Source organism: Gymnogyps californianus, chromosome 3, assembly GCF_018139145.2.
Source record: "Gymnogyps californianus isolate 813 chromosome 3, ASM1813914v2, whole genome shotgun sequence".
Taxonomy (NCBI): domain Eukaryota; kingdom Metazoa; phylum Chordata; class Aves; order Accipitriformes; family Cathartidae; genus Gymnogyps; species Gymnogyps californianus.
This window is the reverse complement of record NC_059473.1, coordinates 55,777,574-56,065,931: the sequence shown is the minus strand read 5'-3', so window position 1 is coordinate 56,065,931 and position 288,358 is coordinate 55,777,574. Positions and strand designations below refer to the sequence as shown.

General features: G+C 41.6%; 7 protein-coding genes, 1 long non-coding RNA gene and 1 other non-coding gene across 12 annotated transcripts; 5 read left to right on the top strand and 4 right to left on the bottom strand.

Annotated features, from left to right (window-relative positions):
* Positions 1-30,410: 30,410 nt before the first annotated feature.
* Positions 30,411-84,541, bottom strand: PPP1R14C (protein phosphatase 1 regulatory inhibitor subunit 14C). Its single transcript, XM_050894015.1, has 4 exons — positions 84,263-84,541; positions 42,980-43,063; positions 41,575-41,607; positions 30,411-31,702 (listed from the first exon to the last, which is right to left on the bottom strand). Exons 1-4 carry the CDS (start codon positions 84,539-84,541, stop codon positions 31,628-31,630), a joined length of 471 nt encoding a protein of 156 aa, XP_050749972.1. The 3' UTR covers positions 30,411-31,627.
* A 48,618-nt stretch (positions 84,542-133,159) lies between these two features.
* LRP11 (LDL receptor related protein 11) lies at positions 133,160-153,318 on the top strand. The gene is made up of 7 exons (XM_050894000.1): positions 133,160-133,703; positions 138,956-139,119; positions 143,086-143,227; positions 145,325-145,450; positions 146,218-146,430; positions 152,488-152,589; positions 152,867-153,318. The coding sequence occupies exons 1-7, from the start codon at positions 133,160-133,162 to the stop codon at positions 153,019-153,021; spliced, it is 1,446 nt and encodes a 481-aa protein (XP_050749957.1). The 3' UTR covers positions 153,022-153,318.
* Positions 153,319-162,224: 8,906 nt separating this feature from the next.
* On the bottom strand, positions 162,225-194,970 carry PCMT1 (protein-L-isoaspartate (D-aspartate) O-methyltransferase). Its single transcript, XM_050894012.1, is given in 9 exon segments — positions 162,225-162,434; positions 170,315-170,484; positions 172,052-172,137; positions 176,810-176,930; positions 180,376-180,480; positions 182,259-182,290; positions 183,529-183,633; positions 194,704-194,893; positions 194,896-194,970. Coding segments are annotated over 9 exon segments (897 nt in total). The 3' UTR covers positions 162,225-162,421.
* Positions 194,971-196,773: 1,803 nt separating this feature from the next.
* Positions 196,774-201,368, bottom strand: LOC127014571 (uncharacterized). Its single transcript, XR_007766188.1, has 3 exons — positions 200,983-201,368; positions 197,571-197,737; positions 196,774-197,232 (listed from the first exon to the last, which is right to left on the bottom strand). It is a non-coding gene; the product is annotated as an uncharacterized LOC127014571 (long non-coding RNA).
* NUP43 (nucleoporin 43) lies at positions 201,001-211,442 on the top strand. Of its 2 annotated transcripts, none has more exons than XM_050894007.1 (8): positions 201,001-201,023; positions 202,129-202,251; positions 202,516-202,593; positions 203,514-203,691; positions 206,706-206,841; positions 207,746-207,897; positions 208,857-208,979; positions 210,302-211,442. In XM_050894007.1, exons 2-8 carry the CDS (start codon positions 202,240-202,242, stop codon positions 210,514-210,516), a joined length of 894 nt encoding a protein of 297 aa, XP_050749964.1. In that variant the 5' UTR covers positions 201,001-201,023; positions 202,129-202,239; the 3' UTR covers positions 210,517-211,442. The 2 variants fall into 2 exon arrangements, with proteins under 2 accessions (XP_050749964.1, XP_050749963.1); XM_050894006.1 differs by lacking the exon at positions 201,001-201,023 and adding an exon at positions 201,495-201,712.
* A 942-nt stretch (positions 211,443-212,384) lies between these two features.
* Positions 212,385-235,648, top strand: LATS1 (large tumor suppressor kinase 1). The gene is given in 9 exon segments (XM_050893992.1): positions 212,385-212,452; positions 217,322-217,677; positions 217,680-217,828; positions 222,083-222,233; positions 224,167-225,692; positions 230,391-230,973; positions 232,017-232,199; positions 232,442-232,548; positions 233,571-235,648. Coding segments are annotated over 8 exon segments (3,411 nt in total). The 5' UTR covers positions 212,385-212,452; positions 217,322-217,478; the 3' UTR covers positions 234,084-235,648.
* A 3,839-nt stretch (positions 235,649-239,487) lies between these two features.
* On the top strand, positions 239,488-239,558 carry TRNAG-GCC (transfer RNA glycine (anticodon GCC)). Its single transcript has one exon. It is a non-coding gene; the product is annotated as a tRNA-Gly (tRNA).
* Positions 239,559-239,890: 332 nt separating this feature from the next.
* Positions 239,891-260,803, top strand: KATNA1 (katanin catalytic subunit A1). Of its 3 annotated transcripts, none has more exons than XM_050893999.1 (11): positions 239,891-239,925; positions 245,097-245,271; positions 245,982-246,139; positions 248,445-248,610; positions 250,165-250,286; positions 252,906-253,011; positions 253,353-253,511; positions 254,640-254,766; positions 256,349-256,483; positions 256,758-256,884; positions 260,466-260,803. In XM_050893999.1, the coding sequence occupies exons 2-11, from the start codon at positions 245,101-245,103 to the stop codon at positions 260,662-260,664; spliced, it is 1,470 nt and encodes a 489-aa protein (XP_050749956.1). In that variant the 5' UTR covers positions 239,891-239,925; positions 245,097-245,100; the 3' UTR covers positions 260,665-260,803. The 3 variants fall into 3 exon arrangements, with proteins under 3 accessions (XP_050749956.1, XP_050749954.1, XP_050749955.1); XM_050893997.1 differs by having other exon boundaries at positions 248,427-248,610; XM_050893998.1 differs by lacking the exon at positions 239,891-239,925 and adding an exon at positions 240,385-240,416 and having other exon boundaries at positions 248,427-248,610.
* A 3,956-nt stretch (positions 260,804-264,759) lies between these two features.
* GINM1 (glycosylated integral membrane protein 1) lies at positions 264,760-285,021 on the bottom strand. Its single transcript, XM_050894010.1, has 8 exons — positions 284,669-285,021; positions 275,358-275,417; positions 275,084-275,180; positions 272,102-272,253; positions 269,969-270,125; positions 269,076-269,206; positions 267,537-267,700; positions 264,760-265,658 (listed from the first exon to the last, which is right to left on the bottom strand). Exons 1-8 carry the CDS (start codon positions 284,762-284,764, stop codon positions 265,550-265,552), a joined length of 966 nt encoding a protein of 321 aa, XP_050749967.1. The 5' UTR covers positions 284,765-285,021; the 3' UTR covers positions 264,760-265,549.
* Between the last annotated feature and the right edge of the window lie 3,337 nt (positions 285,022-288,358).

Genomic DNA, 288,358 nt, shown 5'->3' with positions numbered 1-288,358 from the left:
AGAGAACAAAACCCCTTTCCAGCCCACGTGCACATTTACAAAAAGCTGCCTTACCTGGACAACGGTGGCGAGTCTGACCAGCCACTCCAAACCAAAGGGTGAAGACTGCCTGCAATGGCCCCAGAGGCATTTACCGGTGATCAGGCAACTTTCTGGTGAATTTAAGATTCAGGACAGAGGCAAGATTTTTCATGGCCTTCAGCAGTTCAAAAATTGCTTCTGGCTATACTATGCCCAGCTGTCTGCTTGTCCTCCCCTGGAGCTGCCACCCCTGTGCTGGAGACTGCAGAGGGCACGAGGTAACTTCACGCTCACTCACTCTCATAAACAAGCTATGCCAAATCTCATAGGAATATCCTGCTCGCTTCTAGAGGCAAGAAACCCCAACAGAAGGGCAAAGCAAACATTTTAGGACTATAATCTCTTCATATGCCCTTCAGCAAACTTATTTTGTCTTCATCAGCAGAGGTGCAGCTGCAGTCAGGCATCCCTAGGGCTGCCGAGGTGACCAGAGATGCCGGTATCTCAGATCTTCTCACCCACACTCTGCAACACCCGCACAAGCCATCCAGGCATGTAACTGCAGTGGCTAAGGTGCGGATGTGGTTTTGCTGCCTGTTGCAGGGTACCGACTGCTGTGCTTTCTGCTCATGGGCAGTCCCACTCATATTTCATCCTTTAACTGGAAACACCCCGAGTGGTGAGACACCCTCCTATGGCTTTTTGATCGTCTGCTTTAAACAGGTGGCTCTAACACAAGTTCCCTGTGTCTCACAGCTGAAAACTTTTTCATAAGCAGAACCAAATGGCTGAACAGATTTGGAAGCAATTTTTCCAGGCAAAACTTCCAGGTTATGGTAACGGAAGGAGTTACAGATGCTTCACCACACTATCTCATGACAGTTGGCCTTGTGGAAAGCTCAGTACTTACCCACAGAAGACAGAAACATGTTGACTCACTGCTCTGTCTGCTCCTAATAAGAGGGACATGACTTAGCCCGGGCAACACCAAGGGAAGCAGTACGCTTACAGAGAGGTAACAGGACTGTGCAAGTACAGGAAACGAGAAGTGCCTTGCTAATAAACTTACCGGCTTTGGAGAACAGAATACAACAGGAGCAGGTAGAAGAGATGAAGAATAAAATACATGAAGGATAGAATCCTAAAAAAGCCAAGGTGTACTCAGAAAACAAACACTGAGAAGTATTTCTAATTCCTCAACTATTTGCTGAGCTTTTCGTCAAAGCAATTGTGCTCCTCAGTGATTATTGAGTCAAGTATCAGATTGTTTTTGCAGACTAGGAATAAAAGTCTCATGCAAACAATTTCTAAGATTTTGAATTGGGTAAAACCTAAAGTATCAGCGGCACTATTCAAAGAAAGTATGACTTCAAAGACAACACAAAATAGAGCACAGAAGAAGGGAAAGCAGTTCAGCAAAGGTTTTGAATTTAAAAATACTAAATCAGAACAACATAGGATAGGAAGAAAATGGAGTCCCAGAATAATTTTTTCCCACAGAAGAATCACCTTGTATCTCTATCGTTTCCAAGACAGATTTGGCTAACCTGTCCTAAACACTTCCAGTGATGAAGCATCACCAACATTGCCACTCTGGAATCTATTCCAGTCCTTTGCTATACTTATTTTAGAAAGACTTTCCTAATGTCTAATTTGAATCATCTCTGCTGCACTTCCAGTAGAGTCAAAACCACTACCTCTTGCCCTAGCTATTATAACTATGCAAATATTGTATTCTCCTCCTCCTTGGAAGAGCCTTTCACATATTCAAAGACTGCTCCCTTGTTCCCCTCCATGCCCCTGCTTCAGATTAACCGACCTCATTCGTTCATCCCAGTAGGTGACGTTTTTTAGCCCTCTAATCATTCCCACAGTTTCTTCACATTCATCCTCCCAGGCAGTCCTCATTTTTCTTTAAGCTTACCGACCAAAACGAGGTGCAAAGCTCTAGCTCTGGCCTGGCCTATTCAGAAAAAGCAGCAGTTATCTGGTTGGTTCCTGGTGTTTCACCTTCCTCCCCCCACCAGCTGCAAGGTTGGCCTTCTTCACATGGAGCTGCTGATCCTGTTCAGCCTGTGCTTCTCTGTAAGCCCCAGACACTCTTCTGGCAGGCTGCTACCTTGGCACTTGCCTCCCTTCTCATCCCTGCATCGACTACTGCCCGTGTTGACTGACTGCCTCAGGGCAAATATTGACTGCTTCCACTTATTAACTACCTCTGGGTAGTACCTTGCACTTGTTCCTATTGAACTGTCTAGTTTTATTTCCCAGCAATTTCTTCAATTTATCAAAATGCTTTTGGATCCTAAAAGGAAGAAAACCCAATATATACTACCCAAATCCCCACTTGATCTGTCCTTTCACTTTGACTACAAACCTTTGACACCACCTAAGAAAATGGGTACCCAATAAATTTTGATCCAACACTACAAAAATTTCATTTTGACCATTTTTCTGTAGCTTACTTATAAGGACATGTGAAATAATGTCAAATGCCAGCTCCTGCTGGTGCTTTCCTACCTGTAAGATGTGTTACCATTTTGTAAAAATAATTCAGACTGGCTTAACACACTTGTTCTTGACAAATTCATAATGGATGAGATATGATGGATAAGATAACAAACTTACTTTGTTATCTCAAGGGCACCTACAAAATACTGCATAACTATTTGTTTCAGAACATTTCAGAGAACTGAAGTGATTGGTTAAAAATAATTCTCCTGCTTCCCCCTTTTTTAATTGTCAGTATCACACTTGTCATTTTCTAGTTGTCCAGGACCCTGACTGTCCTGTCACCTGTTCTTCTCTTCCAGAGGACCACAGACTGTGTCTTTTCATGATCACCATCATATAAATTGCTCTCCAACATAAACTTCTCAACTCTTCCTACTAGTAAGAAATAAATCTTTAAGGACTTTCCCTCCCAGTTGCTTTCACCACACTGTTCACCAGCACACTAAAAACTGGATGAACCCTCTGTGTCCTGTCATCTTTTGTTTTCAAAAAATGTCTGGCTAGTTAAACCCCCATTAACAACACATCCTGCTCTGAAGGATTCTGTGAGTTCATTTTTGCTGGGACATTTCTGCCAATCCTTAGCAGCAATCAAATTACATTTGGTGATTTGTTTGTCTGGGGAAATTAGCCGTAAGTTCTCAGGGATCAGATCTAGTTTTTCCTCTGTCCAGTGTCCAGACAAAATGGAAGACAGGAAGAATAAACATTTATCTGCATTATGAGCAGGTAGATTCCAAGAGGAGAAAGACTGCCATGTCATATCACCAACCCACAGCAACTCTTCACTTTGCAGAGTGCCATGAATCATAGAATTCATTCAGTTTGCAAAGGTTCACAACAGTTTAAATCTTGTGTCTGAGAGCATAGGAAATGGTCTGTTGGGTTAGAGCAATGGTCCATCTAGGTTGGCATGCTGAACCTGGAAGATCCAAGCTACAGTGTGCCAACTAGAGCTTCTTCATCCATGTTCCTTGATGCATGTATAAAACTTGAGCAGAAGAGCAAGGCAGGATCTCACTGCAGTGATGGAGGCTTTCCAAGCCAGCTGTGTTTATCCGCACTTTCAGTGGCCTTGTTCTTTCTTACAGTAACCAGCCAAGGGTGGAAATCAGACTCACTGCTCTGTCCATCCCTGGATCCTCTCCAGCCCCATTTCATAGGTAGGAATTACATGGGCGATCCACCAGTCTGCTGCCACAGTGGCTACTTGTAACAACGTGCTGCACAGGCAGAAGTTCAGTAACTTCACCTTGGACGTCCTTCAGAAGTCCAGGCTAGATGCCATCTAGTCCCAGGGACTTAACTTACCTGCTTGGTCAAACCTGATCTGGCTTCTATGACCTTCCTGCTGTGAAGAAAATGTTGGGTGTAGGAATCTCCCCAGCAGCAAAGACCAACACAAATACAATGAGCTTCTCTGGTATGATGCACTGAGAGCATCTTTCACCTTTGGCCAGCAAGTGGCCCCACTGATTCCATGTCTGGCTTCCCAATTCTGATGCATTTGAAGAACTTGTCACTAGCAGCTCAAGCATCCTTTGCAAGTCTCTAAGTTTTAGGGGTGTTTTTTTAGTCATCCTAATTGCCTATTTACCTGTCATAATTTATGGGCTTTCTTCATTTGGGCAATTTTCCCATTTTTTAATATTGATCCTCTCCTTGTGATAGCCTCGACTTCTCTATTAAGCCTTGAAGGGATTTTACTGGATTTATGTTTTCTTTTTAATTGCAACGCAAAGTTTACCTAAACTTCTAATGCAGTAATTTTGAGAAGCCTCCAGTTTTCTCACTTCCTAGACTACAGTTTTCAAGGTTGTTTTATTTGCTTTTTTGACAAATTGCCTCATTTTCACAGAGTTTCCTTTCTTGAAATTGAATATTCATGTTCTGAATTAATTTGGCTTGCTTTTGCTGAAATCTAATCATGCTGAGACAGCTACCTCTTGAAGTAGGTCTTATGCACCATTTGGGACCAAACACAGATCAACATCTTCTTTTGGAGGTGGTTCTAGGAAGCAGTCATACAGCACGCCAAAATTTTTTACCTCTACACCTCACCCTGACAAGGCATCAATCCAGTCTATAGAGGGATGTTACAACTACCCACTTTACTGTCTGTCTTACAACTGCAGCTCCTCTCATCTCACGTAACATTTCCTAGTCATGTTACGATGATCAGTCCCCGTCCCAAGCAGGGGATCGTCAGTATGATCCTACCACGACACCTTGTTACTAAAGGTTCCACCACACACCTCTTTTCCTTGAGACATTTTTATGCCAGTACACTTCGTATTATCCTTCAAATACAGCGTCACTCCCCCACCAATATGTCCTGCTTTCTCCTCCTGCAAGGCTGGTAGCCTGGCAACACCGTATCCCACTGATTATCCTCCTCCCACCATGTCCCTGGGATGACTGCCCCATCAGGGTTGCCATTTGAGCCCAGGAATTCCCATTCTGTGTACAAGCACAGGTATGTTTGCCCTAGCTCTGTCGCTGAGCATTGCTGGCCAAGGGGGACCACAGGCAGTCTCATTTTCCTTGTTCATTACAAATGGGCTGTTTATTTCCCTCCCAGCCTTTTCAGAGGTGCACAGCCTGGCCTCATTTTAACCGTGGCATAGCCTTACAGCCTGCACAGGTCCCTCTTATTCCAGAAGCTTCCTCATTTCCCAAAATGCTTTAATCCCACCTTTCTGCTCCATCATGTCCTCTGTGCAGGCTCTTTGCCTGCCTCCTAAACCCAATTTGTGGCCCTGGCAGTATTTCAGAGAGTGCTACTGCAGAGGTCTGGGATACCAGTCTCCCACATCTCAACTTGAAGACAGCCCCCAGAACATCCCTTTATCAGTACCAATAGGGACAACAACCACTAGCTTCTGCCAGCACCCCCAAGTGAAGAATTCAAGCCTGTCATGAAGTCCCCTACCTTTGTGCACAGCAGGCAGGTTACAACACAGTTCACTCAGACATTACAGATCCAGTTGTCATTTTGCCTAATATTAGAGTCTCCGTTTCCATCACCTGCCTCTTCCTAGCCTTGAAGGCCTCCTGGGTTGCAGGGGCACCCTTTGTACAGGAGCACGTTATGATGCCAGCCAGAGGGCTGGTCTCCTCTACGGGGTTAGACATCAGCTAGGAAGCTCCCTGTTGCTCCCAGCTGCTCCAGCCCAGACTTAGGAGAAGAAAGCTGCTCTCCCAGGGCCATGGCCTCCCCACACTGACAAAAGCTGCCCAAGGAGGTGATCGCCCATAGTGCAGCCTGTGCAATCTCATGGGAAGCCTTCTGGCCTTCTTCATGCACGTTGAGCAGGAAGATCTGTTTGGTTTTGAACACTTACAGAAATTTAGCTTCTCTCCTTTGATTAATGCATTCTCCCTGTACCTTACTATGCCCACAGTAAAATACGTAGCAACAGGCAAAACAGACCCAACTGCGTATGAGGGGCCACGCTAACCTGAGAAACTCAAAACTGAGTCCTCACCAGCAACAACTGCCTTCTTACTCACTGCACTCCCCAGCTGCTTGGCTACTGTTTTTACCCTCTCTGGGCCCAGGTACTGCCTCCCTTTTTCAAGACCCAAGGGACCACTTTCCAGGCCTGCTCATACCCCCAAGCAGCAGCCAACCAGCACAGCCCCCAGTTGCTCAGCACCCACCCATATACCCACCCCCAAAGGACACCCACTGATCACATGAGGCAGAAATTCAACAAGCTTACTTGCTTTCCAGGACCCAACCCCCTTTTCGTCTTCTTCCTCCTCCCTTCCCTAGTAAAACTGCCCCACAAATGGCCCTCTTTGCTCTCCTCTGTTCATTACCCAGGCAGGGAAGGACAGCGAGACCTTTTGCCTATGGAAATTGCAAGGCAAGCATCCTGATAAAGCTCTAAGCTTTATCCGTCCATGTGCTCCTCGTTTTGACACCTGCACAGTTGGATACACCAGGATAGGGTGGGTCCAGTTCTCCTGTCTAAACAGAGGAGCCTCAGGCCCCCCGAGATACCTGAGTTTACCTCACCCGACTCCAGCTGCCCCTCTGTAGAGTACGGGCCAGTGATGGGCTCCGTGCCACATCTGCCGATGCTGCAAGACCTGTCAGAAACCCTAAGGCACTCACACAGCACTAGATGGCTGTTGTTTAGGCAGCTGAACTGAGCTCCTTAGGAATGTGAGATTTGCCCTGGAACAGCAGAGAAAGGATCCCAAACTGGAAACACAGAGATGCTTTGGCACAGCTAGTTATAGTATACAATAGATGGTACTTCCTCTGAGGAAAGTAAGGAAGAATAAGGAAGAATTAAAGATGCTTTTTTTTAGAGCAGAGATATTCAACTTGATCAATTTGATTCTAGACATGGCTGCTAAAAAAAAAAAAAAAAAAAAAAAAAAAAAGAAGTCCTACAATAGCAGTGAAAATGAAAGTAGCAGTGAAAAAGCAGCCAGAGACTCCGGGCTTGACACTTTCTTTCGGGTTGCCCCCAGTACACACCTCCTGGCAGGAATCAGCTTTTCTAAGCAGGGCAGCAAAGATGGGGGAAAAAGTCCCCAAACTCTAGGTAAATGTTAGAATGACCTGGGGTTTTGATGATCCCTTTACAGAAGGTTTTATATCCCTGAGATCAAGGATGTTATATGCTACACATTTTGTTATTAGCCACAAATTCTTTGCCATGAGGTTTGTAGTCGCTTTTGCACTGTATGTTGTTTCAAGCATGAAATAAGGGATCTCAAACAGAATGTCAGAAATAACTATTTCTAACCTCATAATTAAGTGTCCTTCAGAGCCTTAACTTTCAGTATACTGATTGAGGGCTTTGTATGATAACTTCTGTGCTTCTGGAGGCATTCAACACCTACACAAAAGCATCAAAAGAAGGCAATCTTGCTGAAGAACATGTAATCTAATTTGCTTTTCTTTTTCACACAGCTACAGTTTCTGCATGTCCCTTCTAAATACAATATCAATTTGAAAATGTGTCATTTTTCCCCCTACAAAAATGCTCTTCTGTATGACCAAGGACACTGTCTAGTGCCACAGTACATTGTGCAATTGCTTTTCCATTAAACCATTGCACATGTTTTTTCTTTGGAGTCTAGCTCCAAGGCCAGCAAAAACAGTGGACAGGTTCTGCTGAGATTTCTCTCAGAATTTCATGGAGCATTCACTTTACATTTCAGTGGTTTAAGACATCATTCACTGATGTCTTTTGTGGGTGTCTTTACAAAGAAGCATGTACTTATTGCTTGTGAAACAGCCCCTTTATGGGATATTCAGAGCTATACATTGCAAAATATAGGACAACTAAAAGTAAAAGTTTTCCTTCAAATGATGTAATACCACAGAGTACAGGGCAATCCATACTTAAATACGGATTAATAAAAATGAACTTAAATATGGACTAAATACCTAAGTACTTCTAATTTGGACATGACTGAGCTCACAGGTTCTCCAGGGACAAAATATAAGTTGCACAGCTACCCCTGGAAAGTTGATGGGGCTATGAAGCAATGACTCACTACACATTTTACTGACTCAAATTGTATTATTAATTATAATATGCTTGAGAACTAAGAAAGTAATGCACAAGGAGACTAAGTCCTCTTTGGGACTATTTTGCAGTGTCAGCCTTTTGCCTTCTGTGAAATTATTACTGATCAACATCAATTAAATAAGAATCCAGCCAAGGGTAGGCACTGTATCGTACGAGAACAAATGTAGCAGAAAATAGTTTCAACAAATGAACTCTAGCCTCGATAGGAGGCTACAGCAGTAGTTATCCAGTTTAAACAACACATATTCAGGTACTGAGCAGAACTATTAGAGAAGTCTAGGAAAAATCATTTTTGCCCTAAGCCAATACCCAAAGTAGTCACTGGATTTTTTTTCCATCAGTCCTTCATTTCACAGACATATTTTTCATTAGCAAGGACGAAGAAATCGCAGGTACTGCAAAAAAAAAAAAAAAAAAGGTGCTAGTGGTTCGGCAGCAACCTTCCCTCTGCGTCTGTACTGAACTAAACCCGTGACACTTGGCCAGGAAGATCTCTTGTTTGTCATCCTCCATGCTGAGAGAAGTTAACCCTAGCGCCTTGGGAAGACTGCAGTTTGAGTCATTAACATTCAGCCCACACAAATCCTCGCTGTCATTACACTTGGGCATTGTACTCCCTTTACCATATCCCATAAACTACTGCACAATGTTGCAGCCCAGCGTTCAGCACTGGCCACATCCCTTTCAAAAAATAGTAAAATAAATAAATAATTTTTAAAAATGAAATAATAAATAAATAATAAATAGTAAAAAATATAAAAGCTTCAGCACAAAAATATATTTTTGACCTTTTCAGTGTAAAGATGCATGGGATAGCAGTAATGAAATGCAAAGCTGACCGGCTAAAACTCAGAGGGGTTGGATTGGGTTTTACTTCTTGTTACACAAACCAAAATAAGCCTATTTCAGCACATAGGGACACTTTCTTATTATTTTTAAATGCTGAATAGCCTTGTTTCCAATCCAAAAACTAAATAAATCCAACTTTCAAGCCAAAGAGATTTTTTTTGTAAATCAAAACCACAGAGGAAAAAAAGAGGGTTGTGGGGGTTTTTTTCCAAGTTACATGAAATGTGGTAACCAGGAGCAGCACAATGTGAGATTAGAAAGCCATATGAAGTGGTGAAAGTATGTATGTAAAACTTCATTTTGCACAGCTCCACCAGGGATAAAAGTGCTACTTCAGTGAAAGATATTATTAGAATTTGTAATGCTCCTGCCATGGAAATAGCTGTCATGTCACCCACCAGGATTATGGCCGCGTTGACAAATAAGAAGAGCAGATGATACATGAAAGCAGTAGAGATGGAAGCATTTTTCAGAGTTAGACAGCAATGACAAGGGAAATGAAAATGACATGTAAGGTCTAATTGGAATTCCTTTAGTCACTTGGAAAGGATATTAGAAAGCCTTTCTCAAAAGCACTCTTATCAACATTTTCTTCAGGAATTAGAGTACAGCATAATTTAGTCAGCACATAAGCGTATTAATTTTTCATTCTGCGAGCAGGTGGCAGAAAGCTTGCAGACATTAACGCCAGCCCGCGAGCTCTTGTTTGAGCCACAGCAGAGAGCAAAGCTGGGGAGCAGCAGGCAGCAGGCTGCCCCCCGAGCCCATCTCCCCAGGACACCGTCCTGCCGCAGCCCTCAGCCACAGGTCATCCACAGCCGTGACCTTGCCATACAAGCTCACTGGCCTGCTAACACTCAGGATCATAAGACCAGGGCTCACCAGCAAGAAGCTGCAGGAACATGGCTGGGAGGCTGATCTGGGGGACTAGGAAGGGACACGTCACAAACAGGGTATTTGGATTTTATGTGTACTTGTTCATCCTGTTCAACAAATGATGCAGAAAACAGCCAAAAGAAGTATTTAAGATACAATTGTGCATCTACTGTCTTTGAACACCCACTCAATCCACACACACACACACTGTCCCTCGCTCCCAAGACAAACCTACCCTTGGAAGCAGTGGCTGCTACAACAGCAATGGAGGCTGATAATAAATGACCCATAGGGGGCAAAAGCTGGCTTTTCCAACCCAGTAAGAAGTTTCACCTACAACCCACATACTGATCAGCTCCTCTGGGAGACAGCAAGTCCCAGAGGTTATGTCTATTGGGGAAGATAGTCTCAAGGTAACCAGAGAAAACACTCAAGACAATCAGCTTGGATCCAGTCAGGGTCCTCGTTCCACCCAAGAGCTGGGCAAGGACTAGCTCTCATGGACAGGAAAAGCTGTGAATTTTCCTCGGCCCCATACAGTGCACTTGGGCTCAATCTTACCCAATCGCTTCTCTGGCAAGACAGGCTTAAGTGTCAGAAATGCTCTGCTTGTAGCACGTATTTGCCACTGACTCTGCTCAGGCAGGCAGCTTAATTGTCCTTTTATCCCAATGTCTTGCATGAACTGCCAACATCACAGCCCCAGTGGAAAACAGGTAATGTGAGTGGATACAAGAAAAAAAAAATCTGACCTTGCAAGATTCATTACTTCTTCACAACCTTGACCAAGACACAGTGATCCACATAGTCATCATTGCACTGGGACTAGCCTACGGCTGAGTGCTGAAAGAGAAACTGCACAAGGCAGTCGCTGAATCACAAATAGGCCCTGACCAACCTGATCTGACGTTGAGGTTAACTCTGCTTTTGGCAAGTAGCTAGATTAAACGACCTCCAAGTATTCCTTCCAATACAGCTATTCAACTCTATTCTTCCAATAACTCCTTATCACATCTAACCATTTCTAGCTGGCCTGCATGAGCTGTATGTCCATCACAAAAAACTACTGAATATTCTCACTCTTTTCTAAGCTCATCCTGAGCTATAACCTCACCCCAAGGTCAGTTCTCACCTGTATTGACCTTACTGCAATTAACAGGAATCCTGACAGTCTTTGGGGTGAGACGAACTACAGTAGGGACTGTTGAGTTCCCCACCACAGCAGTTATTGGAGGGCTCATACTGTTCCTTTGCACAGTGCAAAATTGGCCTCTTTTGACAGAGGAACAAGTTCTTCTCCATATCAAAGGAAAAATGACAGGACATACTGGAGGAAGAAACCCTCCTTTATTAGCCCTCCCCATTCTCACTCTCAAACGAGGGAATGACAAAAAGGCTGTGCGCATTTGTCATCCAGCCCCCAAGAAAAAGCCTTGGGAACCAGTCTAGTGAAGGTCAGAGTAGAAAGTGTTGTTTTACCAGAACTAATATTTACTGTAAAAGTACCATATTTGCTGCCTACATAACACTGGAATGAGGGCCATGCAGCTTGATTTGTCATGAAATGAGTGTTCAACACAGACGTGCTTTTAAGAGAGTTAGGAACATTTAGAGCTAGTTAAGACATTTCAAAATAGCAATTTAAAATATAACTATGAAAATACTTAGTATAATTCTTTAACCAGTTTGTCAGTTTGCATGAGAAATTTGTACACCCCACTGAGATGGCAAGTGGTAACAGGCCCAGGGTCTGCTCCTTGAACGGCTCTCTCCAGGAGATAAGATCAGGCCAACCGCATCAGACCAACAGCCACCTGGCCCAGGAACCCCTCTCCAAGCAGTCACCATAAGCAAGTGTCTAGGGAAAAATAGGAATAAGACAAGCTTATATGATTCTTCTCCCTAAGACTGTCCCACCTTTTCCCTAGTTCCAGCTCAGGCTTGTCCTGAATCAGGTATATATGAGGGTTTATCTTTTTGCAGTAACCAACGACTCACTCTTCCTACTAATCATTCAGTCTCCCTTGAACTTTTGCACCCACAACATCCTGCAGTAGACTTGGCTTTTCAGGTCAGCCACTTGTTGTTTAAAGAACCCCATGTTTTTGTTTGTTCTGAATCTGGGTTGATTATCTTCATTTGGTGCCTCTTATCATATTAGTTGAGTTCTGTCCCTATCTACCCTCCTCATGATTTTGTGAACTTCTAGCCTAACCACCCTTACACACCTCTTCTCTATTCTACCATCTTCCTTCCTGTACAAAAGGCTTACCACACCTTGGATCATCTTTTTTGCCCTTTTTTGAACCTCTTCCAGGTCTACCATAACCTGTTTGAGATGAGAGGATCAGAACTGTACAGAAAATTCAAGCAGGAGGTACAAAAAAAGTATACAGTGGCACAATGTTCCGTTTTGTTCCCCATCATGTTAATAACTCCTAACATTTGATATGTTGCTTTTTTCAACCATCACAGAGTACTGATCACTACCAGTGTTATCAGGTACTTGATATAACCCCAGATCAAGCTCCTGAATTATATTGTCCTGCTCCCTCAGCTCTTTTCTGGGCTATCATTTTATACATGGAGTTATAATAGTTTTGTTCTTATATGCATTCCTTAACATTCATCTGTACTGAATTTCATATGTAATTTTTTTGCTCTGTCACCCAGTCTTACAAGGTTCTTCTACGCATCTTCACAGTTGGTCCTGCTCCTTACTAATTTGAACAATTTAATGCCATCAGCAAATTTCGGCAGCTCACAGCTGACCCCTTTTTCCAGGTCACGTATAAATCTGCTGAACTGCACAGACCCCCAGGAGCTCCTCTGACGATTTTTCTCTGCTGCAAGAACTGCACATTTTCTCCTGCCCTGGTTCCTGACTTTAAACCCACGTAAGGATTTTCCCTGCTGTGGGGTAGCCAAGAGTGATATTCTAGGAGGCAGCAAGTGAACATCCCCTACTCTGTGCTAAGCTTTGGGTCTTCAGCTTGTTCAGCTGGGCTCTGCGTCTCTCACACGTTACATTTGAAACCACATCTCTGAATTCCCGTAACTACATCAGTAACGTTTCTGCCCGGCAGACAGGAGATACACAGATACACTGCCTGTTTGCCTACACCCATTCCTCATGTACCGAGTGCCTGCTAAATTAAAAAGGGCTCTACAAATACACCAGTCCAGTTTTAGCAAGATGCTGTTCTCCTGGTTTCGGGGCAAACTAGAGCCTGGTGTGAAAGACTGCTGCAGAGATTTTTCCTGCTTAAACCTGACTGCCTGACACCAAGCACTACACGAGTGATTGAAACCTGAGAAAAAAAGACATCACTTCTGCCAGTTGTTTTCATTTACTGTACAGTCTTTACGATGTGACCATGTCTTTTTTTAACACAGGACTCTTCCCTTATTCACTGCACAGAATAGTTGGGTTTCACTTCGCAGTTATTCAATATTTTGTTTTTCCTTTTATTTTTCTTCATGAGGCACAATTTAATCCCTGCTCTGGAGAAAGAATTAGTCACTTCCTCCAGTGTTTTTCAAGGCTGTCATCCCTATCAGATCTCTGAGCATGTCAGAAACATTCAGATGTCAAACGGGGAAAAATATGTGCAAACCCTGCCAGAGTTTAGACATGCAGCTGACTGCTGCCACTCGAAAGAGAAGCACAACTGAGAGCCAAACCTGGTTTGCTTCTTTTATCATCTGCGGCACCAGGGAAGATGGGACATTTTGCCCAAGGCTTTCCTACATGCCTCCTGACAGCAGAGGAAGACTAAAAGAGAAAAACTTAGGTTTTCATTACGGGCTTAGAAGTAAAGGCTGCTTTGATAGACAGTGCTTTGGGTCCTCTACCCATGACCTAAAACCTGACCTCTTTTGCCTCTCAAAGCTGAAATACAGAGACACTAAAGCTTCTCAAATAAAAAGGTACTGGACCTTTTTCCAGCATAGTCACAGCAACATTTTCCACCGCAGCATCACAGCACCGAGGGGATGTTGGCTGGGAGGCGGTCCAACCCCCACTCACAGCAGGGCTATCAGCAAAGCCACATCAGGTCAGTTGCAGCTTTGTCTAGCTCAGCCCCAAAAACCTCCATATCCCCCTGGGTAAGTTTTCCTATGCAGCACCACTCTCCTTCAGGTCCAACCCAAACACCCCATGGTGCAGTCCGTGGGCATTGCCCCTCGATATACTGCCTGGCACTACCGGGGGGGATTTGGGTCCTTCATCTTTGCAACTATTTTTCAAGAACTTCAGCACCTCAGCCTTTTCTGCGTCAACCATCCCTAGGCTGCCTCCCCGATCTGTGAGCAGATCCATATTTACCCTGAATTTGTTTTAGCAGCTAGCATACCTGCAGGATTCCTCCTTGTTACCCTTAAAGTCTGCCTTAAGTCTTTGCTCCAGCTGGGCTTTTGTCTTCTTGATTTTGTCCTTAGGCACACGAGCGATGCTTTTATACTCCTCTTCTATTGTCTGTCCCCACTTCCATCTCCTGCATGCTCCCCCAGTCTCGTCCCAGTTGTCTTGAAACACTGTTTTTCAAAGACATTCAGCCTGAGGCAGACAGCTGGTATGGAAAATTACAGCCCAGTCATAGCTTCTTAGAGTTATAAGTAACTGAAACAAGGATCTTATAATGAGCAGGGTTAGGAAATTTTAGTAATTAGTAACTCTAGCCTTCCCACCTATAATTATTTACTGTCACCTGTTACAGCCAGCACTCATTATGCTCTGGCCAGAGCCATATAATCCTTTTAAGCAACCTGAAGTGTATTTGTATTACCCAAATAAATATAGCATTGATCTACCCTAGTAAATGAGTGCGCGCTTGCTGTTTAATGTTGTTGTATTATCTTCCACTATTTCTGCAGTCCTAGTAATTTTTACTTTATTTCCATGATTTTAATCTTCTTTTCCCCCAGCCACACCTCATTTTATGCTCTCTAGCCCTTGCTGAGTTTTCTATTTGGATTTTCATTATATCTAATATCACTTGCCTGCGCTCTGTTCCACTTTTTCTCATTTGACCTCAAGCTGTTCCCTGCCTCTCAAGCTCCCTCTCCCTTTATTTCCCTCCTCTACCTCACACACATGCCGCTCCCCTGCATCTCTCTCACATGCAATCAGTTCCTATCTTCACCTTTCTTCTCAGACAGAGCTCTTCTGGCTTGACACAAGCTCTCGCCCATACCCATTTTATTCCAGCGCAATTCAGTGTCACACGTTATCTTCCCTCCTGCCGTGGGGAGAGACCAGGCTCAAGTGGAGCATTTCCCTCGGGCACATTCACTCCCTTGCCCTCTGCGCTAACCTCACCCCTCATCCCCGCAGCCGGCAGCTGTCCCGGGCAGCCTGCGTTTGTCAGTCCAGCCCCACGTGCAGACACGTGCTCAGTCCACTCACAGAGCCATCAGCCTTTTGGGGCTCCGGGAGAGCTACTCCTGCCCCTTGGCTTCGGTGGACAGACAGGAGATGCTCTAAGCAGAGCTGCTCCTGCATCCAGGCCTGAGCTGGGTGTGTTGGGTTTGTTGGGTTTTTTTTCTTCTTCAGCAGGGACCCAAGATTACTGTTTTACCTGCTACAAAAGTCATCAGCCTTTCCTGGAGGATTGAGGTAAGTCATACTCACTCCTCCCACTCAGCTGCTGTAAAGCAGCACGGACATCTGCCCCTCGCTGTTTCTGGATGCCACCAGCAACAGCAGGAGGGACGCTGTGCCAAGCTCCTGCGGCAGCAGCCAGGGAGAACAATAAATCCAGCCAGCTCGGAGACAAAGCCCCTGCCCCGTACTTTCTGCGTGATCTTGGGCAAGTTGTTCAGTTGCTTTGCAATCCCTAATGAGAACAGCACTTTCCTGAACCTACTTAGTCTCCCACTGGCCTGTGAGATACCCTGAAAATATATAAAGCACCATGAATATTGATAAGATAAACAGGACTTTGGAATAAGGAATCAAGAAAGCTGCTGGGGAATGTTTTCTATTTTCTTCGCCTGGGGGAAGTGCGATCGCTATCCATTCGCTTTGGCAACATCCACCCATGCAGAAGGGAAAATAGAGGGAAGCTGGCAGAGCGAGAGCTCCAGCTCAGGTCTACAAGGACATACCACAGCGACATTTGCCCACAGCAGATGCATCTTTAGAAAGGAAAGTGCCTGGTTCCCATGGTGGCTGACCGAAAAGATAAATCCAGGAGCTGCCGAGCAGCTGAGTCTACAGGATCGTTGTTCTAACAGCACCGTCCATTGAACTGATCAGTCAGCCCCACACAAAAATCCAGATCAGCCAGACGGTCTCCTATTGCCATGCAGACCGCTCGGTACGAGGCAGACGGCCTTTGTGCGCTTGTCTTCTGAAGTGTTACCTAACTTATTTTCAACTGTTTAAAAATTAAGTGCATCCTCAACCCCTTAGCTACTCTTGTTTGTTTGCTTCATTCTGTTAGTAAGTATCAAATATTTAAAAAGGTCTTATGAGGTACCGTCTAACAGCAGGTTCAGTTGTTGCTGTGCAGGTTCAGTTGTTTTAATAATTTCAAACTCCCCTGGAATAAAAATGAAGCCTGCAATAGTGCATTGGTATAGCCTTTATATTACACCTCTGTGTGCAGGCACACGGGAGACTACAGCAAGGGGCTTCTGAGACTGTGGTGAGATGGCTCGACGTGTAAGGACCTCTCCGTTCACACCTCCCTCCTCTCCCTCTCACACCTTCTGCCTCCGTGACTCTGCAAATGAGCTGCCCTCTTCCCCCTTCAGCTCTCCCCCTTCCCTATTTGCTCCACGCACCTGGGAAGGCTGCTTGTCACTCCAGGAACACAGCGGCAGACAGGCAGTCGTGCCACCTCCGGGTAAGTGATGCTTTATCACAGTGCCACAGGCTGACCGCATTGGACGTACAGGCGTCTCCCTGTGCATTGAAGGGGTTAGAGACAGAGTTACTGCAGAGGACAAGCTGTACGTTGGCCTTCCCCACTCCTGTAGAAAATTCCCTTTCTTTCAGGGGAACTCTCATGAGTGTTTCAGCTTTTATTGCTAACAACTGTCTTGTTTGCTCATTCAGCAGCTCTCCTTCCACAGGCATCCTCACAGTAGTTGATACGTATCGCCGGAGCCCTTGCAAGGGAGCCAGATTTCCCAGACAGCTCCGCCAGCAGTGCAGAGGCTTCACCAAGCCCCACAGCAGCAGGCTGTGCCTCCCTGTGAGCTTCCGCTAGGGATTGGGGCAGGCGTGCAAAAAGGACCTTTGTGCCTATAATTATTTGACCTGTCAGCTTGCCTGCACATGTTCAGCGGTGTTTGCACATACAAGCTGACTAGGAAAGCACTGAGCCATCAGGCAAATTAAAAAAAGTCACAGAAGTAATTTTGTGTACCCACAATGAAGGTCACAAAGGCAGGTGGAGGGTGCTGGGACTCTGCAAATACAACTCTGAGTATTTGAACAAGACAACAAAAGCTTTGTCAAATTCAAGTTTCTGGCTACAAGATTTTTTTTTTTTAATGTACAAGAGCATAAGACTATAATGTAAGTAAAGGGGCGGGGGGGTGGAAGCAAACAAAAAGGCAGAAAATTAATACAGACTTAAGTGGAAACACCAACTTTGCCTCAAGTAACCTGGCATCGGGAGGCACTGCTAGGTAACAATGCTACAAACAACACAGGCAGAACTTTAAAAATAGTAACATGGGAATTATTAGCACACCAGCTTGCTATTCCCCTTCAGCCCTGTAACCCAAGAGCGCTCTGCTTCTGTTGAGCCAAATGCAAGGCACATACCGTGGGTAGCATTAGCCTTGTAAGTACAGCACTTCCCACACTGTTAAAAATAACCTTTCTTGTCTCTATACACTGGACTTTGGGATCGGTTTTGTTTTCTGCTTTAAAATATCAATACAGTTTTGAGGCAAGCTAAGAAAATTTACTTCACCAAGGTGAAACTATATGGGTGAGTTATGCATCCTGTTTATTGCATTCGATCCAAGACAGTCAAGTGGCTCGTGACACCACGATGCTTTCCTGCCTCAGCTGCATTTATCCTGACAACACCCCTGTGACAAAACCAGCCCTGGACCATTACTGCAAGGGGGGCTGATGCACAAAGCGACTTTCTCAAGGCCACACAGGAGGCTGCTAGCAGAACAGCAAGCTTAAATCTCAGTTTGCAGAGCCGAGAAGATGCCTTATTGACTGCATTTTTTTCTTTGTTGCAGCCAAGTTTGTGTTGCGACTGTCTCCTTTCCAAACACGTGAAATCCCCAGAACACCACCCAGGTACATCGCAGAAGTAATAGCTTGGGAGAGCCCTGTAATTTCTCACAGGGTGATGCTGTGCAGCCTCTCGGCTGTGAGCAGCAGCCCTCAGCTCTACCTGAGAGCCTTCCTCACACTGTTGAACAGCACCGAGATGCTGCAGCTGAACAGACCCCTGGGGAGGGGGACGGGGTTCAGAGGCAGGTCAAGCTGCCCTCCTCTGTGGGGCAAAGAAGGGCTGCAAAAGCAGGAGGTGTCAGTGTGTGGGCAAGGGAGGGCAAGGACAGCCACCAGAGCCTGGGGGCCATGGGGAAAGGCATAGTGGAGTGCCCCAAGGGGGCAAGCACAGCAGGAGCAATGTGGGGCTTGCTCTGTACCAGGTAGGGAATATTTTATTTGGCCTTTCTACTGAGCTGGGTCAAGCCCTGGTCCAGTGTAGGCTGGCAACATCTGAAAGGAGGCGTGCCGAGGCAGCATTACATAGCCAGAGCAGCCGCTTTAAAAAAAGAGCAATACATGAAACTAAAAACAGATTAAGCACCCAAGAAACCCCACACATGCTACTTCCTTCCCAGAGCAGCTGTAGTGTTTTAATAGTGCATTTGAATCACCCAGCTCTTTTCAGACTGCCCATTGGGCTGGAAACCTTGCAGTCAGGCATTCAGGTTTCTTCTTCCCTCACAGCTGGGTCAGAAAGAACCCCCCGAGGTTTACTGCCATCTCCCAGCCAGGCACAACCAGCATGGCTACAAAACCAGGAGTTAATGGCTTCATACACAAAACCCTTTAACAACACTCAGGGTCCAACGTTTCTTATTTCATTCAAGTCCATTAAAGCCAGCTCACACAGCAACTCATCTATTGCACTTGTCAGCAAACATTGTTTGAAGCTGACCTTCACTCAGGCCGCAGCATCCCAAGATCCGATAACAACTCGGGCTTCCTCCAAGCCTCACCCCGAGCTCAGAAACGCACCATTTGGCTTGAGGATTTCAAGCTCTGTTTGCTGACGGTGAACATTGCATACCCGAGCCCTACTCTTTTATTCTTAGCTAGTTACCAGTGACTGCCTTTGCTTGGTTCATTGATTTATTCCCTTCCTTAGCCTGCTGCGGATGACCTTGCTCTGCTCCACAGCCCAGGAAGGCCACACTCTGCAGCAAAGAATCTCATATGCCCTGAACTGAGGCACGCAAACACACCGAAATGCCTCTCCCCCCTTCAAATAGCAGAAAGTGCTGCATACACTTTAGGGACAAAGGAGGAAGCAGCAGTCAGTGTTAAACAAACATTTTACATAAGGTTACCTGCTGCATTTTAAAAAGAGTTGTCAGGGTAACAGAAGGTGGTTTGGGAGGGTTTTTTTTTAATTTAACCTATTATTTTTACAGGACAAAAAAGCCTGATGTTAACATTATCCTGTCAGAAAAAAGGCAGTTTATGTAACTATAAAGTCTGGTTTTTTATTAGTTTTAGTTTACTGCTAATAGCACCAAGCAGTCACAGGCACTACCTAAATAGGTGTACACTATTCATTCATCTTGTCAATATCCAGAAGATTTAAGAATGGCCAGTGAGTTGGGAGCCTCAAATTCATAGTGCTCCAAGAGAGAAACATTGAGAAGAGAGTCATTATCTTTTTTCAAATAAAGGTTATTTTAAAGTGCCCCATGCTGGAACACTGGTAAATCAAGGCCCTTCAAATCAGTAGTTAATCATGAATCTCAGCCATTGGCCTTAGCAAGCTTGCAGCACAGTAAGCAGTGCATTGTTAGTAAAAGAAAATCCTCAGTTAGGCTGGGTGAGCTTCAAGCTAGACTATTTAGACTACAGGAACTTCATATTTGCCCATAGGGTATTCCTCTGTGGCATAAAAAAAAAAATGGTGTATCTCTAATGTTCTGGAGGAATAAAGATTATTTTCCCATTAATAATAATAAATACCTTAATTCTATTTAAACCTTTGAAATATACCCAAACAACAATAGTCCCTCAGTGGGATTCCCACTTGTTACATCTGCCATAGCTCTCCCTCACAAATGATCTTATACTACACAGTTCACATCAATTATTTTAATTTTTTCAAAGGTATTTTAAAAATACTACATTATTTATGACTCCTGCCAGTGAGCAAGTGAGAGGTGATGGAGGAGAGATAGAGAAACATGAGCAAGGCTCCTCAGCATTCATTTAGGTGTTCGCCTTAAACAGTAAAACACATTAATGCTCAGAAATTAAAGAGGTCAGCATGCTGCTTCTGCCTCTGATGTGTTCAGCCTAGATGGGGCCTTTGCTGCCAGGAGGCAGGTCCAGCTGGGAGGGAAAGATGTTAGAAAGCCACTGAATCAGCCAAGAGACTCCCTGCAGATTTGCTTCATTTTTCCAAGTCACTGCCAGCTTCCTGTAGTCTCCTCCTGGATGCTTTTGACATGTCAGCTGCTAAAAGGACTGACTCCGCTCCTTTAGGAAACTAGAAATCAGGGAATAAGGAAAGAAAAATACTGATAGACTGTTAGATACTAGCAGCATCTTGTTTAGGAAACTGCTGTCCTGAGAAGCTCTGCTGTCAAAGCTATGAAGGGCACTGGGACCTGAGATGAAGACTTTTCCTTTCCTTCTTCAGAGAGAATCACCTCAATCTGTTTTGATGATGTGACCTAATATTAGATGTAGGAGAGTTCGCATGTTTGTTTTCCTACAGGCAACAGACTGTCTAGTATGCAAACCTTTCGGTACATTGACTGTTAAGAGCTCCGTGAAGAGGAGATGAAGTGCTGCTCCTTTCTTTTTGACACTGCTGTTGACTAAGCACCAGTGACATGCCCGTCTGAGGCGTGTACAAGGAGGGAGCACTACCCATGTCTGGGCTTTCAGCCATGGGACTTGCTGACACCACTTTAGGCAGCCTCTGCGTGAGCGTGTGAGGATCAGTATGTTTTACCTGAGTCCCAACAGGAACAATTAGGCAGGTTGCACTCACTGGCGGTGGTTAGTACACTGTCATGATCCGAGTAAGAATAGTGCAAGAAGTAGGAATTAACAGCCAGTTTCTGTCATGGCAGTGGGTTAATGCAAAGTGCTGTCTTATACCCTCTTGTGGAAAACATTTCTCCAAGATCTGCAAAGCAGAAGACAGTCAGAAAACAAGATGGCAGACAGTAATAGATATTTAAGTCTGAACAGGATGGATGGGACAGAAACCTCAGGCTGTGACAAGCTGAGTGTGCACCAGAACAACAGATGAAGTAGAGAACTCAATTCTGTTTAATTAATGCCAACAAATAAGGGAAAAAATATTTTGTGGTATTTACTTTGAATGTAACTGTTCACCGATTTGCTGTCCCTAAGTAAATAACTTCAAGTCTTCTGTGCGCTCTCGTGGAAATGAGTTACAAGCACTTACCTCTGCTCAGCTGAGTTGCCTGACACATGACAAACAGGTGGGATCGCCTGCCCTTCCACACAGCCCTGTTCCATCTCCAGGAACCCTTCCGATTCATGTTACCCTAAGGGGGAGAGGGGCTCCCATGAACAGGAGAATAAGATACTGTCTATTTTGAATACCTCCCAGCAGCACTCACACACTTCTTTTATAAGATAATCCATGTCCAAAGCTCTGCACGGAAAGCAGCCACTGGTTATCTGTCTTTTCCCACAGCAGTATAACAGTCCCAGATTGTGTGGGAAAGATGTGTGGGTAACTGAACCACACACCTAATCTCTCATTTATAGAAAGAGTATGTCATGAAAATGTTGTCATTTTAGTTTGCTCCCCCTAACCTACAAACATGTGGCATAGAAAGCTGTGGATCCACCTCCCAAATGCCATTACACAGCTCAAACCTTCTGCCAAATTTTGAGCATCAACTACCATTCATTTATTAGAGTTGTTTGCTCTCAGTAAGTGACCCTTTTAACAACGAGAACTCAAAGACTTCCATGATTTGCAGACAGGCCAGCATTTGACAGCCTTTTCTGTCCCCAAAGTGCAAAATTTGGAAGTATAATTGATTGGGGTGTTAGCTAGGCTCCACTGCAACACTTCCAATCTAAACCCATTTTAAAAACCAGCTTGCTTCTCTCTGTCTTCAACTATTTACACCAAAAAAAAACCAACAAAAAAAAAAAAGAGCTGTTTGTCTCTAGCACCCATCCAAGAACCGTTTTTTCCACCAGGGTCCCTATGTACTGCAGCAAAGCACAGAAGTGATATATGAAAGCCCCCTATCACTAACCCAACTTAAAGGAAGGTTGCTTTCTAGTTAATGAAATGAGTAGCCTGCATTTAACTGGATAGAGGGTAAACTACATCAGCTCTAAACCCAACTGATGCCAGCAAAATTTCTATCTAGCTTGTCAGCCTCGTGAGTTTCTATGCACAAGCAGACCTGGGGCCCTACCAGCACAGAGGGAGCTCCACAGGCTACATGGGATGCACCAAGAAGGGCACCATAGCAGAACAGTAGCATGGTCAGCTCCAGCATCTACAAATGTTATTTTCCTGATTGTCCCTGACCTTAATGTTTTTATCACAAGCCCAGCATCCTTCCTAGGATTTCTGTTCCTGAAATTGCTGGAGATGGGAAAGGAAGTTTCAGTCCTCCATCAACAGAGCGAACAACTTACAAGTGGGCCCTGAGAAAGCATTTCAAGAAACAATCAAACAATCTAATATGCATTATAAAAGATTCAGGACTGCGTAGCCTCAGAGTGCCTCCATTACTTACCTCATGATTATTGAGCATTTGAGATTAGCAAGGTTCAGACAGGGAGGAAACTTTGAAAGGAGTGGAAGGTCAGCATATTCCTGTACCATACCTGCTGTTTGATCTGGGTTCCCAGCCCTGATGCACATTTGACAGATGTTCCTCAATTTCTAGTTAACAAGAGTCAGTGGTTGGATACAAAAGCTCTGAACAGTCCTAATTTTTTTTTTTTTAAAGCCAACCTCATACATGAGCCTGATCTGAGCTATTTGAACCAACTCCCAGAGTTTTAAGCACTTTTTCAGGTGCTTCCTCCCTAGAAAAATAAACCCACTCTCGTAGGGAAGATTCTGCTTTTATGAAAGAGAGAAGATGTGAAACTTGGGACTGGGCATGATAGCCTAACTTTCTTCAGTAAAGAAAACACAGGAATACTGTAGGTTAATCTGATTTATTTGATCTCTCTTGAATCCCTGCCTAGTTATCTTTGCTGGTGCTGCAGAGGTGGCATAATTTTCACATACTTGAATTTCTGTTGCAAAAGGGATGAGAGCACTAGAGACGAATTCTGAGGGAGGGGGAACAGTTGTTACAGCAGATACAGTTTTTATTTATGGTTTCAGTTGGTAAGAAATACAAGTACTAAATGAATTAGGAAGCAGCTAACAAGATCAGAACTGAAAAAGTCGTACTAATTTCAGGAAGCACTCAAATTTTCAGATTTGAAAGGTAACTAGAAGGGGAAAAGTTAAACAATTATCGCTTCACTCAACCCTGGCATTAAGACTTCTAATTTTTGAAGAGTTGACATATATTTTTAAACATTGTCCTCATGCCAAGGACAGAAAATCCAGCCTCAGTGTGATTAAGTGCTGAGCTGGATGTACAGCTTCATAGATGAAGGAAAAAATCAATACAATATGTTATGTGGCAGCTCTTGACCAAGACACATCAGAGGACAAAAAAAGGAGCAGACGCTTGAGGTAGACTATTAAAATTCCAAGGATTTATCATTATAAAACATGCACTACTGTGGTACATTGTTGATATGGAAACAGAAATACCTTTGAGACAAGTATAAAGAGGGGAATCTTGCAAACAAGTTATACCTTACATAGCCTTTTTCCAATATGGGTTCATTTTGTGCTTGTTTTAAGTCTAAACCAGCACCAGAAAAATTCCCCAAAGAAATATGTTACAGCATTTCTGATGACTGTGAAAGCTGTATTAAAAGGACAGCTGGAGTTTAGGAGGCATGAATTAAATGGGTCCAGATAAAAGAACACTAAACAGCTTCATTTTCTCTCAAAAACAGACGTTGTCAGTTGGTAATAGCATATGTACAGCTATACCTATTTGAAAGACTTGCTTTTTAGGTACATATATCAGAGAAACAGAGTTATTTTTATGTTTGGGTTGGCAACAAACTCCTGTCCCTCCCAAATGAAAAACATGTTTTTTCCTAATTTCAAGGCTGAAAAGCCACAGTATTCCTTACTGGCAGTGGCAGCAGAGACTACACACATCGCAGCCACTGCAAAATGGAAAAGGGTGATGACCCATCCTGCCAATGCTCTGCCTGACACACTGCCTTATTAGCAGCCCAAACACTGGATTCAGGGTTGAGCAAGTTCGCTGGTACATGATTACACAAATGTGCTTCTGTCTGCATTACTCCTGAAGAACCAGTACTTGCCTCTCCTCAGGGCCACTGCCTGGACCCAGTGCAAAGCCCAGTGGAGCCTGATGGAAGGAAGTCAATCTCTGACAAGCGCTGAGCTCAGGAGACACAGATTTCCCCCCCCCCCCCCCCAAAGGACACAAAGAAGGTCTCCATTTGGCAAGTTTGTGTGTCTGCCACCAGTTATTCCTTGTTTTGTTACTTGCACTATACCCTCAGGTTTCTAAACAACAACATTGCTGCGGCCCTGCAAACACTACTGGAGTGTCTTCAGATACTTAGGAAAAAAAAAACCCTAAAGGTCACATTTTCTTTCTTCCCCCCCCAGAACGTAAGAAAATTGTTTGATTCACTCCAGGAGCTTTGTTCTCTCCTTATAGTATGTGGCTGAGTTACATTCACACGCTGATGAAGACTTACTTGGGAAGTAAAGAAATAAGGCAAAAAATGAGTAAGCTCCAGCAGTATGAGGCCGTAATTCAGAATACACTAAGATTTACAGCATCCTTTCTAGTCTTTTGGATTGATTTGGTATTGGCAGCACAGCCTCTGTGGCAGAAATAGCACCAGATGACACATTCCCATTTCCACTGAGTAGTAAAAGGTCCTTAGGAGAAAGAATCAAGCTGTTAAACTTGAAGGAATGGGGAAAATGAATGCAGACTGTAGACAGATGCACCATGACAGCACTGGAGTCAATGGATGCTAAAACTGATTTGGTAACTACTGCTTTGGTAGCCTTGAAATTAAGACTGGAGAGACACAACTGAAAACATGCAGTTCATTGAGGATCATTAGTTGCAAGAACCAGGTACAAAACTGCTGAGGACCCACTTTAGCACAGGTTGAGTCAACTCCATTTTTGGTACGGTGTGGTAGTCAAACAAGACGTGTTCCTTTACACTTCTACAGGCACTAGGCAGCACACTGTCCCCCTCTGCCCACAGTGTTGCCCATGTACACTGGAAGCAACCCACAAGCAGCATCCAGAAGTCCTCTCTGTTGTGGCAACTCTTAGGACACACCTGAAGCCTACCTATCCAGCCTACCACAGCAGTAGTTCACTAAGTCAATCCTAGTGCCTTTGTCTCAAGCACCAACATGGCACACTGCCTGTAGTCTTGACACGGCTCTGACTCGGTACTGGTTGCTGGACAAGTCTGAGGCATCCATTGAAGCCTTTTCATTCACTTTATGAGGCTTCCTGCTACTTACTGCAGTAGTAGAGGCTGCACAAACAAATAGGAAGACAGGCCCTGACCCAAAGCCAGGTTGAGAAAGGGCTGTAGGGAAACCTGCTGCGGAGACCACTTGACAGCCACCACTGTCACAAATTGGCTTATCTTACTAGGAGACAGCAGATATTGATGGGGTTTTCAACATGTTATCCCTATTGGGATTCCCTCTTTGCTGTAGATCAGTATATTAAATAAAGGTTATTCCAATCTGGTTTTGCCTCAGGTCAAGCAACAAGGGAAACACCAATCCTGGACAAGCACAATCCTGTCATAGACGTGCAAGCTCCATTTCTTCATGTATCTGAGAGTACTCACCGCTCCACTTCCCACAAGCCCCAGTATGACTATGGGCTACATGAGGGGACACAGACCCATCCACAAAGCCAGGGCAGGAGTCAAAGACTTGCTGACACTGATGTAGGATCCTCCTTTAGGAGGCAGAAAACCTTCTTGTGCTCCTGTCCCCCTCTGCCCCCCAGAAGGAGTGGTCAGCCAAATCTCTGTCTTTGAAGTAGATCGGCTCCTACATTTTTTGGTAATTAGTTATGTGCTTCATGTCCAACCCAGTATTATACATTTTGCCAGACTGAAACCTCTGCTAAGCGCTATCCCAGGATATTTTTGATTTTGAACTTAGAAAAAAAGTTCAACTAAAATACCAATGCAGTGAGAGGAGACGATTGAGTTTACTACCAAACAAAACCTGTTAACTGCACCTCCAAAAGAAGTTTCAGTCTTAGATGCATTTTAAAAAACTAAGTTTTCAAATAGCTCAGTTTCTTTAAACAGCTAATGTCAATTTTTATTTGAAAACAGAGAAGTCTGTAAGTAGCATAAGCTAATAGCTCAGAGAATTTGGTCATTAGTTCTACCTAAAATAATAAAGCAAATAAAATCCCATCAGCACTAGGTAAGATTATTATAAATACCGATTTCAAAACTTCAGAAACACTCTGTATTTACACTGATGGCAGAATCCTACAGTGGCAAGAATAAATTTTGCAGCACTAGGTACTTTCTGGGCACATTTTCTCTTCACTTCAATTTCTCTCTAGCTTTCGATAGCAACTTTAATTACATTCACACTTACTATTTGTTTACTGCCAGAAAAAAAGAAGGAGAAGTAACATGGAAGTCAAGTAAAAAGTAGTAGAGTTGTATATAAAACATGTAGCTGGTACTGGTAATCTCATTTGACCACTACATAAGCACGTAGTGACGTGGCCACAATACACAAATATACAAATCAGTTTGTTACTTGTTTCCTTTGCCTTACAAAATTCTAAAACAAAAAATTGAAGCAGATGTCTAGAGTTTTAAGGCTTTTGATTATCTTGACTGAACTGAATAACTCATCTAATGAGAACTTACCTAGAAAAGCATCCAATTTCAATTTGGGGATACTAATAGACAGTGATCTCACCTATTCCCTCAGTAGCGGGCTCAAAGGGCTCCTCACCCTCACCATCGAGGTGTTCCATCTTCTTCCACACTTCAAGTTTCTTTCCTTTATCTTCCAGGCATTCCTCCTCCATATGCTTTTCTCCAATACATGAAAACCCTTACATTTCTCATTTTCTTCCCATACAGAAATATATGCAGCAAAGCAAGACTCTTCTCAGTTTTCTTAATAGCTAAATGTGTAAGAGGTAATTTTCTTAGTGATTCTTTTCCCTAGGCTTTCCAGCACTTGATCTCTTTTCTGACTCCCTCCCTAAATCTCAACATCCCTTAAAAAGCATTGCATGCAGTTATTTAGCACCTGCTTAACATCTGTGCATGATGCTGGCAATGACAAACCTTATTAGCCAAGAAGCAATTAATGCTTTTGTTACAGCACTTCAAGAGTTTTAAGTTCAATGGTTAGTTCAGAATGAGACCTGTATCTTCTTCTAGTTTCCAAGCAACAGGCTGTCTATTAATGTGGCCCACATGATTTTTTTTTTTTTTTTTTTTTTTTTTTTACACTGGAGGTGCATGTTTACATTAAGGCTGTCTTAAATCAGCAAAGCCATCATAGGAATAGATTACTAAGTAATTCCAATTCCACATACACTATTATACCTACCAGGGTAAAGTGCTAAAGAATCTTACCAAGACTCAGTGTCAAAGAGTTTGAAGTGCACAAAAGGAGCAGATATTTTGGTCCTGCTTTTCTTGGTCATGTTCTCTGAGAACAGGGAAAGCCTCCCTCTCACATTTTCCCCAGATGTTCCCTGCATGAATGGCAGCTTTAGGAGTAAAACCCACCATAGGAATAATGGGAGGAAGTGCCAAAAACAAGGCTGGCAGAAGAATGGCTCATCTCCTTTCTTCTGTGCCACAGGAATATACTATCCTGTCACTGCAGCCTCACGAGGCACACTAAATATGATTACAAGCACTTTCCTCCTCTAAGCCAACTGGAAGAGCAACCACAGGAGACATCACTGTCAGCTCCTGCTGTAAAACATGCAAAGGCTAATTATGCCATGAAGCAGACCCCAGAAACACGTGCTCTTGCAGGCAATCTTTGTACACTGGAGAGGCACTTCAACACCAAAACAAAAACCTCAGCTTCACTACGTATTTACAAGAAGGAACTTCAGTTCCTTTCATTAGCCACTTAAAAAGCCCAGAGGAAGCTCTCATTGCAGCCAGACTTGGCCCTTCTCATGAAAGCTGTCCAGCCAAGGCAGTGAAGAGCCTGGGCTGTAAGATTTAATTTCAAGTTGTTTCAGTAACAGTGTGCTATTGATACGCCCCTTGCGTATTGCCCAGAGCCAAGAACACCCACACAGTATAAAGCCATAAAGCACAATGAAATCTTAAGTGAATGGGTCGATTCTCCCCTCACTTACACCAAGGCCAAGAGTATCTCCGTTAAGTAAAAAAGTAGCAAGAACAAGACCTGTAAGTCCCCAGTAAAAATCAGGCCAGCTGCAAACAAAAGCTATTTAGAGTTTGGTTTTGCTCACTGACACGTGTAAGATGCAAAACATGTAGAGCTGGAGGAAAGGAAGCCCTTCACAGAAGTGATTGTCCCATCCACATAAGACAAGAAAATAGTAAGGATTGTCCCAGTCTTCATTGCTTCCAAGTGTATCACCAAAGCAATTATTTTTAGAAGGGGCAGACTGCTATTTTCCACAGCTACTTCAGTGCAAGACGAATAGGACAAAAGACGCAGATTGTGATGCACGCAGTGGGGCAAGCATTTTTTAGCCAAGTAACATGAGGGAAAAAATATTTGTGGAGTAGCATTCTGCTGTAGGAGGTAAGAGAACTGGTGCAGTTGCCATTGCTCGACATTTCTGATTTTGCACACCATTACTATAAAGGAAGAAAAAAGTTACATTTGAAATCGTAAGTGAAGTCACAAAATGCATCTGTGGATATGGAAATTACTAGAACCTTTAATGTTCAGACTTGGGGTTGTTTCTAGATATCACCAGCAAAATGTAGGCAGCTGTAACCACCTCAGAAGTTGAAAAGGTGTATTGCATGCTCTCAGTCATTTCAACCCATATGTTAAATGCACAGGAATAAATTTATGAGTCAGGGAACAGTACCCATGAGCAGACACTATTTCAGACACCAGCTCAAAACTCTAAACATTGCTAACAAGTCTCAAATCAAAAGGGTTTTTTTCCTTTTTGGACATAATAAACTTGGTGTTTACAAAAGGCTCTCAATGGTTTACAAACCAACAGGCTTTCTGGAAAAAGGTCTATGAAATTACCTGCCCAGTCAAACATCAGAAGTTTGCTAGTAACTAAGACTTCTATACTAATACCACTGATTTCTGCCTCCAGAGTTGAGTGAAAAATCTAACAAAAGGTCCCTTACCTCAGGAGTTAAGGAAGCTTTTCCTGTAACTCTCTCTCCTTCAAAGGGTGATGTTGATACAAACTTGGTCATTTAGATCTAGCTACATCAGACCCTCTGCAAGGAGCACAGACCAAGGAGAGACAATCTCCTTGAGGCAAGACAGGTCATTCACATGGGCCTCTTTCGGAGCCAAAGACATCCCACTGATAATGCTGCTGATAGTGGGAGATCCCAACCCAAAACCAGATGAAATCACAAGCTCCCCCTGATTTCCCTGGAGCATAGATTTCACTTCACAATTTAAAAAAAAAATTTTTGCTCGAAGACTCCTTAGGAAACCAGAGCTGAATTGCAACTTCAGCAAGGTACAAGATTTAAATTTAAGATGCTGCAGGCAAACCAACCAAGTCTTTTCTTAGGGCTGCTGGAATTTCCTGAGAATTCAGAGAGGTGCAGAAGGGAAGAAAGGTAGAGTGCCTCCTGCTGAAAAACCCCCTTCTGCCACACCTTCAGTAGAGAACCAAGAGTCACCCAGTGTAAGCCCTCCCCTACACTCACCTCTGGTGGAAGGAAAAAAGGAAGCAGCAGCATTTAACTGAAATAATTTCCAGGCTTTTTTTCCCCTTTTTAAAATCCCCCAGGGCACAGGGAAGGAAGGCCTCATCTGCAGAAGACTTTCAGAAGTGAAGCTGTGCACCAGATTACAGGAGTTTGAGTGATACTGGGCAAGGGCTGAGTGATACTGGGCACATCAAAAGCCAATTAGGGTCTATACAGCTGGGTTCCCATGTACTTACCATCTCACAGGCTTCTCTGATGAGCAAGTCCATTTACCAACCTACTCAGCCACAGTAGTCTTGTAAAGTGTACATGTAACAAGTCACAAGTTGTTCCATTTATTTGAGTAAATATCTGGTAAATAAAATCATCGGTAAACATTACAAAATTAAATACATTAAAAAAGCTTGCCAGTATACATAAAATTCACAAACATGTACTTCTTTTGAAAAATAAAATATGTTCAAAGCACCCTTGATATAAAATGCCTGATTAGTGTCACCTACCAGCATATGGTAGCTTACTGAACATTTCAGTTAGGACATTTTCCAGGAGGGAGCAGGGATCTCTCTTCTGTTCTTGCTTTTACAAGTAAGAGAGCCCAAGTTAAGAAGTCTCCCCACTTCTTAGGGCAGAGCCATAAACAAAGACTACAATATTCTTTGCCTGCCTTAATAGGAGAGGAATCTGCATTCGATTAAACCACATCACTAAATACAAGACAGTGTTTGTAATTCATTTTGGTAGCGCTGCCTTTCCTCCACCATGAAGCAGCTTTTAAATAGTGACGGACATTTCTCTAGATATCACTGCAGGCCCTTATTCAGTATAGGTTAGCACAGTTCCAAGGAACCATGAGGTGGAGAGGAAATATCTGGCAAAGCATCAAAGTCAATGAAATAACTTTAAGTCTACAAATTAAGCCCTTAAAATTCCCAATACTCATATGCCGTAGTCTAAACAAGGAGATATGATGAAATTCTTCACTGGGCTGCTTTAAGGGTATTTAGAAAAATGGCAGCACTCATTTTAGTAATCTATATTGGTACCTTCTGGTAGCAAATTTGCAATAACCACCATTTAAATAATTTACTGTAACAAACTTTTCCTTCCATCCATGTGAAACAGTATTCACAACCCACTTTATAATTTATGTACAGACAAGCACAAGAAACTTGACATCCATGAGTTAAATGTACAACCAACTTAAAAAATGTTATCCAACTAGTTGCAAGGAGAGGTCTCCTAGCTCTGTAAATTTACAAGATCTTCTGGCTCACCACATAGGCTTGCTGCCCCTCATCACTAACTCTTGGATTCTTCACTTGCTTCAGTAATCCTCAAGTGAAAGTTGAGCAGCATCCAAATTGTTGATATTCTTGATAAAAAAAATTGACACTTAAAAAAGAACCCTTAAAACACAAAAGAAATTCCTTGAGTCAAAACTGAATGAAATCAAAAAAGTTGTGGAGAAAGACAATTATTTTAATAAAGGTCTTGTATTCAAAGTCCCACTTCCCTTGCCATGTCTTTTACAGAGTGCTACTACTTCGAGTTATTTATATACTCTTCTTTTGAGGGGGACTGAGTTTCCTCATTCCTCTTATCCGAGTTAGCAGCTCTTTGATAAATTCCTAGGAAAAAAGATTAGAAAATATGAGTAATTTTTATGATCTCATAATACCATGATATTGAGTTTCAGAAAAAAAATCAAAGCAAACTATACATTTTTATTTAAGCTTCTACTGCTAAGCTGGAATTTCTCTGGCCTGATCTCCAGGAACCTTATATGCATACTCTCACCACACAGTGGAGGTGTGAACTACTAGCTTTTCCTCTGCATGAGTGTTCAGGCTCAGTTGCTAGCCGTCTTTCAGGCTTTTACTACACAGGGCCTTCTACCAACTGTTGAATCAAGCAAAATCTATGGCTGGATACAATACAAGTAGTCAAAGCAGACTTTCGCCATTTAAGCCTGCACAGAAATCAGCACTCCTGCCAAAAGAGGTGTTTCTCTCACCACTCTCCATGCCAGCACTAGCATTTTGGTTGGCTGCATACTCAGCTGGAACAGAAAGCTGATCTGGCTAAAAAACTCAGCTGTTTTTCCTCTTGCCCTGCTACTTTCCAAGCTAGCTCAGCTCTCCAACCAGGCTCACCACTCAGCCCTGCACTAACACTCATGCCAGTCTGAGGCAAGGCAGGAACAAGGCGCCAGAGGTAGCACCAGTGGCTTATGCTGGGTGAAACTGGTTGTGGAGCTCAGTGAATGACACTATTCTGAAAAAACACAAACCAACCCAAACATATTCATGGACCAGGTCCTTATTCACAGTAATATTTTTCCCAGTTTCAGCAGATTTTCTCTTTTTAAATTGTGGGAGAACAGAAGCTTACAGAGTTGCAGCATTATCTGAAACCCTTTTGGTATACAATTTCTTATAATAACTGCAGATGCATTAAAAGCTAAATCGCCCCCTTACTGTCACACTGGGAGAATAATGTTTACCCACAGTACTATGTATACACCTACAAAAAGGTTCTTATAAAATCATTTAGCTATAAACATGGAATGTAATTATGAATTTAGTCAGGTTGATGTGAAAGGCCAGGTTGGATGGGGCTTTGAGCAACCTGGTCTAGTGGAAAGTGTCCCTGCCCATGGCAGGGGGTTGGAACTAGGTGATCTTTAAGGTCCCTTCCAACCCAAGCCATTCTATGACTCTATACAAGGACAAAAAGCATGACTTCCTAGCTGAATGCTTGAGGCTAAAAATTCCAGTGAACAAGGTCACCACCTAAATGACAAAACAGTACCTTTCAAAAAAGGTCACAGGTGCTACACTGTACATAAAGAAAGTCTCTGTAAAAGTGTATTTTAACTTGAGAGAGATGTCAGGTTTTTCTGGTGGGACCACAGTCCTGGCAGGTATCACCCCCAACAGAGCAACTTCCTTTCCTGACAGTTTATGCACATCTATGCTGTACTGCATGTACCATTGCACCATAGTTATTGTTGCACCAACACTAGCTGTGGCTTCTAACAGCAAAGGCAGAACAGCATACACATCACTGTGTGCTACAAATGCTCACCAAGAACCTTTTATATTCTGGCCTCCACGCCTGACCTAACTAGATCAAGGCCAGTACAGGGATACATCTATGCATATCAATATTGTGCTTCCCATCTAGATAGACAGATAGCCTAAGAGATGGTCAGAAAAGCAGATTTGTTAAGACTCCAAATCTTCCCCCTCCATCCTCTACAAGCTGTCTTGTTCCACATTGGCACAAGCCACTGCAACAATATCCACTCTAAACTTGTCAGAGTACAGTACTTATCCATTCAGAGGTCAGAAAAGGAGGGAGACAGGTTTATTCTAAAAAATTCACAGCTTTCAATGCACTATGCATTGGTTCTGTGTTATCCTTTCATCATTGTAAAGAGCTGTTAGACAATACAAAACTAATGCAGCATGGTGCTGTTTGAAACATAAATACACTTCAGGATTTTTTACTACCAAAGTTAAATGAAGCCCTGAAGTGAAATCGTTACAGAAATAAACTCTCTAAAGTGACCTTAAAAGATTTTTACTTGGGATTAATGCAATTAGTATTGCCTTTCAACAGCTTTCCATAAAAAGCTATACTCCCATGCCAAAACATCAGATTAAGACAGCTTTGGGAAGGAATGGGCTGAAATTCAGTTCTTCCCTTTGGAAGACCTTATTAGTCATCTGTTAAAGCCACAAATACTCTACACCACCTTCACTCACCATCAAGGCAGCAACAAGACACTGCAACTGGAAACTGTCCAAATGCTTCACAGAAGTTGAAAGTAAGAGCATTACAGGAAGGTGCATCTCCACAGTGGACAGGGAAATCTATCGTACTCTGACTGTACCCATTTGGGATATCCCTGTTTGACAGGCACCTCTGCCATTTCTCTGTCCATTTTCTCCCACAACTCAGAAGAGTTTGGAGCAAGTTTCCCTCAGATATGAAACGCAGCCAGGGGACAGTTGCTTTTCAATACATTATAGCAAGGGAGGGGAGTTCCTCCCCTTATACTCCGAAGCGGTACCACAAGCACCTTCTTTTGCAAAAAAAGATATTTGCTTGAAGTTTTCAAGCAAGTTTCACACCACCTAGAAACTTCTTAGTGCTGCCAAAATAAACCAAACTGTAGGGGCAACCCCGTAGGCAGATCTGAGGTAATTGAGGCTATTCTTAAGGAAGATGGAGGGAGCTGTATTCACTTGAAGAGGTACACACAATAGTTGAAAATGCTTTACCCCTCAGGAACTATTTTTCTTGAAATAAGGGTCTGCAATTCTGAACAGTAAAACCCAACAAGAGCATTTTCTATGTGGCAGACATTTTACGTAATGCGGTAGGGCTGTTGTGCACATCCCATGGGTTTGCAAACCACAGCATTGGTTCAGTACATTTCTGATTTAAGTATCATTTTGCATCTGACACTTGCACGGAGCCAGCTGTCATTAACACACTTGTGCTGCGGTGCTTGTGCCTTTCTTGTTTTGCAGCTCCCCATCAAGGAAAGGCAGCATTCTAGAAGAGATGCACATTTCCCCTCTTGGAGGCAGGAAAGAAGACTTTACAGCATTTCAATAAGCTTTCACTTTATAACTAACCAACTCAGCTTTATGACAGTAATACTCATTTGTTTTCTTTAAACATCACCAAAAAAATCACAGTTTTATTCCTTGTGGACATTTGAGTCGAGGCTTAATATTCACATCTCTCTCTACCTCATATGCAAAAAAAAAAATCATTTTACACAGAGCATTTTATTGAAATCCCCTCTAGGAGATATGCTGAAGTTTAGCAGCATGCATTCGAAAGCTGATCATGTACCAATCTATGTTAAAAGCAGGTCTGTAACACAGGTTGGATTATCTACTTATATATACACTTATATAATACTTATTTAATTCAGAGTTGAAAACATTTAACAATAATTCAGCTAAAGATTCAAGAATTTATGAATTATTCCTTGGAGGGCTACAGCTAGAAATACACAGGCCACATCTACTTTTAATAGAAGAAAAATCTTGTACTAGCATTTTGGGCCTTGGCAAACAAAAAAAAGAAAACCAAAAAATGCACACAAACTCAGTTTAAATTCTTTTTATAGATTTTCTGCAAGGAGACCACCTTTAAATACAGTTTTGTTACAAGTATTGAGAGTCCTGTTAATTTATAATACAAAGCCACTGTTCCTAGAAGACATCTTTCTAATTCTAAAGGCAAATTTAAATGAGAGACAGAGACTAAATCTATAGTTCATTTGAACTCATCTGTATTCAGCCTTGGGCATTTGTCTTCTCCCTTTTCTAACGCTTTCCCTTGAATCACAGGCATTCAGTTCAGCAAAAGCATTCATCTAGTGCAGAATAAAAAAATAAGATAACAAACAAAGGTGAAATGATGATTCAGGAAAGGGGAGAAAATCACTTCACCTCTCTGCTTTGGAGGTGTGATTCATTTTTTTTAACGAGGTCATTTGACAGACAATGAATTCCAGGCTTCCTATTCAAGTCTTCCAATTAATTCTGCAGACTAATTAGACTCTGTCTCTCCAGATTTCTCTTCCACCAGTAGTACACATGTAGTAGGACTAGCTCTTAAACCAAAATTTAGGGTATCTAGTCCTCCTGCTTCACTAGAGCGTGAAATGAATCCTAAACCAGCTTTCCTCCACAGCTTTACTTCCCTGCAGCCAAGTCAAAAATCAAGATTTCTTTGACTGTTTCCCCAAGGCTGTTTCCTGGAGAGAGCCTGATTGGTTGGATGTAAAAAGTAAAGTCAGCCTGGAGAGCAATCCCCACAGCTACTTGGGGAAGAAACTAAACAATAGCTCAAAAATGCCATCTGAACGGCAAGGAAAAAAAAAAGAAAGAAGAAAGAAAAAGAAGGATCTTTACTGCCAAACACCTTCCCTTCCACACAGGCTCAAACCTGAAGCTGATCATACAGGAAGAAGGGAACAGACGAGACATACATGCTTTGGAGAACGGGGCCAGAAGCTGCCTTCTATTAGCAAGAACTTGTGCAGCATCTCTGTAGCCTCACTGAACAATCCCATCGGCACAGCCTCTCTAGTGAGGCCACGGCACCATCAGTGCCCAGAGGAGGACAATATGCAGCAATTTAGCTTCTCTGTGAGTCCTGTACAAGGCATTGACTACGTACCGAAGCTCAGCTATGGTCAAGACATGCAGTCCAGTTATTCTCCAATTTGGCAGCATGTAAACAAGCACAGCTTATTCTTGTCAAATCACCATTTGCTCCTCCATTCTTATAATATTGCTAGAGGTATTTGTAAGTTGTATTCATGAGTACTTGCAGAAATGAAAACATGCAAGCTTAATTGCCTCCAACATTGTAGTATAATATAGGGCAGATCTCAGCAGGCATATAAACAGTTTTAGTTCACTGAATTCAGAGTGGTCAAATGGATGAACAAGAAATCATGTTTTTCTAGAAATGCCTCTGCATTGCTTTTAAATATGCATGTTTCTTAACTTTTTTCTCTACAAAGTGTCCCATTAGATTTCAAGTAATATGGACACATAATACAGTTACTGTGGCTTAATAATTTACTACCCATCAGCTGAGCTGCAATAAATGTCTATGAGCTCCTAGGCTCACCCAGATGTAAGGCACTACACTGCACTGAGGCTTTAAGACATGTCTTTAGTCACTATTGCTTCAAATGGGTATCCTACGTATTGCTGCCTTGTGATTATATTAAAAAACAAATAGTAACATTAACTTGAAATAATTCATAACATAGCAGGACCAAAAAACCATATGATCCTTCAGAAGTTTAGAGGTTCCATTTTAGAAGGGTTGAGCTTTCCATTCATGTTTGCATACTAAATATATACATTATCTGAAGACATACCCAAAATAGTTTTTAGTTTTAAAAACCACAGTGCCCGGACCACTCTAAAAAGCTGCATCACAAGCCTGTCATTTGCTCCAACTAGGAATTAAACTTGTGGAAACATACAGTTAAGCAAATGCATCTCTACCTTTCTCAAAATTAAGTGTTAAAAGCTGCTGAAATAGTCCAGCCACTGAAGTAACTGAGTAGTCAGTGATTTAAATCTCTGCCCAAATTCTCCAGAGAATATACACAACAATTTAACATAGTTTGTTTGGAAATCATATTGAAAATTGTTATTAAAAGTTCCCAGCAAAACAGCTTTCTTTTATGATGCAACTTCATCTCCTTTTTCTCCCATTTTGCACTGGGTGAAGAATTATACTAACAAGATGGTCTGGATAGATTTAATCCTGCCTAAGTGGGAGATATCTCCAGCCCATTTGCCTGAAGGTTTGTATATTTCTATGAGAAAAGAAAGAAGCAAAGAAACTCCAAATCTAATTTATCCAGTTCTCTTCAAAGACTAGTTATCTGCAGACATTGTGTAGCTCAACTGCATCTTTCAGTCAGTAAAGAAAAACTGCCCACTCATTGGATTTCTCTCCTATAGTAGTTTATGAGTCTCCTTGTCGTTTCTCCCGTCATCACTTTGGCAGTCATACCAGCAGAAGCTCTAATTCACATCAGCCACAAATATTTCAGATTTTCTCCAAAGCCCAGTCTAAATGGGTGGTCTTGCTGCTACCAATAGCAGAGATACAATAACACAGATTTAGCCAGCCTCCTTCAAAGCATATGTCTTGACAAAACCTTATTGATTTCACACCCACAATAGTCTTCCTATTCTAAATAAGAGTCTATTGTCAAGTATCAAAACCCTATCACCAAGATCACAGATTATATTTAAATTTGTTACATTCACTGCTAACATGACTCAAAATTCCCAATTACCTACGTTAAGATTCTCCATCACAGACAGAACTGAGACAGCAACTTGACAAAGGTCTGAGTGGGATTTTCCACAGGCGATGCATGGCACTGAGTGAAGCACTGGCTGCTTTGGCACATGGGTGATGCAGGAGGATGATGCTGCTCCCTGCTCCTTTTCAACCACAAAAGTTCAGATCCAAGATTTGGTTATGGCACTGATCTTGCCAAGAGCATACCCTTTAAGTTTTTGCAGTCCTAAAAATGAATTCCTGTTCTCTCGTGTCAAGCCTTGTCTTATGTCAAGGCTACATGACATGTACTGCTTTTGAACTAGGTGTGATAGTAACAGAAGAGAGAAGGGGCAGCAGGTAAAGTGTCTGAATAATACTTCTAGCACTGTTTAATTTTGCATGATGGTAAGATCATCATCTTGTGTCAAAGCACTGTCCACATCTGAGATCCCAAAGCCTTTGCCTTGAGTCAGGCAGCTACTCCTCGTCAACAAGAGGAACTTTACCACAGAGCAAGGAGATTGTGGCTCGAGTAAAAGAATGTAAAGTATAAATACAAGTCACATATTGCAGTGATTAAAACCAATAAAAACATATATTTTACAGTTTGCTAGTTACCAAATGTATCTCTTAGCCACAGATTTTTTTAATTATGTTTGTAGAAACAGCCAAGTTGGCAAATTGCGCCCAGAAATTATTTTTAGTTTCTGGCATATTTCACAAAACTAACTTTCAATGACTGAATGACACAGTCACGTTGGATACAACTCTTGATTAGCAAATCAACATTTTAATTTAAGGATCATTAATGTAAACTTAAACAGCACCCAAAAAATCATACTGACTGTGTGCACTTTCCTGATTAACCTTTAGTTGCCTTGTTTGAGTAAGCTACATAACTCTTTACAACAAGGTTCCCATATTAAGCATACTTCCATACAAATTAAAACAACAGCCGTAACTGTTACCTTAGAAAAGCTTTTAAAATTTTGGAGCACATTCAACAGTTTAGCTATATTTCCCTTAGAAGAAAGGTTTCATAGCAGTTCCTCATAAGTTACTGTCAGCTACTATCTTTGGCCAATTTATAAAGAGGCTGAGAACTCCTTCCACCTTTCAAGCAACCTGGATAACTGCTTCTTCTGATGCAGAGTCAATCCAGAATACATGCGAAAATCCCTTGGTCTTTCCTTAACCTTTAGCCTAAGCGGAAGACACTAAGCAAAACTGACTTAAGATATACATTTGGGTTTTGTTTTGTTTTTTTAAAGAGATAGGATAAGACTTCAAGTTATTAAGCTTTCTGCCTGTACTATTTTTCCATATGTTCTGAGTAGTGGAGACATATTACATAAATTTTTCCCCAGTTAGGGATTACTGCCTTTTGCAAACTGTATAACTCTTGATGCTAAAATCCCTAGTGCACTTGATTGACTGTATTTGATTGGTCAGGAGAAATTCCATCAGCTGACATCCATTCTCCACAAGTCTTCTATAAATCCTTTCACAAACCAATTACCCTCAATAGTTTTGAATGGTCTGCAAATATGAAAGGATTGCAGATTTTCTAGACGAGGTGTGGATCCTCATATAGCAAGTTTAAGCCAACTTAAAGGCTCTTAGTCCACACATGGCAGGTTAAAAAAAAAAATCAGTATTTTTAAGTGGCCTAAGTTAGCAGTCATGCAGTATTACTGGGCTTACGCTACAGATGAAGAAAAGCTGCTGTTATGAAACAGTTCTGGGAAATTACTCCCATTTTGGCAACTATCCTCACAGAAGAGTGGATTAAGTACTCCTCTCAACTTGGCCATCTCAAAAGATCGTCAAGGAAGATTGATATTCTCCCAGGTAAAGGAGCTGCCTCCATCCCATCAGCAGAGGACTGAAGAGACAAGTCACAAGTTCAGTATTAAAATCTCACCTTGATCCAAGTGCCTTCAGGGCAGTCAAGCACATGTGTCCAGAATGTTGTTTCCTGCGAACTGCCATGCCAACTTAATTTACTGGCACAGCACAAATATTTCCTGCAGTTCTGTGACCAAGCTTTCCAGTGGAAGACTCACTTAACATGTCATGTATTTCTATCAGAGCTCTGAAATTTGTCCTTGCATTAAGTGTCAAGCTTCAGAGCTAAGAAAAATAATTCATACTACATGTTCAATGAAGGAGGAAGAAGGGTAATTTGATTCTCTGCCTTCCTCATCTGCATTCAGATAACACGGAGATAAGAGGTCAGCACATAAGTGCTGCTAAACTCTTGGCAACCTGTTCCTCCCACCCACTCATAAGTCCCACTTTCGCTCGCTAGCCTGTGATAAGAACGATGTCAGGCTCCACATGCCGTGTCAGTCTTTACACCTATCTTATGAAGAACAACTAAGGTTCAACAGCACTTGCTGAAAGAAGGCTGGAGGAGGCTGACAGGTCATCTGTAGTGTAGCATTACTACAGTGAGATATCTGAAGACTTGATTTTTTGGCCTGGCATCTCCATAATGGGAGATGTGTGTAATCTGCTGTAAAGAAACCAAGGTACAACACAGACCAAGCTATACAAGTGTTACCATGCAAGTCTTCCTGGGGCAATTCCCTGCACTGTCAAAAAGTTAGTACCAGCAACTGTAATAGCAATTCTGGAGAATCTTCCCAATCTACCACAGGAATCAATAAAAATGGAAAAGCCCTGAAGAAAGTATCTGATGGACAGGGAAGTGTCTATTTAACCATACCAGTGGCTCTTCCTGACAGCCTGACTATCCTTAAGCTCCAGTAGTTTAAGTGGCTACAGCTGCAGATGTTACAGAGGAGCCAAACTATATGCAGCCTTATTTCAAAAACCGAACACCTGGCTTTAGTCACACACAGCTGAATGGTCCCTGACTAGGGGAATCCTGTAAGCCACCCACTCTATTAAATACTGCACAGCAGCCACTGCTGAGAAAGCACTGACTCCATAAATTGAACCAAGAAATTGACCCACAACCTAGACTTTCTGGTTTTTTACAGTGAATCCAAGTTTTTGTTACAGTATTTACTCTTCCTAGTAAGCACACATTATTATATGAGAAGTAGGCTATATTGGCACTGGACACGTTAATGGCTATTCAAGTTGAAAGTTGAGTACTCTTAACTAAGTCCTGCTAGTTCAGGTTATCCCACTATTGTATTCAAGTCCATTCACAAAAACAATTAGCTGAGCTGCGTATCTACATAACAGTTCCCAGAATAAACAATTTTAATGTCAGAGATAAAATTAAATGGCTTCACACTGAAGAGCACACAGTCCATCTCTCAAGTTGATATTTCATGCAAATATAGTAGGATTTTAACCATCTGATGAGAATTGTGTTTAGTTCTGTTGTAACATGACAGCTTTAAGCATCAGTAAAGTCAATAAGAACATTACAGAAGACAATATTGATACTTCAGCTGGAATGATCAGCAGTTCCTCCGCAGGGCCCAATCCTGTTCCTACCATAGTCAAGTGACAGGCACAAACATTCCCAGGATATAAAGCCCCGAGCCCATCAGCTCCCCATTAATATTCCTATATTTACTTTATCATAATTATATTTAAAGAAGTTACTTTAGCTTGAACATAGCTACACTTTCCACATGTGAATAGTATTTAAGAAAAGTCTTTTTACCTCTGTTGGTTTGTAGCAATCTACAAGAGTTTCCTAGAAGCAAAATATGAAAGCATCAGTTCCAATACAGAATAACAGTGAACATAAACAAGTCTACAGTATGAAACCTGGCAAGGGAGTGGGGAAAGAAAAGGAGCAAGAACTAGGAATCACTGGATAAAGATGCTACTGAAAACCAAGTGTTATAGCAAGTCATTTTTGCTCCCTAGGTGGATCAGAATGATTTGCAACAGGAGAGAAATGATGGCTTCTTCCTCGAGGTTGGAAGTTACAAAATCCCTCTCTCAGTTCTTCTTGGAGAAGAGGTGAATACAAGAACATTTCTCCCAGCAATACACATGTGAAAGGTAGCTTTCTGTGAGGGCACCACAGTCTTTGTAATGCAGAAATACAGATGTTAGCTAGGTTGGGCATTCCTAGCAGGGCAGCTGCAGCACCTAGTTTAGGCAGAAGCGGCAAAGCTATTTATGAATGCTGAGTAAACAGCCTGGGGCCATGCCGCATGTCTCTGCGGCTGGGCAGTGGGCACTGAGAAAAGGGTGCCAATAGGCACTGCAAATCAGATGTGGTATATCTAAGCACCACGTTAGTCACCTCCCAGAAGTGAGCTGAGGGCAAACCACTGCTCTGGGACAGGTTTCCTTCCTTCAGTGCATCTGAAAAGATTATAAACAGAGACCCTCATATTGGTTTTTAGATCTTGATTTAGATACACATATCTCTATCAAGACAACGATGTTTCTTTCCTTCTCCCCCTCATTCTTCCACTCATTAACTTTTACTGCAATGAGGATTCAGAGAATTAGAGAGCTGGTTTGAATTGTATAATTTCAGCAGACAGCTTCTAAATTTCCCTGCTAATCCCTGTTGCTGACCATCTTATCCTTTCCTCAAGCTTTTAGACAAGTTACTCCAAGATAACTCGATGGGTGCCAGTTTCTAGCTAGTATAGACAGAGAAACAATTTCCAGTATCCTAAGGACAAGGGAGGATTTCTGGTCTGTGTAGGTACGCATGTGTACTTCTGCTGCTGCAGTGAATCACAGAAACTATCTGGTCATCATAGCTGACTCTCAGCTACACAATTTTTCTACGTGACTGTTCTTTGTTTTTCTATGTTTTCCATTCTTTATTTTATATACTTGTAAAAATTAGGAGTCTAATCTGTCTCAGCATATCTCCCTATATTACTGGATTCTTTGAACTTTTATTTACTCCTGTTATCACCTACCTTCCAGAAGTTTTTTATCCTAAAGGACTTATTACTTTTGTACATGCTAAACTCAGACCTACAAACCTCTCAGTTCTAATTCTATGCTTAGAGTGGATTCAATCAAATACAAGATATGGACCTAGATGCATTCATTCAGCCACATTCCAATTTAAAATTAGAAAATAATATTACCTGTAATTTGAGAGCTCTCTCCTCTTCATTGGCTGCATCAAGAAGGTCATCAATGTCAATTTCTACATCTGGCATCTCTTCTTCCTGGAAAAGCAAAAATTCCCACTTAGTCCATAGAGATATCCTTTAACTAACCTCAAAAGCAGCCTAGTGATAACACACATAACCCCACCTGCCTGGAGCCAGACAAGAAAGAAATCATTAAGGGACAGTGGCTTGATTCCTTGCTCCCAGGCCAGCAGAAGGCCAAGCCCCAGCCACACAGGAGGTGACAGCTCTTACAAAATCCTTCCCTCACAGCCAGGAGTTGTGTTACTAACCCATGGCCAGCAGAACAAGTCATGCTATTCTCACAGTACTGGGCAAGAGGATGAAGAAGAGGTCAGGGAAAAGGAAGCAGATAAAAGCTGCAGCAAGCCACAAAATTGCTTTGAAAACATTCTTGATTGGACTGCTTATTTTGTTACACTATGGAAGATCTCCCTTGCTTAAAGTTGGCTTACAAGGATGACATACATGCCGCATCAGAAGAGCTCAGATTTCCAGTGCCTGCAGTGAAGCACAAAGTCTAAGACAGAGTATTTTAGAGAATTTTTTTTTAAGCCTCTTCCACCCATACACTTCTCCCTTTGCATCACCAGCAGATCAGACACATTGTTCCCTGAGTCAGAGCAGCAGTCCATACATTTTGAAGGACCCTGAGCTCTGGAATCCTAATGAGAATTCATCATCCACAGATATCACCATTTATTGCATTTATAATTATGCAAAAAAATATTCTGTCTTCTTGTACCCACCAACACTTTTCAAGATCCTTTAAAGAAGCATTTTGACAAAAATGTGGTGGTTCCAGCAATTTGCAAAAGTTTAAACAATTGTGAAAATTTAACAGCTCCAATAGCAACTGCCACAGGTAACACCAAAATTACTCTTCTACTGGATAAAAGAAATGTCCAAACATTAGCAAGGAAGATAAACTAGCTCAAGTTAATCTAAGGGAAGTACCAAAGTGCCAAACTACCTATATCAGAAGCTGCAGCTAAAATGCCAACTGTTCAACATTTATTTGGGTGTGAGGAGGAAGGAGAGAAGTAGGATGATTAAGTTCCCCATTCCCTGCCTCTGAAGGAAAGCGTGCAGGAACACGATAGCACAGCCGTGCAGGCTGTTAGACCCGATGAATAAAAATACACAAAGCACATCCTTTGCCCAATTAGCAGGTTCATTCTTTTTCAGCATGCATTTTAGTCAGAAAGGAAGTGTTGGCATTTGCTGAGATGAATCATAAAAATACTAGTTACTGTAACACAAGCTGGTAATAAGGGAGTTTCTCACCTAATGCTATAGACTCATTAGCAATTTAAACAACAAGGGGAAGAGGAAAGAGGAGTCTGCCACAGACTATAAAGATATTCGGTAAAAGCCATCAGAATTGGAAAGGATAAAGATTAATCCATAACAGTGGTACACTTACTTAGTAGCTTACTATCGCAACTCTACACTAATTCGCATATCACACTAAGAACCAGAAATTCCCCAAATAGGCAGTAAACCTCCTGAACATTTTATCGAAGCAGCTCATTATAAATACTGTTAAGATAGGGTGCCTGCAGTTACCGTTAATACTGTAAACTTATCAAAATTCGCATCCATGGACCTGTGTAAATGCCGACTGTGCATCTGTCTGCGCTCAGAAGTGCTGTTCAGCACATTGAATATTTTGTCAGATACACATTTTGACCTCTTGCATGTCGGAGTGGCATTCTGGCAAACTGAAACGATGGTGAAAGGCGACAGTGAAGGAGAATTCCCTAGAAGGTATATAATGCTTTTTTGTGATCACACTTCATTGAAGCTGAGTGCTCCTGAAAGGTTAGTTTTACTCTGACTGGTACCAGTCATGCGGGAGAAATCCTTGCTTCTATCCCCCTTCACTCTTATCTTCAAATCAGCTTTCTCTTACATCTTCAAGGTTCACACTGCCATCAGTCCAGAGGGCAACTGTACCAGTAATTCACTGAAGCTTTGGTATAAGAGGTAACAGAGCTCCTCTACATCAAGGAAAGCCATAACAAAAAATAAATTAGGAATACTTCAGAAACAAGGGACTATAGTTGTGTCTGACATACTGGCATTCAATTAAGTCACATTTTCTGTAAAAGATCATATGTATCTTCATCACTTCACAGCAGTTTGAACTGTGATACACAACACAAATGGAGGGGAGAAGCCCAAAAAGGTAACTCTTGCTCTTATTTTTGGCTGAATGAACAAACGTAATCAAAGCCTTTTTTCCCATCTGAACTACTGTGCCTGCATGATCTCAGGAGTTTTATGTTAGGCATGAAAAACATGTGCTTAGGTCAGGAGCCTGACCACTTCACAACAGCTATAATGACAAAGGGAAGGAAGAAACAGTCATGTCTTCTGCTTGTCTGATTTTATTGGCGAGATAACTGTGGTTGATCCTACTACAATTAAGCAGCTAGTTCCAGATTAGGCTGGGGCAAGCCTGAAAGGGGCTGTACATAGCTGAACGATAGCATTTCAAGGGTCTTGTTAGTGCCATAAAGCTGTGCAAGAAAACCAAAGCACTGCCATGTTCTGGTCCAGTGAGAGGGAGACAAGGTGTTGCAAATAGCAGATGATGGGGGAAAAAAGAAACCACAAGAAGCATGCTGACAGGGAGCAGCCCCCAGAAAAGCTAAAATAAAAGAGGTGTGGAGGTTGTGGGTACAAACACCCATCAATTGAAACAGTTGGGGAGGGGAGGATGGACACTCTCCTTTTTAGCACCCTCTCCAGTTTGTGTTAACAAGGTAGGCAGGACATGAGCTGATTTCTGCTTGAGTATCCAAAAGTCCAAAAATACCACCAAAATTAGCTTCCATGCTATTTAATGCAACTTGAATTCAACCCTGCATTGGAAGACAGCCCCGTGGTTATTTAGGTTGCATGAATTCTTTGCAGGCTACTGGCAAAAGACCTTGGGGCACAGACATGCATTAAGTAGTAAACAGCTGTAACAGTTTAAGACATTACAACCTCTCCAACTGTTTGCTGTTTAGCCTCTGGCAGAGGTGATCAGAGTCCCAACAGTGAATGGAACAGAACCAGGTGAGCATCCCTTAGTGAGACCAGGCAAAAGGTCTGACAGCCTCTGAAACCACCTCCCACAGCAGCTTAAGCCAAAGGGCTGGATTTTGCAGGGGCAGCTGAAGAACACTTGCACACTCTACTCTTCTGACCCTGAGGACAGCACCTCCAGCACAGCAAGAGTAGGTCTGACATTGTTACAAGTATTTACTAATTAAACATTTATCTGAGGCTTTAAAATTTAAAGGAAATAGTTGCCCTATGGATAACTTCCCACTATAAACCCAACTCTCAAATTAGCCTGCTATCCCTCATCCTCACTGCCCATTCACTGGGCATCATCTCATTTGCAGTGCTGGGAAATAATGAAATAGGTTGGTTTGGTTTTTACTTCAGATTTTAAGTTTGGGAGAGAAAGGAGAAGTTAAGTGCAGCAAGAAAAGTTAAAGCCATCATTTGTATAGGGAGTTGAGAAACAACCCGAAAGGACAGCAAGAGAAAGATGAAGGAAAAGGAGGGAAAGACGACTATACAATTCAGATATATGAAAGTTTCAGACCATATGAATCAGGGATTTCTCTCAAAGTCCTGGAAGATGGCCAGTGTAAGTGATCAAAACCAAACGAGAAAATAGGACCAGCTCTTCTAGAAGTATCCATTTAATATATGAAAAGATTTATTTATTTTTAAAAAGAGACATCTGCTGGACATCTAATACAGTTAGCTGTAAACAAGTTCATCTGCAGATATGGATAGCACTGCCCCAATGCAAGACAATGGTTTAAGTCTCAGGATGATAAATAAAAGTGCCATAAATTACCAGCACTAGAAGTCATTTGTTGCATATGTAACCTGGTGGGATTATGAATGGATTGCACTTAGTACAGGTAAAAGAATACTACCAAATAGTCATTTGTATGAAGAACAAAGGAAAAATCCATGTGTTCCTTGTTTCAAAGCATTTGGTTGTTTTGGGGGACTTATGCATCAGGGCTAAAGTAGATAAAAGTGAGAAAAAGACTAGTTTAAGTGATCAAAAATTAGGAATCCAGAATCAAAGAAAGCTCTTTTTGACTTAAAGCTAATCCTAGTTAAGTGGAGAGTCAAAATACAACAGCTAAAATAAATCTGTTTGTAACACAAAAAGGCTGCTAGTGTCTATTGATTGGTAAGAGGAACAGAAGATTAGGAAAGGATGTTAAAGAGAGCAAGAGACTCAGAAGTGCCAGGGTTGGGGACACTTGCAGTAGGAACAAGAATCCTCAGTAGTACAACCCAATTACTAAATGACCATATGTTTTCTCCAATCCTAAAACATTAACAGCAGTAATGCCATAGCAGCCATGATGATCTAATGTTAGACATGTAAAAAAATTATCTCCCATTTCTGTTGGTCCAGGTGAAGTAGTTTATGCAACAGTGAATATTAGTTTGCACAGCTGATAATCAGTGAATACATTTAGGAGGCTGCTCCCAGTATGATACAATCCTTATCATGCAGTTACATACTATTTTCTCCCTCATCAAACACTTAATCTCATTAGCAACCAGTCAGTTGAATGATGTGAAATCTCAAAGGCCCCACACCTCTGAGCACACGCCATCCAGTCTTGGCTCCAACTAAGAGTTAGCACCCAGGCTGTTCTAACCAGAGCAGCAGCCTCTTCCACCAACACCAAGTTTACCCTTCTTCATCACTCTTGTTCATTAAATAAAAGTGCAGAGATGTTAAAGGCAAAGTTACCAGATTTGTCCACTCATTTTGAGTCAATGATCCTAATGTTTCTGAATAATCATAATTTATCTGTGGCATTGTGGCTTTTTACGGAAAACTTCTCCTGTGCTGAGCCTGTCTTCAAGCCTGACCTCATGTGGATCCAGTTAAATACCCAGAAAGCGAGGGACACTAAGTGTCCACACCTGTCAACAGAATGGCTTACACAAGTTGCCCAGTATCTCACAGGAACACCAAGTGCATCTATATCTACATAACACGGTATGAACGGCTGAACAAAAGTCAAGGACATGGTGTTTTATCTATATGGTCTAGATCTGATCTACCCTCACCACTGGAGCTAGCAGGGGACTGTGCCCATAGCCTTGCACACACACCACTAGAGGGAGGTAACACTTTACAAACACAGCAAGGGCCCCTGAAGTTGCTGGTAGAGCATAGTAAAGTCTTCTGAGACCTAGATTCAGTTCTCAGGTCTGGAGAACAGCAGTCTAACTTTTGTCCTCAAGTACTCATTTCCCTCTGCTCCTGTTCTTAAAAATTTAGTCCTCAGCTTTTACTCTCACAGCTTGGTTCCTGCAAAATCCTACCTCCTCTGATCCTACTTTTTGGGGTATTGCTTCTACCTCCTTTCTATCAACCCTTTCTCCTCAGCTGAGGGCCAGAGGAAGGACCACTGCAAGCAGAGAAAGGAGCAACTCAGCTCACAGGCACAGTGACCAGGGCTCCCTGCCAAGATGAACTGCAAGAGCCGAGCCCCTCCTAATTCCCTGTAGAGGAAGCTTGTTCACATAAGACAATCTTTGAGCTTATTGCCAAACTTTAACAAGTTCGGGCACATGACAAGCACAAGTGAAAGAGGAGGGGAGATGCTTGATTAAACTGAGAACACTTTCATAAACTGGCCACAGGCATCTCCGACACAAAGCAAGTCTGCTCCCTCCTAAATTCCCAAGATCAATTAAGCCATTGAAAGTCCTCATGCAATGTGAAAACACACTTTTTTCCTCCCAATTTTAGTTTCAACATCAGAAATAACTGAACTCTTACCTAAAAGTCTTTCCAAGATATTCCAGCTGAGGCAGGCACCTATTGCAAATCTCTTCAGCTCAGATTATTTCAATTTGGACAAGTTTAACATTTTAAAAGTGTGTTTTCCAGTTAAATCAAGGGTAATGCCAAGAACAATGCTTATGGGGCTCTGCGTGGAAGAATACACAACTTGCTGTGAAGCAGAGGGGGAGCTTACCTAGGAATCATCAGTGCCTGGCAATAAAGAAGATGGAACAAAGCTGCAGGGAAAGGTTATTAAACTAGATGAGAAAGATGGACAGATATACACACACAATGATAGTATCTACACAGGCAGGTACAGCTGGACCTTAGCTTGCTCAGCCAGTGTGCACAAACTGCATGGGCCAGAAACTACAGCTGCATTAGCGGAGCTTTCAGAGCAGGAGAAAAACCCTGTTGGCAGAGCATTTACATTTAGGTGCCATAGTTTATTAACACAGCAATCAGTTTTCCAGACTAAAGCTTACCCACATCCACCTGGCTCAGAGAAGAAAGAGCTAGCTAAAGCCTGTCTGCATCTGCCAATTCACCCTATGCTGGTTACTAGATAAGTGGGCAAATAGCCTGAAGCTTATATTAGGAAAAGCATATCTTACTCCAAGGAAATCCCAAAGAGGAGACTTGTTGGAGATTCATGTCTGAACCCAGGGAACACTCTCAAGCTCCCAGGTCTAAAGTGTAACCTAACAGCATCCCAGACCCATTCAGTGTGCAACTTAGGTGTGTGTTGCCCCCAAACAGAGACACACTGAGAAAAAGCACAGGATTACACATTAAAAAGGATACCACCATGCTCCTTGGACAATTGGAAGAGCATACCCATCCCGCCACCTAGCCAGCCGTCACTGAAACAGCGTGGTTAGGAATTCTTCCTTCTCCTTCCTCCTCTTATCCCAGCATGAGCAAATACACCCTTCTAACACATCCACTTCAAAATAGAGAGATAGATTTGCAGGCATAACCTTATTTAAGTCAGTAAAGTCTGGAAGGACAACACTGACTGGGTGGAGGATATGACAGTGACTAGACCTCTTTGCATCTTCCAGGCTAGTACTTTCTGTATAAGACATACCTATCACTAAGCAGCTGATCAACAAGTGACTCATGTAAACATGACTCCTGTGAGCTAAAGCTTCAAAGAGCAGGGAGCTCACTCTTAACCACCAATGAGCAAGGAAAAAAGAGAAGACTGAAGCTCCTTCTTTAGCTTTAGATCAACAGCTCATTCATTATTCCTGCTAAAGAACTACATAGCTTTCACAGTATTGTCAACTGCAAGTATTTGAAAAAAGCACATAGGGCTGCAAAACCGTACATCACAAGGTGACAGTAACCTGTTGGTCTAACACACTCATCTAGATGAACAAACTAGAGTATGCTCTCCAACAGACACCAATATGGAGTCAAAGGGAAAATGAGACTAGGGGCAAGAAGGGCTTTTACTCACATTTCATATAAGCCATTTGCAAGCGTTTTGGTGAAAAATATGGTTCTTTTTTATAGGCTTGGTAAGATGTCCTAAAGTTAACCCTAGTTAAAAAAAACACTAGCCCATGGTGCATCTGAAGCAAATGGTTTCCTTGGCCAAAATGCAAAAACCAGACAGAGAAGAGAGATCCTGTGAGAATGTCTTCTTAATGGCTAGGACTCTTACAAGTTTTGAATACTCAGGATTACTTATTCCTTTCTGAAGACTATGAAAGAGGGTGCACTTAGCCAAAAGAGACACAGAGGAAGAGACATACAGCTGAAGTATAAGGGCAGCCTCTAAGTAGCTTGGCCTCCTCCATACCCACCACCATTCCCATTATCATTTCCTGTTATACAGGTAGCAGACCAGTTTGAGCAATATGTCCCTTACAGGCAAGGGAGGGACCCAAAGTTTGGATTTAACCAGCCTCCACAATGACAAGTTTAGAGATTTTTAGAATTCAAAGGGATGCAGTCAAACAACAGGGACACGCTCCCTCTGTGAGGTACATTATCTGACAAAATAACTTGCCAACCAGTACTCCTGCAAGCTGCCTGGAAAGCATAAATCATGAGGGTCACAGGTTCGGGGGTTTGGTTTTGGGTGGTGGGAGGGAGGAAGGAATTTAGGACAGAATGATGTCAAGCAGGACGCTCCCTGTCTAAGGGTATCACCCTAGACAAACTGGGACACTAATCCTGTACGTTAGTGTTACTTATCAATAGCCAAGAACAGCTCAAACTTCCTTACTTAGAAATGATTATAAAGAAAAAACATGGTGCAAAACAAACTTAAAACAACTTCTGGGAATCACTTAAGTATAAGGGCATCTTAATGTCCACATATGTGCCAGGAGTTAGGTACAGATGTAGCTTCAGAATTCAAATGGAAATGAAAAATATACTAACAGGGCAATGACTATACAGCATACACAAAACACTTAAAATTCTAGTTATGAACCCCATTAAAGCAATTAACAACAACTGATATTTTCAATAAGCAGGGGACAAGCACCCACTCAAGCCAAGTTCTTCCATCTCATTACCCAAGCTGGCTCTTTCTCTTCCCTCAGTCACTGTAAACCGTTGTTGTTTGTTTCAAGCTGGCACTGCCACCGATCAGCCTCTTCTCTTGGCTCTCAAGCAACTGTAGAACATATGAAGTGGACAGATGCTATTCCAACTACAAGTTCCACTCAGAGAGTCAGCCCCTCTAAAGCAGTAAATGCAGCCCAAATTTTATTATAAAATAGCACGCAAGTACACCAAAATAGCAACAGCACAATCGTGGCACTTCAGTGATACAAAAAGAAGCAACTCTGTTGTGCCCTTACTTCAGTTGGGGTGCCTCTGTCAGCATGGAGGGATCAGGGTTACAGGCAGAGATAAGAACATCATCGCTCAATGCAATTCCTATGAAAGCTCCCTTTATGGGAAAGCCTTTGTGAAAGAGGATAGGGAAAGGCCCTCTACATACAGAGCACGGGTCCCCACCCAGTTTCCCTGAATATCTTCACCCTCCCCCAGAACACAAGCCTGCCTGCATTGACACTCAGAGGCAGCTGCTGTCTCTGCAGATGCCACTGCAGTTTTGCCTTTCCTTCAATTAGAAAGCTAGAGCACAGAAAGACAATGGCAACACACCATGATTTCCTCTGGACAAACTCCTTACAGCTACAGGCTGCCCAAATGTTAAATTTAAGTCAGCTGCTTAGGTCCTACATCAGAACATGGTTAGCATGTATGACATTGCATCCTGTTTAAGGGGTGGGGAAAGAGTAAGACAGCCAACTGTGTCAAAAGTCAGCTGGAAGATGGGAAAGGGAAGGTTAAGTTAAAGCACAGTGAGACAGGCACAAGTACTGCCAAACCATTCACTGAAGTGAAGTTACTCAGGGAAAGGGAGGCAGGGCCAATTTCAGAGGACAATTCAATATACAGAGGCTACACAACTAAAGGTTTTTGGAATTGGAGCAGTAGAAAATCTGGACTGCTCTCCTGCTACTGTGTTCTGCACTGCAGGCAGATACTGTACATCACATCTAACTAGTGCTACACGGTTATGCCAACACAAGGCTTGGAATAAAACATGGTACCATTTAGCATACAAAAGAGCAAGTAGTTGAAAAACCATTGACATATTTACTTGAAGCTAGCACTTTATAACATTAGTAGCTTGTAATAGACAAAGCATCAAAATTTCCACAAGCTGTTTCAATGTAGATCTTGGCCTACCTACACCCAAGACTGATGGCAATGGGATTTTCAAATGGAGGTCAGGGGCTCTCTTTAATCAGTAAAGGCTAACCAGCCATTAAAGTTCACTGTATACTTCTGCATCAATGTGTCCACTACTGTCAGAGACGCCTCTGTTTACACAGACCATATGAGAATGCCATGGTGACCTCAGTCAAATGCTCTAAAACTCTCTGCAGAAGAAACAACCTTGGTCCTCTGTTTCCACAGTTCTCCATTCTGATTGCTAGCAGGGCCACAAAGCTGCTATTGAAAGAATAATGTATTAGGAGAGCTAAACTGGAGTTTTATTGCACTTCAAACTCTGCCAACTCAGTTGAGGCTAGGCTTGCCTAGCAGACACACTACCTACTGTTGGTCACCAACACACCCGTCAAGTTTTCTTGACTGGAAGGAAGACTTTCTGTGCTTTTTCAGGAGGCCGTGCCTTTTTACTTAGACACCCTTAGAGCCAGCATGGGCTGGCTGCCACATTTCACCGGCTGCGTTCTCCCATCAGCAGCAAGGAGGTAACTCTGTATGTATGGATACAGCCTGCAACACCATCAATAGCACTGAAGGCTTGTGCAGGTGCCTCGGCCGATAAAGATAAATAACAGATCCTTTTACTTTCTTCTCCCCACTTCTGTTCAAGAATTTTTTCCCTCTCAGTTTTTTTTTTTTAATTATGAGAGCTAAGGAAGTAATTGGCAAAGAATCAACAGGAGTAACTTTTCCTCTAATTAGCTGCTAAATGGGCTTTTGTAAAGTAAAAAAAATGCACACACACACTACTTCAGTTTGATTTTTTTTAGCAAATTAATTTCTTGGTATCCTGTGTTTTAACAACAAGTTTTCAAAAGAGCCTATTATGTAGGTGAATGAAAATACTTATCCTGGGCCCTGGACTTGCTATTTTTAGTTTGGTATTTATCTGTTGCTTGAATGGGTGACTGAAACACTAGTCAGGGGTCACACACTTGCAGTGCCAACTCTGGTCTGTCCATATGCAGTAGTTCTTGTATGAGCAGCTGTTTAGGAAGCACTTGCTCAGATCTCCTGCCATAAAGCATCCAACAGTGAGAAACCAAAATAGGCTCTGACTTGGAACAGAACAGCTTCTAGGAATCCCATGCTGGCCAAAACCCACAGTTTGGCAAGCCTTGTTTGGTTTGTGGCCCCATCATTCATTTAAATACTTCCATTGGTTCATTTGGGAAATGGAAGTTGAGAGTCAGATACAACTTGTTATTTACTCTTATTTTACCATATGGGTATTTGATAACTTCAGAAAAATTGTGACAGCCCTTAAAAATCAGATGGTTTTAACTATGACACTGATGCAGCTGCCCAGTACAACAGAAACATGGCCACTGCTCTTGAATAGGCAGAATACCTCTTTGTGCTTTCCTCTCCTGGCTGGGAAATCCTTGCCTAGTCTACAAGGAAAAGTCATCATGATGCCAATGCAGACGCAGCTGCTAAGTTAGAAATTCCCCAAGATTTCTCTACAGACAAAATAGCACAAGCCAGTAAGAAATACACAAGGAAAGCTCCATTTCTCTACCAGTTGACAATTTAATAAGTGCCTCATCTAAAAAGTTTGTATCAATGGAAGATAGAGCAAATGAGTAAGTGCTGGAAGGTGAAAGTTGAACATAAAGTTCAGACTATATTCTCTGCCATTGGTATGGGCATATTAATTCCTTTCAAAATGGGGATTTTTCAATGGAAGCATTCAGTTCTTTCTTGTATTGAAGCATTGTCTTCCCAGCTGGTCTGTTAACTGGGATTTCTGTCTTGCAGCATCACCCCTCCTTCACACTTGCAAAAGCACCACTTCACTACCTGACATATGTGCTCAGAGGTCCTATGTCATCTCATCCCATTTTAGTTAACATCTAATTGTCAGTAAGTTTTAGTCCACTCTTTTTTTCCAAAATCCTTTTATTATATCCAAATGTAGCATATTTGAAAGGAATTTAGACTTTAGTCTTCATTTTAGGATACATCCATTTAAAAGCTCTAAGAAGTCTGGCAAAAATGTCTTCTCATTCATTTAGTTTCAAGTATACACATTCACTCTTCCCTGAGTCTCTGAAAAACAGGTTGTAAGGAGGCACTATATCTCCACATTAAGAGCACATCCTTGCAACCAGAGCACTGAATGCAAGAGAAGAGTTCATTGCAAAGAAGTCCAAAGCACCACTAAAAGAAAAGCTTCCAGCAAACCCTTCTGAGTCCCAACTCCTCCTGCATTCTTCTACCCATTTCACTGTGAAGCCCCCTACGTCCCTATGGGCACGTTTACCTATCCCAAGAAAAAGTGAACCTTTGCTCACTGCCAAACAGCCAGCCAACCTTATAAATGGTGTTGCCATCTTGAAAATGCAAACTGAGCAAGTATCATTTGACAGAGTCCGCAGATGATCTGCAACAACTGTTTTAAGAACAGATACCAGCCTAACTGCCTTCCAAGGCAGCCTGCAGCATCAGGACCTCCCATTTCAGCTCCCAGGATCCTTAAACAGCGCACTTTCAACTGAATTCTCACTTGGCTGTGGTCAGCTTAAAATTTGTTCTCCTTCTCCTACTTCAACTTCAAGATTTATTTTCTTAAGCAGATGTCAATATATGCTTAAAAATATTTTCCTCCATTTTTCAGAGACACAAACATGCAAAGCCAGGACTTGTCTGCGATCTCTAATCATCTGCACTGTTGGAAATGATCACAGGCTGAAGAAAAATGTGTGTTTCTCTTCCCAGTGGCATTCCAGAAGAATTAAGAGTTATAGATGATATGGATTTTTTTTTTTAAAGGAATAAAAGCTTTGTGGTTCTATAACCATAGCCTGAAGAGTCATTTAAGGCATACTGAAGGAGAAAAGTATAACATAAGGCAAGATATTTGTTGTTTTGGCTTGGTATAAAAGTGAAAACAATGAAGTCATTCTGAAGCATCTAATTTACTCACAGCTTTACTTTTTAAATGCTAAAGAGCCCATCATCTTCCAGGACATGCTATCTTACCGGCAGCAAACATGTTGCAGACCTCTTCACATTGGATAATGAAAACTTGTGGTGGGCTACATGATCACAACAGTGTTAGCAAGGCCAAAACAGAATGGGGCCAAAGCGCTGAGGTGTCCTTCTGCTCCTCAGATACACAAGCAGGCAATATTTTCCGGTACAACCATAAAAAATTCTAGATGCTTATGCAACAGCTGCTAGCCCTCACAAATCACTGTAGCTGAAAGATGATTCAGACAAACAGACCAAGTCCAGTACCAATGAGGGCCTTTAAATGAGATGAACTTACAGACTGGAAATATCAAGAACAGAGAAATTGCAATTGGGCTGAACTGAAGGGAAAGAACCTCAAGAGGCTGCTGAAGGATGAACACTAATTTTTTTTCCCCATTCTTAGCAGCACAACTCCCATGTACATGCTAAAGTAAACAACTGCTTAAACTGTTTCCTATGACTGAAATACAGCTCTGGGAAAGGACTATTTTTTGAAAGCTGTATCAAGCCTAGCCCTTCATTACTGGGTTGGAGCCCTGGCAGAAGGGCTATAATCCTCACGTTTTCAAGTTAACAAAAGAGTGATAGACTACTCTTGAGTATGTTAATTAACACAGTAGGCAAAAAAAAGGTGGGGAGGGGAAGATGATTTTAAGGGGAGTGTAATTTTCTCAAGTATCCCTTAAATTCCGGAAGGAGCCACATTCAATTATCAGAAATAGTAAAGCTTCCCACAAAGCAGAGAACTCGCATGCATACTCAAGATCTTATTTCTTAAATAGTTTCCTGGTTCTGTAGACAGCACACACCAGGACTACCTGGGATCTAAAGCACTTCGATGTCAATCGGAGATCCTCTGCAACTCCTGGAAGTCCAGAACACAATCAGAGCAATGCTTCTGGTTAGCACTGAGTTTCCAGAGGCCAAAACAAGGTGTTAGCAGGGGCTTTGTCTGCAGCCGACTAGACACAGCTTTTCAGACAGAATCCAAATGAGTACAGCAGTCTTTCAGTTTTCTCCTGAAGTTATTTACCTACTATGCAAAGCACTTCCAAGTGGCTTAGGTATTTTAAAAATACAGCCAAACCATAGCTTCATTCAGATTGATGTTATACTGAATTGCAATACTATTTCATGTTACACCATCCAACAGCATACTATATACAGTGTACACATATATATACACTAACCCTTCAGAAGCATGTTAATAGACCACAAATATGCACCCATATACACATATGTATGAACAGTTACCTGTTGTTACAGTAAGTTACCAGAAGAAAAAGAATCTGTACACAGATTTCTACAATGAAAGTATAGGTAGCAAGGCCCTGAAGAAGCAGGGCTTGCCGTAGCACAGCAGAGCATATTAACAAGCCATCTGTTCATTATAACAAGCTCAACAGGATTCAGCTTCTAGCTGCAGAGATGCTACCTACAGCACGTCCCTTGATCAAGCAGACAGTTGTTCGATATCGCCAAAGTCTTGCCACATCCCTTTCAGAGAACGTTATATATCTCTACTACCAGCACAGTCTGGATTTAAAAACTGCTTTCCCAGGGGGCCTTCTGCCTTTGAGCAGAATTAGTCACACTAACAAGCAGCCCAGAGTCAGGTTCCTCCAGCTAGAGATATGCAGACATAACCAATGCTATTTGCTTAAAGCTCTCAACTTCTGCTCTCACCTTGGAGAAAGATGCATTGTATTTCCAGGAACACGAACACTGAAGAACATGAAATCTGTTCTCAGAAGAGATACTGGCTCTTGAAAGAGAGACAAGAACAACATTGCTCTCTAGTCCTTTGCAAGTGAGATGACCAGTCTCTCCCCCCTCCCCTTGCTACATTTCTCCCTTCAAACAGAGAAATTATGAAACAGCTGTGCTGTTGCCAGCTTTGTGAGAGGCAAAGAGCAGCAGTCAGAAGTAGCAGCAGGGGAACAAGACTGTAATATACTCTGGGTCCCATCTGTTGAGAATGGGTAACAGAAGACAGAGGGCAAGGAGACAAATAGGGATTCCAACGTACAGTTGAACAGCTCCTTTCTCACCACCTATCTTATGTTCTTTGGCTCAATATCCAGCGACTGCAGCAAAAGAAAGGACAAAACTCTTCAAGTTAAGTGTATAACATCAATCAATTTAGTACCTTGATAGTGTTCACAAGCAAGTCATTTAATTAATACACTGTGCAGCCAGTATTTGGCTTAGCTGCTACTCTGCCATGTGGCAAACTAGACAAAGCAGATGGTTAATAAGCTCTGTTAAACTGTCAGGGCCAGCTATTATGAAGAGACACAAAACAGCTCTCTGCTAGTTCCAGAATTTTAAGCTAAGTCTCAGCAACCTCAGTTCAGTTCCTCCTCCTAGAAAAGCTGGCATCAAAAGAATCAAGGTTAAACTAATAACTTTCCCAAGGCTCCAGTCCTGAAGTTTAGAGCATGCGAGGCCCCATGCTAAAAGATGCTCAAGTTCATTAAAAGGCACAAAAATGTGATAATAGCTACTATCATCTACACTACACTAAGAAACCGACTTGTGAAATCAGCTGTTTTGCATCTTAAAAAATAATTAAAAAAATAAGTGTAGCACTTAAGTCAGGAGAGCTAGGATTGAAGTCAAACATTAACTTCTCAGCCTTTGAATTCCAAACAGGGAAACCAGCACAGCTTAAGTCTTGCTTAAAAGGATGAATCAGTTCACAAGTCAAGTTTCAAAATACTTTCTGCTCTTCACCAAAGAAGTTGTTGTCATACTTAAACTCTGAAACAATCTCAGACACTTTACCTCGCATGTACTTCCAGATAGTACTTTGATCCTCACAACAAAGACAGATGCTCTGAACAAATGTCGTGGTTTAACCCCAGCCAACAGCTAAGCACCACGCAGCCACTCCCTCACTCCCCCCCACTCCCAGTGGGATGGGGAGGAGAATCAGGAAAAAAAGGTAAAACCCATGGGTTGAGATAAGAATGGTTTAATGACCAAAGTAAAATATAATATGAACAATAATAATGAAATATAATAATAGTAATTAAAAGGAATATAAGAAAAAAAGAAGAGAAAAAGAAAAAACAACAGTGATGCACAATGCAATTGCTTACCACCCGCTGACTGATGCCCCAGCAGCAATCTGCCCCTCCCGGCCAGCTCCCCCCTGTTTATATACTGAGTATGATGTTCTGTGGTACGGAATATCCCTTTGGCTAGTTCGGGTCAGCTGTCCTGGCTATGCTGCCTCCCAGCTTCTCGTACACCTGCTTGCTGGCAGAGCATGGGAAACTGGGAAGTCCTTGGCTTAGGATAAGCGCTACTTAGCAACAACTAAAACATCAGTGTGTTATCAACAATATTCTCACACTAAATCCAAAACACAGCACTGCACCAGCTACTAAGAAGAATATTAACTCTATCCCAGTCAAAACCAGGACAACAAATAACCAAGCAGAGTTGAAGTCTGGTTCAGCAAACAGCACAAGCTTTGCCACATTAGAGGAGAAGGTTTCTGGCAGGGTGCACAGCTATGCCTTGTTTTGTTCTGCTAAAATCCACCTCTTCCAGCTACAGTAGCCTCTCTGCCTACTCACCAAGAGACATTCATGTAGGGCCTTGTTCTGAGGCATCTCCAGAGACAAATGTTCACATTTTGACAAAAACATGTCTCTGCCTCCCCCCCCACCTCCCATGACAGCAGGCTTTCCTTCAAGGCCTTCAGGTGGTACAGTTTAACTTCTGTGTTTCACCTGAGGAAAAGCACACTGTGTGGTTTTAGAGCAGAGCAGTGTTATGACAGTCCTAATCCCAGCTGCAGCAAACTCAGCCAACAAAATATGACATACACAACTCTGGGGCTCCACAGAGCTCTTCTGAAATGAAGCATCAAATAAGGAGACTGGTATTTCTATAATGCCCAAGCAAGGTATGTTGCAGTTTACTTGAAGATGGGAAGTTTTGCTTTTCCAAATAAAAGCAGCTGAACCTCTACACCAGGAGACTAAGAACAACTAACTTTTATTAGTCTAGTACAACAGATCAACATCTTAAACAGAGCCAATTAAATAGCACAAGGTAAAAGTGAAGTTTTATCATATTTTAAGGCAAACTTTGACCACTCAAAGGCTCATGCATCTACATCCATAGGCTTCAGTCCCACCTACATAGGGTATCATACTGACTATCACAATGCCAGCATGTTTTGCTCCCAGAGCCATAAGGAACCCAGGTAATGCCTAGGTGTACTGCTCCCTGGCCATGTAATGGCCAAGCACAAGACATGCCTTCTGCTTTAGCACTACATCTAGCTAAAGTAGCTACAGTTTGCTTAGGATTTAAAAGTTTTGAGCCCAGTTCTCTGTAAACCCCCCCATGAGGAGAGGATAGAAGCTTAAATGTGTCTTTCAGGCCCCAGGACACATGGAGTAGTGTTGCAATAATACTGTAGTTAAAAATTGGTTTGACGATACCATTTCTTCCTGCATTTTAACATTTATATTTACAGCAATTGAAAGTCTCCCTTAACAGACAAACCGCAAACTTTACTAGAGAGTCTTGAGAGGGTGTCCAGTGAGCTGATGCCTCCATCTCTGTGAGCTCATGAAAGGCAAGTGCTTCAAGTGTCCTTCTAGAAAGCCACCTTTGTGTTCACAAGCAAGATATTATCAGTTAAACCTTCTGCCACCCAGAACCTTTTCAGGGTCCAAAATGGCCCTCATCTTTAGCATGCTACTTTGAGGCCAGCCACCTCAAATGACAGCTTTAGACTACCAACAGCTTTTGGATGGATCCTACACCAGCTGACTTGGGTGCATTACAGTCACTATCACTAGACACCTCAGCACCACATTCTTCAGGCAGTACTCTCTCTCATTTGTGTTTGCAACTAAGCGCCTATCACAGTAGGGCTCTAATCTTAGTTGCTTGGTCTTGCAAAAGCTCCTGCAACAGCCGCCAAAGTCATTTTAATCGTAAGTTCACTGGCATCATTCAGAAGCTCCTGGCAAGAGTAATTAAGGAGTCAAGAGACAGATCAACTTTGTCTAAATTATCTCATGATTTGTGTAATATGGGCTCAAATTTCTATATCTTGAACTCAGCCAATACAATATATTTACAGCAAGGAGCCAGACCAGCTTGAGTAAGCATCAAGTGAGGCTGTAACAGCATAGGTTTCCTCCTTCTGGACAACATTGGCTAGTTCCTAGCCTCTGGCAGACTTTCAAGCAACCATTCAAAGAATTTACCCAGATTCACACTTCAGCTACTCACTCCTGTGAGTTTCACTTTCCTTCCACTATCTTGCATCTTGGAAGCACTTGGAGGTTAGCCTTCTCCTTTCTTCATCTTCCCTGCTTTCAAACAAACATGTTGATCACATGACAACCAAAATTCATGCACATGATGCCGCTTAGTATGTAAACAGTCATGCCTAACTCAAGAGCAGCCATCTTCCATTCCAGAATGAGACCTTCATCTGATCAAAATCATTTGTGTTGGGCAACATTTTAGAGCAAAGCTACAAAAATGACTTTTTTTTTACCAAGGCCCAGGACTCACAAGTTGAGATTTCTCTCACCTGGCTTTCTATGTCTACCATCTATCTACAGTAAACAGGAGACTATAAAGGGAACGTCAAGCAATTACAGCAGAGAGGTCTGTCTCACAGTAGATGAATCTTACTAATGGTATCTCTCATACCTGCATGGAAGACCTGTATCCTCCTGTTATGGGAGCAGCTGAAGTTCACTGCTGCTATTTTTGATCCTGAAGGCAACATACAGCATTATCCTAGTCCAGGAGAGCTGGAGCCGATGCCCTTCTTCAGATCTTGATAAAGTTAACCAGTGTACCTTGGTAAAGGTTGAGTCAGGACATGAGACTAAGGACAGGCTGTCTTGAAGTCTGGCTGATTGTGTTACTCATACTGCTTCACCAAGAGAGACATGTTACCAATCACAATTAATGTAATTTAGTTTTTCCATCTGTTACACTGTATTTTAAGACTAAGTTTTTTACTACTAGATCGAATGAAACACGTCAAAAGTTCTAAAGATGGGCACTACCAGCTGGCTACTTGGACCACCCAACAAATGTTGATTTCAGTACCAAAAACACCCAAACAAACCCTAGCCTGCTTCAAGTTCAACATTTAACTTGGACAGATTTTAATTAATTTAGTCAATATAGTGCAGTAGTTTTTTCTGTATAAAATTATTTTCTACTTCCAGATACCAAGAAAGGAAGTAATACAATCTGAGCATCCTTTCTGCTCCAGTTCTTAAATGTAATTTAGCTTTTTCTCATTAGCACACCTTAGTCAAAGAGCTGACTACTTTGCATTCTTCTCACATTACTCCACCTTTGAAATCAAAGATGGGATTGGAAATGCAGGAGAAGAAAATTTCAAGCAGTTATACCATTTTATTTTAAGTTGTAATGTTTATGTAAAGGACAGCAGTGTTCTCACTGACACACCATACTTAGCATATACATTCAAATCCAGAGTCTTTGGATGGCAGTGAAGTATGTATAAGAAATATAACATCATTATCCCATAGGGCATAGATAAGGAACTAACTCCAAGGAATCCAAAATAAAATCCTTCAGTGGAGCTCCTTCTCAGATGACCCAGGCCTTCAAAACACCTGCATACAAACCAAATACCTGCAGCAGCCTATTTCCATTCTAGGGACAAAATTATAGCCATAAGTAATCACACACTTTCTGCAAACAGAAACCCCACTGAGTCTGACCTCACAGTCACAGTACAGAACTGATGCCATCAAAAAGAATCCAGAAGCATCCCTGCACATCTTTAAAGTACCAGTTGTGTGCTAGTCTGTTTAATACAGAACAGCCAGTTCAAAGGAACTTTGAATTCAAAGTGTAATACTGGGTTAAATATAGCTTGTTTGTTTAACTGGCTACTTTTCTTACAAACATCCAAAGTCTAGGATTTGAGGCCCTTACAGAGATCAGCCTAGACACAAACAGATTCATGAAGACGACTCCTACAACCTTTGCTCCTCCGGATTCTCACAGGCCTGTTCTATTTCCACCTACAGATTTTCTCAAATGGGAGATATTCCAGATCACCAGAGACAATAATCAAGTCTTCAGACATGAAGCTGCATGAACATGCACGCAGGAGCAGGTGGAAGGAAGGGAATAAGATCAAAGTTAGCTACTCCCTTTCCCTCCCTGGGAAAAAAAAAGGGTAGAGAGGAAGCTCCATGCTGCTTCTGTCTCATATTTTTGTTGTTTCCTGCTTTAAAAGATTTCAGTCATCAAAATAGTTTTCAGCACAAACTCTATCCAATGCATACCGAAACAGTTGACTTCCACAAGACTTCTTGTAGATGGAACAAGTGTTCACCTAGCTCCCAGGGTAACAAAGTGCCACTGGGATCTGGGGGGGGTATTTTAGGGTGGGCTGTTTTGTTCTTTTGTTTGGTGTTTTTGGGGTTTGTTTTTGTTTTTTGTTTTTTTTTTTTTTTTTTTTTTACACTGTGGCACACAAAAGAGCAATAACTCCCTTTACCAATGAAATGGCATATCAACAAAGTAGATTCGGGGGATGACTAGTAGCTTGAAAATAAGTTTCACATCAAAGTCTGACTTGTTACTAACAGGTAATTTTCTTTAAGACAACATCCACTTTAAAGTGAACATTGTCTCCCATAAACTAAAAAAATTTATAAAAAAAGATAGCACTATGATCTGCTACGAGTAGCAGATTTATGCCTGGTCTGTCAGAGACCAACATAGGAGCTACTCAAAAGAGGGCTATGTACCACATTTGTGGTTAGATTCCTCATGTCTGTTCTTACACAGAGCAGAAACAATGACACGGATTAGGGAGCACCGGAGCTAAGGAAGCGTGGGTTTCCTGTAATTCATGTCTTGATTCTCAGGTGCCCAAATAAAGCTCTTCCCTTATTAAGAATATACAGGAAGCTATAACAGCTTACCTGTGTGGATTCACTACCATCTAATAAAGGATGAAGATCTTTCCTTCAGTGAAGATACTCAGAGGGTCTCTAAGTTTTGTGAAAACAGGCAGCTAAACTCTACAATATCATAGCATGATGATAACTGTTATCCCCCGGCCAATTTCAAGCTAGCGTTATAAGAGTTAGCATGGCAGAAGACACACACACATGGATTTTCTGCCAAACACTTTTAGCTCGCCATTTTAGCTTAATAATGGAAACAAATACACTCGGTGCCTTTAAAATACAACCAACCTTGTTCTAGTGGCAGTCCAAACTGGTATTGGTCAAAGAAGCAGCTTTCAGGATTTGTATTTGAATGGGTTCAGCAAGCTGTTCCGACCTTGGAAAAAGTGTTTATGCCCATAAAAATAACCTTCTCCTGCTCAGCTTTTAAGTACCTTGTAACACCAGCTCAGAAGACTTTCTGCAGTGGAAGAGGACCCTCTTAAAATTGGTAGTGGTAAATTAGTGCTCAGGTAGCCCCAAAACCTCTTTTTCCCAAATTAAAAACCTGAGCTTTAGAGGACTCACCATGCACCATCATGATTGCACACAATCGCTCTTTTTCCAACCTACATTACCAGATTTCTTTAAAACTCTCTTTTTAGGCATTCTAAAACATGTTAGCATACCACATTAGCCACAAGCTGCAAGTGATGCACATTCCTTTAATATTTTCTCTTATCAATAAACAAGGAAACAAAACAAGGAAAGAGTCAGCATAATCAAAGTGACAGGTGGATTCTGAAAATCACTTCAGGCTACAGCTAATAATAGAATATCCAGTTTCAAATTAAAAGTTTGGATGAGTAGTCTGACACCCTCAAATGCTAAAGAAACACTACTGCTTTTCCAAGAGCTGGTCAGGGAGAGTAAGCATGCCAAAATACAGGAGCAGCATGAGAATTTTCTCATGCAGTAATTGGCCTGAATCCAACCTCCTGGATAGACTTTTTCCTCCAACTAAGGGGAGCTGGGCTGCACACATATGCAACCTCCAAAGGCAAGCTTTGCTCCAGCAAACCAAGCCAAAACATTCTCCAACCTAGCTCAGAAGAGGCACTGGCTGGCACAGGGTCATACCGCTCAGCACAAGGTAGTATCATCAGCTCCTTCCCACCAGCCTTCACTTGGTGCTAGCCTTCTTAATCATTCAAATGGCCAGTGAAAGCAGAGTTTAAAGTTCACCTCACCACTTTCAGGATGTCTCCAGAATGAGCACATGGTTCGACATTACAAATTCTCCAGGAACAGCAGCAACCGCACTTTCCACCCCTGCACGCCCCTGTTTACTGAACTTCACTGTGAGGGCAACAGCTTAAGAAATGTCTGACTCTCTCCTGTGACAGAGGGCTGGGACAGCTTGGGCCATTTAAGAGGTCTCTATCTGCTGGCTCAAAGACAACATAAAGGATTGGCAGAGGGAGAACTCTTTTCTGAAAATGAAGAGAAAAATGTTGAGATGTTTCTAAAGTAGCTACAGCTGGACACTGTTTGACAACCCTAGTTTCTCATTACTGCCCAAAGCTACCAAATAGCTACTTTTAATCCTCCTCAAATTCTTCCAAACCCAGATGGTTTGGAAGAGAGAAGATGGAGCAACCCCCTCAAACCCATCTTCACAGCTTGTAGAAGGTACGCATAAAGGACACTGTACCAATGTGCCTCCCACAGGCAGGCAGGTTAGACAAAGCACAAAGGGTCCAGTTCCACACACATGGTGCCAAGCACAGGAGTCAGGACCCTAATGAATCCTACATTCATAATAAGCAGTGCTACCTTCCATAACAAGAGTTCACAGGACAAAATCTACTGAATATGGAACAGGTGCAGCAGCCATTGCCTGGTCATTTCAGCACAGCAGAATACAGGCATCCAGGGAGCATTTTATGACCAGGAAAGTGTCTCACCCAAGCTTTTTAACTGGCCTATGGAACAGAGTTAAAAGAAGGTGGCGGAATCCATTGCCACTCACTAAAATCAAACATATCCAATGTTCCTTTGTTTAAAATTCCCATTACCTACAGCTGCAAGCAGGAGATGAGCTGTGCCAAGAGTACTCATGTGTATTCCACTTTAAAAATGCTGAAGCTCCTTCATATAATGCCTTTGGCATCTACCACTGAATAAACAAGCCAAGTCATAAGACACTAACACAAAAATATTCAAAACCAAAATACACAAGCTTCCAACACCATTTTCCAATCCAAAGCGATTAAACAATTACGTACTTAATCAGAAAAATTAGGACATCAGTTTTACCTTGTTTCTATGCAGACCAGAACTCATTTCCTGCTGTTTCAGATACAGCTCTGGATGACTACTTATGCAAAGACAATAAGAAAAGCAGGTTAATTTTTAAGTTCCTACATGTTGTTGTTCTTAACAAAGAAAAAGTACACACAGAGAAAAGAGAACTGCTTTTTATAATTGAAGAGAATCCAGGATGTATACACTCAAATAAGGAATACTCATGTGAAATCCTGAAATACTTCAGATAGAGCGAAAGGAGAAACAACAGCTGGTTGAGCTTCCAATCTACAAGGAAGATTTCAAATATACAAAGGAACAAGTGAGGGTAAATTAAAGTTGCAGTTAAAAATTACTCATCCCTTGGTAAACGCAGCTTGGTGGCTTATGTTATATACACGTTCAACCTGGCAATCTGGCTCAGGTGATAAGAGTTGTTTTGAGCACTGGGCCAAAGTTTTACATCAAAGCATCTTCACATTGCCCTAGCAGCCAAGGCAATGGTATCTGTCTTTTTTGACTTTTGTATTTATAAGAAACTACTCTGGCCTTCCTTTAACACTTTGTTCTATAGCAAGTCAGCTTCGGCCTTTACTCATGCATTGCTCCTAATGAGCTCCTACCCACACAAGTAGTCCACCATGCACTCAGAGCTCTACTCCCAGCCGCCCTGGCCTATGTGGAGCTACAGGCAAAAACCCACTGCTGCTTACTTGTGGGCTGGTACTCTTCTACCTTTTGATGATTATAGCCCTTTGATTACAGCCCTAAAGCAATTTCAGTCATTTGATGCTTTCCCACAATATCTTCCTCCCTTCCCCCTCAAAACATGCCCCAAGGACAGACAAGTTCCCACAATTCACTGGGAAATAAAGAGCAGCTCAGTTTACTGCAGCAAAAAACAGGGCAGTAAGACACAGGCAGTCCTAGCAACGGGCATATGGGACTGAAGTGCCTAGGTACACAGTGAGTGATCCATGCTGCTTACGAGCACACTGGGCCTGGGAGTCCAGGTTAGTCCACCTGCTCTGCATCTGGCTGTGTTTTACATGCAAGGCTCTCTTGCACACAGAAGAAACATGCCAACTGAACACCCAACTCACTCGTACGCTACAAGACTGCTACCCAGGGCTTGCAGAAGTTTACAATTCACAAGGAAATGTGTTCTCGAAAAGAGTGAAGAGCTCCACATTTAGGAAACAGGAATTACAGATAGTGAATGAAGGTAGTCTTGCAATTAAACTAGATTAATGAGTCCAACAACCTCACAGAAGGATCTTACCATGAACTACGTGTGTGACACTGGGCAAGTCAAAGTGATCGTTTCCATCTCTGATATGGAGGAAATATTTAGCTAGCCCTTAGTTCTGAAGCTTTGTTCATTAACCTTTGAGCACTTGAGACTGCCTGTGCTTCAGAATTAAAGCAATGTAAATATTTATCTGGGAAACAGGAAGAATAAAACTCTGTGAGTACGAGTCAAATTAAAACTAACCTCAATTTTAAAAATCTGTCTTCCAGTTGCTTGACTGACCTCAATCACACAGCATCAATGTTACATTAACAGGCTTCTTCCTTTTTAATTGCATATAATTTTTCTTGAGATGTCTGTTTAATACTGGCAGTTAAATGGATCATTAGGATTGGAAATGTTCATCTCTTTGGAGATGAATAGGATGGAGCAGGGTAAGTTTCTGTTTTCAAAGCTGCCATTAGCCTACTGATAGTTTTCTTTAAGGCATCATTAACACAGCAGCAGAAAAGACTGGCTTACACTGCTGCAAAGAAACTATTAACCAACGAGTTTAATCCTTTTTCCCTTACCTACATGAATCTTTGCAGAAATCTTTGCAGGTCAGGCAGTACTCTGAATGTTATGAAGATACAACCAGAAGAGTCATCAGCTCCTGTACTTCCTTTTATCATGTGCTACCTGCCACTGTACTTCCACAACAAAGTGACAGGAGCGGGTTGCATGGCCGACTTCTGGAGGAATACTGGATCAGAAATAGCACTCAGGCTTTTACCATCTCTCCTCCTTTTAACACCTCCGGCCATCCCCCAAATCCCCAACAGGACTGCAGCCCCTCCACACAGCATTCACGGGCTCTGGGCTTAGCCTGCCCCCCCCTCTCCCTTCCCTTTCACTACTCTGCATTGTACAGCTATTTCATCTTCAGCACCAAGAGTCCGTGGCAAGCAGAATCTTTCAGCATATCAAACTGTTGTGATATGAGGAAATTAAGAGAAGAAACATCATTCCAGAAATTGACATTTAAATGGGTTTCATGGCTGAACAAAGGCACTTCAAAAAATGAGTCTTTACATAACAACTAAATTAATGGTGCGACACACACCTTCTCATCAGGATCCATGCGGTCACTCTGGTTACAATAACACAGCTGGGTCTGCGCCAACATTTTCAAACACTCAGTCTCCAACACACATGTTAACATACCTCACACCCCTATGTTACAGCCTGTTTTCCAGACCTGGAGCTCTCCCCACAACACCGAACTTCCCACATTTGCCCCTGACAGCCTTAAGAAACACCCAGGACTAAAGGGTTTTATAAGAACGTATCCTAAAGCGAGCTCTGCTCACAGGTGAGCCAGTCCCGGAAGCCAAACTCACTTGAGTGCCAGGGCCCCAGGGCCCTGGCCCCCTGGGGCTCCCCCATGGCCCAGGACCCCACGTCAGCTCCTGGGCCATCAACCCCTTCCCCAGCAAGGCCGCAGCAGGGCCAGCCTCCAGCTCCCCACAGCCCTGCCCAGCCACTGGCCCCACTGAGCTGGGCCCACCCACAGGCCCACATCCCGGCCTGGCCTTGGTCCGTCCCCAGGGAGATACCCGGAGCTGGGGCTGCCCCAGTGCTCCCGGCTGCCTGCTCTGGCTGAGGGGTGGGACAGGCCCTGGCTGCCAGGCCCTGCCCAGGCAACTTGCATGGTACAGGTGCAACACGGGGTGACTGGCAGCAAGGCCCAGGGCCACACGCCACACCTGAACCCCACAGGCCCCGCACAGCGCTGCGAGACCACTGCATAAAATGGACAGTGAAAAGTAAGATTTCTCACCAAATACCATTTTTGCAGCCAGCGGCAGAGGCATCCCCAGCTGAGCTCAAGCAAGAAACACCTCCTGCCCAGCACTGGTGAATCAGCCACAGGGCTGCTGCTGACCTTCCTCCTTTCTCAAGGGTGCTCGGGTTTTCCTTCCTTCACTGCCAGCCAGCCTCCTCAGCAGTACCACTGCCCTGTAGCCATGTTTTGACCAGAAGTCAGCTTCAGCATCACCACTGCTCCACACTGAGCATTACAAGATTTGAGAGGGGAGGGTTCGTAAATTAGGAGAGGAGAGAAGGGATCATGCTCCTTTTCCCCCAACTTTCACTCCATGTCTCATTTCCTGCAGCATCTCAAACACTAAGTCAGAGTAATGCCAAACAGGCATGTCTTTGCATATATTAATTCCCTTCCTATAACACACACCCTCTGCCTGCTATTATTCTTCCCCTTCTCCTTATCCTACAGGAAGGAAAGACTCCTCATCTACAACAGCGGAGCTGAAAGCCAACTGCTCTGCACACAGCTCCTCTGCGAGCCAGTCTTTGCTAACTCACGGATGCCTTCCTTTCTTTTTGCCTTGTCTGTGCATTTTGTCTTTTGGGGCAAGAAATTCCCAGGCTAGGTTTTAATGCAGTTTTCTTCACATTGATTTGCTAGCTGACCACTTGAAAAGCAAAAAAAAAAGTCAGAAACCTGGATGATTGCTAAAAGAAACAATCATACAGGATGACAAGCCAGTATGGGAGGACAGAGTCAGACATACTCTAACTTCACTGCTTTTATGCTTAACACTGCAGCTGTGAAAATCAGAAGGGAAGAAACCTGCTTTTTCAAGGCATAGCCAGCCAGTCTGCTGCAGTGTTTCAGAAGCACATCCCTAGTGCTCCTCTTCAGCACTGTGGAAATAATTGCATGTATAGTTCAGATTTTGCCTTTTTGTAAAGATTTTTTTTTTTAAAGTCCAAAGGATGAGAAAAAAGTGGTAGTCTGGAATAACAACAGATGCCATAATATGACAGGGTGAACAGGTCACTTTGAGACTAATGTTGAAAGACCATCATTTTCTAACACTAACTGTTCGTACCATAGCTGGAGTACTAAAAATTAAGGGTTAAGCTGGGCTTAGTGAGTGGAAAATTACTTCTATTAAAAACTTGCCTCATAGCATGCCTCTAAGAGGCACAGAGTGCAGAACATCAGCTCAAAACTGTATTATTTCATTTTTGCTATAGCCTGAACCTCAGACATTTGGACCTGGTAGTTCCTGTTCCATGAGAAACTCCTTATGGCCGTAAACAATTTATCTTACTGAACACCTGTCAGCCCAGAAAAGTCTGAGGAAAAGCCATTTACAAAGACCATTTCACCCATTGGTAATAGGCTTGGAGTGAAGTGGCAACTGCACAAGTGTACCTGAAGATACTTGCCCAGATCCGATGCACAAGTTACAAAAAACATTGGACAAATTCTTTAGAAGCATTTGGGTACATCATGTGCCTTCAGAGTTAAATGTACAGACATCCCCACTGAATTGTAGAAACCCCAGCAGTTGTTGACAGTGATCATATTACTTCCCCCTCTAATCCACTTCCAGTGGACTCTCCAATACTGGCATTGCTTTAAACATTATTCAAACAAGTTTTCCTAAAATACAAAATTCCAGCACCCACTTGTCCAAAAAGCAACCTCTAGAGCAAGAGAAGCAAACTTATAACAAACCACTGTCAATCTCATTGTCCCTACAACCCCTGACTTCTGAAGTTCTCTCTTCCACTACTGTGGATATTTCTGTGAGTCTTTAACAAAGAAGAGAAAGACAGAAGAGGACAAGCTGGATCAAGGACTTCAGGGCACAGGAAGAAAGCAGGCTACTGAATCATTACTTATGTATCAAATTGGCACCTTCTACTGCCCATACACCTGCTGCTAGAAGCAAGCCAGCAGAGTTTAGGCAAGGAGACATATACCCACATACCTGGATCAGAAGTACACACTAGTGAAAGAAATAATGTAGAAAAACACAGAGACAAAGCAGGCAGCCTACCATATGTTTTCTATATGCATTCTACCATCTCTGCCTTACTTCTGCCTCTCCAGGTCTACCCAACTTTCCATTTTCTCCTTTGCTTCTCCAATCTCTTCCTACCTGGCCCTGATAACCCAACACTTCCAATTGGTTCAGAGGCAGTGGATATCCTTCCATTGCCTGTTACAGAGATAGACAGAAGCAAGCTCTAGAGGAGAGAGGAGTATTTGTTCTCCACTAGTCAAAGACATGGTGTTTAGGACAGCACAGAACTTGCTGGCACAGAACTTGATCTCCACTTGCCAGCAGCAAAATAGGTAGAGGAAGGGTGAGAAAATCCCCATCTCCTCAGAGCCCTATCAACAACTGCAGCCTTTGCACTTTCTAGGACAAGGGTTCCCAAAAGAGTTCCCAACCACTCCATCCTCTCAAGCACTTAAATTTCAGAGCAGTTCTCAAAGCAGGAGATGCGTCCTTGTGGCATGCATCGTAAGAGAGTAAATTACCCTCGAGCCACAGGCAGTAAAAGCAGGGATGTAGCCAGCAGGTGGAGGTGTGGGCAAGACACAAGGTGGAGCAGCAAGTTCTCTGGGATTCATGCCATTGCTACCAGATTATGGAAAACAAGCACCACAAGAAATACAAGACCAAATGCCATGAGATTCCAAATTTTGAGAACTCTGCACCTCGTGGTGCCCTGCCCATAACTTTGATAATAAAAGTCAATCCCCTGTTACGATGGCTGCAGCTATCATCTTTATCACAACACAGAATAAAATCAATTGGTGAGAAGATGTGATTACAGGGAAAAGATTTTAGGACACCACAATACCTGTTTCCCCAAAAAGAACTGCCAATAATAATACAGCACATCGGGCATTCCCTTCAGCCATAAGGTTAATTTTAAAAAAACAAAACACACCTCTGCTCATTATGCAGAGAAAGTAAAGAATCTTGCACTCTGCAACTGCAGTGTCATTAGTAAGCATAGAGAAGGAACTGACATCCAGTCACAGTAAGGTTTAGACTTCATTTAGCCTTCTTTATTACTAACACTGGTATTTTACTGTTTTCATAACTGAACTGTCAAAACAACTTCAGCTTATCCAAAAATACCCATAACATACTGGTTAAGGAATTGTTTTCTAATTTGTGCATCTCTACAGAAGTCTAAAGGAATCACTAGAGTGTGAAATTGCTAAATGAAGAAGAGGCATTGATCACAAACTACACTGAGCAGAGGAAAAGAAAAGCATTCAGCACTTCCTAACCATACCCATGACATGGATCCAATCTCAGCAAGACATTTGTTAAGAATCAAGTGCTGTCTCCAAAGCAAATGCCTTGTGTTCTCGATATAAAAATAGGACATGCTAAGTCTATGCTTGGTTGCCACTTCTGTTAAACAAAACACTCCAAAGCAGGTAGGAAGGACATGTCATTTTTTTTTGTCATCATCCACTTTCACATACAGCAGAAACAGTTTGGTATTAGCAAATACATGTTGTGCACTAAATCACTGTTACATAGTCATCCTTGAGAGGCACAGGATGTTAAGCCATCAGGAGCTTTCTAAATGGTGGTACTTTGAGGATTACGCCACTGGAATGACTTTCCACATAGCAGTCATAGGACATCCCTACCTCTGCCTGATTCACAGTAGCATGTCACTCTCCACCTCCAAATAGCAGAAGCCCAGTTGACTGCTTCCCTGCAATTTGTACGTAATTCTTCATACGGGAAGAACACTATAGTTTGATAACAGCTAAGCCCATACTGTATTGTTGCATCACATAGAGGGCAATGGTGAGCCAGAGAAGCTGAAGAGAGGACTTCTTGTCTAAGAAAAAAGTGCTTGTGAAAGCAAGCTGCACTACGTGGAAGCAAAGTTTGAGTGTGCTCTGAGCTCCACAGCTAGACAACACAGGAGGAACATGCAGGGCATTTTCTACAGTTATAGGTTACCACACCTCATCCTTGCATTTCCACACTAATACAGATTTACTTGGAAAGCACATACCATGCTTGGAAGTGACTTTCTAGCCTCTGGAAAGATCCATTTCCCTTTCAGAAAGGAATAAAACTCATACAGCACTAGCTTAAGATTATTAAGTGCTGACCTAGCACTTCAGAGGAGCCCTGAGATTGATCAGTTTTCTCCTTCACTCACACCATGGTGGTGCCATGCTCTCCTAGCGTGACCCCTGACAACTAGCACCTCTCCACACTAGGTCAAATTTGACAGATTGACTGCTTTCTTTTAAGAGCGGAGGTAAAAAAAGACCTAAGGAATACACTTTAAGAAAACATTTCTACCAAACAGGATCAACACCAGGTCCTCTGCACTCTGGGAATTTAGGCTAAACAGCAGTGCAATTAAGTAGGTTTGCCTCTTGGGGCACTTCAAGGATTAATTACTCCATCAGATTGCTCGAAAGAACACAAGGAAAGAGCACATGAGATAATGAGGCCTCTAAATGGCTCTCCTCACCTCAGCTTCAGCAGTCCTATAAAAATAATCTGTTAGTCTCCAGTATTGATTACCTCTACGCTGAGAAGCTGTGTGTAAATTGACTTCTGCAATAAAAGTCATACAGTATGGGTACATCAAGCATCTGACACACTGACGGTCTTCTCACCGCATTTGTCTTACTGGCCAATTAAAGTGTTACTGGTTGGAATAAGACAGTTTTCAAATGTCAATATTTCTTTAGTCAGAAGTATTAGGTCCTGTCAGATTTGACATGGGAGACAAGAAGTCTGCCTTCTGGGGGGTGGAAAAACGTTTTATTCAGTGGTACAAAAACAAGTGCTCTCACATCCTGCAGAATCTAGAAGCAACATAATCTTCTTATTGAAGAAATTTAGTCTGTAAGATCCGGAGAGCTTCTCATGGTTTGTAGCAAGTCATTCCTTCAAGTGGTACCTGGGCATAGCAGTGTGCTCTACACAGTGATGACTGCCAGACCTCTTCCTCCCCCAAGACACTAATTTTGAGCAGCAGACAGGCCAGGGACTGGCAGTCAATGCATTTTGGCCCTGGTCTACTGGTGTCAAGAAACATCAGCAGGAGTTCTAACACACTTTAAAGCAGACACTCTTCTTCCCCAGGGGCCAGAGACACCACTTCGCTTCCCAGGCAAGTCCCTGGACTGTGAAAGATGGAAGAGTGCCTGAGGGATCCTTAAAATTAATTCGCCAAAGAGCTCCAGATCTAGGAAGCGCGATAATCTGCTGTGACTATCCCACCAAGGATGACAAACCCTGCGAGAAGGGAGCTAAAGACTGTATGGGAACCCTGTTTGATTCCAGTGCTTCTTTTCACTGTCAGATTCCCAAAAATGTATTTTGGCACATGGTCCTGCCTCCTTCCACTTGCTACATCCAATGCACTGAAAACTACTAACCCAGAGTAAGAGCTAATGATTCAAATATCAAATGTAGTCATTACATATTTTAAGGTGAAATCTGATATAAAAACTTTTAAAAAAATGAACAGGAAAAAGTGTTCAGAGACCTACTGAAAAAGACGACAAAAGGGCAATGTTGTTTAGGTGTTTGCTTTTACAGAAGTAGTCCTGGAAGCCTCCGTTGCAGGCAACCTGAGACAAGACAGCCTCCAGGTTATGAAGTGAAGGATTGCTGTCTTGCTTCCTCATATAAATGCATTCTTTGGTTATCAGAATTACTTCAAGACACTAAAGCAAATCATCTGTGTAAGAATTCGGTCTTGATAAACAAATAGCAGCTGAATACCTATAAGCAAGTCGATTAAATCTTTAGCTAAGCAGACTAGTAAACTAGTACTACAGTGACAGCTGAAGTAAAAGCCGAGATGTTTCTGGCTGCCAGTGAGCTAGTTCCCACCAGCACTCCTCCCCACATCAGTTTCTGCACTCAGAGTATTCAGTTTTCAATATTAAGAGGAGGTATTCAACCATAATCCAAATTCAGGGAGTTTTGTTAGCTTCCTTAGAAAGAAGACTAAGCAGTTTTGCCTCAGTGCACCTGAAACAGGAATACAGAGTTTGACAGTAAGCCTAAAATGGCATGATTACTACCAGCATAACAAAAAAAAAAGACACAAGAATTTATTCCAGAACATCTGGACTTCTTTTCTGACAAAAAATGCAATATGTGCTTCAGGTATTATCTTTTAAAATGTAAAGCAACCAATTGTAAAAGCTCAAGGCATTCGTTGTGTTTAAAGTAAATGTGTCAAAATGTTATATATCAGTCACCTAAAGTACAACAAATCATTTGTACCATGCTAGAGTTAATTTAGATATCTACTTCAAAGAAGTTATCATTCAAGTGCTAAAATAAGTTAGGATCTTGAGCAGCTAACATAATATATTTTCCAAGTACTGCTAAATTAATTCCATGAAATATTAGTGAGCACATTTCTCCTGGAGTCTGTAGACATCTACTCAAAAGACAGATTTCGTTATAGGGTAATAAGTGACCTACAGCAGAATCACTGTCTTGATACTTCTGCCCCTCTACTGTGGTCATCACTTGAGTCCAACGATGCTCAGAGTAAGGACAGACAGTAAAGTGCATTTACAATCTATTTAAACTTCACCCCAGAGTGAAAGTCCAGGCAAGCCCGTCCCAAGCAAGCATTGGTCTTTTGTCTATGTCTTTCTATATTGTATGAAGGGGGTAGGAAAGAGCCTAGTGTCTAAAAGGCTTAAAAGGTATATTTAAATGCATGAAAGAAACATCATATAACTGAGTTACTCCATTAAAAATGATATCAAATGCAAAGAGCTTATCTGCAAGTGAGAAAACAGACCCTGTGACCTAGGAGATCCTTCCCAATTCTGTGTTCTGGAAAGTAATCCTATTAAGACAGTCTGATAAGAGGATTTTCATTAGGCATTGATTGTGCCATCATTTGCATTTATGAAGTCCAACACACAGGACCAAAGTGTGTGATCCCCTTGTTGGCAGCACACTCAGAATGGCGAACTCATCTCAGTTACCACTGGAAGTGTCACCTGTAGACTAGCACCACTGCACAAGTTAGCCATTTACGTACCATTAGGCCACTTTAAATTAACGTTATCTTTTGTACTAGCTTTGCTCCACATGTGAACAGCATTACATTGAATTAAGGTACCAGCATTCTAATAATTAAAGACCTATAGACTAGAGAAAATTCTACATGTACTAGATCAACTAGATCTGCGCTACTGATAAATATCATGTGGATTGAAAAGATACAAGATGCCTTCTGGGGCTGCGATCTGTGTGTTCCCTAAAAATAGTTTAAGATACCATGTTGAACTGGTTCCTAGAATAGATATCATGCTCCCTAGGGGGGAAAAAAAAAGGTAACAGTTCTGCTATTCAAATATGATCCTCAGAATTAAATACTTATCACTTCAAAGAAGATTTGACTTGTTTCAGTGTGTACCTCTGCCCAAACGATACCTTGTTCCAAGATCTTTAACAGGCTAAATTTATTCTACCTTTGAAATATAGCCATACTGCTGCTGTATGGACTGCATACAATTAAGATTTTTATCCCCCCCTTCTCCAACGTTAATAGCTTCTAGAAATCCTGACTTTCATAGTTCCATGTGTCACATGGGTGGACAGCAAAAGAAACTGCCAACATTTTACAACAGGCAGCCAAAAGTTGCCGTGACACAGATGGATGGCCATGTCTAACCTACTCAATTTGTGCTGTCAAATAGAAGTTTCTGGAGTTAGATATAGGGCAGGGAAATAAAAAAGGAAGGGAAAAATGAGAACTTAGCTTTTTTTATACTGCAGGCAAGACACAAGGCTGCTTGAAGAATGGATTGATATTGCTCCTGCTGCTTTATCACCTGTGGTGACAAGAGACAAGGTGACCATAATTCAGACTGAATCAGGTTAGAGACAGGATAGCATATTTTTTTCATCAGCATCTCCTGTACTCTCAGAGAACTGCTTCACACACATTATGTACAGTAATATACACTACAAAATTGTTCAGGTTTTTTTTGGTTGGATCTGGGGCCAAGTACAGTGCCTTTTAAGTGGCTGGACATAAACTAATCTAAAGGGAGAACTACAAGAATGCAAACAGGAGTTCAGTCAGCCTTTGCAAGGCATGAATCAATAGAGAGTTAGTTTAGTCTCATGACAACCCTAAACTATCACACTACTTGTGAAATGAAGTCTTACTTCAAGTAGAACATCTTTTTATTTAGATAAAACACCTATTTAGAAACATTCCCTATGCCTTTTAAGAAGGAGCAGATGTGCCATGAAATACATATTTTCCTCATTTAAACTGGGTTATTTTTGTTTCAGGCATTTGCTTCCATACCACAGTTTAGATCAGCTAATGCAAAGCTATGAGAATAATGGGAGAGATCCTACTCTGTCAGAATACAGGGGTACAAGGGACCAACAGTGCACAAGTCAGCCCAGCGTCTTCAAAAAAGCACAACGTAACCAGCTCTCAGCTATCTGTGGATAGATCATCCATGTTGTAGTTTAATTATGCTACAAGCACAGGCACATCCAAGCTAGACTCAAGTCCAAAAGCAATGTAGATGAGTGTGTGTGATGAACTTGAGTGGGAGAAAGGGGTAGATTAATGACTGATTCCCCCTCTTCCCCCTTCAGCTGTATGTTCACTGCATGATTTGCGGCATAGTTTACATTTTTTTTTTTTAATCCACGGTTTTTCCATTGTATCCATGGAATACACCACCACTCTTCCACCCCCTCCCCACCCTTGTTTACCCCAGATAATCAAGCACTGACTCTACATAAAGCAATTTGCCTGAAGGCAGAAGGGCCTTTGTAGCCACAACGGTTGGAAGCTACTGTTTATAAGAAGTACAATTATAAAAATTTAAGTGATGTAAGCAATCAATTATTTCTTTGCCTTGTTATAAAACCACCACACCTACTGCTTCAAAGAGACCAGTTGAATCTTGAACGGAGAGGGAAAGGACAAAAGATTTGCTATGGAATAGCTGATGGAAGATGAAGATTTGTTGCAAAGCTTCTAAATTAAAAGTCAAGAATATTGCTGCTACTTAAGATAAAACAATGAACCATGACCAGTGCAGAGATGGCATCCAGACTATACAAAGCTCAAGTTGTAGAAAAATAATTTTCTTGAACTCCTTTGAGATGTAGTGCAAGTTTTGCACGTAAAAAGGAAGAAAGTAGCTGAATGGTGGTACATTTCCTACTAGATTAGGGTCTTTAGAACCTAAGATCAGAGTTTAAGCAGCGCATTTAGAGACAAAAGGCTCTGGCCCACTGCCATCAGGTGCTTGGCACCCTCACAGGTACTTAAGCCCACTCCTCCTCTGAAGGCAGCAGCATGCATTTTACAAGGGCTGTTTTACAGCAACATGCATTTTATAGGCCTTTTGGGGCTTCCTATTTCCTACTCTTTGGATTCAAATGTCTTTCTGTGTTTGCTACATGATACAGCCTTTGCTACACCAGTGTTGCCTGTGTCCTTTGTAGGTCTCTGATCACAGCAACCCTTCAACTGACATTGGTATGTTGAGCAGCATCCCTGCCCTCAAGAGAGTACTCCAAAGTTTGCGCCATACAACGTGGAGATCTGACATCTGTAATAGTTGTCCAAAACAAAACCCAAATACATTTCTAAACAATCTGATGGCCCTCCTGGTACTTTACTCCAATGCATCTAGACTGTAACACTCGATTTCCTGAAGAAAGAAATCCTTTATCACGCTTTCTACTGACTTGCATCCTTTTAAGGAGTGACACTCTTTCTAATTCTCAGACCCCTCTCAGTCTCTTTCCACTTTTGATCCCTTTAGAAGGGAGTCCACACGCAATTACCATCTGTGAGATCTTAGTCCAAGTTAGAGGAAGTCTACTGAAAGAGTCAGTCAGTCAGCAAAAGTTTGTTTCTGTCGTGTTTTATTCAGTGAATTTCCTTACCAAACGCCTTTCTGAGAAATGAATAATTAATTTCAAACATTACCTCACCATAGCCTGAGGAATAAGTAGTACCTGATCATACCATCAGGTCCACATCACTACATGGCAGCCTTAGCAGCATGCTGACCAGGCTGTTTTGGAAAGGACGGGATGTTTGGGTGTGGGGGGAAGTGTTTGGCCCCGAAGTCCTTGCACCATTTTATTCAGCATTCTTCCAAACCCAGAGCAAAACAGATCACTGGTAACCATGGCAACTGCCTCAGACACACAGGCTCTGCGGGGTGTGCAGAGCCACTGACCCGTGAGTGCGTGGGCTGGAGAAGGTGGTCCATACTATGCAGAAGGTCAGTGCCCCATATAACTACAGTCCCGAATAGTAGGAGAGAAACAGCTGCAACCGAGTCCATCAAATCACAAGACATGCCTGTTTGGATGCAAATGCACAGAGGAACCGATACCCTGTGCAGCCATCTAGTTATTCAGCATATGCAGCACTGCTCTTGGTAGACCACCAATACCCATCAGTCTGCAACTAGATTCAGCATTGAAAAAATATTTTGAAACTATAGTCAAGGCAGCTAATTTGTTCAGAGCTCAAGGTTAAGTGACTAGAACCCCTCCTGCAAAAATCCATCCGTTTCAGAAAGCCTGACACAAGACAGACAGCTCACCTTCCCTGCAACCCTCAGTCCACCTTTTACACCTTGCCACTAGCTTTACCACTGCAGCCAAAACATTTGTGCAGCAGGAGAGGAAAGGGAAGGCTAGGAATTTTTACTTTTGTGACCTCTCTCTCCAGCCTAGACAAGGGCCTTCCTTTTGTCTTCTCCTGTCTAGCACCAACCAGTTCAAATGGAAGTGTGTACAGACCGACAGACTCTCTGATGCTATATTAGGGACAAGCTGTCACTGTTAGCATATCCCAGCAGCTTCAGGAAGACGGCCAAAGAGGGTGCTCTCCAGCACTGCAGTCACAGAGCACCCAGGGGAAGGGAGCTCAATCCATGCAGGACCAAGTTAAATTGCTCCTTTCCCTCCTATACCCCACCAATACCTTTTCTTTTTTTTAAACTAACAGCCACAGATTGGCCCTGCCAACATGAAATCCCTTATCCATTTCGGAGCTTCATGCCACTCTTGTCATTGCAGTACCCGTATCAGGAGGTGGAAGAGAATCTTACATATGACAATTCTCAGTCTGGCATGGCTTTGTACTCTTAAAGGAAATGCTTGAGTGGCTTTTATGGGCAGGTCTTCCAGCTATATTTTCTTGTATGCTGAATTTTTAAACAGAATTCCAGGGTATTTTGCTCTGGAATAGAAAAGGAGTAAGCTTGGACATAATTCCCTGTTACTTCCAGACCAACATCAAATCCTTTGCCAAGCACCGATTTCCATACATGAGTGGACATACTCTAATAAAATAGTTAACCAAGCTCAGCAATATCTCATATTAGAAGATAAGTCTTATATTCAACTTTTAGAGTGCAAAATCTAAGGGCTCATTTGATTTGTACACGAAAGTCTCTACATTAAAAAATACTCAGCAACAAACCCATAGCACAAGCAAAATCTTTCTTCGTTGTGTACTAATGCTGTGCGAAATCTGTGTGCCCTCAATGCGCTCGTTCCATCAGCATTCTGCCATTTGCAGCAAATGCTGTAATTGTGGGTAGACAGGACCCCCGAGCACAGTAATTCACCTGCAAAGTTGAATGGTTTCTGGGGACAAATCCAGTGGCCTTGTTTCTCATATGTAAAGTTGTACAAGTTTGGCAGGTGCACACAATGTAGATCATACATCTGGAAAACTAGACTGTCATCACTTTCATGCTGAACTACAAGTTGCAAACCATTAGGGAATGAACAGTGATGACATAAGTTGTTCTGTGCAGCATTATTTAGCAATTCTTAACCAATAATGGACTTAGCCCAAAACATGAAGCATCTGTGGAGAAACTATTTTTAGAAACAAGATACCTAGTAAAGGTCAACACTGAAGTCAGTTCAAGTTCTGCAATTAAGGCACTGCATTTTCAATATACTAATCTGTGACCACAACCTCAGTTTCAGTGTTCACAGAAACCAGAACAAACAGGTTATAATACTTCATTTTTTCAATGAAGCAGCTCCAGAAACAAACAGCCAGACTGACACTCACCTGAAGCACTTGACCTGAGTACATTAGCCTGACAAGTTCTGGTGCCAAACAAATCCTGCTTAAGAGTCTCTGGTCCTACTAAAGTTTTCTACCTTGGTAACCCTTTACCATTCAGGCTACTTTTTATCCCTAAAGTCTGCATCATGTGGAAGTAACCTTTCTAAAGCTGATCTTTGTATCACGGATCTGTGGTCAGCATTAAAAATAGTCTCAAAGAGCTCCTTCTAAACCACTTCCCCCCAACTCCATTATCTTGCTTGGCATCCAATTTTTAAAACTAAAACTGTACCACTAAAGACAAGATCCACTAGAAAAAGAACATAAACCTGTCTCCTTATTTCCCCAACCTCATCTCCTAAACCTTGTCACCAAGCCAAGACAGGCTTATAGTTGACTTAACTTGCAAGTACTTGAGAGACTATGAATACCTGTTTAGCTTTGAATAAAGGGAGTCTTTCTGCAAGTATCCACTTACTGATGAATCTCAGCATAATTTAATAGAAAACATTATTTAAATGGAAAACACTGCGCAGGCACTACATTTATGCAGTCCCACAAAGAGACACCCAGGTCTTCTTGCACATTTTCAGTGCACCACGCTGAAAGCGCCCTCTTCTTATTTCTGCTCTTCCCAGAAATGGAGTACATTGCTCCTTAGAAACAGAGCTCCGAGTCAGAATAGCAACGGAACACTGACACTGGTTAGCTCTTTCAGGATTAGCAACCCGATGGCTATTTCTGACATTCTGGAATATTTCAGATTGTTTCAGAACTTAAGTGTCATCACATCAGGAAGTTATGGTACATCTTCCACAGAAGTTAAAGCAAGCAATTCCCACCCCCCCACCCCCACCTTCAGACAGGGTTATTAACTGTCTGCATAGGTGATTAAGTTTCAGCCTGAGCGCTACATCTGTAAGCCTAAAAGTAATTGAAGCAGATTCAAGCAAAGCATCCTGCATTAAATTGCTATTGTCTTTAATCACTACACTCATCATGCATCTTCAACTTTATTCTGATAGCATATTAATTGCTTGACCTTTTCACTACTGTCACCCGTGCTGACACTGGAGAGAGTTCATGCATAACAGTAAAGAAGAGCAGAAGAAGACTTAAACATTTTGCCCTCAACCTTCAAAGCTAAAAACGTTTTCATCTGTTGCGTCAAACCATCTTTTCCCCTAAAAGTCACCTTAGAAACTGAATCGTCAAAAAAGTTCTTTTTATGCAGCCATATATGGTCCCCATCTTGATGGAGAGCCCTCCTTCTAAAGCAGACCTGCTATTTCAGTCAGAGGCGGCAATCACAGTGAGGAAAATGATGAAAGATTTTTTTTCCTCCAGCAAGCCAGTTATTTGAATACTGTGAAGAGCAGCAGTAATTCCTCCGGACCTTGGTTTGGTCCCAGGTATCAATCACATCCTTTCTTACACACAGAACAACTACGCCTGTACGTTAAAAGCACACAGCACAAACAGGCCTGGTGCTTTTGAACACAAGTCAAACCAGAGGCAACAGATCCAGTAGGCCAGCTACTAACTACATTATCAGCTCAGGCAGACACAAAATCATCAGTTCATACAAACAGTTGTAAGTACTTCGGACCTCAGAGAAATCCTTGCAGCCTACAGGCTATGTGGCCTAACAAATCACGAGGCTGGAGAGGCAAGTCACACCAAGATGGAGAGTAACAACTGCTTATTTTTAACCAGAGTTTCCATTTGTATCTTTCCTTCCCTTAGTTCATGGATGTGAATAGTTAAGAAGGTTTAACTTGTCACATGCACATTTTTTATGAGGGCAAGTCCTTCTGACAAATTTGCTGATAAACTGGTTTTGAGATGAAAGGAAGTTTCTTTAAACATTTGTATTATGTACGTGCTAGCTATTCAGGCCTGGTTATTCAGGCCCTCACATCCACTCAAGACATCCACACCTCAGGGACTGTCAAGCTCTTGCCTTCCTAGCTGCAGACTACCCGGGAGCCCTGGGGTGAGATGTTGGCTCCAGAGGTGCTAGCTGCAAAATTCACATTTGGCTTCAACAAATCTCACTTCAGAAGTCTCTAATAAAAGTGAATTAGATTACTGATGGGAAAAGTATGTGCGAACCTCAGTTTAGACTTAACATTTTGATTCTTTATAACAGTAAATACTGGAGGTGGCAGGGAGGTAGGATCCTTGGGGACTAGAAGGTCTACATTTCTAATGAAGCTTTGACAAAACCAAGTACTGATTTTGCTTACAACATTGTCATCTCTATGGAAGATAACAGTTACTATTCCTCTGAATAATCTTGAAAAATCCTCCTGTTCACCTGTCCTCTACAGAAGAAAATTCATTCTGGCAACACTCACTTTTTGCCCAGAGTAACAGAAAAACAGGTTTGATATCTACAAATTAGATACAACACCCCACCTCCCACCCCCCCAGTATTTTCGATTCTCATCCTAATGATCTTCTAACTGCCCACTGAAATTTCCTGGCTCGTATCTACCCCGCTCCTGGAGGCCGGGGCAAGACAAAACCATGGTCTAGCGGGAACCGTACCCGCACCGGAGTCCTTCCTTCACAACAGCCGCCTCCGCACAGCTCCCGCGCAGCTCCCTCCTCCTCCTCACCCCCCCCCCCGCCCCGCAGCACACCGCTCTCCTCTCCGGCCCGGCAGGCGCCCCGGCGCACGGCCAGCTGGCGTCTAACGGGGACCGACACCCCCACACCCCCCCGCAGCCCGGCGAAGGCGCCTCCGCGCCCCGGCCCGCCCTGCCCTGGAAGGCTGCAGGGACAGCGGCTCCCGGTGAAACACCGCCCCGGGGCGCACAGCCGCGGGAACCCGGCGCCGCCCGGCACCCCCGGACCTGCCGGGGCACCCCGGGAGGAGAGGGGCCGCTCCGTGCGCGGCCGTGTGGTAGCCGCCGCCTGCCCCCAAAGGGCGGTCCCCCCATTCACCTCGGGGGAGGACGGGGCTGGGGACACCCTTCCCCGCGGGACAGCGGACGCCTTCCCCCCGGGACAGGGGACGCCGCGGAGGCGCGGGGGGCGGCGGGCCGGGAATGTCATTTGGAGGTGGCGGTAACAGCTCTCCCCTGCCCGCAGCCGAAACGCGACTCGGGGCGGGAGAAGGGGGCGGGGGGGGGCGAGGGAGGCAGCGGCGGGCGGGGGGACTGCGGCGGCAGCGGCGGCCGCGCCGGGGAGGGGACCCCGCCACCCCGGCCCCGCACCTCGCAGCCGTAGAGCTGCCCCAGCTGCTCCACGATCCACTCCTCCAGCACCAGCCGCTTCCGCAGCTCCTTCCGATCGTATTTCACCGTCACTTTCCCCTGCTGGTGGCGCCGCTGCTGGACCTGCACCACCGCCGCCGACACCGAGTCCTCCCGGGAGGCGCCGCCGGAGGAGCCGCCGCCGCTCCCGCCGCCGCCGCGGGGGCTCTGGAAGAAAACGCGGTTCCCGCCGCCGCCGCCCGCTGCCGCCGCCTCGCTGCCTCCGGTCGCCACCGACATGCTCCGCTCCGCCGCGGCTCCCGCCGAGCCGAGCCGAAAGGCGCCCGCCCGCCGCTACCGCCGGGCCGCAGCAGCAGCCGCCGGTTGCGCCTGTGCCTCGCTCCCCAGCACCTGCCGTTTAAAGCCTCTCATGGCACAGCGGCGCAGCCGGCCCCGCCGCCGGGAGGGCTGGGCCCAAACCGGCGGGGGGCGGGGACAGCCGAGGGGCGGCACCGCACGGCACGGCACGGCACGGCACGCCCGCCGCCGCCCCGGCCCGCCCCTCCGCGCCGGCACCGCGTCCCGGTCCTCCGTCGGCGGCGCGGAGCAGAGCGTGGAGCACCCGGAGGGAGCCGCGGTGCCGGCGGCGGAGCTTCTGGGCCGCCCCGGTGCCAGCGCGGCGCGGGCGGCTGCTCCTCGCCGTCGTCGGAGCCGGAGCGGCGTGTGCCCGCGGCGGGGCGCTCCCCGGGGGCTCCCCAGGGACTTCGGCTGCTGGGTGGTTTATGGCTTTTTTGGGTTTTAAGGAAATGCAGTATTGCCCCGTCATGCACGCTACGCTTATAAAAATTGTATGTCTGCAGCATTAAAACGCAGAATGCGATCGTTTTCATCTCTCCGGGGAGACGAATGATTTCAGGGCAGTGAACCCAAACAGAAAGCAAATATTTCGAGCTATTAGCAGTTAGTGTAACAATTAGCCATTTGGAGATGGCTGTCTTTCTAAAAGGCACCGGTTAGCATTACTGTTTCCAGCGGCTTTGTGTCTCTCAGGAGGCACTGAGTGAAATCTCCAGTGGTCTGTCACCTGCACCAAAGTATGCCTACGACTGCAAGTAAGCAGCCAACATAACGCAGGCGCTGCTTAGGGGCCCCGGACCGTCCCCGTTAGCACAGAGGTTTGCCTGTGACAAGGGGCAGAAGCCAACCTCCCACGCATGCAGACCTGGGACTGGAGGCGCCCGGTGTCCCAAAGCCCGGGTACGGCTGTGGGGACCGTCCCCTGCACACACTGAGCTGGCGGGGGATGCCTTAGGTCAGCAAGGGGCAGAGGGGAAGGGGGCATGGATCGCCGACCGTAATTACCTGGGCACATCTGCTTCAGTCAAATCCTTGCTGCTGTTCGGCATGCCCGTCTGGTTGCGGTGGCATTCCGGCCTCTTCTGCTCTCTGCATTTGGCACACTACTGAACAAGAGGCTAGCATGAGGCATTTGAGCCTCATCAAGCTGTTTAGGTAAAACTCAGCTTGTACTGCTAAAGAGATCATAATCTAATATGATCAAGAGATAAAATCTTATTATTGGTCTTAAATGCTATGATAGCTTTTAGATTTTCATCTAAAAAAGCACCAGTTCTTCAAAGCAAAGCGTATAAAGTTAAGTTCCTTATCTGTATTTAGGGACCACGTAATTTTCAGAGATACTGAGCCACTGCAACTAGGCATCAGTGTAGATCACACTTGAAGCTTGGGCTGCAGGCAGAGCTTGAGGGAAAGCCACATCTCACAAGACTGACTTTATGCAAGGAGCCTGTCCTAACTGCTGGGCAGTCTTCTCTGCCATTACCCAAGCAAATCTCGACTTCCAGCTGCAGCTGGGTAGTGCGCCTGCCTGGCTTTTATAAATCTGGGCTTGGGTAAATACAGTAAGAAAACACCATCGTCAACAACTTGTTCTTAAAGAAACCAAAAAGATGCAGAGGAGTTTTTGAAAGAGGGGAGTGGCTGCCTTTTAAACTTTTGTGTTTGGAGTGGCCTATAATTTGGGTCTTCAGCTCTGCATGTCATGTTGGAAGTCTGGTGCTGACGTTCTCAACCACAAAACTTGAAACTTTCCTGTTTAGAGCATTTTAATCTTTATAGACTGATTTTGTTTTCAGTTGCTGAGAAAAAAAATGGATTAATGCAAAAGAAGGTAAATATTGCACAAGAGGCTTTTTAAAGCCATACTAAGCGTCATACTTGCTGTTCCATGGGATATAAAGCAGGAATACCCAAATTGTCACCATAATAGGATATTTTCTGGAGTCAAAAGAATGCTGAGGTGTTCCACACTGGAACTAACCTGGCTGGAAAATACTGAGAGTTTTGTTCCCTGCTGTAGCAAATATCAGGTGTACAGATGGCTAAAATATTCTCATTGATTCTGAGTGTGAGAATCCAAAAAGCCTCAGCTGAAGGACTTTTTCAATACTATTATTAATAGGATATTATCATCACTGCAGACATTTAAAAGCTGGCATCCGCTATTCAAATAGCACTTCCGCAACACACTTAAAGTAGAAAATGAGGTACTGGTGATTAAAAAGCATGTCCTCAGAGGTTATCATTTCAAAGTTACAATTCTAACATAATGCATAGTGGTTGGTAAACGTGGGTGGATGAGAAACTGGTAGAACTGCCAGCATTGTCATAAGGCAGTTTTATGTGCCATTGGTTTTTCATTCAGTTTTTAAAGCAAGTGCATTCCTCAGGAAGCCAGGGCAGAAAGTGCTGCCAAGAATCTTTCCTGCAACAATTTTGCTTCATTTGAAAGAAAGATCTAGTTGTTTAAAAGTCAAAGTTGAGCAAAAACGTTTAGATCTTCTAACGTCCTGGGAATGAGCAATGCAGCCCTGTGTGGGCACAATCTCTGCTTCGCTCCTGAGTGGCTGGAGGCGTATGAGAGCATTTCTTGGAGTGAGAAGTTTCCTTGCAAATACTTCTCCATACCACAACGGAACCATTAATGGTTACACCCATAACACAGACAAGACTTCATGTGGCAGAGGGAGGAACAATCCTTCCCAAGCCTTCAGCCCCAGTTTCAGACCTACCTTGAGGAATGAATTCAGGGCATAAGAGATTAAGCTTCATAGGCGAGGGTCTTCCAGCAGCTAAAGCAAAATCACAGTGCTGCATTTCATCTAAAGCTAATGGTTGATCAATAAAACCAAAGGGGAGATAAAATACACCACTGAAATATGGTGTGATCACCACTCTCTCAGCGTGATCATGTCCAGGTCTCCCTCACAAGAACATTGTATCGGGTGACAGGATAACTAAAGAACAGGCAACATGAATTAGAAAACACCGAAGGCAGAGGAACACTTGCATCACCTGCACTTCCCTATGTTTCTTTCCCAAACAGTGGATGTGGGAATCTCTTGTGAATGTAAGCACCATGAAGCTGTATCCACTTCCCATGCACGTATGGCATGGTCCTAACCTGTTTTCCAGTCACAGAAAATATTAAAGAGCATCTGGACTAATTTTTCAGGAGGCTTACGCAGTGACCCTTGAGGGTTCAAGGCCCTGAGCACTAATTGCCTGTTCATCTTTAGTAACCCTGTTTGAGAGCAGGTATATTCTCTTCCTGAACAATTGACACTTCCATCAGTGCTGGCCACAAATGTCAGTGTTGACTCACTTCTGTGGCTAAAAGGTTCTTCTCTAGGCAAGCTTGCTATTTCGGAAACAAAGTTTAGGCTTGTTATCTTCAGTGATAGTCTAAATCCCCATTTTCCTATGCTGTCAAATACTACACTGGCCAAAACCAAGACCCTTTTTTATGCTGCTCTCCACAAGTTTTCTTTCCCCGGAGGCTGCTCAAAGGAAGGACCCCTGCAGCTTGCCTCTTCTCCATGGCTTCCCACTGTTTCATAGCAGCTTCTCTTAGATGTGTCCATGCTCTTTTCTGAACAACTTTGGAAATAAGAAGTTGCTAGACTCTGAAATAAACCAGTCTGTGTCATGAAATTTCATTCAGTTTAGTATCTGTTATTTTCCTGAGGCATTTGCTCTTGAAGGCATTCACGTGTATGTAATTTTGGCGGTTTCTGCTTCAGATGACGATGTGTTCAGGAAGAAATTAGAGTCGAGTGGAAGACTCACAGATGGAGATTTTCAGCAACCCAGAATTGATTAAACTGCAAAGTACACATCAGTTGGTGATTTTACTTCCTTACTGAAATGCACATTAGCCTTTACATGTTCTCAGAATCATAGGAGTTGTTTCATGCTTGTATTCCTTGGCTTGCTAACAAAATACTTGAGTTGGGAGTTGCCAGGGAATCTCCTGCGTGTGTAATGACAGACTCCATTATTTTTCCAATGCTAGACAGTCTTTGTCTACCAGCTACCCCGCCATTTAAGAGCTCTGTGTGGCACCTTGTTGGTGAGCTGTGAGACTTTGCTCCAGGCACACTAGCAAAATTCACTGTTGCAGGGCTTCTCTTTTGCACGATTACTGGAAACTTCCGTCAACCAGATAGTCTGTCTTGTGCCAGGTGACTGCATCTGAGGAGTCTGAAGGCACTGTCCTGAGCTATTTAATGTTATTTTTGTGTGAGAAAAGTGTTTCATCGATGAGGAGCCTTGACACCCCACTCAGCTCGGAGGAGGTCTCACCCCTGTGGTGTGGGTACTGGGGTCACGCTTGTGCATTGCCTTGTCTGGATCAGTGTTGCCATCCTCCCCATCAATAAGCAAAAGCAGTTCAGGGGGTTACTGCCATAGTTCATAAACCACTGCAGAACTAAGCTTTGCTTTCATCACAGCGGTAGCCCGTGTGTGTCAGACAGTGTATAAGTGCCATTTTTGTGTCTCCTATTTTAATTTAGCTTCGGGCTATGAGCTGTTAATGGGTTTTGTGTCTCTAAGTGATTTTCTACTTTGCATGTCCTAATTAATGCCCCTCCCTCTGACTGGTAACTTCCTTGTGTCCCCACACGTATTATGATTTTGTTTTCATTTTCAATCGCTTTTCATCTGTTTGCGATATTGATGTCCCATACTCCAAAGACACTGTGTTCGTCTCAATCTATCATTCTCAGCACTGCTGACTTTTTGTTCTTGCAGCCATCCTTTTGATGCTCCAAACCCCTACTTTTTTAGTTTGTTTTGCCTTTACTGAAAAGCTCCTCAGCATCTGGCTCTTCCAAATGTTTGTTAGCAAGGGCTGCTTTTTCCTCTTTGTCCTTTCTTGTAAAGGAGAGACTACTGGCTCATTGCTTAACCCCCCACTGCAACACCTGTGGTCAAAGCAGTAATTCTAATACTAGTCGTATAAAATAACGACACAAAGCAAATATTTGTTACACTGGAGTGTTTGCTCTGGTCCCTCTTGCTTCTGATATAATCTGGTTATAGCTTGAGACTCTCTGATAATGAAACTTTGGAAGACTTGCATTTCAAGAGGAGATTGTTGGGTACTTGTGAGTTACACAGGCTAAGCTACATTCAGGTACAAGGTAAATGCTACATGAGAGGGAGAAAAAATAGAAGAAAAAATAAATTTGTACGCATACACCCATTATTTCCTGCAAAGTAAGTGTGCACAGTGACAACCTCTTCCTGTCTCAGAGCAGAGATCCAAGCATGGGATGTGACTGAAGCCTCATTTGTCCCCTATACCAGTAGTGGCTGGAGATTGCGATGCCCTGAAGTCTGCCAGCGGTGGCCATTCCTCTGTGGTGGAATTCCTCCAAACTCTCACCTTACATACACAGTGTAGGACCACACGATACATCTATGTAGCTGCTCCCAGACAACATGGCTAATTAGGACCCCTGTATACTAGCTGTCCATAGGAGCCTCCTCTCCTTCCCTCAGTCCTGCCTATGGCTGCCCAGCCAGCGTCCTCAGGGAGAAACCTGCCGTTTGGGCTCCTCCTGAGTGCACGTCTTGGCAGTTTGCATGGCACGCAGGCGCCATTCGGCTCTGGCTCTCCCAGCTGCTCTTGCAGTGGCAGCGGTGAGAGAGGATGCCAGGTCCTTTAGAGCAGGAGGTCTCTCTGGAAGGGCTCCAGTTTGTAAAGGTAGGCAGTCTGGGTGCCCACTATTGGGTCTCAGAAAGCGGTCAGAAATTCAGAGCACTCCCAAGTATCAGGTACAACATCCCCGAGCATCTCTGGTGCATGCTGTTCAGTCATGTTAGGATACACAGGCTGTGTTGTCATGGTACTTTGTGTTGAGGATAGGTAGCACCTAAAGAAGAAGTAGGTAACCTCTGTTTACTTGCACTTGCCCTCAATAACATCAGCAATTCCTGGTACAAATAACCTATGATTGTTCATCTGAGCACTACCACCCAAGCTGTCACTTTTATTTAGAAAGATGTGGACAGCCTTCCTTTCTTCTGGAAGGGATTAGTGGGGAGGTAGGGAATCAATAAAGGAAAAGATTTGAAAAAAAGCAACAGCAAAACAAACCATGAAGCGGGGCTGGACAATTAACACCCCACAGCCTCTAGTAATATTGATTGTTGTTTTGCCCTTGAATCCCACTCTGCTTACACAGAGGTATTAACCCTTTGGTAAAATACAAAGGGAGAAAGTTAGTGACACAGATAAAGTATTTGTATTAGTCCATAAAAAGAGACAAACAAAAATATTAAAAGAAAGTATGGGTTAGCAAGTGAGACACTCACAATATCTAGATTAATAATATTCTGGATCAGTTGCCTCCCAGACTGGTATGTGTCACCTCTGCTACACGCTCCATTTCACTTGCACTCAAGAAATAATGAAGAATGATAATAAGTTATTCTGCATAGCTTGGCCAGTCTGTAGAGGAGGGACATAATGTATTTTACCCATTTTGCTTGGCAATTAGTGGTGAGTGATGGGACTCAGGTGGTTGGCTCTGGGAAAAAAGAACTTGAAAAAACTGAAAGCTAGACAGAAAGCAATCACTCGGCAATTTGGGTGCCAATACTCCTGCTTTGCCTCATGTCCCCTCATCCCTGCACCTCAAAGTATTCTGCAGAAGAATGTATGCAGAGTGAGCCCAAGACTGTCTAAAAACTGGCATAGACGTGTAGCTAAAACCTGGCGCTGTTCTTGGTTGTTACACGAGAAAGGTATGCTAAACTTCCCCAGTCCTTAGTTACCTCCTTTGAGAAAGCAGGAACGATACTGGGCTGTTGAGCATGGCAAGAGCCTATGGTCTCTCTCTGGCTATAACAAGAGATGTCAAGAGCACAGAATTGTTAAAAGCATTAAGTAATTCATGCCATCCCAGTGCACGTTCTTTCAAGCTAAAAGCTATTTTGATGGAGGAAGCATAAACAATCAAGAGGGCTAGCTGGTGAAAGCTATCAGCTATGGTTTGAATAGAGAACAAAATGAGGAGCAAAAGTAGAACAAGCTCTACTGCTCAAGTGCCTTTCTGGAAGATTATTACAAGAGCGCTGAACACACTTTTCAAACCTTAAGGATATTCCAAGTTGCCACTCAAAATCTAGTAAATGAAAAACATGGAGGATGCAGGCATTGAAGAAAGGAGATCAGCAAAATGTAGAGCAGCAACAAAACTAGTTCATCAGTTTTATATGTATATCACAGGATGCAATTCAATAAAAGAAATGCAAACGCTCCATATTCATCTGGAGTAGTCAGCTGCGCAAATACATGATTGGAAAATGTGAATTTGACAGCAGTTCTACCAACAAGGACCAAGGGGTTCTGAATCACAGACTGAACATGAGTCAGAAACATGCTGTCGTGAAAAAAGCTACATTGCAGTGGGATGTATAAAGAAGTGTCATGCATATGAGACGTGAAGTAACTTTACTGTGCGAGATTCTGCGGGTAAGGCCCCTGTTAAGAGTTTGAGACTCCAGAAGAGATTGGACTAATTTGGCAGAGATTGGAGAGAAGCAACTGGAATGACTGGAGGTCTAAAAGACATGCCCTTTCTGCAATAACCTCCAGGGAAAGACTAAAGGAACCAGAAATATTTCATTTATAAAATGCAGAAGTGTCAATAAAGCCGAGGGAAATAATGTGCTCTCAATCTCATGTGGTGAGCGCAGGGAATAATGAGCTTAAACTGAAGCAAAGGAGATTTTGATTAAACGTGATGAAAAAATTTCCAATGGTAGGGATAGAGAAATGGCAAAATACGCTGCCTAGGGAGGCTGTGGAATCCACATCTTCAGAGGTTTTTCAGAAAGAAAAAAGCAAATATTTGTTGTTTATTTATTTCTTTACAGGGAGAGTTTATCCAGCCCTAAGGCAAGGAGATGAACCAGGAGCCTCTCAGGCTACACCTATCCCCCTAAGCTCTCCAGGGCCAGAAGCAGGCTCAAGCATTGGTTCCCAACTACTCACTAAGCTACCAGTGGAGCTCAGCCCTGCGCTGGTCACTGTCCTGGGGACCTAATCTCCAAAGATTGTCCCCAACAGCCACTACAGACAAGGCTATCACATTCAGGGGGAAAAGTCTTCAACTGCCCTCAGGGCGAAAGAAGAGGTCATGGCCCTGTTTCTTGTAAAGACATAGCCTAACAGTGCCCTCCAGTCCTAATTTCTGTGGGTATTTCTGTACCAAGCTATTTTTAACAAGAAGAATCCAAAAGCCCTCTCTAAATATGTGCAATTTAAATGAATTAGCTTTTATGTGTACAACAACCATCCAGCTCTGGGGCATTCATGCAATTTTGCTGCACTTAGCAGCTCATATAAATAACATATGAAAAGAAATATTTCATGTGCAAGCATAAGATGTTCATAAATACAAAACAGTTATAATAATTCATTGTAATATTACCAAGATGAAAGTCCCATTATCCTAAGTACTTTTACAAATCTGTAGCAAGAGACACTCCCTGTCCCAAACTTTGCGCAGTATGGTTCGAGACAACAGAGCAGAGGTTAAAAACACATGGTCATGTAAGGCATTTGGTTACATAAAGGACTTTTTTTTAAGTGTAAAAATGAGATTGTCTGTAGTAATTTTCAGTATAAGGCACAATTTAGCATTTCCTCCCCCACTCAGGCTTAATTCATTTTCCAGGAGATTCAGCTCAGTAAGGTTTATACAATGGTATGACTGCTTCAAAATTTAATTTTCTTGTACGAATATACATATTGGTTAATTTGTTAAATACCTGCCTAGATTGCCTCCATTTAACAAGCTTCAAAGAACTGGGTAGTACAGAGATGATTTAGGAGCTTTTACCTACAGGTATTGTCCTATATTTAACTTTCTAATTGTAATGGGAGGAGAGTGAAACACTGTCAGGTTCAATAAACACAAGTTACTCTTTTTAACTGTAGTCAACTTTAAAGCTATTCTGTCATTCCTGGCCTTGCATGTTTCTAAGCACCACTGAGAGTCTGGGTATCAGCACTTCATAAAACTGTTTCCTAAAGTGAAATTCAGAGAAGTGTTTGCAAAATGGGCCCATATATTTCTTGCAGTACTGAAAATACCATCTACATCAGGGTTATTCTCTTTTCCTTTCAAACCACCACAAGAAAAACACCACAGGCATCAGCTAGTTAGTAACCTCTTAGTGCACTGATCTGTTTGATGTTCACAGGAGGGTTAGTCAATATATTAGCCTTAGATAGGGTACCATTAGTAATTTATGCATTAATTTCATTACATAGCTCAATCTTCATCTGCCCCACAGCCTGCAAATGCTCCTCCATCACGCACTACTATGTAAAATGTGAGTTATTAAAAAATAAAGTTATTAATTCTATTTATATTTTGGTCCTATGCAATGTGAAAGGCACAGCATTGAGGTATGTTTGTAATGTTTTGTACTTAAAAAGTGGCATTATGTTACTACTTTTAAATATGGCACCCTAGCTAATGTTAAATTAATCATTAATCATTTAGGGCATTTCTAATTATTCTTATTCCTAAGCCCCTCTGTATTGATTCTCAAAAACTCACTAGATTGACCTCAGAAAGAACCCTTGGCATTTGAAAAAATCACATGTAGATATATGCTAGCTTCTGCGGGTTAGTACATTAGTAATTCATCTTTACAGAACAGACAATAAAATGTCCCTGGTATCTTGTAAATGGGAAAAGATTGCAATCTGCCTTGGATCATCCTGAGAATGGGAGAAGGAGCTTAATGAATCAAAGAAAAACCAGGCAGAAATTGAATTTGATAAGATACACCTGCTAAATTATGTGCTTTCTGATGATGAGGCTGGATCTAAAGCAGCTGTTCTAGAAAAAGTAAGGTGAATCTGAAAAAACTAGAGAGGCAGAGCATATGAAAAAGACTGAACCAATGTTTGGTGCTATGTGGAATGGTCCTTCAGCTCAGGCATGCTGTTGTTGAATTATCTATCTATGCCTATTTTTTTATATATAAGTGCACTTCACATTCATCTTTTTTCTAGCAACAGTGTGTTTATATTCATCCATCTAAATTATTCCTGGAATGATACATAGTACAGCTCTGTAGCACTAGGAAATGAGGCAATTATAGGTAGAGTTAATAAATCCACTTTGACTGCCCTCCCCTTTCAGAGCTGAATCCCAAGCCCGTGGTTAGGTAGCTACGTTTTCTACACAGTGCAGGAGGCACCTCAGAAGAGCAATCCAAAAAACCTCCTGCTTTTGCAGAAGATGCCTGAATTGAGTCCGAAGCGGTGAGCCTCGTTCAGAATTGCCTTGGCTGATTCTGAACTAGAGCTAGAAGCAGCGTAGCAGCGTCATTGCAGCACTTTATTTGGGTTTATATACCCGGCTTCCCACAGCGTAACTTCAGCAGAGGCTGTGGGGGCTGCACTGGCAGGCACTGGGGTGGCTAGAGCAGTCTCCTGGGAGGAGGCGTTTTTTTAGGGTAATTCTGAAGTGATCCTAGAATCAACCTCTCCAGCTTTCTACGCGAGTCCTCTAACTACGAGGTTGCTATTTAGACAGTGGAAAACAAGCATGTACTCACTACATCACCTTAGCAGTTGGTACGCCCCATCACACCCTAAAACACTTCTGCCAGCAATTGTCTTGAAAAATACTATTAAACAGCCTTTCTACAGGTTTTTCAGTGAACAGAAGTATTGCACTCTTTCATTGCTGGAGCCAGTGTCTCCTGCCAGGCTTTCTCAGTTCTCCTCCCTAGCATTTTGCACCATAGGATTTTGGCCTATGGTCTGTTAGTGAAAAAAAAGATGCTTCCATGAAGAGGCACATGCCTGACTTCATCTCTAGTGTGATGCTAGCAGTTCTGCTAGCAGAAGCACGTCCTTGCATGATTCAAAAGAAGGCAGCACAGCGCTCGTCTGAGTTACGTTTTTAGGAATCTCTTTTAAAAAAAAGATAAAAAGAAAAAAGATATGTTCCTTATTGGCTGAAGGGAGGTAGAGAAATTAATTCTGAATTTATTCTGAATTGATAGTACTTTATATTGCACCATGCCTGGATGAATATATTAGACTGTGCAATATTATTATTATAAGAGATATGGTATTAATGGCAGTAACTATTTTACCATTAAGTAATTCTGCAATAACCAGCTGTTTCTTTAATAGTGTTTTTACCCGGCTGATCTCCATCTTTCCTATATTAGCTATGGGATTTGTGAATCTTCTAGGTTCATAGATTAACATGACATGACATGTTTCTTTTTATGTGAAAGTGTTTACAGTATATTTATCAAAATTAATAGAAGGTTTTAAATAAGCCCCTCTCATAGCACAGCTAGGTTGTTTATTTCCAATTTTCTTATGAGTACTGTCATTAAATTTTGTTCCTCATAGCAGAGTCCTCTATATTGTCAGTAAAGTCAGCTGAAGTGTTTTCCCCTTTAGTGTTCCCATTAGCCACAACAAATCTTTCTCTTGCTGCCTGTGCATGCTCTGACTGCCATTTCAACACTGACTCATGACTGAGAAGAGATTAAGACTTTGACTCGACAGGTTGTAATCCCCTGCCTGCAACGGGAATGTCTGCTGCCTACAGAGCAAAGAAGGGCTCTGATATCTTACAACTGCCAGTCCGTGCCTAAGGAGGCATGATGGCCCCGTCTGATGTAATTCAGCTTGTCCTGATTAGATAGGGGGAAAAAAATACACACATATCTAATTGAAGCATGGGAATTATTTTATTGGATTACTAATGCACTGGCAAAATCTATGGTAACATTTATTAAATAAGTGTTTGGTCACATGTGTAACCTGGCTCACTTCATTACACAGGATGAAGGTTGGAAACTGCATCCTGTGAAGTGGTTGGAGCCTTTCTTGACTGCTGAACAGGCAGCATTTTTCATGTTCTTTCCAAATCATCCTTATGATTCACAACGGTCTTCTCTCTCTCTGAAGCTTTATATTCTTGCACAAATGCTAAGAATGGCACCTGTTCTACACAACATTGCCAGTGCTTTCATATGTATTCCAGTATATTGCATACATTGAAAAAAACTTACCTTAATTAAAATGTAGCAATACAGTTACACAAAACACACCTCTTGTATTTTCTTATGTGCTTAGTTTCCTACCATCTGCTTTGCACATAATACTCATGCTTGTGGAGCAGCTTCCAGGATTTTGGCGTTTCTATTGCAGATGCCATGCTTCTTCCCTGTTACAATGCCAAGCTTTTAATTTGAAAAACAACATACACAGGTTATACACTAGCTGACAAAGCTGAAACAGTGTAACTGAAGAATAATGATTTCTGTGGGAAACAGCTTAAAAAGCCTGCTAGGGCTACATCATATCGAGTTGGCAGATACTAAGTCTCAATTTATATTTAACTGTCATTAATTACCGTACTGAGGTAATGTACTCATCCAATTTAGAAAAATGCCAGAAAAGTCCTGAGGATCATTACAAAAGCCCAGTTTTCATTAATGCGCTTCGAAGTGTGGAACTGTACGCTGTGTTTTGCTTCCCAGAGGGCATAGCAGGGAGGAAGACAAAAGCAGATTTATGGCACTGATGCAACAGGAGGACCCTGCCTGGTGTCAGGGGACTCCCTGAAGCCACTCCATGACCCAGGCCACGCTGGCTACAGGGCATGGGCCATGTCATCTCTCAGCACAACATCTACGGAGCTGCATCTCTGGTCCAGGTTGGTGTTATTTCAGTAAATACAGCAAAGTATTATTACCATTATTACTATTATTACTGTTATTATTTTCTAATTTTACCTCCTGGGTGGGAAAAATACTGATTTCATAATTTCTGTGATTATTCCTAGGACTTTTTCTCCCACACTCCTTTCCCCACACAGAGTTTTGTTTGTGTGTTTCAGAGCCTTTTGCAGTGATGAGCTGCTTCAGAGAACTACAGAGCTATCTTTATTTAGCAGGGGACTTTGAATTAGGCTTTGAAACTGGGCTGCTGTGGTTTGCCTTGCAGACTGGCCATTTTCTCTTGCCTTTTTTTTTTTTTTTTTTGGCAACCTTCATGTTGATTTTGTGGCTGAACTTCTGCAGTGTTCATCCATGTCTGTGCTTGTCACCTGCCTTTGCATCTAACAGTACAATTCTGTCTCCTGGTAAGTTTTTTTCCTGGTCTTCCCCTCAGCAGAGGGGACCTTACTGCACAGAGCGGAAAGGCTGCGTCATCACCTGTTTGACCTGGAGGTCGCCCCAAGCGGGGCCTGGGGAGAATGGGGTGAAAAGTTGAGCTAAGAACAGGTGAAACGGAAAAAAAAAACCAACCCAAAACTAGAAACAGGCCCTGAAACTTGGGAAATAATCCCAGGGCAGCTCTGTTTATAACTCATTCCTGACTTGTTTCTGCAGACGTCCAAAAGGTCCTGCTCTCCCAGCACAGACACAGGAAGGTTCTGAGCGGAGCCGTGCCGGGGCACCGGTTAGGGCAGGTCATGTCGGTGTTGTCTGTGGAGCCATGTGGCAGCTTCGGATGTGCAAAGCACCGCTATTTCCCCGCGATGCTGCACCCGTGCCCACTCCGTGCTGGCATGCCTGGAGGCCACAGAGGCCCGAGCAGGCCACCGCACAGCTGGTAGAAATCTTCCCGCTGCCTGTTCTTCAGACGTCCATCCTAACCCCACTCCTCCTCTGCATGCCCAGTGTAGAGCCTCAGCATGAAAGCCAGCCCCACTGAAGTCAAAAGCAAAACTCCATTTGAGCAGATGAAGTTCAGCCAGTGTCTGGAGCCACATAGTGGGTCTCCTCATTCTTAAAGCAATGTCCCAGCCTTAGCAGATGTGGAAAAAAGACTGAGCAAATGCGCAACTTTTGAGCCGTGTGAAGGCTTAGAAACAGAAGAAAACTATTTTTCTTTTTGATGTGATGCATCTTAGGGGGAGGGGAAGCTGGCTTGTGATATCTGAACACCTGGGCAGTACCTAAGGGCCACTTTCACAATGGGCTGGCACTAATCTAAGTCCATGCGTCCAGGTCCTCAGCTGCTTATTCTCACTGCCGCTGGTGCCAATGTGAGCACTCCTGCAGCTGCACAGTCATCCAGACCAGGGACCTGATCCACCAGAAAACATCCTTCCTTGGGTGAGGTAGGGAAGGAGGAAGGACTTGACCCCAATACAGCTGATGCTGATGCATGAATACCCAGGAGGTAGCAAGGAGAGACATTTGGGCAGGGGGCAGGAAAAGGTGAGATAGCCCATTTTGGAAGTAGCTAGTGCTTAAGTCAACGTAAAATGATGGTTAAGTCACGTACTCAGGTAGCAAAGTGTGTACACCCATTGCCTTTTCAGAGCATAATGCTGGACCTCACAAAAATGAGGTTATACATCAGACTGTAATATGTCATTACCCAGCACAATATCAATTCCAGTACTCATATACAAGATTCACTATGAAATTCATAAGGGTAATGAGGTACTCAAATTGATTGCCCCAAGGAAGCGGAGCATCTCCCTTTGTGGCTATTTAAGAACAGGACAAACATGGACGAGGTGCCTCCCTGCTTCCCAGATCCCCTTTTCTGTGATTCCACACAAAAAAACATTGTCAAGGCATTCTAAAACAATTTCAAAACCCAAATGCATTCAAATATATCAATATGCGTCTCAGCCGAATAAAGCATCAAAACCATCAATACGTTCTTCAATAGCTACACTTTCATCCCCATGCTTCACTGGGGACATCCTGCCTGTTTGAGGCCTCACCAGCAGTGAGCACCGCGTGGAGTCAAACCAGCTACCTAGTACAAGAGCCAGTAAAATCCTTGAAATCATTGCCGTTTCCTCTCTTGAACACTTAGCATTTGCTGATATCTATAACTGAGACCCCAGTTCAAGGACAGCTTCAGGGTAAATACAGGTTAACAGGGTTTTTTGGTGGGTAAATTCATCACAACAACTCCATTTGTGGCAGTACGGTCCCTTGGTGAGGCCTTTGGTGTGTCGGTGACTCACATCTTCCCTTGCGCACCACGACCTCTGACAAACACTGGAAAGAGATGTTTGAATTTATGTAACACTTGTTCACGTCTCAGGTCCACTTCATCTGCTCTCATTAATAACGGAACAAGTTTGATTTGGAGCAAATTTAGCCTTTATAGCCAGCTAGGTTGAGGAACTATCAGGTCTTTATTGATTGTCCTTTTGAGATTTTTTTCCCCCCGTTTATTTAGTTGGGAACCATTTCACGTGTAGGGCTTTTCTTACATTTACTGGGCACCAGAAATCAATCAGAGTGCGGGAAACAAAAATCTTGATGGCTCATCAATATTTCAGGCCCCATCAACAACGCATTCAATTTTATTCAGAAAGGGATTGGAAATTTTGCTTAGTTTGCGGCTTTGGAGCGGAGCCAGTCCCGTTCAGCAAAACCGAAGCCTTGAGTAGGTGACAGTGCCAGATGCCCCCGCTGCCCCTCGGTGCCACCCAGCCCGTCAGCCCCGTGTACAGTGCCACCCCCATGGCCACAGAGGGCTGTAGAGCAACAGGAGTTTCACACGATCTATTTGCTTCTCCCACACTTAATGTGGCAAAGGGCCCTGCCAGTGTGGCAGGACGGAGGGAGCAGGCGATTTCAGCCTCTCTCAGAGACTTCGGGCCAAAGCTCTTGCCCTTCTGCCCTCACCCTGCTTACAGATGGCACAGATCATTGGGGGAGCAAAAATTCGGAGTCTTTAATGGGAATCCCTCCTTTCCTCAGGGCTGGCTTTTATGTTGCTGATTTATTTTTTACCTCAAAGACAATAAAACATTATCCAGAAAAATGGACTTCATTTTCAGAAAAGACAAAGGCAGAAGTAAGTCAGGCATAACAAAGACATTTAGAAAGATATGAAAACTTATTTCTTTGCAAGAGTGCTACAGCTTTCAGTTCTTTATTCTTCTTGGTTCTTTTCTTTGCAAGATTATTGCAGCTTTATCTTTGCTTAATAAATGGTGCTCATTTCTGCAGCTTGGACTACAGTGGCATTTTGAGGGCCTCTAAGGCAGACCCCAACAGGATGATATCTTGTCCTCATATTTTCTCCTCTGCAGAAGTTCAATTTTCTAAAACTAAGCTCCCCAGTTTCTCTCTGTATTTTCTGTGTGACTGTTTCATTTAAGCCTCAACAGTCTTCTACCCGTTGAAAGTGCACCGGATTGACTAATGGAACAAGCATCATGATTCTGGAAAAGTATTTCCAAAGCATGTATATTCTTGTTCGGCTCACGGTGTTTCTCTCAGTGGGAGAGTTACTATGCTTAGACGAACATGTTATGTACCAGTTAGTCAGCTACCCTGGTGATTACACGTAGCTTTTTAAAGGAACATCATGCCTTTTTGTGCAGTTTTGACTTGCTTTTATGTACTTTTTTGGCAGCTTGCTCTTTCTACTTTTTTTTTTCCCAAACTGCACCATTGTTTTCAAGAGTCTTAGAAAATTAGATATGAATGTTTTGATTTTATTCTTCCTGTTAAATAATTATGCACTTCCCTCTCTATTTTTGCTTTCCTCCCATTCCAATGTGATGAATGTACAGCAACACAACAATAAATCTTGCAATTACTGAAAACGCAGTTCAGGGCTACAGTTTCCAGAGATCAAAAAAAGAATAACCCACAAAGAAATGGAGGTTTGATTTTTACTTTCTGGCAGGCAAGGCAACACGCGGAATCAAACATATAGTTAGGACCTAGCTAAGATGGTAAGCCACATCCTTCAAGAAGAGGCTGCGTGGACTTGTACTGCCCAGCAAAAGCCCGGGGACGGATGCTTCCCAAGGTGACCGCAGGGAAACCCCAGACTCTGCTGCACTGTCAAAGGCAGGACACAACATATTTTTTCTTCCACCGTGGTCATTTTACATGGGTGGGCAGGGGTGCACTCTGCTCCCTCACTTTCTACATGCCTGGTGTGATTTTCTCTGCCTGCAGCTGCGCTGGGGACCCTCTCTGTCAGCTGTGGGAGGTGGGCTCGGCAGCGACCCCGCGCCGTGGCTCCCACCATCCCCCCTCGCTCAGGCACAGCCTGGCCTCTGATGCCCAGAAAGCTGCGGATGTTAGAAAAGCCTTTTGTGCTTTTTTGCCCTCCTTGGGATAAACAGGGATCCTGAACTGCGGGCAGGCTGCCCAGAAAGGCAGGCAGGCTTGCAAAGGGAGACTAGGGCTTTGTCTTTAACACTTCCCAAGAAAAAAAGATGTTTTCTTTACTTTGGAGCAAATAATGGGCATGTGATAAATTTGCAGGAGAGACTGGGCATGGCAGTTTTACTGTAAGAAAAACTCAGTGCAGTAAAGTGCTAAACTCTGCCTCTTCCTCTTCTCTGCAAACACCCTTTCAGGCTAAACTCATTTATTCTGTACTAAAGCTGCAGGGTATTACCCACACATAGTTTTTGTTTTTTTAACCTCAGGAGACTTCATTCATGTGAGGTACCCAAGTGTAAAATACACCACTTTTAAGCAAAAAAACCCACCCAAGCCCTGTGTTGGACTGGACATCGCTCATTTTAAACTCTTCCATCCTAGATTACTCTTGTTTTCTATGAAGCCTGCATGCCGAAAAGCACACCTTCCCTCTTTTAGATCGTGAAGCACCGAGGAATAAGCGGTATATAGCTGCTGTGTAAGTCAGGATTTGGGAAGAACTAGCAGTTAGCCAGGAACATCACGGGACAAGAGTAGCAGGAAGATGCTGAAGGAGATGCTTCTCGAGGGCCAGAGAAAAGCCTGGGGGTGTGGAAAGGGTCTAAGCTTCTCCATTTGCAATAGCACTGGGGAGATCACTGGTGGATCAAGGCAATTATAGGAGAGGACAAAGAGAAAGAGTCACCAGGGAATGCTGGATGTATTTTACATGACATATATTACGTGACATCTGCAGGTAGTTACACAGACTTTTGAGGGTTAACTCCACACCCTCAAATTCCTTTATAATAACAGTAAGTATCACACGCAGATAAAATCTGCTGTGCTACATCATTCTTTCCATCCCCCCCCGGCAAGAGAGTAAGAAAGCTGTCAGGGCTGGCATCCACGCAGTCCAAAGCCTGGTTCCCCCTTCCACATCCCCAGGCTCGTCGTGCACACACCTCCCTAATGGACTAGAATTGGCTTAATTTGATCTTGGCAAAATAAAATCAAGTAAGCGCAAAACCACTGAAGTTATTATAGAGGATGTCTTTCTAAATCATATTTAGTTTCATGCCATGCCAGGAGATAATCTCCAGCTAAATCCAGCCTCAACTGAAAAGAAATATGGAACTAATTCAGCTCAGTATACTTCAGATCTCAACAGCTACTAACCACTCTTTTAAAACCTCCTCCTTTCCCAGACCATTTTAGGAAGCTAATCTGGATGATCACCCTCAAAATCGATTTCAACTTCCAGGTGCAGTTGACTTACTAAATTCAAAAAAATATCTTTTTCAGAGGTCTCTCATCTACCATAGATTTAGATTGTCTAAACATTGCTATCCTGCCATGTTTAGACTGCCTGTTCAACTGCCCGTTCCACTGCTTTCCCAGGTTGTTCAAGTTGATCATACAGAGATGGAAAACAGTTTTGTCTTTGTTGCAGAACAACTAGACATAAGGGTATTCAACTGACAGCAGATGTGATTAAATTGTGATTAAAATAAATTCATATTCAGATGTCAGACCAAATCCCGAGCAAGTGTAAAATCATTAAAACCCTGTCGAATTCATTGCATTTCTGCCCATTTTCATCAGCTGAGGCTCTGACTAGAGCTGGACTCTTCTGAGTAATCTTCAGCTCTCTTACTAACAAAATTAGTAATTTGCTTTTCCAAACATCTTGCAATGTTTCTATCCATTCATTTAAGTAGAGTTGCTCTTCAGTGTTTCTTGTACTTTGAACATGAAGCAGGGATCCTGCACCAATTCTTGCTGAATCAGGGCTCAGTGCGTATACTACCAATCACTTTTCTCACAAGGGTGCTTAAAATAGCAGCTTCAGCCCATCCTAGCTCACTGGGAAATCTGTCAGCAAATTTCATGTTTCTATTATTACAAGACCAATTTTAGAACCAGAAAAAAAATCACAGCAGTGATAAAGCTCCAGAGTGTTTTAAAAGAATCCAGGTGGAGATGGGTCAGCACTGCAAATACTTTCACAACGAAGTGCCAAAATTTCCGGGTGAATTCACTTTTAACATGTTCATATTATCTTGAATTGGCTTTCCACAAACATTTGGGCGATTAAAATGTTGATTGACAGCAGTGTTTACACTTCATTTCTTATGAAGCTGCATATGCAAGTATTCATGGTTAATGAGCTTTGCATTAGCATTAACAATTACTCTTGCTAGAAATGCTTACACATTTCTGAGTTTAGGAGAGCAGGTAGGTGTCCGCCTAGATCCGTCTCTATTGCGGGCAGTATCGAAGCGTGCGCTTACATCCCAAAGACTTCCTCCAGGCACAGTTCCAAATTCATCTATTGACATGCGGGACCCCAGAACTGAAGCTGTAATGAGACGGGGAGGTGGAGACCGGGTGCCATATGACTTACCGACTAGTAAGCTTAAATAGCTGACACCTTGCTATTGCCCAGAAACTTTAAAAAAACATAAACAGGAGTGGTTGAAAAATTTCTAATAATACATCTTGAGAAAAATCACAAGTGCTTGTACATGTCCTCTAATTAAGGAGCATCCATTATTTAGTCACTTCTGTCAAATACCACTTTAAAATTAGACCAGTCTAGCACTTGGAGTTTTTTTTGTGTGATCAAGGCCTTTTAGATCAGACTGGAGGCACCCTGGTTAATAGCAGAAGATAATGGAGTTCTGACACATTCCTAAAAGAGAGAAGTGGAGAAAATTCCTCCACATCTATGAGCCCTATGTAGTAGTAAAAAATTAGGTAACTCCTAATGCCTTGGCTAGTTGTTGTGTTGAAGGGAAAGTCTGATTTAAATGCACCCACCCACCTCCTGGAATAGTTTTCTGGGCTCTGTAGTCCTATTTCAACCACGTTCGGAAGGGTGTCTTAAAGTCCCTCCCAGCGCAGCGCAACACTGAGATGGTCACAGCGGTGCTGCTGAACTGACTCACTCTTGAGAGGGCAGCGGGAAACCAGCCAGTATCTGAAGAAATTTTAAATAATGTGGAGAAGTGGCTGATTTCAGTTGGGAACTGAAGTAAAAAATAGAATTAAACTCTAATAACTTGTTGCGCCTGTGAAATTTGAAGGCTGAACCATGCATTGCCGATATATCATTACGAAATAGGACTTCATGGTTCTTCAAGGATGTGTCCCTCAGGGACCAAACACAACTCTGCATAGATTGTTTCACATTTGGTTGACTTTGAGCAAACCTATAAAATCTATTACTGTTACCACAGTCAGTGTAAGAAATACAGATCATGAAGAATGTACTTAAATCCTTATTATCCTCCTCTTTTTTTTCAGGCTATCAAGGAGAAAGATGATAAAGAGCAGGGTGTTTTACATTTACAGGCAGGTTTCTGGTGTAATTTTGTGTTCCAATCCTAGGGATAAGCATCAGGACACAGATTTATACATCATAATTTTGGAGTACTAATTATAAACATGCATAAATTATTTTTAAAATGCAACAGTAATTAGGAACCTGAACACTGCATGCTGTTATAAAATAAACAGCCTCTCCTAGGCCATAAAAAACTTCCCTTACCCATATGCTTGTTCAAAGAAAATGGAATTTATAGTCTCTAGGTATTGCTTTGAAAAATTTATGTCAGTAAAGGAGCAAGACCTGAAGATAGGAAGGATTCAGAAAGAAAAATTAAGAAAAAAACCCAAGCGAACAATTCTGGCTGGAATCTGAACGTTCTGCTAATAAGCAAAAGAATTGCTAACTGGTGCTGCTGACTTGTGCTGTTCCTGCTGCATCTGCCACCATATTATTATTATTTTGCCTCAAGCATTGCTGTGGAGCTCACTTTAGCTAATGATCATGCAACTAACAGTCTGTCAGCCTTAGTATCTGCGGGAAACAAAATGGAATTTGTCCCTACATTATTAGCCATGCTTTCTAAACACACTTCCTTTGGCCATATGTATTGAACATTACATTTAATGGCTGCTCTACTATATGCCTACTGGATACGTGCAATAAAGACAAATATTATAGGGCAGTAGGTAGAAGTCTACATAAACTTCTTTGGCATGCCCTTGAAATACAAAACCACTTAGATCGTTGCTCAGTTTTTGGAGTAAATGCAAGAGATGAGAAGCAGCGGGTCAGTAGACTGGCGGCCAATAACAATGCCAATTTATTGTAGGATTCAGTTTTTGCCTGAGGTCATCTAATTACATGTATTGTAACCGCAATGAGATGTAACACAAGGACAATTAAAGCCTCCATTTTGAGGAGGTAAAAAAGTCTAACTCCAAAGGGGAGTACAGGCAGCTGGCATAAAATCAGAAAGGGTTCCTGATCTGTGAGACATTTAAACACAGGGAGGGATTAATCTCTTTAGTGATAGCCACCCTAACCGCCGCTGCCCCCAAAGCGATGGGTACCGAGCTGTGTCAGGAGAAAAGCTGGCTGCCCGTCGGTGCCCGCAGCGAGCTGGGAAGGCTCAGAAGCCCGAGTCCTCGCTCTGCTCTGCTGCATTTGCTGCGGTGCCGCTGAGATGACCCATATGCCACAGTGCTGCTGAGATGACCCATTTCTTATGGCAGTGAAATAATCTGTGAACTGTCAGGAAAGCATGAGAGAAGCGAACTGGGGAAAGCAAGCAGTGGATTCCTTTCAGGCAAACTATTGCTGTGTCAGAGTCTGTCCTTCTAGACTACGTTTCCCTGTTCCACAAATAGCTTTGCATTAAAGAAATCAGGAAAAGTGAAATGACTACATCTTGCTTTTACCATTGTTTTTCCCTTTCTGAACGCCATTATCACTTTCTCTCTCTCTGGTCACTTGTTTACTTGCTCAAATTTCACCCCCTTGACTAAGAAGAGAAGTACTTGAGATTTACTGCTTCTTTTCAAGTGTTCAGTGACAGAGACAGGAATCTGCTCTCCTGACTTGGACTCAGGAAAGCTTGAGTTTAGGACCTCTTAGCATACATCCAAATGAAGTGCAAGGAAGTGTTTGAACCCATAGGGATCTCCACTTATTCCAAAACATGGCTCAAGGAGTAAACACTCGCTGCAAGGCAACGTAAGGCTTATTCTCTACACCTCAGCTCTGCTATTTTCCAGCCACCAAGGTTGGGGTCCTGAGCATTTAGATATTCCCACTTTAAAGAAAGGACTGAAAATACAGCCAATGCACTGATACCTGTTTTAGTTTCCTTTAGAATAAAACTAAAGGATTTAATTCCTCATGCTGTAGGGTATAATCACCAGAAGTGCTCTGAAAGGGTAGAGTACTAAATAAGTAGGCATATTAATTCTCCAAGTCCTTTAATTAGCTTCATTTCCGTTTCCACATCAGATTCTACTTCCTTATACGTGCCCCAGGGTCTTACAAAACACATTATAACTCTTCCCACATGCTGCCACGTTTTGCTCAGCACCAGCTTTCTGCCAAAGTCAGTTTGTACCTTTCACCTTTTCCATCCACATCATCCATTCCCATACATCTCATCAGTTACTGACATTTTTGTTTAACTGGAAGATCTCAGTTGTGTATCTACACTCCCTTAAAAAAATCACCTAAAAAAAACCTACAAAGAAGATTCCTACAGAACCTTACTTTACTGTCCTTACGTACATTTTGTTAGGTATTCTATATTATGCCATGTAGGTATGTATTTTACTGATGTAGCTTCAGAGCTGAATATCTCAGGAATAAAGACAGTCTTATAGAGACAGGGGTGGTGTATATAAGCACTCACTGGAGTACAGTGTACAGCTGTGCATATCACATGCTTTAGGAAAGATGGAGATCATCTGGAGTAAGTGTAGGCAAGGCAAGAGGAGTTATGAGAAAAATGGGAAAATGGGGTTGGTTAGTCTAGAAAATGGGGGATGTGAGAAGTCTTTCAATATTTAAAACATTATTGCAAAATAACCTGAATGAATTAATTTCCATATGACTGAAGACAGGGGAAAAATGTAATGGGTTTATACTGCAGCATGAGAGATTTAAGATGACCTTTAGGAAAAGCTTTCTAATGGTTAATGGTAGTTAAACACTGGAGTATTCACTGGGGAGGGAGTGGAGTACTTAACTGAAGGGAGTGGAGTACTTAACTGAAGTAATAGGGGATAAATCCAAAGTGGTCTTGACATAAGATTATTAAAAGTTTAAATGTGTTTCTCTAGAACATCCATCTCTTGCCACTCAGAAAGGTAACTGGCTGCAGACGGCAACTTCCTAGGGAGAAGCAGGAGCATATCTTCAGCACAGCGAAATGCTGCTACTGCAGTCTGCTTTGCTGCAACACGTGAGGCTTTCTTTCCATTTACTGGTTGATAAAAATTCTGTGCAACACAACTATGGACCCTTCACTCTTTCTCTTAAGTGGAAAAACAATCATTCCAGTATTCAGGTGGCAAGTGACTTGTTCAGCTGGTTAGTAAACACTGCTAATTATGCTGTGGTTTTGAAGTCTTGAAACCATAAATTCACACTACTATGTTTGAGACACCACAACAGAGGCTTGAGGAAATTAAAACAAAAATGAAAAGCAAGTTTTTGCTTTATAAATCACATGCAAAATCATCAGAGTCTTCAGGAGTCCTTTTGGTTTTTCAGAGGAGTTATCTCAAGTTAGATATTTATCTTCAAGAGTTTCATTAAAATTGAAATTAAAAAAAAGTTTAATGTAATAAGCAATCTGGCAGAGCACCCAAGAGTTATACCACCTGAATGCACTCCTTGGTCCCAAACCACCTGTGTTAACTTCATAGAAGTCTGATATACTATAGTCTTCTATTCATTGAAAAGGTCCTTTAGTTTAAGAAACACATGAGGTTACAAGTGTCACCTGGAGGTAAAAACATTCAGCATCTCTACACTAGAAATGTCAGAATAGCAAAAGGTGTAGGAGACAATCCTGCCACAGTGGAAACCAGAGCGGGGGCATTTTGGTCAATGAGTGAAGGTCCTGGAGAAAGCTTAATTGTGTACGAGCTTTATGAGGCATGGAAGGTGTTAATTTTAAACAGTAAATGGCAAACTAAACACAAGACTAAACATAGGGCTTCATAAATAACTACGTTCGCAACTTTATATTTACATTATAAAAATAAAATGATTGCTAAATTGTGTCAATCCTTGTTACTATACAAATTCGAGTGAATAATTTAATATTCTCACTGGTGGTTAGGTTCTACACACACACTTTTATTGTAGCAAGAATTGCTGTTTTCATTTCCATCAATTGTTAGGATTATAAATGCTTGCACTTATTACATCCTTTTCTCTGGAAAATTAGCTGGAAGCAGCAGACATACACATTTTGACACTGAACAAAATCTGCTTAAGCTTAGCAAAGCATGTCCATTGTACAGGAAAGAATATACATTTACATATTAGGACAAGACTAATGTGGAAAAATCCATTTGCATTTTATAGGAATGGTGTATACTGTTCAGGAAAAAGGGGAAATTTGAGTCTGCCCAATATTTTTGTCTTTATGGTAACTGTGCTGTATGGGTAGTTCTTCCAAACATAAAACAAATGGGGCTTATAGTGGAATAGGGCACTTAGAGCATGAAATAACATTAGAACCTTGCTCTCTATTTCAGTTTAAAAAAAAAAAGTTTAAAACAAAGAGCTCCTACTTGAAGTTTCAAATTTAAAGCAAAAAGCTCTTAAGAGTTAACTGTGGGTACATATAGGAATGTTGACTAATACTGTAAATAAAAGAGTTAAATTTTTTCCTGCTCAGAAGTAAGTAGGTATATTCTTTGTGACATTCTCTAGCCGTCTCCCTGGTCCCTGCTATGCTCTGACTTATAATCAGTATAATTTATGGAGCAATCAATATTTCCATTTTTATGACAAAATGACATCTTGTGTCCAAATGAAAGATCTCAAAGCATCTGTATCAGCACGGCAGCAATCAAATTGCTTGGTTGCTCTCTATCACAAGTAAAGAACACAACACAGGAATAAAGAGGGACGGTGACACACAGGTGTAATCTGCTAGTCAGGAATAGCCATAGTAACAAGCCTATGTGAAATATACACTGTTCAATTTTCTGCTTCCAAGGACCCAGTTAATTTAGTATACTTAGATGCTCAGCATCTCCACTTGTCAGTCAAGCTACCATCTGCTCCCACTCACTGTAACCCCTTCCAGGTTGCCTATGGACTACCACTTATCTTCAAATCCCTTCTACTTCAAAGAGTTTGAGACAACCTCTGATCCATTCCCTCCTGCTTTGACCACGTCCCAGCTCCACGTTATGCAGGCTGAGAAGTGCTGGCCTGTTATAAGGTTATGCCTACATCATATTTCGAAGCCAGATGCAAGTTTGCTTCAAGCTGGTAGGAAGCGAGCCAGTTTGGATGCAGAAGCCACGTGACTGCATTATCAGCACAATGCTGAGCTTGATGCAATAAGCCTGACGGAGAAACAGAATATATTAGCTGAGCTTCAGTCAGTGCAGAGCACAGGCAAAGCAAGCTTACATCTGTCTGCAATCTGTCAGGCAGCTCCATATTGTGCCTGAATCGCATAATTCCCCCTTCACTCTTATTAGCCCACACACAAACTGAAGTAGGGACAGAAAGCTATTCTGTTTGCTTTCTACAGATGAAGTTGCTGATGCTGGGCTTCTGTCAGAGACGGCACACCTGCGTAGATGGAGTTCAGCTCTGCTCTGCTGTGCCGCCATTTCTATCACAGGTACCGGGTCTACATTTGCCAGAAACCTTTTATACTCTGCATCTACATTTACATTTGTTCAGTTTACCAGCAAGAGATTATTTTCTGCACTGCTACCTGTTTCCACCCACTGAGAATCCACTTGCAGAGCCCTGAAACATTTGTTACAAAAAAAAATTTGCAATTCTTTCTCCATTTTTGGTCTGTCCAAAAGCACAAGAGTGCTGATAATGTAAGACTTGCAAAAGCACTGCTTGCTTTCAGAGGTCTAGCATCACTTAGGATGAAACCCATAGTTAGCCATTTTGAAGCACGTAAACATCATTAGACAATAAAGAGACTTTATTAACCCTTAGGACCATACACCCCTGGGAGATTTTACATGCAAACTTTCCTAAGGTCCATTTTCAATGTAGCATCTATTGAACATAAAGGCTGCACACTCTTTTATGAGGCCAGCTGCCAGATGCTCCCGCCATTGAGGGCTCTTCTTTAATAAAGCTTTGAGGACCCCTGGCTTAGAGTTCTCTGTCCACAGGTGTTTTCTCTTTTTTTTTTCCCCAAAGAATCCCTGATACATAAAAATGTCTTCCTCAAGGAGACACAAACCTGCTGCCTGCAGCATTGTGGATCAGCTCCCTGAAGTGGCTGCCTAATTGCAGCACTGATCATAAGACAGCCTTGATCCCTTTTTGCACGTTGTTCTCCAACATGTCTGTAAATTCCTCTAAAATCACAGAATTCATGCTGGAGAGATACTCACCATCCATGCTGCTTTCTTCTATAGGAAGTGAGGGTGTTATTTAACAAAAAGTGTCTAGCTTCTCAATGGGGCAATAGAGATTACTCTTAAGTGGCATCCAAATACAATGAAATTAAGAAAATGAGAAGATGTGAACAGGTTTCCAAGAACAAGTACCCATTGCAAAATCTAACATACAGGTTTCACCCCATGTTCCCAGAAACATCCAGTGGCAGTTGGTCCAGACTAGAGCAAACCATAGGACCATCTCCAGACTAAAGGAGAGTGCGACAGGACCAGCACGTCCATGGCTCAGCAGTACCTGGTTCTCTTTTGTGAATCCTGACCTCGTTTATCCCTGCAACACAGGATTCATCACCTCTCTTGCAGGCACATGCATCTGGCTTGACTAAACTTCCACTGCATCAATCTGCTTCTCAAATCCTTTCAGCCAGAGAAGAACATTGGTGATACCTGAGCAGGAATAGACAAAGCTGACAAAAAGTGCTCAGGGCCATTTTGCAGTGGGAAATTACTTCATACTGTGTTTTGCTCAGAAAGGTCTGACAGAAAGTCTACCCCAAGAAACTTCTCTGCCTGCTGTCTTACACAGCTTGCTAGCTAACCAAAGGGACACAAATACTTCAAGTGTGAAATAATTGCAAACATTTTTGTTCAAGAGGTTTTATTCAGCCTTATACGAAAGACTTAGACATCTGAACACCTGTTTTTTAATTGACAAAAAAGTCTGTTCAGTCTAATATTTGGACTGAAGACAGCCAGTGGTTAGATCGCTCTTCAAGTATCATCCTGTGACTGTACTCCGCTGTCTTGCAGTCAGCTCCTCAGGCTGGAGCACCGCGCCTGCACTGTTATCCCCGCTCCATAGGCTCTAGGAGAGCTCTGTGGCTTTGCCTGCACAACATACAGATATCAGGGATGGCTGCTTATCCCTGCAGCTCTTGCAGAGTGAGATGGCACCTTGCGTATCCCCCTGGCTCCCCACAGACACCTACCAAATCTCCCAAGCCTGGAGTCACCAGCACTCACTAGACACGAGCGGTGGTGGGGAGGGGAGCAGGAAGGGTCCTCCTGAGGGGCAACAGGGAGATGAGACACACAGCTGCAGCCATATGCTTTAATGCTGGCAGGAATCAACCTGAGGTTTTTTTGCCTAGCACAAAACCTCTTCTATCTCCTGCTTGAGAAACGTGATACAGGCAACAAATCAGCATTGCCATGGTCGCAATGCCCAGGCGCTACAAAATCGGTCTCACGGCCCCAGCTGGAGTGTGGTGAGACAGTCGCTTGACCAGAAGCAAACTGCTTCAGCAAACTCCTGGCCAGGAGCTCCCCATGGGTGTCTGTTGCGGCAGGGCCTGGCAGCCAGGGCCCTTCCCACCCCCAGCCAGGTGCAGGCAGCTGGGAGCACCAGGGCAGCCCCAGCCCCAGGCACCTCCCTGGGGATGGGGACAGGACATGGGCCTGTGGGTGGGCCCGCTCGGTGGGGCCCGTGGCTGGGCAGGGCTGTGGGGAGCTGGAGACCTGCCCCGCTGTGGTGTCAGTGGGGCAGGGGCTGATGGCCTCTGGGACTGACATGGGGTGCTGGGCCGTGGGGGAGCCCCGGGGGGCCAGGCAGGGACAGTCGGGGCTGGTGGTGCCCCCAGGGCCCTGGCACCAGATTTTTGTATCAAATCGCTGTTCTCGGACACTTTTCTCTCATCTGGACACGTTGCCAGTCTTTTGCTGCGTCTCCCTCAGCACTCCCTGACCATGCTTGGCCATACTTGCTCACTGCGGATCACACTCAATCACTAGTGGCGCTCAAGCAACCACCTCTCCGAGACACACCTATTTTGCTCCCTTATTGCAGAGGGAATACCCAGCCTGCTGTCGGAGAGGTGGGTGCCGCAGTGAGGAGGTGTGCTGCGTCACGCCTGCCTGCAGATCCAGTAATAGGAATTCCCCGCCTTTCCCCCCCTGGGTTTCCAGCTTGCTTCTGACTACCTCCCTTGTCACCCGCAGACTCTCTGAATCAAAAAAATCCCCATTTCGTGGGCTCAGAGGGAGTAGTAGTCACTGCTCTGCCTCTCAGAGCTGCACCAGAGGGACCATTTCTGTGTCTCCTTGTCTACCCGCTGCGGTCTCGGCTACAGCCGCCCCTGAGCTGCCATGCCCCCGGGAGGCTACTTCACACCCGTGCCACGGCTCCCTGCCTCGGCACTGGCAGCATCTCTGCTTTACAACCCACCTTCAGCCATCGAGTTTTATTTGAAGCTTCCACTACAGGTTACACAGGCTTCTTGCCAGATGCCAGCTCACTTACAAGTAATGGGTTAGCCTTCACCTGCCTTACTCACTGTTAACCCTCCCTGACTCACGCTCCAGTTCAGGGAGCTCAATCCTGCTGTGCTCTGGTGACATTTTATTTTAAATGTGTCAATATTTTGAGCGGAGTGACCTACTTTTAAGTTAGACAGAAAGAGAGGTGGAACTAAGGTTCTTCCCTGCAAAAAGGCCAACTTTGATAAACCCAGGGAACTAGGAAATGAAGCCCATTCAGATGAGGATCTTGAAGAACTGAATGCTCACAATGCTCCAAGGTTTTTAAAGTAAAAGATGAAAACTTATATAGAACTTTTTTTTCCTCAAGAAAAGGAAAAAAAGCCGCCAGAAAGGGATATAGACTTTAGTGGATGAACAGGCATACCAAAAAGGATATTAGGACTAGGCAGGGAGACACGGGAGACGGATGGGTATGATCACTAGAGAAAGCCGTTTCACAACATCAGTAGCAGAGCTGAAAAGACAGACCTGCCACCAGGCAAGCTGATTTAGCCCACACTAAATCTGAGCTCTGATGAAATCGTCATTTCAGCAATATCTTGTAACAATGAGTACTATGTGACAGTTATGCATTTACCCTTTAGTTTCACAATTCAGTATTTTTAAATATCTTTTGCTGCTATTAGTTTGACCGCCCCTAACATTAAATCACTGCTGCTCTGGCATTCAGTGTAGAACTGCCTTGTGAAATGTCTCACTCGGTAATTGCCTTCACTGCCCTTTCTTCCCAAGGCCATCGTTACTGTTTTCCTCCCAGGTTTGCAAATCTGCCAGCGGCTCCCACCGTTGTCTCCCAACCGCACATTTCAGTGACCTCATCTCTGCAGGCCACAGCCTCCCTCACACTTGACATCAACTCAGATCAACAAATCCACTCCCCAAAGCACAGCTAATTATATTCCTCTGCTGCCAGGAAGCTCCAGCACATCCCAGTGAACCCCAAATCAAAGGTGGGGCAAACCTAGATCTTTGCAAACAGGTATGCTCTTTGTTACTGTAGGTGTCTGTGTGAATCTTCAGTTTGAGTATGGATGTCCTTGGGGCATGCTTGTGCAGCAGCAGTTTGTCTCAGGCATCATTTCATGATCATTAGGAGAGATGGCATTTTTTGAATTGTGACAAAAAAGAGTCAGTTTGGTCCTATCTCCATAGTGTCCCGCTCAGTTGCTTTTGTACAACCAGTGATCAAGTTCCTCTTGAAGTCATCAAGCTGCATTTTCAGTGGGACGAAGCTAAACACAAGCTAAAGGAGCTAAGCTGCACTGGAATAAAAATAAGGTACTTTCATGGAGAAATAAATGGTTAAAAGATAGGACACAAAGGATAAAAGTCAGTTTTCTCAGTGGAGGAAGATCGCCAGTGGAGTCCCACAGGAATACATACTGACTGATCTAGTCCTAAGTGACCTGGAAAGTGGGACAAGATGAAGTAACCAAGTTTGCTGACAATACTAAGTCATTCAAAGAAGTAAATTTAAAGCCAACTGCTAAGAGCTGCAGAGGGATGTCATAATACAGAATGACTTGGAAATAAAAAGGCAGCTGAATTCAATATTGATAAATGTAAAGTAATGCACATGGGAGAAAAAAGCCCAACTATACATAAGCAACGATAGGCTCCAAAATAGCTGTTACCACTGTGGCAAGCAATCTTGAGGTTATGATAGAGAGGCCTATGAAAATGTCAGCTCAGTGCTCAGCAGCATGTAAAAAAGCAAATCAAATGTTAGGAAAGAAATGAAGACCAAACCAGAAAATATCATGGTGTCACTGTACAGATTCACAGCGTGACTGCATTTGAATAGTGTGTGCTGTTCTGCCCCCATCCTCCCAGCTCAAAAAAGTGGATGGGAAAAACAAAATAATCTCCAAAGTCTGGAGTGGTTTTGATGTGAGAAATGGTCAACGAGACCAGGAGCCTTTGTCTGGGAGAACAGAAAACCAGGGAGGGCACACGATAAAAGTCTAAACAATCTTAAGTGGCTAGAAGGATGCACAGGGTGAATAACTGTTCACTGTCTTCCAACATAACATCAAATGAAATCAATAGTGATAGTTTCAAAGAAAGCAAAAGGAGGTAATTCTTCAAACTACAGTTCAGCTGTGTAACTCATTGCCACAGGAGGCTGTGGGCACAAAAACTCTCTGTGGGCTTAAAAGAGTCATGGAAAGGGAATCCATTTGATAGTTACTGGATACAAAGACTCAGAGTTTCCCAAAGATGCAGATCTTGGGAGAGTGAGAGAGGGGTCTTGCAGCATGGATGTGTCTTTGCTCTGTTTCTGCACCCCTTTTCCCGCTGGGCATCCATTATTGCCCAGTGCTGATAAGCTGCAGTGGGACCGGCTACAAAAGTTCTGGTGTTTTAAGGTTGTTCCCTTAGGGGATCAGAGTTAGCCCCAAAGCTCACCCTTTCCTCCTCGGACGTGAATGAGGCAAACTTAGCTCTGATGTCTATTTTATGCTGGAATAAAATATAGTTTGGTCTAAGTCAGAAGGGAGGTGTAAGCTGTGTGACTTGGATTAATTTGGCATTCAGTGGGTGTGCGAATGATGACAAACCCACCAATGGAACAGATGGTCTGGGCAGCAGAAAAAATAACTAGATAGCTATAAAATAAAGCAAGCTCCCTCCAGGCAAGTTCTGATCTTCATTTCACTGGGATAAACCTGAAACAATTTCATTGAAGGGACTGAGCTGTTTACCTCTTTCACTGCGGTGTATCTTAGGTCTTTGCCTAATTTGGCCCCTTGCTGGAATTGACTTGCTGGAAATTCATCTCCTTCCTCCAGGCTGAATTTGGCTCCTTATGTTATTAACTCTCTTGTTGAATCTCTTATACAGTGTCTATGGAGCAGCATTTAGACTGATCTCCGGAAAGGTGAAATCAGTCTTACGTACACCTCTCCTCAGCCCTGCGCATCTTGGGGGTGGCAGCTGGGGTGAAGAGGTCCCGAGGCCGATGGGGCAGAAGCGATACTCATGTCTCTGCAGGCATTGCTCAGCACCATGGGCAAGCAAAAAACCCTGAAACCTCTTTCACTTGAGCTAAATGACTCTTGAAGTTGTTGAAAGCCAGCTAAGGTATCAGTCCTTAAATAAAACCACAGCCCTAGACTGCAGTAAAAATATATCCCTACCAGATGCATCCACTGTCTCTCCTTTTCTTCTCTTGCCCTTTCCACGCACCCCACGTAGGTCTCTGTGCTGTGGCTGCTTTGATGTCAGAGGCAGTGACAGGGAGCACACAGGTAACACCCAGTATTGCACAAGAAATTTATCAGATAGGTCCCAAAGCAAAAAACTTTTTACATGCCCTAAAGTGACGGCAAGATGAATAACAACAATGTGATAAAAAGTATTCAGATTTTAAACATAATACTAAAATGGAGAGTTCAGTGACAGAGCTTTATCCTAGAATAATATTTTCCACATTGTAGAATGCAGTTTTCTCTATATTTTTGTAATCTGATAAACACAGTTTCTGTTATCCTAAGCATGAATGTTTGTCAATACCAACTTTAAGTAATAAGAGGCTGATTTGGTCGCAAGGAAAAAAGAATGACTCATCCGGCTGCACATAAAACACTGCATTCTTGTAAATGTATCCTGTATATCTGTATACTTAAACAAGCCTAAGATATGATGATGCTATATTGTTTCCAAGTAGAAACAGTATCCAGATCTCTGTGTGGGTGGGTAGGCAGTGGGTGGATATAATAAAAACCTCTATGATGTATTGTACATATCCCTCTGTTGCTTTCAAATATGGTTCTGAATTATTAATACTTAAAAATGGAATTGTCCAGTTCTGCCCTTATGCATCATTGTTTACTTCAATAAACCTAAATTTAGCAGGAAATGCTGAATATTTAATTGTGCAGCATAAGTAAAGAAGACTCCCAACCATTCTGGAAAGTCCCTGTTTCAGAGATGGCAACAGTCTTGGAGTGAAGTGCTTAATTTTATTTTTTATTGCTATAATCTGCTGCTAAAGTCTTCTGATTCATGACTCAGCTACTTGATATGCTGTGACGAACTCCCCACTTTCACAAACCAGGGGGAGAAAACAAGAGGGGTCTCTGACTTCATCCTTCATACCCAGGGCACCATTTACCAAGCAAATGCGAACAAATACCCATCTACATCAGGCATCCTAATTTAACTTTGGCTTACCTTTTCCTTTGGGACGCACTAGTGGAAGATGCTGGGTCTTCTGCTCATTGTTTCCTCGGCTGGTTTTTGCAAACCAGGCCTCAGTGCCTGCCCCATCTGTGTTTTTCCCTTTGGGTGCTGCCTGGAAGGAAAGCCGTGTGCCTGTCCATGGGGCAGGCCCCGTGAGTTTTTGCCTGGCACCCCAGACAGTGGAGGCATGGCTGCCTGTGCTGGGGAGGCACCCTCAGAGCCAGCCACAAAGTGCCTGAGGTGGTTTGTAGAGCAGGATCTGCCCAGCTTGTGATGGCAGGTACTGATAGGAGATGCACTGACAGAGGCAATGTTGATCTCCTTCAGTTTTTGTCTGTAATTCTTACACAGGCTTTTCCCCTTTGTTTTGACACTGGCACATGTCTACTGCCTCTCCATCACTGCCTTTGATCTACATCTGAGTGTTTTGCAGTTATGAAAAGTCTGTGGTTAAGGCATAATTGGGCTGTTTCCTTACCCTAGAACTCCAGGAAGTCCATGGCCTCTTCAGAAATCCAAGTGGGATTCATAAGACTATATAATTAAGGAAAAACGTACAAACGGGGCGCATCTTGCTGTGGGCCAGCATGCAAATGTACCGCTGTATGCAGCAGGGCTGTGCTGGGGGGCAATTAGATTTGTTAAAATCACAGAAGCATCCTGGAAGAGCTGCTAAGCACCTCCAGCAAGCTCTGCTCTCCCCTGCCCCACGGCAGCCCTGCCCATCCCTAACGCAAGGGTGTTCTGGGCTAGTCGGAGGCTGCACGGCCCGCCTGTCCCCACATGCACCCTAACAACATCAGGATCCCTTGCCACCTGCTTCCACAGGAACCAGTGCCGTGCCTGCCCCTCCGGGGCATCCAGCCTAAACCCCTCTCTGCACACTCAGGGCCTCTCCCCCTGTACACACACACGTGCCCGGGGGGGACAGTGCCACCTGATCCCACACAATCATGGCCACCCATTTAAATAAAACAGGAAGCTGAAGTCGGCCTCAGACCCCAGCGTGCCACTGCCCAGTCTGGAATACTAAATAAAGTCTGCATTCTGTGGGTCTGAGGAGATTCATCCCTATGTATGAAAGGGCTTCACAGCTCATCTGCTCCCTATTCGGTATACACCCTCACCTACCTCACTGAGTTTAGTCCTTCTTTATTCACTACCATATAGCTTGTCTTCACTAGAAATGGACAGGTAGAACAAGAAAGAACTGCACATTTATTAGCTTTTTTAAAAGTTACCTGTGTGTCATTGTACAAGTCAGCCGTCTGGCTCTGGCTGCAACCTCCCATTCCCGAAACCCATCAGCCACGGGGCAGCGTGCAGTTTGGCAACACGTTTGCGTGGAGCTTGTGAGCATGGCTCAGGGTTTCAGGGAGGTAGTGTCAGCAAAAGAATTCTACAGAAGGATAGATAAGCAGATACAAAGGCACGCTGCATGTTTCTTACACACCAGATTGTATCTTAATTCCTATCAAGACTGAGTATCTAGGCAATGGTGAAACTTCCCCAAGCTAGCAGAGCTTTCTGCATATCATTTCTCTCTAGAACTTTGGAGATGTACAGATGCCACCTTTTGATTTTCATTCACTTGTCCAAAACCCAGTATACAAAATGGCTTACGTAAAAGTATTTCTAAAACATATTTCTTAAGCATAAAGGAAAAACCCTATTGATTATTTCTCATTACTCTTACACCCACTTCACATGTTCTTCCAGTGTCATGCAAATTATGAATCCTGTAATTTCACACTTCCATTTGTAGAGAACGATAAGCAACTTCAACTTTATAGTTAGTGCACACAGTCTGGGTCAGATCTGCAGCTTCATCTCCAGTGGAAATAAAAGTGTTACATGTACATATTGTATCACAGAACCATATGCACACAATATAACTTCCAGAGGGAGTGGATTGAAAGCAGTGCCCAAGTCAGGAGTTATGAAAAGGTCTTTGAGTGTGATTGCAAAGCTAGAGATTGACAGAGGAAAAAAAATTGGAAATTAATAGGGAACGTTATCAATACCAGAAGATGCGGGGACTACTATACGATTTGGAAGGCACTTTCTAGGACCTGTTCAATCTTTTTCTATAAAAAGAAAGGGAGCAGGGAGTGCTTGCCAACCTGGTAACAAGGCATATTATTGTGCTGGAGAAGCGTGAAGCAACAATAAATGAAACTTGTTTGAATTATTCTTTCAGAGCCCACTGAGGAACGAGCAGTCACAGAGGTAATACAGAGTATGGTAAAGATAGTTTACAGCAGTATATTGCAATTACAGATCACACAACTATTGTTTAAAATGAAGGGCTTTAAATTCTATACTTAGAGGTGCTGTACCAGGTGCTGCATGACTGCTGGTAAAGTAAATAAGTTGCCTAGTCTACCTTGGATGCTCTCCACTGATTTATAATACATAGTTCTGGCCTCATACACGTTAATTACAATGTCTGAGGGCAGATAGGAAACACTTCTTTTAAAATATTACAGTAATCTTTTCTCACTCTCAGGTAGCTTACGCCTCAAATGCAAACCTGCCTTGTTTTTTAGGAACTAATTCAACTCATATTGAAGTCAAAAGTCAGCCTACCGATGGAGCTAGCCGATAATTTTTTGACCACTGGCAGCATCCCAGCTGATGATGGTTATCGAGGGCCTAGACTTTTTAACAATAATTCTGGGGTTTTTTGTTTTTCTTTAAAAGCAGGTGGGAGGGATAGCAGAGTTTCTCAGGCATTTGTATAAGACATAAAGACTGCAGTTAACAGCTCTATTCTGAGATAAAATGACAATTTCCACTGTGAGGATAAAGCCCACCTGTTAATATCATTTTCAGGACAGAGCCTGAGGCTAAAGAATGAACTCTTGCAGCCACCGAGAACCACCTTAAATATTACCATCCTCCACCTTTCAAAAAAGACATTCCTCTTGAGCCTTGCCTTCTCTGAAAAAAAAAAGTAAGTACATTTACATAGATTTATACATACAAATATATGTATGTTTGGTTTATATACACATAAAACAAAAACAAGACCCTATTAAAAGAAAAACAAAACCCTATTAAAACAAAGCATTACTCCAAACGCACAATTTTCCCCAAGGGAGTGATGAGGCTGAGCTGTCAGTGGCAAATAGCAGATCCATCACTTCAGGCTTGCGCTTGGATATTACTGTGAAGAAAGTAAAATGAAAAGCCACATCAAGCATAATGGAGCACTCACTCTCTGTGTGCCAGAACCACCGGCCGTGGAAAAGAGGACACCCTCGAAAAAGGAAGAGGCTGGCACAACTGAGCTAGACTTCCAGGCTGCCTGCAGCCTTCAGGTCACCATGCTCTGGGGTGACGATTATGAGGTGCTTAATCCTGTCCCAAATCTGTAGGTTTTTTGCAGCACCCAAACTGAGGAGGAAGCAAGGGGATCACAAGATTTTACCCACTCATACCGAGTCTGCTCCTTTCCCTCACCTTCAGAGTACAGAAGGGCAGCTTCCCTCTGTCTCTAATCAGGTCCTGTACCTGCTCTTCTCCCAGCGAGAACCTGATTGCTTTGTAAAATGTCACATTCACATCCAGCCTTCAAACCCAGCTCTACTTTAACTCATGCCAACACAACTGTGCTGTGCAGGCAACCATAATGCTGCCCCAGCTCCTGGAGTGTTTTGGCTGCCTGAAGGACAGGGTGGCTTTGTCTGGAGGTAGTGCTAGGTGGCATCTGGGGGACAGTGTGCAGGTTTCCACGTAAAAGTTTGCTGGTGGGGCTGCGCATGTTTGTAGGGGATGGTTAGGTGCAGGCTAAGGGGCAGAGCTGGGGTAACCTGTGTGGTGCAAATGGGTTGGTGCAAGAAAGTGAATTTGGGGTGCAAAGACTCAAGACCTGGCTAGCTGCTTCAGCCCCTTTCCTTCAGCTTGACTGAGCTGAGGATGGTCAGGCTTAACTGAAGTCTTCTCAAGCACCTCACCACACCGTGGCAAGCCTCACCCACATCCAGTTCAGGAGAAGGGATGCAGAAAACTCTGGTCTCAATCTGTAATGTCTGTTGATTGTGAGCTCCCCTCTCTCCAGGGCAGACCAGGATAAAAGTGCCATGCTGTCCCTCCCCAAATGAATCACAAGATTTGTTTCAATAGAAGGTATGGCAAATTATCAAATGAAATTACTAAATTCTTATCCCATTATTTTAATGTAATCAAAGTTCAGAAGGATGTAGGAACTTGTCTTAGCTAAACAAGAAGTAGTGCAACACCCCTGGAACCTTGGTGGGGGAAGGAAGCAAAACACAGCCTTTTCATGACCTTGGTGAGTATGTTAATATACTCCTTTACCTACCACTGTACTATATATAATAAAGGCTTTACACCCAGAAAGTCTCTCTCCTCTTTTTGCATAACCAGAATAAATCAAATAAGGGTGTTTTTTTTTAAAAATCAGAATTAAACCCAGATCACATTTAGCTGGGAGAAAGTTATGGGCTTGAAACAGGGAGCAGAGGTGCACAAGTATGGTGGTCTGGTTGGGAGAGCTGGTCCCAATGTGCAGGGGAAGGCAGAGGAAAAGGGGCGCAAGGGTTCCGTCCTGTTGGGAGAGGTGGCATGTGCTGTGGGAGATAGTGGAAGGGAGGGTAGGGTGACAAGTGAATAAAATGGTTGTGTCCTGCTTGGGAGAAGTGAGGTGTGATATTCCCCGGGTAGGGAAGGAGAGAAGATGCAGAAGGGTTGTGTCCTCTTTAAGAGAGACAGGGCATGCAGCTAGGGAGGGGGAAAAGAGCATAACAATTGTTCAATATGTGGACTTGGGGTGTGAGGAATGCAAATTTATTTCTAGTATAAATTAAAGCTACATCTCGAAGTGCAGGGCCAGACTCTTCCAACTGATCAGGCTCCACTTACAGTGTCCTGATCTGGAACTGAGATATCCTAGGGGAATAATTACAACAACTGCACTGAGGATTTCCTTCAGGATGTGAAAGGTACCCAGGAATTCACTTAGAGAAAAAGTCATGCCATTAAACTGTTGAATGTGGAAGTTGTTTAAGCAGATGTTTCCTTTATGCTTATTGTCTAATAAGTGCAAAATCCTGTAATTGCAAAAAAAATATATAATCAGATAAATAAACAAAAAACCAATATGCTATTATTTCTCAAATTCTAAAGCTGAAAGGTTGTGCAGGCGTGTTCCCAGTGTCTCTGGGTTTGGAAAGGCAACCTGTATTAGCGTGGCTAGCTGGATGTTGAAAGGCCATGAGCTAGCTGGGGCACTGCAGGGTGACAGTTGGGCAATCTATTGCAAGGATTTGGCAGCTTTGTTACAGGAGAAAATTATACTGGATATTCATGCAGGCTATTGCTAAGCTGTTTCAAGCAATAGACAGATTAATAAATAATTGAAATAGCTTAAAGGAATAGGAGGATAATTGTATTGTAATCAAGTAACAAATGATGCAAAATATGGCAGGATCCCAAACTCCATTAAGAATAGGTGTGCGACTAAGTGGTATGTTGACCAACTGCAATGCCAGCCTACGGATCGGTGTGTTATATTCACCAAACAGCCTACAGATGCTTAAGCAACACTTAAACGTATAATACATCTGCCATTCCCTTCTGTGTCAGACCACTGGAGAGACAAAGGGCAAATATCTAGAGTCTCATAGGAGGCCATGGAAGACCCAGATATCATGGAGTCAAATACCAGATATTAAAAAGTCTTTACCTTGAGATGATGTTCCATCTCAGGACATACTGAATAGCGAGTAATACCAGCGAAATGATCCTCAGACTTGAAATTTCAACAGCAGCTCATGAAGAGTGAGTAAACAAAGCTGAAATGCCCTATTAATATCATAGCTGACAAAACAACAGTAAAGTCTTTACTTCTTTGTCATGCACGCTGTAACTAAAACATGAACTGGCTAATGGCACCATTCTTGAAAAAATATTACATTAGTATTTTCCAGGAGGACGCCCACTCATAAAAATGGTATTTCCACTAAGGAGAGGAGAGTTTTGCTGCAGGAGCTGTGAGAATTTTCTACAAAGTATGGAAATTACCTTAATAAATTTCACCTATTTTCTTCCTGCAAATAGGAGCTGAGTAACAGTTGTATAAACAAAATGTTATTATAATATAGTTAAATTACTGATTCATATAAGCATTAAGTTAATGATTCTCCTGCCCCTTTTCTTGGAAAAAAGAGAGAGTAAATACATTCTTGCCTCTTCTGGATTAAAAAAGCTGCTGGCAGAAATGAAAAAGCTAAGGAATGAAAGGAGAGATTTAACAACATTAAACAAAGCACACAAGCTTTACTGAGAGCTGTTCAAAGATACTAGAAAACCCTATAGCACATACCATTATCACTTTAATCTACCTCTCAAGTAAACTGTCAATCCCACACACTATCCAAACTTTCCATACCATCTGGCAGGAAGTTTACACAGAACCCGAGAAAATTCCTCTGATTCCAGTCCGGATGGAACTAACAGTGTGATTTGCGAGGTTGATCTAACTAAGCGATACATTTGGATACTTGTCCCACGCATAGCCAAATTTCTTGGCCCTTGGAGAAGACATTCGGCTTTTATTGAGAGAATGGAAAACAAAAAGTATGCATTCAAATATTTATACAAGTATTAAGAACCCGAACACTTGTAGACTATATATCGGCACAGAGCAAGAGGTTGAACTCTCGCCCTGCTGGCAGAGATCCAGCAAGATCTCCTCTACAAGACTTACTTAGATTAGAAGAACAAATAAATTCAGTAGTTTTATCGAAATGAGCTATTGCACTGTGTGCATGCTTTATAATCAAGCAATAACAATAATAATGTTCTACAATCAAGTAGCTCCATAATATCCTATAGCAACACCTCAGTAACTCTTCAGGATATGAACTGTGACTTCCAGTCAGGAATATGAGTTACCAGCCACACACATCTCACTCAGAGAGCTAACTAATTACACTGGTGATATGGTCTCAGGATTAGTCCTTTGGTTTTTCTGTAGCTGCTGGAGATGTAAAAATATGGGCAGGGTTTCAACTCCAGAAGTGCCAAGCAAGCACATATGCACTACACAATAACCTGCCCATGCAGGGAAAGCCTTTTAAAATGGCTTCATGACACAAATCGAATACACGCTCACTGTGAATTACACTGCTTCTAATCACAGTTTCCAAATTTCATATATAAATAACTTCTGTGAAATATTAGCAACAAGAAAACCTTCTGAGTGAAAAGTATACTGCATAATGCATATAAACTGCATTCATTCACAATCCTTTGTACTGACTGAAGGACTGTCTGGTTGTGTAGGAATATAGTATCTCGATCAAATATATATTAAAAAAGTCACTATTGCTCAAGTCCAAGTATTTCCTTTTTCTCTCTCTAAAAGAAACACAAGAAGGGACAAACTGTTTTGGTCAAACCATGAACCTGCTGGAATCTTCACCTCCTGCCAGAACTGAGCTTCCAGGGGGTTTCTTCTGAGGGTCTGAAATAAATGGTTTTTCACTGCTAGTTTCCAGATTAGCCCAGATAAGAAGTGCAGAAACACCAACAGAACGGTTGTTATCACAATATTTCCAGGCCACATTTGAAGCAAGAAAACAGTAACTCTTATTTTAGAAGTATTTTTCAAGAATAGTACCAGCCAGTTCTGGAAATTCATAATATGCAATAGCTCAGATATGTGTTCAAGCTCTGGGTGCTTATTAAATAATAATGCAATCCAAAGTGTTGGGGAAAATTGGAAACTTACACTCCCTGAAGCAAAGTCTATATCATATTCAGGACCTTTTTTGGTTAATGCAACCAGTGCATCTTCATTGCACGGTTACCCTGGGTAATCTGCGTCCGAGCCTAACCAAAATCCAGATATCCCCCCATTACAACTTATATACTGTGACAGTATTTAAATTATAGGTGACTGAGACACAATGGTTGGGGTTTTTTATGCTGACACCCTCTGTGTTATTTGCTTAGCCAAGTTTAGCACCTGTGAGGAAACATATGCGTCCTCTGAGATGCATACGGGAGAACATTGGGAAGAACAGTGGAGGATTATCTGCATTCAAGTCATTTTGCCTCAAGCTTCACTACAAAAATGTGTGATTTGCAGCCCAATTTAAAGAAAATCCCACTCTCATCCGTCTAAGTTAATTTAACAGCCCTCCTGCTTTGAAGTCCAGAAAGACTTTTTTAATGAGTTTAGAAGTAAAATGCTTAGGATAAAACTCATCTAAGCGCTCAAATTAACAGGGCAGTTACAACACACCTAAAACCCGTTTCTCCACCATTAGCAAAGCAGGAACATCACTAAACCACACCACTGATTTCATCTGGAGAGATTTGTGTGTGTGACCTACAATGCAACAGTGACAGCAGTTCTAACATGACAGTGGCCAGAAATACAAGGGAACTGCTAGAACTGTACAGTCAGAGTGCTTGGAAAAAAACCCACAAACGCAAATATAGTAATCTAAGGCAAACACAGTCAGCTCAACATGCAAAAGTGCAATTGGATTGTACTGAGTGAAAAACCAGACAAGAATATTTTTAATTGCATCATTTAATTATTCAATGCAATGACCTCAAAGTATGTTATTAACATGAATTAATTTTTCTATTGCAGCTCTCCTTTTGTAGATCTCTATTAGGAATTCCAATTTGCAAGTAAGAGATGCAGATTATGAATCTGACCCAAAGACTACTAAAGCCAGAAGTCTTTTCTCAGAGCTGGGAGGGCAAGCTATCTGATCTGCTCTGCAAGACAGAGAGAAGATCTACCGATCTTGTTTGTACACCTTCAGACTAAGACAAAGTTTTGTCCTTCCAGCTATCATGGGTTCATTTTTTATGCCTGCAACAGAAAAATACATCAGGTCCTACTTCTTTGACAAAATAATAGCTAGGCAAACCAATGTGGCAAGGCCATAAGCTATCATTTTTATTATTAAAAATTACATGAAGACCTAAGAACAGTCTTTGGCTATTTTTGAACATCGAAGTTCAGAATTAAAACAATGCTTTACATGCATTTTATTGTCTTTCCACCTAATCATGGCTGCACTTACTTAAGACAGCAGAAGAATATGAAAGCAGCAACTCAGCTGCTGAACTGAACTGCACATTTTCACCATTCTAGCTGATTTATTGAACTAGCCAATGCATTCTCAGCATTAAGAGACAAAGCTTTATCCAAGAAATCGCTTTAGAAGAATCATTGGGAGAGCTATCAGCTGTAACACAATGGGTTAAAATTATCAATAATGGTTGCTAGACCCATTTCTACTGTTTAACATCCCCGGGAAAAGAACAGAGAACAGAAGCATCTGGGAAGAAAATGGAAGTAGATTTGAGTTTAAAGTGAGTTTTGTATTTTGTAATGGATGTTAAAAGGAAGCCTTAAAAAGAACAGAGTGAAGGTGACTGACGTCTTCCACTGCAGATCAAGCTGTCCAGTCAGCTCATGATTTCTACTGTTGCCATTAAGTTAAACATTATCATCATTACATTTCTGTTTTCCTGTAGAATCAATAAAGATGCGAACAGTCTACTGCCCTTGCAAGCATTCCTGAAGCCCTGTATTTTCTGAAGAGTTTTAAAACTGCCAAAAAGAAAGAAGTGCCGAAAAGTTCAAAATTGTTCATTTAAGAGCGGCATGCGAAATTCAGAGTGTATAAAGGAAGAATTCCATATGAAACTGCTCCCAATGATCAACTAATTGGCTTCTTTGCCCTTTATATGAAAAATCAGAAGGAGTCACTAATAGAAAAAGGAGTGTTGGTGGTCACATCCAGTTGATTCGCTAATTCAGCGGCATTTGCGGAGCCCGCTATTATTTTGTAACCTGTTACAAAATCTTGACATTATTGATCAACATCAAGGCTGCCACCAGGTTCCATTGACTCACGATTCATGAGCTTATTACCCAATTGATTTTTATCAACATACCATACCGCACAAGAACGCGTGTCTGAAATAGCGATGAGTCAATTTTTCAGCTAGATATTTTCCTTCTGGGAAGTGATCCTTTGTAGTTTTGTGCATAATATCAAAGCTTCGTGTATTTCAAAAAAATCCAAGTATAAAGGATTTAGGCTGTCAGTTACCTACTCTTAGCCAGTACATGAAATAGTTTTCCACGTTTTCACTATGCAGTAGGAAATTTTTTCATTGACTGGTGGAAACAGATTATACAAATCTTTGCTTAGCTAACACCTTGGAGCACAAGTTGTTCTGCTCCAGTACAAATATAGGCAGAGTCAGTGTCTTCAAAGGTTAAAATATGCTGACTGTAAAAAACCACGTAATATTGACCCATCTTCATTCTCTCAACCATTCCCCTATTAATGGTGCTGTTTATAAGCAAAAGGACTTTTTCTACTCCTAGCTTAACCTGGGCTCTGCTGTTAAATTAGGTTTCTACTGTTTGTAAATCAGTGGTAACATACCTCTACAGAACTGGCTGAAATTCCAGTTACAAATCTACTGCTCTCATACTGCCTTTCCCAGAGAAGTATTGGAGTCATTTTTTTTTTAAATAAAATCACAACTGTCCTTCACCTCTCAGACTGCAGTTTTACAGCCTTCATGCCCAAAGAAGCAGCTGCCAGTGCTATTGCACTGACCAGAAGGATGCAGAAGGAGCATTTGGTGGATTCCAAGTTGAAAAGAAATGTGTTTTTCCAAGATCCAGCTAAGAAATGTGGTAAGAGCAGTACTATTCTGTCAGCAATATTAGGATCTCTTTACTTAGCTTTACCCTATCTCTTTTTTCCCTGCTCACATCCATGCATGATTTTCATTTTGATGAAACAGTCAGTTCACCCTAGTAGTGCCTATACTTCAGCAGCAATGAGCACGATCATTATGTGACCTCTCCTCTCACAGTGAATTTCACCTTATACCAGGTAATAAACACAATTAATAAATTCACTTTACAGAAAGGCTCCCCCCTTCTCAACCCTACCCATCCTCGTTCTTTACAAGGAGATTGGTTTTTGTTTTTTTTTTTAAAAGATTTATCTCGGTACCAGAGCCACAGTGCTGCTTTCGTCAGAGTAGCTGTGCTCATACCACGTGGTGCCTGGCTAATGCTGTGCAGTCAATTATGCAGTATCTGGGCAGACAAGCAACCACGGCACGTACAAACGTAATGTTAAAGTAATCACCTGATGTCTCTTTCTCAGCCTGATCCTTACCACCGCTGCTAGTGGGAAACGGTCTCTCAAAAACAGTATCTCATGCCTTTTTTTTCATTCTCTGTCTCCTTCTCTGTTTTAGTAAAATATGTGGTTTGTGTTAGGCACAATTACAGTCAGGCATATAGAAAGGAGGGGGGGTTGTTAATAATATTCCACTTTGTCAATTAGCAGAGCTCTCACTTTTTGTACACTGATATTTAATATAGCAGTAGAAAGACAAGCACAATTATACACACTCACACACACTGCCAAGACTGGGCTTGGCTACTTTTGTCTTCTTAAAGAGCGCAAGGAAAACTGTTTACCATACTTGGACTAAAACCGTCTCAAGCTGTAACTGGTTGTACCTTTTTAACTTGCATCACCGTGGGATGTACATACAATCAATATTCTATGAAACATTTTCATTATTACATTACATTTTTAATTTAGGAGTTTGAAAAATGATTCCTCCTGCTGTTTTCATAACACCTGTACCATAGCATTACACAATTTTGATTGGGAGGGATGGGAAATATTAAAAAATGACAAAACACAAAAGCTGAGTTATATACCTGTAATTCCTCTGCTCCCACTGCTAACATTTACCAGCCTACCCTCTAATTTCTGCTGAACGCCTCGGCTCTCACTCTCACTCTCACGGTCAGAAACCTGAATCTTCAAGCTGCAAGGAAAAGGTTATCACTTCAATTCATTCGTGGGCAAATTGCTCAAACTCAGCTGTCAATCAACGGTCCACTCCAGCATCCGAGCTGATTTGTATCTATCATGGGTGTTTACTCGACAGATTCTCACAAGCAAGCTGGAGCAGAGAAAACGTGTTTAATGACAGCGTCATGCCGATGACACATTTTCTGCAGATAACATTTGCATTATGTCTTTACTGTTTGCAGAGCATCTGGATGACATCAAATGAAAAGGAAGACATAGTTCTTTTTCTAAGCACATATTCCAACAAAAAAGGAAACACGAGTCCATAGGAAAGCATTTCAGATGGGGAAGCCTGGATGTAACTTTGCCTTTTCTTCCTGCTCCCTTTCTGCCTACTCCATTTCTTTCCATCCTACTCCATTGCCTTTCTCTCCCCTGCCTTTTTTATCCCTGTTCTTCTCTTATTTTGGAAAAAATGTATCTAAAGGAAGAGAAAAGCAGATGCACTCATCTCTTACTCCCATAGTTTCAGTGATTTATGAATTCTGAATATGAATAGAGATTGAAACTAATCAACAGATGGTTGGAAACATGAATATTCATGAATTCTGAATTCCTGTATTATTCTGCCAGGTATTGTTTAGACGTAAAGAATATATGTGTTGTCTAATCACCACTTTGGAAAAGAAAGCTAGCAGTCTCTTTAACTGTCCCATGTCTTACGAAGTGCATGTTTTGGACAATAAACTGTAGTACATGCGTTTATCCTTTGAAAAGGGAAAAAGAACTAAAACCTGACAAACACCTTTATGAATCTCTAATGCCCTCTGCTTGAAAATCAAACCATCCCAAAATTTCACTTCAATGATAGGCAGGAATAAAATATCTTAAGTATTACTATAAACTAAATATTAATTTTGATTTGCACTCCACAACCTAAAGAAAATCTAAGGCACTTACAACAATGAACCAGTAAAGAAATGTGAAATCAAGTATAAGTATTTATTTACACTTAGGCAGACATTAACATCTAGCAGCATTCTATTTTATATAAGTAATAAGCTGCTGCCACCTTCTGAAAAAAGCTCAGCATGACTACAGATGTCATCTTTCTCACAAGGCCAAGGTAACGAGATACGCGTTCTGAGCCAAGAAAATTAGGCAACAAAAAAAGTTCTGCTGCAGCATCAATACAAAAAAATCTGCTGCACTTACACATTCTTGCTCAAGAAGCTAATCTGAGGATGGCCTCAACACTTCCAAGCACAAATGTAAGCATGTCATCCTTATCCCAACTCCGGAAAACGCTTTGACATCTACTAACCATCAAACAGGCAAAAGCGCCTGAAGCAAACCAACAGTACAGTCACCTCTCTTTAGCCATACCCTTCTTTACCTCTTAAATGCCCACCTGCTTGAAGAAGAGCCTCCTCTCCTTGGGGACATCTTCCAACCACGGCTTCCTCGTTATAAAGCAACAGAAAGCCAACATTTCTCTCAGTGGTTTCTGCAAGAACAACCTGCCTCTCCAGAGGTGCTGGCACCATTGCTGACAACCAGAGGCCACCTTTCTGGTAGAACTGGGTGCACCAAGGGTGGTGGCATGAGCGACCCTCTATGCCCTGTAAATGGGCCCCCGCTAACCAACACTGGCTGCGTGCTGATCCAGAACCAGGAGCTTCTGCTCAGAGGACCCCAAATCTTTGGTGACTATGAGGAAGTGATGACCTGGTGCATTTGCTCCCTCTGCCAACTTCAGCCGCCATAACGGTGGTATGACTTTTATTTATTTCTTACATTCTGGCAGCACAAGTAGTATCAGAGGGTGCAACAGCAGAGCAGTAGCAAACCAGTGTCACTGCTGGCAAATCAGTGCTTCACAGCCACTATCTCTGTTATAAATAGATTGATCACCTCTCCAAAATTTTCCTAAACGATAGAATCATGGCAGTTTAGCCTGATTTTCAAAGGAAATGAGGATTATACCATCCTACTGTCTAGCTGCTCCATCCTCCTACAACCTCTGAATGCACTGACCAGTTTCAACTAAATTCGATAGGAAATGGAAGTCTCAAAAACATAATTTCTAGAAATCTAGAGAACCCACAGAGCATATAGCCAGAGAAAAGCAATCTTGAAAAGCTTCACTGCTGATGGGCCAACCTGCTTCAAAGAAACACTGAACTACCGTCCACTAGATTTGGAGGAGGAGGAGGAAAAATCATGATCCAAAGCGTAAGCCGCATGCGAATTTCCTGGGCAACACCTAAGGGCCCATGATGGCTGAATATTAAAGTAGATTTGTTTTGGAGGCAATTCTGAGTTATGCTGGGAACATGGCCTAAAACAACCCCAAAATATGAAGGATATTCAAAATACCCTGCCATAATGATCCTTTTTTGATGCAGCTATTAAGACTTTTCCAGTAACTCAAGAAATGTATGTGTCTATGTTTAAAGAAGCTTGCAAGAATGAAACAAACCAACACGGAAACACAGAGTTACTGCTTGACCTCTCGTTACTAAAGAAAAAATACATACACCACCCCTTTGTATGCAGTGCAAAGCCCATCACCATCTCTATGCATTTACTAGCATGCTTATGTTTCTGACTGCTAGTAGATAGTTCTCAATGTGCCATTCGAACACTCTGAGGCTCCATTCATCTTACAAAAAAAAATAAAGCAGTTGTTTTGAGGGTTGCTGATTTTCAGGGAGGTCTTACTGTTATTAATTTGTGTCATAGAATCAGCAAGGCCTTAATTTCGTTATACAATTAAAACAAAAGTTATGACAGATGCAAAACTGATGATTTTTAATTTGAAGCATTTCTCTAAAACTCATTTAGCCTTTACGTCAAAAACTTGCATGAGCAGCTCTTTACCACCATCTTGGGTGATTAAGATCCCATCTGGGATTTTTTGCTAAAACTGAAGAAGTCACAACTCTGCTCATTACATTTTTGACTGTTGGGCTTTTTTTCTTAATTTCTGAGCAGAAATGCTACACCTGGCATGGAGCCCTCCGCAATTTCTTTTTTTTTGTTTTGTTTTGTTTTGTTTCGTTTTGTTTTGTTTTGTTTTGTCTCCTCACGTTCACACAACCACCAGCGGTTTCAGTAACCACCTACCCCAATTATTTGTCGGCGTTACCTCGCTGCATGGAGTCCCTTCCAACTACGTATGCCCGGTGGCTTGCGCAAGTGGCAAGCGACGTGCGCAGAAGCCTCCCTGACGCGTTTGCCAAGGGGGCCCATTTAAGGCCCGTTTTTAGGGAAATCCGCTTCCCTAAGGCGCTGGGAGGAGGCGGCGCGGCGGAGGAACGATACCCGCTGCCCGCCCGCCCGCCCCTTGCCGAGGGGCTCCGCGCCGGCGCCGGGCGGTGCGGCCCGCGGGAGGGGCGGGGGCGGGGCCGGGATCGGGGCGGGGCCGGGCCCCGCGGCGGCCCCGCCCGGCGGAGCTGTTCAGGGCGGCGGGTGCTGAGCGCCGCCGCGCCGCCTCGTGCAGCCGGGCGGGGCCGGCGCCTCCCCGCGCCGCGCTCGCGGGTGCCGGCGGGGGGAGCCGCTCCCGCCGCCGCCGCCGCCGCCGCCGCTCCCGCCTGGGGCCATGGCGGCGCTGGTGCTGGTGCTGCTGGCGGCGCTGGGCGGGCGGGCCGTGCTGCCGGGCGGGCGGTGCGCGGCGCCGCTGGCCGACCTGCGCTCGCAGATCTCGGGCGTGGAGTCGCTGCTGGAGGAGTTTCGCCGGCAGCTGCAGCAGGAGCAGCCGGGGCCGCCGGCGGCGGCGGCGACGGACGGCGGCGGGGAGCGGTGCGGCGGCGGCAGCAGCTTCTCCGCCAGGCCCGACTCCATCATCCGCACTAAGGACTCCATCGCGGCCGGCGCCACCTTCCTGCGGGCCCCCGCCGCCGTGGCGGGCTGGCGGCAGTGCCTGGACGCCTGCTGCGCCGAGCCGCGCTGCACGCTGGCCGTGGTGCAGGGGCCTGGCCGGCCGCGGGGGGCGGCGGCGGCGGCGGCGGCGCCGCTGGGCTGCTACCTCTTCAACTGCACGCACCGCGGCCGCCCCGTCTGCCGCTTCGCCCCGCACCGCGGCTACAGCACCTACAGCCGCCGGCCCGCCGGCCTCGCCCCGCCGCCGCCCGCCGCGCCGCCGGGTAAGGGCCGCCGCGGGCTGTGGGGCGCGGGGCCCGGCCCAAGATGGCTTCGTGCGGGGAGGGTGGCGCCGGCCGGGGCCGCGCCGTGGCCCGGGGAGCGGCGGCCCCACGGCGGAGGGAAATGGCGGCAGCCGGCCCTCCGCGCGGGGGCGGGCAGGGCCGGCGGCCGGGCCCGCTCGCCGCGGCGCCGCCGCCATTTGCTGCCCCGCGCCGTGGAGCCGCTGGCGAGGAGGGGAGCCGTCCGTGCGGTTTCCCCGGTGCCGGGAACGGGCGCCCGGGTCGTGAGGCATCGCCCGCGGGAGGAGGGGACGAGGACGCCAGCCTTTCGGCGGGCCCCCCTGAGCCGGGAGAGGCGGCCCAGCCATGCCCGAGGGTGCGAGGGCTTTGCGGAGTGTGCGAGTTTGGAAACACCCGGCCCTCACACCTCTGCCTCTGCGGAACCCTTGGGAGTGACCGCGCCAGCTGGCCGGTAGTCGGGAGCCGGCCGGTGGGACGGGCATGTTCACGGGCACCGCACCCCCGGGGGGACCAGGCAGGTCCCGGCTGCACGGATCAGGTTCCCCAGGGAAACTGGGGGTGCTGGGCACCCCGGAAAGTGTGAACTGCTGGTGCCAGCTATGCCAGAACCTGGTGCAGTAGCTCGAGAGCAAGCACATACCCTTCTTCTTGGGGGTGCTGTCCAAATGTTATCACCTAAGCGGGTTTCTCATTCACTTAATTCAGAATTTTCCCTGCTTGAGAATTTGAGAGCTAGACTGAAGAAGACAAGCATATCTCACCAGTAGTCTAGAGGCAGCATGGAGACTCTATATAACCGCCTCTGGAGTCCAGACTACATCAAAAGCAGCAGTTTGTTCAACCCTGAAGCGTATTTAAGAACAACATAGTCCAGAGCAAGCCGCTGTAGATGAAAACAAGTCTGGATTTCTAAATTTGGAGTCTGTTTCCTAGCATCTGATCCAAAGAACTTACTTGCACTCCCCCACCTCCTGTTGTTGAACAGCTGCATCTTAATTCATTTTGTCTTAATTTCATTACCTTCTGTTGACAATACTTTCCTAAATGTCCTCCTCTTCATCTTCTTCAGCGATACATCTCAACTGAAGTAAATTAGTCACAGCATGCAACATGAAGAAAACCTAGTGGTGGTTTGAATGAAAATTGTGTCCAGATCACGCCTGCTAGTACTGCTCCCTTGGCAGGGGAGACCTCAGGCTTGAGGTCCGTCCAGTCCTGCCTGTTAGGAGAATGCCAACGGGAATCCCCTGGAAATAAGAGAGAGCAGAGGCTCAATTTTTAGAGGAGTTACGATGCCTAAATATTTTTTGCAAAGTGCATGGGCAGATAAACTAGAGAGCTATAGGGAAGAATTTACGGCAGTAAAGATGAGGCAAGCTTAAGGTAGCAGAAAAACCACAGGTATGATTTTCACATTTTCAACAGGGAAAGTATTAGTTCTGCAGTATTACTTATGTAGCAACTTTTGGGTAATTGTGTTTTATAACCCTGTATGCACTTGCAAGATAGAAGGCTTAAGACTAGATTTTACATCAAAGTCACAGAGAATTAGACTTCTTTGAAAACCTTTGAAAATATCTTCAAATGTCCTTCATCATTTTGAACTGCCTTAATTCCATTAAAACTGGCCCTAATGTAGAGTGCAGTTATGGCACGATATAAATAATACTATTGTTCAAACAATACCTATTAGAAATGTTTAATTTCTTGAATTCCTTGAGTTCTTGAATTCTGGAATTCTTGAATGCCATGCCTTTTTGGCAGCTTCCATGACTATCAGCACTGGGCTTGCAAGGCAATTTCAATTCCTCATCTGCAAATTGCTCTGTGTCGTGTTGGGTTTATTTAAAAGTCTGCCTTGTGGGTGATGGTTGTATCGGAAACAGGGGATTATGACTTCTTAATGCAATTACAGTGGAGCTGAAGCAGAGCCACGAAGGAAAATGAACTTTTATTCAAACATCTGTCAGCCGTGACATAGACCAGGAGAGATAAAATTAAGATTGAATTATTTTGCTGTCTGATGTTATGTTACCACTGCATTCTTGAATTACATTGAAAAATTAATCTGGACAACAGTACATCATCACAGGACAATGAAGGCACATCTCTTTTCCCTTATGTCACCCCATGATTGAATTTAGGAAATTTAGGAAAGCGCTTTTCATTTCAAGATTTTCTTTCACGAGGGGATCACGTTTTACCTGTTGGTTTTTTTTTCAGAGTACTGTGGTGTTGAGTCTTCTGCTGTTTTCTTTTTGATAATCCCAAACCAACATTTATCCATAAACATGCTGTCCTCATAATTCCAAAATATTTCTGAGCATTAGTATACAGTGATCTCTAGGGTGTTGTGGTTTTATTTATGTTAAGGATCTTCAGTAAACCAAAACCAATTGTGTATTTAATTCTGGGAGCAATTAATGACAGATATGTATTTCTCAGGTCAAGTGTATCTCTGTGTACTTCCAGAACTGGCAGTGGTGGGATGAATTTTTGAGACTGACCATTTCAGTGTAAATCCAAGTCCTTCACTTTACGCCCAGTTTGTGCTGGTTTGGCTGTGGATTTACTTTGCACTTCCAGGCAGTTTGTGCTGTGTTAACAGTGAAACCCCATATGCCTATACTGAAAGAAGAGGTAATGGTTTTGCCTTTGTTAGGCAAATTTTTAAATTTTTGATGTAGAAAGAAAGAGGACTTGAGTGCCTCACCAGAAATATCTGATTTTCCTTCTGTGCTACTCACTAATGGTGAGCAATGGAAGGATTCAACATTAAGGTAAACTAATATCAAAGACATTCAGGAATCGGCAGTGAAATAACCTTTTATAACAAAGCCTTCATTCAGGCAGCTAGCTGGCAGCTTCATTATTGGCAGGCCAAGTTTGTATAAAGGATGGAGGAAGCAGAATAAATTAAGCCTGTAATGTTTCCCCCCCAAAGAAAAAAGTGTTGCTCGTAAAGTTGCAGCCCCTTTTCTAGAAAGCAGCCGGCTCCAGCACCTGAGTGTTGATCTGGTATATCAGTTTCATATTGCTTATTTACGTTCAACATAAATAAAAGTTAGAAACAGAAGTTAAAAGATGCTTTCTGAGCTTGATTTTTCTGCTAACCTGTGGCTGATAGTCCATTACTCCCGTGAACGGTGGTTGTAAGTGGCTCCTCAGTATGCCTCCTTGTTTTTTTATGCTGACTTCTCAGAAGCATGTATTCCCCAGATTTGGAGGTGTTTCACTTGCTAAGGATAATGTATTCCACTGCTTAAAACTTTGCTGTGGAAAAAGAATCTTTAGCTCAATAGGCTGTCTCCTCCCATGCCAGATGTCTCTCTCACGCCAATTTTTTCTTTACTAGAGCAAAAGATGAGCTGATTTGCCATTGATTTACCTTTCTGAAGATGTTCTGGTGGCTTACAAGCAGAGGCATGGTACCTCCATCCTTTGGGACCAGAGGCCTGAGTGTGGTCCCTCGCTCATCTTTAGCAAAGAGCTGGCGTGAATTTCTGTGACCTGCTCCAACATGAAGTGGTCCTGCCATTGCAACTCAGGCTGCTGGTGTATAAAGTTAGTCCGGGAAGAGAATATCCTTATTGCTTAGAGCCCAGGGGAACTGGGGCTTGTCTCTGCCCCTGCAGGGCATTGATCGAGTCATTTAAACCAGACAGGTGACATGAAGCCACTTTCCAAGGTAGAAGTGGAAGAACAGGCTGTGCTGTTTCAGACCCAGGTGGGTCTCTTTTTGACAGTGATCAGTAAAGTAAATAATCATGCGAAGACTGTACATAACTCATATATACCAAAGAAAAGTTGCCCTGGCACCATAATGATGGTGTTTATTAACAATGAGTATTTTTTTCTGCACCTAAATGTTGCTTTTTAAACAAAGTTGTTTTTGAGAACTGAGTGTATACAAATCAGGCAAAGCTTCCTGTGCCAGCTGGATGAGCAAGGACTGTTTCATACTTTCTATTATTAGACCCTGTTTTCAGTTATTTGTAAATTTTCCTTTTTCAATTTGCCTTGAAATTTTCTATGGTTACCACCTACTGAGAAAAACAAGAAATAAAAAGTTTGCTGTTCAGTCAGCGATAAAAAATTGTCCCACTGCTCCGATGAGCTCCGTGCCTTGGGGCAAGTTCTTGAAACTGGAGTGGAGCACGTGCAAGGGAGAATCCCTACGCTGATGGGGAAGCGCCTTTTCTTTCCTTGTGCAGCTCTGCCTACGCTAAGTGAAGGTACAGCCTTGTGTTCAGTGGATGCCTTTCTGAGCTTAACATCAGTATCCTTTACAGGATATCCTTTGCAGAGGTTGAAGAGCAGAAAGCACCCTGGCACTTCAGGGTGCTGGGAACATCCCGTGCTCAGAGAAGGAATGAAACTTGAGCGGGGAACTGCAGAAAGATACAATCTTGTGGCTAAAGTTGTCAAATGCTAACTTGTAGAACTAGATTTTGTCCCTCTCTCTTCCCTGCACTGCCTGAAGGTTGCAGAGCAAATGACTTAAACCGCTTCTCACAGGCCATGTCACTGAACGTATCATGGGTTTTGTTAGTCTAACCCAAAAAACTTGTGGTCTGATGGCAAAAGTACTTAGTACTCACAATTTTAATCAATAAGAATTGTACTTTGAATATAGCAAAATGGTACAAATCCTAAATAGTCTGAAAATCAAGCTTTGAATGTCTTAAATTAGGCACTTAAAATTGGTGGTAATTTCTGATGATTTTTAATCATTATGTGCACTGCTTCACCAGGATGCCAGTTTTATGTTAAATAAGTCTTTCATTCCTGTAATGATGTATTATAAAAAGAGACTAAAAGCCTTTGAAGTTATGCAGAGTGCTATAAAAGGTGTGCACTAACTGCCATCTGAATATGTATGTAATTCATATTTAAATCCATTTTCCTTAGTTCAGATTAAAAAACTACACTAATGCTAGCAATCCTGTTTGTTGTATTAGTGAAACATCCATGTACATAGAGAGGTTTTCTATGCCATGTGCTTCTAATGTAGCAGTTATTTCCTGAAGACATCATTGAATATGGAACAGTTAACGAAAATTTAAGTAGATACTACTTCGCTTAACAAAATGTGCACTAATGAACATGTCCTGTCTTTCAGGAAGTTGCACAGTGGTGAATCGATACCTTAACCAAGAAAAAATATGTTTTATGTAAATAATCACTCAGCTTCCCCTGATAAATAACTGAGCTTCTCTTTTTTATTGAAGAAGAAGAAGAATATGACGAGCCTCCACGGTGCAAGGCGGGACAAGATATTGTACTGCAGTCCCCTGTCGACTGGGTGCTTTTGGATGGCCGAGAAAGTTCAGATGACCGTGGAATTGTGCAGTACGAGTGGACGCTGCTGCAAGGTGACTCATCGCTTGAAATGAAGGTACACGTGCAGTCTCACACATGGCCAGTTACTTGCAGATTCTTGTGTTCATACAGTTTTAAATGTAGAGCTAAAAATATTAAATATATTCAAATGGATATGACTACTAGGCACCAAAATTAGCATGACTGAACAACTTGAGCATTTATTTCATAGAAATGTAGAGCAGCCCAGGTTGGAAGGGACCTCAAAAGATCATCTGGTCCAACATGGGACAAGGACCCTAGATGAGATTACCTTATCTGTCCAATCACATCTTGAAAACCTCCACTGATGGTGACAATACCGTGTCCCTGGGGAGTTTGTTCCAGTGATTATTTCTAGCGGTTTATACAGTTCATCTCTATCCAGGATGGCATGAGGCAGCCAGCAGCAAACAAGTAGATGCTAATACTCTGCTGTATTTCAGCTCTGCTCTCTTTCAGCATTGTTTGTGCTCACTGCGCTTGGTTTTTGGCTTCTGTGATCGAGGTTAGAGACGCCTCAGTAATTCTGTTACTAAAAATAATAAGGTGTTTTCACCAACAGTCTTCTGTCAATGCTTATGGAGAAACTGCAGAGAAATGTGTGATGTAGACCTTATGAGATATCTTGGATGCTGTTTTATTACATCCATACAATTTCTGCTGCAATTGGGTTTCAACTTAAAATAAACCATCCAGAGAGAGATTCTCCATCCTACCCTTCTTTGTGAATGCTCTAGGAGCAGCAGAAAAGGAAAGGAAAAATGTCTCAAACCCATAGAGTCTACTCACAGTTTGTTCACAGCCCACAGTATTCAGGGCACACTGGGAACTCCACCTAGAGTGGGAGTGACATGTAAAGGGAAGAGGGAGTGGACCATAGACCTTACTGTTGCTGAGATGCTGCCAATGGATAGGAAGAGTTTAAACAGGACAGGATCAGCAACAGGAGCAGTCCAAAACCCAAGAGGCCATGTGTGCCAGTGCCACCACGTGCAGTACCTGACAGTTGCTGCTTATGTCTGTTCAGCTCAGTAATATCAAAGACAAAATACCAATATCAGCAAAAAGTTACTCAAGATGTGTAATGATGGAACAAACCAGAGTTTCGCCTAACACAAAGAGCTAGCTAAATGCATTGAAACCTAAAATTGTCATCCATGGAAAAACCCAACGGAGCAATTGGGTATTCGTTAGTCTCCTGGAGGGCAGTGTAGGTAATGTGTAGGTAATTGAAGATCACCATGTCACAGTTAGGAAACGTGCTGCTGGATGAACCCAAAGAAGACAATTGGGTTTCTCTGGTGAACACTTACTGAAATTTATGCACAAGTAACTTTTTATAAATATAGTCCTCACAGAAAACACAGCAGGGCTATTCAAAAGTATTAGTTAAGGCAGTGCTGCGTGCTTTTGAAAGTTCTGTCTTCTACTGCAAGATCCACATCTTTGGAAGGGTGACTGCAGTCAGCCAGTTCTGAATGACTTGAGGCTGTATTGCAGTTTGAAACTGTCATGTCAAAGACCGCTGTGAGTTTGTTTATCTTCATTTATTATTTTATTGGCTTGAAAATTAAAAGGACAAAAGGCTTTGATAAGGAGTGTGAACAGCATAATACATAGAAAAGACCTGAACAAAGCTTTAAGAATAGTTGCTATTGCAACTATTGCAATAGTTGCATCTGGATAAAACGAACATTTTATTATCAAGAGTTGTTAATCTGACCTTTTGCAGCATTATTTTCTTTAAATAGCAGTTAAATACTCTTTAAATTAATCTGTGATGTAATATATCTAGAGTAATACAATATTTAGAAGTTAATTAAAAAATACAAAGTTCATGTTTTTACTTTTACTCAAAGTCACTCCATAAAATAGAGACAAGTCTTATATCCATTTAAACTTGCAAAATTCACATTAATCTTGGTGATTTCTTTATATTTGATAATGGAAAACAAATTTAACACACGTTCATGCTTAAATACTTTTCCATTGTGTTCAAATCAGCAGGGATTTCTCCTGCAGATATGTACCCTGATGATTATCCATGATAATTTAATTTTTAGAGTTGAATTAATAATTGTGATTTTTTTCATACAATCTTCAGTTGCTGTCTTTAGTGCTTTAGTTGCTGTCCTGAAGTTACTGGATTTCATGTCATTTATTCTTAGAAAATGATGTATGAATCCATAGCTACCAGGGAGAATGGGCCTGTGTTTAAATAAGATAAAAGGCAGCTGTTGCATTGCACTTATATACCAAAGAATAAATAGAAGGCAGAGGAGGGGGAAGGACTGCTATAAAGAGATCTTATCGTATTGTAGAAGGAAGCCAGTGGAAAATGTTTTTTCTGTTGTGACTGATTATTGCTTCTTAGATAATTTGCTTCTCAGATTGCTACCCACATGCTGTAGCTGTGCAGTTCCGTGACACTTAGGGACAATTATGAGTTGGTTTTTTTAAAATCCTGATTATCTGGAAATTTACTGTCTAGTTTGAGCCAAAGTTGGTAAGAAAGCAGGTACAGTTGGGCATTCTTCAGGGCAGGACGGAGACAAAAAGCAAAGCACAGAGGTCGCCAGGAGGAGTGGTGGCATATTTGGAAGACAGTGGCATTTCTCTGCCTCTGCACTGAGAAGAGAGTTGGACTCCACGGCTCATGAGTTTTAAATATCGTATTTGCTCTCCCAGCAGTCATGGTGAGCAGCAGCAGGTGTTTTTTAGAGCATATTTATTTCTGTAATACACTAAAGAATAAAATTCTAAGGGGTCATATACTCCATCAGGAGGTAATGAACAGCATGATCAGATAACTGAGTGCATTCGCATAAATAGAAAAGGAAAGTAATTTCAGTTAGGAAAATTGAATGATGCATGCATCATCCTGCTATAAAGCTAGGTCTAGGATTCTATTATCATATTTTCAAAAATTCCTGTTCTCTTTTAGGCATGAAAAGCAACTTTAAATAAGCAAACCAAAGATCTTCAATTAATTTTGGTTTTAATAGTAAAGATAATCACAGAGGATTTTAATGTACCTTTCAATTACTCATAAAAATAGCCCTGTGTGCTTCATTTGTAAAAATGCACTACATGTCCAATAAACCTGCAGCGCTTTTTTGTAGTTACTGAAGTATGTGTTACTGAATTCTCAGACAGCTGGAGTTATTTGTGACTGGTAATTGTCACAAGGTTAAAAAAAGTTCAACATTTACAAATATCACATATTTTATACAAACTTACTTCTAAATTACTATTGTACTATTAATGCCAGTTTGGTACCTGTTTTAAATTATCATAAAATAAGTTATTTATTAATTTCTTAATGATCTAATCCAATATGTAAGTTGTGTCTGTATTTGTAACACATGACTTTCTGAAACCTAATATTTAGGTCACTCACTATAGATGAACTTATTTCTGGTTCAGAGCAGGGTATGGAAATTCAGCATGGGACATGGAAAAATTCAGTCCAGCAATTTGTAAAAGTTGTACGTGACTATATCAAATGTCATACTGGACAGAGGTGGGCAGTCTTATTAATAAAGCAATGCTATCAGTCACCTTATCATAAATCAATATATAGCAAAAGTAACTTCTGTGTGTACATGTATATTGTCTACAGACTAACTCTATAGAGAGCAAAATACTCTAATATTTTACTGCCTACCCTCTAAAATTACATTTCTAATTACTGAGAAATTGAGTTAAATGTATGTTTCCATTTATTCTCCAGTGCTAAGATCCACAGCTCCAGGTAACTGAGTGTACCATGAAAAACAGTACATAAATGTTAAGTGTGTTTATTTTTACAAATGGATGCAAAAAAAAGATCAAAATGTTACATGTTGATACACATGCTTGAGTGGGCTGGCTAGACTTAAAAGAGAAGTATTTAATCTGCGTGAGAAGCATTGTACAGAAATGAGCTCCCTATTCCTAGAAGTTTATGGAGGGATCCTTTATACCAACATCGTTTTTTTCACTGTGTTTCTTTAATCAGGTACCGCAACCAGGAACACTGAAACTGTCTCACCTTCAGGAAGGCGGGTATATTTTCCAGCTAACTGTGACAGACACTGCAGGTCAGCGGAGCTCTGACAACGTCTCTGTGACCATTCTGCCCATGGTTCATTCTGCAGTAGGTGAGAAAATGACTGGAGCCGTTGCCTGTGTGACACCCAGGGTATGGTATTCAGAGCAAGCGTCTTGATGGAGGCAGAAATCTTATTCTCTATTTCTAGTGTTTTATTTTGCCCTTATTCATTACATAATGACATCTCTTTCAGCTTTGAATTGCTGTTTCAAAGTGAGGAAGCAAGCAAGCATCACTTGTTTGTTATAGCAATAATACTTTCAAGCAGTTAAATGTTCATCCTTGTATTGCTAATAAGCATGCAGGGTTGGAAAAATGAAATACTGCCATATGTATCAGGCACATTGTAACAGTTCATTGTATAGTCAGAGAGTGCATGCGACATGACAGGGCTTGTGCTATAGGGAAGACCCAGTTAAAATCAGTTAATAGTATGTGTGAGGCACAGACTAATAATAATATTGACCTGCATCTGAAGTCTAAAAGATGGGATTGTATCTTGTTTTCATGCATTTAAGCTTTTCTGTGTAATGGTTGTTATCAAAGCCTTATGTTACTGGGGAAACTGAAACTGGAATTGACCCATCATTTTTAAACTCGGAACCCAAGAAACATGTAAAAAGCATAAAAGGTAGAAAGTAAGTTAGGTTTCAGAGGCTGTCAGTTCTGCAGTCTTTAATGTAATAACTTCTAATTGCCTTGTAATTAGCAGGTTGCTAATACAGATCTGCTGCTGTGGCACAAAATAAAAGTTAATTAGCATCGTCACTATGTTCAGCTGAACCAGTGAAAACTTTGCTCTGCACCAGTGCAATATCTCTATGTGAGAGGGTAGTCCCTGTGGCAATGAATTGGTATTACAAAACAACAGTTACGAGTCTGCTTAATAATGCCTGTATTCCAGTAACAGATGATAGAGTTGTATTCATTAACGTTTAATTCGGCTAAAGCAGCCAGAGAGGTTTGCTGGTTTATTTATTTGCTGCTGTGGGTATCTGTGGTATCTTTTGGATGGAGCACATAGAGGATTTGCTGCCTTTTTTCTTTTTCTAATTGCCCAAGTACGTTTGCAATTCAAGTGCTACTGCTATAGTTAAACCAGTGCCCAGTGCCTTAATGCATGCAAGACCTGTGCTATTATTAGTGCTGAAGTTTAGGAAATGCATTTTCTAAGTATGATTTTAGGGGTTTTAAACAGGCACCTGTGTTCCCGCCATACTTACCTTAGCATTGCGCCGCTTTTTGGTACATAGCAGGATAACAACCAAAGGCTGTGACTTCCTTATGCAAATCGATTTGCTGTTACAACATTAACCGAACACTGAATTTGATGGTGCTTTAGAAAGCAATGAACTACACCGCTGTTGGAAAGACAAAAGCATGGATGTAAACACTTGATAATTGCAAGGTCAGAATGGGTTTCAGGACAGCTTTGAGTATGCAAAATGAAATGTCCAGGGCACTCTCCATTCCAGGGGAATCTAAATATTAAAGCAGGCAGCAATCAGTTCTTTCTGGTGAAGGTCACTTGTGAGACCTTGTGCTTAGTCCTGTTCTGGCATGTGCTGTATTGGAGTCAATGAATTGCTGATGTAAATAAATGACGAGCATTCTTTTAGTATTTTAATTAGGTTGCAGAAAACATGCCATAAAAGATCCCGTGTTGTCCATATATGTGCATGTAAAATAACATATTGTGAGAAATACAGAATGGGTATGTAGTAGGAATTATGTGTTAGATTCAGTTACAGCCATAGAGATTTCATTTATTTATTTTCAGGACTGTCCTGGGTCTTTTAAGCCTGGGAAGATCTCCTTTCAGCTTAGGCCAGCAGAGTTTCAAGTGCTGTAGGGGTGCTGCACAAGGTGTAAGGTGCAGCAGCCTCCAGATTGAGTATTCCTGTAGTAAAGAGATTGCCAGAATAGTGATGAGGGTGCCAGGAACAGCTATTAGCTATGTTAGCTTCTGTGTCAATATAGCATGATATAGCTGAGCCTGGCCTTTCTTCAACTTTCTGCCTTATTTGTGGTCCTTCTTGACATAGCATGGTTTTGCTTTTTCCTTGGTGCCGCAGATTTGAGTCATTGACTCAGTATTTACTGCCTGGATTTCTCTTTTGGTAATTTGGGAATTGTTTCTCAACAGCCTGTGTTGGGGTTTGCTCTCGCTACCAGTTTATCTGTGATGATGGCTGCTGCATTGACATCACGTTTGCTTGCGATGGCGTGAGACAGTGCCCTGATGGATCGGATGAAACTTTCTGCCAGAACTGTAAGTGCACCGGGCCACAGTATAGATTGTGAAAGTACCCGCAGCCTGAATGACCAAAGGAGAGTGATGCCCCTTCGGCGGCCTCTCTCCCTGTGAGCAAGCAGCTTGCTCCCACCATAGAGCTCTTCACTGGAAATAGCACATGGGAAAGTTTAATGTCCGCATACAGCAGATGCTCAGAAATTAAATCCCTTTTCTTCAAAGCATATCAAAACTGTCAAAGGTCCCCAAATGGCAGATTTTGTGTTAAAAGTTCTCAACATTTAAAAGAGCCGTTCTTTACGTGCATGGTGATTCTGGAAACAAGGACCCTGGTCTTGATCTGAAAGGGTGTCTCAGAGGTTCGCTTCGAAGTGCAGTTACACACCTTGCAAGAATCTGCAACACTGGAAGTGTGAGCACGTAGGGGAACCAGTTGATTCACCATCGTTCTATTCGCTTTCATTAGTCACCCTCAATATGTGCCCATGCTGAGCTAAGTGAACAAAAATCATCAGAGGGTGAATTGGCACGATGGCCACACTCTTTCATTGATATTTCAGTTGCTGGATTTCACTGTAGAGTTCATGAGTATACTCTTGCTTAACACCTGACAGCGGGCAATTGGTAACTTGCTATGTATCTGGAACTCACATTTCATCACATGTCTGAACCTGAGGAAGTTGTTTAGCCTGCCTCAAGGCCCATATCAGAGGGTCTTCCATCAGAACACTCCCTTTTCCTTCAATTCTGTACAAAAATTACCATTTTTGTTTCTGTTAAAACAGTCAGCCCAGGTCGGAAGACGGTGACACATACAGCCCTTGGTACTACCCAGCAAAGGACTGTAGGACTGACTGAAAACACAGATGCAAACTTCTCTGCAGAAAACACCCTGAAAGCCACTGCCAGAAATCAACCGCTTCTCTCAGTGGATGCAGACATGTCTAGCCAATCGCTTTCTCAGGGACCAAAGAAACAAATCAGTGGATTTGTGCCAGGTAAGAATTGAAATGAATTGGTTTCAATAAATCATTTTCTTTAAAGAAAGAAAATGTCTTGCACCTTAAATTTATTTAAAATTAGTCTTTTGGTGCCTGGCTAAGAGTAAAAATTTGCAAATGTAAAAAATGCAAGAGAAGCTTGTAATAATTAAGTTACAAGTAGGTATTGCTTTATAATTGTCAAGTCTGGTTCTTACCAGGTGCAAAAAGAAAGTTAAAATGTAGGAATGCTAGGAAAAGAATACAGTCTAAGGAACAAAATGTGCAGTGAGCTAAATACAAATTCTGCCATAGGTTCAGCTCTGTAAGCTGATGTATAAGGCTCTTTACATCTGTAGGGGAGTACCTTCAGGAGAACATAACAAAGTACTGTTCAACTTGGGTGAGAGTAATTGCTTTTCTCCTGGTGCTAGCTGATGACTTTTTTTTTCCCTGCAGTAATATCTTGATTATTATGGGCACCTTTTTCTGAAGTGTGTCTCCAGGGCAGGAGAAGGTGATATTCATCACTATAGAGAAGGCTCCGACTTTGGTAACAAGCAACCCCAGGTCCCCAGTAGTATTCTCTGTAGTGGCTGCAAGCCTGTTGTGAGTCAGTGTGTAGTGATGTTACAGGCAGAGTCACCAACCCTTGCCTTGGTAAAGCTCCAGAAACTGCAATGAAATTGTTGTGTCTTCCAAGGTTCCTGCTGGTGAATTAAAATGATCTGAAATGGAAATTGAATGAAAGCAAAACTGTGTGCACAGAGCCAAAAATGAGTAGGAGACCTCCCACTTTTATTTCTTCATGGTTTAGACTGATTCTTGCTCCCCAAGACACAGCTATTTATAAACAGCTTTATTTTCTTGTTACAAGAGAGCAGTGCTCAGTGCCCTCTGCTGCTGACTCTTGTGAAGGGCACTTCCCTGGTTGGCACTTTGATGTTTCTTCAGATGCTTGTACTTCATCTGTGGAGACCACAAAGGGAGTGAAAACAATGTTCTTCAAAAATTTGACTGCCTTGGTGAATGTGTAGGAACTGATAGCAAAATCCTCTCTCAAATGTTTCCCCCTTTTCTGGCAGAGTAGGTGACCTCGGTGCTCTTCATTGGAATGTCTTAAAATTCTGAAGTCTGCCCCAGACCCTTCTCGCTCGCATAGTCGTGAGTGACACCTGATACGGGGCCACCCAAACTAAACGTCAAATTGCCAAGGGGCATTGCAGGCTCCAATGGAAAGTCAGCTGCTAAGTAGGTCTCAAAACCATTGGGCTTGCGAATCCAGAAGTAAAACCAGAATTGAGGTCACCATCTTTGGCAACCTATAATCAGAGGTTATAATTGGATGTGCATGTAAAAGCGTGGCACTTTGCATAGTCATTTTCTGTGTTTACCCGTTGCACAGCGACTTGTACCGTTTTTGCTCTCAAGGTAGCCTTTTGCACAGCAGTAGACAATAAAAGAAAAAAATGATTATAAAACTAAAAAAATGTGATGGGGCTTCAGTGATTAGTGTACTACCAGAAGCTGTTGTAATCTTTTTAATTTTAAACAGGCAAGATTTCCAGCTGCCCATGTCTGGTTTTAATTCTTGTGGTTTTAATATTGCTCTTTTGACAAGGCTCAGTCAGAATTTAATTTCAGTTAAATGATACTTAAGGATTTCCTTGTAGAATAGAAAGACCCAGTCCTTACTGACCCAGGAGCCCAATACTTGTAACCAAAAAAGCAGCAAACGGCGAGTTTTTAAATCGCTTACGGATCAGTTCCAAAGAGGGTGCATGTGGTGGGACACGAAGAGGCGCTAGGTACCTCGGTCCAAAGGGCAACTGCCAAAATCTGCTCTGAATTGCTGTCTTCTCATGCAGACACTTAAACTCCATAGGAGTCAGATGCTATATGTTAATGATTCCCAGAGGTCCAGAGAGGTTCAAGTCCTGCCCCACTGGCAAGCACCACAGTCTTTACAGAGTTGAGGAGACAGGCATGTAACCTATTCCTAAAAACCCATGCAGATCCATTAATTAGATTTCTCTCCATTACTGCCATCTCAAGGAGGTTACAGACCAAATCTAATAATTAGGTGCTACAAAAATGAGAGACACAGAAACACTGGGGCCGCCCCATGAAGCCCGTCTGGAAAAGCGTTCAGGAGGGCAATAATTGCTAGACGCATTTTTGAGGAGAGGTAGGCAGCACTGAACAGAAGTCATACCAGCAGCCTCAAAAGTTCAGCAATTCCACTGGCAGAATTCCATCCTGTTCTGGGATGGACTGTCTCCTGAGACAGTGCCGGACCCACTGCTGGTGCCAAGGCAGAACCCGCGCCTCTGAGTCACACTGTAAAGGTCTTTGTTGGACCAAGACAATAATGTTGCTTGTTGGCCTAGAGTTGACTTTGCAAGCATCCAGGCTCCCGATATACTATTATAAATAAATTTCAAAAATAAGCTTTAATGACTTTAATGTCAACATGGTGAAAAGCTGTCTACTTAAGATACATATTAAGGGATATGGCTTTATAGCGGCAGCACAGGTTCCAGCTTTTCACTTGAGAGTGCTCCATTCAGGGCCACGTTTGTCTTATTTCTTAGTTGGCATTTGCAGATCGTCATGGAAATACAAGCCAGGAAGGAAAATGTGATGCTCTTAGATCTAGTGACTGCAAGGCAGAGCAAGAGAAGGTGTTAATATTAAGGGTCATTTACCTACCGGAGACAGCACGTGGCACATTCTAGGTGTCTGCTAGACATGATGCTTGATACAGGAGCTTTCAGCTGACTTATAAAGAACAGGTTTTTCCCAAGAAGTTGCAGGACTGGGGAGTTGCTTTATTTTCTTTTTCACATTTGTTTTTATTCCAGTGGTGGTTACAGTACCAATAAAGACAGGTCCCTTCTGCTACTCACCTACCCATAAGCAGCTTTCATCTCTGAGAATCCAATAAAGATGTCCAATAAAGGGACCTCCTTGTCAAGGACCACCATATTTATCTTTTGTCCATTTTAAAAGGAGCTGGGCTAAGCTGTAATGTTTTGGGCTGTGGGATAGTTCCTTGCAGCAGGAATATGAGCTTTCTGCCTATGAGGGTAATACTAGGGGAAATTTGTCCCAGAATCCATTTTCCTCTAATAGTTTCGCTGTTCCCAATTTCCCTTAACCTGCTTTCTTTACTCCAGTAGCCCCTCATGTTTGGCTCTAACTTGATAGAAGCTTTTTAAGGATTTATGCTTAACTATGAAAATGTGAAAATATGCAAGTCCAAGGTAAGGACTGTTTAAAACTTCTACCTGACCTAGCAGGGGATCTATTCACAGTAAAGAGGGAGAAAAACCCAAAAAACAAAAACCAAAAAACCCCTAAAAGTCAGTCATTGTTGACAATGGGTGAATCTTGTTCCGCACTCCTGCCTTTCCAGTGGGATTCCTCTACAGCAAGGTGACTCCAGGGGAACACCAAGTCCAACTTAGAGATAACCTCCTCAGGCACTCAGGGCATGGAGTCTTCTGCAACAGACTCATGGTTTACTTTTGCCCAAGCTGGAAGGCCAAACATTTTCTTCCGTAGTTGGGAGCAGATGCAGGAAGAGGCATTTGATGTCAATAAAGGAGTCCTTTCCCTTTGCAGACATATCTCCATCGTGAAGTAACCCAGACTGCATCTCCTCAAGGCTAGTGCAGCATTTCTGCATGGCTGCCCTCAAAGTGCCCGTGTGCTTTTCCAGGGAAGCTCTCAAGCCCAGCTGCATATTCTGGCACTGCTGCACTTGTAAACGAATATAGCAAAAATATAGTTGCAGCAAAGCACACTGGAGTGAGCAATGGGCTGGTTTCTAAGCAGCAATAGCCAGTGTAGCAAACATGGTCATGCAGATGGGTTGAATTCACAAGCAGCCTGAAGATTTGCACTCCCCAGCATAGCCAACTCAAGTGTATAAATCACCATAACAGCTTTGCATTCCCCTGGCACAGGGTCTCTGCCTCTCCCCAGGCTGCTCGTGCCAGCTGTTGTGCAGTACTGTTCAGGGCTGGGATTACAACATTTGACTGAGTGCCCAAACCTTAGTCATGTTTTTGCTGTGGAGGCATCGACAGCAGTAGCCATAACTTAGATCTCTAATTTAGGGTAACTGGAAAGGGCTATAAATTGCAATTTCCTAGGCACGGACTAGAAAATGAAGAGAAAGTGAAAACAAAATTAAATCCACATAACGTGCTTTATGTCAGGCTCCTAAACCTGTTTGGGGAAATCTCTCTTTGTTTTCTAGTTGGTAACGGGATAGATGTTGAGCAGTATTGACTCTGATAGCTTCTCCAGTCCTGTAAGAACAGCCACAAGTCTTAACAAAACCCTACAAGCTTTATTGAAAGGATTCTGTTATTCTTCTACCCTTCCAAAATTTTCTCTCTAAACTTCTCTCCAGCGATATTTACCAAATGTCTTTACAATCAGTTAACTTAAATATTCCCTTTACTCAAATGGCAGGGAAACAAATTTATAAAACAGACACTCAGATCTAGCCTTGTCATACAGGCTGGAGCAGCTCTAAGAAGAGCCAATGTCTTTTGGGTATTTCCAAAATAAAGACAAATATTCATTAATTTCATTTAATTTCAATTACATTCTTTCATGTAATTGAATGTCTCAATTACATTCAGGTTATTTTGCACAGCTCTGATACCATACAGGTACCTTAAAGCCAATGCACTTCACACTTAGGATTTCCTTAAGTCCCCTATACATGCCAGAACAACTTAAAGAGCCCGAATGAGAAGGAGGGCCGTGGCTTGTTTCTAAGGCATTTCCTAGCGGGTGAAGTTAGTGTTTATGCACCCCTAGCCATAATGGCAGGGCAATAAAGCCAGAGCCTGGGAGGCTGTGTTGTGCCTTAGAGTGGGCTACATTAGCGCTAACCTCATGCCACTATCAATGAAACAATTGGAGCTTTAATTAATGGTCGTGTGTATTTGCTGCTGCTACTGACAGGGATGCATTCTGCAGCTCTTCGGAGCTGGTGGTGGTGGGTGGGAGTTACGCATGGTACATGTTCCAAGCTAATTGACTTAAACACTTCCTTAACACCCACCACTATATGTAATTCCAATTACAACACTTCACATATATATTTTACAGATCTTGTAGCATAGTGTGTTTCCACTGGCATTGTCGCAGTTCTGAGGGCTGCCAGGAAATATATCACAGCGCAAAGTGCCCTTCAATATTTATGTTATCAGTAAAAACCAAATATAGTCATTACATTTAAAAACATAGGTGTATTTCTGATTTTTGTGAGGGTGTTGGTGGATTAAGCTGTCACTTTTGCACAAAGTGTCCCCATAGTTATTGGTGTAGGACTTCAGTGGGAGGGCAGGAGGAGGGAGTCCCAGCTGAGTTACTCTTTGCTTTTGTGAAGCAGAACTGCAGCCGCCTGCACTCCCAAGATGGAACACTTCTTGGCAGCAAAGTATGCGTTGTCTCTTCTTGTGTAGCTACAATGCTCTGTAATATCTTCCATACTACACAAAGCTGAAGTGACTCCAAGTCATCTTCTTTGAAACGTTTTCCCCATGTATTTTTATGTCTTCCAAGTACGTAAGTTCTGCATCTGTACATGTCAGGTAACAGGCAAAATTAAGGTGATTTGTGTAGCCAACCTATGCGTTTCCTGCTTTACAAGTTCCAAGGGTGGAGATCAACACAACTTGAAATGGTCTCATTTTCAACTATATATAACTGCTTTAGTGATGTTTTAGCTCAGATTGGTCTATACCCCATTATGGAAGTTTGTAAAAGAGAATTTATAGCCATCTTTTTTTCAGTGGAAGATGACCCCACTTGGGTTTGGTTGAGATGCATTGTGGTTTGCGATGCAAAATTGAATTTACATTTTAGGTTTAGTTTCACATGATTTCAAAAATTCAAGTTATACAATCGAAGCCAGAAATTCTTAAACTGGGGGTTTTTTTTCCCCTTAAATTTAAGCACTTTCACATTATTTAATTCTAGTGTCCTGTGGATAAGACTTCCTGAGTCACTGAACTGCAATATTCATTTATCTTGCTTGACTTTGTGCAGATAACAGTTCCTCAGGGAAAAGAACAGATGATAAAAATGGGAACGGCATAATGGTGCCAAAGAGAGATCAGCTTGGAGGCAGTCATCCAGTCCCAGAAACAGGTAAGGCCCACCATGTGAATTCATTTTGAATTGTGTTAGTTTTTCAGTCAGGTGCTATAGATCCAGATACTATAGTCAAGCATTGAGTAACGTACTTCCATATTCTGAACTGTTCCTAACATGTATGATCATACAGTTTAGTTTCGCAGCATGAGTTGCTCCAAATATTAGCACCTAAGTGATAGACTAGCTGTATTTTTAAAGAAAAATTTCAGGTTTTCGCTACTGATTTCTCACTGTATTAAATAAAGTGTAATTTCTCTTAACCTTGTTGTAGGTGCTGTGTTACCCTTAGCCTTAGGCTTGGCCATCACTGCTTTACTGCTGCTTATGGTTGCTTGCAGACTGCGTTTAGTGAGACAGAAGCTTAAAAAAGCTCGACCCATTACATCTGAAGAGTCTGATTACCTCATCAATGGGATGTATCTCTAAAAATTGGATTTAGGTCAGTTGTTTTCTCCCCTTTCTCCTGTGTCCATGAACCTCTGCCTCTATAAAAGGACCAAAACCTTTAGTTAAGTTTCAAGTGTAGAAGAAGCCTACGAGATGAGGAACATGTTCTTCCCCTTTGGTGATAAAATAAAAAAAGTGGGTAGATGCCCGTGCTCAGAAAATAAGAAGTGTGCAGGCTCCAGAGAGTAGCTCCAGTTGGCTCTTGTGCAGAAGACACTGCAAGGTGGGGACAGCCCAAACTGGATGCAGGGTGCCCTTGCCCTCCCCGCAGCAGTCGGGGTCCCGGCTGCGGCAGAGCGTGCCCTGGGCCCAGGGCACCGGAGCAGCCAAGGCCCCGCAGCCCCGGCTGCGCTGGCCGAGGCACAGAGGGGAGCCTGTGCCACCCGGCTCTTCTCAGCGCTGCCACCGCTGTGCTCTGCTCTGGGGACCGGGAGACTCCAGACCAACGCGTTACTTCACTGTCCAGCAGAGACTGATTTGTATACTTTCCACCTGATGCACTGGGAGTATTTTCATTAAAGAATTGTCTTGCATTGTTAATTAAAAGCAATCGCTATCTAAGCACCAGCTTTTGTAAGGAAATTTGGGATTTAAGGAACAAAGCATCTTTTTTTCATTCGTAGTTTAAACCTCGGTGCAGCTCACAGACAGTCATGCTTACTAAATGCTAAAATGAAAAAATACAAGTCCTCAGCGGTTGAGTTTGGACTTAACAGTGCTCGACAGCAGTCGTGTGCGATCCCAGAGCTATGTCTCTCCCCGGAGCTCAGGGCTTGTTCAGCCTTTTCCACCCCTAGCTCAACACCTTCCACGGCATGAGAGAGCAGCACGCAGCGGCTTTTACCTGAGACACTGGAGCGCAGGATTCCTGCTGGTTATCCCATAGCTCCCTGCAAAGCTTGAAAGCTTCGGTGACCTGCCCTCACCCCAGCAAAATTCTCATAGAATTAGAGCAAGTAATTGATATGTGTGAGTGAACTTCTGATGTGTTAACAGTAAAATGTGTACAGTACATGTTATATATACATACATATATACACACCGTGCTGTCTATCTTGTTTGACTGTCCAAGGATGTCACATTCATCATGGGTCCCAATAAAAACAGAGGCAAATGAGGCATGCATCTTTTTGTATGTCGTCTTTTGTACTTCGGTAACTTCGAGTCAGCGAGAATATTGCCATGGTATACAAATAGTTCTTCAAGTTGCTCGGTCTTGATTACTTTATGTAAAATAGCTCTAATAAACCTATTTTATTCTTACATTTCTTGCATTGCCTTTATTTTCAGCTACCAGCTAAATTTTGTGCTACGAGACCATAGCATGAGAGCAGACAGAAGTACATTTCTCCTCTCTGTGAAACAGCCTTAAAAGAAGCTGGAATGTGTATGGTGGAGGGAGTTGTTGAGATATTTTGTTGTAGGAAGACTGAGAAGAACAGGGCGTCTACCTCCATGACCTGTCTCTCGAGCAGTCCTTGAGCCAAGCAGGACAGCAGTCGCAGAGCTGGCTGTGCCAACCTCTCAGGGAGTCCGGTTGCCAGTGCTGCTTGCCCAGAGCCCTCCTGCCACGTTAGGCAGTCTGGTTGTTCGTACTTCAGCGTTACATTGGGTCCAGGAGATCAGCTGCTGATACTGCCGATTTCTAACTTGGGAGCACGGCCTCTCTTCCATCCCAGCCCACAGCAGGCATGGCAAATAGCACAAGACCCAAAAGACCACATTTTAAATACAGCCTTCTAGGAAAGATGTGCTGCCCATCTGGTTGGGGTATTATTTCCCATCATTGAAAAACTGTCGCCTTGCTTTGTTTGGGGTTTTAATTAAATATCTAATTCTCCTTCACCATCTTACCATAGCAGCAAGAAAAGGAGTCTTTTCTCACTGTGCCCATAGTGCTCCTATTACGGAAACCCATTACTCTGGCACACAGCCAGCAGGAGAACAAAAGGTTTGTTTTTGTTCTTCCAGGCAGCGAGATCCCACACGGAGCACAAGCCAGCCAGTACAGCCGTGGTGTGAGCTGCTCAGCTTTCCAGTCACTTTACCTGACAGCAGGCTTTGTTGCAGTGCTGCCATGAGTGGAATCAGCCTTCATGGATTTCATGTACGAAAGCCAAGAATAAACACCTCTAAGCAGAGCTGGAGCGAGAGTGGTAGACAGCAAGCGTAGCACAGGAGTCTAGCTATTGCTATGTTATAGTTGCCACAGTCTTCCCAGGGACTCCTCTCTAGGAGGGGAGATGGTGACAGTTGCTGCTGTGCAGACCACCAGCCTGAGGCCTTTTACTTCCCGGGTAATTGCAAACTCCACAGCTGGACTGAAATAAAAAAAAGTTTGCACCTTGCCAGAAAGCCTGGACATCGTCAGCTAGACGAAGAGCAAGACAAAGTTAGCAAAATAACAGATTGGCTTGGTAGCTCCTGCAGTTAATACACACTGGCCTTCCTAACATGTGTTTTCATTTAACAGCTTTCATGCTGTTTCACTTTAAGTAAGTGATCCTGAACTACTGAGCCAGACCACATCTGAGCACTAGCAGAAAAAGCTGTGGCAAGACACCCTTGTTGACATGCTGGGGGTGCTGCCCGCTTCTCCCCAGGCTGCTCCCAGCCGTTGCCTCCTGCTGACACCACTTCTGTAGCCCCTTCCCAGCCACTCCTGAGGTTGGGGCTCGCTCTCCGATTGCAAAGGAGCGCTCTGAGCAGGCACTGCTTCTACCCCATCTTCATGGTTGCATTGCTAATTGCTTTCATGGCTTCTCAGGCAAACTTCAGGAGCTAGGGAGTTTTATACAGTGTTTATAGTGCAGCAGAAGTCAGATATTCTGTGTGAAAATCATCACTCTTTGAGGTCTGTCAGATCTGTGTTTCCTGTCCTAAACACTGACACATCTATCCACACATCTGGGAATATGCTCAGTCCACCTATTTTTACTACCAGCATGCTTTAGACAGATACGCAGAGAATATTGATTGCTCTGATAGCATATACCTGTGGATATTACTCCTCTGTTTATTAGGAGAGGTCATTACAATTTGTTTTGTCAGTGTATTTAATGTTGATCAAGATACGTATTTTGGTTAGATCGCTTTTTATATTTTCAATTGTTTTGTCCTTCAGACCAACTTACATACGCTTAAGGGTACAAATTATTTCCAAGTAACAGGCAATACTTACCTGAGTTTTATCCATAATTAGAAGTCGGGTTTTTTCCGTAATGTGGGTTGCTTGCTGCCCACTTTTACAGGGGATCCTAGACTGCACAGCCCCACTGTAGTCTTTCCATAGCACTGCAGGATTATAGCAGAGGCAGTTCCAAAAGCACATTTGCAAAACAAAAAGCCTGAAATAGGTCAGTGTGATGCTCCATTTGCTTTTTAAATCCTAGATAAAGCATAAGAGTTTCAATCCCAAACTCCACAGAGCGAGTCAGTGGCACGAACGAATAGCAACACAAACACGCCACCCCAAAACAAAGAGAGAGCCTTTCTAGTAAGCCCCAGCAGAATTCACAGTCATGCATCACTGAGGTCTACACTTGCTGCTTTCATGAGCATCAGGAATTGGGATTTTTCAGTTTCTAATTGCAAAAGCTAAAAAAGTAAAAGCAAAGGGAAAAGCTAGAAAAGATTCAGAGAGCACTGATGGATGTAAAGACCAGACAGAGGCAATAAACACATAGTTATTACTACGAAAGAAAAGAGCCCATGAAACAATGGGCTTGACCTGAGTAAGAAAAGGGAAACATGCTGTAAGGGGGGAGGAGGGGGAGGGTAGAAGTGCCTTTGCTATATATTTTTCAACTAATAATTACTTAGAACAAGTCAGAAAGTCAGAATGTAAGGCTACAAATACATTTGTAATACAACAGAAACACTTGCTGAACACTGCACTCTGCACTGAAGCTCTAAAACACAGAGACTGAATCAGCACAAAAAGCCAGTTCAGAAATGAGTTTTTAAAGATACCTGGTAGAATTTTAATTTTTGCATTTGTAAGGCTCCTGGCTGACAGTTAAAAACCACTCACGTATCAATGAAAAGTGTATTTTGAGCAGGCTGAGAAACAACAGACAAGGCAGAAAGGTTCAGTGCTGTGAAGGATTGAGAGTCACAGCTTCCAAGGATGTCCTCAGCTGTTCAGCCAACAGAAATGTTTAATCCCGTCTTAAAGAGGGCAGAGCAAGAAATTTTAACATAGTATTTCACAACTACCAGCTCCTAATCCACAAAAGAAACTCATTAAAGATATCTAAATTCAAAACAAATGACTGAACAACATACATACAGAGGGAGCAGGAAACTTGAATGGGTGCAGGTCTGGAAAGGACTTGAAAGTGGGCAGCAGAATGGAAAGCAGGAACTATGGGGAAAAAGCATCCCTGAAGGCTAATTCCATGCACAAGAGATGACTTTCCTGAGGCTGCCTCTGTAGCCAGAGGAGAGCGCTTCTCCAGAGCTCCGATCACAGCATTAGCCTAGGCAGATACTCTGAATCACCCATTTCCCTAACCAGAGGCCTTTGAGAGTGTCCTCCTAGTCCATAAGGCACCTGAAATAAGTTACTGATTAACCTCAGATGCCCCTTCTCCATTATAGCAAACAGAAGGATTTGGCAGAACATGGTAAACAAGATACTTAACCTGTTCATAATAAAGACACGAGGTGCAAACATACGCCTAACATGGCTGAAAAAAGGACTTCAGCTTCTCAGTAGCATCAGGGAATGTTTTCAAGAGTATCTATCAGGTCAGTTCCTCAGAAGCGTATGATGAAAGTGGCTGGACTACAAAGAAACATTAAAAGATCGAAGTGAGATCTCAGAGAAACTCCGTCAACAGTCTTTATGAAAAGAGTCTGTTGTTGCTAAAATAGAGTTTTGTTAAAAAGGCATGGGATTGAGTCTCTCAAGTTTTCAGGTTTGGTGTGATGAGACGCAAAGTGAGTTCTTTCCATTTCTCCTTCCTGAAGCTTCCAGGCAATTTTCAACGGACAGCTGGATCTCCTCCATACACATTTCAGCAATAACTATGTCCATTCAGTTCATCATTTAAAGAAATATGATTTTAGTTCCTGAGCACTTTCTGCTGCGCATCTCATTAACACCTTGCCAAGAGCGCACGAGAACAGTAACAGCCTTTCATAGGAAAACTCAGAATGCATCAGCTGCGTTACGAATTTGTGCTGCATATGAAACTACCACCTGGAACAGAACGCAGCCCTGTATGTCAAGGATGAAATGTGGGAGGGTGAACAGGTCAGGTAGAGGAAAGTTTATAGCGTCTCTGCCTGCATCAGGCCAAGTTTTAACCCAAGCTGATTTCCTCAGACCTGACTGAGGCACAGAAACCCAAACCTTGCTACCGGGTGCTCTGAGCACACAAGTGCATATCGATTACAGTAAAGGGTTTATGATACCGTAAGCATCTGTGCAATTCCCACAACTGGTCTTCAACCTTTCACAATTACAAGCAGACGGACAAAAACTCAAACAGAGCCAACAAAGGCAAGCTGTATGAACCCACAAAACCAACTTAAATCCCATGCTTGAATCCATCTATTGTATACCACAGCATTTAAACTCTGATTTACAATTCCTGATGTGTAAAGTCTGGACGTCCTGAAATGCAAAAGACCAATTTCAGACCTCATCATCTCCTGTGTCCCCCTGCACACATGCTGCCTTTGGGGCAGCACTTCCCCTCCCTGTTTTTTGTTTCGTTGTTTTGTTCTGCACAATGTGCTTGCATGACCTCATCATGGCTTTTTTCTGAGCCAGGACCACTGCTCATTCACTTCAGCAGAATACCTCTTCCACATCATTTGGGACAAAGAACAAGGGTTCCATAAAGGTAATTAGTATTATTGATCTAACTGCATCATAATATGTCCAAAATCAGCTAAATGGAACGAGAGATACAAATCATGAGCTTGGTTTGCATTACTCATCCTTTGCACCATGTCAAAATCAAGAAGGAATTGCAATCATATCCTCTTTCTGTGAACTGCATTTAAATCAAATGCAGCGCGTCCTAGGGCACATTAATGAGTACAAGGAAGAAAACCCTGCTGTTGTAAGAATGGGTTAACACCCTTCTTGCTGGCAGGAGTGCCTCTGGCCATTTTAGTTTACCTCTTTGTGCTGACAGTTAATTCCACAGTCCCTCCTCGCACTGGAAAACCCTGGAGCTTGTCACCTTGTCACAAAAACACTGCACACGGAGAGGGAACGGCTGCCAGCTGGACACTCCAGAGCCTGCCACGTAGGGCCCCCCCTGCTCCAGCCATTATTGCCCATTTCAAACTCGCTGACTGCAGAACATTTCAGGAATGATCCAGGTGGCCTCCATCAGCAGCGCTGGTGCACACCCTCTGCGCCCTAGTTTCCCTCAAAAAAAAAAAAAAAAAAAAAAATCATGTAACAGTGTCTATGCCCTCAAGTTAACTGGCTAGTTTGAATGGAAATTACAGTAAATAAACAGGTAATTCCTCCCACGTCAACAGAAAGCATCCATACGGCACACCAAACTGCTCTTCTCTGCAGAGCACCCACAACTGTTTGTGGGTTTTCAAGAGACAGGTATGGGCTCTTGGTTCCTCTGCTCAAGCTCTGGAGGCCATCCACTGCCTGACCCCTGGAAACAGCCAGACGGGTGACTATCTCTGGTTCAGCCACTATGTTCTCCCAAGTTGTTCCGGCTTAGAGGCGATCGTAACAATCCAGTGAAACATCACTGCACCTCTTATAAAAAGATAAACTTTAATCCTTGCAAGTGGCAGGTCATACACTCCTAGCTAGCTGCATTCAACCACGGACGGCAGGCGGAATTTGTACGCGACGCACACAGGTCTGTGCTGTACACAGCCTGTTCCCCAAAACACACAGATGTGAACTAAAAGAAATTCCAAACAGTCAACTAAAACTCCACTTACATTCCATATGGCATTACCAGGCTTGGTAACTGCTGCAATACATTAATTAACTGAAAACAGACACATAGTTCTGGTCATTTAGTAAACCAGTATTTTTATACATGCTTGCTTTCTTTTTGGACATGTGAAGTTCTGTGAAGGTTAAAAAAAAAAAACCCAACAAAAAACACCCACAAAAACAGACACACACCTAGGTACAGCTTCCTCTCAATTTATTTGGCAAAGTAGCAATTCAGACAGTTCACACAGCATTTACTCAAGCTCTTCAAATCTTCTGCATTTCAACTTGTCCTCTTCTCCAAGAAGTTTTTACTTCAGAACCATTGCTCCATCATGGAGGGGTTTTCATTTTCCCATTCCTAAATGCTATTCCTGGATACTCCTTTCTGTCTGAGTACCTTGACTATCACCAACTCCTTCAGTGGAATGGGTGCACTAATCCCAACGGCCTTGGTCCCTGAAGTCTTACACCTCCTGAAGTGGTTCTCCCCAAAAAGTTGTCACCGGGTCTCAGCTTTATCACCTCTTCCAAGTTAGGCTAGCTTATTACACTGTGCCCAGAGACAAGAACTTGGATACAGTTGAGCTCATATCTTTCATTTCACTGATTAAATTAGTGAGAAGATGTAAATAAAGCTGAACTCAAACTGAATGATACAGCGACCAAAATGTTGAACATTAGCATGCATCATTTAAGATATTTCACTTCAACACCAAGAACTAGATTCACAGTTGATTGTGGGTTAGTACAAATTTGTCAGACGCAAGTGGGTTTTTCTGAATTGTATTTTCTAGAATACACGCTATATTAATTCCTTTATAATATTAATCTTGTGTATGTGCTCCCAGGCTGCAGTCAGATCAGAAGGTGGTGCATTAACTTCCAAACATCTAAATAAATAAAGTGATACATATCTTTTATACAGGAATAGGATGGGGCTGACCTTCAGAAGGAAGGTTATTCCAAATGTTCCTCTTTCATATTCAGAAGCCTTTGAATTTTAACGCTTATGTTCGCAGGGATTAATCCTATCACAAAATTATTGCTGTTCCACCATAAAAAGTCAAATATATTTTTGCAGTGATCACTATGGGTTGTTTTTATGCAAGTTATTTTATTCTATAATCCTTTTTACGATAAAAAAGAAAATAATGATAACATACTGTTTACTTTAATTCCTGGTTGCTCAAATCTGGGCAAGATGACTAAAGACACACTTCCCCCCTTTCCCAAAGCAGCCCACCTTACTGTACTGCTTCACAATTTGCTGTTGACATTTTACAGTACCGAAACAGAAAACTTGGGGCAGAAAAAAGGTTTATAGCCTTCCAACTACTCTTCTATATGAAAATTGAACGCTTGCATCTCTATCCATACTCAGGAGGCCAGGATTCGTTATTCCTTCTGCATGTATCATGTTTTCCTTGTATAGCAATTAAGAATTCACTTTCTAAAAAGCCGGAATTTTTCCTGGGTGCCCACAGTTAGAAAAATGAGAAAGTTAATACAGCAAATGGCTTTGCCAAAAGCAACTTTCTTTTAGAACCAAACTGGATCTATTTTTTTTTTTTTCCATAAAGAATCTAGCAATCCGTATCTCAGTAGTCTACTACATACTGATCCTAATCTTCCACACAAGCACACAACCCCCCTTTTGCTTTTAGCTTTATTTGGCAAAGCAGCACTGCATAAACTGTTCAGTGATTGGGACACAGCTTACGTCATATTTACGAAGTTAAATCCATGTGTATCACATCAGTAGTGAGCTATAAACCAAAACAGAATTTCAAGACTCCATTAATTAATTTTAGAAGGAAAGGGAAAACCATGCCTGTTATGTCCAACTTGAACAACAATGTTTGATAAGAGCGGCCACCCACCTCTGATGTCTTGAAGTTTAATATATACAAATGCCTGGTTTTAAGGTAATAAAGCAGCTGATTGTATCTACTACATGCTAGTCTATGACACCATGTCAAAAGCTTAAAAAGGAAGTTCATCTCCTTTTAGTAGCATCTAGCAGACATCGGAACACAGAAAACCTGGTATTACCTACGTAGTGTCATAAGGTGCACAGAAGCAGTTTTACCAAGGGACACAGGAGCCGAGAGAAGTGAGTGTTCAAGTACCCCCATCAAAATTAGAGTTCACAAGCTACAGGTCTTCATCTGCAGTTTTGCAGAAATTCACTTTGAACAGATGAAAGTAAAATAAAGGCATGTTAAATAAAACAGTGCCCACATAAAACTTTCCACCATTTCTTTATCAGATTTGCCTTGAGCATCTAAAAAAATAAAACAAACACCACGCTTTTCCATGCTGATAACAACAGTAAAACGAAGTCCAAAACAAGCTGCAATGCTGTTGGTTTTCAAAAAGCTTTTAGAACTGGAGATGAGCAGTCCACTGTAACACTATGTTTGGGTCAAGATGATGTAGCTTTTACAATTCATCCCTGTAGAAAGAAAAACACATGCAGTTATGTTTCTCCTCCCCTTGGAAATCATATTTGAAAAGTTTTGATACAGAATCACATTACATTTAGGTGCTCATGCACATGAGCAAAACTTCAGAAATCTCTTCAAGCGTTTAAGGAAAAAAAAAAAAAACCCACAAAGGAAAGGCAACAGCAATCCCATATCATCTCATACTATTATGTGATGTATCGTGAAGTATGGGTCCCTCTATTTTACATTTAATGGATCATTTGCTTTAACGAACATCCCCCACACCACACAGCTAGTTACACAGCTACCTGTCATCCAAACTCTGTTGGCTACATGCTGGCAAGAAACTGAGCCAACTTACTGGACAGAGTATAGGCAAAAAACATTCTCTGTAGCTGCCAAAAGGGCAAGTTTAGCTTCAGCTGCAGTCTCTCAAGAAGCCTAGGAACACAATCTCACATCAACGTCATGCAGTTTGTACACCTATTTTGTTTATTTCACAGAGGAGCTCGATTAGCTCCTGAAGGAACTATGCAAAATCAGGACTAGGTTATGGAAAGGGTGGGGGCTGGGTGCGGTGTGTGTGCGCATTAAAAGGACTTTCAGGTAGGAGAAAGGATGCATCAAGTCGTCTCTCTAAATCCCTATGAGGAACCTAGGAAATGCAGGGTTTTGTTCCTGCAGGACATTTAAAACACACTGAAACAGGAAACCCATAGAACCCATATTCCAACAGTGAAATTATCATATATTAGTGATTTGTTTAAATATTTCTAAAGCATTAACTTTAATGCAAAATGTCCATCAAATCTGAAAGCTGTGCACTGTGCCGTTATGCATGTTGGAAAATTCAAACAGAAGTGATTGCTTTCCCTCCCCGCCCCGCAGGGCACAAGGGATCTATAAACTCACAAGGAGTTTGCTGCGTTTTTTCTTTTAGTAAGCGCACCACCTTCACTAGCCAAAGCAAATGCTATCTGAATTAAGAAAAACTTCACTAATGTGATTGCTGGCTCAATACACAATAGTATTTCCAGCTATCATGCAAACCAGCCCACAAAAATATAGTGCTACATGCACATAAGCAAAAGCTTTAAGTTACAAAGGCATTATCCTTCAGGAATCATATAGCATGAAATGACAGCATGCAAAACATTTTAAAAGCAACTGAAAATGCTGTTGCAACTAGTGCTTAAATGATCAGTTTTCTATCTAATGCAGCTGGGATGCAAACCTTGGGATTTGTTAGGGATAAATATTTGCATTCTTTGCACTTTGCACTGCCTTCTAATAGTGAGGTACTAATCACACAGCTTCAGAGTGTCACAGTAATTACAGAAAGCAGAAAAAAGCAGAAGGGGAAAGAACACATCTTGGCAAGGGTAAAGACAAATCTGTTTATAGCCAAAGTTTGGAAGTTCTCCGTATTTGCCTATTTCACAGAATGGGTATTTGCTTACTTTAAACAGATAAAATAAATGAACATCTGATACGCAGTTTAAAATGCAGTGCCCGTGAATTTAGGACCAGTACTTCATTCATCCTTAATGCTTCCAGGAGCTGCAGCATCAGTTAATATTTACAACTTCAAAAAGCATATGTAAGTAATGACTACTGCTATTGCTGGTTTAGCCTAACAAGCCTAACCACTGATGTGATTTTCATCCTGATTCCTACCATATACTCTCACAGCTTTGTAAAAGCCTGGCCTTTTACTGTGACAAATAATTCTTAATCCCTTAAACACAAGCTAGATCCTCAAGAAATTGTAAGCCTAAGAAAAAGTCCGTATTTACTCTGAAACTATTAACCATAATAATTTTACCCAGCCACAGATGTTGGTAAGGTTTTTGCATAATGTTGCTAATGCACTTAACATATTTGAAGTGTGGGGTTTTCTTTTTTTTTCCCCCCTACAAAATGGTATTTGTACTTAGAATTCAAATAAGTGATACCAACATGCCAATGTTTTAATTGTTGGTATTTTGCATTGCTTTAAGCTATTCCTGACCACATAATAATATTCCTGTAAGTTAAGTATATCCTAGATGTCACTTTCAAAACAAAGATTTTCATATTCTGTTTATTAGAACATTTACTGTATTAAGGGGATCAGCTTCCCTCAAGAGATTTTTCACTTGCTCTTCACACTCATTAATCTAGCAACAGCATGCCAGCTCAAAACAATCCATGGTGTATGTGTCAAAATTATGCAGCATTGATTTTCTACTGTTATGAGAAGCTGAGCTTATATGTGCATTATTGGATTATATATATTAGAAAGTTACAGAGAAGTCTTAGATCATCAAGTAGGTAACACTTCTCAGCTTTCCACCTAATGTGAACAGCTTCCAGACTTAAATACATATTGCAAAACAGCATCAGTTGATCTGAACTTCAGTTGTATGATCAGAAGCTGCCAAGCTATGAAATCTACCAGGTTCCAACTACTGGTAAAAAACAGGATACTTGCCTATCCTCCCAGCGGTAAAATACCTATCCTGCTACAAAGCTTAAAAGGAGACTCAAAAGACAACTGCTACTTCCTTGTTAAAAATATCCTGTTGTCCTCTAGAGCCATAGGAAAGCTCTACTAATTAATTTGTATTTTTCTCCCTTTTTCTGGCCACGACTATTTGCTGTGTTTCTTACACGACTCAAGTAATTTCCCTCCACCTTCATATATGCACTCCTTCCAATCTGCTTACTAGCTCCTGCTTAGTAAGCAATATATATATTTAGGTTAAGTCATCACAATAGTCCTTCTCAGGCCCTTGGAATTCTAGCAAGAGATCTCATCTAATATTGTCAGTTGAGGCATCAAAGCAACTTTATAGGCTCAAGTTAAAGCAAATTTCAGAAGTCATTAGTTCAAAATTACTATTCTAAAAATAAATTTAAGAAAGTTTGAAAAATTTTGGCTTACTAGTAGGGAAAACATATACAGGAATATTCCACACTTCCCATTGGAAGTATCCAACAACAAACTAAGAAACGTTCTCAGAAAAATCTAATGGGTAGCATTTCAGGTAAATGTCAGAGTTCATTGGGGGGGGAAGTCACAGATCTTATCAACAATAAGTTTGGGATACAGGTAAGTCACGAAGTTTTGCGATCTGTCTCCACCTCTTTGGTGGAAGGCATTCAAATTAAATATTTGAACGCGCATTTATAAATTTATCTGAAATCTGTAACTCTTTTTGATCCACTTCAATTTTCTTGTCATTAGGCAGCATTTGACGTTCCCTTTTTGCTACATAAGTCATCTATGAAAAATATGCTGTCATTACTGATACTGTATTTCTAATTCATATTAAGCTACACTGAATTTCAGTATCTACTCAGTGTTTCAGCAGCCAATTATTTCTCCCTTTGTAATTTTAAAGGTAACTAGATGCAATATTTGGACTTGTAGCATTTTAATCTGAAAGGTGCTGTTATAAAGTATTTATTATTTGCTATGATCAATCATCAAATTGAGAGAGTAGGTTGAAATGACAAAGAAAAGGAATTTTCTCTGCAACCTATTCTATCAGTTACATCACATGCATTTTTGCATAATACATAAATTTTAAATTTAACCTAAAATATTTTGTGCAGAGATTCTTTTTGCCAAAGTAAAATAAAAACTTTAACCATAATCATTACTCTGCATAGCCTAAAGAATTCTGGGCAAACAAATCCTGCTAATTTCAACTTAAATTAGACAAATAGCTCATCAGGGGCATTTGAAACATTGAATAAGAGTTTCTAAGCAGTAATACATTAAAATATTTCCTAATAAATATGTTTTCCAAAAGGGTGCTTTATCATGTTGTATGTACAGATAAGTGAGATACAGTAACAGCCCCAGTCTAGTCACTGCAGTTTTTGCTTGGAAAGGTTATACTGTCATTATGATTTTGTATTTTATCAGCAAATATGAATTTAGCATGACATTTATAAATAATTTTTTAACTTAAAATATTGCATTACTAGAAAAGTAGTTTGTTAACTTTTTAAAACAGCTGCCTGTTTGGAAATAAAATCCAAGATTGCAACAGAGACTCATTGCTAAGTGTTCCTTACATTGTTATTCTCTTATTTCTCTTCGTATCAGAAATAGCGTGGCCAGCAGGACTAGCGAAGCGATTGGCCTCCTGTACTCGGCACTGGTGAGGCCACGCTCGAATACTGTGCTCAGTTTTGGGCCCCTCACTACAAGAAAGACATTGAGGTGCTGGAGCGTGTCCAAAGAAGAGCAGCAAAGCTGGTGAAGGGCCTAGAGCACAAGTCTTATGAGGAGCGGCTGAGGGAACTGGGGTTGTTTACCCTGGAGAAAAGGAGGCTGAGGGAGACCTTATACTCTCTGCAACTACCTGAAAGGAGGTTGGAGCGAGGTGGGTGTCAGTCTCTTCTCCCAAGTAAGAAGTGATAGGACAGAGGAAATGGCCTTGAGTTGCACCAGGGGAGGTTTAGATTAGGTATTAGGAAAAATTTCTTCACCAAAAGGGTTGTCAAGCATTGGAACAGGCTGCCCAGGGAAGTGGTTGAGTCACCATCCCTGGAGGTATTTGAAAGACGTGTAGATGTGGTGCTTAGGGACATGGTTTAGTGGTGGACTTGGCAGTGTTAGGTTAATGGTTGGACTTGATGTTAAAGGTCTTTTCCAACCTAAATGATTCTGATTCTTTAAATTGTCTCTCCATATAAGCAGCAAGTGAACTCTCACAGAGAAGTAAAACCAGAGAGATCCTAATTTACACAAGAACTGCCAATAAGGTAGCCAATAAGCTGTGTTCTCAACTGTGCAGCACAAGATGTCTTGTCTTCTCCCTACTTATCAGTAAGAAAAGAACCAATTAATAATTGGGAAGTTTTATGTGAAAGGATAAACATCCTTACCAGCATAATCACATAAGTGGGCACCTACTACTGGATCTCTGGTACACTAATGCATCTTATTTTGTACCAGAGATACGGTTTCAGTGTATATTCTACTTTCAAATGTCCCATGGAGTCACATTTGAGAAGATTCCCACTAAGATTTGGAGCTTAAAAACACTACTGCAGCTGAACCCAAACTAGAAAATTACGGACTAAATTTAAAGAAATCAAATAATATTCACAAAATAAGATTCTTTATTTAGCACCACAACATCAATTTATTGAAATCCAAGGAGTCTTTTCCTTCCAGCTAGTCCAGATTTTTTTTTTGCCAGAAGTTCCAGTTTTACATAGTGAAGAATGATGCAAAACATCTGAAGGTAGGTTTACCTCAAACACCACTTAGAGATCAAGTCACTATTGTGCTGCTTTGTAAAAAGCACCTTGCAGCCCTAGTAGGGGACTGTACTAACTTCTCCAACATGTGAATGGCTAAGCAAAAATTCAAGTGGCTTCTTTCTTGCCAACTGGAAGGTCTGCTAGCCTAGGAAAATGCTGCTGGCCTATCGATTGTATTTTGTGAAGGGACACCAATTCTTAACATGATGAAACAGTTACCTGCATTAGGAATGAAATTGCATAACAATGTAAACTAAGAGAATGACAAGCTAAACACATAGTATTCTTGAGCTACTCTAAAAAAGATGATTGTTCAATGAATTTTAGATTTACAACAACTAGAGTCTCTCATACACTCTCATACAGCTCTTTATTACAGAAAGATTTAAAGATGCTCTTTCAGAGGAGTCTCTAGTTGATCTCTGCTCACAAGTCTTCAACAATTTAGGAAAGATAAATTGAAATCTAGGAAGTGCAGAAAAAATACCTCTTTCATCTTTGATGCTAGCATAGATAAAAAATGCTAATTTGTAATTAGGAGTTCCCGTAGCAGCAGCTGGCTAACCATACACTTTGGACTCACCAATAAGGAAAAACAACAAAAAAAGACAGATGTGACCTCCTGTAAGGTCAGCAGTGCACTGGCAGTTATCCTTGAGAAGAGAATGGGAATTTTCTTCAGATCACAAAAAGGCCAATTGAAGAAAAAACAAACATTACAAGAAGTGCACTTCTGAGATTTCCTTTAACAGAGATTCCCAAGTCTGAACCAAATTTAAATGTACATAGCAAGAAACAGCCTCTATGCCACTGTAGGGATCAAGGTAACCCTTCAGGCTAAGCACTTAACCTTTTCTGATAACACCAATGTATATTCTTAACACTTAAATTAAAAATAAATACAATCAAGAAGTATTTCAGAGAACAGAAACTGGTAAGAAAGTCTGGGGAAAAGAACCCCACAATACTCATGACCAAAGAAGGCCCAAAGACAATCTATTCTTCCTGAGCTAGCAGAGAAAACAGAGTACAAAACTGCACAGAAGAGATACAAAGACCTTAGAATTCTAGTCCTTAATACACTACACCACCTTCACTACCAGCAAAGTACAACCACTGTCATTCCAGAAACCCTTCCTATAAATAGTGTTTATTGACCACACATTGCTGCTACAAAAAAAACAATTGCTACTATAATCAGATCAGGTGGAAATGCAGAAAAATCTATAAAACCTCTCTGGAAGGCTTAAGAATACTTCTCTTTTCTGGAGTAAGCACAGCATGGACTCCAAACTTGAATAAAGTCCACCACATCTACCAGAGGAGGAAACTGACCACAAAGCAAGACTTCCAAAGCCTTACAAGAGGCAGGAAACACCAAGTACCACGCTGAGGGAATATTGGCAATATTCAAGGACAAAGTATTAATTTGCATAACAAATACAAAACATCTGAATAGTGAGCATGCTTCACAACCTTTGAACTAAGCAGTAACTCATTAAAGTTGTTCTAAGAGTAATTTGCACATGGTGGCTATACAGTAATCCAAGAAACACTGAAATGAGGTTTCAGTTAGCAGCAGTAATGCAAACTGCTTTACTTGTACTTTTTATGGACATTTTGATAGCTTAAACTCTAAGTATTCATGTATCCAAATCACAAGCTATACTTCAGAATATCAAGGGGAAAAAGCCAAAAATCTAAATTTAGGAGTTATAAAGCTCAAGAGTTGTTTTCAGAACTGAATACACATCTATGCACTTCATTAACGCAGATAATATATTCACAAGCGTTTTCAGCCAGGAAGCAAAACAGGACTGCTGCTTTGTTCATTCGCATACTAATGCCTAGCATGGTTTAAGCTGACAGCTGCGTTATGTCTATGTCACTGGCCATTCAATTCAGCAAATTGGAAGGTTTACTACCTCTAGAAAGGCCTTTAGAGTTTGCTGTGTTGGCAAACACAAATATGTCCCCATCAGAGACAGATGACAGACTTTTAATAACATGTCTGAGAAAAATTTCTGAACACTACTCAACTCCATTTATACTTTAGGGAAGAAGGGATTACCTTCTCCACTTTCTGCGACTTGGGGGCTGAGGGAAAAGTGCTTGCAAGACCATCTATATTTCCCACATAGGATTTTACAAAGATTTTTCTTCATTTGTGACATTTCAGAAAAATAAAAAATGAACACCCAATTACCACTAACTTACAGGACACAACAGTATTTATTCTTAAGCAGTATTTTACACTTTATCCTAATTACTGGGCAAGCTAGTTATAAAAAGTTCATTAGAAGGGAAGTTTAAATTTAGAAAATATTGTGTTCAAAACAACAAATAAGAAACTTCAACACACCAAAGACTAAAGAAAACATGTCTGAAAGAGACAAAGTGCAACCCATGCAATATTTTTCTTCTGCTTTTAATTTAACTCAAACTTAGCATAACCTCCTTTTGGTGATGTAGTAATGCAGACTGAGTCACTTTTCATGGTATGGAGGAGCAGAAAGCAATGACAGCAGCAAAGGCAGGCCTTGCAGTCTATCTGCTTAAAATTCACACCCTTTCACCTTGCGTGTGTGTGGAAGAAGTAAGTGGAACAGAAAATCACTTCCACCTGGACCACTGCTTCTCTTTATCTGTTAAAGGCACATATATCACTCCCATCAGAGGCTTCATTTTGACACTGCCATCTTCTAGTTTGTCATACTGTTCGAGCATCTGGTTTCCCCCTGCAGGACCAACTGGTAATATCAATCTTCCGCCAGGTTTTAACTGATCTATAAGCTAGAACACAACACAGAAATTAGAATGTAACCAGCCACTTCAGAGAAGCTGGATCCAAAGTTTGTTACATTAGATTAATAGCTTTGCCACAACTTATCTATTATTATGCAGTAGATAACTACTTCAATTAGGAAAAATAAAACAAGCACTGAAAATGAGAGTATCACAACAACATGGTACAACAACTGCTATTACAGAAACATTCATAATAATTTCATATAATTCCAAAAAAAGGTAAAAATAGCAATTGGATTAACTGGGTTGGTTGCAGTTTTAGATTCTACATAAGAAGGGAAAAATATATAAATCAGGAATTATTTTTACAGTAGAGTCAGTCTTTTTAAACTGCCCGTTTTAACTGTGTGATACTTATTGTGCATCAGTACAGGCCTACTGTCTAACATTTTTGGGGTAACTGATCTCCCCTTATGCCCTCAGAATAAGATTTGAGATTTGTGACTTTTTTTTATTGATCTTCCCGGAATAATTTTAAGTTGTCTACAATACACTCACTACCCAACAGCTCTTCTTTCATTCTGTGAATGGAACAGCATTTTATGAAACTAGTCTAAAATATATGAATATGAGTAAGATAAGTGACAAGTAACAGAGTATGTGAGAGAAATGCTTGGATTTTTTTTTTTGCTTTCATAATTAAAGAAGGAGGCTAATCACAGTAGTCTCAAGGAAAATTCGGTACTTCCCAGATGCCATGAAAAAAAACTTAATCCCTGTTACTAACAAAAGCTATAATTAAGAAGTGTTTCATTCCCTAATAAGCTTTAGATTACTTTTTTAAGTCATCTGTCAATACTTTACTAGGAACACCTCCCCACACACTCACCCCAAAATAAAATAAAAAAAATAAAACAATGGCCAATGTCTGGAAATGTCTAACCTGTCTATAGCACCTCAAACCTCCAGTCCATAGCACCTCAAACCTCCAGTATCCCTCATTAAAATTCAGATGTAAAAAAAACTGAACTGGTATCTAGCATATCAAAATCATGCTATATATTCCCATTCACCTGATGAAAGGAAGAGAGAAAAAAAAAAGTCTTATGTGCAAGAACAGACTTCATGTATGCACACTCTGAAGTCCCTAGTTACTCTTCAGCTTCTCTAGTAAGAACTGCCCTGTATCCACTCTGAAAACTACAAACACATGGCATTGTCTCTATTTCCAGCCAAGCATGTTACTTTTCCAACAGGCTCAACGCCTTGGAACCTGGGAAACACATACTGAAATTCTGTAATGCAATGTTTGATAAAACCAAATTAATTTATTAAATAAAATGCTCCAGTTCATTGTTGTAATAGAGGGTTATGCACAAGTCATTTTAAAACACATTTATTTAGAGGAGTTATTAGAACATACACCTTCTGCAAACCAACAGGAAGCCCAATTATAACAGAAACAAAAAAACCCACACCATACAGTAATAGCACACTGCCCACTGATACTCCCAGCAGTGCAAGTCTATCAAGTATTTTACATATGTATGTATGTAAAGTGTTCTTTACAGCTAAGATTACTGAATCACACACATAAAACATAAAGGCTTACTGCTTGGGGCACAACTGGTGCTGCAGCTCCTACATGTATCGCATCATAGGGAGCTTCTTCTGCATATCCCATTCTTCCATCTCCCACTGCAAGAAAACACTTTTTTTTTTTAACCTTTTCAAAAGGAGTGGAGAAAACAGCTGATCTGCCATATCTATAGGTAGATAAAAAGCTATCCTCAGATTTCAACTAGAATTCTGCTGAGCAGTAATAACATGATGAAGTCAGTTTAAAAATATTAACACAATTGTAAAATAGATGCAACAAAACACCCTCATACGTACATACACACACTTATAAAAAATATGAAATACTACTGAAGCACCTGAAATTAGAAAGCGTGGATTTATAAAAAGTTCTTGGAGACACATGGTCCACCCAGAAAAGATACTTAAGTACTACCATTCCAATGCAAGTGACTTTTCCCCTCCTTTACCCTCTTAAAACATACACTTTGCTTTGCCTTGCCTTCACGCACACCATTCCTAAATATAATGCAAATCATAAGTCTAAAGCATTAAATCTCAGAAGCACATATCAGAAGACTCCAAAGGTGAGGAAAAGACAAAGCAAGTATTCACATGGACTATACACCTATAACTGCACTACCAGTTGGAATCAAAGTCCACACCCACATTCATACATGAATGCAGTACCACACTAATCCCCACGCATCCCCCTTCGCCAGCAGATGGGTCTCACTATTCTTCCTGCAGACAGTTGCTGGACTAACCCGGATAGCCAGGTCAGATCTGTGGCTAAAGCTCCAGGTGGCTGCTTGCAAAATGTTAGGAGTAATTCAGTTATTCAGAGGGCTACCAATGCAGCTTCAGCTTTGGTGGAGAACTCATGGAGAAGCACCCTATCACAGATGTCTCACACCATCCCAGTTATGCAGGATGAAAGGGGAACAGATTGGGTTTTTTAAGCCACCGAAATGTAGCAAACTAAACTAGACCCTGAGTTAAGTTTTGAAAGAAGATGATGTGAATGTGGCATCCACAGTATTTACAGGAAACCAATGGGAAATTCAGAGCAAGTTAAGCAAGCTGTCTCTGGAGTTATTTAGGAACAATAGTAGTAAATGAAGCTAAACCATCCACAAATTCATACTCAGTGAGTGCAAAAGTCCCAGTAATCAGACAAGAAGAAAAAGCAAGGAGGCTAATGAACATAGTCCTCTGCTCAGCACAAGTAGTTGTTTGGGGTTTCCCGTCTTCAGACTAAGCTTTGACTGCTATGCAATCACTATTATCACAGGTTAATTAAAAGGCTGAACGAGTCAAAAGAAGTTTTAAGCCCCTGCCAGAGGCTGAAAATTTGTCAACTTTTTGCCTTCCAACAACTCACAAGGCAGGAAAAATACATGGTGGCTATAGCAGGTTTCATTTTGACCTCAGTGATAGGGAGGGCCACTTGGACAGTAACAACACCCTTAAGTATCTAAGGGTGTACAGGAAGATCTGGACAGTTCCTTGAAACAATTAAAATGGGGCAGTTTGTAATCTTTCATATTAGGTCCTGAAACAAGACCCTGCAAGGCCCTTCTACAGGCAAAGCTTAAGGACTATAAGAGAGCACATTTTCTCAGTAGCTGAGAAGCCCCTTAAAGCTCAGTGACTTATTTCCTCATATCATCAATTCTGACCAGCAGAAGCTCCAACCAAGGGCCAGAGGCAGAAGCTGCCAAGCAAGAACTACCAATGCTTCAAGAGAACTCATGCCTATCAATCACCAATTCCACTAAGTCAACTTTTATTACTGTTGCCAGTAATGAAAGTTCCAGTATTTCCAGGGCTTAATCTCTCTGACTCTGCCAAAGTGGGTTCTACTGGAACACCCACCTCAATGCAGTCAAGTATATAATTTATATTTGCTAATATCTTAGTAGCACTGTACACCTCCTCTAAAGAGGAAGTAGTGATGTGTTACTGTATCAAGCTGCTGTTCCATCAGAGAAGACAATACAGAAAGACTTCTTTAGCTCAACCATACAGATACTGCTTTGAATGATGTTAGTGACACAGGGAGACAGACACCGCTGGCAAAAGAAGAGATTGCCAAGGTGAAGAAACAGCTGTGAAAGAAACTGCTAAGTTGTCTTCTGAAGAATACCACATGTATTCTGAGACTTAAATGCACCTTGTGCGCTGTCCAGAGAAGTCTGAATCACTTCGCTGACAGTGGTAAAAAGGACCCAAAACATCTAAACCCTTTGCTCTTAGAATCAATAGTCCAAACCAAAGCTACTATCTTCAGAATCAGCACACACCCACAAAAAATAAATCATGCTTCTTTATATGCATCAAGCACAGCATGGCTCTTCCCTTTTAACATCCACAAAAATTCTCCTGGCGACAGCAGTGAGGTATATATCCACCCACAATGGGAACACACTTTTAGATATCCAGAAGATTTAAAAAAATAAAAAACCAAACAGTTAAGATGGCATTCATACATTCAATGTGATACAAATTATTATATTATTCAATATCCAAGGGGAAACAGCAGCCCAAATTTTCAGCTTGTGCTTACATCCTGAATAACATCACCTATCCTACTCAGATCTCCAGTTACATGCAGCCTGTTAATGAAGTAATCATGGTGGTGGGTGGTGATGAGGGTGAAGTAGTGTCAGGACTTTCTAACGTAAAAGGGTTTCGTAGCTTGTTTTTGAACCTAGACCTGATCTGCTGATCATGGTACTCAAGCCTTCAGTGTCTCTATGCAGACCTGTTTCACACAGAGTTGTAGCATGAGCACAGAAACAGAGGAAGACTACTTCCCTGTGGCTAGAATACCCTCATCCCCTCTGACTATGTCTGCATCAGCAAATAGCGCAGTACAATAGAAGCGGATCTGTACAGCAAAACAGTTTTTGCTGAGAACCTGATGTCCACGTAACATATGCATTTCAGAATGATCGCTCTGGTCTAGTTCTAGTCTTATTGGCTTAATATCCATTAACATGTCAAACATATTTGGTTGCTTCTCAGAGCACATAATCCAGTCTAGTTTCATCCAAAAGGAATCAGAGTTTGTGCTCTCCAGGAGTACTCTCATGTGAGCCAAAGTGTAGTAAGTGAAAGCAGTTGAGAGATTCACCTCAAAAGGCACCCTCCTGATTTTAAGAAAAAACAAAACAAAAAACAAACCACACAAAAAAAGCAAAAAGCCCCACAAACTAATATAGGTATACCCTAAGTATACCTATTCCCAAGTTCTCAGGGCAGTTCTACTACTGAGACACCCCAAAATAATGTTGATGCTTCTGAAATGCAGTTATGGCATATCTGAGGTGTGACAAAGCAATACAGAATGTTTGAAGCATACTTGTGATAAGACAGCAACTGACTTACCTAGTCTTAATTCATACAGTTCCCATCACCAATCAACCCTGGGTTTTCAAGGTTTTTTTGTTTGTATGTTGGGGAGGAGGGTGTTGGGGTTTTGTTGTTGTTGTTTTGTTTTAAAAACAGCTCTGTCTGGATTCTAGCTCCACATCAAAGAGCTCCCAGGAATCCAGCACAGTTGAAACATTCTTCTTCACCTAATTCACAAAATGGCTACTCATCCATCTGTACTTTTTTTTAAATGTACCTCCCAACAAAACTATTCAGAAGTCTCTTCATCATCCTGCTACACAGTCAAACATAATATAGATTATGATGTTTACTTAGAATTCTAGACTCCCAAGAGCATCACGGTTTGTTTCAGGTATAACCAGAAGCATAAGTCCAAATTGCTCTTGTACAGCAACAACGGAAATTACCCCCCATTCCCCCTCTCCAGCCCCAACAGTCTCAGTATAACTTCTTTTCCAAGAAAGTCTTCTCAGTGAGGGACACTGCATTTTATACACGTGTACAAGTACACGTGTTCATTGGCTTATTTAAAAAAGATTTAGAAGAGTCCCTCATTTACAAAAAAAGACCAAGAATCAAAATGGTAATTAAGGTAAGAGCCAAACATCACATAATAATAATTTTTCCAAGCGCTCTTGTAAGAAGCCTCAAAATAATCCAGACCTTCAACTTTTTTTAAACTTAACGAATAGAATGATAATGAAGGGAATGCTTTCCTCATGCCAACTTTGCTTCTAAAAAAAAAAAAAGCATTGTTTTCTTTTTAGTCAAAAAAGTATTATTTAAAACAATTCACTGTCCTTGTATAATTTAACATTATTTCCTCTCAGTAACTCTGATTGAATTAAAGTAGTTTCGTGTCAATTAGTCACTTCCCTAACATACAAATACTGTTAATTTTAAAAACAAGTGAAATAAACTTCAGTGATGCATACTGCCAATTTAGTACTTTTTCCACTCGACTCTGAGTGCAGTTTTCTCAATTACTATATCAGAAGTATGAAGGCTTTGTTAAAACGCTCAAATTTAGATGACAGTACACTTATTCAAGAAAAGTTGTGATTTCAAACCCAATTTTAAATAGTAAATTTAACATGACAGACCTTCAGCATGTAAAGTATTTTCACCAGAAAACACTTCCCTGTTAAGCTTCTCTAACAGAATGATTACATATTCTTTAAGATTACCAGAAGTCATATTCTCAAAACTGTGTGAAGATGGTATTTTTCAAAGACCTAAAGACAACTTTGATTTTAAAATTTTCATTTGGCTCTTCTTTCTTTGGTTTAACTTCTTAAATTAGATTTTTAATCACATCCAATTCCAGTCATTTTCAACCAGCTGCTAGAAAGAATATCAGTTTAATTAGTAAGTATATCAGTCTGATGCTCACCAATCAGTTTCACTCTTCCTGAAGACAGCAATGTGGGATCATCTTTTTTGACATTATTTATTGAGTCATCTACTAGTTCTTTGATATGATCAATTCCTACAACTTGTCCTTTGGGACCAACCTGGAATAAAAATATACAGTTGAATAATTTCTGCTAGTTTTGATTTATTTATAGAATGAGTATTTCTATCTCCTGAGCCCATTTCTCTAAAATCAAAACAAAAACAGTAAAGTGGTAGTATATTTTCCCAACGTTATTAAAACTACTGCTTGGAATGACACATCCTGACTACTAGAAGCAACTGGTAATTAAAGTTTGTCAGTACAGTCTTATAAATGCTTGTTATAGTCATCTTTTTGAGATGTGATTCAGTTAAGTTACGCTATTAGTGGAGATTTCTTCTCTGAATTTTCAGAAGTTAAACTTGATCATGAGTGTTTGCATTACCTGCAATAGAAAGTAACAGCTTCAAGGACAAAGACTAGAACTAATCTCCTTTCATGTTGAATAAACTTACTTAAAGAGTAAGGTTTTTCTAGAGAAGACCTTACTTCAAGGAAAATAGTAACTCATGCATTTTATTCTAAGTTATCTCAAGAGCCCTATTCTTTCAGAAGCAAATGCAGCAATTAACAGGCAGGGACAAACTACCTTCCACCTACCGTTGCATGCATGAATCTACTTTCAGATTTACAGCTCTCTTCCACAGGAAGAGTGGAACTTTTGAGAGCTCATAATTCACAAAAGGTCACAAAAGATCTGTGTATTCTAGGGGAAAAAAGGCCTACTAACAAAAACTTCTCCATTACAGGTATTTATTCTGGAATCATGTCTTTATTCCAGAAAAATTATTCAAATTTTGGAGAGAAGAGAAAAAGAATCCAAATCTTAAAATCTGACCATTTTTAACAGGATCCAGCTCAAAGAATACAATGGCAGAGTATGTCCTAGCAGCCCATGTTGTCATACAACTTTGTCTTTGGACACATTTGAATGCATTGGTTATGCTTCTGTATCTTACATTTTGATGTTGCTAAGACATGGAAAATTAACAACTGGTTATCGCTATCATGTGGATTTTTTTCTCTTTTATTATGGACAAGTCCTATGTTAAAAACATCAGAAGAGTAGTTTTATCTCTTCTTTTTCAAGTGGAAGACCACCAGCCTAGCCTTCAAAACAGAGCAAGACACATGGCAAGTTTTCACTATGACAACCACAGGTTGCTATTCGGAGTCAGTTGTACCAGAAGCTGGCAAAAGATCCAGTGTAGCCCAAAGGGTAACATAACAGAAATTAAAATTTAGCAAAATGGTCACAGCATGAAACAGCCTGATAGAAAGTAAGAGAACCTCCTGCTGCATGTCACAGTCCATCACACTATTTCTGAGTCCTCATCAATTACCTCTGTCTATTACCCTGGAACTTTGAAGTGTGTGCAATCAAGACAATAGCAAAATGGCACAATTTTTGGGATCTCCATGGTCTGTTTGGAATAAAAATATACCCCACTTTTTATAATTCCAGTACTTACAGGATGAAAACTACAATTCGTTTAATTTGCCAGCAACCTTTAAAAGCAAATAAATGTAAGTTTGTATGCTATGTAGGTAAGTTTATCACAGCAGTTTAACATGAAAACCCAAACAAAAATCTTAAAGATGCTTTACTAGTCTAAGTAAAGACAAAGCTATTCCAGAAGTACCACAAATTAGATTGTCATCGTCATAGGAGTAAAGCTGTCACAACATCAATGTGCACTCAGGTACTTGTGCCACAAATGCAAGCAATTCATTCTAGATCTCAAGCAGACTGAGAAGCAACATCCACATGATCCAGTAAGCACATCCCCAATTGAATTTTGATAGCAAAACAACACTTTACCATCATTCCCCATATACAACACTATACCATCCCCCCAATTTCTTTCAAGCTTTTGCTACTGTTAGAAAGAACTTTACAGAGAAAGTCAGAGCAGTACATATTTTCTTATCTACATTCATTCAAGTGGATGAAGCAAGATCTGTATTGCACAGTAGTAATGCTATCAAACAGAACAAAAGCGTTTATCCAATGTTTCACAAAACACGTCTGTAAGCCATTCCACAGCACACCACCAAGGAGGATTCAGAAGAGGAACATGACATTCATATGGCAATAAAAAGATAGTGTGATTAACCTCAGCAAAATTGGAAAGAGATTTCCTTTTTGTGGTAATTCTGACTTCCCTGCAGACGTTTTTAGCTTTTCTTATATAGCTGTTTTAAAAGAAAAAAGTGCACAACCACAACTTATCACATCTTATAAAAAATGGCTATTCCTCTATGCATTTGTAACTTTAGTGAGAAATACACATAACTTTGACAAAAGTTTTAATGCTTGTAGGATTAGAGTTCCCATGCATGCTACTAGCACTTGATTATTGACTACAAAGTTGGACCAAAAAATAATAGGTAGAAAGTTGAATAAGTGAGATTTAAGATTTCCTCTAAATTGCAATTTGGTTAACTTATTTCAACTACAGTTTTGGGGTTTTTTTAAATTTTGCAGCTAGCACTTAAAAAACCTAAATACTTTTGCTAGTGCATTGCCCAGTCCTAAACATTCTTATCTAATTCTTAACACAGGAAACCAGAAGTGATCGCAGACTCAACAGATCAGTGCTTGAAAACAGAAAACTAAGTAGCAAAAAAACCCATATGAGAATTTATCATATGCATCACCATATTCCAAATTAAATTCTCAGAAAGATCAAAAAAAAAAAAAAAAATCTAGTTGGCAGTTTAATGAAGGTCTCTGCCAGTTATAAAGCAATGATAAAGTCCTGGAATGGAGAAGGAAGAACTGATTATATTCCACTACATAAATTAGTCTAACAGTACTATAGTTAAGCCATCATAAAACAATTCTTTTCATCTTTTTTCCCTGATGTAAGATAGGGTAGAACCACAGAGAATTCCTTACGTACAGGTTGAACAACCCAGAGATTAAGTTACTTGGAGAAGATGTAAAAAGCATATAAATTAATATCTAACTTAGAAAAGATTAAATGGATACTTATAGCGATGCTCACACAATATAGTAACAAGAAAAAAAAAAAGAAGTTAAATTCAAAGAGAATTTATATACATACAATATATTTTCCTGTGGAAATAGGATTCTTTCAGGTCTCACTAAGCTCTCATCATAGCAGGAAGACATGACAATTGATCACAATGAGAACATTCATAGCCACACAAGATAACGTAAAAATTGGGCTGGACAAGACAAACACCTCCTTCCTTCAAGCTATAAAGCAACCACTAACATGTAATCAAGAAAAAAAAACTTCCCCTCTAGGCAGTTTCTTCACCATCACACGACTTATTGGACCCTTTAACTCAACCATCTAGTATCAGCTAGGGTAAGAAATGGGTACTAATCACACCCAGGAGAGTAAATTATTTTCTGTATAATACACATCAGTCCACTGTACGAAGGATGCTTTTTTTTCCCCCCTTTAATTCAGAATTACGCTGCAGTTCAAGCAGTTCTGATGGTCAAGTGATTAAACTAAGTATCTCACCATTCGCGAAAAGCATGCTGTAAGGATTCCACTTCCAGATCCTACATCAAGTGCTTTGGCTCCTTCATGTAACTGATCAGACAGAAGTTCAAGAGCATATGCATGCTAAGAGAAGAAGACAGAGACAGACACTTAAAATATTTTGAAATTTTCTGTTTTACCCAATATATATGTTCCTTTCTTCAGTGATTTTGGGCAATGAACTGAGGATTCGTGTAAGAAATTTCAGAATTATTTTCTATTACAAAAAAAGCGGGGGGGGAGAGGGGGGGGGGAGTTAACTACGTGATATAATCATTGTTACTTCATTGACTTCAACAAATTGTGTGTGTGTATATATATATTTTTTTTTTTTTAGTATAGATAAACTCATCTGACCATTCAAGCTTCTAGCACACACTCAATTTATATATAGTTATTGGGAGAGACACCATAAATCAATTTATTTCTCTTCAGGTCTGGTGGCTCTTACTGTTCCAGCAGTATATGGTCCATAAAGAATTTAGCTTATCATTATGCCATATATATATTGGAATAAGCTGGGACAGAGGCTAGCTAGGAAGAAGGCAGCTCTGGAGCATCAAGGAAAATGGCTATTAAAACTACCTCTTGCATTACCTGCACACCTGCTGAATCAAAGAGTAGGAAAAAGAAGTTGTCTTTTACGAAGGCAGATAACCAGTGTCATATATGAAATGCAGTAGTCTACAGACACACTTCATGAGTTTTGTTTTCCTACGTGGTGGACCAGTATATAAACTAAGCTTAGGCTGCACACTAAAAAACCAATTCATTCTTTAATGTTTCAGAGATAGCCATTACAACACTCTTATGGCTTAATCTATTACAGCTGGAAAACAGAAATAATTAGAACATTTATTGTCAACATATGCTTAGAGGATACATTTCCTTTTTGCTCTAACACTTCATATACTACTAGTGCTAAGCATAGGATAATTCAAACGTAATGACTTAGGTGAGTTAAAATTCTGAAAACATAATTAATACTTATTTTCTCCCTTAGCCATAGTACTACTTTCTCTGTCTTTCCTTGAATAAAATCGTTAACCTTTCTATACAAAATTCCTGATTTTTTTATATTGATAACTAAGTAAATTCTAACCCAACTAGGTAGTTTTTAGTGAAGAGGAGCAGACTTTTACTATGTTTTGACACTTTCCAAACATTGCAAGGACAAAATATATGCTTCTATTCATCCTTTATCTCCAATAAAGAAACATAGAAAAATTATGTCTGTGCTAGATCTATGTACTGAAATCCCCTCTTAACGCTCAGTCATGAATGCCCTGGTCTCAAACCACTTGGCAAAAAACCTGCATCTCAGTACAAAGTATTTTTTTTTCCTGTCCAAAGAATTAGGCATTACAGCAATACCATACCATAGAAATCACTGTTATCCACTCCTAAATTCTTGTATTTTTATAAATTGCAGAGTCAGAGTAATTTAGGTTGGAAAGGATCTCTGGAAGTCCTGTGGTCCAACCCTCTTTCAACATGGGCAATTTAAATTAGGCTGCTTAGAGCCCTGTCCAGTCAGCTTCTTTGTATGTCAAAGAACAGAACTTCCAGCATCTGCGAAACCTGTTCCAGTGCTTAACCACCCTCAATGGGATTTTTTTTTTCACCCTAGAAACTAATCAGAATTTCCCACGTTCCATTTTTTTGTCCACTACCCCTCATCCTATCACTGTGCATCTCCAAGAAAAGTCTGGCTCAATCTTCTCTGTGCTCTCCCACTAGGCAGTTCACAACAGCATCACTGCAATCAACTGTTCATTAAATTTGCTAGGACAAATATTTCATTTCAGAAGCATTTGGATGTTTATAGTATTACCTATACTAATCATAAGTTTAAAGCTTACCATATGTGGAGCACTGATTGTTGCCTGGAAACCTGTAAAACAAGAGAATGCAAGAACATGTTGATCGTGGTTCAGACAGCAACCTTATGATCTTTATTACCTTGACTGTAAAATGCAATACCTTAATTGTTGCCCTCATTCAGGGCACTACACACCCATCCCAACAGTTACATATGTACTCTACTTCAGAAGTGAGTTAAGGTACATCATCTGAAAGCTATGCCATCTCAACTCTGGACAGGGGAAAAAAAAAGGTTCTATCCTTGATCTCAGTTACAATCTCCGTTTTGTCACTATATTGCCTTAGCTTGATCAAGTATGTTGAATTCAGAAGAGTAATGTCTCCCAGAATAATGTAATGCCTTTTTCACTCAGTCCCTATGTAAAAGCCTGAATTTGTTAGTTTGAGTTTGATGTGGTGAGGACCATAGAACTTCTGGAGACAATAACCTCATCTATTTTGCAAACAGCACATACCTGTGAGAAAACATGGAGGAACACTCACCTATATTTGTTTCTGTGAAGATATATAAGCCTTTGAGTACATATGTATCTTAAAAGATTTTTGAGTTTTCCTATACAACTAATAAAGTCCCGTTAGTATTCATAATTCTCACCACCCACTATTAAAGAAAAAAAATTCAAGAATTTTCCTATACAAATAATAAAATCCCGTTACAATTCATAGTTCTCACCACCCACTATTTGGGGGGGGGGGGGGGGGGCGGGATGCGGGATCAAGAAAAAAAGAAAAATTAGTACATTTGCATAATTCTTTCTCCTGCCTTGGAAAGATAAAACTGGGATCTGAATGGGAAACAACTGTCCTATCAGTAGATCTTCCCATGTAAAGCCTATTTTCATATTAAAAAAAAAATCTCATGTAAAGGTTTAAGAAACTCCACATTGATCTCAACTGAATCATTTCTGTAAAGAGAGACTGTTTCTGACGTAAACTGGATACAAATGATTTTTAAGTATTTAAGCATCACCTGCACCACCACAAATTGGTGTGGTTTAAAAAATAAATACATACTTACACATATTAATATTGACTAAAGAACATCTATCTACTTGATGTATCCAAGTATGCCAATTGCATTCCATATCAAATTGAAACTTAGTTAAAAGGTAACGAATAAACCGATAAAGAACTAAATAAGGTTCCAAATTTAAAAAAACTATGTTCACATTCTTAACATATATGACAAAGCCAGTCACAGTTATGCAAATTAGAACAATCTTAATCATTTTTACAGGATGCTCTTACCTATAGACTGTGGAGAATCCATATAAGGGTTGTATTTTGCATAGTGGCAACGGTCTGTAGCCAGCATTACTTCAAATACCTTGTCTGATTTGATTATTCCATTTTCTATAAATAAATAAATAAAATTGAAGGCATTGTTTCTCTTCTACAATGCAAGAGCATGTGAAATACATGAATATATTCCTAATATTGTGAGAAATCATGCTACCTCACCCTAACACTCTAACCCTCATCGTACTAGAATTTAAGCTGTGGTCCATATATCAAACAATGCTTAAGCCAGTGAACTTTGAACAAGACTTTCCCAGCAGTTACAGATGCTTTTCTGAAACAGTAGAGACCATTTGCAAAGATCTATCCCCTAGAAAAACTCAACTTCATGCACATATTTGATATGCCTGAAAACTGTCAGTAAGAAACTGATATTACCCTATACACCAAACAAGATATACTTCATATTTCTAAGAAGCTATATAAGTGAGTAATTATTGAAAAATAAACAAAAGCAGGTTAGAAATGTGAAGCTGCAGCATCCTTGCTCAGTATTTTATTTTCAAGATCTGTTTCTCTTTTGTGTTGGCAAAAGAAAAAAATCCTTTTGTAAAGAAACTCCTACAGAATCAGAATTCTTATGCTGGGGCAGACTGAGGCCAAAGAGTTTTTATATCAAAACACTTTGTATCTTTGTTCACTTTTCAAAATAAAATGTAAATGCACATGCATGTAAAATGCCAGAAGCACTGTGCAGTGCAGCCATTTTTCCTTGCAATTTTATTGAAGTTTTTTCTTAACATTGATAATTCTTTTTTTTAAAGTTCTGAAGTGACATTTATGAGTAACAGAAAACTTGAGAGAACAAATGGAAGATATTTATTAATCACTTGCATTAAAAGACACATTATAAACTACAAATAACTGAAATTTCAATAACGGATTGCTTCATTGAACTACTTAGTTCAAACAAGGAAGATTTGGAAAATTATACTTAAAAGGAAAAAAAAGATAATTTGAGTACCTTTAAAATCTAAACCAAAATGAAGTAACATAAAAATCAGATTAAGGAGCTTTTGTAAGATTGTCCTAACCGAAGTTTGTACCAGTGGTTTTTTTGAAGTACTACCAACACTAACACACCTGTGCCCAGGCCTGGGCTAACTTCTGTGGAGGCTTCCCTGACTGTTTACAGTGTGCTCCCAACTACCCTTATCAATCATGGGATTTTCTTTTGTTTTTCCTTATCTGCTCTGCGTCCAGGATTTAATTATCCTATATAACAGAGGCTTGAATTCAGAGAGCAAAATAACCCCCAAAACCTTTTGCTTTTTGGTCTGAAGACAAAGTATCAGATAGAACTGCAATAGGAATACACTACCAAATTATTAAGGAAAAGAACAATTCTTTTAAAAAAAATATTCTTTTTTAGAATTATTTCTATATCTGATAAGTCCCAGAAGAAGCATATAATCCCCTCACAGACAGTACACACATCCTGTGCTTTGACTTAATTTAGAACCATATACTACAGTTGCAGTTAGAGGAAACTCCTCATTTCAATGCAAGTTTTTTAATCTGAGACAGCAGACATTTGCAGCAGTTCATAAGTTTACTTACTGAGCAAAATTGTACCCCAAAAGAAAACAAACAAACCAATCAATCCATTAACACACTGGCTCTGACAATGTAAGGGGGGGAGAATAATTTTCCCCCGACCACTTGGAATTAGTTGTACATCAGTTCTGTGAACAAAGCATAGAAACACCACCACCACCACCACAAAAAAAAAATCAAAACTTTACTGTTATGTTCTCATTAGGTATCACCAAGAAATTAGTATGTCTAAAATAGATGTACTTTAAAAAAAAAAAAAAAAGAGAGAGAGGCAAGAGAATAAGCAAAGCTGATTATAACAAGAGTGAAGAGATAAAGGTTCTGGGGGGCAGAAGGGAGGTCAAAAAGCAGCAGCTGAGAAGCACTCAGGGAAGATCCAAGCCAGCGATTTATTCCTTGAGATTCTGTGCAGATAGATGCATACATTCTAGAAGCTATAGGTAGCCATCTGCTCTTTCCTTTTGTGCCTTGGGGAAAAAAACACACAGAGAATACACAGATCAAGCTTCCAGCTTGAAAGAGCAACTGCAGGGCCTTATGGTAAGGCTGAGAACCTCCTCTAGTTTTCAGGGGACCTCCTCTGTACTGCTGTGACTGCAGGCTTCTTCCAAACCTCTTCTTTCACACTACCCATAATCCGTTTCCCCTTTTTACAAAACTCCATGCCTGCCACCTCTCTCATCTACTCCTGTCATCTTTCTACTTAGAGTATCAGTAAGTAAATTCACCTCTCAGTATTTACAAATTTTACTCTGCCTCCATTCTATTACTTAACTTATATACCCATTCTTCCCCGAACTTGTTTAATCAGCGTGTAAGAGCTCCACGGCAGAGATTGTCTGTGGATGTCTGTGCAAAACAGACACCCTTTGTTTCAGCCAAAGTATGTATAACTTTATCAAGTGTGATGCTTACACTGACAGGGAAATGACAAAAAAAAAAAAAAATTGAAAACAATAGCTACTAATATTCTACAAATTCTGAGCATTCAGGATGCTCTCATTCAGCAAACACTCATGAGATTTGCTGACTGTTGGACCGTCTTTGATTAGTGTCATCTTTTTCATCAGTAAATAGCAAGTTAAGCAAGTTACCCATACTCAGAGTCCCCAACAGAACCAGTGGGAGAAGCAGGATCTCATGTCTCAGCCATGTACTTCAATTATTGAATAATGCTCCTTTTTCATAAAAAATATACCCTCTCAGCTATGAATGTGGAATTACAGGGCATCACATTATCCCCCCATAGATGAAGCCTGCTTTTCAAATTTGCTTATTATACAATGGAGACAACAACAAATTTTAGGTGGCAATTAAGAAATGCAATCAAGCCCTAAACAGTAAAGTCAACATTGACTTTGTAGTAATTTTTTCCGTGTTGATAACAAAAAGAACTTTTCTGAGTCTCATGGTTGAATATAGAGAAACACAGCAACTGCAAGGTACTGAACTCCAATGAAAGTCCTTTCCTTCCTGCAACAGTCAGTCCCAAGATGACCAACTGCCAGGATCTTAATTCTGTCTGGAACAAATCTCTATCAGATTCTGAATTAAGTCCAGAAAATAAGTATATCCCCTAAAAAAGCCAATAATAAAAGTTTATATTGCAAAGAAGACATTCTAATTTCATGCCATCTCTAAGTGCCGAAAAAACAAGACAATCAACAGTAAATTATTTATTAATAAAATGTCAGTGCAAAATATTTTCTAAATCTTAAAAGGAAGCTATATATTGCAGGAAAATAATTCAGAATTAAATATAGGTAAGTTGATCATCCTTTCCAATGATAATGTGCACAGAAGACTCTCCTTGAGGAGACTGCTGAGTTTCAAGACTCAGACAATCAGTACTGCAAACAAATCAGATATTAAATTATAAAGGGTTTACAAGCAAAGGCTAATACACAAACACACTAGCTTACAGCTTAAAATCAAAAGTAAACTCTGCTTATTAATCAGCACAACTCCTAAGCTTCAAAGGGCTGAAGCCGAAAAGTAACCACTTAAGAGGAGAGGACGGCCTGCAGAGTTCAAGAGTTACTCTGTGCAGAGGCTGTGGCAATGACAACTTGACATAATTGGAGCATGTTTTGAAAACTCACTCTGGTCTGCTTCTTTTCCACAAATAACAGCATGAAAACAGGAAAAGAGCTCACAGAGCAGTCCTTGGATTTGAAGGTGGAAATATACCACTGTTGAATGTAACCTGGGAAACTGGGCGGTTGGCTGTCAGAGAGCAAGGAAAAAAGAGCTAAAGTCTGAAAAGACACCATGGACTTGCAACAAGTAAACAACCTATCTTTTTATTTAGCAACAAGTGCATTACTGAAGTGCTTATCTTTCAAAGAACTGCCTACATCACTGATGGTATCCTGACTGTTGATCAAACAAGTTTCCAACCAAACCATAAAATACTAGCAGTCAACATTTACACCAGCACTAGCTGCCAGATGAGAAGAAGGATGTCTCATTCCCACATGATAAAATCCACCACACAAGCTTACTATACAAACTATAAACAGCTACTCAAACACCTCCTGTTGCTGGCTTTACATAAACAAAATGCTCATGCAGATCCCAAAACCATTTTCTGTGGGACTGTTTCAGCATCCACATAGTTCAGTTTCTCCCCAGATTACTTTCTCCATAACCACTGCAGAGTACTTCACTTATGAAGATGACTTTTCAGCAAAACAGTGATATTTTTAAATTATACAGACGTCTTAAAGCATGATGCAAAGCACATACAGCTCTATATTACAAAAGATGAAATCAAGTAAGATTAAAATTACTCAAGTGACAAGTAACAGTTGCCAGATGTCTCCATCTGACCCACGCAAACCAGCTAGTAACTTTCAAGAGGAAAGTGGGCTGGAACAAAACCACATCTTGATTTTCAAGCAATGTGAAGTTAGTTGGTTTTAAGCAGCTGATCAACTGATGTTTTTAAGGTTGGGGTCTTTTTGCGTGGGGAGAGGAAGGAAAGAAATGAGAAAGCAATTCAATTAATAGAATTTTATTTAAGTAACAAGCATAGGAAGATTTCACTGTAAACCATGAACACAAAGAAAGCACTTTGAACAAGAAATGATGGATCAGTGTCCCAAGATCCAATAAAGGACACTAACCCCAAAACATACAAAGCTCTTTGTGCTAAAGAAACTGAAAGTAGGTGTTTGCAAACAAGTGTCTTTTAAACCACTCATACATACAAACCTGTTGTGCTTTGCTGATAATTTAAGAGTATTGCCTCAAACATTCCGCTGCATGTCTGTTACCACTATGATTTGGATTCACAATAATACATTATTCAAACAGAATGTTGCATACGGCTAACTGGAAGGAATCAGAGTTGAGAGTCTGTCGTTCAGACACACAGCAACAGAAAGACTGAGGAAAGTAAGGGTCCATCAGAACTAATCTTAGAGTCCAGAAATTAAACACAAAGATCAAATCCCATGAAAATCTCAGAGAGGCAGAAATTAAAAATAAAATAAAAAATTTTTAAAAAAATTAAATTAGCATCTAAATGCTATTCAAAACATGCAGAGGTAAAACCACATGGGAACCAAAAGCTAGGTTCAACACAACAAACTAGTATACAGCCTCAAGATTCAGTTAAATACAAACTTGCCCTCCAAAATTTCACTTCTACTTTATGGGAGTACTCCTTCCCTATTTAATAACAATCACCTTCAAAAACAACTTGTCCATTTTGGTAAAATGGATAAGAGCTCTCTATTCATTTTCATGGGTCTGAAAGTCTGCAGATAACTAATTTAGACATATTTAACCACAGCTGTATTGCTCCCTCATACTGTAGGCCAATGTTGCAAAGTTGGTATTAACCATTTTCTCCTCTGGGGGTGCAGAAAGGCATGGTAGCTTTTTGCTCACAGTCCCACGGTGCATATCTTTATCACAAAAGCCGTCCATAATGTACTCACATGTATCAAAATGGTTATGTTGATTTTGTCTGTATCTGTATCAGCAGCTGAATTTCTCCCAAGAAACTTTTCAGAGTACATGAAAGAAGAAAGTGACTTTATGGTTGGGTTCAGCCTGCAAGAACACAGAACTGCACTTTTCAATAAACTTGTAACGCCTGTGTGCAGATGAGGGAGACTTCACCTCTGAGCACACCTTGATCCCTCTACATTTGAGAGGGCTGAACTTCACTTACAAATCCCATGGAATGTCAAAACTGAAGAGTTCAATACAAAGCAGCAATAACCATCAGTAATAACTAAAAACTGTTGCAGAGGTTAAGATAAACTTAGCTGGATAGGACAGATAAGGAACTCTCCTCACCGTAACGCCTGAGGCAAGACTACTTCAATAGCTTTAGTAGATCTTTAAAGAAAGGCAGGTGCTGCACATCTTGCACCTTACTGAGCAAATTCCATGCAACCACTTTGCTGATCTGTTTTCAGAAAAGCCAATGTTGTCAGGACCAGCAGCCAGACCACATGAACAGTCTGTTACTTTGAAGGTGGTTTCATTAAAACAGGCACTAGTACTAGGCAAAAGCCGAGGAAGATGAAATGATGAGCGAAACATGACATTGACTCTTAGGACAAAATGACACAAAGCTGTCATACTAGCAGAAATAAGGAAGAATTTCTAAAGTTATATTTGTCTGACCATCTCTTTTAGATTTCGACAGTGCAAGCATTTAAAACTACTTTGTGCTCAAGTCCAATGTTGCAGTATTCAGGTTCTGAAGTCTTAAAACATAACTCATAAGTCAACCAGTCCAGGAGAGACGTCATTCCAAAAATTTACTGGTCTCAATCTCTGAAAGAGCTTCCTCCATTTCTGCCAAAATTTGGTAATTTAAATAAAAATTAAAAACATTAATAAAATGAACCTCATCTTGTAGCAGTCTTAAGAAAAATTTTTACTTAAAAAAGTATTATCATAACGCTAACAAACATGACTTTGAGGTATTAGATTGACAGAAACAATCATTCAAAAGAACACAAACATTATGCATTTCTTTCTGAGCTTACTAATAGGTCTTAGTGAGCTCTTGATACTACATCAGGATGAAAGAAACAGTAGCATTAAAAGAAAAGCCTGGAGTTATATTGAAACTAAAAGGTTGTAGATAAGCCTTCACCATGATGAAACTTGCCAAGACGTCATTTTTAATTATTTAACATCTAAATAATAAAATGCTTGGAGAAATATCTTTAGCATGTCTAAAAATAGAATTTGCAAAGCCTGACAATCTTTGAATACATACTGATTTGAAACACCATTCACACTGAAAAATTAGGAATCCGGTCTCAAGCAAGGCATGAAATTCTATGGAATTTGTGGTATCTCGTAAATTACAGTTGCTAGCTTTTGTAATACAAGTTTACTACATGAGGAAGAGAAAAGAGTGTAGCAGGAAACAAGCCCACAGATGGTTAACAACATTATGCAGCACTTTAGCCACAGTCAAGTTAATCCACCTTCACTTTCACCTGGAAATGTGGATTCAAAAGCATGTATATGTGGTTATAACACCATTGGCAAGAAAGATTGTCATACGGCAGCATGCCATATTGATTGGAAGCGAGAGAGAGGTGCGATAAGGAAACTTAATTAACTTTGATGGATTGTGAATTGGACAGGGACCAATTTTTCAGTTCTGCAGGTGGGGAAGAAAAGCTGATTTCTAAGATGATGGCATGTAAAGTAACAGGACTTGGCAAGAGCCCAAGTATGAAAGACAGAAGGAGACCAAAATGACCCAATAGTGAGACAAGAGAACAGTGGATAATTGAAGATAAAGACAGGGGAAAAAAAGATACAGATTTAGAATCCAAAGATCTTCAACCAAGCAAGGTAACAGTCAATAAGCCACCAATTACCCAGTCTTTTCCTGCTTTCTCAGCATCCCTATACAGTAGGTTCATAACAAAAAGAAACTCCAGTCAGTATAAATCATGTATTTAAACACAGTCAGTTATTTCTATGTTTAGCATGATTTCTAACTCTACACTAACCTGCATTTAGATAGTTTCCTAGAAGTGTTGTCTGCTAAAAGATCTTCATTTAAATATTTTTAGGGGGAAAGCGCTCAAGTTTGAAGGCACATGTTTAACTATTTTCAGTTAGGAAGAAGCAAAGATTGAAATAATTACTCTGTAAAGGTGAAAAATATTTTTTTAAATAGCTCTAATGATGGAAGAATCAAACAGAAAAAAAAGCATTTTTTAAAATGAGAAGTAGTTTTGAGAATCACTGGAAAACAAAGCAGGTGAATACCTTGTGGAAACAGAATATTCAAGGACAGCATTTTTGCTGTGAAGAAAAGAGTGCATTTTAAGCAAGTTTATTTTGTGTACGTACAAGTTGTGCATCTATGATGCCTCAAATTAATGGTGCAAGAACACGTTTACAATGCAACAATAAGCTAAAAATCAAAACAACAAAACATGAAGTCCTGCAACATTCTCCAGTCACTTGTCTCTACATATGCACTGAAAAATATGCAGAGTTCCAGGGCCCTCTTCATTAGTTTGTCCCTTTTAAGACATGAAAGCAAGGATAAGGCTTGTAAAGAATACTTGCTTAAATCTGCATGCAAATACACAAAAGCACTTACCACTGCTCTAACACAATGATCGTTACCATTACAGAAAAGTTAATTCTATAGTTAAGGCAACAGTGAAATGAGCAATGAGCATATGTTAATATAGTTTCATGAAATTAGAGCACTTTATTGCCACAAAATAGAAGTATTAGTAACTGTCAATAACAACTTCTAATGAAGAATAATCTTTATAGCTGTTTTAAAGGAAAAGAATACGCAGCCTACAGGAGTTTTCCATTGATGTTTTTATTTGGAAGCAAAACCATTTTAAGAAGTTCCCATTCTCGCCAGCCCACTTATACCCATAACAAAGTTCACAGCTTCTCTAACCATGATAGTACAACAGCTTACAGATATTGAGGAGTTTAAACCTCGATGTTTCACAAGGGGACTAATGAGAAAGTGACCCAGCCTTACAACACAGCCTCCCTCTCAAGCAGTTCTATAAGCACAGTGAACAGAAGACTTGTGGCATATGGGCAGGAACAAAAACCTCTCAACCAGGCTTTGCTGCAGAAGAAAACATACTGTGTCACTACAACCTTCACTATTTCCTTTAAGTTATGCAAATTGCACACTAAATTACACACTCAGTTACTAAGTTACACACAAGATAAACACTCAGACAACATCAAATTAACCTCATCTGCCTTGCATTCTTACTTCTAGCATAAAAATGCTAGAAATGCTATGCTACTTAGCTGGTTTTAGAGAAAAAGTTAAATACATGGAGGGATCTACTCCTCAAAAGGAATTGTCTAGAACATTTTAGTCTTTCTGTAAACAATGATTTTTAAGTTTGTTAAAAACATATCTGAGAGAATTATATATCATAGAAAATGGTACTGTCTTCTAAACTTGTTCCCAACTTTAGCAACAAGGTATCATCTTATCTGGAGAACTCTTACTTAAAAGTTACGGTCTTAATCCTGCAACTGCTCTGCACTGGTGAGGACCTACGCCATCACTGGAGTCCCACTGAGGTCAACAACACAATTTTGCTGCAAGATCAAAAGCTTCTGTGCCTCCTCAACATTTTATTTCCAATCCACTATTTAACACCCCTCAAAATATTTTGGCATACATATGCAAAACAGAGAGGGGGAAATTACAGAGTGTAATTTTCCAGGTAATTACCATCACTGCATATTTTGAGATTACAATATTAAACACTTCTAGTTTACTTTCCTCTTCCTATACTACTATTGTGTACTAACTATAATAGTTTTTAGCTTTTTCGTTATTATTTGCAAAGCCCTAAACAGTTTCCATGTGTTGAAAAACACTGTCATTGTTCTCTTCAACAAAGAAATCAGTTTTGCCTTCAGGTTCTCAGAGCCATAGACAATTCTGGCAATAATCACTTTTTGGATATATTTTGGAGCTTGACATTCATTTTTACGTCAGAAAGTTTTCCCCTGCTGTGTAACGGAACAGAATTTCACTAGAACAGTATTTCTAGCCCTTACAGTTGCAAAACAAAACAAAAAAAAGGACTGCAACTCTCATAACTAGACAAGTTATTATCTTTTTGTTAAACAGGTGGTTTTTACAGTGAAACTGAAAGTCACTTCAGCGTATACTGCTCTACTGGATGGAAGAGTTCTCAAAAGAGTGGCAGAAGAAAATACTGGAAAAGACCACAGGATCAGAGGATCTAACATAAGCAGACTGGAGAAAACAACAAGGATGATTCTCCTATGTCTCCAAAATAACGAGGAGGACGAACAGGTGAAGTTCTCTGTGGTCTTGCAGCATCACTAAAACAGGAGACAACTGCCATAATACAGGCTCCAAATCTACATCGTTTTATGTCTAGGACACGGACTTGAGGAGAGGAAGGGGAAGACCAGGAGTAAAGAAAGGGGACACTACAAGTGTATCCAACACAGATTAATCTGAGGCCAACATGAAAAATGGAAGCTCTGAATGAGGTGGTGTCATCACCCTGTCCTCTCAGCCTGGATCACATGTAAATGACCCTGCAGAGTTCAGGATGTACTGAAGAACACCAGTGAAGAGCACCCGCCCAACACCTTCCACATTCAGCAGGGGGACAGCACAAACCCTCGGTAAGGACAAGGAACGCCAAGTCCCGGGCGGTCACCGGAAAGCTCGGCGACAGCACGAGTCTGTAACCTCGACAACCCCTCTCCTCTCCTAGCGGTCCTAGCCCACTTCTTCGAAAGGAGCAACTCACGGCTGGGGCCAAAAGCAAGCATTTCGGACCTCACGAGTGGATTGCTGCCTCATGCCCCTTTCACCCAACAAAAACAACCTTGGCCTCTTCGGCGCGTTTCCCAAACCCGGGCAGCTCCCGCTGCGTTTAGCCGGGGCCTAAAAGACCGAAGGACGGTCGCCGCGCGCCTGCCGACACCACCGTTCCCCTGCCCGCCCTGCGAGGGGCCTCGGGGCACCGCTCCCCACCGCCCGGCGGGCGCGCTGACCCGGCAGAGGCGGCCGGAGCGAAGCCAGAGGGACGCCCAGCCCGGTGCGTGCGGAGGATCACGGGCCCTCCGCAGCTGCCGCCCCGGCCCCGCCTCAGCTCGCACAAGAGCGTTACGGGCAGACGGGGACGAGGCGGTGGGAACAGGGCCGGGGGGGGGAGGCGCCGGGCTGACAACAGCCACGGCCGCCGCACAGCGCTTCCCCTTCGGGACCGCCATCGGCGCCGCCCCTCCCGCCGCATCTCCTCCCGCAACAACAGCCCGGGCCCGCCCTGCGCCAGCGGCCGCCGCCCTCCGCCCGGGTGCGGGACGGCGGCGGCGCTCGCCGCGCCCTGCCGGGAGGGACCCGGACGGACACCCAGACACACACCCCCCCGGCTGGGCGCCGCCTTCGCCTCCTCCCCCCGCCGGCGCTGCTCCTTGACAGTTGGCGGCTGGGCGGGCGCCGCGGGAATGCGAAGTGCGTGCGGCCGAGCGGCCGGTAACGGTCACCCCGCGGCTGAGGCGAGAGGGGCCCCGCCCCGGACTCACTGCGGAGGTTGTGGATGAGCTCGGAGTGGCTGGCGCCTCCCGACTTCCAGGCCATCGCTAGACACACTCTGCGGAGCAGGTACAGAGCCGCCTTCAGCGCCGCGACTGCGCACAGCAGCTTCCCCAGGAAGGACACAACCTCCAGCGCCGACACAGGCACCGCCTCCTCGCCGCCGCCTCCTCCTCCCCCCCCGCCGCCGCCGCTGCGGCTGCCGCGCGCCCGCCGAGGGGAGGGGCCACGCGCCCACCGCCCCGCGCGCCCGACATTCTCCGGCCGCTGCCGCCAACGCTCCGCTGGCCCGCGCTGGCCCCCGCGCATGCGCGCCCATCGCCCCCGGGGGCGCGCGCGGGGAGATCCCCGCGCCCAGGCGGGGCGGGGGGACCGCTCAACCCTCCCGCCCCGCCGATGTCCGGAGGCTGCGGGCGGAGGGGAGCGCGGTCGGGCCGCCCCCTTCGCTGCTCCAGCAGCCCGCGCGGGGGAGCCGGCCTTCCCCCCGCGCCGCAGTCGCAGTACCACCGTGAGCACCCGGTAACACACGAGCGCGCTCTCCGCCGTAGCGCGTCGCGGCCACTCGCACGGCGCTGGGGGTGCGGAGAGGCTGCGGGACGCGCCCGGGGTGGCGGAGCACAGGGGTGACCCAAGCCCCGGTGGCAGTAGCGCCCTCCCGCCCGGCCCCGGGGCCCGAGCCCGCCCCTCCCCACAGCTGCAGCCCGCGGCGCCAGTCGCGCGGGCTCAGCGGCTGCTCCTGCTTCGCGGGTTTGATTGCAGGGGCCGCGGAGCCCGCGCTGGCGGCGAGGGCGCAGCCCTGCCCTCTCCCCAGAAGCGGCCGCGCTGCGGGCGTCGGGACGGGACGGGACAGGTCGGGTCTGTGGGCGCGGGTTTGTGAGCTGAGGAGCTCCGGTAATGAATGAGCTAGCGGAACAGCACGTCGGTACTCTTCCCCCGGCTTCGGCCGCTCCCGTGAAATGAGCCGGCACGCGCCGCGTACCGAAGAAGGGGGGCGGCGGGCCCCGGCCTGCCGGTTACGGCGGCGCCGCCGCCAGCCCAGCCCGTGCCCCGCCGCCCTTGCGACGCAGCCAATTATCGCCGTCCCGCGGCGCGGTGTTTTGCATGGGGTGCGTCTATTGGCCGCGGCCAGCCCGCGCGGGCCAGGCCTACGTGTTGGAGGCTGCCATTGGTCAGCTGGCGCGGGCGCGCCGGCGGCCCTGCCGCCCCTGCCCTGGCGGCGCGGGAGCTGCCCCCGAGGCGGCAGTCACTGCAGGGGGGGTGAAAGGGTGGCAGGCTGCCAGGCGAAGGAAGATGTGACTGCACATCTGGAAAACAACACAAAAAATGGGGAGGGATGGAAGGTTTATGAGAGTTGGCACCTGCGTGTACGGCTAAACGCTGCCAGAGTACCAGTGAGCTACAACGGCATCTACTAGTGCGATGCTGTTGTAGGACAAAGTTACAGATTAAAATTCTTTTTAAAAGGTGTCCGGGTCACAAAATCAGTAACTCGGAATTTAATAAATGCCAAACTGATACTTCCGACGTGGTCTTCACTCTGTCCCTGCGTATGCACACAATGAGGTAGCAATCTTAAGGGAAAAGTAGCACCTCCGGTTCCTCCCACAGCCAGTAGCATAACGCAGAAAACCATAGAATTAACTTCCTACAGTCATGTGGTATTCCTGGGTACTCCTGAACTCCTTGATGATTAATTTTGCCACCAATATTCATTTGCCACCTGTTATTTATATGTGTTTCTATTGTTTTTAAGGGAAAGCAAATTCCATCATTGCAGACAATTTCGGGGGACCTACTGTCAGTGCCGTGACTTTGGCATTTGTGCTCCCTTCTGGTCCCTGTGAATGAGCTTCCACACACCCGGGACTGCAATTTTACAGCGCTTCCTCTCTTAACCAGGCGCAACAGCGCAGGTGTGTCATCTACTTGGTACCAGACAGCATGGTCTTCAGTTCTTTGCTTTTGAAACATGAGAATAGTGATACATAACTATGAATAGGTAGGCCCTATCAATAGTACATTGTATAAACATTAGAGAAAATAAGGTATCATCCAGCAGATGTAATTTCAAATATTATATTGTTTCTTAAAAGCATTCCTGATACAGGGACACACACAGCCTAACATACCACCGTGGAAGACACAGATAACATCGTCTTCTGTGCAAGAACCCATCATGGGAGGGATGAGCCGGTTCCAGCTCCACACAACACATATACTCCATCCCATCATTGCTGGTTCAGGTGAAGAAAATGAGGTGAAGGTGGGAATCTGCTTTTCTGGCTAGCAGTCAGTCCAGGGCAAATCTGGCAGTTGCCCAATGCATACACCAGGTCCCATCCATAGAATTCCCAGACCTTTCCCATTTGGTTCTTTTAACCCTGGAGACAGATCCACTGCTTCATTCTGTATTCTCCATCTAACTTCTCCTAAGCATGATCTGGCAACCGCTCTACAGTCTGCAAGAGACTCCCAGCCAGCCCCAGAATATAAAAGGTCTCCCTGTTACATCCAGTGGGCTGGGAGAGAAGGAAAGAAGCCATGGAGTTAGAGGAATTCCCAAAGGGCAGCAAGTACAGAGAACAGACAGACATTGTAAAAACACACAAAAATACTTCATTGTTTTAAATGCAAAGACATTTTTTGTTGTCAGATGCAAGCAAACTGCATCGCTCTCACATAGAGAGGTTGTTGGCAAGAAACTATCTGGCCTATGTTTAAAAGTGTTCCAGGGATACTTACCCCCTTGGGAGACCAGAAACACAAGAGAAACCATTTACATACAAACTGACACTGCTTACCAGGACCAGCTTAAATTAGGGTTAAGCTTGTCACAGAGCACAAAGAAAGAGCCCACCTTTATCTCCTAGGAACTTGCAGACTTGCCCAGCCTCTTTCGGACTGAATGTACCTATTGGCCATCTCTTGGCTACGTTCTTGGCATGACTATTCAGAGAATGATGACAACATAAGTGTGAGCCTTCCTAAGCGACATCTGGGGTGTCTTGGATGGATACCAGGCATCTGTGAAGGAAACAGCATTTGGTTCTGCAGGTTTCCAGGACCTTTAAGACAAGCCAAGTTGCCTCAAAGGGCCCTGACAAACTAACATGCACCAATAGCGGCAGGATGCACCCATTTCTGCAGTAAACAAACATGAGGGTCCCTAGCTCTTTCTGCTCTATTATCCCAGGCCATGAGTCCATTTTTTAAACTTAATAAGAACATACCCATTAAGATAAAACTAAAAGGAATATAGACGTTCTACACTAGAGTAAAAGACAAGCAGAAATTTAAAAAAAAAATGTTTTCTGGCCATCAGCATTCACGTGGAACCTCTCCATCTGCTCTGACACTTAGCATTCCTGTATCCTCTTCCCCCTCACTTGTCCAAACCAGTGTGAGCACCTTGGTCCCTGGATGCCCACTGCCAATTGCAGGCACCCCATCTTCCACAGGTACAGCCATCTCCCTAGAGTCTCCAGGGAGCTGGTGCATGGACAGCCCTGTTAGGGAAGAGGCACGGGAACGCTAGCAGCCAGAGTGGGCCATCACTTGATTGTTCTGACACGGAGATCCCACTAATGGTAAGCACGTCAGATCTCACTCCTTTTCTGCACATTCACCCACATCTCAATCCCTTAGCTGTACTTACATACATTTGTATATAAACCCCTCCGTGCTACTATTTCTGTTTCATCCCTCCCACCTCATGAACCTATTAGATTTTTTAAACTCTTTGAATTTAAAAAGCATATGAAAAGTTGATCATCACTGTCTGATCCCATCTGCTTCTGCATATACATACCACAAGCAGAACTTTCCTTGTGAAACATTCCTGCTGAACATTTCCGCAGTTATGTCCCAAACCCCACACTAATTGTAATTCTACACCTACACTCACTCCTCTCCCTGCCTCCATTCTGTTTTTAACTTAATCACTCTCCTTCATCTCATCTCTTTTCCTGTAACCTCAAGCCAGTTTGGTGTGTACCTTCATTTTGTATTTCCATTTCAGAAGTTTACATTATTTTGAACTCAGCATCCTTCTTTTCCCAGCCCTGTACTCAAAGAGGAGGTGAGAAGGACCCAGGCACAGCAGTGACTTTCTGCGTTAGGGAGCAGCAGGACTGGGACCCCTCGGTGAGGGAAGGTGAGCCTGGAGCCAGGGATGACAACGCCACACAGCAGGACACCATCCCATGGTGTCCGAGCGAGGCAAGCAGAGCAGGGCTGGGGACAGTCATGGCTTTGCCATCAAGCAAAAGCAAAGTGACAAGTCACGCCCCAAGTCAAGCCAGTCACCAAGTCAGGGACATGGCTGGGTACAGGCCCTCCTACAACACAGCTCAGGCCAGGAGAGGGTGCCCCAGCCCAGGTGGGAGCCCCAGGTGAGGGCAAGTGAGGCTTATGAATGCACTCAGGGCCCTGGCACTCTGCTCTTCTGTCTGCTCTGCAGTACCCTGCATAGCGACTGTGCTTGTTCAAGAGACAGAACTGGGCACAACTCCAGGAGTTATGACCAGCAGTAAATATTATTTTGGCATCTCCAAATAACTTTCTTAAAATATTGCTGAATGATAATTGGAGGAAACCAGATTATAAGCAAATAGAGTTCAGAATTAGCTTTATCCTGCCCTAGGATGTCCACTGATCTAGTAAGTGCCTTCATTCTCAGGCCCCCTAACCTCTGGCAGAGAGAGGCATGCTTTCAGTTTTCTTCCCTTTCACTCACACTCCTAGCTTTAGCCACATTTAAGGATAATCCATAGACGCTCCTTGTTGTCTCAGCTAATATGCTTGGACCCGATGCCCAGAGTCAGCTTCATCTGGACTTAACGTCCTTTTTGACAACCTCAGAAATATTTGATGAAGCATATTTTCTCCCAGTGTTTGTTTCCTCCTTTTATTTGTTTATTTAAATCTGCTATTACCCTGAAACAACATACTAACACAGTACGCATCTTTCGTAGTGATCAAACACAGAGAATTTGTTTAAGGGTTTACAGAGCAGCCCTAAATCCATCACAACTCTCGCCTCCATCACATATCATGCTGCCAACATTTTCTTTAAAAAAAATGTAAGACAGGGAAGAAAAATTGTGATTCTTCTTTCCCTCTTAATGAAAATAAGCCTCTACGTCCAACCTACTCCCCTTAATACTTCCCAAATGCTTTTGAACAAGCAATCCTGAGCAAAGAAAGAAATCATCCAAGAACACAGGACAAAAAATACACACAGAAATCACAAAGTAACCAACAAAAATATTTGCCTAATAAAACATTTCAATAATCCCAAAGTGTTATCTCTTCCACTTTTAGCTGTCTGGTCTGTAGCTGTATTCTGAGGCTGCCTGTTGACTTTCTCACAAGTGTTATGAGAATTCGCTGAAAATACCCTTGGAGCTGACAGTGACTTGCAGGATTGCTGTTAGCAGCTTAATACAGGGTGCCAGAGGTATTGGCTACTGTAGAATAATAATGCTACTGCGGCACGCAACAAAGCTGTTTTAAGGCTGGCAGTATGGTAGACTACAATAGCATCCAGCTTTTTGAATATGTTCAGTGTTGGATTCTGCTGTACATAATTATGAAAAAAAAAACGTTCCTCACAATTGAAATTCAAATGATGCATAAAGCATATAAAATATCACTGATTTGGTATCACATCTGAAGGATTACAAAATGGCATAGCAGACTTGATGATGAACTCAAGAATCCTGTATAGGAAAAATCTGACAGATGGCTTTAGCAGGCAAACTGCAGTAACACAGGTGAAAGTTTGACCAAGCCACTGCTGCTAATGCTGGTAAGCCCACCTGACGGAACCTCAGAGAGCTGGCAGCGGCAGCTTTGCAAAAAATGCAGCAGAAAATCAGGTTGAAAAAGTAGGAAGGTGCTTGTGAGAAAGTCCCTTACTGCATGCACTGCAGTGACTGGACAGATAGTCCCACCCTCTGAAATGACAACGTAGCGATGTCTGCCTTTAGCTCGTTTTACAACTAACCTCTGAACTTTTTATTGCACAGTTGTTGAGGTCTCAAGTGTAATACGATAAAGGAAGTGCATGTGTGCTCATTTGATTTAATGCACTATTTGGGACAAAAAAATTGTTGTTGTACTTCTGTACAGGTAGGAATCTGACAGAGGGAAGAGAGTATCACTCGCAGATATTTAAAAGCACATCTAGACCAGAGACGATTAGTTGGTGTAGAAGTCATTGATTTTGAGAAAGTAAAAGTTGGCGACCTTGCAAAGATGATACGTACGTGTAACGTTCTGGGGGAAGACGGCCCAGCTGAGCAGACAGGTAAGTACACCGGCAAATTCACCTCTTCCTTTACTTCTTCCTCTCCCGGGCCCGACTCTGCAAATAACGCCTGGGCGATACGCGCCGGTTTAGCGGCTTGCTGTCCGCGTTGGCGAGGCCCGAGCTTGCAGCGGCAGGGCAAGGCAAGGCAGGGCAGGGCAAGGCAGGGCAGCGCAAGGCAGGGCAGGGCAGGGCACCCCACGCTGCGGCCGCCCCCCGGCCGCTGCAGGGCGTCGCGCCGTTACCCCAGGACGGGGACACAGCCCCCGCGCCCGCTTCCCTTGGCGGCCGGTTAGCGAACGGCCGTGCCTGATCGGGCGCGGCCCGCCCCGGCCTGTCCGTCTCGGTAAACGCCGGCAGCTGGTGCTGTGCGGCTGCTACATACAGCGGGGCCGGGCAGACGGCCGCCCTGCTCCCCCGCCATGGCCAGCCCCGGCCCCGGCCCGCTGGGGCGCGCTCGCGCTCTCCGCCGCGCCCCAAGCCTGTCCCTCCGCGCTCGCCGTCGCGCCGCAGCCAATCAGCAGGCGCGCCGCGGGGCGGGCGGGAGCCGGCGCGCGGCGGGGGCGGCCATGGAGGACGTGTGCGCCAAGTTCGTGTCGCAGAAGATCAGCAAGACGCGCTGGCGGCCCCTGCCCGCCGCCGCGCTCCAGCCTCCCGACCTCTTCGCTACCGGCTCCTGGGACAACGAGGTAGCGGGCGGGCGGGCCCGGAGGCGCGGCGCCACCTTCCCGCCGGGGCGTGGGACCGGCGGCGGCGTCCCCCGCCGTCTCGGCCCCCTAAGCCGCCGCCGCTTCGCGTGGGAGAGCGGGGCCGGGGCTTGCCGTGAGCGCTGCCCGTCCCGGCAGTCCCGGCGTTCGCCTGACTGTGCCTTGCTCGCGTCTCTAGGGAAGCCGGGGGGTCGCCCCGCTGCTCGGCGGGGTTATCCCGCAGGGCGAGCGCTTCCCTCCGGCCGGCGGCGGCGGCGGCTTCCTCGGGAGCGGTGCACGGCCTGCAGCCTATGGCTTTCCCTGGCTGTAGCGAGAAGGCCGTGGCATTTAGGCTGGCTTATTGTTAGATACTTTCAAAAGCATTTTCGAGTAAAACTGCTGGTGTCATTTCCGTACAGGATAACAGGATCTCCATTTGGTCTGTTGGAGACCTTGGAAATGTGGGCCTCAATGGTGAATATCAAGGAGAACCTCAGCTGCTGTGTGACATCAGGCACAACGGTGATGTTATGGACATGCAGGTAAACTAGCTGTGTTGAATAGATCCGTATTTTCTAAGGGCTTGTCACTTAGGAGAAATGAAGCGATAGCGAGCTGTCAAAATGCTGAGATTGACAAAAAAAATCTTATTAAGAAGAAGGGCAAAACCAACCAGGATCAGTTTGTCAGTTTGGTTTTGGTTTTTTTTTTTTACTATACCTACCAATAATTTAGGTTACTCTAAAATAAAAATGATCGTCTTGGTAATGACATCAACTAATAGCATGCTTATTATCTCTCTGTAGTTTTTGGATCAAGAGAGAATCGTGGTTGCCTCATCAACAGGAACTGTAACTGTATTCCGTCATCATCAAAATAACCAGGTAAGTAACTTGCACTGGCTTTAAGCTGCTATTCTGTGTAATACAGGTCACTTTGATCTTCATATAAGATTTCTCAAAACTACAGCAAGAACCATCTGCATACCAAAATCAATTTTTTGAAGTCTGTTAGAAAAAGCTTTGGCTTTATACATACAAGGAAAGAAAAAAACGTTTTGCACACGTGCTACATAGATTAGATTCCAGAGCCAGATAGACTGGGGCATCTGCTAGTATATATCTGTAACCAAATAGTCCATTCACTGAAAACATAATTTAAGAGTTTAGATTGTTTTGGGGGAGTGGGTATTAATGGACTTCTACCTGCCTTATTAGAGTTTTTGCATTCTTGAACTAAATGACCCATGTTAAATTTCTTCTCACAAGTGTCATGTGAGGGAAGATACGTAAACCCTGTAGTCTTTTGCTTTGATTATAAATCACTGAAAATAAATGCATAATGACTTTTTAATATATTCACAATGACATAATAAAGACTAATATCTGTTAATAGTTTGATGTAGTACCTAAAATAAACTAAATTCCTTGCAATCAAAATCTAAATCTGACCTTATATTTTGTAAAGGCCTCAGCTCTTTTCCCTTGTCCTGGGGAAAGGTTGAAGGGATAAGTCTAGTGAAAGACATTTCACAATTCATAAATAGATTGTGTTCTTTCTGAGTTCTAGCTCATGTGAAAAAGGTGGTTCAGAGAAGAAATAGTCAATTTTTCATTGAAGGGTTGTGTGCTGAAGAGTTGAGGAAAATTTAGCTCTCGGATTCTTATTTGTATAGGAGATTCTCATTCCTGTGAGGTAGTGTGGCTTTCCTGGAGCTTGTTTCTGCTTTCGTGAGTATTCTGGAAGCTTTGGTCTATCAGGATCATTATTTAACAGCAGAATTTCATGTCTGGTTACTACTTAGACTTTATCTGCCAACCAGCGGTGGGAGAAAGCCCATTATCATGTGGATCAAGACACATCTTGTGGTGGAGCAGCATGTACCGGAGTCATCTGCAACAACCCAGAAATTGTCACTGTTGGAGAAGATGGTAGAATAAATCTCTTCAGAGCTGACCAAAAGGATGCAGTAAGAACTATAGGTACGTCAAATAACTGTCCAAATTAGTTTAGTTTGGAGTGGTTTGTTTGGTTTTTAGCTTCTCAAATGATAACAAAAAAAAAAAAAGTTGAGAATTAAATATTCCAAGTTGAATGTGTTTGCTCCAGATTATTCCTGGATTTCTCCAGACTTCAGGTACTTGAAGCGTATTTCAGATGTATTTCTATATTAATTCAGGTATTTGCAAGTTAAAACGTTAACTTGTGGAGAAGTTTCAAACCTAACATTCTCTGTAGGCTTCTGTTTCATCTAGAATTGCTAAACGCTATGACACTATACATGAAATATGGTTAGATTTCAAGAAGTATTGCGTCCCAAGTTCTTCGTAACTGGAGGTCAGTGAAATGGTCATTTCAATTCACTATTTGTACTGAGATTAACCCTCATGGTGTCCATATACAAAAAAAATCTATTTCTCTGTGTCTAAAGGAACACCAAGAACCAGAAACCACGGTTTGTACCCTGTTCTTTTGCCAGATATCATGGCTTACAGTGATCATCTCTCCCTTAGTGAAAAAGCTCCATATTTCCTAGAGATTATGTGATATTCCTAGATAGATTATGTGATAGAGGAAGATGTTTCTGAAAGGTGTCAAAACTTGGTTATTCCCAGCTCTTCTATCATGCTAGTCTCAAGTTTGTAGCATCTGTTGGAAATGAAACTGAAAAGCAGAAAAAATGTAAAGGACAGTAACACCATGTTTGATAGGGGCGTTATTAAACCAGGACTTTCTCCCTTAAACTTCAGTTTGACACAGCACCTGTGTTTCTCCTCAAGCAAAATCTTTCCTCCAACGGATGAAGGAATTCACACAGTGATAAGCCAATTAAGGAAGGAAGTACTCTGGGATATCTTGAGGGGGTACTTGTGTGTGCATGGCTGTATATACACACACAAGATAAATCCTATTAATTGTATACAGGCCTTTACTGAAGCTCCTTGAGAATTCCTGTAGGAAACCTTGCTATGCTTTTTAAAAAAAAAAGCAGCAAGACACGAGGCAGATTTTATTAGCACATGCACACAAAACACAGTAACTTCCCCTTTGAGGGGCAAGAACATTAACTAGTTTAAAAGGATTATTTTATTTTTAGATTTTTACTTATATACAGATACTAACACAGAGTGTTCTGGTACAAGTTTAATAGAGTAGAATGTTTTGCTGCCTCACAGGAAGCAGATGTCCACAAAAAAAATCTATATTCTTCTCTGGGCAATTGCTCAGATGCTTACACACAGATTTAATAATGTGCAGGATGCAAGTTGTTAGTTTTCTTAGTGCTCACTTGATAGTAGTACATAAAAACACTTGCTTTGTAGTGGTAGCATCAGCCAGTGTTACGCTGCAGTAAGACTTTGCATTGAGATTTGCTGGCACATAAACATTTAAGAAATCGCATGTGAATTAATTGAGAAATATCGTTTTGGAAATGGGAAGGGAAATGTTAAAATAGGAATGGTCCATAAGTAAGTCAGTCGTACCTATGACCTGGTAAGTGAAGCTTACCTGGAGTTATGTGGAAGGGACTAGCACAAACTCATTGACTAGAGATTGTTTTACAGTAAAAGTTGGAGAGGGGAGAGAGAACATCTTGGAAGATGCTTTCAAGTTCTTCAGGATGGAGTTCTAGAGCATAACCAATCCTTTGTACTGGTTCTCAATTCAATGACATCTTGACATTTCCCAGGCGCTGAGTTGAACCCTCAGCATGTTTTAACGTGAAGACAGAACTCTTGTACCTCATGAAATATTTGTAAAGGAGTACCTTGCTATTTTTGTTATTTTTTAATGAATTTAAGAGTATAATACAAAGTTGATATGTTTATAGTCAATCATGGTAGGAAAAAATCTCCAAAGTTAGGGACGATGTAAAAATCTTTTGGAGCCATAAAGATGTATCATTGCTAAATCACTCACTGTTGTTCTGTCACAAAATTTTAAATCCTTTAGAACTTCAGTGTTCAGTAATCATAACAATTCTTTTTAAAGGTGTTTTGGTGGGGTTTTTTCCTTCCCCTCAGCTTTCATTTAAATAGCAGGCAGAAAAGAATTCTCATTCAAATATCTGTAACCAGGCATCAATGTAACTTGTCTGTCTCAATATCAGAAAAGGTTTCCATCTTATGCAACAAAAAATTCAGCTACATTTTCAGTATGGGCTTACACAAAGAATTTTAAAATACTTGAGGTGAAAGTAGACTTCACAATGTTACCCCATCATAATCGAGGTGAAAAGTTTATATATAATAACAGAATGAAAATATAAGAAAATGGTGTCTATGTTCCCTCCTAAAGCCTCAAAAGTTTCACCTCAATACTGTGAAGTGTTTTGACATTGTAAATTATTGTGACCAAAAGAAGCACTGGAGAAAAGGACCTGAAAAAAGAGCTTTGCCATTTAGTTATTAAGATTAACAAGCACAGCATAATTCTGGTTTGGCTTTAGGGACAGGGATGGATATCACACTGACAGTTCTTGGGAAAGGTCTAAAGAAAGTTGGTGAATTAAGTGCTTCTGTATACAACTGCTTAATGTTCTCAGCCAGAGTTACTGTTTCTTGTGTTGAAAAGAACTGCATTATGAAAAGCTGCATAGCTTGCCTCCCATCAGTAGATGCAGAGCGTATAAAGAAAACTCTTATGAAAACCATGGACATGGCTAAATTGATTCTATAGTTCTTAGGAACTATAGAAAGGAATCTTATGGATCAACAAGTAGTTCTGTAAGCACCAGAGCTAATTAAATATAGCTTCTTACAGATTTGTCTCAGTAGTGTTTGATATACGACGCAAGGGCTCCTTTTTCACAGGGTACCCTTGCAAGACTTAAAATTCACATGACACTTGTCTGTCTCTGCCCCCGAAAATGCAGAGCTTGTAACCATGTTTAAGCAGCTATGTTCTGTTTTCTAAAAAGAGTTATTTTGTCATAATTAAATGGAGACTAGCATTCCATAGGTTTACCTGGATGCTTTCCTCATCTCTCTTGCAGACAATGCAGACAGCAGTACGCTCCATGCAGTGACTTTCCTTCGCACAACTGAGATCTTGACGGTAAATTCGATTGGACAGTTAAAAATATGGGACCTCAAACAGCAAAGAAATGAGCCATCTCAAATATTTTCTTTGTAAGACCTTCATTTTTTTTTACATATTTACTGAGAAGCATGTGCTACTTCATATAATCTGATTTAAGTCTTTCCTGATACCTTCTTGACAATGGGATGATAAATGATTTTTTTTTTAAGAGGTTTTTAACTTCTTTGGTATTTAAATAATCAAAAGCAGACTCTGCTTAATGGCTGAATTACTATTGTGGCTGAGCATTGTATTTAGGTGGTCTGTTTTATGATTTAGCTCTTGAAGGACTATTGCACCTGTATACTTATTCTTTTTTAAGGAAAAAGAAAAAAAACAACCCTCAACCCAAAACTCTTTCCCTAATTAAATATTTACCTCTGTGTTTCTCCACAGGCCTAATATAAAGTTTCTGGCATTTGAAATGTATTTGAATGATAACTTTGTGCCTTAGAAGGTACTGTGAGAAAACAAACTGAGCTAGATTCAAATCCTGTTGTTGTCTGTGGAATAATTCCCATTGCTGTTAATAGGCTGTGGTTTAGGTACCTGGTTTTGTTAGTGCCCAGTCTCCCTTTGTAACTCTTAGTATATGTTGAAACTGTAATTATAACATGAATTTCAGAGTAACCTTCTTATTATTGTAGGTATACTTAGAGTATTATCTGTATGCAGGGTTTTCTCACTCCTGTAAAGCTGTCAGATACCATGTAGATGCCTGTATACCATAGGGCACAGAACCTGATGCTCATCCAATTGTAGCTTCATATTATTGCCATACCTCTAATTTCCAGTAGATGTCATGCGGCTTCAGCCTGTAGTGACCAGATGCTACAGGAATTGAAGCTGCAGTCCTTGTTCGTCAACACTCCTAGGGATTAAGACGGAGAAAATAGAAGCTGAATAAAGAATTAATGTTTGGGTTGTTTTGGGTTTTTTCCTTCTCCTTTGCAGGACAGGTGACAGAGTTCCACTGCACTGTGTGGACAGGCATCCCAATCAGCAGCATATTGTGGCCACGGGGGGCCAGGATGGGATGCTGAGTATATGGGACATCAGGCAGGGTACTATGCCAGTGTCCCTGCTAAACGCTCATGAAGCAGAAAGTAAGTATCTGAAATGGAGGGAGGAGAAGAAGGTGACATTTTAGAAAAGTTTCTAATTTCTGTAAAAAATTAGGTGGTGTAGCTATGATAGAAAACAATCACATAGTTGCTACATAATGTGTTTTCATCCAGTTGGCTTCAGTTTGTTCCTTTGCTGTATATGAGACTGTTCTTATCCAAAAGCCAACTCCATCTAAACTAAAACTAGACTTAGTAAGCAGTTCTTTAATGAGTCATTAAATGCATTTAATCAGAATGGCTGTGTTTCTAGAAGGGTAGGTATATAAATAGTCATAGAAATTGATGCTGTGGTATGCAGGTATACCAAAGCAAGAATGCAGTTACTAACAAACTTGAAAATATGATGAAGGAGGGGAAACTGAAGGTAGTACAGATCCATTTGGTGCCTCCACAATGCTGAAACAGCTCACTTTCCCGGTAACTTTATATGAACAAGATAGCAATTCATTTTGTGCTGAAAATTTCTTGACTTGATGCCACAATTATATTTAAGGAGTAAAAATATTTCTTGAGATGTTAAGTTTTACTGACTTAAGTTGTGCTATTTAGACACAAAATAATAATGTGTGTGCTGGGAAGGAATGTGTGCTGTGTGCAGATTTAAACTTAATAGTAGGGAAGATGGCATGAGAAAGTATTCAGAATGCCTGAATTCAGATAAGATTTTAACCTTTAACAATTTTCACAGTACTGAAAACGCAACAAAATAGAGTCTCTCTTTTCTTTTTTCCTCTCCCAGGGGAGGGAAAACTGCAGTAGATAACTGAGTATGGGGGCTTGGGTCTCCTGCCCACACACACTTAAGAATGGAAGGTTTTGGTGTGGGCCTGGGTTCTTTTAAGTGCATGTCCACATCATACTAGCCAAAGTGTACTGAGCGAAGTACTTGATACTTGTTCTGAAGTGGATTTGTTTGATTTTTGGTTTGATACTTCCAGTGTGGGAAGTTCACTTCCATCCCTCCAACCCCGATCACTTATTTACATGTTCTGAAGATGGATCTCTTTGGCACTGGGATACTTCCACAGATATATCTGAAAAACCATCTTTTCTTCATCAAGGTAAGGATGTTTGAAGTCAATCTGCACTGAATTTGTCAGCTGGCAACATAATTAAAGTCAATGTTCTCACACGACCCAACTAACAATCCTAATACAGAAAATTAAAAGCTGGTTTCTTTTCTTAGAAAGAAAGTCCTGATAAGCACTTCAGGAAAACTACTTATAAGGCTAACAGTTGTGTGAGTTTTTTGTGGTCTGTTTGCCTTTTTTTTTAATCTGCTGTACTCTGGCCAATGTGCGAAGGGGCACATCTAGTATTTCAAAGATAGATCGTGTTCACTTAAAAATCATCTGTATATAGAAAAGACATGAAGGCAGCCTAAATGACACATTAGTATCTGAGTATCTGAGGGAGATACACAAAATGTTATAACTGATATTATACATGAGATACACAAAATAATTGATATGTTAATAGGATAGTGGAATTATGAATTTACTATTCAAGGTCATAATTGGAACTTTCACTGAATGAAACTGGATCCCTTTGTATCATGGCAGGATTTTAATTAAAGATATAATACTGACTTAATACAAACATTTATTTTCACATTCTAGTCATAAAGACTGCTTAATTCTTGCCACTTCAGACTATAAACAGTGGGGAAACTTTCAGATGTCATCTGCTGCCTTTGGCCTCAAAGTTGCCATTCAAAGCTCAGTTCTACATAGGGAGACAATAGGATAACCGAGTTGCACTCTGCATGTTTTCAGGTATATTAAATATAAACCCTTTAGCACCACTTCAGCCACTTGTTAATTTTATGCTGAATGATAGTTCTCAAACTGTGAGACTTCAGTTTGAATGTAAAATGTTACATGGAAAAAATTCAAAGTCAAATCCAGGTGCATCACTTGTAAGTAGGGAGAAGGGATGGTAGGGAATAAGTGTTATTAAAGCAAAGCTGATGCCCCAAGTATAGCAAGACACTGTATAAACAAACTTTTGTTCATAGGTCTGTCCTTGCTTTAGTCTCTGGCTAGAAAAACTTGTAGATACTTACACTGTTTGTTCAGTGAGATGAGTTCATAGATGTTCTGACCTATTTGTCTTAACTGAGGACAGAGCTGGTAGCAGGTTTCTGTAATCACTTCAAGTACTTGATTTTTTTTTTTTAAAGCTATTTCTTCCTTCATTTACCAAAGAGATGACAACATCTGTTAACTCATCTGAAAACTGACTTAAATGTAAAATGGTATTCCCATTATGTCTGTCCCAACCTACTGTCCCATACCTACTACATTTCTTCAAATTCTGAGAATGTGTAAACTGAATTGGAACTTACTTCCCTCTCTTATCTCTTTCCCTCTCCTTCTTTCAGGAGGAAGAAGTACTACCTATTTTTCCCACAATACCATTAACCAGTCTGTAGTAAGTGCCTGGCTAAGCAACGATCCTACCAAAGACCGCATGGAAATCACCAACTTAATTCCAAATCAGACTTTGTCTGTGAATAGTTTAGATATTTTAGGACCATGCCTAGTATATGGTACTGATGCAGAGGCTATTTACGTGAACAGACAACTTTTTGCATGAAACAACTCCAGTATCCCTTTGAAGTACTGATCATCTTGAACTTCTGGGAAATGTCATGTTCATTCTTAATGATACTCATTAGTCTTATCAGCATGTGGGGGAGAGGCCTACAGCTTGCTCCTGGTACTGCAGAAGAAATGTAAGGAACCTCGGATTCTGACAGCCATCACTTGTTATTGATGCTCCAGGATGGATAACTGAGCAAGCTTACATGTAAGCTTGCTCTCACTTCTCCCCCGGTGCCTGTTCGGTTTTGGTGAGCAGGAAGGTAGTCACTAAGGCAAGATATTTACTGTAAACTGATGTCCATAATACATATGTGCATACAAAGTGAAGAAAAGGTAAACCCTGGATTTCCCCCCACCCCCGTAAAGATATTTTTCAAGTATTAATTCTAAGGCCAAACTATGGGGTTCTTTGAAATTCTTTTTATGTCACCTGAGATGGCATTTTTTTAAGCTGAGGTTTTTTTATATATTTAGGGGAACATTTTATGTTAGTTCATGAGAATTGGAAAGGAAAACTGTTAAAGCTGTGAAATGTGAAAGGTTCTATAGGAATCTTAGCATTTTAGTAACATTATTTTGGATTATTTACAGCTTCATCATGGATGCTGCATGTTAAAACTTGATCTTGATAATGTGCCGGTAACTCTCTCAACAGAAAAGTGCTTGGGTTTTTTTTTTTTTTTTTTATAGTTAGGGGTCGTAACTGACAGATGCGTTGCTGTGTTTTCAGGTGTGAGAATAAGACTTTTTCTAAACTTGAGACATAGTCTTTGTCACAGTCAAAATTTCACGTCTGGTCTGTTGCAATCTTTGAAAAGTTAAATTTTATGATTAGTGTTGTGCCTACCTTTTGTTGCAGAGAACCCTTTCTTTTTTTTAATAAAAAGTTTTGCACAAGAATACTGGTCTGACTTACTAAATTAGTTCGAATAGATGTAGTCATCTTTGCAGGAAGGTAAATAACTGTAAGTTATTTGGACTGATCCTGGGGATACAATCTGAAGGATGCAGGGAAACCTCGGCATTTGGGCAGCAGCAGCTTAAGTTGTAAGGTTTTACATGGCATTTTCCATCAAAACTGCTTCAGAGTGTACTTCACTTCCATGTCGGCAAGAACAGCCTTCTTCATCTGTTGTGATAAGAATACCTTACCTGATCTGAATTTCTTGTGTGTCTGGCCGGAGGAGATGGATGGTGCGCTGCGGCAGGGCTGTCATCCCTTCATACAGGAACGTATGGAGTTGCCAAGAGGCTCGTTAGAGGGTCTTCAATTTTGCTTCCCACTTTGAAATGCAATACTCTGCCTGAAAAGAACGGGTCGAGGTGCATCTCTGAGTGCTAATTGATGGGTTTTCCTTCCTGGCGACTTTGGACTCGTTACGGACCAACGTGTCTTCGTTCAGGCATTAATTGGATCACGGAGGCTCGGCAGAACTTTTTTTCCCCATTAGAAACCCGGTATTTATCCATGGAGCTCGGTACTGCCACGGAAGAAAAAAGCAGTGCCTGAAAGCTGGCAGCGGCGGGGGGGATTTGTTTTTTGTGGTTCCCCCAAGCAGGCTTGCTCAGATTAGCAGCACGCTGCCGTACCCGGGGCAGGGGGAGGCCGCCTGAGCTCCCTCCCGGGCCCGGGGCGGGCGGCAGCCGCCACGCTTCATCCGGGTCGGGGCTGCGGGGGGAGCGCCAGGCGCGCAAGGCAGGCCGGGAGCTGCCCATATCCGGGAAGCCCTCCGCGGCGGAGGCACTGACAAAATGGCGGCGCCGAACTGAGAGGCCCGTGGCGGCGGCGGCGGAGGAGGACGCTGGCGGAGGGACCGAGGAGCCGCTGCCGGCATCGCGGAGGGCCGCGGCGGTCGTCGCCGCGCGGGCGGGGCCGAGCTCCGTGTGCCCGGGCCCGGGGTGTTGCCGCCGCCGCCTTCTCGCCGCAGGTACGTCCGCTGTGCCGCGGTGGCGAAGGGGAGGTGGCGGCGGGTCTGGGGAGCGGCCGCGGGTTGGGGGCGAGAGGCCGCGGCGCGGGGATGGTAACGAGCCCTCTCCGGCACGGCCGACCGGGGCGTCCTGGGCCCTTTTCGCCCGACCGGGAGCGGGCGGGACGCGGCCGCGGGAGACGGTGCCGTCTCCGGTTCCCTCGCCGGGGCTTGGTGCCTCCGAAGGCGGCTTCTTGCTCGCCGGGGAACGGCTGCTCGGGAGGGGCGGCGGGGCCGGTTGGGCCCTTGTACCGCCGCCGGGCGAGGGTCCCGCCGCCTCCGCGGTGGTGCTTGGCCCCGCGCTCGTCCCGCCGGCCTGCGCGGGGAGGACCGGCGGTGCGGGGAGACCAGCGCTGCACAAGACCGAGCTCGGGTCACGGCCTGGGGCCGGCTGGGCGACAGAAGCGCAGGTGTGCCGGTGCCATAGGCAGAGTCGGGATACTCGTGGTTGTCGTATGCCCAGCACTCATCCCGGCGCTGAAACCCCCCTGGTCCGGGTGGTCCTTGAACCGCTGGGTCCTGCTGTGCTGGAGGAGTTACCTTGGTACCTGCCTGTGCCAACGCAGCTTACACTTTGGTCCTCAGCGGCTGTGCTGCTGGTAGCCATAAAGATCACTCTTACGTGCGCTCGAAATAACTACTACTGCTACCGAGGATAACTAAGAATGCATTGTACATAAGAAGAGCTGTATCCTGTTAAAGGAGATAGCAGGGTGTAAGAATGGAAACACGCAGAGTGAATGCACAATCTTCCCAACGTCCAGCTAGCCTCTGGTCATTTCCAGCTCAGTCTTCCCTGACCATATGTAGTTGTGTTTATTTACTAATTTCAGGGTCTGGTTTTCTCCTCATTGTATGGAAACTTTTAACGTTGGAAATGAATCCTTTGGGAAGTTGCTTTACAGCTCAATGACCTGTTTTCTGAAGAACAGCTTCCTTTTGTTGGTTTGAACTGAGCCCCTACAAACTTAATTTTATGTCTCCCAAATTCTTGATTGGTTTTTTTCCCCCCAGCAATAAAGTGTTGTGATTATGTATAAAATAAGTTATTAGAATAGGTACATGAGAGAGGGAACCAAAATAGATTAATATGTGGCATTTGATACTTAATTGGAAATATGAGTATTTAAAAGTATGTTCAAAACTTCTGGAGATAAGAAATGTTACAGATCTGTTACAAAGCTGTGTATTTTTTTCTTCAGAGAAACTTGGAAGTCATTGACAGTTGCATGCAACCATTCTGTGTTCTCACTCAAATGCCTATTTTTAAGTCCAGTCTTTCATGATTATACTGTAAAAAGAGAAGTTTTATTTTTCCTTACAGTTTGACCTGTAGAGGAAAATACTTTATCCTCATATTTTGAAAAGAAAGGAAAAAAAATTTTTTTAACTACTTTAAGGAAGTGGAGGACTTCATCAGCAGAAACAGCTGCATTGACAAACAGATCTATCATTTACATGTAATGACACAAAACTGCAAGGGGGAATAGACATCAGTTCCCTTGGATACAGTTTGTGTTTGCTAGTTAGAAATACAAAATTGAGATAGGTTTCTTACTGAGCAGTCAAAACTTTCTTGCTTTAAAATGTGTGCAAATGTCTGTAAGAGGAGGTGACCTCTGAATTTTGAGGTTCATATGTAAAGCAAGGTGAACTGTAGTAATACTTGCTTTCTTCTACTTCATTAAACAGGAGGACCAATTTAATTGGGTTTCTGAGCAATTAAGACTGTAGTTTCACATACACATCAAACTGCTATTACCCATCACTGCTGCCAAAAGAAACAACCCACCAAAAAAAAGGTACTATTTATCTGAGTAAGTTCCTTAGCTTGATTCGCTCTGTGTGGCCTTACAAACAATTATGCTGGCACTAGTAAGTGGTGGGAGATAAGTGGACTGGCTGGTTTACACTGGTAAAGCTCTGCTTCTGCTAAAAATTTATGTGAAAGTGCAGCTTTATTTTCCAAGACTGCTTAGTCCATATCCTGTTATGCTGCAGTTGCCAGCAAAATAATAGCTATCAAACACTTATAGCATCCCTTGTCTTAAAGTTCCTAAAGCACTTTAGAAAGAAATACAGTTCTCTCAGTTTTGCACCTAAAGAAACTGGAGCCCAAGCTGATTTTTTTCCTCCTAGATGGTAGACTCTGGGTCTCCTGATTTATGGTTTAAGTGTCCTGTTAATTTAACCTTGATTTCTCTTAGCGGTCTTACCTTTGTTTATCTCAACTACCTGTGGTGTAACCATAAAGTGAATATTGAAATACCAGATGAAATGATGGAAAAATATGTAGGTGCAAAACAACCTGTTTTCTCCTGAATTCCAGGCCTTTGGAACTTGTTAAAAGGAATAACTCATGTATGGACATTTTTTTTCTTGTCTCATTGGTATATGTGTGACCCAAGATCAATACCAACTGTTTTATCTAGATTACCCTGCCAATGGTGAACTAGTTATTATTCTTAATTTTGACTGAATTTGAACAAGTAATCTAGATTACTAAACCTCTAAGATATTTAGCCTTGTTGTCCTATGTTTTGGGGTGAGTTTATGCTAGAGGTTTCACTCTTCTGGAGGTGGTGATTCTTTCAAGTGTTATTAGCATATATCCTTGTAGTTGGGTATCAAACACGTGTGTTTTTGAAGCAGGTCTCTTGGAAAGAAAAGGAACATCCATAGCAAAACTAGTAAAATGGTCTAAATATAGTTACTCCATTTTCTTTGGAAAAAGTGTTTTTGACAAAGTATTTTCAATGTGGTCTTAAATATGGCATGTTTTGAAAATGATTTTGAAAGTGGCCAAAATTAAATTGCATTTTAATTGCTCTCATGCCATACTTTCTGCTGAATCTAGATTTCTTAATACTTTGAGCAAAACTTCACTGTTTATTATTAAAATTCACTTACATGTCTGATGATCTTTTCCTTATTCAGTGAGCACTGAAGAATTGTATGCTACCAGACTGCTGGAAAAAACTTTAATATAACTACCAGATTATGTTTATTTAAGGTTTCAAACCTGTCACAGGGCAAAGAAAGCTTGTGGGTGCAGTTATAGCACCTAAGATTTAGATAGCTCCATTAGAGAAATTATATTATTTCTTAAGTGGTTCTCCAAGGAGAATGGGATTAAGTGGGTGTCCCTTGTGTTTCTTTTCACAGTCCTTATTTATGTATTACTTCAAGCTTTCAGGTTTTATTTGTATATGGGTAGCATGTGTATTTAGTTCATATAATTTGCATGTGTATTAGAGGGTTCTTTTTCCTATTAACTTCTTGTCGTATTCTTCCTCAATCACTGAATCATTAATTGGTTTATGATAGTGCAAATATTGTAGAAGTGAAACCTGGATGAAGAAAGAGTGACTTTTATGTAGACTGTGTAAAACTTAGACACCTGTTTAATTCATGTCTAATATGAGAAACACTTATCTATGCACTACTTCTTTAAGAGACAAAAGATACTTGCAGACATCTGAATCCTCAAAAATAATCCTTTGGAAAACTAGGAATGGAAATTTTTAACATTTTGAGAAACAGAAACAAGAAAATAGGAACATTTCAGTATTGCTACTGTTAGACATTGTATTATAGTAAAGGAACAGTGTGAGTTGAGCTTTACCATTCTTCTAGTTGCCTGTGAAGAAAAGACAGTGCTAAAGTATGTAATTTTTGTATCTTGCACTATCTTAGTAACTGATCTTCCTCTGTGGAGCAGTAGAGACCGCAAAAGTTTTACTTCATGATGCTCTAAAGAGGGAAATGCTGTGTAACTTCTTCAGTGTTTCACCTTAGTTGCTCTATCCTTTGCCATACCAGTTATAGTGTTACAGTACTAACTAGTGCGCAGCACGAATGCAGAGATTTGAGTTCTCTGCAGACACAGGGTTCTTTCCCTGATGAGTCAACGCCTTCAAAATGCAAAAGTTTTTTATTTTGTTTTTGGCAGAAAGTTCTGTTTCCCTTACCAAATGTCACAGCTATGCTCTGGTGAATTTGATGCTTGAGTTGTTAAACAATTTTACAGTAAAAAAGTTTGATTAAATTTTCTTTGTTTTCTTCCCCCTCCCCCGCTCTCATCGTCCCTTATGTAAAATAAATTAAAAAAAAAACTTAAGTATTGATGAAGACTGGCTCAAGGAGACTCGAGCTACAAGACTGTGACAGCCTTAGAAAACTGAGCCCTGAAACAGGTTTAAATGGCAGATGGTACAAGAAATCATAAAGTTGCGTGCAATGAACTAGGCAAGTGTTTACTTTTTACATATGTGACTGCTAAAGAATGGATAAAATCATGGTAATTATATACTGTCACTGGTGTACTTTGTACTTCTCGCTTCCATCTATTTGTGGAGCTTGATGTCAGAACTGAACAGCTAGGGTATTTGGTCCATATCCTAGCTAACTGGGTAGTAGAGTTGGCACCTTCAGCTATAAAAGTATTGATGGAGAGAAAGTGGATGATGAACAGAGACAGCACCCAGCAGAGAGGGAAGGCAAAGAAGCAGTGAGGGGGTAGCACACACAGCAGTTCATATCTGCTCTTGAAAGCTTTGTCTGCCACACTGAGTTCCTCTTTACTTTGTCCACATCCTTTGCAATTCAGACTTGAGGCACCTAAAACATTTTTTTGTTAATGGACTGTTAGAAGCCCAACACAGTTTGTAATTTAGGTTGAGTAAAGACTGCCTGAAGAAGTTGCTTAGCATGCTTTTAATAACTGTGAAGGCAGCGCTGCATGTGAACGTTTCACTGCCACCAGTGCTACATTGTGAACTTTTTCACTGCTGTACATATAACAGGATGTTTGTTTTGTTTTGTTAACAGGATAGCAGTTTTGGGTTGTGACCAACTCCAGCACTACAGGAACCACGGTTTCCAGTGAAGAGCCACTGCTTTCACAAGTTCTGAAACTACCAGCCAGTCTTCCTTGAATTTTGGTGTGTGTGAGTCCTTGGTGGAGGTTGCATATATACATGTTTTCATGAAGAGAAGTGAGAAGCCCGAAGGTTATAGACAAATGAGGCCTAAGACTTTTCCTGCCAGTAACTATACTGGCAGCAGCCAGCAGATGCTACAGGAAATACGAGAGAGCCTCAGGAATTTACCTAAACCCTCAGATGCTGCTAAAGCTGATCACAGCATGGGCAAAATGTTATCTGAAGATCCTAGGCAAGGCCGAAACCCCCCAAATTTGTAACATATCATAAAGTTTTGCAGGAGATAAGAAACTCACTTCTGCCTTTTGCAAATGAAACAACCTCAGCTGTCAAAGGAACGTCAGAAATTAATCGACAAATGCTGCAAGACTTACAAGCTGCTGGCTTTGATGAGGTGAAATATTTTATTTTCAAGATTTGGTGTTCTGCTAACTATGAACTATTAGTACATGTTAGAGGGGGTGTTGATCATGGAATGTTTGAACAGCATATGATAAGCAAAATAGCTTCTTCAAAATCTGGTAGGTTTCTCATTAGGACATAGTGAAACTGGTAATAATGGGGGATGAAAAAGAGGTGTAGAAGGATTTAGAGAGGCTTGGCTTTTCGTTTTTTTTTCTTTTTTAAGCATCTTGTGCAGTTTATTCTTACGTGGTGGGGGTAGGTTGTTTTAATTATTTATATCATTTTAGGCAGAGAGAACTGGACTCTCTAGAACATGGAATTTGCCTGTGATACTCAACGGAATTTTGGATTGTGCTCAATTAAAATCTGTTGATAAAGTATGGCCATTCTAAATTGAAAGGCAGTATCAAATATTTCAGAAGTGAATTTTGATGAACTTTTTACATCTGTGGCTTATAGAAACTCAAACTCTGTGGAGAAAGAAATTTGGCTATCCTTACTTTATGCACTTTGTCAGATACAGATAAAATAACAAGGTACATGACAAAACCAGTTGCAGAGTGTCTTCTCTGTGGTATACTCTCAAGAGTATAATGTCAAGCCTCTTGAAAATCTTCGACATAAGTAATTATTCTGCTGTTATTTTCATTATAAGAACAGAGAACTAAATAATTGTTCCATTTATTTATTTTTTAAATTATTGACTAAACTTATTTCCATTCATTCATTTTAATAAGTGAAAGGAGTCTGAAAAGTGGTTTCCAGGAATAAAAAATTAATACACTTACAGCTCCTGTGTTTTTACTGGGATTTGCACATCAAAGTAAATTACACCTGTTTTCATGCCTTCTCTGTAAACCTGAGCACAAAAGCAGGTTTAAAAAAAAGAAGCTAGCAAACCACTCATCTTTCCAAAGGAAAAAGGCACAGTACCACAACAGGGATTGCCTTTACAGGAGTGCACTGCTTGTAGTAGTGACCAGCTCATGAGTTCTGCTGGCTGTGATGGTTCGGTATTTACAGAGAGATCTGCCTCTACCAAGAGTGAGTTCTCCAGAGCTATCAACTGGCTGTTCCTCAACAATGTCCCAGTGCCAGGTGCTGATAGTGGTTTTTCATGTTCCTTTCGCTTGCTCAGATACACAGTCCAGGCTGCGTTTTCAGTAAGAATGGAAGGATTTTATAATGATAAATTATTTTGTAGTAATTTGCTCCTGCTCTGTGGTTTGTTGCTGAGGTTGGTTTTGTTTGTTTGTTTGTTTGTTTTAAAGTGGATCAGTTCTCGGATCCATTTTTACAGATTGAACCTGCATTTTTGCAAACTGAAGAATATGTGGCTGGATAATAAACTGGAAAGGTATCTTAAGTTGGTATTTTTGTTGGATCCTTTGTATCTTGAAGCCTTTTGCTCCTACCCTTTGTTCTTGGATACAACTGAGAATTCCCAGGATGCTTGTGGTTATATGGACCTTTTTTTCAGGCACAGTGCCAGTGTGTCCTGGTTTCGGCTGCGACAGAGTTAACTCTCTTCTTAGTAGCTGGTACAGTGCTGTGTTTTGGATTTAGTGTGAGAATACTGTTGATAACACTCTGATGTTTTAATTGTTGCTAAGTAGCGCTTATCTTAAGCCAAGGACTTTTCAGTTTCCCATGCTCTGCCAGCAAGCAGGTGTGCAAGAAGCTGGGAGGGAGCATAGCCGGGCAGCTGACCCCAACTAGCCAAAGGGGTATTCCATACCATGGAACGTCATGCTCAGTATATAAACTGGGGGTAGTCGGCCGGAAGGGCAGATCACGGCTCTGGCATCGGTCAGCGGGTGGTGAGCAATTGCATTGTGCATCACTTGTCTTTTCTTGGGTGTTATTTCTTTTTTTGTTGTATTCCTTTTCATTACAATTATTATTATTCTTATTTAGTAGTGTATTTTTATTTTTACTTGAGTTATTAAACTGTTCTTATCTCAACCCATGAGTTTTACTTTTTTTTTCCCCTCCTCCTCCCCACCCCACTGGGAAGGGGGAGGGGGAAGCGGCTGCGTGGTGCTGAGTTGCTGGCTGGGGTTAAACCACGACACAGTGTAAGCCATTTCTGCCATGTGTTAACCCACAGTTGTGTTGCTGCAATAGTCCATATGGCATTGGCCCATGAACACCACTGGGAACAGATACAGCTGAAGTAGGAAAGCATTTTTCTTGGTGGGGAGTACTCGAGACAGCAAGTAGGAATGAAGTGAGAATGTATTTTGAGCTGGGATTGTTTTATGGACTGGATCATTGCTGGGGTGTGTTGGCGAGCTGTAAGCAGCTGGTTTTTACCCCTTTTTTTTTTTTTTTTTTTTTTTAATATATTGAATGTTACAAAAGTTCTGGTTGTTCCCCCCACCCCTCAAGTAGTAGGTAGTATTCAGGGTTAAAGCTAAACAGATAGAGAGATATCTATCAGTATCAGATATATATATAGTGTGTGTGTATATAGATAGTAATATATGTGTATAATAATGATGGGAGAATGCAGTTCATTGTGTTTTGTTGGGGTTTTTTGTTTTTTTTTAAGAAGCACCCTAAATAGCTTACAGGAAATCTCGCTTGCTAATTAGGATTCAAGTGTAGTCCTCATATGTTCTGTGTAAGGTGATACTCTTAAGACGTTGAATACTTCATGTCACATAGGTGACCAAGGTTTTTGTTTTTCAGCTAGGGGGAGAGAGATCCTTTGGCTCTTACTCAAGTCCTCTGGTTAGTGGAGAGAGAACTAAATTTCATCTCTTAAAATATTGCTGGTTCTGTACTTTGAGATTCTGTGTGTCTTTATGGCTTGGTGATGTGAACTTGTAGGTTTAGGTTCATATATTGTAGAATTACTTGGCTAAAAAGACAGTCAATTTGGTTTTGAAACTGATTAAGAAGCAAATTAAAGTCAATAGGTAGAAACGAATGATGGGTCCTATAAAAGTATATTCAAATTGGAAATTAAATACTCCGGACAAGTTAACCTTCTGTTTGCACAGTGATACTGGTGCTGAAAATGTACTTCTTTGCAACAGATCAGTCTTGCCTATAACTGTGTTGCAGACAACTGTCTCGTGAAGGAGATACGGGATCAAAAATTGTATCGGCTTTTTCCAACAGTGTCAGCCACTCTGTAAACATTGCAACAACCTTATTATATGTATTTTTAAATTTTAAAATCCTTTTTTAAGGTTCTGCTTTGTTCACTGAATTTAATTATTGTTTCTGAAGGCTGTATGTAATTTTGTATGTTTGTAGTGTTAAAAATGTACACAGGCATGGTGAAAGTATAAATGTGGGTTTGAATTTGAAATTGATACTACTTCCCTTCTGAGCCCTCTGATTTCCCATTGATTTTAGTAGGAGGTGAATGCTGTCGTATGTAGGTAACCTGTTCAGACATAATGTGAACTGAAATGATTGCTTCGATATGACAAAGTATGGCCATAACAAATCACTAAAGACAGTGTGCTTAATTATAGGGAGTTATGCTGTGGATTTGTTTCAGACTTGTTGAGTCAGCTGCACAAATCCCGTGCAATGTAACTGGGAGAGCAGTGCCTGACTTTTAACCATGTCTGAAATTCTGCCTCTGTTGCTTGACCTTGATCTTATTCAAGTCAGTGGAAAAAAATCACTAGTCCATAATACATTTTCCATTGACAGAGCTGGGATTGGCCATCAGATCAAATGTGTTTGGATCTCTAAGAACACAGAGCCTAAATCTACCACAAAAATAATAGAATTTCTGCCAATAATGTTGTCTTCATCAGGAAGAATTCTTAGGGAGAAACTAATGGATATTTGTTGGCAAAAAGTCATGCTGAATTGAAGGAAAATGAGCAACAACCAACATTCTGAATTTCACATTAGGGTATCTTTCATAGAATAACTTAGGTTGGAAGGGACCTCTGGTCATCGTGTAACTAGCTGTTACCTGGGTAGTGCCTATCAGTGCGTATAAGCAAACTGTACAAATAGCACAGTGACACGATTTACATCAAACTACAGTGCTTCAACAAGTTAACTTTTTTCCTGAAGATCCAGACTGTATTAGTGTTTTGGAGGACCTGTTGTGGAGAAAACATTTTAAAATGAGTTTTAAATTGATTGAGAGAAATCAGTTATGTACTTTGGTAAAATTACTGGAGGATATTTGGCTAAATAACCATGATTTTTGGCATTGCTGCCATTTTCTTGTAATTGATTTTTTTGTATATAATTTTCTCTTTAGGATATGGTTATACAAGCTCTTAGACAAACAAACAACCGTAGTATAGAAGCTGCCATCGAATTTATAAGTAAAATGAGCTACCAGGATCCTCGTCGGGAACAGATGGTTGCAGCAGCAGCAAGACCTGTAAACACAGGTATGAAACCACCAGGTAGGTGTATCCACGTGAACTCGGTAACTCAGTAACTCACTGAGTGTATTTTTGTAGGTGAAAAATATAAAATGGCAAATTCCTCCTTTATGTGCTCACAATGGAACAGAGGAGATATTGAGATACAGTTTTTTGCTTCTAAAAATAGCATGTAAAGTATATAATGTAATTGTTCTGAAAGATAGGTGCATTTGATGTGAATTTCTTAAACATTTCTTTTTATAACTGCGTGGTTTTAGTATTATAATTAAGTATTTTGTACAAGGAATGGCATTCAGATCTCAATTTAGTAATTTTTGTCCCTCAATGGTATGATGCCTGTATCTTGTTCTCAGTGTCAGGTGCCATTTAGAAGTCAGTGGTGAGCACAGAGTTCTTATTTTAATATTTTGTCTGTCTTTTCACACACTCTCCCACACAGCAGCACTACGTATGTGTACTTTTGTGTGTGTATATATATTATTTGTGTGTGTGTATGTGTATTTATATATCATATGGCTACAATATTTGTATTTTAGGATGTCCTGTTTCAAGATCCCTCTTGCTACTTAATTTTCTGCTTGGTTCCAGATTTTGTTGTTATGGTTTTTAAGGCAGACTACATGTTTTTATGGAAGTTAGTTAGGAAGTTAGTTAGTTTAAGGAAGTTAGTTGTCATGTCTTCCATTGACAGACTATAGCTTTAGTAGCAACAGTGTCAGAATTTTGCTACTTGCTATTATTGCTCTCTTAACACATGCAAGCACATTTTTAATACATCTTATGTTTTTCTTTTTTTACCAGGTTTTAGTAGCATACACCTAAACAAACGGTAACTTTCAAATGCAGCAGAAATACTGAACTTCTTTTTGACTGAAGTTGAGTGCTGAGCTGCTAGCTCTGTAAAGTTATGTTTTAAATCAACCATATAGGTATGAGGAAAGATTAGTAGTCAAGAGTAGCAGAGCACAGCACAGCATTATTTTCATGTAGTCTGTGAAGCAGAGTTAGTTGGTGCTTGTATGAAGCTGCTCGCTAAATGCCACCATTTAGCCATGATTTTGTTACTTGCAAAGATGTAGTAATTAACACATTCTTTTACTGAAGATACAGTGACTTTCAGCAGTTACAGTACTGTATGTGTTTACAAGTATTGCAGTAATAACATTGTAAAAAGCACAATAAGACTGCATGCACTATCAGTTCCTTGCATATTATTTTGTTTATATGATGCAAAATAACATCTGTAAAGTAAATATATTGTAGAGTTTGGCTCTGTAAGTTTTACTTTCATACAGTTTTAATTCTTGCCTCTATACAACACTATCACCCATAAAGACATAACTTTTAAAATTAAAGTACTTAATCAAATTTTGCGTGCGAGGAATATAACAATTTTGGATGAACTGTATGCACACAAGGGTATAAGCAGGCTGTTTGATTTTACAGCATTCAGTTAAATTTTAGTTTAAGAACACTTCATTTATAGGTGTTAAACTGGAAGGAACAGCAACATGACTAAACCTATTTTTTCGTGCTATTGCTTTTTTGCATTTGTACTGAACATCTCTTCTGAGAATTGCTTGTATGCATGATTAAAAATACATAGTATGCCTAATAATTTTGCATATTACCATTTTTTTCAATTAAATATTGAGCGCATCTGTAATTGAAGCAAAATGCATCTTCAGAAAAGTGATTTCTAAAAACTCTGATACTACAGTTTCAATGCATTTTTTGGTCTTAGACTGTGTACTGGGCATATTCCCATAGCATGCTGTGTATTACTAGATAGAGATAAATTTTTTCATGAGAAGTACAGTGGATTATTCTATGTCGGAGAATTCCCATCCTATTTCTGTAGTAATTAACACAGAAGAATAAAATATTCAAAGCAGTAAATAGAAATAATTTCTAATAATATGAATGCTGTGTTTTCTTCTTGTAAAAGCAGGGTCTGTACAGCAATCAGTTAACCGCAAGCAGAGCTGGAAGGGTTCTAAGGAGTCCTTGGTTCCTCAGAGGCACGGTCCTTCCCTGGGAGATGGTGTAGTTTATCGCTCGGAAAGTCCCAGCTCTCAGCCTGATGTAGGAAGGCCATTATCTGGATCTGGCATTGCAGCATTTGCTCAGGCTCATCCTGGCAACGGACAAAGAGTGAATCCCCCACCTCTACCACAGATAAGGAGTGTCACTCCTCCTCCTCCACCTCCTCGAGGACAGACACCCCCTCCAAGGGGAACTACTCCTCCACCTCCTTCCTGGGAACCAAACTCTCAAACAAAGCGTTACTCTGGAAACATGGAATATGTGATCTCCCGTATTTCTCCAGTGCCACCAGGAGCATGGCAGGATGGTTATCCACCTCCACCTATGAATCCTCCACCCATAAATTCTTCCACGCAGGGTCAGAGAGGCATGAGCGCTGTCCCCATTGGCAGGCAACCAATAATCATGCAGAGTTCTGCCAACAGCAAATTTAGTTTCCCCTCAGGAAGAGCTGGAATGCAAAATGGCAATTGTCAGGCAGAATTCATAGTTCACCAGAATGTGGTGTCTGGGAACTCAGTGAGTCGCCAGCCACCCCCATACCCCATGAATCCAACTAACAGGCAAAGTCCCACAGCACTACAGATGCAGGCAGGAGGATCTGCTCCTCCTTCAGCATACACCAATGGGAATCTGCCTCAGGCAATGATGGTGCCAAATAGAAATAGTCACAACATGGAACTTTATAATACAAATGTAGCTGGAATACCTGCGTCCTGGTCACAGCCTTCCCCTGTGCAACCGCAGTCATCACCTGGCAATGGGCATGACATGCCTACATGGCAACCCAATGTTCCCGTACGGTCAAATTCTTTCAACAACCATCATGGAAATAGGCAGAGTCACTCAAGCAGCTCTCAGCCTTCAGCTACAACAGTAACAGCTATAACGCCAGCTCCCATTCAGCAACCGGTAAAAAGTATGCGTGTGTTAAAACCAGAGCTACAGACTGCCTTAGCACCCACTCACCCTTCCTGGATGCCACAACCAGTGCAAACCGTTCAGACCATTCCCTTCTCTGAGAGTCCATCTACAAATATGGCAGTTATGTCTCCTGTTGCAGAGGCTCCAAATTACCAGGGTCCCCCACCACCTTACCCAAAACACTTGTTACACCAGAATCCCTCTGTCAATCTGTATGAGACAGGACCTAAGCTCAACAAGGAGGAACCACCTATTTTATCCAAGGAGGATGAGAATGAAAAGAATTATGAATGTGTTGATTCAACAGATAAAGAAAAGAAACAAATTACAACATCACCTGTTCCTGTTAGAAAAAACAAGAAAGATGAAGAAAGAAGAGAGTCTCGCATTCAAAGCTATTCACCTCAAGCCTTTAAATTCTTCATGGAGCAGCATGTGGAGAATATACTCAAGTCACATCAGCAGCGTTTGCATCGGAAAAAACAACTAGAGAATGAAATGATGAGGGTAAACTCTTTCTTCTTTCTAAATCTATGACTAGAACTGTTCCCATATTAATTTTAAGAAATATGTCTTAATTGTAGAATGTTTAAATAGTACAGATAAATAGAACGTTCTGGTATATTGTGGTACTGAAGTCTATTTTTAGTTTTTGTGTTCGAGATGTGGCAAGTTCTTCATTGCTTTATGTGCTTCACTGTCCTTAGAAATGAATTTTTTTAAGTAAGGTTTTTGCATGTCTAAATGTAGTTCATCTGGCTTATGTATAATAAGGCAGCAGAAGCAAAATCATTCTTGCGTGAACTGAGATTTAACTACATGGATCGTAGCGTTTTGTTATGGGTTTTATTTAATCCTGATTTTTGAGTGAGTTATGTAATATTTTAATGATTTTTCTAATATTTTTATTTTTTTTTAAATAAACACTGCAGGTACAAGCAAAGCAGAGACAACTGGTAGACTGGTTAGTGTGTTTATATAGTCACCCAAACAATGATACCTTTGGAGTTCTGCAGTTTGTTTCCAGTAGCGATAGGGTTTTTTAAGTTCAAATTTAAAAAAAAAATATTTAAAAGTAAGATTTTTAGGATGAGAGAGACCTAGTACCTCTTGCCTAAGTATTTTGTAACCCAGGCTCTAAGGGTATCTGTTTAAACAAGGGGTAATTGAATGGGATAATAAAAAACAGACATCCACAAAACCATATAAAATCAACTTCTTTGTGCCTACATGAAGTCAGTGGTCTATTTCTGGGATTTCAGTGTTCTACTAAACCAAGTCAAAAGGGTAGAAACGAGCTGATGTATACATATGTCATTTCAAAAGAGAAAACAGTGAGAAGTAGTGACATTAAGATTTGCAGAAATGGAAATTTGAGATGTATTACTTAGATATATTTCTTAACAATTGTAGTTGAAAATTTGACATAAGTATGATGTACCTTTTAATTTATTCTATGAAAGAATGTATTTGGCTTATGCCACTTTCTTGAATTGCTGTTTTTTAAATCCGTGTTTTCTTATTCTTTGAAAATTCTTACTGTGAGCTGTAGTGTTTTATAAGTGTTTGCTTAATCATGAATATGTAAATGTTAGCAAGATTTCTTCCTGGAACTCTTTCTACATCTTTATTCTTAGTCTTCTCTCTTTCCTTTTCACTTCCACTAACAGCTGATTTAAACTGTTAAGGTGTGGGAAGCTTTCCTGAACTCTGTAGCCTCCATCCCTGTGTAGACAAGTAAGATTCCGGAGCAACAGTATTTATTAAGAATAGCATGATCCCTTTTTAGAGGGCTTTGCATGCAATCCTGCATAAAAATTAAGCATGAATTTATTTTGACTATTTTTGAGTACTTAAATGTAAGATTATAATTAATGTTGATTTGCAAACTTCACTTTCCCTTCTTACTGTGTTGTGTTCCATAATATTGCAAGCATAAGCATTACTTATATGAAAGTACTGATATAACTTTTCTTGGTATTTTTCTTGTGCGTTTAAAGCACCCTAGTAAATATCTTCTCTTATATGAAATGCAATTTATAATATTTATACTGGATTTAAAGCTGGGATGTTTAATTACAGGCTGAAGGGTGGAAAATGGGGTGTTATGCTGCAGCAGACCTCTCCTTTTTTGTCAGGTTATAGGAGAGGAATCCCACAACAGTGAAGTATATTTTGGGTCTTCATGAGAGGGAGAAAGGGAAACTAGCTCATGACTTGTTTTCAGGAAGTTTAAGAGGATTAAACAAGTATTGAATCCCTTTTTTTCTCCCCTTTGGTAGGAATTTTGAAAGAAAAAAAATACCAGAATGCATCCCTACAGAAATACCTGCCTTCACAGGATACTGTATTTATATCATAGATGACATATTTCTATGCTATCACGTTTCCTAGGGAATAGAGTGGAACTGTCTCAAAAATATTTAATTTAGATGTGTGAATTTGGCCAAGAATTATGCTAGATGCCTTTGCCGCAAAGAGAAACTTAAGTCATGATTTAAGGCACAGCAAGATGAGAAGGGAGCAAAATGTGAGTGAATTGTGTGATATCATAGAGCAATTCAGGAAGTTCTCATGTCTGGCATTGGCTAGAAATAATTGGAGGTGTATGTGCCTGAGCGTTTGTGCAGCTGACAATCTTTGGTAAATGCTGTAGCTGAGGAGAGTTCTAGGGAAAATAGAGCAATGCAGAGAGCGATCAGTTTGTGAATAACATTTGTTTTAGTGGATGGCATAGGAAAAAGTAAGATGGGTTGGGGGAAGAGATGACAAATAGTGGTACTTGCGCTGTTTTTTTACAACAAAACTGTTAGGATGCAACAGCTAGAGAGCAGGTGCTAGAAGCTAAAGCTACAAGGTTTTTGGAGATGCTGTTTGTGTATCTTGCAGTGATTAATTACTGTATTGGATCTCACTCCTTGGGTTTTGTTGCCATCTAGATTATATTCTTTGCCAGTTTTCTAACTGATCAGTGGGGTTCAGTTTGTGTACAAGTGGGGCTGTACTGAAGCAAACTTCATGATTCAGATGGGACTTGAGAAGCTGACTCACCGTTGTCTGAACTTTAATAGGGTCAGGTATTCAAATGACTTCTTGACATTTGAAATCTTCAGAAATCCCTCTTTCTGCATTGAAGTGTGCCTTAAGCATGTTCATTCACAGAAAACTTGAGATGTTTCTCTCCTGGAAGACAGTGCCTGGGTATTCCTGCAGAAATGTGTTGAGAAAGGTTCAGCTCCCTACTCCGAATCAAGAAATTGTCTATTTCCCACATCCAGTCTTGAAATTACTACTACCCAGTCCTAAGTACTGCTTGCCTGATGTCAACAAAAAATTTTGTCTCAAATTTGAGACAGCCTTCCCCATTTAAATCTTACTGAATTGATATTCCTTTTCAAGTTTGTTTGGGTAGACAAGCATTTTGTATGCATTTTCCTAATTGCATCTCCTTTGGATCCATTTTTGTTATGATGCCTGTAAGAAATTTTCTGTGTTCTAACAGTATTTTCTTTAATAGGTGACATACAGTATCCTGAAAGCATTTTTAAGATACTGAATGATATCTAATTGATCTTTTATCTCGCCTTTTTTTTCAGTCACATCTATTATATTTTGTTTCAAGTTATGTTGTAAGTTAGGCAAAGTGGCAGTCATCTATTAACATGCAGTTTATACAGGCCTAGGCTAGTGGTTACCTAATCCTGATGATGGTCCTGAGTACTGTTATACAGACAGTGTCTTAAACATTTGAAGCATTAATGAGATGGAAGCAGCAAGATTTGGTATCAAGAATTGATAAGATGTGACAGTAAGAAATCGAAAACTTCTAGAATAGTACTTGACTAACAGTTGTGATGTTTGCAGGGATTCAATTTGGCCATGTTCAATTTTATGATCAGAATCTCCAGGAAAAAATAAGGGAATATACTGTAGATTGAACTTGGAAGTCATTGCTGTAGGATGGTGATTTCAAGCCAGGTAGGCAGATAAAATAATTGAGATGCTATGAAAAAGGGAGCATATAAAATTTTGAAAATGCTGACAGGAAACAAAAGAAGCAATGAACATCAAGCTATGTGGGGGTAGTGTCACAGAGAAAATAATATAAAAAAATTAAGAAAGATTCTGGTCACATTAAAAGCAAAAAGAAGGGATGTTCTGATTCCAGGACCTAAAATTTGCCAAGAAAAATGGCGCTGGAATTAAATGGCACTTTAAAGGAATTGAAGCCAGCAAAAATACACTAGGAGGAACCTAGGTTGGAATATGATGGGAGTGCTCAGTGTGGTTCTTGTAGATAAGGGTTTCCACACTGTAGGTGATGAGTTACGTGTGGCCTGTGAGTGTTTCAGCTGTCAGAATGTTAGTGGTGTTGGCCAGAACACCAGGGATGTTCGTTCAAGATAGGGGTATGTACACAGATGGGAGCGAAGAACTGATACTGCGGGGAGGAGTGAGCCACTTCAGAGAAATTGCTCTGCTCAACTAGTTGGTATGTAGAGTGGAGAGCCGTAGAGAGAGTGTGACTGAAGTCCTGTTAGAAAGAGGCGGGTTATGTGATAAGAGGGAAGATCAGGTCTTGGCTTGTGGCAGAGGTACGTGCTTGGTGTGGGTGGACAGTAGGAAACACTGCCATGTGGATCTGGTTTGTGTAGCTACACAGGGAAGCATGAGAGTGAGAGTCGCATACTCCCTCCTGCAGCTGAAATTCCACTGACATGGTCAGGAAGTTCAGTGACTTGCTCTAGCTAGAGAGCGGAAGCCTTTCCTACAGCAGCTCCTTAGTTAGCCCTCAGCAACTTATGGCTCCTAGCACATCTTGGCATCCTTTAGCTCTGCAGAGAGAATCAGGGAGGCAGTTGACGCACACTGTTACTCAGATGAGTATTATTTGCAGTGGTTTTTATCAGTAGTTTGTAAATTACCCTTTCTCTCCTCAAGAACATACTCCCTTCTCAAGAACCTTCTGGTGCGTGGCACCTGATGCATTTTGCTGTTGAAAGTAATCACGTTTTATATCACTCCTATATGTTTTCATAGAATGCTAATGTTTAAATTAATACTTAAAGGGTTTTTGTGTTGTTTTATTTCCCGTGCTGTATATAAGTATTTGGTTTGCTTTGCCTAAGCCTTGTAATTATAAGAAGATCACCAAGAATTAAGAGTACTGTTCACTCTTCAGATTTAATTCTGTTTGCTGCACAGGTTGGATTGTCACCAGAAGCCCGAGATCAAATGAGGAGAATGTTGTGCCAGAAAGAGTCTAATTATATTCGGCTAAGAAGAGCTAAAATGGACAAGTCGATGTTTGTAAAAATTAAAACCCTGGGAGTTGGTGCGTTTGGAGAAGTTTGCCTAGCAAGAAAAGTGGATACTAATGCTTTATATGCAACAAAAACTCTGAGGAAAAAAGATGTCTTGCTTAGAAATCAAGTTGCTCATGTTAAAGCTGAGCGGGATATCCTTGCAGAAGCTGATAATGAATGGGTGGTTCGCCTGTACTATTCATTCCAAGATAAGGACAATTTGTACTTTGTAATGGACTACATTCCAGGAGGTGATATGATGAGTCTCCTAATTAGAATGGGTGTCTTTCCAGAAAATCTGGCACGGTTCTACACAGCAGAACTGACCTGCGCAGTTGAAAGTGTTCATAAAATGGGCTTCATCCACAGAGATATTAAACCTGATAATATCTTGATAGACCGCGATGGTCATATTAAATTGACTGACTTTGGGCTCTGTACAGGTTTTCGATGGACCCACGATTCAAAATACTACCAGAGTGGTAAGAGAAATATAAAAGGTTTCTTTGTTATTTTGTTGACATGTCATTCTTTGCGAGGAGTTAAATAATAAATGAGTAGAGAGATGACTGTGCTGTTTCCTTTCTGAATAATAACGCATCTAACAATATGTCTGCACACCACTCAAATTATAGAAAGCAACGTTTAGTTAGGGCGTTGCAAGTGTGAGCGTTGATTCCTTAAGGGAGAAGGAATGAGCTATGCTGCTGTAAGTTTGTCCCATTAGTGGCTTCTGAAATTTGGAGAGAGAAAATCACAGCAGTAGCAAGATAATTACATAGACAACAGCCCTAACTCTGTTTTGAAGATAGGACTGATGTTTTAAATGTAATTGTTCTTGAAAATCTTGCCCCAAGTTCTGAGTGTCTCATATACTTCCTTTTAGTGTAACCTCTTGATTTCTGAGAAGGATTTTTAAAAGCCTACTTAAACCTTACTTGATTACTTAACAGCTGAAAAAAAGTTAGAGCAAAAAAAATTTCACAGATCTGAGTGGTAAAATACAGATTTTGTAGTAACCTATTTTTAATTTTCAAAAATAAAAACACCTTCAAAAACAATTTTTAAATTACTTTTGAATTGTTTTTATCAAAATATCATGTATCTTAGTCCAGACTGTTACACAGTCTCTGGAGAGAAGTTGAAGATTTAAAATCTGATGTTATTTTTTGATGCTTTAAATATTGGGTTTTGTCTGTTTTACATAAGAGCAAGAACAATATACACCCTGTACCCCTAATGTGGTTATGTTGAGGAAAAACTGAGAAAAGATCAAACTGGATACTTTCTCATAGTTATGTCAAAAAATAACTTAAAAAACCCCAATGTCCTCAAAAGTTAGTATTTTATATCATAAGCAAAAAGTCAAAGTCCTGATGTTGATGACCTTTTTAGCTCTCGAGTGTTGAAATTGAAACAGATTCTGTCTTATAACAAGAAATGTTAACAGATAAAGAAAATTTCATACTAGATAAGAACTAAAGTAATCTTCCTCAATTTTGGCATCTTTCTCACTCGATTGTAGGTGATCATGCACGTCAAGACAGTATGGATTTCAGCAATGAATGGGGCGACCCAGCAAATTGCAGGTGTGGAGATCGGCTGAAGCCACTTGAACGTAGGGCTGCACGTCAGCATCAGCGCTGTCTGGCCCATTCCCTTGTTGGCACACCCAATTATATTGCGCCAGAAGTATTGTTACGAACAGGTAATGCGTTTTTGTACTGTAATCTCGCTGCCAAGTAACTGATATTCAGGTAGCTTGCTTCACCTTTCTTACACTGCCACTTTTCCCAAGTATATAATATTTCGACAAAAATAAATAGTTGTTAATATGGAAATCTTAAACAAGTATTGAATAGAATTCTCTTGTGAACCTTTCTTATTCTTAGAAATACAAGATTAAAATTATACTCAGGCCTTGACTACCTTGTTTTGACTTCATTTCAGGTTACACACAGTTGTGCGACTGGTGGAGTGTTGGAGTAATTCTCTTTGAAATGTTAGTGGGGCAGCCTCCATTCCTGGCACAAACACCACTGGAAACACAAATGAAGGTAATTTTAAGTGTCTGGTATTAAGTCTGAAAAAGCAAGCTTGAAATTTACATAGTCTTTCTCATTTGTAATGGAATCAAAGGTGATTTTTGAGAGTGCTGCTCTATCCAAGCATGTTGTAAATTAACAAGATTTTAAGCTTTACTGTGGCGGTGCACTTAATTTGTAAAGGGAATTCAAGGATCACGTTCATGTCTTTTATCTGGTCATACAGTAAACATGCTAACAACTAAAAATCACATTTCAGATCTCAACCATTCCCTTTCACTTCTTGCACTTGTTCCAGTTATTATTTCCACTTTCTTTTCTTCTCCCCTTCCAGCATCTGGGTGTTCTTTTCCCACCACCTGGCTTCCATGCCCACTTACCTGCAGAGAATTTCCTTTGGTGATGTATCTGCAGGTGCTCAGCACGCAAAGGTGGAGGAGGAGCAGATGACCGTGGCTGCTCAGGGTTACTGGCAGCTCAGAGCCATTGGTCCCTTCCTTCCTGAGCCCCAACTGTTTCACAGAAACCACCAGGGCAATTTTCTGCAGGTGCCATTTTTGCAAAACTGCATTCAGCTTGCAAGATGTTAGTTGGCTCAAATGTAGTGCAGTATTGAAATTTTTTTTTTTAAACTTTAAATCTGTTAATCTTTCCAGTGCATCAAATAAATCAAAATATGTTTGCCTCACCTTCTTTTTGAGATTGTAGGCCATGTGCCTAATCTCAGGTCCTAGGTGCTGGATTTTATGGTATCTTTGTTGGTTTATAGCAAGGGTATTCCATGCCAGACTCTATTCACATTCCAAATCTAAACTAAACTTTACCTGGATTTTGCCAGATTTCCAGACAAAATATTCTTTGTGTTTCTGAAAGAGCAGCTTCATGTTTTCCCCTCTCTAGTGTGAAAACACTTACACGTGTTGAATAATTGCTTTGCGGGCTGTTTGGTTTTTTTGTTTGTTGTTTTAATTTTCACTGTGTTTTTTCCTTTTTATGAAATTGTAAATAGAATAACACCTCTTTTTGCTTTAAAGGTTATCAACTGGCAAACTGCACTTCATATTCCACCTCAAGCTAAATTGACTCCAGAGGCCTCCGACCTTATTATTAAACTCTGCCGAGGGCCAGAAGATCGTTTAGGCAAAAATGGTGCAGATGAAATAAAAGCTCATCCATTTTTTAAAACAATTGATTTTTCAAGCGATCTACGGCGGCAGTCTGCTTTCTACATTCCCAAAATTGCTCATCCTACGGACACGTCAAACTTTGATCCAGTTGATCCAGATAAATTGTGGAGTGATGATGATAAGGAAGGGAACAGAAATGATACACTTAATGGGTGGTACAAAAATGGAAAACATCCTGAACATGCTTTTTATGAGTTCACCTTCCGAAGGTTTTTTGATGACAATGGCTACCCATACAACAATCCAAAGCCCATTGAGTATGAGTATGGTAGTTCCCAAAACTCAGAACAGCAGTCAGATGATGATGATGATGAACAGGCAGGTAGAGGAGTTCAAAATCGTGACCTGGTTTATGTTTAGTAGAGGAATAAAGATTAAAAACTAAATAAACTTATTTTGCAGCTGCAATTTTTGAAGAGTCTCTTAAGAGAATTGAGAGAGGATTGCTAGGGTAAATACATGCACACTTTTTTTTTTTTTTTTAAAACACTAAGAAAATTGTGTCTTCTCTTTCCCTCTGTGTACATTTTGTTTCCCCAGAATACAGGGAAATCCTTCTCAAATATTAATTTATTCCAGCATTGTTAATTGTTTAATTTAGAAGCGATTTGATGTTAGGTGAAAAAAAAAAAAAATCACTTGAATTTTATTATCGGTTCTCTGTACTCTAAGTACTCAAAATAGGAAATAGTGATCATTATTTTTTTTTTTCCTAAGATGATGCCTAGTATCTATTTGTACATATGCTGAATAATTTTAGAAAACAAATCTCTGCTTCAGAATTTTTAATGACAGTTTTTCCTTGCATTGACCAAATATAAAACCAACTTTACACTAATAAAGCTCTCTGATACGTTTCTGGGGGAAAAAAAAAAAGAGGCTGCTCTACCCTCACTTCTCACTGTATTTAGCCTAATTATTCACAGTGTTGGAAAAACTGAGCCATCTATCTGGTGAAATGTTTCCAGCTGCTGTGGTAGTGGCATAGTTCTCAGCTTTGGAACAAGAAAGTGTCAGTCTTGGCTATAGTATGATTGTAAAGAGATAAAGCATTCAAACTAGTAGTAATTGAATTTGACACTAGTAATGCTCTAGCATGTGACTGGTACTCTCAAAGCAGAAGAAGTGCTCACTCAGAAACAACTTGATTGTCTCCTGTCATCAGTTCTTCTATAGTTATGAGAGGAAAAGAAGCTTTAGGAAAACACTTTCTGGAATCTAGTTTAATTTTCTGACTACAACCAAACTGTAAAGTGTGTACAGTTCTGCTTTAGTTGGAATTTTTAGTTTGAAAAATAAATTTTAGAATAGTTTCTTTATTATATGTTTGAGATAGTAATGGGAAAAGATTATAAATTACGACTTTTGAGACTGTTGTTGGAGAGACCAGTTTCACTTGGCTTTAACAGTTTTCCTCCTAGTTACACAGACAGTGAGGAGAAATGTCGTGCACCAGTCCATCTGAGCCATCAGTAAGGTTCAGTGGTCCATCTTTCACAGCCCAATTCAGAACAGCATTAGGAACTTATGGCTGTGTCTGCTGCCTTCTGCGTTAGGGTTTTCATATTTTCCCGCAGCAGGTGAGCAGGCATCCCCTTGGGTCTCATGGTGGGAGGGTACTGAGCCTGTTGAGGTTACTGGGAGCAGGGAGGGAGGCAACCCTCTAAGCAGCTTCCCTGAGACAAGACCAGGAGTTACACGTGAGAGGCAGAAAGAATTATGGTTTTTCTCTCTCTGTTCCCCCCCCCCCCCCGAAGCTAACACAGTGGCAAAGAAAGTGCACTAATTTTAGTAAACTTCCTGTCTTTTAAAACATTTCCTCCCCCATGGAATTGAATTCCAGTGGATAATCTAATAATGTGCCTGTAAGCATTACTGCTTTCTTAAATTATTATTTGTGCCATTGCACTGGCATTGTGACTATCTAAACATCATGAAATTGGTGTTCATAGCTGTTCTTGCAGCAAACACCAGTTACTAGTTTACTTTTCTCACCAAGCTGGTTTAAGAAATTCTTGCGCGCTTCCGGCCATTTGTTCCTTTTCTGTGCTCCAGTTCAGTGTCTCTCTTTGTGCCCGTGCAGCTGTCTACAGTACTGTGCTAAATACTGGATCAGTGAAAAAACTGTTTGGTGTTCAGCGTTTGGAGGTTTTTTTCTTGTAAGCATGTTCGTTTGAGTGATCCAGTTTCCAGTGTGGTCCAAAAAATTATTTACATTGGCATAACTGAGGAAGGAGGGAACTGCGGTAAAGAGGGTTGGCAGCAGGGAGACTTCTTAAACAGGCTTGGTCACAGGAGAAAACGTGTGGAAGTTCACCCCTCTACTGTGAAGTGCTTATCATGGTTAGAAGATGGTTATGAAAAATTGTTTTCTCAAGCAGGTAGTTAGTAACTTTCTATAATGAAAATGGGTTTGTAGCTTAATAAAACAATTCATGTTCTGTCTGCCTGTTCCACAGCTGTTGAAATAGAATAGCTTTTAAGATTAATTTCATTTAGCTTAAATATTATAAAATGGCTGCAGTGTACAACTACTCCATTTTATATATTATGTAAAAAAGATTGTTTTCCATGTAAATAAACTTTAAAGATTACCTTTCTTCATAGTAAGTATCCCAGTAAAACTGGTCTACTTGTCATGGAGTAAAGTATAATATATTACTGGTTAAAGGTAATTTAATCAAGCCTGCCTTACCATTTGTGAAGTGTGCAGAGAAAATAATGTCAATTCTTCATTAAATTGACTGTTAAAATTGCCTTTTTATCTGAGTATATTTCTCCTCTGCCTGCATTGTATTATGGTATATTCCTGTTTATAACTGGTCTTTAGCCAATGCGCTTAAAAAAAGAAAAAAAAAAAAGGGTCCTGTAAAGGCACCACAGTTCTATACATGCAAAACTAATTGCTTTTATTAAAGGAAATTATTGAGTCTTTTAAGGACGTGCAAGTACTGAAATATTAAATATTTTACCATTTTTAAACAAATATAGGAAGAGCTCACATTTTTAGTATTTGGTAGATGCTTCTGGCATTTTCTGTTGTCTTGTGTTAGAAGTTGTAATATACCTGGTTTGAATTTTGCCACCTATATGCTGCAGTATTATGTATTTCCTTGCAAAAATGCAGTGTGTTACAGTACAAGTTCTCTGAGAAAGTTAGTTATACATAAATTGTGTCACAACTCTCCAACATGCTACGCCTTACCCATGTTTTGAAACTTCCCGTTTCATACATAGATTCAGAGTCTATTGAGATTCTTCATAGCTGCTGCTTAAAACATGGGTGTTTCACTGGTGACCTATGATGGGGATTGGTTTGTGCAGGCAGTTGAGAAGAGAGGCTCCTAGCCAGCAGCTGTGGAATTCTGCAGTAAGTTTTAGTTCATGTTACTTTCAATTTGTAAAGCATGAAAACAAATTTCTCTTTTATGTGCCCTTGTATACATATTAATTGTATTTATAAAATGTTCTATAATCCTATAACTGTACTGTAAATACTATTTGATATTCAGTGGCATTCTATCCTAGGGCAGGCCCTCTTGCTGTATCTTTTCTATCCTCGGTTTGTAATAGAATCTATAGAATATATGGCTAGAAAGTCTCTTTGAGACTGACGTATCTTCTGCTGTTGCAAAGCTGTGAGTGGGAATGATTTACTTAGACTCCTTTTAATATTATTCCGCTAATAGGCATTGCAGTGGGTGGGTTCTTAGATGCTGCTGCTGTCACCCAAGATACTATTAGGCTTTGGTTTCAGATGTCTTTGGTGTTTCAGATCAGACCTTTAATCTGTTTGCTTTAATTCAGCCAAAGCAAAAAGATAATAAATTGGGTCAGTGTCGTAGTAAAATGTTTGAATGCCTTAAGATGCTCTTGATAAAGGCACTATTCAAGTTTACTGATTTATATATATCTATATAGATATATATATTCCATGTGTGTATATGTATATATAATGTCTTTTTTGTATTATAAATATCTTTCTGACTGTCAGTTCTTTTGGATCCTCCAATTAAATACATAGACCACCGCACAATTCTGCTTAAGCAAATTATTCATTTATTACGTGCCTAGTTAGTAAACTTAACAATCTTGCATTATCTCACGGCCATAGTAAGTTGCTCGAGGGTCTTTTGAGTATTCTGTACTTGTCTCTGTCATGGCATGGGCATCCCCTTTTGCCACGTGTCTGCATACCTGTAGTCCAGCTACATGTGTGGTATGTGATCTCTGAATGCTCACTGGTATGTTTGGGTTTTATAGGGTTACGTGGTGGTGGCTTGGACCATAATGTCCAAGTCTCCTGATGTTCGTATGAAAAGAATGTGCATCTTTTATGCTGACTTTTCCAGTCGGTACCCTGGAGCGTCCATCCCCTTCGTGCAGGAGCGCCAGATTACCTGTTTGTCTGTCTGTGCCCGATAGTTGGGGAGCTGAGGCTTCCTTGCCCCTGCTGACTGAACTGTTAGCGCAGCGTGCTTATTTGACCTGGGGGACGTGAGTGGATGATTGCATTGACACTTAAAAGTTACTTCAGAATAAGAGAAAGAATTCCAGCACTTGGGAACAGCCTCACTGAATTATCAGCTACTGGTAATCAGTGACGTTCCTGAGTTTTAGAAGCTGTTTTCTCACAATCAGATTCTGTAGTGTAACACCTGCTGGGGTAATAAAGAATACCATGAATCTTTATAAGTGAAAATCAAATTCTTGTTTTGGCTAATCAAATATGAATTGTAAACATTAGTTGCCTAAACGCATTCATTTTTCTTTCCTTCTCCTTCACACCCCTCTTCCCTCAGTCCCCTTCACGCTGTAACAGCTCTACTGATTAACAAAAAATTTGCATGTTTAATAGCAGAAATGTTTATTGTACTTAGCTGTCATCTCATGTTTGTAACCTGTTTTCAAAAGTATACATCTTGATGTTCAAGAGTTCAATTTATTGGTGCTCTTTCCGTGTCCTCTGCTGCCTCTTCCATCAAAATAATTAAATCTTAGTTATTTATTATGCATATATTATGTATCATGAAGCTCTTCCTTTTCTTAAGAGAGGTATGACAACATATCACAGCTTTCATGTTTATTAGGAGGGAAAATTGTCTTTGAGAGTCCACTTCTTTACGTGCACATCTCAAACTGCTGATGCAGAAACCAGTGTCTTATTGCAGAGACTATATTATATCCTAATTAGAGACTATATTATATCCTAATTCTTCTACCTTTGGGTGGGGGGGGGGGGGGGGAGAAGTACAGCACCATTTTTCATTCATTAGCCACCTACAAACGGAAGAAGGGTAATCCCTCCCACTCTCACCAACCAAGTGACGTGACACAGAAGCACTTAGAATTTTAAAAACTCATCAACGGCTTGCTTTATCGTATAGCTAAATTAACGTAGGAACGGTTGTTTCAAATTCAGACACTCATGAAAGGGACAGACTAAAATTGCCAATTTGACAATGTTAAACCGGTAAAAATGTAAAAGCAGAAGGGTAAGAACGGATGTGATAAACTTAATTAAAGGACTACATCTGATAAACTTAATTAAAGGACTACATCATGCTGCAGGTCTTCTCCGTTCACCCTAACAGGCCTGCTGCATTGTGCCCAACCTTCCCCCTCAACCGCCGCCGCGAGCTTTCAAACGGCCGCGGCGGGGCGGGCCCGCCCCGCCGCGGCCGTTTGAAAGCTCGCGGCGGCGCAGGCGCAGTCCGCTCCTGTCACCTTTGACAGACGGAGGCGGGAAGCACTACTCACGTCAGCATTGGTGGTTCAGTGGTAGAATTCTCGCCTGCCACGCGGGAGGCCCGGGTTCGATTCCCGGCCAATGCAGCTGCGTTTTTTTTTTTTTACCCACCTCCCCCCCCGCCTTTTTTTGTTCCCCCCACCCTTAAAAATTTAAAAAAAAAGAAAAAGCTTATCGCTGTCACTAATAATGCTAAAAAAACCACCAACTTGTTGCCGCCCCTGTTAGGCGGACTTTTACCCCCACCACACGCACCCCCGTCTCGCCGGGCGGGAAGTGACGCAGCCGGATTTGCCTTCAAACCGCCGGCGGCGGCGGCAGGAGGAGGAGGCGGAGGCGGGCAAGGCTGGGGGTGGGGTTAGCGCTGCTGAAGGAGGAAGAAGAAGAAGAAGAAGCGGAGGGGTCGTGGCTGCTGGGAGCTGCTGTTGCGGTGGGGCCGAGCTCTGGAGAGGAGTAAGTGAGAGAGACCTGCGGTATCTTCCCTCCTCCTGGCGGCCAGGCTGTCCGCCCCCCGATGTGGCCGTTGCGGCGTGCCCCCCCCTCCCCCCGCCACGCATCGCGGGGGCCGTGCGCTGCCCCTGCTCGGCCTGAGGCGAGGGCTGCCTGCCTGAGGCGAGGGGCTGCCTGCCTGAGGCGAGGGGCGTGGGCCGCCCTGAGGGGACCCAGGTATCTCTCCGCCCGGGCGGGAGGAGGGTTTCGGCTCCTCTGTCCCGCGGCTCCGGGACCGGGCGCTGCTTTGGAGAGTGAGTCGCCGCCGCCGTCGTCGTTGCTTGTCGTGACACCCGTGACCATTACACCGTGTTCGTCGGTCTTATGTCACTGCTGTAGCTTACACGTGCTCGGAGCCGCACGGGGCATCGCCGTGGCGTCCCTGAGGTCATCGAAACGCGATTGCCTGCAGGTGTATGGCTGCTCAGCACCCTACCCCTGGGGAGTCAGACTAGGTGGGCTGCGGTGTTATGGCACCAGTGGCATTAGTTCAAACACTGAACTTTGGTTCATACTTCTCCCTTCCCCCTCCACCTATTTTTTTGTTCCCTTAATGAAGTAAGCTTTGTGCAATTGTGCTAGTTTTCTCTCCAAACGGAGAAAGGCAGTAGTCATCAATTCTCGATATCCCTTCTGCTGCAGACCCTTCTAAATTTTCTGAGAAATTTGCTAATTTAATGTTGAACATCTAAAAGAATGCCAGCACCTGTGAAATGGGGAGTAATATGATTTTTTTTAAGCCTTTTGAAAGGCTTAGCCTTGAAAACATAAAATCATCTGCCAACGGTGTATCTCTTATCTAATGATTTTTTTTTTTTTTTTTGCATAAACAGCTGGGTATGCTTATGTTCATGGTTGCTGGTGGTTTTTCTTTCACTACCGTTACTGTTAAATACAATAAGTGGATGAGAACTAGTTTGTTTAGTATCCAGTAAGTCTGGCAACTCTTCTGTTTCCCAAGTAATTAACACAATCGCATGTTGATACCAAATGTTGCTAAAAGTGGATGTTATGAAGAAGAGTATTCAAGCTGGAAGGGAGCTCGGAGGTGATACAGGCCACCATGTCATCAGTAAAAATTGATTCCTGAAAGCTATTACTTCAGGATTTTTTTCTCTTCTGGCTTGCTGAGAGAACTTTCCGAATTTTACATGGTTGCTTTGATGTCAGAGCCTGTATAGCAGGCTGAAATAATGGAAACATGTACAGTCTGCCAAAATTCAGGCTCTGGCTTAGTCTGAACATTAAGATTGAACTGAAGGACTCTGTGGAAGTATTTTCCTTGTATGGCTTATGCTGCTCTCTGAGTCAGCAGAGTAGCTGATGGATCCCCTGTAATAACTGATAGACCTCAACTTTAATCTTGCCTCCCAACATCTGCATATTGATGTCGTCTTTTATTTTTTAAAGTTGTGGGGGATTTCTTTGTGAAACGGGATTGATACTGTGTTCAGCTTCCCAAATTCTAAGGTATGAATGCAAGCAGAAATTACTTATAGTCGTTCCTTATGATAATTCCTTAAAGTCATTGTGGAAAACATGATGTATCCCTACTGTTTTCTTCATGATGATCAGGCTGTTATCTTTAAAATCAAATATAAAAATAAATTCCAAAACCTCATTCTCAAAAGTTGTAGTTATCTTGAACCTTTGTGAGGTTTCAGCCCCCACTGCTCTGGGCTGTTCCAAACTCTAGAAGTATTTTAGGTGCTTGGAGCAAATGATAAAATGTATTCTGTTACTAGAGGTGGGTTAATTTGATGGGTTTCTATTGTGTTAATTTCAGGGAACCATATATACTGACAGCTAGTGTAGAGAGTGAGTATTCTTATTGTGAAGTGTTTGTGTTTGTACACAGTGTAGAATTAAACTTGCAAGACAAAGTGCTTAGGTTATTTTCCTTATATCCTGTTCACTGTAAACTTTACGAGCTCATTACTATTTCACTTGCTGTTGGAACATAGATAACTTCACTGGGCGCGATTCATGGAAAGGTCATAGCTGATAAGTGCAGCCTTGCTGCTTTGACATCCTGTTGTGTGATAGTACTAGGTATTTGTAAAGACTTTAAAAATTATTAAGTGGTGCAGGATTATTTTTGTGGGTGTTTTGTTTTTTTTTTTTTAATTCCTTCAGGTCTGGTGTAACTCCAGGTTTGTACATACTCACGCCTCTCCCACGTGTGTCTTACACCTTACTCTGAGCTGCCACAGTCTACTATGACTTTCTGCTTCAAACTTTAATCTGGTTTCAGATTAGTACTCTAACTCCATTTTTTTTCCTTAGAACTGCTTCAGCATCTTCAGTTACAGGTGCAGTAAGCCTATAGACTCGCATTAGTGTATCAGCTCTGACACTGCCTGTATTCAAGTGGCAGCAGCAGTGGCATGTCCAGACATAAGCAGAGCCAGCAGCTTTTTCTGCCCCACTTGTACACAAGAGCCTTGTATTTGGAAGCCACTTCAAGCTCTTCTGCTCTTATGACTCAACATGAAACAACAAATTAAATTGGTTTTCTAGTTTAAACTAAATTCTCTTGCATTGTCAGTACCACTGATGAAACCGATAGATTCCTGGGTTTTTGTTGGAATTACTACTTTTGGTTATGTTGGAAGCATTGCAAAATTAAGTGAGCACCTTCCCCCCCCCCCCCCCCCCCCCCCCCCCCCCCCCCCCCCCCCCCCCCCCCCCCCCCAAGATGTTAGTTCAATCTTATTATGTGTCTGTTTCTCCTTTCTGTCCTTCCTTTGTCTTCTCTGACCTGAAAATCACATTTACTCTTTTATGTGCAATGCTGTCATTTTGGTCCCAAGCTTTCATATCTTTCTCACTTAGCCTCTTTAGGTTTGGGGTTTGTTTTTTTTTTATTCTTGCTATTTTCACATTTCCAGATGAAAACTACTCTTACAAGCTTTTTTTTTCCCTGGATATTTAAACAGAATTGCTGTTCTGCTTGCATTGCTCTACACCGTTCAGTGTAAAAAAAGTTATCTATGACTTCTCTCTGTGTTTGAAAGTCTAGTTTGGCTTTAGTAACTTGCTATTACTTGATTTTTAAAATGTTTATTAGCATCTTGCTCAACTTGTGATTTCGGTAGCGTTAGTCATCGGTTTGAATTCTCAGGACAGCCAAACAGGTGTATCTGGTAGGATGAGCAGGAGTGGAAAAGCTTGCTCCTAAATATAGCAGGGAAAACTTTGGTAATATCTGTGTGATGTTCCATATAGCAGTTGACAAACATCTTCAGGCTCTTTCTCCTGAGGTAAAAAACAAAAAAACTCCCGAATCAAACTGCGTCTCCGAAGCCTAATTAGCCTGGGTTATGGTAGTCTTTGTAGTTGCTGGTCACATTAACTATATCAGCTTGTAGACATCATGGCCAGCTCAGCAACTCTCTGGCCAGAGTGAGATTATATAGCGTAGGTTCTTATGATAGCAGGTTTCCAGACTCAACCCCGTGGGTCCCTTCTGCGTGGATGGGTGTGGGCTGTCAGAGGCCTGTCTTCAGCTCTGCTGCTGCCAGAGTTTTGCTGTTTGGGCTGAAACTTTTCACAGCAGCTATCTGCTTCAAGGGAAACTGGGGAAGGAAGAGGAAGGAAGCAAAAAGAAGAGGATGTTGGCTCAGGAATGGATCAGCTGTGTGTCCATGCATAAAGCTACTTGGGAAGGGGACAGAAAAAGGAGTGGAAGTCTTAAGATGTTTGATTTGTACTTAGCAGCCCCTCTTTACAATGGGGAGCTAGTGTTTTAGCAGTAGATTGTCTGGTGTGTGCAAAGTGTGGCTTCTGAAACCTATGATAATGCGTCCAAATGTGACCCTGACCTGGTCTTGAAGTGTGTTCAGTCTTAAGCCTGTTTATTGCACATGTGAGTTTAGTACCTCTTACATTCTTTAAATAGTTGATCTGTATCAAGTATGCTTCATCCCAGGGCTTAGCCGTAATTGCTTGTCTGCAATTGCTTCTTACTGGTACTGGGTACAGGTACCAAAATGAGAGCAAGACTACTGTCTTGCAGGCATGTTTATTTGCTTATTTTAATGTTTTCTGTGCTTGGTTCTAGGAAATTAGGAGGAGAGTGGATAAATTCTTGGTGTGCAAGAGACAGGAAAAGTGGACACAGTGCAGCTATCTTAGAGGAGAAGGGGATGGGATGTGTAAGTGACAGATAAGAACATAGGATGACTGCTCTATGGACAGTGGTGACTGTAAAGAACAAGTCTACTGCTTCTACTTATTACTGTATTTGTATAAATAATAATTCTGTACCATTCTAATCTAAAAGCACAGATTCTGCTAATGCTACAAAGTGGAAGTGGTCACAGTCCATGATGTTTGCTCAAAAAAAACCCCAAACCACACCACCAGTGGGGAAAAGTAGCATGGTTTGAACAATATGTTAAATAAAGTGCATAGCTACACGCTAAATGTTTAATTGTGGCCTTTCCTTACCTTTCAGTGATAACTTAGCAGCCTCAACATTTTTCAAGAGTTTCTTTTTAAGTGTAAAAATGAAGGTGATAGGAAGGTGCAAGCTGGGCATGGCAGGTGGATATTTGTTTCAAACAAACATTAAATAAAACTGAAGAATTGTAAAATCAAACAAATGGAAAAACAGTGTTCTCCACAAGGCAAAATCAGACTGTTAAACTTACATGCATGGAATGTTAAGGCAAAAAAATTAACAAAACTTAATGCATCTGGAAGAAGGGCTTTGGTTTATTGTTTATTGGTTTTTTTTTTTTTAAACCACAGGTCATTATAGTATGGATGATGTTGTAGTGCTAACAGTAAAATACCAATTTATCTTTCAATAGAATGAAGAGGGAAGGAGAGTATGCAATTGTGGCTTGCAACAGTGCATTTAAATCTGCATATCTTGTATATGCTTTTCAACAGAATCTTCATTGCATGAAACAATTCTACGCAGTGAAGAGTTTCATTTCTGGTACTAGAGAAACAATTATCTCTTTATATGGATTACATTCGTTCTAGGACCTTTTTCTAAGCAGTATATTTCCAGCTTCTATATTTTGATATGCCAAATGAGGTAATGAGCATATGAAAATAGCTGCAAAAATTTGTTCTGGTCCTGGGATTATTTTTTTTTCTTTAATATTTCCTATTTTTTTCAGCTTCATGTTGAACATGAGCCTTGTTATGATCAGTGAGAATGTAAAGCTCGCCCGTGAATATGCTTTACTGGGAAATTATGACTCTGCGATGGTCTACTACCAGGGAGTTCTTGACCAAATGAATAAGTACCTCTACTCTGTTAGAGATACTTATCTGCAACAGAAATGGCAACAGGTAAATAGTACTTTTCTGGGACATTTTGAGGGAAAAGCATTAAAGTAACAAAACCTGCCTATCTTATGGTAAACAAAAGTATAAAAATACTTACACCATTCTCTGATAAACTGTAGTGCTGTTTATAGATAGGCTTTTTTATTATTATATAGACTTAAGTCTTTATTACTTCTTGCTTGGACAATGACAAAACAGGCAATGGAACACAGCCCTGGAGAGCCAGTGCACTGTCTGGCTTGTCAGCTTCTTGCTGATGAGTGCCTCTGTTATGCTGAAGTTTTTTTAGACTGGTATCATTTTGAATAGTCTTAGTTCCCTCTCAATGTTTTAGTAGCGTGACTTAGATCATTAATAGAAACTGAGTTGTGGCTACCATGTTAGTTTATCCTTAACACAAACCATCACTTTTTTCATTGACATTCAATCTATTAGGTTGCGCTCTTTTCTGTCATACTTGTTTAATATGCAAAATTTGTCAAAAGCCTCTTTGGTGTTAAATCCAAAATCTATTTATTTATTCTTTTAAATGTGCTTAGGAAGGCAGAAAAACCTTCTTAATATCTGATGTGCGTTATTCTTGTATATTGAAGTAGAATCAGGTAGCTTGTGAAACCTTGTGGAATCCATCCAGGCATTAGATGGGCTTGAACAGAGGACTGGTACAAACTTATTTGCAATGTGCTTAATCTACTTTTTTTTTTTTTAATCAGGTTTGGCAGGAGATAAGTGTGGAAGCCAAGCATGTGAAAGATATAATGAAAACACTGGAGAGTTTTAAGCTAGACAGTACTCCATTGAAAGCTTCACAACAAGAATTACCGGCTCATGATGCAGAAGTCTGGTCTTTGCCAGTACCTGCTGAACGTAGGTAAGAGGAAACCTGAAGACCTAAATTAACGTTTATCAGGGCAAAGTGTGCTTTGACTTCAGCCTGTTCCTGTGTAATTTTTGTTCTAGAACTTAGATGTGTAACACTTAGAGTAGCAGCTTGCCACTGTTTGTGGTGAAAGAGATGCCATTTTGAGGCAGCCTACTTCAGAACGTTCTGGGGCTTTTATCTTATATAGGCTTGATTAATGTCAAGCTTCTTCCCCCGCCCCCCAACTTAAGATAAACTTGTCATTCTGTGGAAGCTGAACTCTATTCCTGAATTGATCTTCTTATCAACTTTAAAATCATTCTGCATGTAGCTGATACGAAAATGATGAAGACATATTATCAAAGTAACAATAAAATCTAGAAGTGCCCAAGCTCAGTTCCTTTTGTGTAGCAAGGTGGTTCCCTGATCTCCTTCATGAACTGGTCAGTTAGGCTAGTGTAAGCCCAAGGGAAGGGGTGGGAACAAGCAGCTGCAGGCAAGCCTGCTTATTTCAGAGGTAGTTTTGAATTATGCTGGGTTAGTGTCTGTCAAACCAAGGTGTGGTTTCATAATGTAGCTGCTCCTGACAGGATAGTCCTACCCTCTGCAGTTGCCCGAGTTTTTTTCACTTTTGTCTTTGTTGGCATTGATTAGCTGGTTCAGGAAGCTAAACTGGCAAAAAAGACATTATTTTGTGGGGCTAGTGGTTTTCTGTTTGGCTTTTAGTTTGTTTGGCTTTTGTTGTGTTTTTCCCTGAGATTAGCTATCTGAACTGGTTAGTTGGAGGTTCTAACACATGCCAGTGGCAGCATGAAGGAGGGAACAGGAGTGCATACAAAGCAGACATGAAACTGTGCATTTTGACAGAAAGTGACTATTAGATCAGCTTAGCTGTACTGTCAGACTGTTCTTTGAGGCTTTGAACTTACAAGCTGTTTCTTGCAGATGGATAACTTCAGTCTTTACGGGTACATTTTTAAATTTTTAATTGCTTTATTTTAAGCCTGCCTTCAGAAAGAAATGGGTCTTGTGTGATCACACTGTTTCTGTCTGTCTCATTTAGTAACTGGAACACTGCTAGCCAATTTCATTCAAACCTTCTGGAAGAATAGAGTCTGGGAGGTAGAACTTTCCTAATGTTTTGAAGCTTTCTAGAGAAGAGATACACAAACTCATGTTTCTAAAAAGGAAAAGACTTGAGAGAACTGTTTCTGTTCCGTTTATCTTGCCAGCTGGTGAAGTATTGAGTTGTGGTAATACGAAAAAGTCACAGTGAAAACTTGGGCCATGTTGCGTTGGAATAACCACAGTAAATTCCTATACTGAGATAGCAGAACTCACAACTTTAGGTGGAAATTAGATGTGTAATCACACTATTCCTTTATTTTGAGCTTTGGGGTGGAATTCAAAGGTGGCTAGGTGTTCATAAATAAAAATATAGGTTGGTAGATACTCCATTTGGAGAGTGAAAAGACTTTAATGCTTATCTTATCATTAGCATCTTCATGTTGCCTAATATGCATTTCACCCTGAAGAGATATGTACAGTTCTGACAAACTTGCTGCTGTGAATCAGTTAAAGACAACTTTTATGAAGGTACTGGATCTTGATGTATCTTGAATGATATGTCAAAACACATCTTCTAGTTCAAGTAAATGCTCTCCAAATCAGAGTTTTCCATTTTCTGTTCTCTAGAAATATCCCTGAAATTGAACTTGACTGATAGCTTATTAATGCTAGATTTTTAGGAAGGCCCATGGAAAAAGTGTATCTGTGAGAGTAATGGATTTGTATGGGGAATAAACTGAATTTTAAAAAATAAATCCATAATACCAATCACGATACTGGTTTATTCATATGTGCTTCTAAAAGTAGTCTAGTTTCAAATAACTGGAGGCCTCACATACACATTTTCTTTCCAAAGAAGTGAAAATAAAACTGTCATTCCCAAGAAACCTTTACGTTTCTTTGGGTAGAAGAGTGAGGACCATTGTGATAAGGTGAAAATATATTGGGGTTTTTTTGTTTATTTTTTTCTAAGCTCCATAATACTAGGATTACTTTTATTTATGAAATATACAAAGCAAGGAGCTTGTTTTAAGTAAATGAGCCCTGAGCTTGTGGCAAAGGGAAAATGAATTTTTAGTGACTATCTAAAAATGTCTGTCTTGTTTCTGACATACAGATTTTTATCTTGAGCAAAATGGCTTTTCAGTTTGTAATCACTTGGTTTGGTTATGTAGTGCTCACCAGTGACTTTACACTGAGGCTTTTTGCGTATGTTACAACTAACTAGACCTTCTCCGGGACCCAGAAAACGTCAGTCTGCTCAGTGCAGTGATTGCAGAGGTCACAATAATCGTATAAGTGCAGCTGTCAGAGGCCCTCACCGTCCATCCTCTCGAAATCCCAATGATAAAGGGAAGGCAGTCCGCAGCCGGGAAAAAAAGGATCAGCAGAATAAAGGAAAAGAGGAAAAGGTAAGCTTGCAAATAATTTCATGAAGACTGAAGAGAAACTCAGTCTTGCTTTGTTAATATTGAGTGTATTATAAAATTAGATGCCTATAAAATGTTTCTTCTGTTCAAGTCAGCATGCTGATTTGAATCTCACCTTGTAAGGTATCTTTGCTCTATGGAAAGTCTTGGTTATGGATTAATTAAAAAAAAAAGGCAAACCCTCATCTGGAGGAAGTTATCTGGTAAATGTGGGCTTGTTTACTGCAACTTGGAGATAGCTGTTTAAAATTATACCACTGAATTACTGAAACCGATGGAGCTCATTCAAATGGGATGTCCTTGTGGGTTCTTTATTGCTTTCGTATATTTTAGACTGAGATTGACTCGCCTGTTCCAAAGCATTTCAAGATTTATTTCATCTTAAAGGGAGATATTTACTTATATTTTTGTTGAGATCTGGTACTTTTTTCAGTTTAAAACAAACAAAAACCAACATACTTCATGAGAGAGAATAATCTATTCTTTGCAGTCGGAGTGCTGTAATTTTTGCTTGTGCTCTGGTCTCCATAAATTTAGCTGATGACCAGAGTAAGAGATCGTACTGAAGACACTAAATTCATAGTTTTCCAGAGTCTGAATACATCAAATATGCATGTAATAGTTTGTTAGCTTCAGCAACCTTATGTTGTGGCAATGTGTCATGGCCTGTGGAAATAGTATAAACTACAAGGGTGGAATTGTTTAGCTATGTAAGCTACTACTTTTATTAGGAGCTAGATTACATTGTGTTTGAGTGATAATCCTCTCTCACTAAGGATATACACACGCAGAGACAGGATAGGTATTTTTTCTTTTTTACAGTTATTCTGACATCACCAGTGCTTGCTGTTAAGTGTATAAAAAAACCCAGGGTATGTCTAGTGCATTTTATTTCCTTTCAGTTGCATGGTCTCTGCTGTCTGAGCCCTTTCAACTATGTAGCTTCGTTGCTTCTGCTCTGCTGCAGAGCTGTTTCTCTGCTGTTCTTGTCCATGCTTCTGTATCAAGTTAATTAGCTCTTTTTTATTTCTGTGGTCTTCCTGCAGATCACCAGTGCTCATCCTAGATATGGAAGTCCTGCTTAATTTTTTGTGTGTCTCATATATATGGCATATTTGTGACACTTACAAGATTTGAGATACTCTAGCTCAGTGTGACACTTTCTGATCCAGTCTCATGCATAATTCCCCCTACCCAGCTACTGTCTCAGATAGTTTTTGATTTCTCTGGGAGAAGAGATGAACACTGTTATGCTGGCATAGGTGTACGCAGTTTTGTTTACCTACTAAAGCAAAGAAACTGCATCAGTACAATATGTTGGCTTTGGGGAGAAGGAAGTGGGACCAGGGCAGTACAAAAGTCTGGGTGAACCACATAGATCCTGCAGTGCAGCAGTAATATGGATGCTTCATAATTTTCATGCTGGTTTATGTTGCCACCTTCTAGAAATGTGATGCTGTTGTGGACTTGTTATAAAAATCCATTAGTAGCATAACCATTGTTATGTATTTACATTGTTATATCCTTTATATGTAGAACAAATCCACATCTGAGATTTCAGAGTCTGAACCAAAGAAATTTGATAGTACTGGATATGATAAAGACTTAGTAGAAGCTTTGGAAAGAGATATAATTTCTCAGAATCCCAACATTCGATGGTAAGTTTGAATACTGCTGCCAGTCTTTCTGAGTTGTTTCTTTTTCCTCCTACACAGTATGACAAGAATGAAGTATTTTAGCATATGCTTACATATAAAAAGTACCTACGGGTTTTCTTTACTCATTAAATAGGCAACTAAATTTCTTGTGTAACTGAATATTTTTACAACTTTTTTTTCCACCCATGGATTCATAGAATAGTTTGAGTTGGAAGGGACCTTTAAAGATCAGCTAGTCCAACCCCCTGCCATGGGCAGGGACACCTTTCCCTAGATCAGGTTGCTCAAAGCCCTGTCCAACCTGACCATACAAAGCTGCTCAAACTTTTCTAAGAGTCCTGAAATCAATTTTTGAGATACTCTTTGGAATCTATAAAATTCTAGTGTCTGCCAGTGTCTCTTCATTTAAAAACCTGTTTTGCTACCCAGGGGTGTACCAAGATAGAAAACCAGTTAACAAAGAAGTTATGTCAATATAGGAACCCTTTGAAATCTTGCTGGACGTGATCTGAGTGCCCATATAAAATATAACCAGGTGCCAGTACCTTTACATAAATGTGTTAAATATTAAACCTTATACAAAGGTTGTTTTTGTGTTCCAAATGTTTCCAAGCTTAGGTGGTTTTGTGAGGATTAAATGAGCAAAAATCTTCTGGCAAATGGAAGTAGGCTTTAAAAAAAAAAAAACAAACCAACCTGAACAAGCCCACAAACAACTCTGTATGCATGCAACTGTCATGTATTTTTCAGTTTAATACGTAAATATCTGTTTCAGTTGTTATATTGAATCTTAAATTACAACTTCAGATTTGAAACTAATTCTCCATGTAGATATGTTTTGAAAGCAAATGTTGTGGTTTAACCCCAGCCGGCAGCTAAGCACCATGCAGCTGCTCACTTGCTCCCCCCACCCAGTGGGATGGGGGAGAGAATCAGGGGGAAAAAAAAAAAACAAACTCATGGGTTGAGATAAAGACAGTTTAATAGGACAGAAAGGAAGGAAATAATAATAATGATAATACAATGACAATAATGATAATAAAAGAATTAGAATATACAAAACAAGTGATGCACAGTGCAATTGCTCACCACTCACCGACCAATGCCCAGTTAGTTCCTGAGCAGCGCTCAGCCCCTCCCGGCCAACTCCCCCCAGTTTATGTACTGGGCATGATGTCATATGGTATGGAATATCCCTTTGGCCAGTTTGGGTCAGCTGTCCTGGCTGCGTCCCCTCCCAAGACCTTGTGCCCCTCCAGCCTTCTTGCTGGCTGGGCATAAGAAGCTGAAAAATCCTTGACTTAGTATAAACACTACTTAGCAACAACTGAAAACATCAGTGTGTTATCAGCGTTATTTTCCTACTAAATCCAAAACACAACACTGTACCAGCTACTAGGAAGAAAATTAACTCTATCCCAGCCGAAACCAGGACACCAAAATATTACTTGGGCACATGCTTACAAGTGGAATGCCCTGAGAGTTACCTTCAAGAAAATAAGACCAGCCTATAAGGTATCTAAGAATTAATACGTTTGTAACTCTGTGTTGTGGTTTAACCCCAGCTGGCAACTAAGCACCACACAGCTGCTCACTCGCTTGCTCTCCCCTGGTGCAGCTGCTCACTCGCTCACCCCTAGTGGGATGGGGGAGAGAATCAGAAAAGTAAAAGTGAGAAAACTTGTGGGTTGAGATAAAGACAGTTTAATAGGTAAAGCAAAAGCCACGCACACAAGCAAAGCAAGGAATTCATTCATCACTTCCCATCAGCAGGCAGGTGTTCAGCCATCTCCAGGAAAGCAGGGCTCCATCACACGTAATGGGTTTCTTGGGAAGACAAAACGCCATAACTCCGAATGTCCTCCCCTTCCTTCTTGTTCCCCCAGCTTTCTATGCTGAGCATGACGTCATATGGTATGGAATATCCCTTTGGTCAGTTGGGGTCAGCTGTCCCGGCTGTGTCCCCTCCCAGCTTCTTGTGCACCCCCAGCCTGCTCACTGGTGGGGCTGTGTGAGAGGCAGAAAAGGCCTTGACTCTGTGTGAGCGCTGCTCAGCAATGAGGAAGACATCCCTGAATTATCAATGCTGTTTCCAGCACAAATCCAAACCATAGCCCCATAGTAGCTACTGTGAAGAAAATTAACTCTATCCCAGCCAAAACCAGCACACTCTGAAAAGGAATTCTAAAAATTCTTTTTAATTCAGCTCCATTTACTAGTCTTCAGTAAATTGTTCTCATAACAATGAAAGATGGTATTCACGTTTCAGGGACAGCCAACCTCTCGGCAAAAGAAGAAAGCATCATCTGTAACTAGCATAAGTTTAACCAACTTGCCTTATTCTGCTTATTCTTTCTGTGAATAAGAACAATGATGCTCTAGTGAAATAGTTAATGTGTCTCTCTCTGCTTTTGCATCCAGCTGGAGTCTACTAGCCGGATGTCAACTGTAGTTGTTGTAGGCTTTTGCCACTAGAACATAAATAAATCCAACTCGTTTTCCTGAATTATGGAAGAGTCGTTACATAACAATAAGTTTGATTGCATATTGCTTTGAGCTCTAGACTGGTTCTTTTGCAGCCTGTCTGACTCTGTCAAACAACTTTTTCTTTCTTGTCAGGGATGACATTGCTGATTTAGTAGAAGCCAAAAAGCTGCTTAAGGAAGCTGTAGTTTTACCGATGTGGATGCCGGAGTTTTTTAAGGGAATTAGAAGACCATGGAAGGTATGAAAAAATCTGATCCTGTGATCATAAGTAGGATTCTGAGATTGGATCTTGGCGGACCAAGAAATTTCAGGTGTTTTACAGTTTATATAAATTCTTTCCACTTTTTGGTAACAAAATTTATCGTAAATAGTACTAACAAAATAAAGATGTCAGCCAGATAAGTACACTGTCTCTGGCTATATTGTTGCAAGTAAGCAATAGTAATTAATTATTTACTTTGAATAACTTTTCAAGGGAAAGTTTACATCTAGTATTTTAATATTACACTATTAAACAAACTGTGAAATTATCTGTGTTTTGATTCTTGTCCTAAAAGTGGTTCTTTTTCATTTTAATAGGGTGTGCTGATGGTTGGTCCTCCTGGTACTGGAAAGACCCTCCTGGCAAAAGCTGTAGCCACTGAATGCAAGACTACTTTTTTCAATGTTTCTTCTTCCACACTTACCTCAAAATACAGAGGAGAATCTGAGAAACTTGTTCGTCTACTGTTTGAAATGGTGATTGAAGTTTCTGAACATAAATAGTGAGATAATGAAGCAGAATTACTTCTGGAACAGTGAAACTTTGCCAAGGTTTAGAACTCACAGCATACATAAACAGCTCTCCAAGCTTTAGAACCTTCTGATTTGGCCATGTACATTCAGGATCTGGTTATTCCTAAATAGCTTTATGAAAACTGAAAAATGAAGTCATCTTTTATTTTCAGGATTAGCTTGTTACATTAGAGGTAGCTCACCATAAGCTGATGAGTGCTGTAGAACATACTTGAATGTAAAACTGGAGATGGAATCTAATTGCTTTCTGGGTGAGAACCCTACTTAGGCTGTGTGTGTGGTGGTGGTGGTGTGGGTGTTTTTTTGTTTGTGCTTAAAATAAGTGGACTTCCAAACTGTAGTTGGCTTCAGAGCACATAACACTTGAAATTGGCTCAGAATATGTATTCTTTTTTTCATGTGTTATCAGATTTGCATGCAGTGTTTGCTAGGGTGCCCAGTACTGAAGGGGGTAGCAGAGTTGCAATTACAGTAGTCAGAAAAGTCAGGAAATAAAAGATCTTTTACAGTATAGTTTGATCATATTAAATTAGTTGATATCATGCCCATCAGTCAAAAATGCATATACACAATGGACAGCACTGCTGTAGGACAATAGCTTTTTATTATCGGAGATCCTTGTCTTTGACCTCTATTGTTTTCAGAAAGGTTAGAGTTACTTTGCGGTTGACCTGTCTCTTGGACAGGTTCCATATCATGGTGTCCTAGCTTAATGTTCGTCCTAGCTTTAACTGAGTTCTTATTCAAGCATTCTGTGATGACTTTCGCAGTTACAAATGTTATTCCTAATGTGTAAAACTGCCTTTAGCTTATTAAACATTGTTTATAGCTCTAACAACTATAGGACTTTGCCAAAAACTGTTCTGCTCAAATGTTATTAATGAATGCACAGCTGCTCTGCTCTGTAGTTGTGTGCAATGGTCAAAGAGAGGGAAGGTTAGGTACTGTTTGATACTTATGAGCTGATTCATGGGGGTAAATGTGTCATTACTCAGCTCTGAATATGCTGCTATTTCTTAAATGTGAGTAGGCTGCCATTTCAGTTTCTGCTTTATCTTTTGCTTTCTTTAGGCTCGATTCTATGCCCCGACAACTATATTTATTGATGAGATAGACTCTATCTGTAGTCGCAGGGGAACTTCAGAGGAGCATGAAGCTAGCCGACGTGTGAAGGCAGAACTGCTAGTTCAAATGGATGGTAAATAAGCTGATCACTGGGAAGTGCTGGACTGGAGGAAACTTGAGGGAGGAAAAAAAATGAAAACTTCATTCTTCAGAAGCAATTTGTTTGAAAGCCTTACATAAAATTGGGGTAAAAAGATACAAGCGTGCTATTCCAACTGTCAGTGTGGAAGGAAAAAAGATACCAATTATTTAAAAATCTCTTAGCATCTGAGCAATGACCTTATATTACTGACCCAGAATAATGAAGACTCAGTGGAAAATACAAGACTTCAAAACTGCAGAAGAAAAAAAAGTATTAATTGCTCCTCTCAGTCTTTACCTAGCATATCACTTCTCCAAAACCAAGTAAAAAGTGGTTCAAAAGAAATGTCACCTGTTCCAATTTAAACTTCAAAGGCAATCATGACACTTAACTTCTTTGGGATCTCTTTTTTTTCTCCTGAAGATATAAATAAAAAATGAAGGCAATTTTTTATAGAAGTGGTTGGGAGAGTTTTCTTTTTAAAACACTGAGTTCACTACAGCTATTTGGTTAATATTTCACAAATCAACAAAGTTTAAAAGTAGGTAACACTGTGCAAAGTTGCTATAGAGGCATCCTTTTTATACTCTGGTGAGCAGGGGGAAGGAAAGGAGCAACTGAAAAGTGCTAATCTATGGAGTAATTTCTGATAGAATTCCATGAGTCAGAAGATTTGTGTATTTATTTCTGGTTCTCTGATGTTGATACCCTTTTATGTTTGACTTTAAATAGCAGCAGAGCTGTAATACTGTTCTCATAACTCAAGTATGTACATAAGCTAATTTTATTAGTAACAACTATTTGAAGTCCTCTTACTTGAGCGTTCATAAATGGTGTTTTATATGCAAATTTTCAGGCAGACTAGGTACAATGGCTATTCCACAGCCCAGTCCTATGATTATAAGCAAAAACAGTAAATGCAGAGAGTAGCAAGTTTAATGAAATGAACTTCATATAGCAGCAGTTTCACAGTACTTTAGAGACTGAGGTGTTCTCTCTGCCTCTGAGAAGCTGTGATTCAGTCCACCAAATTTTAACATTCACTTCAGCAGTTTGTAAGAATCTACCTGCTCATGTGAAGTATTTGGCCTGAATTCAGACGTGAAGAAACTTTGTAGAGGACTAATGCTGCTTTTGCGTGGCTGTTAGTGAATACTGTTGAGGGAGGGGGTGTGTGTGTCTTTTTTGGTGTGGTGATGGTTTGGGGGGGTTGTTTTGTTTTTCCTCACATGCTGTTACAGGACTTTGATGTGAAAATTCAAACACTCTAATGGCAGAAATACAAACAACTCTGCTGTAAAACCATTCCAGCCATGATAGAGAGGAACTTCCTGATCTGAGCAGTGGCCTAGGCCGCTGCTCCTAATTAAACCAAGTCTCCATTTTTGCTTGCAGGCTGTCATATAGATGAAAAACTGAACTCTGTTGCGTTTAGTAATTCTATTGCACTTGGACTCACTAAAGTGCAATAGAGTAGCTGCTTTAATATTATAGAATTGTGGATATTGTTCTCTCTATACATGAAATTTCACAAAACATATGTACATTTTACTTCCTCTTTTCTCCAATGCAGGTGTTGGAGGGGCTACTGAAAATGATGATCCTTCCAAGATGGTCATGGTACTTGCTGCTACTAATTTTCCTTGGGATATTGACGAAGCCCTAAGACGGAGGCTAGAAAAGAGAATTTACATTCCTTTACCATCAGGTATGAAGACTTGGGGAGGGGAGTGGTTGAAAAGACTAAAATCTGAACTTTATCAGTATTCCTTTAGTTTTGATCACCTAGTTTAAAAATCTAATGGATACATTTATGCAAATCATTTATGAATTCAGGACCAGGTTAAATCTAAACATTGAACATTTATCTTTGTAGCAAGTACAGTGTCCTTTTTCTCATTCTTCCCTCTTATCCTTCTTCAATTCATTATTTATCTTCAGAAAGCAAATTGTATAGACTCAATTTTCTATTCTTTCATTAGCAAAAGGTAGAGAGGAACTCCTAAGAATAAATCTGCGAGAGCTGGAACTGGCTGATGATGTTGACCTTGCAAATATAGCTGAGAAAATGGAGGGTTATTCAGGTGCAGACATTACCAACGTATGCAGGTATGTTAACATTGCATCATTTGTGTTATTACTGCTACAAACTCTGAGAAAACTGTTTGTAAAGTAACTAATTTACATGATTAAAGTTGTTGGATAAAAACAGACTGTAACTTGTCTTTTATGTATGGCTAAAAGGTGAAATACTGCATTAATATTTACCTAGATTTCCATTTGATTTTTTCATAAAATAATGATGCAGAGCAGTTGCAACATAATAATCTAAACAAGCTATGATTTAGGTAAAATTCCGTATTCTTTCATGTACACCAAATTCCTTGCGTGAGGAATAACCACAGGATGGTAGACTTGTAGAGTTGCAATCATTCCACTGAGGTTACACTACTTCAGCAGAACATCCATGTGTAAGAGGCGATAGAGGCAGAGGCCAGAATAACTAAAGTAAAAAGGTGGAGTGGTCTTCCTTCATGACACGGAAAAGGTATACCATATTGTGTGACAGTACAACAGCTGTATACTCAGCACACTGGCTTTAGTGATGAGGCTGACTTCAGTTTTCTTCGACCTCCTCCATCTCCCCCTCTCCTCAATATTGTTTGCATACAATCATTTGTGGGCCTATTCTATAACCTAGATTCCTGAAACAATCGACTAAAAATACCTTCTAACCCTTCCCCCAATCTTCTCTTTTCTTTCAAAAATTGAAAAGGGAAGGAAAGGACTGATCTGTTAAGAGACTAGTATCAGTCATCTGGTTTACATCTAAAGATTTGCACTGGCACAGTTGCAGCAGTGGCAAATTGTGAAATCAGCAGTAAGGGACAAAGAACCGAAACTTCTTAAGATGCTGTTGTCATCTAAAAGCACCTGTGTAACTATGTTTTCAGGCTTTGGAGGTAGCACTGAAGTGTGGCAGTGCAAGGCTTCAGCTCCAAGTTGTGCCAGCGCAAGTGTTGTGGGGCTGTGCTTTGAACGGGATAAGAGAACTGTTCTGGATTAAAAACACCTCCTCGTTACTTTCCTCAAACGCAGATCCACTTCTTGCCTTGATTCCTAATACAGCTCTGCAAACACTTGCAGCACAGCCGAGAGGACAATATGCTGTGCCGCAGGGATGAATGCGAGTAGCCTATGCAAAACTGCCACCAAAGGCTCTATCAGCAGGGTCACTTAAGGCTGAACTCAGTACTATTTCCTGAACAAACCTTACACAGTGTCTGGGAAGAGAATGGTATGTTAGTTGCTCTGAATCAGTGTTGTGCAGATTTGTTTCATTTGTAGGTTTGCGAGACGAATTTGTGGTGTTCTTTTGCTCAGTCTTGGTGTTGGTTGTGCTTTGAAAGGAGTTTGTGCTAATAGGCTCATGTTATATGAAAGAGAGTTTATTTGGCCTGCTGCTTTGTGCATTTCAGCTGCAGTTTGTCTCCTCTGGTCTGTTCAGTGTTCATTATTTGTAACTAATTTTATACTGGATACCAGTACACTTGTTTAAAAGTCAGAATACTCGTAATGTTTTTCAGTGAATTTCATATATATATATATATACACACACACACAGAGTTGCTTTTTATTTTTTAATCCAAGTCCATTTGTACAAGTACTATTCAAAGAACAAAACAAAAGCAAGCAAACAAACAAAAAAAACCACGAAGAAACACCTGAGTCTTTCATTTGTGGCAGACTCCTTAGAGATGACTGAGGTGGCAGCAACCAGAAATCCAGACAAACTGGAGTCTGGATGTGCGTGATTTGAAATTAGTAAGAAAGTACTCATATTAGCCTGTGTATTTACACTTTGTTAATCGTGTCAGGAAAAGCAGATCTTGTAAATGAAACAGTCATGTCTCTTGAGACAAAAAGACATATGAATGATTTTAAAGTGCTTTTGTATGGTTCAGACTCCCAGTATATAAGCAAGCATAGTAAAGTTCAAACTTGTAGATTCTAACAATCCTTGCTAGCGACACAAGCAAAACTTAAAGTGAACCAAGAACTCTGGTTTGCTCAAATTATTCTCCTACCTTAAAGAATTTGATGTGAAATCCAAAGTTTGCTAAGCCAGAGTGAAAACCAGTCAGAGATAACAGTACAGTCCCTAACAGTCAGCATATAAACATGGAAAATGAAGGTGAAACTTTTAGATATTCAGGAAATATAAAATGCATCTAAATTGCATATTAGATGTGAGTGTGAACGGGCTTTGAGTCGTTGTTTTGAGCGGACTGTGAAGGCCTTTGGAACGGACCGGACCCCTGTTGCATGTTCCAGTGGGTGGCGGCTTATTTTTTTAATATAGCTTTAGTGCTTCTCCAGACACTAAGAGGGCATTTGAGAAAGCACTAAGAGGTGATGTTGGAACGACTGTCAGTAAAATGACTTTACAGAAGAAAGTGGTGGCAGCTGCACTTGAATTTTGTGGGTGTGTTGAGGTATGGTGGGTTTTGTTGGTTGGGTGGGGTTTTTTTGTTGGGGTTTTTTGTAAACTGCTGTCTGGAGGCAAATTAGATGCAGGGGATGCTCCCCCACCTCCCCACCCCATTGTGTATCACTGGCTTTTAGTTCACAAATGATGATATAACAGCAAAGCATGGCAATACTTGACTAAGATGGAGTTCAACAAGGCAACTTTTTGGAGTTGTTCTGAAATTCTAGTTATTGTATTATGCATTCTATTTGCTAACAATTATTTAGTGAATTCATGAAGTCTGTCAGTTATGGTTTCCTTTAGGGGGAGGGGGAGGAACTGAAACACAATATGCTGAAACCATCTTTCTAAATCTTCTTGGAAGACAATGTGTAAGTTTTTCTCTCTCTGGATTCTGACCTACTAATAGGATATGATATACTGTTGTGATATCGCCAGGATTACCCTTCCATCTTTTTTACCGCTACACAAAATAAGTAGCATTTTCTTGTTATTACAAGCTATATAATAATGAATTAGCAGGAACTTTAGTCTTTCAGTGTTATCCACTTATCACCTCACCAGCTCATCACCTGCTGCTACCGATATTACTGTTGGAAACCCAAATGCAGTGAAACTTAACGCAGCAAGAAAATGACACACTTGTAAAGACACTCAATGCTTATCGAGGCCAGAAGTTTGAGGAGCTACAGGCTGAACAGATTTTGTAGTTTAACATTTAGCTGTGAATGTATAGGTTGGAGGTAGATACTGTTGACCCCTCTGTCTTTGAAGCGGGATTCCTATTTGGACTGGGAAACATTCAAAACATTCCAGCCACTTCTCCTACACATAGGAGGAGTGAAACCATTACTTTGCCTTGTTCCTGTTTAAAAATACTATAAACAGCAGCTACATCATAGGCATGCAGTGGCATTAGATAAACCAGTTAGTCTTCACCTTTTTGCCTAGCCTGTGAATAGTAGCTATTCAAAGATCCAGCGAGGATAAATCCATGTTTGAAAAATAGGGATAGCATGGTGGTGTAGGTTGTACAAGCACTTGGATATCTTCCCGTAAAAGTTTACAATTCTTTATTGTATCTTTTTGAATGGAGCTGCTTAACTGGAATGCTGGGTTGCGCCTTTCAAACAACTGAACTCGCTGTCCTGTATTGAGTAACTCTTTTTTTTTTTTTTTTTTTTTGCATCCTTAATAGAGATGCATCGTTGATGGCTATGAGAAGGCGTATTGAAGGCTTGACACCAGAAGAAATAAGAAATCTTTCCCGAGATGAAATGCACATGCCAACAACTATGGAAGACTTTGAAATAGCTTTGAAAAAAGTTTCTAAATCTGTATCTGCTGCGGACATTGAGAAATATGAGAAATGGATAGTTGAATTTGGATCATGCTGAGTTGTCTTGTCTTGAAGAAGCCACCTTACGTCTTAAAACAGCTTTAGAAGTAATAAGTAGTGTGTCAGTGCACTGCGTGCTCTTTTTAACTTTTGTAATTTAAGAGCAACAGATGTCTAAATAAATTTTTTTTTTAAAATGCAAATTCTGTCTAGCTGTCTTTGAACTAGCTCAAAGTTACCAGTTTTTCTCAAATGTGAAAGATACTGGTGGGATCTGCTTTGATCTTCAAGATTTTGAAGTGATTTAAATTTAATACTAGAACTCTTGCATCAGAGGGTTTACTCTTGAAGAATAGCTATTACACCAAAAAAACCGCAAACTAGCCCTGCTAAATGAGTAAGGGATGCTGAGAACTAGAAAATGGGATGAAGAAGATGCAGTTATATAGATGGTTTTGCTAGCTGATCTTAGAGAATTGTACCCTTAAACTGTTTCTAAGGCGTTAATAAAGAACCTGCACAAAGGCTGAGATTTAGAACAGCAACCCTTGCGTAATAACAGTCAATAGATTCAACTAAAGTTTGAGCAAGGGGTAGGATCATCACTGGTTTACGGTATCTACTAAGTAATATTAAAATACATCCAGCCGGTGTAAACTAGTTCCGTGCAGCCAGGAGCGATGCTGAGTCACGTGTGGAGTCTCCTTGTAAGTCTGAGAGAAGACAAAAGCTTTCTGGCATTATTTCTGAAATACGTTTTTCTTCCTTGACTGTATGGTAGTGTAAGCTTCAAAACTCTAGACCGGCAGGCTGGGTCCCGGTTTACACTGCACATTTGTTCTGGTAAGGCTGTTCTGATAAGGCAGTGTGTGCGTTACGTTTGTGCTCTGTTGATCTCTGTTCATAACCCTGACTTTACAATCGAGGTAAAAATCTAAATTCTCTTTTTGCATTACTTGACAAGTGGAATGTAGAAGCAGTTCTCTGGGAATGGTTCTACAGTGACCACTTAGGAAATCATTTTAGATTTTGCTCAACAGTGGTCATTGTAACTAAAACATCTATCACTTCTGTCCATCTCCTGTTATTTTGGAAACTCTTCTTCCTGATAGCTTGTCTCAGAGCAGCTGGCTGTAGTTCTGCTTACAGCCAAACTTCATGCTTTTTCATGAATCAAATACGTCTAGACTTGTTTCAGCTGGTAGATACATGTAGTATGAAACTGGCTGTGGAATTCCTGCTCATGTGTCTCTTGAGATGCTGCAAGGCAGATGGGAAGGACAAATGATAATGAAAAGTTGCAGTCTGAGTAGAAGGCAAATGTGTCCCAAGTACACAGTTGTGTAAATGCCATTATCGTGAACATCTTATGTACTTAAAATTCACCACTATGTCGTGAGTGACAGCTGGACATGCTGAAAAGGGACTGTCAGCAGTGCCGGTGATGAGACACTCGAGTAAGACACTGAGATGCAGATATTGTTGAGAGCTCCTGAACCCCTGGGTGGACGTGGCATGATGAACCCAGAAATGAAGGGAAGAAGTTCAGGTGAGTATTCAAGTGTGTGCGTTTATAGACTTCCGTCTCCAAAATGGAAAACAAATTTACCTCTTTCCTTCCAAAAGGATAGCCGTATGTGTCAGAGTTAAGAAAAAGATGCAGCATTTTGAAGAAGTGGGTTCTCTTAATACTTATTTTTCTGTTTGTATGTTAGGATGAGCATATAGCTGTCAGCTGTGTTGCAGGAGGAGATTTCTTCTCATAAATCAATTCGTTGCAAGCAAACCAAAATACTCAATCTGTCACCTGAGTAAGAAGGGAGAGTAGGCAAGCTTTAGTCCTTGGAAGCAGTCCAGTAAGGGGCCACTTACACTGACAGTGTGATATATTTTGAGAACTTCTAAAGTAAACCTCATTTTAAAAGCAGTAGTTCTACAGCTCAACCAGCCCTGTTCACTCTAAATGAACAAAATGAACCCCTGTGTAATACATGGTAGAGGGGAGGGGAAAAAAAGTGGTAGATGCTGAATCCGTAGAGGTTCGTTTTGTTTTGGAACGCAGAAAGTGATGATACCAACCCCCTCCCGTGGAGTTCCCGTATGGAGGGAAGGGCCAGTGCTGCTTAACTCCCTGTGCTTAAAAGGCAGAGAGACATTCTGAGAGTGAGACAGAACAAGAAGGGCTGCAGCGAGAGCCACAGTTCATGAGGAGATAGGAGACGTTGCCTTTCCTAAAAACCTACTGCCATCCTACAGAGTAGGGGGTTTTTGGGTAGTTGGGGTTTGGGTTTTGTTTTGGTGGTGGGTTTTTTGGTGGTTGGTTTGTTTGTTTTTTAGTTCCCCCCTTTCTTTCCCCCAGCTGGCACCTGTATCCCATCAGCTCATGTCCTGGGAAAATGAGACCTACCATGACTGGCATGCAGGACAGTTGCCCTTTCCTAACTATGTTAGTTGTGGTAAGGATTTTTTAAACTGGTTTACAAAATGGCTCAGAGTGGTCCCAGCTCAAAGTAGCACTCCTCTGAAAGGCATGAGTCTCTTACGACTCAGGAAAACCACGTGCGTGCTAAAGGAGAACACTAGTGCTTTAACTTTTTAACACTTGATAGCTCCACCTCCATAGCATAGCAATGTTGTCTGGCAATTACTGTGTTCAAGATTTGCACTATTTTTTAAATTTAATTTCGTTAACCTGATGGTAGTATTTCTTTTTTTGTGCTTTGTAACTTTGTAGAACACAATACAGAAGAGGATTACTTAGCTCATGGAAATCAGCCAAGTTATGAAGCAGTACCAAAACTTTTTCAGGCTTAACCACCCATTTATGTTGCAGCTGTTTAGAGTTAAATCTCCTTGTTGCTGTGCGAGTGCTTGGTTTACAGTTTCGTAAGTAGGGATGCAAAGAGCACATGCTAACAGCTGCCGAACTGCCACCTGCAGTGCAATTCATACTGTGCTTGTGCAGTAAGGAGGAACTGTTGTGTTTCATGTCCATCCTACTCCCCCCCCTCCTCCCCCCAAAGAAGCTGAACTTCTGCCTTATACATCACTTCTATTTGAACTATGTTAATGAAGGGGCCAGGGCTATGTTCATAAACTGGAAAGAACGTTAATTTCCACATACAGAGAAGAGGAGTTTGTCTACAACTGTTTGAAGACTTGCTCTTGTCTGTGCAGCCACCATTCCTGTGCTAGACTCTTAGCAGTTCCTGTTTCGCCATGGATGACAACAGCCCCTCTGTCATGTGTTTGCTTTGACTGAATTGCATTCTGAATTCAGATGCCTCTGTAGCTCCAGCATCCCCTCTGTCTTACATGGTTATGTTATCATAACGGTAGCTCTCTTGTGCTATGGCCCTGGCATGCACTGCCTGGGGCTCCAGGGATGTCAGTCACTGCCACTCTTTCCAGATCAGCAGAGTAGCTGCCCTGCTCGAGTGTTTCATGGCTCCACGCCTGCCCAGAGCACCCAGCCAGTTGTGACACATCCCCCCACTTCCGTCATCCTTAGCTGGATATCTGGCAAATGTTTGGGATCTTATGCTCTAATGACACTGAGCTTGAGGAAGTAAATGCAAAGTACAAACCCACAAGGTGCTAGAACAAAAAATAAAATTTAAAATAAAAAAAAAAAAAGGGAAGTTTGAGCAGTGTCCCTGTTATCTCGGGCTGACATATACCACACCACGCTGCTGGCTAGTGTTTTTTGTATTGGTTTTTTACAAGGCAAGTCAGTGTTAGAAATGTTTCTTCTACCACTGCAGTGCTGTCAGTTTAGTGAGACAACTCCAGCTGTGCCTGTCACAGACCAGCTGTAAGGACAAGTATCTGAATAACTTTGAGATGTCATTAAACTTATGACAATTTTTCCTCAAGGGGAGAGGGGTGGGGGTGTGGGGGGGAAATCCTAGCTTTTCTCCCTCACTATAACAACTTAAGCTGAATGGATAATTCTGATTGCTCAAATGAAAACTGTGCTCAGTCTAATGCCAGGTAGTTAAGGTTCTTTTTTCCTAGTCCTTCTTCTGACAAACATTTTTTGTAAATAAGAACAATGAAAAGCTAAAAACTAAATAGTACCCTGCATCTAACACATCTGACAAACTGCTGTTTTATGTAACTAAATATAGATGCACACATGAACACAGTCTAATAAACAATTTAAATGTTTATTTGAAAAATGTTAAGAGTACAAATCAGCATGGGCAGACTAGGCCTACTTAGCAACAGTAAGCCAATACTTCTGTAGAATTTTCTTTTCTCTCTGGAGACTTCACATAGTACTGCTGTCACAGATAGATACAAAAAGCACATTGTTTACAAGTGCTAACAATTTTTATGAGTGGAAGGGGCCATAAAAGTGTAAAGTGCTTGAAATATAAATCTGCCTTTTTTGTTTTGCATACGTAAAATGTCAAATTACTTGAGTAACACAAATGTTTGGTAGTGATATTTTCCTTGCAAGGCACACTCAACCCTAAGAGACCTGAAACCAGGTTGGGCAGCTTTGTTTAGGCTTGCAGGCACAGCTGATGTTTGCGATACTCCTTTGTCATTTTCTGAAGGATGCTATCTGGAGACTTCAGGACACCCTGAATTTCATCATCTCGCTATTCAGGACAGCTGACCTGGTTTATCTATGGGCGTGAAGGCAGCCAGCATCCTGTCCGAGGTGTGGAAAAGTGACTTCACAGAAGTTAAAACCAACGGTAGCCCTCAGGGTGGAAAGCTGTTTTATTTTGAAGCTTCTGAAAAGGCTGCATGTTTACGGAGAGGCACAGGGAAGTCAGCTTTGGGCCTCGGCCTGAGTGTCCCTTTACCAATTAATCAACTGACTTAGTTTTCTTAGTAGGAAACAAACAAGTTATTAAGATCAAGTGCCAAATTTCAGGTCAACTAAAAATTTGCTTTTAAAAACCAGTAACTCCAAAGTAAACACAGTATTAAGTACATGCTTTCTCATCAAAATTATTTTTCCTGTCTGGAAGATCTGAAGGCAAGCTGATGGTAATCACAGGTACAAAGCTGACTTGATCCAGGAGAAGGATGCCTCTGAAAGGTAAGATTACCTGGCATTAGAAAACAATATACAAAACAATTCTGTGTTCTAAAAACTAGATTTATTCTTGAACTCCCCAAACTTAGTTTAAATCAATGCATCAAGTATTACCCTCATAATACCTCTTTTATGAAGCTAGAATGAAAACTTGATGGAAAACTGGTTCCAAAATGTACTACCTGTGGTTTCAGAGGGGTCCCTTCACCCAGTTTCTACATCTGAAATATCAGCAGTGTAGGCTCTATATGCTCAATTTCATAGTAGCCTAAAACTGCCGTCAGGGCCTACTTTGTCAGGCTCTTGCACCTAATTCTCTAAGACTAGCTAAAGCCTCTAGTTTTATCAGTATACTGCAGAATGGCATTAAAGACTTGGGACGAGGTCCTGACTCACATCTGCAACTGTGTCATTCACCAAATGAGACCTTCTACTTATTCTTCACAATCTTTGCAATCACAAATTAAACCTTTACCACTTTTTACAGGACCACTTTATCCAGGTAGCAAGAAAATGACTGTGTGTAGTTTTGGGGGGGTGGGGGGGGGGAGTGTTGGTTGGTTGGCTGGTTTGTCTTTAAAAAGGGGAGGGAGGACCATCCTTCCAGTGTTACAATTCCTTGAAATGCTCTGACAAGCCATGCGCATGCCCCGTGCTCTCCAATTGGAAGAGAAATTACTGCAAGCTGATTCCTCTGCTCTGTAGTGACCTCTGCCACGGACAGGCCATCAGACACTTTGCTGAACAGTTTATGGGGATTAGAATTTTTTTTCCCTAGTTCTACTTAGTTCAAAGTTTCACACGTGGCAGTGTTAAGCTACTTACTGCTGTGGGGAGTACAAAGTGTTTCTTCACTTTTTCTGCTCTAACAGGTTAGTTGCAAGAAGTACTCCAATCTGACAGCACACTTTGTGAAATGTCAGGGGGAAGCATGGTCTCTTTTGTCACTGCAGCTTCCAACCTTCCTGATCTTCCAACTCCCTGTTTTTCTAGCTCTGTCAGGACTAAGGCCACTCATATCCCTGGGTGGATACATAAATTAACTGCACTTAGGGCCATTCAAAGGACAGCTGGTCAGTTGCATTTGAAGACATCAGCTGTGCTTGTTATGGGTGATGGAAGCATGCTACACTGTCAGTCACTTCTCCTGAAAGAACGTATGGCTCCAAGGATTAGGTCTTCCAGAACTGACTTGAGTTGCTTTAAAATGTACATGCTTGCCCATTCCAGCACTAAATCTACACTGATTTCTTAGCTGCAGTTACTAATTCATCTTTCCACCCCTTGTTTTGAGAGCTTGTGTCTCTGAAAAAATATTAGTGTTGCTGGTAACACACCAACCGAGTGAATAAAGCCATCTGCAGTCAATCATCAACTTTATTTATGACCTTTTGCCAGCAACACTAGCACCAATCGCTATGGCTTGTAAGCTGCCTATATAGGTAGCTCCTCCTTGGGAGAATTCCCGTCCAAATTTGCAAAGCCAGATTTGAGGCCTTTCATAACTACTGTAATAACTCCAACACAGTAGGAGTATGAAAAGATTTAGAGTTGTTGGAATTGTTTAGCTCTAGCTTCTACCCTCCTCTCTCGGAGTTATGTTAATGGTGTCTCACAATGTAGTCCTTAGAAGACTTGATAAAAATTTGGCAGTATGACAGCCAAGCTAAGACATTTCCAATGAAAGAGTTTCCCATGTTCCTCTGAAATGCCTATGTGTCAAAAGGTCACTTGGCATGGAAAGTTACCGGCAGCCTTTTCACTGAATTGTTACTACCATCTTCCTACAGAATGGGGCTGCTTCTTGAAAGATTTTTTTTTTTTAGTTAAAGTTTTGCCTTCATCAGAGAAAAAAAATAGCAAAAATTACTTACTTGTTTTCACAGGAAGGGAAAATCACCTTTAAGACTTTGAGAATAAGAGCTGCTCCAACAACTCCAACTACAATGACTTCCATCAAACTAAAGAAGATAGGTAAAGATCGAAACCAGAATCTGCACAACCCTTTTCTTAAGTCTTCCACCCACTGGCACATCACCTACAACCAAACAGGTAAAAATAAAAAGACAGGTTGCAAAACACAGCAAGTGCAGTGTTTGTAGCTACTGGTGAATCACATTACATGGTGATAGTTTTACTTAAATTTATGTATGCTTAAACACACATAAAAGCAGGATGGAATTGAGTGGTGACTCAGACCTCTTTCTTCTACAAAGTTTGGAACAGGTGAAGGTTTAGTTCTCTGCTCATCCTGGCAGAGTTCCCTGAAAGGAAAGGCCACTTTTGAAAATAAAGGACACTTGAACAGAGCAGGTGACGGGTGAGCTATAGCTATTCTCTATAGGCATAGAGAAGCTATGATACCATGGCAGTGTACAGCAGGGAAAGGGTTACCAACAGCCCAGGAGAGGGGTAGCACCTTCTCTAGCCTATCTGTAACTCTCAGCCTACTATTTTGGCCCTCCTGTCTCAGCATCAGGTTATAAAGTGTTTCTTTAAGCCACAGAAGAGGCTGTCAATCCATCCTTACCTAATCTGGAACTGAAACTTCTCAAGCTGTTCCTGTGTTTCTTACAGAGGGTGAGACCAATGGCCCATCTCCCAGAGGGGTAAGCGTTCAAGCAGAGTCAGAAAAAAGTGATGTAATTTAAAGCTAAACTATATTTGAAATTGTTATAAATGCTTAGCTTGGTATAATGTAAATATCACAACTCACTATCAGGAAGTATCTGTGAGGTCAGAACACTGCAGGATTTTTTTAAGTTTCCTAGAGTATGTCTGTAAAAGTCTGTTCTTCTTAGTGGTTCGCTGTGGGGATTTCTTAGACTTCTGTGGAAGTCAGTTACTGTCAAGATACCTCACACGATAGAAAATCCTCATCTTTAACAAATATAAAGCAGCAAAACAGTACTCTGAGAAGTCAATACTACGTTAAGTAGGAATGGCAATTGTCTCTTCCAGAAATGAGTTATTACATATTATGTTGCTTTTTTTCAAATTAAAAATAAAGGACCAAAGACAAAGGCCTAGGAATGTTACACACTTTCTTACCATCTTTAAATGGATGTTGTGTTTGGTCTTTACATGAGGAAAACCCACTATCTGAATCCTAATAGTGCTGGGTTTGTTTTGTTCTGTAAACATCCACAAAGGAGGAAAACATAATATTTCTATGTGTTTCTGTAGACAATACTAAAAATGGTGAAGGAAGTTTATTCCCTCAAACTGTAATACTGAATAACATGCAGCTCTTATCTGCAGCATGTTACTACAACTTTTCCTCCTAGAAATGTCACCAAGCTGTATGCATTTCATTTTGGGGGAAATAGGGATAAAAACTGCTTCTCCTTTTTAGACCAGTCTTTAAAGGTATATACTAATAATGAAAACAAACAAACAAACAACAAAACTACCTTGTAAGAAGATGGAGGCTCTATCCTAAGAGGGGTTTCTGGTAACTTGCCAGGTAATGTCTCTTCATCTACTGTAGTTTCTACTTGCTGGATGAGGTACTGACTGGTAGTTTGCAGTGGATCTTGAATATCTGAAGAAGAAAAGCTAGATTTAGTGGGGGGGCTTGCTTTTTATTTGACTCACTATTCAGGAAAACAAAGACATGCTGCATTTCTATACTTATGGTACAGTTCTCACACTTCTACAGCAAGAACACAGAAGGCTGGCTTTTTTTTTACTTCAGTAGTGAACTTGATAAGAAGCAGTGTTACAGTGCAGCCTTTAGCTGTGCCCTTAGCTGTAAATTTCAGCTGTCACCAGATTAAAAGGTGATGAACTAGATCAAAATATTCATCTCCTATGAAATCCTTGAGAGTTCTTGATTAAACAAAACTGAAATAAGATTAAGGCATCAAATAACTTCTCTTGCTTTTAAGTTATTCAAGTTTAATAACATAAAACTATTCTCTGGTTTGGCAGTGACCCAGACAGGTATTTCCTCTCCAATTTTCTTTTTCATTCTCAGGAAAAAGGGGGAGCTTTAGAGAAATTTCCATCATAGCCCTGAGAGAAATTTATTCCTGTGAGATGTCTGGGTTACAGACTGGTAAGTACGAAGTGCTTCAAAGGAGAACAGATTTGAAAATAAACAAACAAACAAAATACCTAGAATGTAGAAGAGTTGAATTTAGGTGTTTAAAAAGAAACAAAAAACAAACCACATAAAACACTTCCCTGTTAATGAAGAAACTGTTTCACTATGTAAAACACAGGAATAACGATGTTCTTTCACCCTTGTAAAGCAATACATCAGCTATGGATAAAAGTATTACGTAACAGCTAAGAGAGATACCTTTTCCTGAGAGGTTGGGAAGTGTAAATAACATGTCATTGTCTCTTGGGATGGAATACAGCATGCTCTCTTTCAAAGGGACAGTGTAGTTTGAATGTCTAAGTACTCTCAGGTCCTTTACTAAAATATCTATTTCTGTTACTTCTTCCTGCTGAACCTACAAGAGATGCAAACATGTTGACATTACTGAGTTTAAAGTAAGAGTGAAGTAGGCTGGCAGAGAAAACCAATACATCACAGAAAACTCCAAGCCATTAAGATTTAGACATAGGGATGTTATAACACGAATTAGTATTCTTTGTTTTTACTTACCACACTTCTATAGACTATACCACATTAGAAAATATGCTGAACAGACTGGGTCCCTCTCTCCCTGCAAAAGCATGTGGTAGTCACTCCATGCGCTTTTAACCAAGTCTTACATAGCTCATTATGATCCTCTTTCAGGGAGGCATTTTAGGGCATGGCAAACTCAAGTACATAGTGAAAGAGCATTTGCAAACATTGAAAGTGTTGCTGAGGCAAGACTGACACTTCTGCTTTGCAGTAATGTTGCTTTTTTTCAACAACTGGAAGAATAGTTTTCTTCCTCCTCTTCCAGTGATGCACTGGACCCATTTCACTTAATAATCACCGCAAACATTGCTTATATACAACACATTCAGCATAACTCCTACTAACATCAATAACTGCATTGTGAGGCCAAGAACTGACAGAAATCCGAAGTGTTTGTGATCATAATTATAACTGCTACATAGAAATATAACTAACAAAAGAGGAATGCAGTGTGTGATACAGTTTCACTCATGCTTTCAGAGCCATAGGCCAACCAACAGTCTCCTTCTGCTGTGAACATGCGCGGAACAATGCAATGAAACAGATGATCTTTACTGTCAGCTGATAACTAATGAGAAAGATTGAAAGCTTTTGACTTAGAGGAACAATTAAGGAAACAGCATTAGCTTTCTGGTTGTTCTTACCAGGTCCTTGTGAAAATCTGAAATGCATTTTGATGTCTAGTTTGAAATCTGAAATACAACAACACTATTGTGTAACAACTGAATCAAACCAGAATATATTAGCCTCCCAACAGTAGGATAAACACCTCATTAGAAAAGCTTCAAACCTCTCAGTAGGATTTTTCATTAACAGAGTAAAATTTTGACATGATGCAGATCCCTGTAAAAAAATACTACATGGTAAGCATGCAATTAATTAAGGATCAATGGTATTATCATCATTCTCCTTTAAAAAAAAAAAAAAGCAGCAGAACATAAGCCAGCTTCAAAGAGCCTGGCCACATGTAAGATGCAGACATGTACTGAAACAAAAATTTGACGCTTTTGCTGGCTTCAGCAGCTATATCTTCCCTCCAGAACCTCTCTGATTGGAAAAATAACTATACCTTATAGGTGATTTTGAGAACTCAGTTCTGCACATTTCAATCTCAGCTAGAATTGTAACCCCTCACATTCACTGGTATTTGTGCAAATACAGTTAGAATTTGGTGGGTTTTTTCTGTTCATCTCAAAATCCATGTTCATTATCAAGATTTTTATTCAAATCAATTAATTATCTTACATGCAAAATATTCGGAGGCTAAGCTCTCAGGTGTTGTGGGCTTTCACAACAAGCCCACCTGCCACAAGAGTTTGCTGCTGCAAGCTGTTCCCCATGCTACATGCTTGAAACACTTTGTTAGCTTGAAATAAACAATGGGGAAAACCTCAGGACTCAGAACGAGCCCATGCCCCTTTTATTTATTTTGTACATTATTTTGTAAATGAAGTATTGCTTGAGTCTGTCTTTGCTTGCATAAATGCAGGTGTTGAAAGAGCATGTGACAGAATTAATGATATTCTAACAAGCTTAAGGGAGAGTTATCCAACACTTAATTACTAAAATAAGAATAGAAGCATTAAAACTTGAAGTCTCCTCATGAAACACCCCTGCTACTATACAGGCAACTTTGGTTGGTATTATCTCCCTCAGTACTGTGCTAGCTAGCATTAGATTACATACGTTGTGCTCTAACCACCAGCCAGACACATGTAAACCTTTTAATCCTTGGTAACTACTTGCCTCTCCTAAATTAAAAACAAGCAGAGTGTTGGGTTTGTTTTTTTTTTTTACCTGTTTTCCATCAATTTCTGTCACTTCTTCCTGAATGACAATCAGCTGCAAATCAGAACTGGATGCCAAAGGCCACTCATGAACCATGATGCGAACACTGACGGTTCCCAGGCGCTGCTGATCTGGTAAGTTATCCAAGTTTCCGTTCTCCACTGTTAACATACAATGTCACAGTTTTCAAAAGACAAACCACCCCAACCAGAAAGCAGTATACAACCATGATGCAAACAGTTGCAACTCTGACATAGATGCCTTTGCACACGTAGCATCTGAATGGAAAAGTGATTACAACTACAGAGGACCACTAGCATCATACCAGAGATGCCCAAACAGTTGTACAGAAGTTTGTACTATGCCGATGTCCTTAACACTTCCAGTAAACACTGTTATAAGCAGTAGTAATCTGGGCAACAGATTTTTCACCAGTATATCACCAAATCAAACTTGGAGCAGGTCTCATGATATAACACAGCAGACAACAGCAGCGCTGTATGATCCCCAGGCTGAGGGAGCTTGAAAACAACGTCGCATCCCTGCCTTTGAGGTTTGCATTTAAGCACTCTAAGCAGCACTCTTTGGCTTTGCTATTGCTGCATTCTTATTTTAGTTGTCCAAAGGAGTTCATAAGAGTAATGCCGCAGCCCAGCCAGCCACCTGTGTAAACATCTTGATTTGCACAACATTCCCCTTCCTCTCAATACAGAAACAAACACACTCTTTTCCACGCACACTGCATATGCTACTCAAGATGAGTGTCAGTTCCCTCATACCTGTTTTTTCTGCCCCCTACCCCCCGTTTTCATATGTGAACAGTGACACCTCAAACTCTCTTCCTACCCAAAAGGTTTCAGCTATTTCAACAACCTAATATTCCACAACTACACAGAGAACTGCCTTTCTACCCTTGCTGTTTCTGCAGACTTAGTATCCTTCTCCCAACTACCATGCCTCTACTACAGGTGAAGGCACGCTAGAACTGAAGTGCTGCAGAAGTGCAAGAGTGGAGGTGACAGAACTCTCCAGCGTGCAAGGTACATGAACTGAGACTGAACTGGCCCCTGTTTCTAAGCCACTGGTGCTGTGTGTCGCTTGCAGTGCTGAGCTTAAGAGGCAGCATGGGGGAACGCTGGACTAGCATCTTTCAGTTCCACAGTAACAACTCAGCGTGTTCATTACCTTTATGCTATGATCCCTTTCCTCATAAAGCTGTTTTGCTTATTTTAAATATAGAAAAATACTTTTTTGGCATCATTTAGCAATATCTTCCATTGCGAAAACAAGCAGCAGAAGGAGAGAAAGAGGTTAGAGAGAAAGAAAGGTTCCCTATAGGTGTGAGCCAGACCACTAACTCGGTTGTTCAATGTTTTCTGACTTACAGCAGCAAGCATACATTAAAGGACCAAAGCCTCTAAGATGCCAAGTAGCTGAAGCTCCCTGTCGTCCCAACCTTTCATGTGTCAGGCTGCTCAGTCCCCACTACATTCAACAGGAGTGAAAGATACGCTTCCAAAATTGACATTTGTGGGAAATTCAAGTGGGGATATAGGTGCGAGGCATGATCTGACAACAGTGTCAAGACAATACCATTCAGGAGACTTGGCCTCTAATATTAAAGAACATGAATATTTGGCTCAAGTTTGGTTTTTACACACATTCAGGAGTATTCTTCCCCTCTGTTAACACGTAACAAGTATCTCGATATTCCTTTAGCATTTTACAAACATTATCTGAATCTATTGTCGAGGATTTAGTAAGTAAATAGTATAAACATTACTTTACAGAGAGAGGTACTGTGCCGAGGACTCAGACCCAAACATGGAGACAGGGAGTTCCAGGTTCCTAGCTCCCAGGTCGAATCAGTATTTTTCTCACTGTTTCAGATTCACATTCATAATTGTAGTCACTGCAAGCTATACAACTATGATTTGGTAAATTAATAGGAACTACAGTAGAGTGCTCAGTATCTCTCAGAATTAGTCAATAAAATCATATCTATTTTTCTGGAGTCAATTATCTTGCAGGCAAATGTCATTTTGCCATGTTTTTCTACCCTAGGATAGAAAAAATAGAAGCAATAGGAACATAACCATCCCAGAAAAAGAGAAATTAATTACTGCTCTCCCTCTCCAGAAAAGAAATAGTGTCAAATTAATAATTGATCATGCTTGGGAAGGAAGGGTTCAAGAAACAAGGTCATGGCGCAGAGAAGCAATTTAGAAAAAGCATTAGTACTAAGTAAATGTCTGATTGTAAGGAGAGGATGACCTCAGAAACCAAGCTAGAGGCTGACTGCACCTGATCCATCAAGAGATCATTCTGAATGCAACAGAAGCTTAAATCAAATTAGCATAATGGCCCTTGTATAATTAATTATACAGTATGCTCTGTGTATCTTAAAAAATCACAGTACTTTCTGGTCTTTCACAAAAGGTGTAGCGTTGAATCAGTGGAAAAAATAGCAGTTTCAAGATAATTCGAAGTCATTAACCACTGCAGGACACTAGCAAAACTGCAGTATTTGTGCTATAATATCCTATCCAGCAGAAACTTGTTTGTCCAATAGACACAGAAATGAGGTAATTAAAAGATCTTCCTAACAATAATTCATACTTTTGTTATTGAATCTCCTTTTGGATATACGCCAACCAACCTAGGGACACAGCCATTAGCAGGGTGGAGTTGCATCCTTCTGTTTACATTGTCTAGCTGTAGGGCAAAACATTCTTTTGAAAAGATAGGCAGAGTCTGGATTTCAGATTAGACCATTTACATACAAGCATGTGAATGTGACTTGAGAACAAGGCAGTGAGATTTTTTCCACCCATTTTAGCAGCAAAATTATCCTACCTTGGGAAATTATTTGCTTCTACAATGCTCAGGTTTGCAGGGTACGAGAACATGTAGTCATTGTAAGCTTTGGTTACTAGATAACAGGGAAGCCAAATACCCCGGGGGGGTGGGGAAGAGAGAGAAAATACTCACATATTACTGTTTGACATGTTATGTGGGCAACCCCGCTTTTCATAGGAAAATCATTTAGGTATACCTGTCCATTCACATAGGTGATATTAAAAACAACCTGAAAGAAAGACAGACAGAATGAGTGTTTGGTTCCTGGCCCTATGCTACAATTCTGTTCTCAGAGGAACACACTGCATACGGACTGACGTCAGACAAAACAATGTATTTGCATCCACATGCAGACTTTGTTTCGCTGCATATTAATTCACTGAATAAATAGAAAAACCAGACAAACCTGTCCTTTGTGAAATTCGCCATTGGTTTTCAACATCATAACATTGACTCTGATTGTTTCCTGGAAAACAACAGTGAGAAGAGATGTAAGTTTCTGAGGAAACACATAAGCCACTGCAGGCCACAGGCAACTTTCACGCACTGTCCTGACAGAATGACAACGTACAATCCCCAGAGCATGTTCCCAGGCTTTCTGTCCAGCAGACAGAAGAAAGGAATACGCTTACTTGTTTCATGTAAGGGTTGGTTTGGGTTTTTTTGCCTCTTTTTAATAAAGAGGATTGATGAGAAAGAATGACAGCTGCATCCCCTTATGTATAGGGGGTTTTTAAATAAAGATAAAATAATAATAATAAAGCTAAATTCTCAGGAGAACTTCTTTCACACGGATATAATGGAAGTCTCTCACATTAGCTGAAAAATAATAGACAATACAAGATAAAAATCAGATTCTCTGTAAATGTTTTTTAAGCACTCCACTTAGTCTTCAAGGTGAAGTGTAATTTAATACGTTAACCTATACTAAAGAACACTCAGTTTTGTCAGTGTCAGCAGTAATCCTGTTTCTTTTCTTTGGTTATCATTCCCAAATTATGCCACACAGGACACCTCCAAACTCACAGCTAATGGGGATTTGCTTCTTTCTTTCAAACCCTAATTGCTGTAATTTATCGACTCACTCATTCTGTCCTCTCATTTCCCCCTTGTAATTTCAGGGGCTGTTTTGCAAATGGGACCTTAAATCTCCCAGGCCTGCCCCTGAAAAAACCTACATACAAAAGCCAAATCTCTCTTGGACATAGCCAAAAGTAATGATTGTCATACTGCTTTCCTGAGTCACCTCTTCAAAAATAATGTTAAGCTCGCTATTTGCCTTTTGGGAGCCTTAAATGATGCTAATCACATTTCATTTTCCTCTGGAAAACTTCTCCATACCTTCAGCATCTTCTTTAGCTCTGTGTTTGACTCACGGTTTCACAACAGCTAAAAAGTGAGTCATGTCTCAATAAAAAGCTGAACTTGCTCAGAATTTAAAATAAATAAACAAAACTTTAAATACATAAAAAGGCTTTTCATTTGGGATTTTTATTAAACACTAAATTTTCAGCCAGGAAATACTTGAAATATACAGTACCTAGGACAATATAGTCCCAATTCATGAACAGAGAGCTTCTGAAGTGCTACTATAATGTAAAAAAATCCTTAAAACAACAGGTGTTAATCAGTATACGCAGGTAGCCAGGACTGCCAAGAACTGAAAAACAACATCCAAATCTGATACAGCAGAAATCTGGCATCATGAGAAGCATGGTTTAAAATCTAACACAGATAACCTTTTGGTTGGAAATGACTTGTCATTGATGCTTCAGACGCGTTTGTCAAATCAGTAGGAAAACTCTCTCGCCACTGAGACCAAAGAGGAATCTCTTTCTCAATGCCCCTTCTAGGAAACAGGTGTTTATACTGACTTTTCTTCAAAACTTAAATCCTAGCTATTAAAAGTAAATGAAAATTACCAATTTACTTAGAGAACTGGAAGTCTATAACTGAAAATATAAACCAGATTAATAATATAATCATAGGATGTAATCTATTCTGTCATCCTGTAATTTCCTCAAACCACTTATTTTCTTCTCATGTTTTAAGAATTCTGTATATTAAAAAAATAAAAAAAATCCACCGAACTTTTAGCTCTTTTAGCCCTAGCTTTCAGAGCTGTACGTCTTTTACACCCTCAAACTGTTTAACAGATTACCAAAACCTTGTGTCATTACTTCCTAGGTTTTTCTGCTTTCGGCGAATTCAAAGGGCACAAAAGATGGATTTTCCATGCATTCTTAATAGTCCTTCATTTTTAAGCCTCAAATGAAATTTGAGTTCTTTTACACAGAAAGTATTTTGCAATCTTTTTTCAACATCTACAAAGTGACTCACTGAGATTACAAGAAAAAGGAAATGACTGATAGCCTGTAACTGCTGAAAAAAATGAAAATCCCCCCTACATTTTTTTTTAATCAAACGCTTTATTTGAAAATGAAGGCCATGGGGCAAGATGGATATGCTCAACAATTGAGCATTAAAGTGAACTATATACACGATGACTAGTTTTCTTCAAAACAGCTGTCAATTCTGTTGGCGTAGTATCCACAAGCACTGTCATGAATTCCGGTACATACTTAAAACTTGCACTTGAAGAGCATATTACATGTTTGAGAAATTAAAATGTTTCAGTGGATCACTTCTGTGCTGTCAAAGTTACAAAAAATAGATCATAGCCTGCAGACAAATAAGACAGCTTAACCACTTGCTGCCTCTGCCACTAAAAGAGAGAGTGCAGATCTCTCCTGCACATCATCCTTCCCTCTCATTTATGCCAAGTCAGTGAGCCAATTTAGCTCATTAAATTGGCAGGAAAACTTTCCCTTTTTTTGCCAGACTATTTTTCTGTCAGTTGAACAAGCAAGGAAGAGCCAGACAAGCACGAGAGACGCAAGAACGCAGCTGGGAGGAGGGAGCTGGGCTACTTGTTCTGATGGCCACAGGCTATTGGATTGGCTCTGCTGAATGGTCTGCCTGTCCTTGCAGCATGTCCTTAGGAGATGCTCGTCCTCACCATCATCTCAGGAGGTGGTGGTGCATCTCCTGAACAACACGGGTTCATAAAGCTACTCGATAACTTAGAGCAATGATTAACACTCCACTACAGCGGCCACACCATGCCCCTTGCAATTTTGTGTTCACAAGCAATAGAGAACTCATATTCTGACCAGTCTGTTCACATCCAGATCTAACAAATTCTACTGATAACTTCCCATATCCTGTACATCCATTCTCCTGAGTTGTCATATGTTCTTGTTTTGCCTCTTCACTAAGCAGTCTCACAAGACTTGATGCCAGTCTTGCTAAGTAACATTTCAAATAGATCTCAGAGTTTTGGTGCTAAAAAATAATCAGTTTTCAATTGTTCTTGCTCCAAACATTCCTGAAGTGATACAGAAACATCTCAAGGACCAGAGGAAGGCCAACTTTTCCAGAGTCAGAATCAACTATATCGATGTCATTCCTGACAGACTTACTCTTAAAGCTCTCCAGTGATGTCCAAAAATTTCACACTCTCCTCAACTATTTACTCTAATACTCAATTAATTAATTAACTAATTAAAAGTTTTCTTAATATCTAACTTGAAGCTTCCTTGCTGCAATTTATGAACAGGTTGTTCATTACTCTTCATAATATCTTCCCATGGAAAATAACAGTCCTCCAACTCAGTCTTCCTGATTTTATGATAATGCTCTCAGCTCACTTAATCCTTCCTTGGAGGCGAGTTCCTCACTGCTGTCTTCCCGTGGCTTCCCGCTGGTCTTTCCTGCAGTGCCGCACCCGAAACTCAAGGAGTCCTACTGTGGCCAACCTTCCTGACCCTACACACCCCATACCAAAATCTACATGAGGGCAAGAACCACAAAGTGCATGCCAAACACAATGAAAAGCTGGGCAGGAGGGCTGGGGAAAAGAAGAAGGGACTACTGCAAGCAGCTTCCAGGAGAGCAAAGCACCGTCCCAGCTGACCCACTTTCACCCACAGCAGGGAATGGGTGATGCACAGCACTCCCCCTGTTAACACAACCCTGGCTGGTAGCCCCTTGACATCTGCTCGTGAATAAGTGCTCAAGAGCCATACGTTGTTTATGCTTGCTAAACTGGGAGGTAAACAGTCTTGGCAGGCTCTTGTACCATGCTTTCATGATGAAATGCCTGGCCTGACAAGCCATACGTGCTAGAAAGTGCTCCAGTGATAACTCAAATACCCATCTTTCCAATCCTAGGGCTGAAGACTCACAGACTTATGAAACATCCTTTAATTTCAACAGAGAAAATACTTTTTTATGTTACCATAACAAAACTCACTACTTAGGGGGAGGGAAAAAAAAAGTGTTTTATAGATATGTCTTGTGGCTATGTACTTCAGTACTAAGAAAAGTAAATAAGCCCGCATCACTTATTTTGTGTATCAAAAGCATAGTAAGCCAATCCTGTAGTAACAAAGTCACTGAGAGCAGGACATGGGTCCTCTGCAGTAATCCATAATATTGCACTGTCAAGTTCTGGAGAAGCCTGAATTATGAGTGTAAAACTTGTTTGTATAACTTACAGGACACTTTTCAGTATTAACAATATCATGAAAGTTCACATAAATTTCAGACAGTCCTGTAATTTAAAAGGTCCTGAATTCATTGGAATATTTGAGAAAGCTGCACTTTGACAGAGTCAGAATCAAAGGACAGCCCCAAGAAGCAATTCAGGTCCCTAGGAATCAGGTTGTGCTTTCAGCTTACCACTAACACCCGTTCCATCCTTCACAGCACCTTATCCCTTCCTGTGCTGAATGCCTTCACACAAAACTCTCCAATTTACACTAAAAATGACCCTATCATTCTTAATGCTGTTATAGGATGTAGATGTCTCTCCTGAGTTTTCCTACTATTTCTCATCACTGTTTTAGTGCTCCAGCAGTGATATTTACAGTGGTAATGGCCACAGTACCTGTAAAGAGGACAGCACTTTTACCACAAATGTATGTCATTCTGTTCTAGGACAGCTAGGCAACAGCAGTAACAGTGTGGCGACATACATTACAGTGAACTAGTGAATTTTTGTGAACTTGGATCAATAGAGATAAGCAGGTAGTGATCATTTTCTAATCCTTTCTCTTTCACCATGTGCTGCAACAGAACCCGGGAATGTTAACTGGGTCAGTATAATCACAGTAGTAGCAAAAGAGCAAGATGGGAAAAAGATGGCAGCAAAGAATATAAAGCATCTGGCATAAGTTAAAAGGGAATATTCATTAATCCTTAAAGACTCCCCATACCAATGCCACACAAACCTACAGAGAACATTTCACCTAATCTTAGCTTTTTATGAAAAATGCTGCACAAGAAAAAGCTGTTGGGTCTAATCACGCAGGAACGTCAAACGGGTTTGATTACAGAATCATGGAAAAACTTCTCCCACGGGCAGTGAGTACCTGATGGGGTGCACCATACAGTTTCTCCCAGTACAGGGTAACTGTTGTCGTACACAACTGCATTAGTCACATAAAACCCGTCTAGATTCAGCCGCTAGCAGCCAGCCCACTTAAAGCACAGCTGTTCTCTATTGAGGCTCTCCGAACAAGGCTCTTTCTGCACTAGAAGGCCTGCGGGAAGCGGAGCGGGCAGCACTAGGAACAGATGGCATAGGGCCTCGCAAGATGGCCAGCTGCACAGAGACTTGAAAGACAGACAATCCCCTCGCAGCGATTACGCAGGCACTATTGGGATATCCTGCTTGCGACAGGCAAATATAAAGTCCAATGATGGTTGCCAAATAGATAAGAAATAGACAAAACTAATAACTTGTTTCTAAATTTGGAAAGAGATTATGGGAAAAAAGTGTTCAAACAAACAAAACTACCACCCAAACTCATACCATTTGAGTCCTGGCACTCACATGGACAACTGGCTCCAAATAGTGTAACTGTATATTTGCAATCCAGGGCTCTGATCTGTGCTTCTCATAATCCTTTCAGCAGACTCAAAACAGAGCTATGTTGTAGGATGAGTCTTAACTGCAATCAGGCATAACTGAGTTAAGAAATAATCACAGTACAAGTTTGACATGACAAGTTTGACTTGACAGGTTTGCAGGATGATAACTAGTCCCTCACATCTTACAAAACTTTAGTACAAAATCTTCTCCAATAAGGTTTGGCGTTGTTAAACTGCATAACAGTATTTAGGGTAAGATAATGAAATCCAGTATTTGCTTAAATAACTAAAGCTGAACTATCTTTGTTAATATAAAAATCTAACATGATGCTTTTGCTTTACTTTTCTGAACAAGCACGCTTATATTCCTTCCTTGCTTTACGATGATTCTTAATATAATATTGCTTATTGTTTCCTTTGCCCTACATATGTTGCTAGAATTATTTGCCTTTGCTTTCTCCCTATTAAATCACCTCATACTATGAATATTTTATCAGGAGTTTTAAAGGTGAATACTTAGTTTCACATCAAAGGGACATGGTTGCATCATACTGCTTTAATTTAATCAAATATACATGGAAAGATGACGTCAGATCTTTTAGGCATAAAGTTTAGAACATATGCCAGGCTGTTAATAGAGAAACTGACACAAAGCGATGAAAGAAACATTCCAGCAAGTCACTATTGACAAGTTTCTTCTTTGATTAAAATACATCACACTCACTGCATACATACGCAAATGGTTGATATAGTGAAGATTACTTTCTTCTGTTGTGAAATAATTCATCCACACAGAGGTTTCTTGCAGCCAACAAATAATCTGAAAACAATGTTTTTCAGGCAACTAAACTAGAAAAAAAAGTCTGGTAGGCAAGTATGCCATTTAGAAAGAATACTGCTAAACCTAAATTATCAAGAGGCAAACAGAGTAAGCAAACAACATAGCATTAGCATTCAGCCCACTGTGCTTTTAGCCAGTTCCTATCAGCACATTAAAAAAATACTCTGAAACACAAAACCTAATTTCTGACCTTGCACCAGAAAAACACGTTACTTTAATAGCAAGGTCAGTTGTCTTATCGCATCATTCCCTGCCTTTAAAAAACAAAAAAACCCAAAACAAACAAACAAAAAAAACCCCCCCAAAACCAACTCTGATTGATATTAGACAATCTGTAACCCAGTTTTGCTTATCCAAATTTCAGGAGGAGAAAGAAAAATCAAAACACACATGCTGATGTTTAAAAAAAAAAGTCCAGATTTCAAAACAGCTTATTTAAGAAATGACAAGTATTACACAACAACAGAGGCATTCACATTCCGGAGCTGAACAAAAGCGTTTCAGCCTTGCAAAACGTTATTCCAATGTTTCAAGGTTTTTCCTCAGTCCTTCCACTATGTTTTCTGTAACATCATGGCCAACAACTTGGAGGTAAACTTTAATACCATGTACAAGAATTACAAAATGTGAAGCTATCAGTAGTATGCTGCCAGTGGGCTCACAGAACTGTAGAGGGCACAGTCGTGGTATCCAGTCAAAGAAAAGCTGAACATGTTGATGCTGCCTGCTCCCAACCAGTCTGCAGCCCCAAGCAATTCTGAGGAAAGACCACGATTATTCTGACCCCATCGCCCACTGTCATTAAGCTCGTGGCTTCTGAAGCCAACCTGACAATGTGGCATTCCCGCTCTGCCTATTCCCACTGCCTAGGCACTTCTGTTCCTAGCAGGCCACCATAAACCAGCTTATGCTCAAAAACCAGCAATTCTTCTACTCAAAACTTTCTCAAGATGCATTGTTCCTTCTACATCAAAAATGATCCTGTATGTACAAAAAGAAATAGTGCAAGAGGAAACACAAGTTTTTATTTTTTTAAGTTTGAGATTTAAAAAGAAAAAATACTAAAGTAAAAATGTATATGTTCCCTTTTTGACTCTTAAAAGACCTTTTCTGCATATACTTATGCCACCACACCAGTATAAAGCTAAGAAAGTGCAGACACTTCCAACTAGCAAAAACTGAGCTGACAGACCACCTAAGCAGTACGGCACAAAGGGACAAACTCAACCCCACAAACAGCACAGCTATGCCCATAAGGCATTACACCCCAGTTACTAAGTCAAGCCCTATTAGCATGCTAAAACATACCTCTTCTATTTCTGACCCCAAGCTGGCTTCCACAGGACCGCTCCAGCACCCCTGTGCTGTCCTCACTCATGCTTTCAGATTCACAGATAGCATGCACAGATGTGCCTCCACACCTTCTACAATTGCCAGCTGTGACAAACAACTTTAAGGCTATTAAGTGGAATTTTTGGTGTGAAAGTGTGATAGTTTCTGGGTAGAAGGTAAGCAAGAGCATAGGTCTATATTCCATTATCACGTCATGTGTCTTTTGGCAAATTCAAGCTAGCACTCCCTTTCTCAGAGGGATAAGCAAAGTACCTGAGGACTGAGCTCTCTCTGCTCTCTTTAGTGCACCTGACTTCAAGCACTCATGCAGTTTTATAGGTGTCTGAAGATCTAGATCCCCGTTTTGAAATGAGAGCTAAGCAGATCTCTCTTCAAATGTTCATATAGAGAAGCAGAAACCAGGAACTGAGCCCAGGAGTCCTGATTTGCAACACAGGATGTGCCAGTGCAGAGCCTCTGTCAGGCCTTCTTGGAAACGTTTTACTTAAAAAAAAAAAAACAAACCAAACACGTCTGGAGGAAAAAAAGCCATAATAAATTTACTTACATGACAGCAACTTCACATTGGCTAGACAAGTGACTACAAACCCAATACAGCTCTTCCCTCTTTGTGATCTCACACTTCAGAGTTCACGATTATAACAATTAGAGGATGTATTTAGTCATGATTCAAGCACAGACAGAAGTACCCAGTTCTCTTCTGTAATTCTAGAGGTCAAAGCTCACTGGTGCCATGGCACATTTTTTATTCCCACTAAGAAGATCTCCTAGGGTAGTACCCAAAAAATTCCTTCCACTCTGTAAAAAGCCACCAAATTTAATTTAAAACTCATCTTACCACAATACAGCATAGGTACTGGAACAGAAAAACAGACAGCACGATGCCCCGTAATATACCAACACATCAAAACCCTTTTCTTGGTTCAATTCAAGAGTACAGAAATCACTAGGAGCAAATGTGGAGCTAATGCACTGCATACTTCTATAGCACTGAACCATCAAGATGTAGGTAGAGAAGCATAAAAATACAATATAAATACATCTACATTGCATAGAAGTAACTATCTCCCCCCTCAACCTGTCAGATATTTATTTCAGCATATCAAATCCTATATAAATGAAGCATTAAAGGAAGGGGGGCAAACATCACACGCATGGCAACCAAGTTTGTGGCAGATGCATAATTTTGTCCTTTCGTACCATTTTTGTACATTTTAGAGCGAAACGTACTTGAGCAGCAGGTCAAGCACTGCAAGTAGGGGTAATACACCTTAGGCTGCCAAGCGCTACAGCCGGGGAAAAAATCCTCATACCTGCCACACCGCCCTTCGGTGCCAGCGGCTTCGCCCGCTTTCTCCAGCCGCGCCCGCGGCTCCCGCCGGCGATGCCGCCCGGCCGGCCGTGCCAGCCTGCGGCCGAGGCAATCCCGGCCGCCCCGCGGCCCCTGCGGCCAGGAGCCGCCCGCGCCGCCGCCCAGCGCCCCGGCAGGGTCCGGCTCACCCCTCGGAGAGAGAGGGGCAGGGGCTGGGACTGGCCCCATCGCTCCCCGGCCCCGGCCCCGGCCCCGGCTCCCACCCCGCCGGTACCTGGCCCAGCTGCAGCGGCGCGGCCGGGCCCAGCAGCGCGGCGGCCAGCGGCAGCAGCAACAGCAGCAGCTCTCGCCGTCCCAGCGCCGCCTCCATCTTGCGACCCGGGAATTAAAACAAAGTGAAACATCAACAAGCGGCAGCGGCGGCGGCGGCAGGGGCGGGGCGAGGCCGGGAGGAAGCGGGGGAGGCGGCGGGAGGGGGCCAGGCCGGGCCGGGCCGGGGAGCCCCCGGCGGGCTGCGCCAGGCCGCCTCCTTTCTCCCCGCCCGCCGGCTGCGGGCAGGGCGCAGCGCCCAGGCCGTCGCACCCCCTTTTTCCCTGGGCTGCGCCACCCTGCCAGCTCCCCGCTGAGGGCGGGTGTCGGCTCGGGAGTGACCTTTTTTTGGAAGAGGGGCAAAAGTTCAGCGAGAAAAAACAGCTGAATTTGTGCCCTCCTGCGACCGCTGCCGGCAGCAGCGGCGGCGGTGGCGGGGCTGGCCCGGCCCCGGCACTGCCCTGGCCCTGCCCCGGCCCCGCCGCCGCTGGCAGATCCCGAATGAGGCGTTGCAGAATAACGGGTGGACTCGTGCCTGCTCCTACAAATGTCCGTTACCGTTCATAGATGATCACAGCCTTTGAAAGCACCTTGCATAATAAGAGAATTAACCATATAGCTTGTGTTAATAATTAGTACTGTTCATGAAATAGCCAACGTACGCCCGTCAAACTGGCCTACTGCCTTCGTGCCCATAAGACACCTGCAGTTGTCCACCTGCTCTGCGTGTAAACGGCAAGGGTTATCTGGCCGGAGTCATACCAGGCTCAGTTCTGAGCACCACACGTCAAGAAAGGTTTCTTGAAAGCAAAAGCAGGCAGCGGACGCCAGGGGAGAGCAGAAAGAGTCATCGGAAAGGAAGAAAGCGCAAGATAAAGTTCTAAAGAGCTAGAGGTCTTCAGCCTAGAGAAGAGAAAATGGAGGGAAACTTAATAGCGGCAGTCAAAACCATGGAAGTCTCAGGCAAAGAGAAAGGAAACAACCTGGATCTCCAAATCCTCGGTGGATATGAAGATAAAAAGTGCTTTATTTGCAACAAGAAAGATTGCCGTTATCTGTTAGCAAAAAACTTTCTAACAGTAAGAGTGGCAAACATCTTAACAACTTGTCTAGGGAGGTTTTAATATAGCCAGGGCAGGGCAATAAATTAGCTGTCCTGTTGAAGCAATCTGTAGCCTGATTTTATATTGCTCTATGACTCCCACTTGGTTGATAGTGAACATAAATCATCAAACCCACAGAAACTTCATATTTTATATGCAGTTTGCATTCATGAGACACCGGTAAACAGCTGGTACAAGATACAAGGCATTGGAAAATGAGGCCTAAGAGAGTCATATATTGTGAAGTATATTTCATACGCATTACATAAAAACCTCAAATATTTCATCCCTAAACACATTTATTATCAGTAGTTAGTACTATTTTAGAGATTAGAAAAAAATAAAGCTGATTAACTGCCTTCTCTGTAATCACACAAGTCAGTAACGGAAGAAGGGATAAAAACTCTGACGTCTTAATTTCCACCACCTCTCTTTACCATCACCTAGTTTACCTAGTTTCTCTTAGACCTGTCCTTAAGATTTTTTTTAATCTGTTGTGTTTGGTAAGCTGAAAGAAATAGGTGAAGGGTCTGTTCACTGTGCAGTCTCACAAGGCAGAAACCTACGTGGTAAGTCAGCTCCCCAACAAGATGTTTTGCTGAATCTCGTAAGGGGTGCGTAAGAGTCTTCGGGGATAAGACGGCAGCTACGAGAATGCAGCTCTTGTTGGTACTTGCAGTCATTTGCATGTGCTGGTGGGAGGAAGTTTAAAATACCTAAATTCCTAACTATGAGTTGCACTCTGTGTGTAAATCAGAGTGGGGGTTACCTCCCAACAGGACTGGTGAATCCTAGATGAGCAAAAGCAAGCTGCAATACTACAGTGTTTTGTGTATTAGATTAATGATTAAAAGCTTTACAAAATGTACCAGAGGCATAATAATTAATGGTATCAGAGTATATAAAAATACAAGGAAGCAAGGATCGCTGACCTGCAGAATTTAGAGATTCAGCAAAGTTCAGGCTGGGTCCTCAGCTGACCTCAAGGAATTTAGCATCTCACTGAAATGGAATAGGAGATGAATGCCTGTTCCTTTTTGACTGTCTCCTTTTGCCAGTTTCCTGGTAAACTACCTGTCAAGTAATGCTTTCTTTCCGTTTTTGTTTCCATCATTCTTTCCTTTTTCTCCCAATCTTTTGCACCCCCCTTTCTTCAATCCTCTTTCTTCCTTTCCTTTTATTCTCCTTAATTAAAACTGCAAAAATTATGCACTAAAAATGCTTTCAACATACTTCTGTTTTCCCCAAATTTCAAAGCTTTCATTAGTCTCACAGCACAACAGATGTCCTAACAGTTTTATTTAATGTAGATGGTAAAATTCCTCGCAATAACTAAATAACGTGTGATCAGTTTCACAAGTGATCTGTCCTTGGGTGATTCAGTAACTACTCAGTGCTGGGACAGGTTGGGAGCATAAGAAGGCTTTCCCTTTTGGCTCAGGCGCATGCCTCCTAGGCTCCTCTAGTCTACTTACTGGTGAACATGTCCTGACATTTGTAGCTATTAAAATATGTAACATTTTTAAGTATTTTGTGCTGAGACTGAATACTGTTTGAGCTGCTGAGTGTGCCAGAAGTGTTGTATTTCAGTGGTTTTATATTTAAGTTGGAAGTGATGTTTCTGACTTTTAAAGCGATCATGAAAAGCTATTTTTTCTTTGAACCTTCATTATAGGCATGGGTTATTAGAAGGCAAAAGCCAGTATAAAGCATAAGGAAATTATGATTTAATTTCGTTTATGACTAAAAAGAGTGGTAAAAGCCTGGCCTAAGTTAGTGGTATGCTTTCTTACTGATGTGCAAAGAAAGAGTTCTTAACGTAGCAAGTAAATAGTTAAACTTCAGTCAGCACAGGCTTGCATAAAACTGATGTACTGTTTACATCCCTCTTAAAGTTTCAGAGTAATAAATGTAATGTGTGCTATAGTGCTTTCTTCTATCGATAACTGCCATACTGGATGGCTTAAAAACAGCCTTGAATCAATTCAGGATTGATGTACAGGCTGGGAAGAAGCTCACAAAAACAATACAATGCTGCAAAACACTTGATGATAGCACAAACAGCTTCGAAAACTAGCACACTGTGGAGGCAGAATACAGCTCCCTGCAGTGCAGGTCTTGGTGCCAGGACCATCCCACAGCAGGATAGTGATAAGAAGTGGATAAATTCCCTGCTTGGCTATTTATAAAGGTGCTGTTATATAATGTGGTGATCTGATATTACTTTCATTGCTACTTAAAGAGGAAATCCTGCTCTTACCAACCTACATGCACCTCTGTACTCCCAGTTGTGCATTCCTGCTCCCTCCCTTCCCTGGTTCCCTTTTACTGTACGGCTAGTCAATTCAGGTCACTAATCTAGCAGAAAACAAATTCAGCAATAAAAAATAAATTGTTTTCCAACAGATTAGCGACTCGGATCATCTCATTGTGTGATGAGTACCAGAGCACAATCCGGAAAGAGGTGAAGACAGCGCAGCCTGAAGTGGAAGCTCTCTGCACAGGGGAGCAGGATCCCTCGTTTTGAAGGCAACAAGCCTTTAGGTTAGTTC

Excerpts from the sequence above, each read along its gene's own strand:
- PPP1R14C (XM_050894015.1), bottom strand. The coding sequence starts at position 84,541 with ATGTCGGTGGCGACCGGAGGCAGCGAGGCGGCGGCAGCGGGCGGCGGC. Across the intron at positions 41,608-42,979 it reads AGAGAGCTCTCAAATTACAG|GAAACTCTTGTAGATTGCTA; the intron begins GTAATATTATTT and ends TTTTGCTTCTAG. Across the intron at positions 31,703-41,574 it reads ATTGCTACAAACCAACAGAG|GAATTTATCAAAGAGCTGCT; the intron begins GTAAAAAGACTT and ends CTTTTTTCCTAG.
- LRP11 (XM_050894000.1), top strand. The coding sequence starts at position 133,160 with ATGGCGGCGCTGGTGCTGGTGCTGCTGGCGGCGCTGGGCGGGCGGGCC. Across the intron at positions 145,451-146,217 it reads TGAAACTTTCTGCCAGAACT|TCAGCCCAGGTCGGAAGACG; the intron begins GTAAGTGCACCG and ends CTGTTAAAACAG. Across the intron at positions 152,590-152,866 it reads TCATCCAGTCCCAGAAACAG|GTGCTGTGTTACCCTTAGCC; the intron begins GTAAGGCCCACC and ends ACCTTGTTGTAG.
- NUP43 (XM_050894006.1), top strand. The coding sequence starts at position 201,593 with ATGGAGGACGTGTGCGCCAAGTTCGTGTCGCAGAAGATCAGCAAGACG. Across the intron at positions 203,692-206,705 it reads GGATGCAGTAAGAACTATAG|ACAATGCAGACAGCAGTACG; the intron begins GTACGTCAAATA and ends TCTCTCTTGCAG. Across the intron at positions 208,980-210,301 it reads ACCATCTTTTCTTCATCAAG|GAGGAAGAAGTACTACCTAT; the intron begins GTAAGGATGTTT and ends TCCTTCTTTCAG.
- KATNA1 (XM_050893997.1), top strand. The coding sequence starts at position 245,101 with ATGTTGAACATGAGCCTTGTTATGATCAGTGAGAATGTAAAGCTCGCC. Across the intron at positions 253,512-254,639 it reads TTCGTCTACTGTTTGAAATG|GCTCGATTCTATGCCCCGAC; the intron begins GTGATTGAAGTT and ends TGCTTTCTTTAG. Across the intron at positions 254,767-256,348 it reads ACTGCTAGTTCAAATGGATG|GTGTTGGAGGGGCTACTGAA; the intron begins GTAAATAAGCTG and ends TCTCCAATGCAG.
- GINM1 (XM_050894010.1), bottom strand. The coding sequence starts at position 284,764 with ATGGAGGCGGCGCTGGGACGGCGAGAGCTGCTGCTGTTGCTGCTGCCG. Across the intron at positions 275,181-275,357 it reads GCGAATTTCACAAAGGACAG|GTTGTTTTTAATATCACCTA; the intron begins GTTTGTCTGGTT and ends TCTTTCTTTCAG. Across the intron at positions 265,659-267,536 it reads TTCCCTTCCTGTGAAAACAA|AGGCATCCTTCTCCTGGATC; the intron begins GTAAGTAATTTT and ends CTTACCTTTCAG.